The 288,358-nt window shown below is 43.9% G+C and overlaps 1 protein-coding gene across 1 annotated transcript; it reads left to right on the forward strand.

Moving 5' to 3' along the window:
- Positions 1-5,487: 5,487 nt before the first annotated feature.
- MEMO1 (mediator of cell motility 1) lies at positions 5,488-231,660 on the forward strand. Its single transcript, XM_029593942.1, is given in 11 exon segments — positions 5,488-5,896; positions 41,456-41,537; positions 49,314-49,382; positions 73,197-73,309; positions 99,912-100,023; positions 133,115-133,176; positions 133,179-133,256; positions 135,081-135,142; positions 135,144-135,158; positions 197,323-197,427; positions 231,011-231,660. Coding segments are annotated over 11 exon segments (891 nt in total). The 5' UTR covers positions 5,488-5,835; the 3' UTR covers positions 231,143-231,660.
- Positions 231,661-288,358: the final 56,698 nt, after the last annotated feature.

Here is a 288,358-nt window from a genome sequence, read left to right on the forward strand (position 1 = left end):
TGCATCCTCAGAAGGCGCCGTTCTGAGCCAAACCTCCGAAAGTCATAAGCTACGACCGTGTGCCTTCCTCTCACGCCAGTTCTCCCTGGCAGAACGGAACTATGCCATAGGGGATAAGGAACTCTTGGCGATAAAGGTAGCCTTGGAAGAGTGGCGTCCGTGGCTAGAGGGGGCACAACACCAGTTTACGGTCTACACAGACCATAAAAACTTAGAGTACCTGCAGCGGGCGTAATGACTCAATCCACGGCAGGCACGTTTGGCCCTATTCTTCACTAGGTTCAACTTCTTCCTTCGTTACAGACCCGCCGAGAAGAATATCAAGGCGGACGCCCTATCACGTGTCTTTGAGTCTACAGAAGGTACTGAGGAACCGCGGTTCATCATTGAGCCATCCCGCATCCTCCTGTCCGCTACCACGACCATCCCTCCTAGGGATGTGAATCGTTTTTTGACGATTTAAAATATCGTCCGATATATTTTAAATCGTCAAAAATCGTTAGGGCCACGATACAATACCAATTCCCCCGATTTATCGTCAAAAAATCGTAAATCAGCTGGGGTCCGGAACCCCCGCTGAACGACCTCCTGCAGTCGATCTCCTGCCGGCGCCATTTTCCGTACGGAAAACGATTCGCGGCAGGAGATCGCTCCCGGACCCCCGCTGGACCCCCAGGGACTTTTGGCCAGCTTGGGGGGGGCCTCCTGACCCCCACAAGACTTGCCAAAAGTCCAGCGGGGGTCCGGAACGACCTCCTGCAGTCGAATCGTGTTGGTCTATGGCCGCCGCCATTTTGCGCCGCCATTTTGCAAAATGGCAGCGCAGAACGGCGCCAGCTGAAGACAACACGATTCAATTGCAGGAGGCCGTTCCGGACCGCCGCTGGACCCCCAGGTAATTTAAGGCATTTGGGGGGGGGGTTCGGGAGGGTGGGGGATTTAATTTAAAGGGTCGGGGGTGGGTTTTAGGGTGTTTTAGTGTGCCGGTTTTCTTGCCCTCCCCTTCCCCCGATTTAGCTACGGACCGCCGCTGGACCCCCAGGTAATTTAAGGCATTTGGAGGGGGTTCGGGAGGGTGGGGGATTTAATTTAAAGGGTCGGGGGTGGGTTTTAGGGGGTTTTAGTGTGCCGGTTCACGATTTTAACGATTTTCACGATACTCTAAACACCCAAACGGCGACGATACGATTCCCTCCCCCTCCCAGCCGAAATCGATCGTTAAGACGATCGAGGACACGATTCACATCTCTAATCCCTCCTGGGAAAACCCTGGTTCCGCCGCACTTGCGGAAACAGGTCCTGGCCTGGGCTCACGACTTCCGCTGTTCTGGGCACCCCGGACAATCCTGGACCTTACAAACCCTGCGCCGATATTATTGGTGACCTAAAGTCAATAAGGATCTGGGCTTACGTGGAGTCCTGCCAGTTGTGTGCCCGCCACAAGAGGATCCCTGGTTTGACTCTGGGCTTACTTCAACCTTTACCAGCACCTGCAGAACCTTGGACTCACGTGGCGACCGACTTTGTGGTCGACCTGCCACTATCTAATGGCAACACGGTCATATGGAAGGTCGTTGACCGGTTTAGTAAAATGGCCCACTTCGTCCCACTCCCAGGATTGCCGTCTGCTCCCCAGCTGGCCCAGCTGTTCGTTCGGCACATCTTCCGCCTGCTTGGCCTACCTAGAAGCATCCTTTCCGATAGAGGGCCTCAATTTACCACCAAGTTTTGGAGGGCCCTCTACCAAACGTTTGACGTTACCTTAGACTATACGTCGGCGTATCATCCACAGTCTAATGGTCTTGCGGAGAGGACAAACCAGACGCTGAAACAATTCCTCAGACTCTACGTCAACAAGAAACAGGATGATTGGTCCAGCCTCCTGCCCTGGGCAGAGTTCGCGCATAATTCACACCTCTTCATGGCTGCCGGGTCCTCACCGTTTCAAATAGTATATGGGAAGCAGCCTCGCCCGCCGCTGCCAGTTCTCATCTCAGTTACGTCCCCGGTAGCTCAACTCTGAGCAGACGAGTTACACCGCCTGTGGACCTCCATACGATGTGCTCTGGTCCAGGCCAGTCAAGCCGCTAAAATCGGCGAAGACGGCCTTAGCCTCCGTTCAGGCCAGGCCAAAAGGTATGGCTAAGTACTCAGTACAACCGCCTGAAACTGCCATCAGCGCGACTGGCCCCACGTTTTATTGGATCTTTTCCTATCATTCATCAAGTTGGGGCCGTCTCATATCAGCTTCGTCTGCCGCCTTCCCTCAAGATACACAACACGTTCCATGTGTCCCTCCTGAAGCCCTTGGTGTTGTCATGGCCCTCCAGCATGCCTCTGACTCCCCAACCTATTGCCTCTGAGGATGACCTCACTTACCAAGTCCGCGAGGTCGTGGACATCAGAAAGCATGGGAATACCTACTAGCATGGGAGGGGTTCGGCCCCGAGGAAAACACCTGGGAGCCGTTGGCTAACATCCTGGACCGGGGCTTGCTTGAGCAATTCCACAGAGACCACCCGTCTAAGCCCAGGCCTCCGGGAAGGCGTCCTAAAGAGGGGGGTACTGTTGTGTTCCGCGCCCGTGGCTGTCCACGGGCATGGCCCCCTACCTCCACCATGGCGGCAACCCGCTGCAGCAACCTCTGACTGTTCCCCCGGGCCGGTGCCTGTCTCTCTGGGGCTGGTCCGCAGCCTGGCCGCCGGGTAGGGAGCCGTCCCTGCTCCTCCCTCGTGGTGTTCTGATGGCTTTCCTCCGCGGAGGAAACCCAAGATGGCCGCCGCCATCTTTAGGCGCGAGGCCGCGCCCCCTTGCCTGATTTAAAGGGACCTGATCCCTTTAATGAGACTCACCTGCTTCCAATGATCCAGAACAGAGGAAGTATATAAGGAGGCTTCCTCTGCTCATTCCTTGACTTGGCAACATCCTACGTTGGTCAGGTCTGCTTGCTTCGGTGAGTTCCAGTGCCTTGTTTCTGTTTCATCTTGGTGTTCCTGGTTCCTGACTTCGGATGGGCTAGCGGTGATTCCTGGTATTGACTTCGGATCGGCTAGCGGTGATTCTTGGTATTGACTTCAGATTGGCAAGCGATGATTCTCTGGTGTGTGACTTCGGACTGGCAAGCGGTGATCCCCCGGTGTGTGACCTCGGACTGGTAAGCAACGACCCTCTGGCACTTGACCTTGAACTTCTTCCTGACCATCATCTCCAAGGGCCCACCTAAGTCCCAGTGGCCCGGGTCCCTACGGGCTCCTCCCGGGGGGACCGCGGGCTTCCAGGGGTGAAGCTCCAGTCAGCCCTTGCTCCGAACGTCTGTGTCATTGACCTCTCAAAGGTCCACCTAAGTCCCAACGGTCCGGGTCCCTACGGGCTCCTCCTGGGGGGACCGCGGACTTCCAGTGGCGAAGACATACTTCTGTTTCCCGACGTCACGACTATTCGTTCGCCTCCACAGTCCTTTCTGTCTACAGTGCCGAGGGTCAGCTGGTCACATCTTCTGTTCCTGCCTCGCCTCCTGACGGGAGAACCTACGGATCTTCTCCAAAGGTATTCCATCCTCCCGTCGGCCCAAGGGTTCATAAGCCTGAGCATAACACATTATGTATATCCTGAAAATGACAAGTCAGTTTTGAGAACTGCTGACCTAGGATACTTAATAGTTTTGCACTGGCCTTGCCCATAGTGCAAGGCTCTTAACACCTTGCTCATGTCAGGCTGCACAGGCTGGAAGGAGGAAGATGCTTCATGCCATAATTGCATGGGCCTGTGTTAACAGTAGGCTAGAAGGTAAAGGAGTGCTTGTATTGGCCTGCAGGAGGCATAGGTATGCAACCAGGCTCCCATCAGTCAGTGCAGAGGAGGAAAGCTGCAGCAGCAGGCCAACATGAACAGACTAATAGAGGAGGAACAGCAGATGAGAGGATTGGGGTTGGGATGGCCAGAAGTTAGGTGGGAGTTTGAAGTAGTTTGCAAGTGAACTGAACTGATATACAGAGTATTGCTAGTGATTTTTCTTTTATATCCTGAAACCTGATTTTCCTCACTTTTCCAAGTTAATAAAATCCTTTTTTTTACTATACTGCAATTTGCCTGTTTGCTATAGCGTATAAGAATTCTAATGCGCTGTGTAACTGTGTATGCACTGATTTTATGTGCAATTCTTGCTGTAGCTACATAAAGTGGGTTTTATGTTATCACTTATTGTTCTATTCTCTGCTCCAGCCTCTCCTCCTCATCCCTGGGAGACCCTTTAGTTGTATGGGCGCATTACATGTGTCTGTCCCTCAACACACAGCTGAGAGTTGAGTTATTTTTGTGCCCCCTCCAATTGGGGAGAGGTTTATATAATGTAATCCAAATGGAAAAAATTTACCCAGGGCCCCTTAAGTAATTAAAGCAGCTCTTTTTGAAAGAATCTATTGTTAACATGTGACTTCTAATTTTTTTTTAAAGCTATGTTAAGGGCCTTGTCTTATGGATCTTGTTATAAAGAAGACTGGGTGTAGATACTATTTTTGCCCATTAGAAAAGGCACCTTATGCCTTTTTCACTTCATAGCAGCTCCATAGGGCCCCCTCTTTGGCACCATGCTATGGGCAGGGGCCTGTGGTTACAGCAGCATTCACAAACCAGCACAGCCAGAGTTCAAATGCTGCTGACATGCCACTTGACCTCACTCTCCACTGCCTCAGGTACTAATTTAGGGCCTGTTTACTAAGGCTTTCTGTGTCTATGAGGGAAAATGCATTTGTAAATCAGGCCCTTAGATTGCAAGCCCCCTGGTGACAAAGAAATATCCACAGTAATCCACTTTGAAGTGGCTGAACAGTCACAAAAGACAGAATATAAATTAAAAGAAAAACACTACACTGGAGAGAGATGTCAAAATAGATCTGGATTCTTTTTTTTCACAGTCTCCTTTAATAGCAGTAGTACCAATTTCAAAGGAAAGGTCTAAAAATACTTGAATTCTTCAGGACGTGTGTTTTAAAAACTTCCCAACATCTTCCCTCCAAAAATTGGTTCTTCCTCCATCCCGGGTTGAACGCGATTACTCTCTAGCTGTGGAACTCCTCTGACGTCAAACACCTGGTGCTCCTATCCTTCAGATCGTCCCCGCTTTCCTCCTCCCCCACAGGCAACCTGGCTTTATCCCTTTCTCCTCCGAGTCAAGTCTTCCAATCAGGACCGTGGAGAGCCGTCACCACAGCAACGAGACCAGCTAACCCCACATAACACCACACCCATCCCAACTCCGGCAAAGCTCCTCGACATGTCAGGCTCATCCAATCATCGCCTTCTATCGTCATCGCCAGCCAATCGGAGCAACGGCAAAGCATGTTTCTCCCCCCTTCCTCCCCCCACGATGCAATCAGCGGCGTGGAAGTTTTACAGCGCTGCCAATCGTAGGGTCCGCCGCCCGGCTGCGCGTATCACGGTGGCCACACGGTGCCAAACCTATCTGGCATTATCGCGTTAGTTACATTGTGAACTTGGAGAGCTTTTGTTCTTTACAGGTCTTCTCCGTAGTGGGCCCCTGCCGGCTACATCCTTAGCTGCAGTTGTGGTGGCTTTTTTTTTTGTTTTGTTTTTATTTTGCTTTTTAAAAATATTTTTTTACGGATTTTTAAAAACTGTTGTCCCGCTGGTTCATTGTATCCCTCTCCCACACCTCCTCCTCCTCCCTCGGGAGCTCCTGCCCTGCACATGCCCGGCCCTGCCGCGCGCCAGGCCCCGAGGAGCCCATAGCGCTTTCACACCGTCCTCGCTGCCGCCGCCGCCGCTCCCAGCCTCACCCGCGGCCACGACACAACCATAGGCGCCTCGGGCACCAAGATGTCCAACCGTGTGCTCTGCAGGGAAGCGAGTCACGCCGGGAGCTGGTACACCGCCTCAGGTACCGGAGAGGAGGGTAGGGTTATGACAGGAAGATGCCCGGGCTGGGGGAAGCAGGGCCTAGGGTGGGAGTCGGTTGGAGCTCCTCTCTCTTTCGTTTGGTCGCCCTCCGCCCCCGCAGGCCGCTGGGAGAAAGAGAGAGGAAGGATCGTGGGTGAACGAGACCCCAGGGCCGGATCCACCACCTGTAAGGGTTCTGCCGCTGCAACTCTTTCTGATTCTAAGTTTCCCCTCTCCCGTATTATTCTCTGCCCGACACCGGGCAGGATATTATCTGTATAAGTATTCCTCCCCCCATCTGTCCTGTCGATGAGAGGGCTGAGGGGGTGAGAGGTGTTTTTTCGCAGGAACCTTTTCTGGGTGATCAGTATCTCAACTTTTTACGTTGCTAGCGGTGTAGGAGAGAGCTCCCTGCTTTGGAAAGAATAAGGAGAATCGGGTAAATCTGAGCCCTGGGATTCTGGATGCTTTTGTGAAATCTTTTTTGTCCTTCCCTGAAGTTGCTTGCCAAGGCTGAATCGGTACTTTTAACTTAAAAAGTCCCCCTCCCGCGAGCCGATCGTTTTCTCTTTTGAAACTGAGGAGGGGGGGTGGCGGCCAGCGCGGCTCTGTGAGAAATAATGCCCCGAGGCCTTGACTCGCTCGCTCTCAGCTACATAATTTTCCTGGGGAAAGAAGCGATAGTCTGTTGCAAAGCGGCTGAAAGTACAGCTTCCGCTGCCCTAGGCGCTTTACCTGTCTAGAAATAACTGATTTTATTTTCTTTTTCTCTGATTTGCAGTTAGCTATGATTTTGTGTACCAGCACAGCTACCACCCTATTTTTAGCAGGTTGCAGACGTTTTGTATTGGTCACAGGCCATGCCAGGAAATCAAACCTAAGAGAGCTCCATAGGGAATAGAAAACAGTTGGATGAGGTCGAGGTTCCTTTCTGGATTAAAAAAAAAAGTTAACTTGAAATCTTCTAGAAAGAGCCTTGGAATAATTTTCCTAATGTGGTGTTGTAGGGGAGAAAGGGGGGAGGTTGTGTGCCTGGCCTTAAGTGGACCTTGGCCAAAAAATTCACTTGGTTCTGGGACATTGTCATGATTTTTAAGTATTTTATCGCAGCCAGAATTTAATAAACCCAACCTGCACTTGAGGTTTAAACAGATCACGTTTGGTTGTAACTTCGAGTTTTCTGTGATCCAAGAGGCTTGAAGAGGATCCTTCAATTACTCTATTCTCAGCAGGAATCATCCAGCACATGTTATTTTCCCCAAGAGAACATTTCAGTTGATAAACTTATTGCAGAAGTAAGTTTAGTATAATATTCCGTTTTGCATTTTTATACTTATTCAATTACTGTCCACAGAGATGGTGGGCTCACACAGTGAATAGGTGTTTGCTCTTCTGCAAATATCTTAAGAGCACTGAAAATTGTGCATTTGTAGTAGTATGCTGGTTCTTAGATGCAAAATCAAGTATGATTGGAAGATTTTATACATAAATCTTGATGTAAAGAGAGATAATATTGATTGTGTATGACCTGCGTAGAAATATCTACTAGATAAATGAAGCTTGACAGACGTGCCGCAAATGTGCAGTAGAGAGCAACTCTACCGCGCATGTGCGGGCAGCATGTCGGTCAGAGCTTGCCTGTAACAAAAATGGCGTGGCGAGGAGCAGTGGCAGCGGCACGTACGCGGGAGGGAGGGAGGGACCTCCGGCGCGGCGAGTAGCAGTAGCGGCGGCGCGCGTGAGGGAGGGAGGGACCTCTGGCGAGGAGCAGTAGCGGCGGTGGCACGTGCGAGGGAGGGAGGGAGGGACCTCCCCCGGAGATCTTCCGTCTGCGCCATCTGAAGGAGTTGTGAATGAGCTGGGAGGGGATTGAGAGAGGGGGAGTGACTGAGGGGGGAGAGGGAAGAGAGTGGGGGGAGGAGAGGGGAGGGGGGAAGGAGACTATAGGGTGCGGGAGAATGAGGGGAGGGGGAGGGAGACTATAGGGTGTGGGGAGGGGGAAGAATGAGGGGTAAGGAAATGGACAGAAAAAAAATGTTAATGTAGCCCGTTGTTACGGGTTTAACGGGTAGTATACTATATTAAGACCTATGTAACACAAACGTCGCAAAGAAAGTAAAAAAAACCCCAAAATAGATTGGATTGAAGAAAAGGAAAAAAATAGAATGGCATTATGCATATGGCAAATCAGATGATGACCAACATGCATGGATTCACTTGGTTAGACCTAATCTTAATAGAATGGGAGCAAGTAAAGATTCAACCTCAACACTTCTGGTTGTTGAGATGGCCGATACAAGGTGTTAAGCATTCTAGGCAAACCATACAGGTTAGTATGGTGGCCCCCCCCCCCCCACCGATTGTATTTCCCCTCTGTCAACTAGTTTCATCCTCCACACACACAAGTTAAAAAAACTGGCATTTGTAATAGATTTTACAGGAAAAAAGACAAAGTATAGTCTTGAGGTAAAAATAGTACATATATTTACATGCATGGCTGTGTTGCCAGCCTGAAAACCCTGTAAAGAAGAAAGTGGAACCCATATGGTATTAAGCAATGGTAATGCATATTGGATGTGGGTTTAGCCCTCATAAAGCCAAGAGTAAACGGAATTACAGTTACAATATAGTAAACCTCAACTAAAACAGCACTAAATGCTGGTACTCACAGTAACAATCCCATGAAAAGGCTCCCTGCAAATATTTCAGCATGCCCTAAAACACCAATACACCTCCTGTTAGGAAATCAGAGCAAACTAGACTGCTATAGATCCCTAAACAGAAACTAACTCCTAGCAGAATACCTCACCTTGGTGACATGTGCAGAGCACAGACAGTTCCTCACCAGATAGAGAATGAAGAGACCATAAAGTATATACAGAAATGTGCTGACAAAGTGAATTGGAACCTGCAAGAAGCCAGACTCTGTATAGAGTGGGAAAAAAAATTGCCATTCTTCATTAAAAACATAAGAACATGCCATACTGAGTCAGTCCAAGGGTCCATCAAACCCAGCATCCTGTTTCCAACAGTGGCCAATCCAGGTCATAAGAACTCAAAAACAGTCTATTCCATGTTACTGTTGCTAGTAATAGCAGTAGCTATTTTCTAAGTCAATAATAATAATCTGCTTCACTTTTTTGAAGGAGTTAATAAACATGTGGATAAAGGTGAACCGGTAGATATAGTATACTTGGATTTTCAGAAGGCGTTTGACAAAGTTCCTCATGAGAGGCTTCTAGGAAAAGTAAAAAGTCATGGGATAGGTGGCGATGTCCTTTTGTGGATTGCAAACTGGCTAAAAGACAGGAAACAGAGAGTAGGATTAAATGGGCAATTTTCTCAGTGGAAGGGAGTGGACAGTGGAGTGCCTCAGGGATCTGTATTGGGACCCTTGCTGTTCAATATATTTATAAATGATCTGGAAAGAAATACGACGAGTGAGATAATCAAATTTGCAGATGACACAAAATTGTTCAGAGTAGTTAAATCACAAGCAGATTGTGATAAATTGCAGGAAGACCTTGTGAGACTGGAAAATTGGGCATCCAAATGGCAGATGAAATTTAATGTGGATAAGTGCAAGGTGATGCATATAGGGAAAAATAACCCATGCTATAATTACACGATGTTGGGTTCCATATTAGGTGCTACAACCCAAAAAAGAGATCTAGGTGTCATAGTGGATAACACATTGTGCTGCGGCAGTCAAAAAAGCAAACAGAATGTTGGGAATTATTAGAAAAGGAATGATGAATAAAACGGAAAATGTCATAATGCCTCTGTATCGCTCCATGGTGAGACCGCACCTTGAATACTGTGTACAATTCTGGTCGCCGCATCTCAAAAAAGATATAATTGCGATGGAGAAGGTACAGAGAAGGGCTACCAAAATGATAAGGGGAATGGAACAACTCCCCTATGAGGAAAGACTAAAGAGGTTAGGACTTTTCAGCTTGGAGAAGAGACGACGGAGGGGGGATATGATAGAGGTGTTTAAAATCATGAGAGGTCTAGAACGGGTAGATGTGAATCGGTTATTTACTCTTTCGGATAGTAGAAAGAGTAGGGGACACTCCATGAAGTTAGCATGGGGCACATTTAAAACTAATCGGAGAAAGTTCTTTTTTACTCAACGCACAATTATACTCTGGAATTTGTTGCCAGAGGATATGGTTAGTGCAGTTAGTATAGCTGTGTTTAAAAAAGGATTGGATAAGTTCTTGGAGGAGAAGTCCATTACCTGCTATTAAGTTCACTTAGAGAATAGCCACTGCCATTAGCAATGGTTACATGGAATAGACTTAGTTTTTGGGTACTTGCCAGGTTCTTATGGCCTGGATTGGCCACTGTTGGAAACAGGATGCTGGGCTTGATGGACCCTTGGTCTGACCCAGTATGGCATTTTCTTATGTTCTTAATGGACTTCTCCTCTGAGAACTTATCCAATCCTTTTCTAAACACAGCTACACTAACTGCACTAACCACATCTTCTAGCAACAAATTCCAGAGTTTAATTGTGCATTGAGTGAAAAAGAACTTTCTCCGATTAGTTTTAAATGTGCCACATGCTAACTTCATGGAGTGCCCCCTAGTCTTTCTATTAGAGATGTGAATCGGAACCAGAATCGGATCCGATTTCAGTTCCGATTCACATCTCTATTTTCTATTATCCAAAAGAGTAAATAACCGATTCACATTTACCCGTTCCAGACCTCTTATGATTTTAAACATCTCTATCATATCCCCCCTCAGCCGTCTCTTCTCCAAGCTAAACAGTCCTAACCTTTTTAGTCTTTCCTCATAGGGGAGCTGTTCCATTCCCTTTATCATTTTGGTCACCCTTCTCTGTACCTTCTCCATCGCTACTATATCTTTTTTGAGATGCGGCAACCAGAATTGTACACAGTATTCAAGGTGCGGTCTCACCATGCAGCGATACGGAGGCATTATGACATTTTCCGTTTGTCACCATTCCCTTTCTAATAATTCCCAACATTGTTTCCTTTTTTTGATTGCCGCAGCTCACTGAACTGACGATTTCAATGTGTTATCCACTATGACGCCTATAATCTTTCTTGGGTGGTAGCTCCTAATATGGAACCTAACATTGTTAACTATAGCATGGGTTATTTTTCCCTATGTGCATCACCTTCCACTTCTCCACATTAAATTTCATCTGCCAATTGGATGCTCAATTTTCCAGTCTCACAAGGTCTTCCTGCAATTTATCACAATCTGCTTGTGATTTAATTACTCTGAATAATTTTGTATCATCTGCAAATTTGATTACTTCACTCGTCGTATTTCTTTCCAGATCATTTATAAATATATTGAAAAGTAAGGGTCCCAATACAGATCCCTGAGGCACTCCACTGTCCACTCCCTTCCACTGAGAAAATTGTCCATTTAATCCTACTCTCTGTTTCCTGTCTTTTAGCCAGTTTGCAATCCACGAAAGGACATCGCCACCTGTCCCATGACTTTTTACTTTCCTAGAAGCTTCTCATGAGGAACTTTGTCAAACGCCTTCTGAAAGTCCAAGTATACTACATCTACCGGTTCACCCCACTACATAATGTCATAAAGCCCAATACAACATCTCATAATACAACAGGTCACAATATTAAATCTAAAATATATAATGTTCAATTTAAAATGTCGATATCAATCACACAACAAACCCACACACACCAACTAGTGTATTCTAGTACACACCACTGTAAACAACTAGAGAAAAAACCGTGTACTAGTCATAAATTTAGTATAGCACATATAACGCCAAACAGCTTATGTCAGACCCTCTATTCACGGGCAGACATTTTATATGTACAGCTCGTTTTTCATAGGGGTCACTGTTACTTTAATCATGGTAATCCATAAACTCAATTTTTCGTTTTTTTCAGTTTTTTTCAATGAAAATAAAACCGGGTACTTATCCGCACTGAAAAGGTCCCAGGTAACCCGACATGGCCATGTTTCGGACCGCTGTCCTGCTTCAGGGGAAGAGAAGGAAACCGATTCAGGTAGTAGTCAAAAAATGTCTTCTTCTTCTGGCGTATCCGCTCCGTGCCAATCCTTTTACGAAGAGCAGGCTGCGTTTCAACCCGCAGCCTGCTCTTCGTAAAAGGATTGGCACGGAGCGGATACGCCAGAAGAAGAAGACATTTTTTGACTACTACCTGAATCGGTTTCCTTCTCTTCCCCTGAAGCAGGACAGCGGTCCGAAACATGGCCATGTCGGGTTACCTGGGACCTTTTCAGTGCGGATAAGTACCCGGTTTTATTTTCATTGAAAAAAACTGAAAAAACGAAAAATTGAGTTTATGATTACCATGATTAAAGTAACAGTGACCCCTATGAAAAACGAGCTGTACATATAAAATGTCTGCCCGTGAATAGAGGGTCTGACATAAGCTGTTTGGCGTTATATGTGCTATACTAAATTTATGACTAGTACACGGTTTTTTCTTTAGTTGTTTACAATTTAAAATGTGCCATGCAAAATGCTCCAGGCAAAATGTTCCATATAAAATGTTCAATGTAAAATGTTAAAAATATTTAATCGTATATGACACAACACTCCACTGTAAAACAAGAACTCCACTCTAACAAACTCCTGTTACCAATGTAAACCGGTGTGATATGTCCGATGAACATCGGTATAGACAAATAAATAAATCTATATACCTCTCTGTCTGCCTCAGCTCCTCCAGGTCTGCCACTCTAGCCTCCAGAGATCAGACTCGATCTCCAAGAGACAGGAGCCCTTTTCATCACATGCACATATACAATTCTCACCGGCGGATAAAAAATCATACATGTGACACTTGATGCAAAAGACTGGGAAGCCCCCCATAAACAATAGAATCAAGAAATAAAATATAAATCAATCATAATAGCAATATCATCCTAACAGAAGAACAGCTGACAAATAGAATAATGTCCCAAAATTAAAATCTCAAACATTTTTCAAATATCAATAAAATATTTCAATACAGCAGATAAATCAAATAACACTGAATAATTCAGACTAATAAGGATAAATCCAATTATCCTTTCTTCATACCTGGGAACTTGTGATTTGCAGATACTCTGCGATTTGTTTTGGATTAGCAGTGACTGGGTTGATGGTGTTGCACATAAACTTTCTCCTCTCTCTTGCTCACACTCCAACATGTTTTCAGCCATACACACGTACAAGCTGAGTTCTCAATCATGTTCACTCGCATGCTTTCAATCACGTGCATATGCAGGGGCAGATTGCATGAAAATAGTCCTGGAGGATTTTTTTTTAAAGTACACCCAGCTATTTCTTTGAGAGGAACTATCATATGACCTCGCACCTGGCAAAACTGAGACTATCTCCAAACAATTTTATTTTTCTAAACAACTAAGAAGAGCACACCCTAGAGCCATGGGTGAGCTCTATTTCTTGATTTCCTAGCGTGTAGCCAGATGGACTCAGGACCAGTGGGTTATGTGCTCTTCTGCTAGCAGATGGGAGACTGAGTCAGATTTCAAAGCTGATGTCACTCTAGATATACCCCTGCAGTGACCTCAGCTCTTCAGTATCTCTGTCTCCTAGTAGATGCGGACACTATCCCACATACTACACAGTGTTAGGAAAATTACAGCAAGAAGATAAAATTACCTTAAAGAAGATCAAGCCCCGCGCTCCTGAGGTGATACCTAAGGGTCCCCTCCCCCAGTCGAGAATTCCTGAGGTGATCTCTGATATCCCTCAGAGGTGTGCCTTGGTCCAGTAGCTGGTTCCCGTCGTGGACTTTAGCCCCCAGTGTGGCTTAAAGGCAGCGGGTGCAGGACTGAGCGCGGCGGTGAAGGTAATTCCCTCTCCAGCTGGAGACAGTCTGGCACATGATCGGTAAGCGCCGAGACCAGGTAAGCAGAAATCTTTAAATTCTGGTCTCCAGAGCTCGGCTTGCCATACAGATTCCTTCTTCCAGCGAGGTTAAAAAGGGAGCACCGATCAGGTTGAGCAGCCTTGGTTGGGCTAGGCCCCGAACTGGTGCAAGGGTCCAGACACGTGGAGCCCCTTGGGGGGGTGCCATGTTACGTGCGGGGGTCGTTGGCGCTATCTTCCCTTCTTGACCGGCAATATGCGAGTGGCAGGATGGGCAGCCGATGCGCCTAACTTGCGTGCGTTCAATACAGACACGCGCACAACTGAGCACACACAACTACACGCACAGCTGCGCTTACAACTACAAGCGTGCATACACATAGGGACAATGGCACTGGCGCCCAAGAAGGCCACAAGGCACTCTCTATGCACAGCCTGCCACATAAGAGCCGCACACCCTGAACTGGAGTCCTGCCTGTGTCAGCATTGCGCAGAAGCCTAGGGAGAACCAAAGCCTGGTCCCTAGCTGTCAGGGGATGGGTCCGGAACTACTACTGACGATAGCTCCCCAGATCTATGCATCTCCCAGATGGCTTCTCCACAAGAGGGGCACCTCTAGGGCCTTACTCCGATTCCCCCTGGGATTAACATGGACCCAGGGACCTTCTCCTGGTTTAGAATTTTTCCAAGGGCTGCAAGCCTTCCTTCAGGCGCAATCAGCCCTGGCAGCACCCCGGGCTCAACCCTTCCGGAAGCACAAGATCCTCCCGGCCCTGCTCGGATGCCTCGAGACATGCCTCGCCTAACCAAGGACTTCCCTGACAGGGACCCAGACACCTCAGATGATGATTGTGGCTCTCTGGAAGAAGGAGAAATCCCTCCAGGAATGGAACCATACCGAACCATGCTTCACTTCTTCCACATGGATGAATTACCAGCCCTTGTTTCCCAGACTCTGAAGACGCTGGGTATCCCAGGCACGGATCCTATGGTGGAACCAAAGAAGAACCCCATCCTGGTGTCCCTTCGTAAAGCCTCATGCTGCTTCCTAATGATGGAAGCCATCCAGGAACTGATTGACCTGGAGTGGGATTCCCTGGAGGCCAGCTTCAAAGGGGGCGGGCATTGGAAGCCCTATGTCCTCTAGAACCAGCGACCAAGGAATGCCTGCGTTTCCCGAAAGTAGACGCTGTGGTCTGTGCCGTCTCAAAGCGAACAACAATTCCCGTTGAGGGAGGGGCTGCAGGATAAACGATTGGAATCCATCTTTAAGCAGACCTTTGACGCAACAGCAGTGACACTGCAGATTGCTTCTTTCCGCGCACTGGTGCTTGCTCTTCTCGAGAGAGGCGAATAACTCCGGAACGTATACCGGTGAGACGATGGAACCTGCAGCAGCCTTCCTGACGGACGCAAGCTCAGACCTGGTGCATACCTCAGCCAGAGGCGTAGCCTTGGTAGTGGCAGCCAGAAGACAACTATGGCTATGGAATTGGTCTGCTGACGCAACCTCTAAAGCGAATCTCACAAGAATGCCCTTTAAAGGATCTCTCTTGTTCAGAAGCGAATTGGAGAAGTTAACCAGCAAATGGGGCAAATCCCTAGTGCCTCGGCTACTGGAAGATAGGAGTAAAAGATCTAAGCGTCCCTCCCCTAGAAGAACCAAGGGCAGAGGCTCGCAACGCTTTAGACACTACAGGAACTCACAGTTCCTGGCACCTCGTCCCTCCGGAAGGTCCCAGCCCTTTCGGAACTGATAGATCAAGAGAGGAGCAGGTCCGGAGGCAGGCTCCAGCCGTGCTCCACAATAAGAATGGGCCGACCCATCCACAGGAAGAGGAGATAGGGGGTTGACTTGCCCTCTTCTAGCAAAGATGAGTTGAGATCACGTCGGACAAATGGGTACTAAACATCATTTGAGAAGGTTACTCTCTCTGGAATTCTGCAGCATCCCTCGAGACAAATTTATGATGTCACCCTGCCACTCCCACACCAAGAGACTGGCAGTGGAAGCCACTCTGACAAGACTTCTCAGTCTAAAGGCAATAACTCCGGTTCCCATGCCCCAACAAAATACGGGGCACTATTCCATCTATTTTATCGTTCCCAAGAAGTATGGATCATTCTGACCCATCTTGGATCTCAAGAACGTCAACTGTCATCTGCGGATACTACACTTCCTCATGGAAGCCCTTCACTCCGTCATAATGGCAGTACAACCAGGAGAGTTTCTAACCTCCCTGGACCTCTCCAAAGCCTGCCTTCATATTCAAATCCATCAGGATTACCAGCTTTTTCTATGCTTTGCGATACTGGGACACCATTACTAGTTCTGAGTGCTACCTTTTGGCCTAGCAACTGCCCCCAGAACATTCTCCAAAATTATGGTGGTCATGGCGGCAACACTGAGGAAGGAAGGGATCTTGGTACACCCTTACCTAGACCAGCGGTTCTCAACCGGTGCGTCGCGACACACTAGTGTGTCGCCAAGCACCGGCAGGTGTGTCGCGTGGCTCCCGGTCCCTCCCGCTGCTCGTTCTTCCCTGCTGCTGTTGCCGCCGGGCTATCAGCGCGTTCAAGCCCAGCGGGAACGGCAGCGGTGCAAAAAAAAAAAAAGCTGTGGCATCCGCGGATGGCCTTTTCTTCTTCCCGCGCCTGCATTCCCACCCCCCCTGGACCCGGAACAGGAAGTGGTGCGCGGGAAGAAGAAAGACCGTGCCGCAAGAGAACCCACGCCTCGCGCGCCATCACGGCACACATGGGGAAGCGCTGCTGCGGTCGTATGGCCAACCGGTCTTCCTGTTCGGGGGGGAGCGGAAGCACCGCGCGCAGCTTCCGCTTCCTCCCCCAATGCAGGAAGATCAGCTGCCTCTCCTGCTGCCACCCGTTCTCCTGCTATCTTCGGGCCAAACGGCCCGCCGAACTTCCTGTTTGGGGGGGGGGGAGGGAGGAAGCGGACGTTGTGCGCTGCGCTTCCGCTACCCCCCCCCCCCGACAGGAAGTTCGGACGCCCGAAGATAGCAGGAGTCCGGTGGCAGCAGCAGAGGCAGCTGATCTTCCTGCTCTGGGGGAGAAAGCGGAAGGGAAAGGAGAGAGCAGCATGAGCCTCCCGCGATCGATGGAATTCTTCCTTCTTGGCCTGCGGGGGCTGGAGGAGGAGGAGCAGCTACCGTTTGTGCTGGGGGGGGGGGGGAGAGAGGAAGTGAGTGACAGAAAGAGAGAGAAGCATCCAGCCAGCCTGTGTGTAAGTGAGAGAATGTATTTGATCGAGAGTATGTGTGTGATTGAGAGAAACTGGTCAGAGAGCTGATGTATGTGTATATGTGAGAGACAATGAAAGTGACTGCTCAAGGAGATGACTGATGTGTATGTGAGAGTGTGAGACAGTCAGGGATGTGTGTGTGTGTGAGAGAGAGAGAGAAAAAGCATGGGAGAGAGAAATCTGGGTATGTGAGAAAGCATGGGAGTAAGAAGCCTGGTGTTGTGGGGGTGTATGTGAAAGAAAGCATGGGAGTGAGAAGCCTGTGTGTGTGCATGTATATATGAGAGACTGGTTGGTAAGGTGACGGTGTGACTGGTGTGTATGTGAATGTGAGAGAGAGAATGTGATTCAGGGAATGAGAAGCCTGTGCACGTGGAGAGCGAGCATGGAAATGAGAGAGAGACTGGGTGTGTGTGTAACAGAGAAAGTGATTATGGGAATGAGAAGCCTGTGCATGTGAAGAGAGTGAGCATGGGAGTGAGAACCTGGGTGTGTGTGAGACACAGCATGGGAGGGAGAAGCCTGTGTATGTAAGACAGAACATGGAAGTGGGAAGCCTGTGTGTATGCATGAGAGAGATCAGGTGACGGGTGTGTGAGAGAGAGAGAAAGTGATTATGAGAATGAGAAGCCTGTGCATTTGAAGAGTAAGCATGGGAGTGAGAAAGCTGGGAGTGTGTGAGATACAGCATGGGAGTGAGAAGCCTGTATATCTGAAAGAGAACATGGGAGTGGGAAGCCTGTGTGTGTGTGTATGCATGAGAGAGATCAGGTGACGGGTGTGTGAGAGAGAGAGAGAGAAAGTGATTATGAGAATGAGAAGCCTGTGCATGTGAAGAGTAAGCATGGGAGTGAGAAAGCTGGGAGTGTGTGAGATACAGCATGGGAGTGAGAAGCCTGTATATCTGAAAGAGAACATGGGAGTGGGAAGCCTGTGTGTGTGTGTATGCATGAGAGAGATCAGGTGACTGGTGTGTGTGTATGTGGGAGAGAAAAAGTGATTATGGGAATGAGAAGCCTGTGCATGTGGAGAGAACAAGCATGGGAGTGAGAGACTGGTGAGTGTATGTGAGAAAGAGAAAGTGATTATGAGAGTGAGAAGCCCATATATGTAAGTGGAACACGGGAGTGGGAAACCTGTGTGTGTGTGTATGGCATGAGAGAAACTGTTCAGGAAGGTGACTGGTGTGTTTGTCAAAGACTGGGAGATGATTGGTGTGTGAGAGACAGAAACTGGTCATGGGGGCATGACTGGTATGGTGTGTGTGTGTGTGTGTGTGTGAGAGACATGGGTCCTAAGGAAGAGGACCATGAGTATAGAGCTTAGCCACTACTGCTGCTTCTGGTGTGTGCTGCAACCGGCATGGAAGAGGAGTAGGAGAGCTGCTGGAGGGGGTAAGTAAAGGTGGCTTTTTAAGTTTATTTTTTTTGATTGACTGCTATTTTAATTATTTAATATTATGTGATGTGTCTGCTTTTTTTGAAATATTTTATTGGTGTTTGGAGAATTTTTAATAGTTTTTATGAGTTTTTAATTGTTGGATGTTCTGTTCATAGTTGTTGTGAAACATTTATTCTGCTTATTAGTATAGTTTTACAATTATTTCTGTGTGGGGATCTATAGCTGCTTGCTAGTTCTGTTTTCCTAATAAGAGGTGTATTGGTTTTTAGGGCCTGATTTAATATTTGTAGTGTTGCCTTTTCATAGATAAGGTTGCTCCTGTTTGAGTGTATTCCATAATACAGGTGTAACTGTGTGTGGATTAGTTTATGTGCATTACTACAGATCCTGGGAGTATGTTAGGTCGGTTCTGTGTCTGTTACAGAGATATTTTACTAGCATGTAAGTGTTTTATCAGTCTTATTTGTTGCGTTTTCTCAAGAGGACATGCATTGGTGGTAAACTGCTGTCTTTTCATAAGTAGGGCTATTGAGCCTGAAAGTAGAAGGAGTTTGAGTTGCTGTTACTGAGATGACACCAGAACCAGAATATCTTTTTTGTAGAGTGAGTTGAATGGGGAATGTCATAATTCTGCTTTACATCCATTATTGTGGATCAGGGGGGTTCCCGTGGATGCAAACTGTACATTTACATCTAGCCCTGTGATGATCATGGGTCAGTGTGTCACGCATGTGAGAACCATCTGTCAGGTGTGTCCCGACAGAAAAAAGGTTGAGAACCACTGACCTAGACGACTGGCTGATCAGGGCAAAGTCTTCGGAAGAGAGCCGACAGGTGACCAGCAGAGTCAAGAGCCTACTGCAGGAACTCGGTTGGGTTGTGAACACGGGCAAGAGCAGTCTGCAGCCCTCTCAATCTCTAGAGTACCTGGGGACCTGTTTCAACACCAAACAGAACAGTGTCTTCCTCCCTCCCCCAAGGAGAAGGAAATTGATGGAACAAATACAACAATTGATGACCAATGCATGCCCCAAGGTATGGGACTATCTTCAAGTCCTCGGCCTCATGGCATCAATCCTGGAGGTCGTCCTGTAGGCAAGGGCCCATATGCGACCATTCCAGCACTCCTTACTGTCTCGATGGAACCCACTGTTCCAGGACTAATCAATTCACCTCCAACTACCAGCAGAGGTATGTTCTCAGCTCTAGTGGTGGCTACAGGAAGACAACATAAGCAGAGGAGTAAGCCTGTCCCCACCGAACTCGACCTTGCTCGCCACGGATGCGAGCCTGCGAGGGTGGGGAGCCCGCTGTCAGGAACTGTCGGCCCAGGGACAATGGAACAAAGAAGAGGCGGAATGGAACATAAACTGCCTGGAAGCTCGAGTAGTCAGACTAGCGTGCCTGCGATTCAGCCACAGACATCGAGGCAAAGCGGTTCGAGTAATGTCGGACAATGCTACAACGGTGGCTTACATCAACCGCCAGGGAGGAACCAGGAGCCAGCAGGTGTCTCTGGAAATAGACCCTCTCATGTCATGGGCGGAAATAGACCTACAAGGGATCTCGGCCTCCCACATCGCAGGAAAAGACCACAGCCTTCCAACTGATAGTAAATTGCTGGGGCCTCCTAGCCATGGATCTACTGGCCACTCTTCTCAGTGCCCAAGTTCCCAGGTTCTTCAGCTGCAGAAGAGAGCCGCACTCCCAAGGGATCGACGCTCTCGTCCAGACTTGGTCAGAGGAAGACTTACTTGTATGCCTTTCCCCCATGGCCACTACTGGGCAAGGTCATCCGCAAGAGAGAACATCACAGGGGACTAGTTCTACTAGTGGCCTCGGATTGGCCAAGATGACCATGGTACACAGACATGCAAAGACTCCTTGCGGGGAACCCTCTGTGCCTACCTCCACACGGGGACCTTCTCCTGCAGGGCCTGATTCTTCTTCAAGAAGATCCGTCTTGATTCTCTCTTACGGCCTGGCCCATGAGAGGACTCGCCTGAAGAAGCGCGGTTACTCAAAGGCCGTGATTGACACCCTATTCCACGTGCGCAGGTCCTCCACATTCCTGTCATATATACGGATCTGGAGAGTATTTGAAGCCTGGTGCGAGGACCACAGGATACTCCCGCGGACAGCCTGGAGTTCCTACAGGATGGTATGAAGACGGGGTTGTCACTCAACTCACTCAAGGCCCAAGTAGCTGCACTATCCTGCTTCAGAGTCTAAGTGGACGGTATCTGGCTATCAACTCATCCGGATTTGTCCCGCTTCCTGAAAGGGGTTAAACAACTCCAGCCACCCCTATAGTGGCAGATTCCCCTATGGAATCTCAATCTAGTATTAGACTTCCTAGCAGGGGCTTCCTTCATATCAACGCGTGGTCTGTCACTCAGTCTCTTTACATTGAAAATGGTATTTTTGGTGGCAATATGTTCAGATTGTCGCATCTCCGAACTACAGGCACTATCCTGTATCCTCCCATACAAACTCAGCAATAACTGCCAGCACTCAGAGTAGCAACCTTATCTATGAAAAGGCAACACTGTAAATTTTACACCAGGCTTTAAAACACCGTATACCACCTATTAGGAAAATAGAACAAATTGAGCTGCTATAGATCCCTACACAGAAACAAACACTAGCTGAATCTCTCATCTTTGTCACACATGCAGAAAACAGAGACTTTTACCAAACACAGGATAAAAAGACCATAAAGTATAAATAGAAACATACAGACAAAAACTGATCTGGAAACTGTAAAAAGCCAGACTCTGTATGCAGTGCACTATGAAGAAAACAAACATTATCATTCCACATTAAACAATAAAATCGAGATATAAAACATACTCCTAAAAAGAATGCATATTTCAAAACTGCCGATGAAAAGAATATCCAATAATTAAAAACCAAATTTTTTAAGATTTTCCAAATACCTATAAAATATTTCAAAACAGCAGATATATCAAATAACATCCAATAATTGAAACAGTCACTCAGATTTTCATGGTTTAATGCGAGGTTGGGGAGAGGGTTCGCATATTTTCTTGCATTGTAATGCATACACATTCTCCTTTGCTCACACATGTTCTCTCTCTACTATAATCATGCTTTCACATACACCCCTCCCCTAATCAGATGCTCTCTCTCCTCCATATGTTATCAAATGCGTGCTCTCTCTCTCACTCGCGTGAGTGCACACATTCTCCTTTCCTTCGCTAACTCGATTAGTTAGCGAATTCAGAGACCTTAAGTATCCGGTGAGGATGACGTCATCTCAGGGGGACGCCCCTCAGGTTTGCGCCACTGCTGGTACTTGAGTCGGGGCCACGCCGCGTGCGCGCCCTTAGGCTTCTGGGAAACATGTCAGAGTGCAGCGTCTAGCCAGTCCGGGGACACCGGAGGAGGTCAGCAAGATGACTCCATAGCAGCCAGACTTCCATCAAGCAAAGAGGGAGTCGCCAAAGAGATAAGGTGGGCATAGTGGAGACGTCGGGCAGTGACGGTTGCAACACTTCTAGAGTATGTGGGGAATTCTTAGATATCTTTCTGACCAGGCACGCTTCATCTGTTTTATGGTTGAACTGTGCAGAGCCAGCAGCTTCAATACTCAACAGGAGCGCCTTGTGGGAAACAGCTGGGAGTATGCCTGGTGGGCAGAAATGTGTCAGCAGTTTCCCATATACCTTACGAGGAACAGTGGCAGGGTGCCTCTTTCAAAAACACATGAATACTCAATTCCACTCATCAGCCAACAGAGACTGCCAAACTAACAGCAACGAGGGAACTGGGAGCACTTCTCTGCTTGCCCTGCACTGCCATACCAAGGGGAAGGTACAGTCGGATCTCTGGTCAACTACAAGCCCAAGTGTATGGATCCTAGCTAACCACAGACTACAATGTGAAAAGTGAGGAGAGAGATAAAGAAAGAGCCAGAGAGTCTGGTAGCACTACAGAAATTCTGAGCTCTCAGAGAATGTGCTCGATCTCTAAAGGCTAGAGTGACAGTCCTAGAGGAGCTGAGGCAGACAGAGAGGAATAGAGATGACATTCAGAGACATAGTAGCCAAGGGTACTAGAAATTGTAAAGAACGGCTATCAATTTCAGTTAATAGCCAAGCCCACACTTCCTCATTTGTCCATTCGAGTGCCATAAACATTTCATCTCAAACTCGCCCAAGAAATAACCTTACTTCAAAAACAACAGGCAGTCGGACAGATTACTCAGACAGCCCGTTTCAAGGGCTTCTACGCCTCATATTTCCTAATTCCCAAGAAATACGGAGGCCATCATCCAATTCTGGATCTTCGGGAATTGAACAAATTACTCGTCAAAGAGAAATTCAAGATGGTATCATTAAAAAATCAATTCTACTCCTCTTACAACCCAACAATTGGATGTGCTCCATAGATCTGAAGGATGCATATACCCATATTCCAATCCATCCATCGTCATGGCAATACCTTTATTTTCAATACAAATAGCATTACCAGTACAAGGTTCTTCCCTTTGGCCTTTCGGCAGCACCCAGAGTATTCACCAAATGTGTGGTGGTGGCCTACCTTCGACAACAGGGTATGACAATCTTTCCGTACCTGGACGATTATTGATGATAGCCTCGACTCCAACCCTACTGCGGGAACATCTTCAACAAGTAATCAGTTGTTTACAAGAATTGGGGTTAGTGATCAACATTCAAAAATCAACGTTGCAACCTACTCAAATTCTGCAATTTATCAGAGCTCTTCTGGACACCATATGCATCAGAGCGTATCTCCCGAACAACAGGAAGCAAGAAACGCGTCACTTGCTCCTTTCCCTACATGCAACTCAGTACCCTACGGCTCTGGAAATCTTAAGAGTCTTGGGCCATATGGCAGCAGTGAATTTCACTGTTCCCAACACAAGACTACATATGAGACTCTTACAGTGGAGTCTAAAACGCCAGTGGAAGCAACATTCGCAACCGTTGACGAAACGTCTATTGCTTACGTCCCAAATGAAGAAAGATATCAATTGGTGGCTCCTCAAGCCCACATTAGACAAGGGAGCGTTGTTCAACCCTCTGCCACACAACGCAGTCCTCACCACTGATGCGTCACACAAGGGTTGGGGAGCACATCTAGACCCCCTCCTCTGAATACCTGGATAGCATGGATACAGACTCTAACATGTGGACTATCTCTAGTCTGGACTACCTCTAGTCCGGAATTTGTTTCTCTCCCTTTAACTTAACTTTATATTTTTCTTCTAGCTTCCTAAGCTTCCAAGTTCACAGTCCTCGTTTTAATGTAACTTTGTTTTTTCCTTTATCTAGTTATTTTACCCCTGTTCGATGTAAACCGTCCTGATATGGTATTTTAACCATGAAGGTCGGTATAGAAAAATGTTAAATAAATAAATAAAATAGACCTGTTCGAAACACAGGGCCTAAGGTCAGTATCAGAGCGAAACCTTCAAATAAATTTACTGGAACTCAGAGCGATATGCAATGCTCTACAGACTTTTCAAACATATCTGCAAGGTCGAAGAGTCATGATCTACCCGGACAACCAAGTAGCGATGTTCTACATAAACAAACAAGGAGGGTCCGGTTCCTGGTCCCTCTGCAAGGAAGCCCTCCAGATATTCCACTATGCACATCGACATTCCATACATTTGCAAGCCACTTACTTTCCGGGACTGGCCAATACCAGAGTGGACAGGTTGAGTCACATATTCCACCCACACGAATGGTCGCTCAATCCAGAAATAGTACAAGAGATCTTCGCTCGGTGGGGTGTTCCGTCGATAGACCTGTTTGCCACAGAAGCCAACACTCAACTTTCACAGTTTTGCTCAATTCGACCCAGTCACCTACAGATTGCTCAGGATGCCTTCCTCATTCCGTGGACATTAATCTCCTGTATGCCTTTTCGCCGATTCCAGTTATCACCGGAAGTCAACTGATCCTCATTGCCCCAGTTTGGCCCAGACAACCATAGAAACATAGAAATGACAGCAGAAGAAGACCAATCGGCCCATCCAGTCTGCCCAGCAAGCTTCACACATCTTTCCTTTCATACTTATCTGTTTCTCTTGGCTCTTAGCCACCCTTGGTTCTATTTCCCTTTCACCCCCACCATTAATGCAGAGAGCAGTGATGGAGCTGCATCCAAGTGAAATATCAAGCTTGATTAGTTAGGGGTAGTAACCGCCGCAACAAGCAAGCTACACCCATACTTATTTGTGTACCCAGACTATGTTATTCAGCCCTTATTGGTTGTTTTTCTTCTCCCCTGCCGTTGAAGCAGAGAGCTATGCTGGATATGCGTGAAGTATTAGTTTTTCTTCTCCCCTGCCATTGAAGCAGAGAGCTATGCTGGATATGCGTGAAGTATTAGTTTTTCTTCTCCCCTGCCGTTGAAGCAGAGAGCTATGCTGGATATGCGTGAAGTATTAGTTTTTCTTCTCCCCTGCCATTGAAGCAGAGAGCTATGCTGGATATGCCGTTGAAGCAGAGAGCAATGCTGGATATGGATTGAAAGTGAAGTGTGCATTGAAAGCCACATTAACTATCGACAAATATTGAATAAGCCTAATAATTGGTAATACCTATAGCCTATGAACTCTCTGTTAATTTTACATACTCTTACCCACCCATGTTTTTTTTTTGTTTGTTTTTTTGTTTTGTTTTTTAATTTGGAGATGGCAGCCCTCCATCCTTCCGCTCCGTGAAGGTGGAACACTGGCCACTGGCATCCCGCTCAGTGAATGCCTCTGTGGCTACTGCCACTCCGTGCAGTGTTTTGCTGCCGCCTCTTTATACACGTCCTCTAGACCTGATGGATCCACATTGTTTATCCCATGCCCCTTTGAAGTCCTTCACAGTTTTGGACTTCACCACTTCCTCCTGAAGGGCATTCCAGGCATCCACCACTCTCTCCATGAAGAAATACTTCCTGACATTGGTTCTTAGTCTTCCTCCCTGGAGCCTCAGCTTGTGACCCCTGGTTCTGCTGATTTTTTTTCTGGCGGAAAAGGTTTGTCGTTGTCTTTGGATCGTTAAAGTTTTTCAAGTATCTGAAGGTCTCAATCATATCACCCCTGCTCCTCCTTTCCTCCAGGGTGTACATATTCAGATTCTTCAATCTCTCCTCGTATGACATCCGATGAAGACCCTCCACCTTTCTGGTCGCCCTTCTCTGTACCGCTTCCATCTTGTCTCTGTCTCTTTGTAGATACGGTCTCCAGAACTGAACACAGTACTCCAGGTGAGGCCTCACCAAGGACCTGTACAAGGGGATAATCACTTCCCTTTTCTTACTCTATATTCCTCTCTCTATGCAGCCCAGCATTCTTCTTGCTTTTGCTATCGCCTTGTCGCATTGTGTCGCAGACTTCATATCATTAGACACTATAACCCATGGTACAGCTATCTCTTATGCCTTTCGATCGAACCTCCGATTTGACTACTGGATCGACCAGATCTTTTAATTCAAGAGCCCGGCGTGCTCCTTCACCCGCTCCACTCGTCCCTCCATCTGACTGCATGGAGATTGAACAGACACAATTGACCAAGGTGTCTCAGCTGCAGCCCAAATGATTCTTCTGGAATCCAGAAAACCATCAACCAGGCGCAGTTATAATTTCAAATGGAAGCGTTACTCTACCTGGTGTACAGCAAAGGGTATTCCACCGATAGACTGCTCACCGGAATTACTCATGGACGATCTCCATTCCCTTTACATGACAGGCTTGGCAACATCATCCAGTAGAGTTCATCTGAGTGCCATATCAGCCTACCACAGGCAAGTTAATAATCACCCTGTCGCTGGACATCCTTTGCTATCTCGCTTTATCAAAGGCTTAACACATCTTCGATCGCCAGTTGCTAAGCCACCGGTTCCAAGGGACCTCAACATACTGCTAGAACAACTCATGCTTGCACCATTTGAACCATTGGATTCTGCACACATCAAATACCTCACATGGAAAGTTGTTTTCCTCGTAGCAGTAACGTCCTCAAGACGGGTTAGTGAACATCAAGCATTAGTTCACTACAATCCATACCTGCAGTTTTACTACGACAAAGTGGTACTCAGAACTCATACAGCTTTTCTGCCAAAGGTAGTCTCTCAGTTTCACCTCAACCAATCCATAGAGCTTCCAACTTGCTTCCCAAAGCCTCATTCTAATGACAGGGAGTGCTTATTACACATGCTGGACTGTAAACGTGCATTAGCATATTACAAGGAAAGAACACAAACTGCTGCTCCTGCATCTCAGCTTTTTGTCTCCTTTAACCTGAACGTCTTGGGCTTACCTGTAGCCAAATGGACCATATCCAGCTGGATTTGTACAGTGTATCCAGTTTTGTTATAACAAACAGAACTTATGCCTCCCTTCTATTCCCCGTGCTCATCAGGTCAGAGCCATATCAACTTCAATAGCACATCTCAGGAATGTGCAGCCAGTTGACATCTGCAAGGCGGCCACATGGTCGTCTCTTCATACCTTCACGTCCCATTACTGCCGAGACAAACAGCAGCGGATGCGAAGCTAGGACAAGCAATACTGCAGGCTTTCTCAACTTAACATACTCGACTACCACACTTCAATGATCACGCAAACTTAATGCAACTCTCCTAACACGTGATCGGGAGCTTTGGACTCCCATGACAGCATGGCTAATTCAGCCCTGCTATCAACGGGAAAAAGCAAGTTTGCTTACCGTAAACGGTGTTTCCGTAGATAGCAGGATGCCCTCCCTGGTAGTCTCCTTCTATTCAACTACGCTTAAGCTTAGATACAGACTGAGGAGAATCTGTTACTTTCCTGCGCGGGAGCACTCACACAGCCGCAGAGACTGAAAACTCTACACTCTGCTTGGTAAAGCTCCGCCTCCCGGGCCCTGATTGGCAGTTCCCATGACAGCATGGCTAATTCATCCTGCTATCTATGGAAACACCATTTACGGTAAGCAAACTTGCTTTTATCTGTATTTAATTTAAATTATATAATTTTTGGCTTGAGCTGTTTAACTCTTTATCATCTTTCATATTTAGAAAGTAGTTAAGTTTCAATTCCAAGTTACAGTATTAAAGTGGAAACTTTTTTACTGAAGCTACCACACAAGTTTAGGTACTAAGGAAGAAAAATCAAGAATATGTATAATTCTCAGTTCTTGTAGTATATCTGTTTTCACGATAGCGAGGAATTAGCCCAGAATTCAGTCTTTCAATTCAGTAGATGTTTTAATGAAAAAAAAGATAGAAAAACAAATTTTGCCGAGTATAAATCAGTTTGTTATATGAGCTTTTTCTCAGAAAAGATCATATGGGGTAAGCATAGTTTTAGCGAAAATGTGACTGTTCCTCAGTTCTTTACATAAATCCTGATTTGACCTTTGCACTGTTCTAAACATGGAGATCACATTTTATAGTAAGGCAGATGGCAGAAAGTATAACCATATTTATGTGGGCAGTTTTAAATTAATGTCTCTGGTATTCATATGTATGTATTTGCACATACACATTTCCATATTTTGCTCTGCTCTGTGGCTTTTTTCACATTATGACATTAACTGCCTGTCATTTTAACTTAAAACAATTTAGCTAGAATTTTTTTATACTAGTGTAAACCACACTGTATGTGATGATCTACAATAAGGTTCTCGTCTTTTGGTTTGGGTGATGGATCAATATAGACTTCACCATATGTTTATTTAAATCTGATATACTGGCTTGTCATGCAAGACCTCAAGATGGTTTACAGAGTAGAAATTAAAATACACAATATCCAATTCTCCAGTAAGCAGTGTGAAATTCATTCCTTTTTCCTTGGTCATCTTGCAAATCTTCAGTTACAAATGGCTCCAGAGACTGGTCTCCTTTCATGTCCTGATAAATCCACAAGAACTCTAGAGTAAAATGACTAATTCTGTTTTTGTCAGCATGTGAAAAATGACTTTTATAAACAGTTAATTCTGATGCCTTTTTTTTTTTTTTTAATAAAGCAGGCATACTATTCTTAGTTATTGTTTGATCACCATTACATTTTAGCTACTTTTGCACTAAGTGCATTTTATTACATTGTACTTCTGAAGGCCCTGTTTCAGTTGGTATTTGGATTCTTTCTAAGCTGCTTAGTTTGTGAGGAGAAATCTGATCCTAGTAAAGGTACACAATTTCTATTAATCTGCAACACCACTGCATCTGCAGTTGTAGTTATTGCTTTCAGATGCTGTAGGTTAGAGAGGACTGATTTATCAGCCAGGTGTCAGTTTCATTCAGACATCTGGGTAAACTCATTGTAGCTAAACCAGATATGCTTATGTGTTTTCATTGCAGTATACTTGACACCGATATAACAAGATGCTTTTAACGTGAGCTCTTGGTAATAAATAGTATTTCCTTCATGTAAAACTTTATCCTTCCTCCACCATCATCAAAGCAATCCTCCTGATCATTGTAGCAATATTCTCAGACTTTTCATAACATGTATTAGGGGGAGACCCTTGATGTGTTAGGCCCCCTTCCTTGTATAGCGGCTAATAATCCTGCATGCCACTTATTTGTTTTAGATTATAATCCAAATAACCAGATAGTATCTGACAATGAGAAGACCAATGTACCCCTAGTGGTTAACTTTCATCTAAATTAAATTAAAATGTATGATGGTGTCTTTCTGATGCTAACTCAAGATGTATGAGATCTTTGGGTTAGCTGCATGAGGCTGCTCTGTGACTTGCGGCTCATGTCTGCTCTTTTTTTTTTTGATTAGGTTTTTTTTTTTTTTAATTGAATGTTTTTCAATGTATTATGACATGTATTTTTCATGTTAAATTGGCAGTGCTTTCAATTCAGTTTTGGTCAAGTCTGAGTGAACCATACATTGATTATCTCTCCCACTGTCTTAAGACAGGGGCTCCCAGCCTTCGTTCTCCTTGACCACAAACAGGTCTGCTTTCCAGGATTTCACAATGAATATTCATTATTAATGTATTTATTTTTTTTATTTATTAGCTGCCTGGTGACGAATTTAGGCAACTTACAAGGTTACACACACAATCCATAAAATACGAAAATAAGTAAAATGATACAATTTAACATGTCAATTACATAAACATAGAAAGATAAAATGCTAAAAACAGATAAAATTCAGGCAGTAACTGAAATTAATAAATAAAATGAGGAAGACACAAAGTTTCAGGCAAATGCTAAACGAAACAACTGTTTTCAACTCGGCTTAAAAGGTTTAGAGCACAAGGTCAGATGCAATTTAGCAGGTAGCTCCAGAAAACTGGAGCGGTTTTCGAAAATGCGCTCTCTCATGACTCCGTAGAGGTACACAGCATATAGCAGGAACATCCAGTAGCTCCTGCTGATATGATCGTAATGCAGGGGTGGGGTTATACAAGTGAAGCATGGCATTAGCCCACGGAAACGAATCAAATGAGATCATCTTGTGAATTAAAATGGCTATCTTATATTTTATACAATATGCAATGGGTAGCCAATGAAGGCCTGCCAGAATTGGAGAAATGTGTTCCTGAATGTTGTTCTCAGTAATTCTGTAAGGTTTTTAGATACTTTAACACAAAATCTGGCAATCCAATAAAGGTAAGATGAAAGCCTGCACCACTGTGCAAAAATCTGATGGCTTTAAAAGTGGATTAAGGCCCCGTAAAACTCTTAATTTAAAAAACCCACTATGCACAATAGTGTTGATTTGAGGCTGAAAATCACAATGAATCAATGAAAATTCATATATTTTTCACACATTGGGCTACAGGGAGTAAAGTGCCAGCCACAGAAATTGAAAAAGAATATGAACCAGATGATTTTCTAGTTAGTACAATCAATTCGGTTTTAGACACATTGAGTGCCAACTTATTATGAGACATTAAGCCTTTAATAGCATTGATGCAGATTGAAAGCGATTCACAAGATTCAGCACATGATGAAATTTTAATGAAAAACTAGATGCCACCATACAGTCTATACCCCTCAGAAATGCCAGATGATGATTTGCAAATGGGTGCTAAATGAATAACAAGGCCCACAATGCAGATCCTTGTGGCACTCCAGAAGTGATATGCCAATGTGAGCATTGACGGGCCGATACAGTACAGTGCGCTCCAACGGAGCGCACGGTTAACCCGCCATTGGACACGCGTTTTCCGTTACCCCTTAGTCAGTAAGGGGCCAAAAACGTGCTTCCAACCCGCCAAACCTAATAGCGCCCTCAACATGCAAATGCATGTTGATGGCCCAATTAGGTGTTCCCGCGCGATTCAGAAAACAAAATGTGCAGCCAAGCCGCACATTTTGCTTTCAGAAATTATCGCCTACCCAAAGGTAGGTGCAAATTTCTTCGGGCACCGGGAAAGTGCACAGAAAAGCAGTAAAAACTGCTTTTCTGTGCACCCTCCAACTTAATATCATGGCGATATTAAGTCGGAGGTCCCAAAGGGTAAAAAAAGTAAAAAAAAAAATAAAAAAAAAAATTGAAGTCAGCTTGCGGCTGTCGGGTCGAAAACCGGATGCTCAATTTTGCCGGTGTCCGGTTTCCAAGTCCGCGGCTGTCAGTGGGCTCGAGAAACGACGCCGGCAAAATTGAGCGTCGGCTGTCAAACCCGCTGACAGCCGCCGCTCTTTTTGCCTGTTTCTACCGCCGGGCCTCATTTAAATACTGACTCGCGTGCACAGGCGAGTGGCCTGTTCGCCCGCTCTCCTGCAGACTTTACTGAATCGGCCCATGAGTTTGTAAACAAACTTGCTGAGATCTTCCAGCAATTATGTTAATTTTTAGATTTTGGTTACTCTGAAAACTGGATCTATTTGTGGTTCTTTAGGACCAAGATTGAGAACCCTTGGTCTAAGTAATACAGCCAGTTTATTCACTTCCATCAGTGTCTACACCAATAGAAACATACTTTCCAGAATAATTGTTGAGCATCCAATTTAAATATGACCAATGAAATTATTAGAATGCCAAGGGGTCACGGTATAAGAGGGAAACAGACTTTGGAGGAAATAAGATATAACTCTTTACTAGGAGGGTAGTAGATGCCTGTATTAAGCTACCAGCAATTGGAAGACAGAATTTAAGTATGCTGGCAAAAGATTTACAGGATAGCAAGCGAGGTTGAGATGAAGCAGAGGGAATTGGATGTTGGTTTAAGTTTGGGAATTTATATACTTACCTTCTTAGAATGGTAGAGGAGGAAAGAGCAAAAAAAAAAAAAAAAAGAAACTTGCATTATTCTTCAAAATGCGTTATGTGGTTAGAGCAGTGGACCTTGAACCAGGAAACCAAGGTTCGAGTCCTGCTGTCGCTCCTTGTGACCTTGAGCAAGTCACTTTACCCTCCATTGCCACAGGTACACTTACGGGCCGATTCAGTAAAGTCCACTCTCCCGGCGCGCGCACAGGCCACTCGCCTGTGCGCGCAATACAGTATTTAAATGAGGCCCAGTGGTAGAAACGGGCAAAAGGAGGCGCTAGGGACACTAGCATGTCCCTAGCGCCTCCTTTTTGACAGGAACGGCGGCTGTGTTGACAGCTGACGCTCAATTTTGCCGGCATCTGTTCTCGAGCCCGCTGACAGCCACGGGCTCGGAAACCGGACGCCGGAAAAATTGAGCATCCGGTTTTCGACCCGACAGCCGCCGGCCGACTTCAAATTTTTTACTTTTTTTTACTCTTCGGGACTTCCGACTTAATATCGCCTACCTTTGGGTATGCGCTAATTTCTGAAAGTAAAATGTGCGGCTTGGCTGCACATTTTACTTTCTGAATCGCGCGCGAATACCTAATAAGGCTGTCAACATGCATTTGCATGTTGAGGGTGCTATTAGCTTCGGCAGGTTGGACGTGCATTTTCCGCCCCTTACTGAATAAGGGGTAAGGGAAAACGCGCGTCCAATGGCAGGTTAACAGTGCGCTCCGTCGGAGCGCACTGTACTGTATTGGCCCGTTGGATTGTAAGCCCTCTGGGGATAGGGAAATACCTACAGTACCTGAATGTAATCCACTTTGATGCACTGAAAAAAGTGCGAAAAGCGGAATATAAATAATCTAAATAAATAAACGTGCGCGTAAGATGCCTTAAAGCATGTGATAAGCACCATAATGCATGCCGAGATGCAAATTTTTGTAAAGGGGTGGGATTTCCACAAAAGTGCATGATATTGCACAGTTTTAATGCCGAAAATAACTACACCTTTTTCAATAGCGTTAAGCTGTGCGATATCATGCGTTATGCCCATAACGCAATTTACGAGTTTTTTTTCGCAAATTCTGTTTTGGGCATTTTTAGGCTGGGAGAGAGAGCCTCTGGGGATGGCACCATAGTAAGCAGCTATTTATGCTACTTTAGGAGGCCCATTAAGTAATTCGAGGTAAGGTTTAGGTAGGAGTGTAGGGGTTAAGAGCCACTTTTACATGCAAAATGAGACGTACGAACAGAACAGTTACCCAGGTAGAGAATCCATCAAACTAGGTTGAGAGAACAATGTACAATTTCCTAGTGTGTAGCAGATTGACTCGGGACCAATGGATATAATGTACTCCTGATAGCAGTTGGAGACGGATCAGATTTCAATCTGACGTCAGCCCTAGTACATATACCCCTGCAGGAAGTGCAGCTCTTCAGTATTTTTGTGTCTCCATAGCAGTTCGGGACTCTATGCGTGCTAGCACAGCGTTAGAATAATTTAGCAAAGAAAACCAAAATAAGAAATCTTACCTCTACAGACGAGCCCCGCTCTCCTGCGGTGACACCCATTGGCTCCCTCCCCCAGTTGAGAATTCCCGAGGTGATTTCCGCAATCCCTCGGAGGTAAGCCTCAGCCCGGTGGACGACCCTCGGCGGGGACCTAGCCCCCAACATTGGGTGAGGTTGAGAGGCAGCGGGTGCAACTTCGAGCGTGGCGGTGAAGGTATTTTCCCTCTCCCCCCGCAGCCGGAGACCGCCCGGAACGAGACCGGGAAGCGCCGAGACAAGGTAAGATAGAAATCTATTTAAAAGTCTCTGGTCTCTGAAGCTCGAGGAGTCGCACAGGTCGCCAGCCGGGACCAGTGCCACTGGGTTGATCTGCCTTCGGTCAGATCTGAGGGTCCTCCCACGTGGAGATCCTCCGAGGTGGTCGCCATATTGTCCGCGTTGTCGCCGTCACCATCTTGATCTGTTCGCCGCCCTGTCCGCTGCCCCGAGCCGTGCGCACAAATATCTTGTCCACACAATGTTGCACGCCCAAGTACCGTGCGCACAAGCAACGCGCATAGCCATGCGCTTACTGTGCCGGGTGCATAACTTCAATCTGTGCGCACAACAGCGCCCACATCTCCCTGAGCGCGTACCAATCCTAAGTGCACAACCTCGACGCACCGGAGCGCATAACTAAGCCCCCCGGGCCCTGTATTTTACGCGCACAAGCCATGGTACCAACGGAAAAGAAGCTCAAGGCTCAGGGTCTTTGCCAGCATGCCACATTAGAGCTGCACAGCATGAGGCCACGACCCTGTGTGTACAGTGCAAGGAGGCCCTGGGGGATCCAGCCCATGGCCCTCCCCAGCCGCTACCAGGTTTCGGCTTCTCAAACAATTTGCCGGCCCTGGCGTCTCCCAGTGGGACCCTCCTTCAAATGGGGCTCCCCAGGGACACAGCGCCTCTTAATTTAGACCCAGCATCTTATCTCCTGGGTGGAATTCTTCAAAGGTCTGCATACCTTCGTCCACATGCAACCGGGGCCTCCGATAATACGGCCACAACCTCCGCCAGAGGACCTCAACATCCTGGGACCCTCTATGCCCAGGGAAGTGATTCCACTGCCCAGAAGCCCCACCTTCGGAGACATGGACAACTAGGATGAGGAATTAGAACCCCTGGAGGAAGGGGAACTCCCCCCAGGTACAGAGCCCCACCAAACCATGAGGCGCTTCTTCACCAAGGATGAGCTTCAGACCTGGTCACACACAGCTTGAAAGAGCTCGCTATCCCGGGCACAAGTGCCTCGGGGAAACCTAAGACGAATCCCCTACTAGAGGGACTCAGTCAGACCTCCCGTCATTTCCCACTATTACAAGTCATCCAGCAGCTAATTGACCTGGAATGGGATGCCCTGGAGACTACGTTCAAAGGGGGGCATGCCCTGGCAGCCATGTACCCTCTGGACCCAGCTGTCAAAGACCTCCTGGCATGTCCAAAAGTGGATGCCATGGTCTGCGTGGTCTCGAAACACACTACTATCCCAGTTGAGGGAGGAGCAGCATTCAAGGATGCTCAAGACAGACATCTAGAATCCATCCTCAAAGTCTTTTGACGTCTCCACTATGTCTCTACAGATCGCAGCCTGTTGTGCCATGGTGACACGCACCTGCTTATTACAGACCAGGAACAACACTCCTGGGGAAGCCCTGAAACCAGCAGTATCATTCCTCATGGATGCCGCTTCTGATCTGGTGTGCACTGCAGCTATAGGAGTGTCATCAGCCGTGGAAGCCAGAAGACAACTCTGGCTCTGAAGCTGGTCGGCTGACGCATCTTCCAAAACAAGACTCACAAGGACGCCCTTCAAGGGAACCCTCCTGTTCGGAAGCAAACTAGAGAAACTAGCCACCAAATGTGGCGAGTCCCCACTGCCGCGGCTACCGGAGGACAGGAATAAGAGAAACCAGCGACCCTTCCCCTGAACGTCCAGGGGCAGAGGATCACAGCGCTTCAACCCATACAGAAGCACATATCAAGCGGCTCGCCCCACTGGCAGGAGCCAGTCCTTTTGGAACAAGCACAACAAAAGGGGATCCAGCTTGGGCCCAGGCCCCAGCCGCGCACCCCACAATTAAAATCAGCTGACCCTTCCAAAGGAAGAAGCCATAGGGGGCAGATTTGCCATATTTTACCAAAGATGGGTCGAGAGAACTTCGGATAAGTGGGTCCTAGCCATCATTCGAGAGGGATATTACCTGGATTTCCACCACCTCCCTCCGGACAAGTTTGTGGAATCCCTCTGCCATGACCCTTCCAAGAGTATGGCAGTGGAAGCAAACTGACCAGATTGCTAGCCTTAGAGGCTATAACACCGGTGCCTCCACAACAAATAAATACTGGACATTATTCCATCTATTTTATCGTTCCCGAGAAAGAAGGAACGTTCTGGCCCATCCTGGACCTCAAGTCTGTCAACCGCCACCTTGATTCCTCGCTTCAACATGGAAACCCTACACTCTGTAATAAGGGCGATACAACCGGGAAAGTTCCTTACATCCCTGGACCTGTTGGAAGCCTACCTACACATTCCAATCCATCAAGAGCATCCGTGTTTTCTACGCTTCACGATTCTAGACAGTCACTACCAGTTCCGGGCACTACAATTCGGGTTAGCCACAGCACCCTGGACGTTCACCAAGATCATGGTGGTAGTTGCAGCAACACTGAGGAAGGAAGGAATCTTCGTACACCCTTATCTAGACGATTGGCTGATCAGGGCGAAATCCCCACAGGAAAGTCATCAGACTACCAACAGAGTAAAAACTCTACTGGAGAGCCTCGGGTGGGTGGTCAGCACAAACGAGCTGTCTGCAGCCCTCCCAATCTCTAGAACACTTGGGAGTCCGGTTTGACACTAAACAAGACAAGGTCATCCTGACACCGACAAGGAGATCAAAACGGATGACCCTGTTGAGCGAGCTTCGTCCCACGGCATGGGACTACCTCCATGTCCTCTGCCTTATGGCATCCACACTGGAAGTAGTGCCATGGGCAAGAGCTCACATGAGGACCCCTACAGCGCTCCCTACTGTAACGATGGAATCCGCTGTCCCAGAACCTGTTAGAATGTACTATAGTACACTTACTCCAAACGTACTTATGTGCTTACATGTAAACCGTTGCGATGGTATATAACTTAGCGACGGTATAGAAAAGACTTTAAATAAATAAACAAACTACACCGTACGTCTTCAGTTCCCGGACAAAGTTTGGACCCAACTACGATGGTGGCTACAAGAAGGCCATCTGAGCCAGGAGTGAGACTGTTCTCACCAACCTGGATCCTGCTCACCACGGATGCCAGCCTACGAGGATGGGGAGCACACTGCCAGGAGCTAACTGCCCAGGAGCAATGGAACATCAATCGCCTAGAAGCCCGGGCAGTCAGACTAGCCTGCCTATGGTTCGGTGAGACTCCGAGACAAGTCAGAGTAATGTCTGACAATGCCACAACAGTGGCCTACATCAACTGTCAGGGAGGAACCAGAAGCCAACAGGTGTCTTTGGAAATAGACCCTCTAATGTCATGGGTGGAAGCTAACCTTCAAGAGATCTTGGCCGTCCACATCACAGGAAAGGACAACGTCGCTGCGGATTACCTCAGCAGAGAAAGTCTAGACCCAGGAGAATGGAGGCTGTCGACCACAGCATTCCAATTGATAGTAAACCGTTGGGGAACACCAACCGTGGACCTTCTGGCAAACCGGTCCAACGCCCAAGTGCCCAGCTTCTTCAGCCGCAGATGGCTGAAGAAGTCCCAGTGAATCGATGCCCTGGTATAGACCCAGGGAATCAATGCCCTGGTACAGACCTGGCCACAGGAAACTCTATTATACGCCTTCCCACCGTGGCCCCTATTGGGCTCAATCATCCACAAGATAGAACGCCACAAGGGACCAGTACTTCTAGTGGCCCCGCACTGGCCAAGAAGACCGTGGTATGCAGACATGCGAAGGCTGCTGACAGGGAGCCCCCTCCCGCTACCGCCACACAGGGACCTGCTCCAACAAAGGCCGATCCTCCACGAGGATCCAGCTCGATTCTCTCTTACGGCCTGGCCATTGAGAGGACTCGCCTGAGGAAGAGCGGATACTTGGGGGCAGTAATTGACACCCTGCTTCGAGCACGCAAGTTCTCCACATCCCTAACATACATAAGGATTTCGAGAGTATTCGAAGCCTGGTGTAAGGACCGTGACATCATTCCACGCTCAGTCAAAATTCCTGCGATTTTGGAATTCCTGCAGAACGGACTACAGAAGGGATTGTCTCTCAACTCCAAGGGTACAGGTGGCCGTATTGTCATGCTACGGAACCAAGAGTGAGAGCGGCAGCCTAGCCTCTCACCCGGATGTCTCCCGCTTTCTGAAAGGAGTCAAGCAGATCCGATCACTCCTAAAGTGGCCGGTGCCTCTTTGGAACCTCAACCTGGTCCTAGATTTCTTAGCAGGAGCCTCCTTCAGACCTCTTCGCGGCCTGTCTCTCAGACTATTAACATTGAAGACAGCCTTCCTGGTGGCAGTCTGTTCGGCCCATCGTATCTCCGAGCTACAAGCACTGTCCTGCCGGGAGCCGTTCCTCAGACTCACCCCGGGAACCATCCAGTTACGCATGTTCCCGTCCTTCCTCCCCAAAGTGGTTTCTCACTTCCATCTCGCTACCATCACCAGAGCATAAGAATTTGGAAGAGTCTCGCAGTGTACGCCACCTCAACGTCTGCAGACTCCTAGTCTGATATTTGGAAAGATCGGAATCCGTACGAAAGACGGACCATCTATTCGTCCTTCACAGCAGGAAGAAGCGGCCTCGCGAGCATCCATAGCCCGCTGGATCAAAGAAGTCATCAAGGCGGCCTACATAGAAGCAGGCAAGCTACCACCTTTACAAGTCAAGGCCCATTCCACTAGAGCCCAGGCAGTGTCCTGGGCGGAAACCAAGATGCTGTCTGTTGGCGACATGGTCTTCCATCCACACCTTCTCCAGGTTTTACCGCCTGGATGTTCAGGCTCGAGAGGAAACAGCATTTGCAAGGGCAGTACTAAGTGGGCCACAGGCAGCCTCCCACCCAGTTCGGGAGTAGCTTTTATACATCCCATTGTTCCTGAGTCCATCTGCTGTACGCTAGGAAATGGAGAAATTACTTACCTGATAATTTAGTTTTCCTTAGTGTAGACAGATGGACTCAGCATCCCACCCACGGCTGCCGTTATTCATGGAATTCTCGGGTGACATCCCAGAGAGCGAGTGATTCATGGTTAAGCCATGCTTTCCTCCAACTAGAACACCCATCCTACCGGGTGTCGATGTTTCTCGGTTGAGGGCACTGGCGGTCTCCAGCTATAACCAGATCAAGTTAATCAAGTTAACCAAGTTATTCAGTCATGCATATATCCACAATTGCTTTTTGAGGAGAATACTGAAGAGCTACACTTCCTGCAGGGGTATATGTACTAGGGCTGATGTCAGATTGAAATCTGATCAGTCTCCAATTGCTATCAGGAGTACACTATACCCATTGGTCCTGAGTCCATCTGTCTACACTAAGGAAAACGAAATTATCAGGTAAGTAATTTCTCCAATGTCATTGTTGTGTGAGTTTCCTCACTCCGAAGGACATCAAATCTTCACAAGAGTGTACTGTTCTGTTTGTTCATCTCACTCTGCATGTAAAAGTGGCCCCTAACCCCTACACTACTACCTAAACCGCACCTTGAGTTACTAGGTGGGCCTCCTATAGAGAGAGAAATGACTACTACAAGGGCATTGTAGATAGACTGTCTCTGTGTCTCTAAGTTGGGTTTATCGCCCCTTTTTCTTAGCGTGGGCGTTATCACTGCATTACTGATGAACCTAGGGGTTCGTTGGAAAAGGAGCAATACTGTTAGTACCAAAAGCATCTTGCTGGGCAGACTGGATGGACCTTTGGTCTTTATCTGCCGTTATTCACTATCAGGCCGATGGAATACAGTGTGCTCAGCTGAGTGCATGACTTTACTGGCACTTGGACGCGTATTTTGAACACGTGTCCAAAATCCTTCATGCAATAAGGGGATTAGCTCATCCAAAATGTGCGTCCAAACAAGTGCAAAGCTAATAGTGCTCATCACATGTAAATACATGTTGATGAGGCTATTAGGTATTACCCCGATGCAAAAAAAAAAAAAAGTGCCCGACTCGTACATTTTTACTCTAAAACATTAAAGCCTGCCCCGGAGCACGATAAAATCATATACAGGCTGATGCAACATCCTGGAGCCCTGGATGTTGCATCGGGCCTGTATGAGACTATATCATGCAAGTAGTCGAGCTGGTATGGCTGACAACTGGGATATAACCTTATCTGGGGCAGTGTAGATGGCAATAACTTGGGAGACTGGGTGGGTCAATTGGTATTTGTTTGCTTGTTAAATTACTATATAAAGGATAGAAATCAGCCCACTATTGAATCTGTTGTTTGAAAGCTGTAGTCTTGCACTATCATAATGTCAACTTTTATTTTGGCATGTATATAGCACCCTGAACTACAATGTTATACAACAAACTATAAATAGGTAGGAATCCTTTACTCAAAGAATGTAGAGGTTGATATTCGGCATCCGTTTGTATTTATCTGGTAAGTGGTGCAGTTTGAATATTTGCCTGTGTTAAACGGCCACTATTTAGCTGGATAACTGTTTATCTGGCTAAATTAGCCAGCTAAGTGGCGATATTCAAACTTATCCAGCTAAGGCCTATATTTATCAGAATGCTATAAATATAGCAAAAATAGTGCCTAGGATTAAAAAAAAAAGGGGGGGGGGGGGGCTGGTGGTGGTGGTGTATGGTTAGGCTAATTTCCCAGCTCCCCACATCAGTAATTTCCTCAAGCTGCGATAAATTTATTGCACCAGAGATTATTTTTGCATTGCATGCTGATAAATCCACCGCAGGTGGGTTACTGACCAAAAAGGTTTTTATTGCACAGGGTGGAGAGAGAGAGACTCTATAGAGACCAATATGTAACTTTACTATTGATACCACTGTAAGAGGGGGGCACTTCTAGCTCAGGGTGGTGTAGGTTGGGGGGGAAGGCCAGTTTTACATACACAGTCAGAGGTACGAATCGCAAAGTTGATATTGCTGAAGATTTTCTGTCATTTGGCGTGCTGAAAGGTTAAAAAAAACTGTCAACTTTGCAGTTCATACCTCTCACTGTGTATGTAAAAGTGCCCCCTCTTACAGTGGTATCAATAGTAAAGTTACATATTGCGTGTGCTGTCGGTGGCATGTGCGATAGAAACCTTTTCGGTCGATAACACACAGAAAAAAGGTCTAGTTATGTCTGGATTTAAAACCTGCGTTTCTCTTATTGCATTTGACATTAGGAGCTACTCATTACCATTAACTCCACCCAAACACTTCCCTCTTGCATACCTAATGTGACATTAGGGCCTTAATGCAAAATGATAAATGACCCTGCAAGTTAGCTGGGTAAAACTTATCCAGCTAACTTCTACATAGCTTGGTATATTCAGCAGCACAGCCATGCCACTGAATATCCTTCCTAAATTAGTCAGATATATTTATCTGGCTACCTCAGTTGGATAGAGGCTGAATACCTACCTACCTACCTCTTAGAATCTAAGCAGATACCTGAGGCAACAGGAGACTGACTTTTTCCTAAAATCACAGTAAATGAAAGTGCTAGAAGTAGGATTTGAACCTCAATCTCGTGGTTCCCAGCTCATGACTCTAATCAACAGGCCCCACCCGTGCTCTAAATGGTTTCATCTTTTTTATGCTTTTTTGCTTTTTAGTGAGCCTTAGTTTGCTAGTTCTTCAGATATGTTATCAAAATTACAGTAAAGATTATAATAACATTAGAAGCACAAGCACACATACAGTTTGAGCGAAGAAAGGGGGGGAGCTCTCTTTGAATTATAAAGTATTTTAGTTAAATATTACATTGACTTTTAAACATGATAAAGTATTTTCAGGGGCATGGCTTTTTTTGTTTTTCGTTTTGTGGAATACAGAGAAAGTTAATTTTGTGTGAGAACCATTTGATTCTTGAAATAGAATTTGGTTTTGAATAATGTTATATCTTCTCACAGCAATCTCTATTAATTGCAGTCTGAGCCCTAAGGCCTAAGCCTTTGTTGGGGGGAGGGATGGATTTGTAATTCCCTCGCAGGTTTGTGAGTGCTTGCATTCAGAAGTTTCTGGAGGCTGTAACACAATCATGATTTGCTTCAGACTGTTTTAAGTGGGGTGTTTTTTTTTCTGTTTTGCAGGACCCCAACTGAATGCACAGTTAGAGGGCTGGCTTTCCCAAGTGCAGTCCACAAAACGACCTGCTAGAGCCATTATTGCACCGTAAGTTGGAAATGCAGTTTCTCTACATGTTTGATGCAAATTTAACTTATCCAAGGACTGCTGGGATGCTAAAATGTATCCTGAAACAAAAATGGTGTGTAAAAATACATCCTCTTCCTTTCACATGTTTGGTGTGGATGTCAATAGCAAGAAAACCAAGCAGTCAAACTAAAATCATTTTAAGGATTTTGTGATTTCAGGATAGAATCCAGCTGATGCAGAGAAAGTTGTTTTGCTTATAAGCAATAACATACACAGGGTCTCTTATAACTATGGACCAACATTTTCTTTATTTTACATGTTTAAGGCATAAGCCAAATTTCTAGGAAAGAACACAAGCAACAATGGAAAGTGAAGTATTTATTTTAATGGACATATTGTCCCTACTCATCATAATGGACTTTCAGTGGCCTACTGAAGTCATGGCTATTCAGTTTTTTTAATGAGATGGTAGGAAAAGAATTCAGTCTATAAAATGGTGCAAGTCTGATATGGAAGTTACAGAACAGGGACATGCATGGAACACGTTCTCTCTTTTACGGAATGACTTTGAGCCCTGTGAGGTTACTAAGTAGACCAGAATCTCAGCAGCAGCACTAGTTGGAGTAACTTGCATCTTCTCGTCTGGCCTGGTTTTGGACATAGCACCTGCCTAGGGTGCCAAACTTTGAAGGCATCTAATATGTGAAATCAAGAGGATACTGCTTGTCTTTGCTTTTGGGCTTGTGCTGGCACAGCTTCAAAGGGATGCTGTTGTAGCTCTCCCTGTGGGCAATCTGTCCCTGCTTTTAGACTATTTCTCAGCATCCAGTCAGATGAATCCAGAACAAGTGGGTTATGTATCTCTACCAGCAAATGGAGACGGTGCAAACTGATGTCACAATATATATACCCCTGCAGTGACATCAGCCTGCCAGTATTCTCCAACTCCAGCAGATGGTGGACGTGCATCCTCCCTACTGGGGATTGCTTCATTTTGTAAAAGGAGAATTAAGGATATTACACTGCCCCGCTGTCCTGTGGTGATACCAAAAAGTCCCTCCCTGAGTTGAGAATTCCTGAGGTGATTTCTGTGGTCCCTCAGATGAGTGCCTTGGTCCGGTAGCTGGGTTTTTAGCCAGCATGGACTTAGCTGCTTTAGCAGCTGAAAGGCAGCGGGTGCAGGAAGCTGAGCGCGGTGGTGACGTCATATGCCCTCTCTCCCCCACAGCCGGAGACCATCTCTGTACTCAGCCAGGTAAGGCTGAGCTAAGGCAAGTTTAAAAAAAATAAAATATATATATACCTTCGTCCACATGCAACCGGGGCCTCCTATAATACGGCCACAGGCTCCACCAGAGGACCTCAACATCCCGGGTCCCTCTATGCCCAGGGAAGTGATCCCACCACCCAGAAGCTCCACCTTCGGGGACACGGACAACTCGGATGAGGATTCAGAACCACTGGGGGAAGGGGAACTCCCTCTGGGGACAGAGCCCCACCGACCCATGAGACGCTTCTTCACCAAGGACGAGCTTCCAGACCTGGTCACACACAGCTTAAAAGAGCTTGCTATCCCAGGCACAAGTGCCTCGGGGGAACCCAAGACGAACCCTCTACTAGAGGGACTCCGTCAGACCTCCATTTCCCAGTATTACAAGCTATCCAGCAACTAATTGACCTGGAATGGGATGCCCCAGAAACTACGTTCAAAGGGGACCGGGCTCTGGCAGCCACGTACCCTCTGGACCCAGCCGCCAAAGGTCTCCTTGCATGTCCGAAAGTGGACGCCATGATCTGTGTGGTCTCGAAGCGCACTGCTATCCCGTGGAGAGAGGAGCAGCACTCAAGGATGCTCAAGACAGATGTCTGGAATCTATCCTCAAACAGTCCTTTGACGTCTCCGCTATGTCTTTACAGATCGCGGCCTGCTGTACCGTGGTGACATGAGCCTGCTTAGCACAGACCAGGAACAACACTCCTGGGGAGGCTCTGGAACCAGCAGTATCATTCCTCGCTGACGCCGCTTCTGATCTGGTACGCACCGCAGCTAGAGGAGTGTCATCCGGCGTGGCAGCCAGAAGACAAATCTGGCTCCGAAACTGGTCGGCTGACGCATCCTCCAAAACGAGACTCACAAGGATGCCTTTCATGGGAACACTCTTGTTCGGAAGCGAACTAGAGAAACTAGCCAACAAATGGGGCGAGTCCCCACTGCCGCGGCTAGCGGAGGACAGGAATAAGAGAAACCAGCAATCCTTCCCCCGAACCTCCAGGGGCAGAGGATCACAGCGCTTCAACCCATATAGAAGCACATATTGAGCGGCCCGCCCCACAGGCCAGAGCCAGTCCTTTCGGAACAAGCATAAGAAAAGGGGAGCCAGCTCGGACTCAGGCCCCAGCTGCACCCCACAAGGAAAATCAGCCGGCCCGTCCAAAGGAAGAAGCCATAGTGGGCAGACTTGTCCTACCTTCCAAAGATGGGTCGAGAGAAATTCGGACAAGTGAGTCCTATCCATCATTCGAGAGGGATATTACCTGGATTTCCACCACTTCCCTCCGGACAAATTTGTGGAATCTCCCTGCCACGACCCTTCCAAGAGGATGGCAGTGGAAGCTACACTGACCAGATTGCTAGCCTTAGAGGCTATAACACCGGTGCCCCCACAACAAATAAATACTGGACATTATTCCTTTTATTTTATCATCCCCAAGAAAGAAGGAACGTTCAGACCCATCCTAGACCTCAAGGCGGTCAACCATCACCTGAAGATTCCTTGCTTCCGCATGGAAACCCTACGCTCGGTAATAAGGGCGATAGAACCGGTTGGGCGGTTCTATCGCAGCTCTTGTTTGTGTTGACCACCCACCTGAGGCTCTTCAGTAGAGTTTTGACTCTGTTGGTTGCCTGGTGGCTTTCCTCCGGGGATTTCGCTCTGATCAGTCAATCGTCTAGATAAGGGTGACGAAGGATTCCTTCCTTCCTCAGTGTTGCTGCCACCACCACTATGATCTTGGTGAACGTCCAGGGTGCAGTGGCTAACCCAAAAGGTAGTGCCCAGAACTGGTAGTGACAGCCCAGGATTGAGAAGCATAGAAAACGCTGATGCTCTTGATGGATTGGAATGTGTAGGTAGGCTTCTGACAGATCCAGGGATATAAGGAACTCTCCCGGTTCTATCGCCCTTATTACTGAGCGTAGGTCATCCTGACACCGACAAGGAGATAAAAAATGACCCATTTTCAAGCCCTGTTGAATGAACTTCGCCCCACAGCATGGGATTACCTACAAGTCCTCGGCCTCATGGCATCCACACTGGAAGTAGTGCCATGGGCACGAGCTCACATGAGACCCCTACAACGCTCACTACTATCATGATGGAATCCACTGTCCCAGAACTACACTGTACGTCTTCAGCTCCCGGACAGAGTTCTCGCCCAACTATGATGGTGGCTGCAAGAAGCCCATCTGAGCCAGGGAACGAGACTATGCTCACCAACCTGGATCCTACTCACCACGGATGCCAGCCTACGAGGATGGGGAGCACACTGCCAGGAGCTAACCGCCCAAGGACAATGGAACGAAGAAGAGTTGAGATGGAACATCAATTGCCTAGAAGCCCGGTCAGTCAGACTAGCCTGCCTAAGGTTCGGTCACAGACTCAGAGACAAAGCCATAACAGTGGCCTACATCAGTTGTCAGGGAGGAACCAGAAGCCAACAAGTGTCTCTGGAAATAGACCTCCTAATGTCTTATGTTTCTTATGTTTCTTATGTACCCAGTTTCTTCAGCCGCAGGCGGGAACCCCGGTCCCGGGGAATCGATACCTTGGTACAGACCTGTCCACAGGAGACTCTGTTATACGCCTTCCTGCCGTGGCCCCTATTGGGCACGATCATCCACATGATAGAACACCACAGGGGACCAGTACTTCTAGTGGCCCCGGACTGGTCAAGAAGACTGTGGTACGCAGACATGCGAAGACTGCTGACAGTGAGCCCCCTTCCGATACCTCCACACAGAGACCTGCTCCAACAGGAACCGATCCTTCACGAGGATCCAGCTCGATTCTCTCTTATGGTCTGGCCATTCAGAGGACTCGCCTAAGGAAGAGCGGATACTCGGGGGCAATAATTGACACCTTACTCCGAGCACGCAAGTTCTCCATATCCCTAACATACATAAGGATTTAGAGAGTATTCGAAGCCTGGTGCGAGGACCGTGACATCATACCACGCTCAGCCAAAATTCCTGCGATTTTGGAATTCCTGCAGAACGGCCTACAGAAGGGATTATCTCTCAACTCCAAGGGTACAGGTGGCCGCATTGTCATGCTACGGAACCAAGAGTGAGAGCGGCAGCCTAGCCTCTCACCCGGATGTCTCCTGCTTTCTGAAAGGAGTCAAGCAGATCCGACCACCCCTGAATTGGCTGGTGCCTCTTTGGAATCTCAACCAAAGAGAAATCTGGTCCTAGATTTCCTAGCAGGAACCTCCTTCAGACCTTTCCGTGGCCTGTATCTCCGACTATTAACACTGAAGACAGCCTTCCTGCTGGCAGTCTGTTCGGCCCGTCGTATTTCCGAGCTACAAGCACTGTCCTGCCGAGAGCCGTTCCTCAGACTCACTCCGGGAACCATCCAGTTACGCACAGTTCCGTCATTCCATCTCAACCAAACCATCTCGCTACCATAGCCAGAAGAGCATAAGAATTCGGAGGAGGCTCGAAGCCTACGCCATCTCAACGTCTGAAGGCTCCTAGTCAGATACCTGTAAAGGTCGGAAACCGTACGAAAGATGGACCATCTATTCGTCCTTCACAACAGGAAGAAGCCAGGGGAAGCGGCCTTGTGAGCAACCATAGCCCGCTGGATCAAAGAAGTCATCAAGACGGCCTACGTAGAAGCAGGTAAGCCACCGCCTTTACAAGTTAAGGCCCATTCTACTAGAGCCCAGGCAGTGTCCTGGGTGGAAGCCAAGATGCTGTCACCCGCCGAGATCTGCAGTGCGGCGACATGGTCCTCCATCCACACCTTCTCCAGGTTTTACAGCCTGGATGTTCAGGCTTGGGAGGACACAGCATTTGCAAGGGCAGTACTAAGTGGGTCATGCCCAAAAAACAGGAAGGAAGTTAGTCTAGCAAAGCCATGAGGAATATAAAACAAAAAAGCCGAAGTCCTCAGAAATATTTTGTTAGAGGCAATATTCCAGTGAATGCCCGACTGAAGGCCTGAGTTTCGCCCGACCACGGGCTGCTTCAGGGGCTGTTCATGACAGAATATGTCAATTGCCAGGAAACAGTACAGTTATCTCATACCTATCTCATCCATTAATGTGAAATCATTAAAAGAGGAAGTTTTCCAATTTGTTTATGAGGACACTTCAAAAATTGCGTAACACAGGTATATTCAAAATTGATTGAAATTGCTCCAGATTACATAGTGTTATGCTTTAAAACTGAGGAATGGTTGTCACACTGCAACGTATACTTGACACTGTTATAATCAATTTTGAATATACCTGTGTTACGCAACTTTTGAAGTGTCCTCATAAACAAATTGGAAAACTTCCTCTTTTAATGATTTCACATTAATGGATGAAATAGGTATGAGATAACTGTACTGTTTCCTGGCAATTGACATATTCTGTCATGAACAGCCCCTGAAGCAGCCCGTGGTTGGGCGAAACTCAGGCCTTGAGTCGGGCATTCACTGGAATATTGCCTCTTTAATAAAATATTTCTGAGGACTTCGGCTTCTTTGTTTTATATTCCTAAGTGGTTCATGGGCAGCCTCCCACCCGGTTCGGGAGTAGCTTTTATACATCCCATTGGTCCTGAGTCCATCTGCTACATGCTAGGAAATGGAGAAATTACTTACCTGATAATTTCGTTTTCCGTAGTGTAGACAGATGGACTCAGCATCCCACCCACGGCTGCCGTAACTCGTGGACTTCTCAGGGGACATCCCCGGGAGCGAGTGATTCACGGGTAAGCCATTCTTTCCTTCATCTAGGTAACCCATCCTACCGGGTGTCGACATTTCTCTGTTGAGGGCATTGGTAGTCTCCAGTTATAGCCAATTCAACCGGTTCAAATTAATTAAGTTAACAAAGTTATAAAGTTAATCAAGTTATTCAAATTATTCAGTCATGCATATATCCACAATGCTTTTCAAGGAGAATACTGAAGAGCTGCACTTCCTGCAGGGGTATATGTACTATGGCTGACGTCAGATTGAAATCTGATCCGCCTCCAACTGCTATCAGGAGAGCACAATACCCATTGGTCCTGAGTCCATCTGTCTACACTAAGGAAAACGAAATTATCAGGTAAGTAATTTCTCCATTTTTCACAACTACTTCTCCCTCCACTTTAATCTTTAGTCTAATTGTCTCACTGCCTTGATTCCCCTGCAATATTTCCCCTCCCTCCTTAACCTTTTCCTCACCACTCTTTCAGCCAACGTTTTCTATCCTTTCAACCTCCTTCCTCCCTTTCCATTTGAGATCTTTTCTCTCTGAGCATTTGACCTTCCACCCTTCCATTTGCTTTTTTCCACCCCTCTCTTCCCTCTGACACATCGTTCTTACTTAGTTTCTCTAATACTTTCTCCCCAATTTCTTTCTTAGAAGTCTCCTCACCTCTTCCTGACCTCCAGAAGATACAGTAGCTCCTATGTTTTTGGGATATGGGACACAGCAACAGTAGTCCCTCCCCAACAGGGCTGCAGGACACTGCAGTTTCTGTTTTGTGGGATTAGCTCCATTAGGGCTATGTGTTGCAGTAGATCAACCTCTTACAGGTCTGAGATCATAGCTTCTGTACAATCTACTGTTGGGAAAACTGCCATCTTCTGCCAGGTTGGCTACAATCATATAAAAGACTTTGCACAACAACTATTGCTATAGAAATCTAAAATTGCATAACTCTGGACAAAACCTGGGAAATCCTGCAGTTTGATTTTGAATAGGCACCAATCTCAATTCTGAGCACAAAGATGAATTTAATCTTAGCCTTGGGATAAAACTAAAAAATGCATAAACAAGTTTCAGAAATAGGAGGAAGTCACATTCATCAGAGTTTCAACACCATACAATGTCTGTGTCAAGAGCTATTAACATATCTTAACAGATTTTCTCTTCTTGTAATATGTCTTGGTACAAAGCTATTGACAGGGCTCCTGTGTTTTCCACATTGTGAGCAGCTCACCATTTGGTTGACAAGTTGTGGCCAACTGCAAAAAAAAGGAGAGAGAGTATTCAATTATTAGCCCTTGATACAAAGAAGGTATATATTGAAACCTATAAGAGTGAAACTTTCTACTTGTGAAGGTTTATTTACACGTTTGTATTTTTGTCACCAGAAAGTCTTTGGACTTTTTTGGGGCCTATCTAAAAGCAAGCTGTTTCTTTGCTGTTTGCTCAGTTTTTCACATTTGCTTTGTTTCATTTCCCTGTAATACACTTTTAATAGATTGGTTGTTGTGCGGATCTGTGGTCTGCCATGGTTTATCATTTTTGACCTTTTGACCTGTTTTCTGCTTTATGAAATATGAACATGGCTTCTGTTCATACCTAAGAATTGTAAGATAACTGCATAAAGATGTAAAAGATTAAGCATAAAGTATCACTTCTGCAATTAAGTGGATTGATATCAAATTATTAATTTTTGCAATATTGCTAAGTATACAATATATAGTGTTGTGAATTTGGGAAAATATCACTAATTATTCCAAATGCTTGATACGATTCTTTAAACTGGCATTAGTAAAATTAACATTTTGTTGTATTTTACAGCCATGCTGGATACACTTACTGCGGATCCTGTGCAGCTCATGCTTACAAACAAGTTGACCCTTCTATCACGTACGTACTATTTCTTAGGAAGGCATCTTACATAGTTATTATCAAGATAGTTGATATCAGGCTCACTTTTCCTTTCCCTTTCATCCTTACAACTATTTCTTTCCATGTGCTGTCCAGCTTTGCATGTACCCCTGAAACTTTTCTCTTGTTTTTGCAAACTCTGGTCCCTATTTAATTAGATGCAAGTGTAAAAAAAAAAACAAAAAATGCTGCACTTCAGCACACATTTTCTCCACAGACAAGCAGACATAAATCAGCATTACAAGAGGATGATGTCATCTGATGGCATTGACATGGACCCAGCTCTCTGTAAAAGATTTTCTCCAAGGACAAACAAGATGGCAGTCCTCATACATGGGTGACATCATCTGAAACAGAAATTTGATCTCAGAGTTTCTAGAAATGAGTATGCCCTTCTGGGCACGTGCAATATGATGTACTAATGTATTCGTCAACTACCCTAAGATCACACTTTGAACCCATCACTTGAATTGGAATTTATAGTAGCACTGCTAGACACATCTCTGGCAAGAATCTTTCCCCCACAGGAGAGAATTATCAAATTGATATCTGCAGTGAAGAGGATAAGAACGAGTCAGCAGGCATCAGCATGGGAAATGTACAAAATGTCATGGCATTAACAGTCCATGTTGCTCCTTTGGCACGTGTTCACATGAGAAGAGTCCAATGGACCCTCATATCGCAGTGGGATCAGGCCACACAGGACAGCATATCACCCAGCCTCTGAAGGACTCCCTGTCTTACTGGCTGATCTGTTACAAACTGACCAGGGATATATCCTTCCCACTTCCTCCAGTTCAGATTGTCCTAACTGTGGATGCATCCAATCTGGGAAGGGGAGCCCCATGTAGAGGGACTCTGCACCCAGAGCCTTTGGTCAGCTCAGAAAAAGCTTCATCATTTAAACTTCTTAGAGGTAAGAGCAGTTCAGTACATGCTGATAGATTTCAGAGCTAGGTGGGCCAACAAAATTGTCCTTGTCCAGACAATCAACTAGCGATGTTCTACATCAACAAGAAGGGAAAAACAAAATCATACTTTGTATCAGGAGACTGTGCAGATGTGAGATTGGGCCATCTCTGAGAATGATCCTCAGAGCCACATATCTGGCAGACGAGGAGAATGTCATAGCAGACAGGCTGATTTAGATCTTGGAACCCCCAAATGTTTCGTGACAGGGGGCTCACCCATGGTATATTTGTTTGCGTCCCCTCTGAACCGAAAGATCCCGCTCATCTTCTCTAGAAAGGGGACTTGAGGAAACCTAGCCTCAGATGTCTTTATTCTAAATAGGGGCAAGGGTTTTCTGTACATGTATTCTCTAATTCCTCTCATCACAAACATCTGGTTGAAACTCAGAAGAGAATGCTCTTTTGATTGAGACAGATTTGGTTTTCAGCCCTGCAGGAGACTTCCATCAGAAATACAATCAGTCGGGGGAATTCCTCAATTCTCATCACTCAAGATCGGGTGCTGTTGTGCCATCCCAACATTGGGTCCCGATCCCTCACAGCCTGGATGTTGAGAGGGTAGCTGTACAATCCTTGAATCTTTCTGAGGATGTGTCTCCTGTTTTCTGGCTTCCAGGAAGGACTCCACAAGGACAGGGTGGAGGAGGTTTGCCTTTTAGTATGAGGGAAATGCCCTAGATTCTTCCTCCTGTTTGACACAAACGTGTTTATTATCTCATACAGTTTTCAGAATCAGGTCTTAAGACCAATACAGAGTTAACATAGTGCAATTGGCACTTACCACTACCATGTAGTAGGTAGACCCATCTCTGCACAGCCTTTAGTTGTCAGTTCATATGGGGTTTGCTTTGCTTGAAGCCTCCCATCATGTCCCCCACTGTCATGGGACCTCAAGGTAATATTGACCCAGCTGATGAAAGTGTCTCTTAGCTTTCAGGCTCCTGTGAGCTGAAGCACCTGACCTGAAAGGTCATGTTTTTGGTGGCAGTTGCTCTGGCTCGCAGAGTCAGTGAGCTCTAGGCCCTAGTGACTTATCTATCTTTTACTAACTTTTTTCACAATAGGGTGAGTCTGTGCATGCATCATAAGTTTCTTCCTAAGGTGACTTAGCCAGTCAATCGAATTTCCAATATTCATTTCCAGCCATATATCCACAAAGATGAATAAGCACAACCCAGTTTGGTCTGCAAGAGAGCTTGGCATTTTTTTTTTTTTGGAGTGAACTGAAGCCCTTAGAAGAGGAATAGCCAACTCTGGTCCTCAAGAGCCACAAACAGGATATCCATAATATGCATGAAATAGATTTGCATGCACTGCCTCCATTGTATGCAGATCTATCTCCTGCATATTCATTATGGATATCCTGAAAACCAGACCCATTTGTGGCTCTGGAGTTGGCCACCACTGCCTTAAAAAGTCCACCCGGCTTTTTTGTTTCTTTTGACACCGACAAATTTGGAATTGCTGTTGCTAAATACACACTATCAAGTTGGCTAGCAGATTGCATTTCCTCCTGTTATGCCCAGGCAGGCCTGAATCTGATGGGCCATGTCAAGGCTCATATTGTAAGAGACATGGTGGCATCGGTAGCTCACCTTAGATTAGCCTCCATGGAGGAGATCTGCACAAGGCTGTGACGTGGAGTTCTTTCCATATATTCACATCATACTGTTTGGACATGGACTGTATGTTTGGCTACTCTGTCCTAAATAGTCTCTTTGAAGTGTAAAATCCAACTCCATCCCACCAGAGCCCATTATTTTGGTTTCAAGCTGCTACTAAAAAAAAACCAAAACAAAAAAAACCCCAAAATGGCTTGTTGCTGCACAAAATAATGTTTATTGTTGGCATTGTTATGGGGTTTTCCCCTTTTTTGTTTAAGGAAGTCTGTAGTTGGGGATTTCTCGTATGAAGGCTGCAGTCCTGCTTGGCTTCGGAGAAAGCAGAATTACTTATCCCTAATGGGTGTACTCCAAGAACAGCAGGATGTTGGTCCTCACAAAATCTTCCTGCCTCCACTTGGAGATAGTTTATCCAGGTCTGAGCTAAATTATAGACCAAAAGGGACATCGTGTGGATAAAAGGCTGCCCCTAAAAATAAGTGGATATACTCGAATATCTCACACCTAAAAAGTTTCTTGCATCACAGTTGTAAACTGGTCAGTGATTAAGAACATAAGAAAATGCCATACTGGGTCAGCCCAGCATCCTGTTTCCAACAGTGGCCAATCCAGGCCATAAGAACCTGGCAAGTACCCAAAAACTGTCTATTCCATGTTACCATTGCTAATGGCAGTGGCTATTCTCTAAGTGAACTTAATAGGAGGTAATGGACTTCTCCAAGAACTTATCCAATCCTTTTTTAAACACAGCTATACTAACTGCACTAACCATATCCTCTGGCAACAAATTCCAGAGTATAATTGTGCGTTGAGTAAAAAAGAACTTTCTCAGATTAGTTTTAAATGTGCCCCATGCTAACTTCATGGAATGCCCCCTAGTCTTTCTACTATCCGAAAGAGTAAATAACCGATTCACATCTACCCGTTCTAGACTTCTCATGATTTTAAACATCTCTATCATATCCCCCCTCAGTCGTCTCTTCTCCAAGCTGAAAAGTCCTAACCTCTTTAGTCTTTCCTCATAGGGGAGCTGTTCCATTCCCCTTATCATTTTGGTAGCCCTTCTCTGTACCTTCTCCATCACGATTATATCTCTTTTGAGATGCGGCGACCAGAATTGTACACAGTATTCAAGGTGCTGTCTCACCATGGAGCGATACAGAGGCATTATGACATTTTCCGTTTTATTCACCATTCCCTTTCTAATAATTCCCAACATTCTGTTTGCTTTTTTGACTGCCGCAGCACACTGCACCGACGATTTCAATGTGTTATCCACTATGACACCTAGATCTTTCTTGAGTTGTAGCACCTAATATTGAACCCAACATTGTGTAATTATAGCATGGGTTATTTTTCCCTATATGTATCACCTTGCACTTATCCACATTAAATTTCATCTGCCATTTGGATGCCCAATTTTCCAGTCTCTTCCTGCAATTTATCACAATCTGCTTGTGATTTAACTACTCTGAACAATTTTGTCTCATCTGCAAATTTGATTATCTCACTTGTCGTATTTCTTTCCAGATCATTTATAAATATATTGAAAAGTAAGGGTCCCAATACAAATCCCTGAGGCACTCCACTGTCCACTCCTTTCCACTGAGAAAATTGTCCATTTAATCCTACTCTCTGTTTCCTGTCTTTTAGCCAGTTTGCAATCCACGAAAGGACATCGCCACCTATCCCATGACTTTTTACTTTTTCTAGAAGCCTCTCATGAGGAACTTTGTCAAACGCCTTCTGAAAATCCAAGTATACTACATCTACCGGTTCACCTTTATCCACATGTTTATTAACTCCTTCAAAAAAGTGAAGCAGATTTGTGAGGCAAGACTTGCCCTGGGTAAAGCCAAGAAAACAAACCGGTAGCCGATCCAATATGACTAGCAGCAAACAAACAAAACGGTGGAATCGGTAAAAAATGGACTTTATTGAATCTTGCCCGACTCTGGCCGAGTTTCGCTCTACGAGCTGCCTCAGGGACTATTGCACACAAATAAAAAGACACACAAACATAAATATTTGTAACAACAAGTAAAATGCAATATAAAACTTATATAAATCATATAAAATAATGACAGAAAAATAGAAAAATAGACATATTGCACTTATAAATTGGAATCACATTGCTAACTTGTTTGTGTATATGAATATACATATGCAAATATTCCATAAGACAAGTGTGTATTTGAATGTACAGATATTAATGCAACAAAACGACAAACAAAATAGATAACTACATACAATATCTATATAAAAATACATGAAGTATATATGAATGTAAAAGGGAGTACATGTGTAGGTGTAAAATACTAAAAAAACAGCCTCGTAAAGGAACATCAATGAAGGAATCATAATATATTATGTGTATAACCTTTGTATGAAAAAACAAAATGAACCAGGGTGTATAGAAAATGAAAACAAAACAATATGATAACCAAAACTGAAAAATATGAGATGAAAAATAAAAGGAAAACAATAAAATAAATAAACAAAATCAAGTAAAGTAAATAGATTGAAAAGAAATTTTAAATTAAATAAATGAAAAAGTGTGGATGGTTCACACAGTAAAAAAGATTCTGAAAGAAATTTTTTTTATATTTCATAAGTACTTTTTGTAACCACTTGATTTGGCTCAGATCAGTGCAGACGTTGTGTGTATCATAGTCGGAGGAACATTAACCAGCGAACTGACTATCAGACCTGTTCTAAAAACAGATGCTGTCAATCACAGACCACTGTGAGAACAGTGATATTGTAATTCTTTCAAAGGAAACAAAGAACGTTAGAATATTACAATTTTTTGGGGAAAATTTTTTTTTTATATGACTTAAAATTTTTTAATAAACATTTACCCTATATCTAATTATAAATTAGTATTCCCTTGCATCAGCACTGACGATATAGTAAATGTTTATTAAAAAATTTTAAGTTATATAAAAAAAAAATTTTCCCCCCAAAATTGTAATACTCTAACTCACCCTGGTTCATTTCGTTTTTTCATACAAAGGTTATACACATAATATATTATGATTCCTTCATTGATGTTCCTTTACGAGGCTGTTTTTTAGTTTTTTACACCTACACATGTACTCCCTTTTATATTCATATATACTTCATGTATTTTTATATAGATATTGTATGTAGTTATCTATTTTGTTTGTCGTTTTGTTGCATTAATATCTGTACATTCAAATACACACTTGTCTTATGGAATATTTGCATATGTATATTCATACACACAAACAAGTTAGCAATGTGATTCCAATTTATAAGTGCAATACGTCTATTTTTCTATTTTTATGTCATATTATTTTATATGATTTATATAAGTTTTATATTGCATTTTACTTGTTACAAATATTTATGTTTGTGTGTCTTTTTATTTGTTTTTATTTGTGTGCAATAGCCCCTGAGGCAGCTCGTAGAGTGAAACTCTGCCAGAGTCGGGCAAGATTCAATAAAGTCCATTTTTTTACCAATTCCACTGTTTTGTTTGTTTCCTGGGTAAAGCCATGCAGACTTTGTTCCATTAAACCATGTCTTTCTATATGTTCTGTGATTTTGATGTTTAGAACACTTTCCACTATTTTTCCTGGCACTGAAGTCAGGCTAACCGGTCTGTAGTTTCCCGGATCGCCCCTGGAGCCCTTTTTAAATATTGGGGTTACATTTGCTATCCTCCAGTCTTCAGGTACAATGGATGATTTTAATGATAGGTTACAAATTTTTACTAATAGGTCTGAAATTTCATTTTTTAGTTCCTTCAGAACTCGGGGGTGTATACCATCCGGTCCAGGTGATTTATTACTCTTCAGTTTGTCAATCAGGTCCACCACATCTAGGTTCACCGTGATTTGATTCAGTCCATCTGAATCATTACCCATGAAATTCTTCTCCATTACGGGTACCTCCCAACATCCTCTTCAGTAAACACCGAAGCAAAGAAATCATTTAATCTTTCCGCGATGGCCTTATCTTCTCTAAGTGCCCCTTTAACCCCTCGATCATCTAATGGTCCCGCCAGTTTTATATAATCTGACCTTAATATAATCACGTTCCCCATTTTTCTTTTTTCAGTTCAATTTTTAAACATGGAAATCCAAATAGAACTTTCAAAATGTTTATCCAAAATTGTGTATAAATACATCCCATAAACTCATAAAGAAATGTAAGGAGCACCTAAAAACTTTGTAGGTGTGAAGTATATTTGAATATATTCAGTAGTTGTGTGACCCACTTATTTTTAGGGATTTATACTCACTTGGTGTCTCACTCCTAACTTTTGTTGTTAAAAGTATAGTATGCTGAAAGTTTCTGTAAACTTTGAAATCAGATTTCTGTGCTGGGCTCCATCTGATGTCACCCATGTATGAGGATTGAAATCCTGCTCTTCTCAGAGAACACCTGTTACAGGTAAGCAATTTTGTTTTCTCACATGTGTGGGAGTTCCCTTGCACATATGCTTCCTTGTGAGCACTTTAGTCTTTCTTTGTCTGAAGTACTGCATGGATGTATTTTCCAGTATTTATTTTTGGGCTTTTTCTTTTTTGGCCTTACTTTTTCCTTAGATTTGCAATCTTACATATCCATCCTTTTGACGATGCCTTGGCAGCCCCTCAACATAACATTTAAATTCTGCAAAATTTCAAGACTAAATCAGTGAGTTTAAGGCTTGCCAGCTGTGAGTGTTTCTTGTCCATCACAGATACCCACACCGCCTGGGCCCGAATCATAATGCTCCTAATTGTTCCATTTGTGGCTGGATGTCCCTGCAGGTGCAATAATACTGTGCTTGGCAGATGGAAACCCTCATCCACTCACCCATACCTCTGCAACCATTCTTCATTGACCAGCAAGACTGATTCAGCCATAACTTGTATTTCTGTCATCTGATGGCACAAATGCAGATGCAGCTGTCAGAGCTCAGAAAGGCTTTCTGAACATACACTGGAGTTCCCACATGCCATCACTGCCTCGAAAGTCCCTCAGTCTGTCTTTGGCCGAGTTACCACAGGAGCTTGTTTTCCCAATATTTATTTATTTATTTATTTAACACTTTTCTATACCGACCTTCATGGTAGAAACCATATCAGATCGGTTTACATCGAAAAGGGGAAACTATAACAGAAACCATAGTTACAACGGAAGGACAAAGTTACATTCAACAAGGGTAGTAAACTTGGAAGCAAAGACTGCTAGAAAGAAAGGTCTAAGGAACATAGTGATTAGGATAATAACAACAGTTAAAGCGACAGAGTAGGCTCTTATTCCGAACATGAGGTTAGTATGGAGATCCATAGTTCAAAAAGGGCATTCGGTCGTCTAATGTGTGACTGAGAGATCTGAGAAGGCCTGGTGGAAAAGCCAGGTCTTGAGTTTTTTTCTAAATGCTATTAGGCAGGGTTCCAGTCTAAGGTCATATGGGATGTTGTTCCAGATAGCTGGGCCTGCTGTTGAAAAGGATCGATCTTTGGTCGAGGTGAGGCGTGTAGCTTTTGTAGGTGGGGCCTGTAGGGTTCCTTTATATACTTCTCTGGTCGGTCTGTTGTTAATATGGAGATTGAGAGGGAATTTGAGGTCCAGATGCAGATGATTGTAAATAGATTTGTGAATTAAAGTTAGTGATTTGTGCAGGATTCTGTATTTCACCGGGAGCCAGTGTAATTTATGAAGGATAGGTGATATGTGTTCTCTATGGTTGGTGTTAGTCAGAATTCTTGCCGCTGCATTCTGTATCAACTGTAGGGATTTTGTGGATGAACTGGGGAGACCCAGGAGAAGAGCGCTGCAATAGTCTATTTTAGCAAATATTAAGGCTTGCAGAACTGTCCTGAAGTCCTGGAAGAATAGTAGCAGTTTGAGTCTTTTTAGAACCTGGAGTCTATGGAAACAATCTTTGGTTGTGGTGTTGATCATTTTCTTTAGGTTTAGGCGGTTGTCGAGTAGAACCACGAGATCTCTTACATGGGTGTGCGTGAGTTGGGTGTTGAGGAAGGTCTGTGTGGGTTGGTTGTCTTGACTGGAGGAGATGAGGAGGAGTTCGGTCTTAGAAGCGTTGAGAACCAAATTAAGACTGTTGAGAAGGCTGGTGATTAATGTTAGGCATTTGTTCCAATGTGTGAGTGATTTTGTGATGGATTCTGTTATCGGGATCAGAATCTGCACGTCATCAGCATATAGATAATGTGTTAGGTTAAGGTCAGTTAGAAGCTGGCAGAGGGGGAGGAGGTAGACATTGAAGAGAGTGGGTGACAGAGAGGATCCTTGAGGAACACCAAGTGAGGATCTTGTCGATGGAGATTCTTTATTGTTAATTTTAACTTTGAAGCTTCTATTACTAAGGAATGATGAGAACCAACTGAGGGCTGATCCGGAAATACCTATGTCTGCTAGGCGAGTCAGGAGAATGGAATGGTTGACTGTATCGAATGCTGCCGAAATGTCTAGGAGTACTAGAAGAAAGGAGTAGCCTTTGTCTAATCCCATAATGATATGGTCTGTTAATGATATGAGAAGTGTTTCTGTACTGTGAGATTTGCGAAATCCGTATTGGGATGGGTATAGGATATTGTGTTCTTCAAGGTATTCTGAAAGTTGAATATTAACCAATTTCTCTGTTAGTTTGGCTAAAAATGGGAGATTTGAAATAGGGCGGAAGTTGGCAAGTTCTTTGGGGTCTAAGTTGTGTTTCTTGAGGAGGGGTTTAAGAGAAGCTGTCTGGGTATCTCCCTTGGTTAACGAGCAGTTTATAATGTTCGCTATAGGTACCGAGATCTTGTTAGGAATCAGTAGCAGCAGTTTGGAAGGGATGTTGTCATTTGGATGGCTAGATGGTTTCAGTCTCTTGAGGATGGATTCAATCTCACCGGAGGACGTTAGTTCGAAATTGTTGAGTTTGATTCCAGTGTGGGTGTGAGATTTGATGAGTGTAGAGCTGGAGGAAGTATTGGTTGGTAAGAGTGCCAGGGTATTTGCAATCTTTTGCTGAAAGAAAGAAGCAAGCTCGTTGGCCTTCGATTGTGCCTGCTCGTCGGGTATCGTCGATGGGGAAGGCTTTGTGATTTGAGACACATAAGAGAACAGCATCTTGGCATCATATTGGAACTCGTGGATTTTGCTTGCATAGTATTCTCTTTTGGATTTTAGAATTGTGGTCCTGTAGAGATGTAAGGTTCCTTTGTAGGTCGATAGCGTAGAGGCGTTTGGATCTTTGCGCCATTTATTTTCTTTGACGTTGGACTTGTTTCAACCGCTTGAGCTCAGTAGAGAACCAGGGTTGATTTCCTCCTTTTTCTGGATTTATTGTTTTGGAGACTACCGGGCATAAAATGTTTGCAACTGCTTCCGTGATGTTGTTCCATGAGAGAACGGCTGAATCGGGGTTGGATAGATCCAGGTTTGAGAGTTCTTTCGTAAGATGGTCGCTGAGGATCTCGGAGGCACATGCTTTCCTGAAATGAATGGTAGACGGGTACTGTGGGTTGTGGGTCTGTTGCATTGTGGAGATCTTTGTGGTTATCAGAAAGTGATCTGACCATGGGACTGGGGTACAAGAGGATGCCCCAGAGCAGGTGAACTTTGAGTTAATAAAGATAAGGTCAAGCATATGTCCTGCTTTGTGCGTCGGATTGTTTATGATCTGCGTGAATCCCATGGCTTTGAGGGAATTGAGGAGAATTTCACAATTGGAGGAGTGGGGAGAGGCTTCAGTGTGTAGGTTGAAATCTCCCATGATCAAGGTAGGGAGGTCTGAATCTATGTGCTTCACTATGGCTTCAATGAGGGGAGAGACATCAGCTTCAAGTAATCCCGGAGGGGCATAGACTAATAATATTTGGAGTTGTTGTGATTTGACTAGACCCAGTTCCAGATTGGACTCGGATCTTATTGTTTGCGGTATAAGTCTAAGTTCTTTTTTGGTAGCTAGTAGTAAGCCGCCCCCTCGTTTTTTGTGTCTATGGGTTGATAATATATCATACTTGTGTATAGGTAATTGGTTTATTAACGCTATGTCAGAGTTTTTTAACCAGGACTCTGTGATAGCACAGATGTCTGGGTCGGAGTCCAGTAGATAGTCATTGAGTATGTGCGTCTTTTTTGTAAGGGATTGTGTATTGAATAGGGTTACCGAGAGTAAGGTGAGCCCTAAGAACTGGGTGAGTGGTGTGATCATAATTGGTATGAGAGATCTGTGCTTTCTTGGTGGTAGTTCTAGTGCAGGGTAAATGTTGTTGCGGAGACGTTGATATCTGACCGGGATATAGTGCGTTGGCATTTCTTTCCCTGGTTCAGCGCTATGTGCTTGCTGAGGGTGGAAGGATGAACGCTGGATGCTTGCTGGGAGTGGAGGGATGAACGCTGGATGCTTGCTGGGAGTGGAGGGATGAACGCTGGATGCTTACTAGGAGTGGAAAGACGAACGCTGGATGCTTGCTGGGTGTGGAGGGATGAACGCTGGATGCTTGCTGGGTGTGGAGGGATGAACGCTGGATGCTTGCTGGGTGTGGAGGGATGAACGCTGGATGCTTGCTGGGTGTGGAGGGATGAACGCTGGATGCTTGCTGGGAGTGGAAGAGAGATCGCTGGAGGCTTGCTGGATACTCGCTGGGAATGGAAGGACGAACTTTGGATGAGTGCTTGCGCTTAGCAGGATGAGCTTTGGTCTGAGCTAGACGTAAGCAGGAGGAGTGCAGGTGTGTTGGTATTGGGTAGTGTGAGCCACTATGGTGAGGCTGACTAGCAGAGCGAGGAATTACTTAGGTATCTTCACAAATTGGCTCACAAAGGGGCGCACTAAGGGGCTAGCCCCTTAGGTCGCGCTCCTTCGGGTGCGCGACGCCGTCTGGAGCCTCGTTGAATTTAAAGGGTTTCCAGCAGGCTTCCGATTGGCCTAGTGCCTATCGGGGGCGTGGCTTGTACTCACGGCTTGCAGCGAAGTTCCTTTCTTGATTTAAAGTATTTCTTCCTGCCGCTTTTGTTTCCGTATTAGTTTTGCGATTTCTCTTCCTGCCTTAGTTCACAACTGCACGGCTCACCACGAGGTGAGCGAGCTCTTGTCCTTGCGGATCGTGAGGGCTCCGGCAGTGAGGCGAGGTAGGCGTGGGACGGTGGAGGAGGAGAGAAAGGTCAAAAATATGTTTTTGACCTTGTGGGGTTCTTTTTGCCTTGGGTTTGCAAGTTTGCAAATCCTTATTTTCATTGCTGCCTCTGCAGGCCCTTAGCAGAATTTAAGTTCGACCAGAAAAAACATAGAAAATATAATTTTGAATAAAAAAGAATGGAGAAATACAAAGCTAAGAATTAGCCTGTAGTCAGCGGATTTAAGACTTGTGGGTGTGGTCATTGGATGTCCATCACGGACACCAGCTCTGTCTATCATTGCTTCCTGGGCTCAGACCATGATGCACTGAATTGCTTCAGTAGTGGTAGGATGTCCTTTCAGGTACAACAGTGTTGTGCCTGAAAGATGAAAGCCTTGGAGAAAACACCATTGGGTAAGAGCCCCAAAACTTCGATGCAAGGATGGGCAGGGGACCCACTCCACTTTCTGGAGTGAGGCCTCTTCAAGATCTTAGTGCCATAAAAGTATCTGTTGCACTGAGAGACTGTACATCCTTGTACTCCTGCAAGTCTGCTAGGTAGGCTTTGGTAGCCCCTCTCCCCCCCCCCCCCCCCCCCGGCATGGCCCATCTCCTTTTTGGCTGCTGATGGGGATGGGCTTTGCCAGCAAGTCCTAGGGCAAGAGGGGTATCACTGGAAATCTTCAGCCACTGGTGGGATGGGCTCCATCAGTGGTCCTATGCTGGCACTGCAACCATTTAAAAAAAAAAAAAAATGCTGGTGGTGCTGTGGATTTCTTAAATGTGGACAGGCATTACCCAAAGCATTCTGGAATTTTTCATGAGTAAGGCCCTGACAAATTTTGGCTTTCTAGGCAATAGTCAAAGGGATGCATTTACAATTTTTTATTGGATAAGATTGGGTCTGACAGGTCTTTGAGGAGGCATGCAGGGCATGGATCTGATGAGGATCCAGTAAAAAAAATAAGCCACCAAGGTTACCCATATAATTTGCTCAAAAAAAAAAAACAAAACAAAGGGGGTGGGGGGGGGGGGGGGGGGGAAATCAAAACAAATCAATTGAAAAACAACTACTAATGTGAACAATAAAGTCCTGTTCCATTAAAATTCGTTACATTTTTCAAATCTTATTTTAAATGTTTTCTAATGTGTCAGTAAGCCAGACAGTGTGTTCAACTTTCAATGAACCACCATGTCTATTCAATCATCCACCTTGTTTCTTTTTGTAACATGCCAAATTGTGTACTGATATGTGCCAAATAAAGTTCACAAAATTCTTATAACGACACGGCCGGTGTTTTGCCTGGTAAAAAGCTTCATCAGGGGTCCATTCTAGGGAATTAATTCCATTTGTCTAACAGGCCAAAATGGCCATATAAATGCTGCAACAAAAATTACTTCATTTTAACAAATTCCTTATATTTAAACAAAATCTTAATACTCATCTGCACAGCCTTGCATAAACGATACCTTCGGACCACACAGGTCTCAGTATTCTTTTGTCATTAGAAGAGGAAACCGGAAGTAGGAAGTCTTCTTTCAGGTAGTCTTTCAGTGTATTGGAACAGCGGTTGCAGTCTTCTTTCAGATTGGCTGATTTGGAGTGATGTCATTCCGTAGGACGTTTAAATTGTTGACTTCTTCTGGGAGTGCTTCTGAACTCTGCGATCTATCCACCCGGCCAGCAATATAAGGCCATCCAGCAAGGGGGGCAGCTCTCAGGCTGCTAACTCATCCTTAATCCGGCCAGCCAAGCCATCCAAAAAGATTGAGCGCAAACAATCCTCGCCCCAGTGAAGTTTCGATGCCAGGGTGCGAAACTCAATGACAAAGTCTGTTAGGGAACGAGACCCTGGACGTAGGTGCAACAAGGAGGTACTAGAGATAGACTGCCTCCTGGGATCGTCGAAGACAGTGCGGAAGAGTGAGAGGAAGTGCTGCAAGTCCTGCAACACTGGATCAGCCCGCTCCCAGAAGGGGGATGCCCAAGCTAGGGCCTTACCATCCAAGAGGGAGAGTATATAAGTTGTCTTGGTGAGATCATCTGGAAAGATCACTGACTGGAGACAAAAGTGCATATGGTATTGGTTCAAGAAGCTGTGGCAGAGTTGTGGATCCCCCCAGTGAAGTGAGGTGGTGCCGGAAGAGGCAGCACTTACCATGTAGTCGGCGGAGGGGCTGGGGCCCCCGCCACAGCAGACGGTGACGCGCCCGGGTGATTGGTGGAATCCAGACGTCGGCTAAAGGCGTTCCACTGCCGAGGCGAGGGACTCAAATACCTTCTGCTGCTCCAAGATTTTTTGATCCAGGCCCGGTATGGCCTGCAGAGCCGAGACCTCCACCTTGTCCATGGACTTGGCAAACTGTTGGGATCTCAACATGGGATGTGGACCCCTGGCCTGAGTTGGGATTGACGCAACCTAGGAGGTGTAAGATGAGCTCCTTTACTCCCATAAGGAAACATAATCTCTTGATTCCTTATCATTTCCGCTATCTTAACTTATATGTATGCATGAAATAAATACTGCCATTTCTTATAAGATCTCTAAGCTACTTAATAAATGTTATATTTTACAACTGAAAGTCTGTTTCATCACTGCCTATCATGGGGGAAGTTCAGGTTCCCAGTGTCAGGAGGCGAGGCTGGTGGAAGACAGGGGCTGGCTGGAGCTTCACCACTACCATCCCCGTTCCCCGCAGGATGAGCCCTTGGGTGCCGGGGCTGGCTGGACTTAAGTGGGCCCCTGTGTCGAAACTCTGACGAAGTATCAGGAGCGAGATCCAAGAAGTGGCTGTGTCCAGGCAGGGATAGGTCCGATCTGAAGTCCTGGGCAGGCAGCAAGCAAGCAGCGATAGGTCTGATCCAAAGTTCAAAGCCAGGGAGGTCTGTCAGAGGGGAGAAGGAACTGGAAGCTGGAATGGGACCGGAAAGCAGGAGTGGGTTCAGGAAGGCAGGAGCAGGAACTGGAGGCAGAATAAAGCAGGGGTCCTAGCAAGGAAATACAGCACGAAGGGAACTCGTTGCCAAGTCATGGAGGTGCTATGGAACCAGGCCTAAATAGGCCAGGGCTGATGACGTCATCTGGCAATGCCCGCGGGAGATCCTGCTGCTGGCCCTTTAAGTCGTGGCCACAGCCGCGCACATAGGAGAAGGGCCCGGCCGGCTTGAAAGCTGGCGGCGTCCTGCGCACCGGGGAAGACCCATGCAGAAGAGGAGGAAGGCCAAGTAGCTGTGGTGCGTCGGGGAGGACCCGGGAACCAGTGGGCTGGCGAGCAGCGTCTGGAGACGCAAGGAGCCGATCAGTGACTGCAACAATCTATACTTGTCACTGTTCACTGAGGAGGTTCTGCAAGCGGGGCCATCACCCCCCACAGAAGTGGGAGACAGGCTAACGTCCTTCATCGACGCCTGGTCGAATATCACTACCGATTTTTGGGTTTTGGAGATAGTACGTTACGGCTATCAACTCCACTTCGCTTCCAGACCACCTCTACCCTACCTCACCCCCATCAGGGGAGTAAGGACAAATCATCTACAGCTAGCAGAAGAAATCTTGACTCTTCAGCTTCAACATGCAATCCAGTTCCTACCCACGTCACTCTGGAACACAGGGTTCTACTCCCCCTACTTCCTCATACCCAAGAAATTGGGAGTCTATGTCCAATTGTGGACCTACGCAACTTAAACAAGTGTCTGGTTCAGAAAAAATTCAAGATGGTTTCCCTCAAGACCATTCTTCCCCTCCTTCAACCCAACGATTGGATGTGCTCACTGGACTTGAAGGATGCCTATACACCCATACTGATGCACCCTTCCTCATGGCGATACCTGTGCTTCCAATTCAATGGCCAGCACTACCAATACAAGGTTCTCCCCTTCGGCCTATCAGCCGCTCCAAGAGTCTTCACAAAGTGCATGGCAGTAGTGGTGGCCCACTTCAGAAAACAAGGAATCCAGGTGTTTCCATACCTCAATGATGTATGCCGAACGCTCATCAGTTGCGACTAGTCGCCACCTCGGTGGCCCATCTCTGACATGTTCTGCCTATGGACATCTGCAAGGCTGCCACCTGGTCATCTCTTCACACCTTCTCCTCCTATTACTGTCTAGACCAGCAAACATCTGAGGATGCCAAACTGGGGCAGGCAATATTGAAGCACTTCGCTACATAAGTCCTGGCAGGCTGTCCACAGTTCAGGATCATGCTCGAAGAGGTATGACGCTACTACAAAACCCTTGTGTGACCTGGAGCATGGGATTCCCATGACAGCATGGCTAATTCAGCCCTGCTATTGACGGGGAAAAAGCAAGTTTGCTTATCGTAAACGGTGTTTCCATAAATAGGATGAATTAGCCATGCTGACCCCCCCCCCCGCCTCCCTGGACAACCGCGCCAGTGCATTTTAATGCTTTCCTTCTGCTATTGTACACACTGAGGAGAATCTGCCTTCCTGCGCGGGAACATGCGCATCCGCACAGAGCTAAGCTCTGTAACAGTTTATTCAATCTCCGCCTCCAACGCCTGATAGACAGTTCCCAGGACAGTATGGTTAATTTATCCTGCTATCTATGGAAACACCGTTTACGGTAAGCAAACTTGCTTTTCTATGGTTTTCTCTTTGTAATGCCCAACTCTTCTTCTCATCTAGACCCCTTTGTGGATTGGCTGCCTCACAGGCAAGGGAGAGAGGTGGTGCTTTCAGCATGGTGCGGTTTCCCGCTTTGTCCTGCTCAGACAGCCTGTAGCTTTGAATTCATCCAAGTGTGAGGACTGCCATCTTGCTTGTCCTTGGAGAAAGCAGAGTTGGATACCTGTAACAGGTGTTCTCCGAGGACAGCAGGATGTTAGTCCTCACGGAAGCACCTGCCTCCCCTGGGGGTTGTTTTCTCCTTGTATGAGCTATATCATGGACTGAGGGACTCTGCCTGGAGAGCAGGGTGATAACTACAGCTGCACATGCTGAGTGTAGGGCATGTTTGAAAGTTCTTGATTCTTTGAGATCAAAGTTCTGTGCTGGGCTCCATCCTGTGATGTCGCCCATGTGTGAGGACTAACATTCTGCGGTCCTTTGAGAACACCTGTTACAGGTAAGCAACTCTGCTTTCCTTTCCCCACTGTGAACAGAAACCTGTAGGAAAAAAAAAATAAAAAAAAATAGTGTACTTTAAAATCGAGCAAAAGACTTTTGAAGAACCCAGCAGTTGCAGAAGTAGCCAATACGAGGGAGAAACCCCCTCCCCCTCTCATGATGACATAGTTGAACTGAGACAAATCCAGAACCTTATTGTAATGTGGGATGTGGTTTCTCCAAATATGGAATATAAAGCAGGTTTTTGATCAGAGACCCCTTGGCAGGGTGCAGAAGAGAGAAAAATCCCGTTAAAGCTGAAAAGTAGTAGAGAATAGTTTCTACCTGTAACTATCAGAAGACAGACGATTTTGAGGTTGAAAGGATCCTAACAGAGGTGGGATGTATTAGCCTCCCATCCGGAGAGGGGTTGTATATTTGGATGGAGAAGACCTACAGTGAAGTGTACCCGTCTGAGCTTATTGCTGTGGCCTGCAGGCAAAGGGACTTGAGATAAATATGCATATAGTTAAGATGTTTCCCTAAGAAAAGAAGAGGGGACTTTTTTTTTTTTTTTGTTGTTGCCCATTCCCTGGAGGGCTCTAGCAATCCAGCTCAATTTAAACCCAGACTTGTGCTTGGGTGGCAGTCAGCCCAGGACTGCTCCTTTACCTGGCTGGGCATTGTAAATCCTCAGACTGAGATATCTTCTTTAAACTCACTATACAGAGAGAGGAGTGGAAACTTTGGAAGTAGCCAGTGGAGAGAGCCGTAGGCCACTGTAAAATATTCACCAGAAGTCCTTTCTGCATGGGTTACTCAAATCTTCAAGGGCTCCAATCAGATGGTATGCACACTTAAACACTGTGACTGAAAATGAGTTCCTGAGTACTCAGGGGGTATTGGTTTAGGAAACTGTTGCTGGTTATAATAAATATTGAAGTGATTTAGTGTATATAGCTGCTTGTGGGGTTCTGACTGCATTTAGAGAGTTACCTGTATTATTCTTAACTGTCATGTAATTGAAATTTGTGCTACTTGCTTGTTACATCAAAATATTTAACCACATTTGCTTTTTATGCTATCTCCTGTTTTCCTCCTCTGGTTTCTAGTAAAGATTTATTAATTGATTTCTGTATAAGTTCATTGCTTAACTGCTGGCGTGAATTTTTAAGGGGGATCTGCCCAAGGTCTAGGGCAGTGATGGCTAACCTATGACACGCGTGTCAGAGGTGACACGCCGAGACGTTTTTGCTGACACGCAGCATTTCGTGGAATATCGGGAAATTAATTTTTTTTCTTTATCGGCCGAGCCTTTAAAATTTAGTTTTTTAGTATCCCCCCACCCTCCGGACCCCTCATGTGGCGCAGCGACAGGCAGATAGGCAGGGCCGAGGTGAGGCTCACGTCACCACGGCCCGAAGAAAAAGAGTGCGTTTAAATGCGCTGATGCTGCTCCTCCTTTCTGCCTGTGCGGCCCCGGAAGTAAACGTTGCAGGAGCTGCGTGGGCAGCAGTGACAGTGGCAGCAGAGGAATGAGAAGTTCCGAGGTTGCTGGCAAAAGAGAGGGGGGTCTGCCTTTAGTGTGTGCATGTGAATGAATGGGAGTCTGCCTGGGGGTGTATGTGTGTGAATCCCTGGGTGCCTGCCTGGGGGTCTGTGTGTGTGAGAATGAATTGGTGCCTGCCTGGAGGATGGAGCGGGAGTGGTGTGAAAATGAATGGGAGCCTGCCTGGGGTTCAGTGTGTGTGTGTGTGTGTGTGAGAGAATGACTGGGAGCCTGTCTGGGTGTGTGTGTTTGTGCCTGAGGGAGCCAGTAAGTGTGAGAGCATGAGTGTGTGTGAGGAGAAGATCCAGGGGAGTAAGAGTTTGTGTGGTTGGGGGGGGGGTGTGGAGGGAGAGAGAGTGTTTTAATTGAAGATTTAGCCAATGAAATTCAGCAACAAAAAAGTCACTAAGCAGGTAAGGTAAATAATTATTTGTTTTTGCTTTATTAATAAATACAGAACATATATTAAAATTATAACTTTGTTATTAATTAGAGCTACAAATATCCCAAAATTATGGATTTTTCTAGAAGACACACCACCCGAGTTATGCTCGGTTTTTGGGTTTTTTTTTATGAATTTTGACACACTGAGCTCAAAAGGTTGGCCATCACTGGTCTAGGGGAAAGACCAGGAAAGTGTATTGAATGGGCACAGGACTCCTTTTTCCAGTCGCTACACAATAACCCAGTGGAATAGGTAACACAATAACCCAGTGGAATAGGTAGAGGAGTCTTTTGTACAGTCTACTTTTTCTTCGCATCACTATAACCTGAGGGATATTACACTAGGGATTAGGATTTTGGTGGATAGGAAGCAGATGCTGGAGGCTAATTACTCCCTGCTGCTAAATATTATATTAAAGGCTCTTCAAGTAAAGACACATGAGACCATTTCATGCTTTGGACAGATAGCAGTGATTTAATATGAATGCAGTCCCTTAGCTCTGTTATGTCTTTCAGACTCTGCCTATTGAGGTTCTCATAAGCATGTTTAATAAGATTCAAAGGAAGGGTTTGGATTTTATATAGCAGCAGAGAGACCTCCTAGGGTCAGTAAGTATTTGCTTTATTGGCCTTGAAGCATGGGAGGACTGGGAGTATATATAGAAATATTACTTAGCCTCACATTTTAGAGCAGTGATAGTGGAAATCTCAGGTAAATGATAAGCAGTGGCTGCATATTGAACATATTGATACACAAGTCCATCCATAACTATTTTCATCTTGACCTTGAATTTCCCCTCAAACTCCATACATCCAACAGACCGATTAGAGAAATCCACAAAGGAGAGTTACAACCCCCTCCAACCAAAACCATTCGCCTAGTTTCGACCAGGGTCCGAGCCTTTTCTCTAGCAGGTCCAAACATTTGGAATAGCCTTCCTGCAGAACTCAGGTTGGAATCATGCCTACTAACTTTTAAAAAAAAACTTAAGACTTGGCTGTTCCGACTAGCCTTCTTGGATCCTTCAGACACACAATAATCTACCATCCTACTCACGAGCCATGGAACCATGCCTTCTTTGTGAGATGCCTCTTATCCAATACCTCCGCAATTAAACTATCTTATGACTTTTGATTTTAAGTTATGGCCCTACTCGGGCCTTTTTTACTCTATTTACTTCCAAAGCTGTAAAGCCTCCAAGTTTATAGTCCTTGTTCAATGTAACTTTCTTGCTCTCTTTCTGATTATAACTTATTGTTCTGTTTTTTGTTACAAGTTTCTATCCCTCGTTCGATGTAAACCGATCTGATATGGTATTCAACCATGAAGCTCGGTATAGAAAAATGTGAAATAAATAAATAAATAAATACGTATGGGGAATATCCTGATTTGGCATTGCCCATGGGTGGTGAAGGGGGTTAGGGTTCATAAATGTGCTCTTAGCCTATATACGAGCCATATGTTAAAACTTTGGGATGTAAGATATAAAGTGGTGGTTTTTTGGGGGATTGTTCCCCTTTGACCCCAGTTCAGTATGATGATGGAAATCCAGGGTTTATTCTGTGTAGGGCAATTCTGTGATAAAGGGGTTATGATGACCTATGTTCAGTTGTAAGATAAATACTCCTGGCCAAATATAGACCTTTTTTAGGTTCAACATTATCTTGAACAGGTCGTAGGGACATCATCTGTAAGAACTGCAAAACTTTTAGCAATGCCTCAAGGGCTTTTCTCTAAGATCTATAAATTTTTTATTTCTGCCTTGGAGGGGAAATTTAATTATGAGAGAACTTGGGAAGTTGATCTTTGTTGTGCTATAGAACAGGATGTTTGGGAAGATAAATGATGCTATGTGTTTAAAACCTCTATCGCTGAATTTGGTGGAAAATGCATATAAGGTTTACCACAGATTGCACCTTACCCCTTCTTGTTGACATAGAATGTATAATCTGGTTTCTGATTGGTGTTGGAAGCAATATGGTGAAGAAGGGATAATGGATCACATTTGGTGGAATTGCTCTGTTGCTGCTTTTTGGAGGGAACTGCATAAATTATTGCAACAAATGGTACAAGTAACAGTGAAATGGGATCAAAAAATGTTTTTATTTAACTTTCCAATAGAACAAGCATCCAAAAAGGCAAATTCTAACAGCAAGATATGCCATTACCACTAGCTGGAAAATATCTGCTGCATTTCTGTCAGACTGTATGACATTTATATTATGGAAAGGTTGAAGGCATTTCATAAAGATAAGCTTCCTAAGTTCAGAATATTTGGAAACCATATGAACAATGGTAAAAAGTGCAATTTCGATAAAATAAATCATCCACAAGCAGGGACTGTAAGACACTGCAGAAGAACCTTGGAAGACTGGGGAACTGGTCATCTAAATGGCAGATGAAATTTAAAGTGGACAAGTGCAAAGTGATGCATATAGGGAAAAATAATCTTAACTATAGGTGCACAATGCTTGATTCTGTAATAGGAATCTCCACTTGAGAAAAAGATCGTGAATAGTAAATTAAAATCTTCAGTTTAGTGTGTGGCAACAGTCCAAAAAGCAAATAGAATGTTAGGAATTATTCAGAAAGGAATAGAGAATAAAACTTGAGGGGAGGTTTGATGCAAAAATGTTCTCTCAGCCCAGCGCACAACTTCACATGCATTTTGGATGCACTAGCATAATACCCGATGCAATAAGGGGATCAAGGCGTCCAAAACGCGTGTCTAAAACTCGTAGCCAATAGTGCTCATGAAATGTAAATTCCATGTAGATGAGGCTATTAGCTATTACTCCTGATGCAGAAAATCGCCGGTTGCCCAACGCATCCTTTCTAATGTGGCAAATTTAACGCCAGCCCCAGAGCTGGCGTTTAAGTCATAGCGCAAGTCAACGGGTCCTGAAAAAAACAAAACAAATACTGCTTTTGAAACAAAACAAATCTGTTCACTGTTGTAAAACATTAAAGATTTCTCAAAAAAAAAAAAAAAAAGACACCATTACAAGCAGCTCTGACCATCCTGAATGCTTAAAATTGTCTTACATTTCAGAGCAACTAGGAGGAATGATGGAGCTTTAAAGGCAGGAAGAGAGCTGCTTTTTGCAAACAAGAATAACCTATAGAGTCATTTATTTTATTTAAATAGCGTTGAATGGAGGGCGAGTACCTCAGAGACGCGTGCACAGCCACAGCTCCTGGGCACCCAATGCTTTTGAGTGCTAGGGACGCACCATTTTTACTTAGCATGTCCTTTTTAATGTGGCAGCTCATTTAAATATAGCATTGGGCACCCAGGAGAGGTGGATGTGCATACATTAAGAAAATGCATCTGTTTTACCACATGTCTTGTTGCATTGGTCTGTGAATATTATAATGCATCTGTATAAATCTATGGTGCCGGTCGTATATTGGAAACTAAGTGCAGTTCTGGTCGCACCTATCTAAAAAAATATATAGCAGAACTAGCAAAGGTACAGAGAAAAGGCAACAAAAATGATGAAAGGCTATGAAGGTTAGGTCTTTTCAACTTGGAGAAGAGAAGACAAAGTAGATATGAGGTTTAAAAATCATGAGTGGTGTGGAATAGATAAATAGTGAATGGTTATTTATCCTTTCAAATAATACTAGGACTGGGGGACACTCCATAAAAGAAACTGGTAGCAGATTTAAACAAATTGAGGTAAGTAGATTTTCACTTGGTGCATGATTAAACTGTGGAATTTGTTGGTGGAGGATGTGGTCAAGGCAGGTAGTATAACTGAGTTTAAAAGGGGTTTGGACAAGTTTCTGGAAAAGTCCATAAACAATTATTAGCCAGGTATATTTGGAGAAAGTCACTGCTTTTCCCTGGTTTGATCAACAAGGAGATAGATTTACTTTTTGGGATTTGTCTGTTTCCTAATGATCCAGATTGGCCACTGTTGGAGTCAGGATTCTGGGCTTGATGGACCTTTTATCTAATCCAGCATGGCACATTTTGTGTCTTTATGTTCCAGATGGTCCATGTCATTGTGAAGACTAGAGTTCTACTGCTGCTCTCGTTAATTAGAGTGAGTTGTGTCTGGTGCTTGGTGCAAGTCTGCTACTCCCCCTATCTCATTTGCCCCTGTATTATGAGAAGGGAGACTTGAGAAGGCTGGGGGTGAGGAAGTGGGATTGAAACAGGAACTAGGTCTGAGAAAAGGATATGGACCTGTCTGTTAAGTCTTGATATTTATCTGGTGTTTTTTTTTAATATCTTTATTTTAACAAAACTTACAAAGCAAGATATAACAACTTTTGTCTATTGAAAGCACGTGGGGATAAAGAAAAACATGTTTCATTTAATGAAAAATACAAAGCAACAAATTCCCCAAGAATAAAAAGAGAGAACATAGCAAGAAGATCCACCAATTAATAAACTAGTTTAGCCATGACTTGGAGTTACAGAAACTATCGAAGACTTTCTAGCTTACACAAATGATTTCAATTGTTCAGGAATGAAAAAAATATCAGTCATAGAAACATAGAAATGACGGCAGAAGAAGACCAAACGGCCCATCCAGTCTGCCCAGCAAGCTTCACACATTTTCTTTTCTCATACTTATCTGTTTCTCTTAGCTCTTTGGTTCTATTTCCCTTCCACCCCCACCATTGATGTAGAGAGCAGTGATGGAGCTGCATCCAAGTGAAATATCAAGCTTGATTAGTTAGGGGTAGTAACCGCCGCAATAAGCAAGCTACACCCATGCTTATTTGTTTTACCCAGACTATGTTATTCAGCCCTTATTGGTTGTTTTTCTTCTCCCCTGCCGTTGAAGCAGAGAGCTATGCTGGATATGCGTGAAGTATCAGTTTTTCTTCTCTCCTGCCGTTGAAGCAGAGAGCTATGCTAGATATGTTTTATTGTATTATATTGTATTTATATCATTATTGTATTTAATAATACATTTACATGGATAATGAAGCAAGAAGGAAGCCTCTACAGCTGTAGTTTCCTATCTTAGTTCACTCTGGTTTTAAGAAATTCTTGATAATATAAACCTTTCTTTCCCTATTAATCTAGGAGAAGAATTTTTATCCTTGGACCTTCTCATCATGTTCCCCTTTCTCGATGTGCACTTTCCACTGTGGATATTTATAGAACACCTCTATATGACCTTCGTATTGATCAAAAGGGTAAGTATAAGATTATATACTTTGCAAGTGCCTTTTTGTAGGTACAGTGAATCTCTGTAGTCTGTTTTAGCTACTTCCTTACAGCTGAAAAAAATAAGTAGGTAATATCATAAGACCAACCAAAACCTACAAGAAATTCTATTTGTGCATTTGATAACATTTTAGAGTTCATGTAGCAGCTACTCATTTAATGTTACCTAAACTAGAAATACCCCCACTTGTCTCTCCCTCACAACAGTTTTTAAGGAGATAAGTGGGTGTAGTGAGCAAGTTTCTTTTGTTTTATGTTAATGTTTTATTGACTTTATTTTATTTACTTTAATAATTTCTATTCCGCTGATCCACAAATCTCAGCATATTACATAATATTATCTGGAACAGAATACAAGTTCTCTTTTCTTCAGCTAGTATGGGACTACGCTATAGGCGGATAAATATTTTGATAAGTACATTCCTTGGGATGTGGAAGAAGACCAAAAATGAAAAGGGATACTGGTGCACACGTTACAAATTTAGCAGATTGACAGAGCAGCTAGGGGAAGAGACAATAGGAGGGATAATAAAATATTAACAGAAGCATCTTCTGTATGATTTGTAAGCCTGTCAGGGTGCCTACAAAACATACTCATCTTAGCTATGTATTATCCATAGAATGTCCAGAATAAGTACTATAAGTGTTACCTGGATTAGATACATGAGCCAGAATGTAAATTATAGTACCTGATAAATACAGTTGGAGAATTTAGAGCTTATCTTTTTTTGAATAAAGGCTTCGGTGTGTTTAAAGGATTTGATACTTCCTCTTATTCAGGCAGACCAATCCCCCACCAGTGGGTTATACACCTCTACCAGCAGATAAAGCAAAATTGCTTACCTTGTAATAGGTGTTATCACAGGACAGCAGGATGTAGTCCTCACGAAACCCATCCGCCACCCTGCGGAGTTGGGTCCGATACGTTTTATTTTATTTTTGCTAAAGCTTATTGCTATCTACGAGACTGAAAAGAGACCCCTGTGGCAGAGAATATCATGGCATGCTCAGTGGCCTCACAGGGCCAGTCAAAAGTTTCTAGAAACTGACAGTTTTCTGCAATAGGGCTCCATCAATGATGTCACTCATATATGAGGACTACATCCTGCTGTCCTGGGATAACACCTATTACAAGGTAAGCAATTTTGCTTTTCTGTAACACTGTTAGTATCCCACAGAGAGGGAAGAGGAAGCAGGCAGTCTCCTCTTGGGTACATTATACCCTTATGTCCCTATAGTTGTGAATAAATATTAGATCAAAGTATGGATGCATTTTATGTGTGGGGTCTAATACTATTTGGTTCAATCCAAGAGCTGACATGGCATGTGCAATGAGCAGGAGGTGGAAGCTCATCCAGATGAAGGTTAGAATCTCCTAGAATAATTGTAGTAGATAAATTGTTTGGAAGTTATTAACTCGATTACAGAGCAAAGTTAATACCAACATTTCATTTGGTGCCACTGCCCCTATATCAATATAAGACATGCCTAGCAGGGGTTTTTTTTTGTATATAATTAGGGCTTCTAATTTTAGGTGTTTATAGATTGTAAATTTAGGTGTTTATTTTCCAACTAATTAGGGGTTCTTTGTGACTACAAAAATTGGTGTGTCAATTGGTATTTTCATAGTGTTGGTATTATAGTTGGGTACCTTTTCAGGTTGAATCAAATACATACTTTTGTGCAACCGAGGAGTCAACATAGAAAAGGCACAAAAACCAGAGGATCCAGCATAAGCAAAGGAGAGATGAGAGAATTCTAAGGGAAGTGGTGTTTTTTGGTGTTTGTTTAATAAATACCTATTTAATTTTTTTCATATCCAGGATTTTTATCAAGGTTTATTGGTTAAAACCTAAAATTAGAAGCCCTATAACTGTATAATCATTACCCCTCCTCCTTGCTTTAGAACTACATGACTGAGAGAAAACAGCATAATGATTTGGACAAGCCTGATTAATCAAGACATTATCAGTATCTAACAACCAGGTCTCAGTAAGGCATACAAATTTGGGTTTATAATTTGATACAAAAAAAACCCAATAGGCAATGTCTTACGAACAGATCATACATACAAGTGAGTCAATATAACACTATTGAAAGAATTGGACACTTGCGACTCTGGTGTGTTTGGCGCCACCTAGTGAGTGAGCTTGCTAGGCCCATGCCAGCAGCTGGTGGAGAAGCCCATAAGCGGGACTGGCTGGTGCTTCACCTACACGAGCCGACTCCCCTGCAGGTTGAACCTTTGGGTTCTGGCAGCCAGCAGGATTTAAATGGGTCCCTAGGGCCATCCTGAGTGAGAGTCTGATTTGAGCAAGGTTCTTGGCAGGCAGCAGACAGATCAGGTAACAAGCCAGAGGTCAGGAACCAGTCAGTCCGAGATAAAACAGGACAGAGAAGGCCAACAGGACAATCAAGGAAGGGAACAACCAGGGCCAGGAACAAGGATGACAGGCAAAGAACTGGACAAGGAACAGAGCACAGAGAAGGCTAGGATAAGACAAGGAACCAAGACAAGTAACACAGCACAAGGTAAGAATATGACAAGGATAGCAACACATACTGGACCACAAGGGCATCAGGAGACTTGTTGCTGAGGCGCTGGCTGGTTGCCAGGGAGTTCCTTATATACTCATGTAGGGTGTGATGTCAGCCAGTGTCACAGGAAGTCCCGGGTAGGGGACCTATAAAGGAAGTCCAAATTTACAGGAAGTTCTATCTTGGGACCTTGGAACAGCATGATGCCGGAGGCTATGCTGGGGTTGCTTCGGATCCTAGGTGAGGGGCTTAACAGTCAACTGTTCTAACAATGAAGAAGAGGGTTCACTCTGAGTAATGGGAACCGGAAGTAGATTTGCTTGTACATGCTGGTTCATCTGATATCTGTATAAATGTATATCTATATACCTTCCATGTGAGAGTAATATAGGAAATAGGAGGTGTAATGGTATGTTAGGGCCTGGTGTAGTATTTGCAGTGATCTTTTTTTCAATGGTAGGGTTGTTACTGTTTGAGTGCTGGCAGTTAATGCTGTTTTCATATGGGAGGTTTACTGTATTGTAATTCAGTTCGGTAATCATGGCTTTCTGAAGGTCAAGCCCACACCCAATTTGTGTTACATTAGACCTAATATTATATGGTGTTTTTTTGCAGAATTTTCTGGTTGGCAGTACATTTAAATATATACAGTACATGTGACTGACATGTAATAATTGCATAAATTTTAATTGTGTGAGGAGAGAATGTGACTAGGGATCAGAGTGGGAGATGGTGCAAGGCTGTAAACATTTTGCCTAGGGCACCTAATACCTTTGCACTGGCCGCGGGATTGGAGTTCAACTCTGTGCAAGGGCTGGTTTAAGGTCATATCCTCTAATTGAAGGAGGCATTGTGTTTTACCCCTTTTGTCTAGTTCTTTGAATTAAACATCCATTTTGTCCTCAGATGCTGGGGTGAGGTCATATCCATTCACTTGAAAGGGATTTGTGGGGTGAACTATTTAATTTTATATTAACTTTAACTGGGTGGATGTTACCTTGACTTCATTGTGGGGTATATTTTCTCTGTGACTTCCTGGTCCACAGTCTGGGCTGTTTTTCACTATTCTTCATAGAGACTGCTGTTAAATGCATTTTGTTTTACTTTGTAATACACTTGAAAGAACATGTGCCTGTGTACTTTGCCAAGGATGTTGGTTACCTGCCAGTTGACAAGCAAAGTATATTAACCGTATGATACCAATTTAATTGACACTAAAATGTTTCTGCAGTTTTGGTACAAATAGAGTTGGTTAAGTTGAAAGAAAATCCAGAGATCCATTGAATCCAGCCCTCTTTTGATTGCTTTCCAGCTGTATCTGTGGTACTTCAGAGGAAGCCATAAAAATACTGTATCTGTAGCCAATTCTGCACAATGGAAGGCATTTTTCTTTCTGACCATATCTATGGTGATCAGCTGGATAAGCAGTTTTCCCAAGGATCTAATTCTTACCATCCAACAGGCCTTTTTTTTTTATTACCCTAAAACTTATCTAGGTTTGCTTTTAACTTTTGAGAGAAACACAATAGAACTGGAAATCTGTCTAGCTGTTACATATGACTGATAAAAGCAGCAATCTATATTTTTTTTAGAGAATATAAAAAGCCATGCAAATCCTGTAATACTACTGATTTCTTTGGGCTTAGGAAAGAGGAAAAATCATTAGCATAATCACACATTCCAGAGTTTCTGTCCCTAATTGCAGATGAGACCGACAGATTTCATAGTGGTCAAGATGTTGACCACTTTTTAGGAAAGTAATGACATTACTGAGACACTAAGTAATGGAACAAACATCTACATTTGTACTGAGAAGTTACGAAATCTAGTTTCAGGCATATAAATAACGTAAGATGCACTGCAAGCAGGAGCTTTATTTAGAAGTATCTCTCCCAAAAATAGATCAGGTATTTTCTTGTAACAGCCAGTTAAAATGGGACTTCATATTGAAAATTAATAGCAGCTTACTATCTAATTAGAGACAAATGCTCCCCCAGGCTGGATGGTAAACGTTACATCCAAGAATTGCTCTTGATCTAATTTAATTTGAGAATACCTACCTGTTCTGTGGGAACATCCATTTTGTGTCCAGAGCAGTTACGTCACAAAGCCTCCTTTTTGGATTTTTAGCCTGCCTTTCCAAATAATGCTTAAGGTAATTTGCACATTCTTGCCCCAAAGAGCTTATAGTCTTAAGTGGGTACTTGAGGCAATGGGAGATAAAGTGACTTGCCCAAGATCACAAAGCATGTCAGTGAGGGAAGTGAGATTTGAAACTGTTTTCCTGGTTTCTTAGCCAGTTGCTCTAACCCAGGAATCCTCAATCCAGTCTTCAGGACACACCTAGCCAGTCAGGTTTTCAGGATATCCACAATTAATATATATGAGAGAGCTGCATAAACTGCCTCCAGTGTATGCCAAACTATCTCATGCATTTTTATTTTGGATATCCTGAAAACCTGACTGGCTTGGTATGTCCTGAGGACTGGGTTGAGAATCCCTGCTCTTCTAATCATTAATCTGCTCCTTCACCTCATTTCCCAAAATGAGAATGGTTTCTTGACATCAACTGTTTCTCCACTGGTAAAAGTGGATACTCCTGTTTACACTGAAGAGGGCTGTCTACTACTGCAAACTCATCATCCACTTTATAAAACATTGTCTAGGTTAGTGGATTGGAGGCAGTATACTTATTGCTTGGCTGGGTGATAGGCTAGCTTGAATTTTGAACATGAAGTTCCTTTTTAAAGATATCTGAAATAAATGTAAGGGTAGCCTATGGCAAAAATCATGAGTTTAATATTTTTACCTGGTTTTCTTAATAATGCAATAATGGAAACTTTCTGGTAATGTCTCCATGAACTCCAGATATATAGATATTTACAATTTTGAATGGATGCCTCCTTATGGACTGTTCTATGCAGATATCAATTTCCAGGGATTGATTGGCCTATCAAGGCTTCAGGAATGCTATGGTGAACTAGTCTAGACAATCACATGGCTTGTGTTGGTTGTAGAGACTCCAATCCTGCAGAGCTTCTGCGATCAATACTTGACCCCACAGCGGCACTTCTCTTCAGCAGGAGCCTCCCACGAGGCGCTCTGCTCATTCTAGTTTTATTGTGGTTATGGCAACAATAGCAGCAGCTCCATGGGCCTGTTCTGCTGCTTTCATGGGGCACCTCCTTTCATTCCCAACCATCATCACAGCCATGGGAAATAGACCTCGCATTGCTACATTTTAACCTGCTCAGCACTTCGTGATGCTTTCAGCTGCTGGCCCCGCTGCCTTCATAATCCGGCTGCGAGAAAGCCAATTATCTTAGAAAAGCATTGGGGCCTTCCAGCCCCCTTCTTCCCACATTTAGGGACTTGGTACACTACCTCGGGGAGCAGCAACAGACAGCCTACCCAGGCCCTAATCTTCTAGGGCACTGCCTTTATCCCCCCTGACCACCAATGTAAAATATTTTTTATTTACTTATTGGGCTGGGGGAGGGGAAAAGATAGACAATGTGTGAGTCACTGAGCATGTGTGAGAGTCAGTGAGCCTGTGTAAGGGAGAATGTGTGTGAGAGTGAGTCTGGGAGCATATGGTGAGCGTGAGAAAGCTTGGGAGTCAAGGGCATGTATATGAGAGAGCCTGTATGTCAGTGAGCCTGTGTAGGGGAGCATGTGTTTGAGTCAGTGAATCTGTATGTGGGCATATGTGAGGAAGCATGTATTAGTGTGCGCTTGTGAGTGAGCATATGAAGAGTATATGTGAGAATGAACATTTGAGAGAGAGGAGAAAGTTTGTGGGCACCCTTACCACCAATCAATCCATGACAGTGACGGTGACTGAAATGAAATATTTTCAGGTGAGAGTGGAGAATTATTTTTTATCCTTATTTTAATTATTAAGGTGGTGCTTCAGATATTTGCTGTTTTAAAATATTTTATTAGTGTTTGGGAAATTTTAAAAAATTTCTGTGTTCTTAGTTTTGAAATAGTTATTTGTTAGTCATGTTGTTTTCTCAGGAATGGTGATTTTTTTTCATCGATAAGCAGGCTGAATTAGCCATTACATGTGGATGACATCTGGCAGCACTGAACAGCCTCATCTCTCTAAGCTAGTAGAGCTCTGAACTCTACTGAGCATATACAAGAATTCCTGTGAGCCTCTTCAGTCATTTTTTGTCCTAGCTACAGCACATATGGTTATTCAGTCTGTTCTGTTATATTTCTCTGAATTGTTGTTTTAAGAATTTTTTCTTCCAATTATTCTTCAGTTTTGTTGGCTTGTTTCTTCTGCAGCAACCTCAACAGCACTTTTCAGTGCTACAAAAAAAAAAGTCAAAAGATCTTGGCCATGCTTTGCCTCCTCACCATGTTGGGCAAGAAGAAACCGGTTACTGGCTTTAAACATTGGGTATGAGGTAAGGTTATATCCCTTGCTAACAGACACAGACTCTGCTCCTGGTACTTGGGGCTGAGCCATGTCCCACGATGCCAACATTAGAGAGCTGTCAAGGTAGAGGAGCTGTGTAGGCTCCTTTGGGGCCATAGCAAATTCTCTTCCTGGACTGTAACGTCATCTGCTTCACCAGGTGTAGGGAGCTGAGCTGTAGTTCCTCCAAAACTCCCCCAGGTTGAAGCCTTTGAGTCAAGTGAAAATAGTCTGCATGTGCTGAAGACTAAACAACATCACTCAGTGAAGCCACAGGTGCATGTGTCAAAGAAGCAAGATGCATCGACCATAGTGCATCGGCGCAGAAGCGCCAACAGCGTTGGACCCCCTCAACGCACAATGCACCAATGCATCCAACATTGGTGCACCAGATGCAATAATGTTATCCATATATGTCCCACCGAATCATTCATTGCAGGATCCACCAGGGCACTCCTCTTCCATCAATGTACCCAAAGCATGATGTATCGAGAGGTTCATCTCATGTAGCCCATATATCTGCTCTCTCCACCACTACATCCTCGCATCATAGCATTAGAAAGAGTGGATCCACCTTGATGCTTCTGATGTATACAACCAAAAAACTCTACTTTTGCTCCTGCATCATCTTTGCATTCCAGAAGTGATCCCTCGAAGCATTCACAGAAGAAATCTTCTATACCTTCAAGACACTGTACTCCTTCAAAGCATCTGGAATCTTGGATCCTGCAGGTAGCTTTACCTATGCAGCCATGAGTAGGGGTTCCATGAGATTTCCTGCACCTGTTTCCTTCAATCACGAGAGCCCTCACTGTTTCTCAAATGTTGGTGCGGGGCCTATGCTTGGAGACTTCAAGTCCAGTCTGTTCCATAATACCACTCACTTCTAGTAGGCCTCCTATTGTTGAGCAAGAGTCTATATTTGTATTTGAAGATGTTCCACCTTCCACACTCCCTCACTGTATCATAGAACACGGCAGTCTCTCAACCAGGTTACGGATATGATGAAGAATTTCTTTGCTTCCCTATCAAGAGAACAGGAAGAACTTTCAGACTGCTTATTTCCACTTTTACCACAGTGATTTCTCAGAGTGCAATATCAACATTACCGATCACTGCGCTTTATTTATTTATTTTATTTAGAGTCTTATATTCCGCAACCTCCAGATAACCGTTCTGTTTGGATTACAACAAAAGTCATAAAATATTAAAACGATATTATAAAATACAAAAGTTAACAATTAACGCCTTACAAACATATAGATACATTAGGACTTAAATCGCCAGCCAATCCAAATGCTTCATTAAAAAAACTCTGCCTTTAAAGCTTTCCTGAACAGTTTGAAATCCTGTTGCTAAGTATAATAGGTAATTTGTTACATTAATGTACTGCCATTGAGGAGAAAGCCCATTCTCTGGTGACCGGATGGACGGCTAAGAGCTGGGCATCCTGTGACCTAAAAGCATGACCAGGACTATACCACTCAAGATGGTTTCTCAGTACACATGGAGATATTGTTCTCAAAAGTTGAATCAACTTGAATCTACCTCTCCATTTAATAGGGAGCCAGTGTAAATCTTTCAAGACAGGGGTTATATGTTCTCTTCTTGATGTCCCAGAAATAACTCGAGTAAAAGTGTTCTGTGCTAACTGTAAGGCGTTCATCAGCCTATCAGGAAGACAAATATGTAAAGAAGCACAATAGTCTAGGTGACTGAGGACTAGGCTCTGAGCAATCATTCAGAAGTATATTGCAAGTACCAGCATTTTTAATGGTCAGACTCATTTAAGCTTACAAAAAGCAGTTTTAGTAACATGACAAATTTGTTGTTTCATGGATAATTCGGAGTCTTAAACTCCCAAACTCTTAATCTCTGATTGGATTGGCACTGTTTTAGGGATCTTCATCTGTTACAGCAGAATCATTCCATTTGGAGATTGCTGACCAAGCTATTTCCCCTCTGCGACAGTCGTAAGAACTATCCCAGTCATCTATGTCATCCTTGCAATCCTGGTTTAGTGTGCCTTTGCCTCTTGATTCAAAGGAAGGGTCTACAGGAATTCCTTCTGATCAACTTTCAGATCCTCCAGACCATTCCTCACCTCCAGAGGACCTTAACTATTTGATGTTTGTCAAAAAGATGGGCAAGACATTAAATATTAATGTACATAAGAGCAAAGATTCCCGATCAGTTCTTGGATTCCTTCAGATACCACATATGCCATTGGAACCTGTGGCTGTCCTGACCTCTATGACCTTCTCAACACTCTGCAAATGAAAACATGGGAAATTCCCGTCTCTGGAATAACAATGGCCAGAAAGCTGGACCATAAATGCAGAAGTCTGAGCTATGGAGTAGTCCCGCTCTCTTATCAGTCCATGAGTAGTTGAGTATGCCCAAAAAAGGCAAAGAAAAGCAGAATCATAGACTTCTGGATAACTTCAGGAAGAGAGTATTTTAGAGTTCCATGTTAACTGTCCACATCACTCATTGCCAGCTTTTCATGGTTCAATATAATCATGATTGCCTAGAAAAGCTAAAACCATTTCTTTGTATGGACAGTGGCAAATTCTTCTCCCCTCAAACATTGGATGTGGAGGAAGATATAAAACACTTAAGGGGGTAGATTTTCAAACCTACGCGTGGCGTGCACACATGGACACCCGATTTTATAACATGCGCATATGTTAAAAAATTGGGGGTTGGCACTTGCAAGGGGGCGCAGACTAGTGCATTTTGTACGTGCCGACACCCGCGGCCTTCCCCCCTATTCTACCCCCCCCCCCCCACCTCTGTCTTTTGCTCTTTCCTCTGGGCAGATGCAAGTTGTGTGTTCCCCCCAGCTCTGGCCCCACTCCCAGACAGCCTCGCCTTGCCCCCGGACTGCCTCTTTTTTAAAGCCCCGAGAATTAGACACGTCCTGGGGCTTTTTGCGCTTCACCAGGCCTTTATAAAATAGGCCCAGAGTGCATAACCCACTTTACGCGCGAAAAGCTTTTAAAATCCGGCCCATTACGAATAGTGTATGAATCGTTTGATTCTGTTGCACAAACTTCTGCAGCCTCCATAGGAGCTTGGTAAATGGCATGCTTAGGGCTAGCAGCATCTATGAAGACATCCATAAAAAAACTTGCAGACTGACCTTATCTAGGAGATACTCACTTTGGAGAAAAATTCATGGAGACAGTCTCCCAAATTAAAGAATAGAATGTGGTGTTTCAGTCCTTGAAAGAACCAGAACAGCCCTCCTCTTCGAGACATTCCTTTCTCTCTTATAAGAGACCATTTTGTAAGTGACATCCTTACTTCCCTTTTAGGCAATACTGCTTCCTGTCTCTTTCAGCTCAGAGACTGCAATAACAACTTCCGGCCAGGCCTCGCCAGAGGGAACACTGTCAATCAAAATTGTCACAACAGGCCCAACTGAAGTCTGGGCTTTTGTTCCCTGCCACTGCGCAATACCCCATTCCAGTCTGGTGCAGAATCCAAACCTTTCTGGAGTTGTGGCACCAGATAACCAAGGTTCTTGGTATTGTGAATTCTGGATACCATTTACATCTCTCCTGGCTACCAACCTTTCCACATTGCTCAACTCTCCATCCAGATCAGTGTCAGCTACTTGTCCCTCTTTCACAGTGGGGACAAGGATGAGGTTTCTATTCTCGCTATTTCCTCATCCCCAAGAAATCAGGTAGATTGAGGCCCATTCTGAATTTTGAGACACATGAACAAGTACCTGCACCAAGAGAAATTTCAAAATGAATTCACTCAGCACTATTCTGCCTTTATTCAACAGGAAGAATAGATGTGCTCCCTCAGTCTCAAAGATGCATATACCTATATTCCCATACACCCTTCCTTCTGGTGCTACCTTTGCTTCAAAGTAGATTCTGTTCATTACCAATGCAAGATACTCCCATTTGGCCTATCGGCAGCTCCAGGGGTCTTCAAGTGCTTGAAGACCCATCTGTATCAGGTCTTCTTATACCTAGACAACTGATTAGTTGCAGCATCCTCTCAGGAAAGGGTGTAGCTATCCCTACACAAAATGGTCCATCTTCTACAAGACCTTGGTTTTCTAGTGCACTTCATAAAGTCCCATCTAGTCCTGTCGCAGCACACAAAATTAATCAGAGCATGGATTTATTTGTTACAACAGAAAGCGTTTCTGCCCATAGATCAAGTGGACACCATGTGCTCGCTGATCCACAAGCTAACAGCTCAACACTCCTCAACCCAACAAATTCTTGTCATTTTAGGACATATAGCAGCTGCAAAACACGTCATCTCATTTACCTGTCTACACATTTATTTATTTATTTTCTTTTTATATACCGACATTCGATAGAGATATCACATCGGTTTACAGGTAACTGAGGGAATAGGGCGAGGTCCGCCCTATTTTACATTATAACATTCGTTGCCTGCAGTGGAGTCTGAGCAATAAATGGGATCAGCTAGCCCAAATGCCAACATCATTGATCCACATTTCGTAAAAAATGAAGCAGGAACTGCGCTGGTGGCTGATGGCTCACATTCTTCAGGATGGAGCTCCCCTTCATCCTTTCCCATATCAAGTCACATTAGCGACAGATGCCTCCATGAAAGTATGGGGCACTTATACCTAGTCCTTTTGGACTTGGGGCACTTGATCTTTTGAGGAAAGTCATCTTCAGATCAATATCCTGGATCTAAGAGCGATCAGACGTGCTCATAAAGTTTAGACATCTTTATGGAGAAAGCATCCTGCTTCAAACAGCTAACAAGTTGCAATGTTTTATATCAACAAACAAGGAGGCAAAGGCTTGTGGACACTGTCAGGAAGTGTTGAAAATTTGGCAATGGGCAATTGTGCTGCAAGCCACTTATCTTCCAACCATATCCAATTTGTTGGCAGATTGCTTCGGCGGAGGGTTTAACTCTCACACAGATCGATCCAGTAAAGTGCGGCCGCGTTTACCCCGCTCCTAACTCGCGTTCTACTCACTTTCCGGCCGCGTTAGCCCTTCCTGAGATACACTATCCCCTTTAACCTACTCCTACCATGTCCTAAAATCCCCGGGCAACCCCTTCCGCACGCGGCATGTATATTGCATGCAAACGATCGAATTAGCTATTCCCTACCATCCAGTAACGCGCGCCCCGACTATCCCTTTTTTACCCTGCCGTTTTGCCGCGCGCTTAACCTGCTAACTTATCGCCTACCCCTACCCCTGCGTTAGAGGCAGGGGTAAGGGTAGGCGGCAAACTTTCCTCCAGCCCCCGCTCTCCTGCCCTGGCCGCGTCCATGGGTGCTGGTCTCCGGGGCAGCCCCAGTCCTCTCCCCTCCTCCCGAAGCAACAAAAGCAAAAAAAAATCGAAAAAAAAAGTTGCAAGAGATAGAGGGGAGAGAGGACGGGTAATCCTACGCTCAGGATGGCCAGTCCCTCACCCCTCCTCCCGAGGCAAGGCGCGAAAAGCAGCCTTGCTCCGGGAGGAGGGGAGAGAGGACTGGCAGTGTGAAGTGACCAAGCGACTTACTTTTTTTTTGCAGCCCTCCGGAGGAGACTGCCATCAGCAGAAACGGATCGCGGCTCCCCTCCCCTGCTTCCCGGCGAAGATGGACGCCTGCACGGGGGAAAGCGGCCCCTGTGCGTGCAAGACGTGATGTCACATGCCGTGACGCCAAACGTCGTGACGTCACGTCTTGAGCAGCCAATTGCACGCACAGGGGCCGCTTTCCCCCGTGCAGGCGTCCATCTTCGCCGGGAGCAGCGATCCGTTTCTGCTGATGGCAGTCTCCTCCAGAGGGCTGCAAAAAAAAAGTAAGTCGCTTGGTCGCTTCACACTGCCAGTCCTCTCTCCCCTCCTCCCGGAGCAAGGCTGCTTTTCGTGCCTTGCCTCGGGAGGAGGGGAGAGGGACTGGCCATCCCGAGCATAGGATTGCCCGTCCTCTCTCCCCTCGCTCTTGCTACTTTTTTTTCCGCTTTACACTGCCAGTCCTGTCTCCCCTCCTCCCGGAGCAAGGCTGCTTTCGCGCCTTGCTTCGGGAGGAGGGGAGAGGGCTGACAATCACCAGCCCGCCGGCTCCCGCCTTGATGAACTCGCTCCCGCCTCGAACGCGCGCCCGCCAGCTCCCACCAGTAAGTTAACTTTTTTTACACTTTTGTGTTAATTTTCGCCTGAGCCTTGCTTCGGGAGGGGGGGAACCATCCACTTCCTGGTACCTGTCATTTCAAATGTCAGTTGAAATGACATTTGAAATGACAGGTACCAGCGCACCCAGGATACTGTATAGGCGCTGTATTAAGCGCCTATTCAGTAAAATGGGTTGCACAGGCCTAACCCTTCGCCTAACGCTTCGCAGACGCGGCTTGCATTTGCAAGCAATTTAAATAGAGTATCGAGCGGTATGTGAGCAGGACTGTGCATGCGGGGAACGAGGGTGCGCCCGGCACTGCCGCACTCTTTCTAACGCGGCCTTGCTGTATCGACCTGACAAATGGTCTTCGGCAGTCCAGAGCCAACGAACTGCCCAACTTATGGGGTTGACCGTTGGACAGCCTATTTGCGATCGAACCAAATTTAAAACTCAATCTGTTTTTCTCCATTCTTCCCAGCAATCTCAGACTAGCTCAAGATGCTTTCCTACTCAGTTGGGGAAACAAGCCTCATATATGCTTTTCTGCTGATATCATTAATCACAAAGACAATGAAAAACGACTTTTAAGATCATGCCTGTATGATCCTCATAGCCCCAGCATGGCCCAGACAAGTCTGGTTTGTATATTTTATAATTTTCCATCCATCCTTCAATCCACCTTGGATTAGATCCCATCAAACTAACCCAGGAAAAAGGAAAGATAAATCAGAACCTGACATCCCTCATTCTCGCAACTTGGATGCTGAACGCTTAGTGATTGCAGATCTATCACTACCCAAGAAAGGTAAAGACAACGTTCTTTCACCTAGAACAGGAGTGCTGAAACTGATCCTCCTCTTTAGCCAGTTGGGTTTTCAGGATAACCCTAATGAGTATGTATGTAAAATGTTTGCAAATAAATCTCATATTCATTAGAAATATCCTGAAAATCTTACTGGCTGAGGGGGCATGGGCAAGGACTGGTTTGAGCATCCCTGAGCTAGAAAGCCCTTGACTAGAAATGATTATTCTTTTAAATGGAATTAGGTGTAAGGGACAGTCTGCAGGGACAGGAGCCCTATGGCTTGGAGATCCTGCTGCCTGCCATGTTTATAGCAATGACTCATCATAAAAGCCTGCCCCACCCTAAGCCCAATGCTTCAATTTGGAATTTCCCATTCTACATTGTGGCCACTGTTTCATTCTGGGTTCTCAATTCTAACCTTGCTCTGTATTTATCCCCATTATAATGGTCTTGTGGTTTAATCTGTATGTGTGTCTTGTTTGTTCATGTGCTGTTCCCTATTTTTGGCACAAGTATTGTGGCCTTCCTTTTTTCTTTGCTCTGCTATAGTTCAGTCTTGGTTTCAGTTGTGCCTTGTCTCTGTTCTTCTTTGTGAGTCTGTGTTTCTGTGTGCACTTTCCTGTTTTCTTGCATTAGAGTCTGCCTTGTCCATCCCTAGCGGGTGCCCCCTGTAACTCTCGTCTGCATCACCTGTGAAGTCTTGTCGGCCACCAAACCTAAGGGCTGAACCTGAGGTGGAGGTAGCCGGTCCAAGCAGAAGAACCTGATGCCTGACTAGCCCTCTTCCTGATTTTGAGCCTGCTCCTGCCTTGGGGGTTAACCATAACTAGCTGTAGAATCCTGACAATAGGTATTTCCTGGCGTGTAGCCAGATGGACTCAGAACGAATGGGTATAGTATGCTCGTGCTAGCAGTTGGAGACTGATCTGACGTCAGCACGGGTATATATACCCCCACAGGAAGCGTAGCAACTCAGTAATTTTCCGTCTCCAAAGCAGTTTGGAGAGCCTGCACGCTCGCTGAGCGTGTTTTCCAAATCTACTTTCTATTTTTCTACTTTCTTTTCGCTAAAACTTCTACAGCACCATCGAGCCCCGCACTCCTGCGGTGATACCCTAAGGTCCCTCCCCCAGTAGAGTTTCCCGGGGTGATTTCCGTGATCCCCCGGAGGTTTAAGTCCTCGGTCCGGTGGCCGAATCGCGGCAGGGACGTAGCCCCCGGGCGAGGTTCGGGTGAGGCATACGAGGCGCCTCGGTCCCGGCGTGGATGAGGCAGCAGGTGCATATCCTCAAACGCGGCGGTGAAGGTACTTGCCCTCTCCCCCCGCAGCCGGAGACCGCCCGGGTTCCAGCCGGGAAGCGCCGAGGATCAGGTAAGGCGTACGTCTTTTACTTCTGGTCTCCGAGGAACCGAGGATCGGCGGCGTGGCACGCCGTGGAGGGCGCCATTTTGTGGCCTTGTTCAGGTATTGAGCGCCCGTAATAGGCGCAGGTCTATGACTAAGCGCATATTATATTCCTCATTGTGCGTATATTGCTAACCGCTTATTGCTGAGAGCATATTGACTACCATTGAGCGTGTATTACTAACCGCTTATTGCTGAGAGCATATTGAATACCATTGAGCGTGTATTGCTAACCGATTATTGCTGAGAGCATATTGAATACCATTGAGCGTGTATTGCTAACCGCTTATTGCTGAGAGCATATTGAATACCATTGAGCGTGTATTGCTAACCGCTTATTGCTGAGAGCATATTGAATACCATTGAGCGTGTATTGCTAACCGCTTATTGCTGAGAGCATATTGAATACCATTGAGCGTGTATTGCTAACCGCTTATTGCTGAGAGCATGTTGCATACAATTGAGCGTGTATTCATGACCGCATATTGCTGAGAGCATATTGCATATCATTGAGCGTATGTTGTTAGCCGCATATGGCTGAGCGCTTGTTGTCTTAAGCGTATATAGCTGCCGCATATTATTAATAAGCGCCTGTTGTGTTAAGCGTATATAGCTGCCGCATATTATTATTAAGCGCCTGTTGTACTAAGCGCATATTGCTGCCGCATATTATTATTGTGCGCCTGTTCATTAAGCGCATACTTTTCAATGGAACAGAACGCCTCAGCGTCTTCAGCGGGGGCGCCGCCTGCCTCCGGCATTAAAGCCCTCGGCCTCTGCTCCGCATGCCAGCTTAGAGCCACGCACAGTGAAGAGCCAGACTCCCTATGTGCCCAATGTGAGGAGGCCGTGGGACCCTTGGGCCAGGACCAGTCTCAGCCACAATTTGCTGACAGTTCCCCAGGGCTACCCCGGATTTAGCGGTCAGTCTCGACCAATCGGGAATCCCGGGGGATCTTGTACCCCAGCGATTAGAGGCTGCTTCAATTTCCTGGGTGGATCTCTTTAAGGGGATTCGTGCCTTTGTACAGATGCAAACGGCTTCCCGTCCAGGCCTTGCGGTTCCTGCTGTTCGTGTTGTTCCTGCTGTTTCGGCGGTTCCTGCGGTGGCTGCGACTGCGGCGGCTGCTGCGGCTGCCGCTGCGGTGGCAGCTCCTGCGGATCCTGTTCCTGGACCCTCACGCCCTTATCGTGAGCGGGACCTCCCGCCGCTGGACAGTCCAGATCAGTCAGCCCAGGAGGTTTCACCGGACGAGTCCGAACTCCCGGACAAGGGGGAACTTCCCCCAGGGATTGAGCCATATAGAACCATGAGGCGGTTCTTCCCTAAGGAGGATCTCTCCGACCTGGTGTCTCAGTGTCTGGCGGAGTTGGATATTACAGGTCCCAGCGCTACGGTACCCTCTGCGCAGAACCCTGGAAGGACCTGGAAGGACTTTGTCCTACAGCCCGCCATTTTCCATTCCTGCAAGCAGCACAGCAACTGATAGATTTAGAATGGGCTGCACCAGCGGCCTCATTCAAAGGGGGTCGGGCCCTGACAGGCATGTACCCCCTGGCACCGGCTATCCAGGAGCTGCTGGCGTGCCCTCAGGTGGACGCCTTGATTAGCGCTGTGGTCAAGCGCACTACCATTCCAGTTGAGGGGGGGGCGGCCCTCAAGGAGCCTCATGACCGGTGACTGGACGCCATTCTGAAACAGACTTTTGAGGTGGCAGCTCTATCTTTGCGGATCGCAACCTGCTGCACAGTGGTGATGCGTTCCTGTTTGTCACAGGTAAGGAACAATGCTCCAGCAGAAGACTTTGAGTCAGCTCTCTCGTTCCTCACGGATGCTGCATCAGACCTCGTCCGAACAGCCAAGGGGATCTCATCCTCCGTAGCTGCCAGGAGGCAGCTCTGGATCCGGAAATGGTCAGCCGATGCGCCTTCAAAGACACGCCTCACCAGATTGCCCTTTAAGGGCTCTTTCCTATTTGGCAGCGACCTTGATAAACTGGCCAGTACATGGGGCGCCTCTCCAGTGCCTAGACTGCCGGAAGATCGGTTCAGAAGGAACCAGCGCACCTTTCCAAGGCCCTCCAGGGGCAGGAGTTCACAGCGCTTCATTCCTTACAGGAGTCGCTACCAGGAGCCACGTCCTCAGGCCAGGAATCAGACCTTTCGGACCAAGCAGCGCAAGAGGGGAGCAGGCCCGGGCTCAGGTCCCGGCCGTGCCTCACAATGAGAATCCGCCGATTCATCTGGGGGACGGAGCCATAGGGGGCAGGTTAACCCTCTTCTACCCTAGATGGGTCGAGATCACGTCTGACCAGTGGGTCCTCGCCATTATCCGGGAGGGATATTATCTGGACTTTCATCATCTCCCTCCGGACAAGTTTGTAGAATCTTCATGTCCCATACACAAGAAGGCAGCATTGGAAGCTACCCTGGCGCGGCTCCTGTCCTTGCACGCTATCATCCCAGTACCTGCCTGGGAAGTGAATTCTGGACACTATTCCATTTATTTCATGATACCCAAGAAAGGGGGCACCTTTCGGCCTGTACTGGACCTCAAGTCAGTCAATCGATACTTAAGGGTCCCGAGGTTTCGCATGGAAACTCTGCACTCCATCAAGACCGCAGTACAGCCAGGAGAATTCCTCACGGCATTAGACTTGTCGGAAGCCTATCTGCATATCCCGATCCATCCTGATCATCAGCGCTACCTACGCTTCAAGGTTCTAGGACGCCACTTCCAATTCCTGGCTCTGCCTTTCGGGTTGGCCACGTCACCGCGGACCTTCACCAAGGTGGTTGTAGGGGTAGCAGCGGCACTCAGACGGGAAGGAATTCTGGTCCATCCCTACCTAGACTGGCTGATCAGGGCGAAATCTCGAGAGGAGAGCCATCGGACAACCGACAGATTGATCGCCCTCCTGGAAAGCTTGGGCTGGGTAATCAACCTCAGCAAGAGTTGCCTACAGCCTTCCCAGTCACTGGAATACCTGGGAGTACAGTTCGACACCCAGGCAGACACAGTCAGTCTCACTGCCAAGAGAAGGCTGAAACTTCAGACTCGTATCCAGTACTTGATGGGAGCCAGTCGGCCCATAGCTTGGGATTATCTGCAGGTTCTCGGGCTTATGCCATCCACCCTGGAAGTTGTACCTTGGGCAAGGGCCCATATGAGACCTCTACAACACTCCCTGCTCTCTCGCTGGAGCCCCCGTCTACGGAACTATTCCACGCACCTACCTCTGCCTGCCAGGGTAAGGACCCAGTTACGGTGGTGGTTGCAGTCCAACCACATGAGCAGGGGGTCGAAGATGTCCTCCCCCACATGGACTCTGCTCACCACAGACGCCAGCCTGAGCGGCTGGGGTGCACACTGCGAAGGTCTTACTGCACAAGGGCGGTGGAACAGAGAAGAGTCAGCGTGGAACATCAACCGTCTAGAGGCTAGGGCAGTCCGATTGGCATGCCTTCAATTTGCTCACAGACTGAAGAACAGAGCAGTCAGAGTGATGTCCAACAACGCCACCACAGTGGCATACATCAACCGTCAGGGCGGAACCAGAAGTCGACAAGTATCTCTGGAGATCGCCCCACTGATGGCTTGGGCAGAGGCGAATCTTCAGGACATCTCCGCCGTCCACATTGCCGGGAAGGACAACACCACAGCAGACTTCCTCAGCAGAGAAAGCCTAAATCCGGGAGAGTGGCAGCTGTCACCCACAGCCTTCCAGATGATTGTAGACCACTGGGGGATTCCGGACATGGATTTACTGGCAGACAAGTCCAATGCTCAAGTACCCAGATACTTCAGCCGCAAGCGCGACCCGTTCTCACACGGAATCGATGCCCTGGTTCAGCCATGGCCTCCAGGGACTCTGCTATACGCGTTTCCTCCGTGGCCTCTGTTGGGCACCATCATCCACAAGATTCAGAAACACCGGGGCCTAGTTCTTCTAGTGGCACCAGACTGGCCAAGAAGGCCCTGGTACGCGGACATGTGAAGACTTCTGGCAGGGGAGCCTCTTCCCCTGCCTCCTCTCCGGGACCTTCTACGTCAAGGTCCCATCCTCCACGAGGATCCAGCTCAATTCTCTCTTACGGTCTGGCCATTGAGAGGGCTAGACTGAGCCCGTGATAGATACACTCCTCCGAGCTCGCAAGTTTTCCACTTCCCTCACCTACGTAAGGATCTGGAGAGTATTCGAGGCATGGTGCGACACTCATGGCACAAATCCACATGCGACCACGATCCCTATTGTGTTGGATTTCCTGCAAGATGGACTTCAGAAGGGTCTCTCCCTCAGCTCCATCAAGGTTCAGGTGGCTGCGCTGTCTTGCTATGGTCCCAGGAGGGATGGCAAGACCATTGCCAAACACCCAGATGTTTCTCGCTTCCTGAAAGGAGTCAAGCACATTCGTCCGCCACTGAAGTGGCCAGTGCCTTTGTGGAACCTCAACCTTGTTTTGGATTTCCTGGCGGGATCCACCTTCAGACCCCTTCGGGGCCTGTCTCTTCGTTCTCTAACCTTGAAGATGGTGTTCCTATTGGCGGTGTGTTCAGCATGCCGCGTCTCAGAGCTACAAGCACTGTCCTGCCGTGATCCCTTTCTGAGAATCACTCCAGAGGCTATCCATCTTCGCACGGTTCCCTCCTTTCTACCTAAAGTGGTCTCACAGTTTCACCTTAACCAAACTATATCCTTGCCTACTACGGCAGGTTTGAAGAAATCTGAAGAAGGGCGTCTGCTACGCCATCTCGACATAGGCAGAATACTGCCCAGATATCTGGAAATGACAGAAGACGTCCGAAAGACAGACCATCTGTTCGTCCTGCACAGTGGGAAACAACAAGGGGAAGCGGCCTCTCGGCCCACCATCGCCCACTGGATTAAAGAAGTTATCAGAGCAGCTTATGTGGAGGCCAGGAAGTCTCCGCCTCTACAAGTCAAGGCTCATTCTACCAGAGCACAAGCGGCATTCTACCAGAGCACAAGCGGCATCCAGGATGCTGTCGCCTGCAGAAATATGTAAAGCGGCGACATGGTCCTCCTGCCATACCTTCTTCAGATTCTACCGTCTGGATGTCCAGGCCAGGGAGGACTCAGCATTTGCGAGGGCGGTACTACATGATCCTCAGGCAGCCTCCCGCCCAGGCTGGGAGTAAAGCTTTTGTACATCCCATTCGTTCTGAGTCCATCTGGCTACACGCCAGGAAATGTTGAGATTACTTACCTGATAATCTCCTTTTCCTTAGTGTAGACAGATGGACTCAGCATCCCGCCCAGCTGCCTGTGTACATGGGTTTCACCGATTCAAGGTAAGCCATGTCATTTGTTTCCATAAGAGCGTACACTCTACCAGGTGTCAACGCCTTCCGGTTGTGACCGCTGGCGGTCTCCAGCTACTATCAATCGGTCAGGGGAATCCTGTTTCACTATTTCACTGAGCGTCAGTACACACATCTATAACAGCTTTTGCAAGGAAGATTACTGAGTTGCCAAGCTTCCTGTGGGGGTATATATACCAGTGCTGACGTCAGATCAGTCTCCAACTGCTAGCATGAGCATACTATACCCATTCGTTCTGAGTCCATCTGTCTACACTAAGGAAAAGGAGAGATTATCAGGTAAGTACCGTATTTCCACGCATATAACCCGCGGGTAATGTGCGTTTTTACCTACCCCGCATGCCCCCCGCGGGGTATAAACGTGGGCGGGTTATCCAGAAAAAATTTTACAACCAATAAAGTTTCCCGACTCTGAATAGGCTGCAGCTGAGAGGAGTCCGTCCTATCCCTGCGCCCGGCCGCTTCCTGATTGGTCGCGTGTTAAATCTAGGCCGCAGGCGGGTGGGCGCTTGTTCCAGGCGGCGGCGGGGGCGGGTGGACGCGCGTTAGTTCGAGACGGCCGGCGGGTGGTCGCGTGTTAAATCTAGGCCGGGTCGCACAGGCGCGCATTCATTCACTGCCGGTGGGGGCAGCCCCCACCGGCAGTGAATGAATGCGCGCCGAAAGCAGCTTGTTCCAGGCGGCGGTGGCGGGTGGACGCGCGTTAGTTCGAGGCGGGTGGTCGCGTGTTAAATCTAGGCCGGGTCGCTCAAGGCAATCTAGGCCGGGTCGCTCAAGGCAGTCACATGCCGTGACGTCACGGCATGTGACTGCCTTGAGCATCGAATCGCAGGGGTCGCATTCATTCACTGCCGGTGGGGGCTGGGGCAGCCCCCACCGGCAGTGAATGAATTCATTCATCCAGGCGGAGGAGCCGGCTGCTTTCAGCTGCCGCTGCCGGCTGCTTTCGGCGCTCAAGGCAGTAGCGGCGAAAGCAGCCGGCTCCTCCGCCTGGATGAATGAATGCGACCCCCTGCGATTCGATGCTCAAGGCAGTCACATGCCGTGACGTCACGGCATGTGACTGCCTTGAGCGACCCGGCCTAGATTGCCTTGAGCGACCCGGCCTAGATTTAACACGCGACCACCCGCCTCGAACTAACGCGCGTCCACCCGCCACCGCCGCCTGGAACAAGCTGCTTTCGGCGCGCATTCATTCACTGCCGGTGGGGGCTGCCCCCACCGGCAGTGAATGAATGCGCGCCTGTGCGACCCGGCCTAGATTTAACACGCGACCACCCGCCGGCCGTCTCGAACTAACGCGCGTCCACCCGCCCCCGCCTGGAACAAGCGCCCACCCGCCCGCGGCCTAGATTTAACACGCGACCACCCGGCTCCCGCCGCCCGCCTGGACCCACGCGGCCCTCCGACAGGTATTTAAAAATTTATTTTTTTTTTGAATTGCGGGTTATATGAGGAGGCGGGGTATATTAAAACTTTTTTTCATAAATCTTGAAAACCTGCGGGTTATGTGTGTGGGCGGGTTATATACGTGGGCGGGTTATTGTCGTGGAAATACGGTAATCTCAACATTTGAAGTGGTGCAGCCAAAAGGGCCTAGACCCATTCTGAAAACCAAAGCAAGTGTTGCCTTACTTGCGTCTACTGTCAGACTCTGAACTTGCCATGTCTTCGGTTAGTCTCCATATCAGTTTGTCAGCTTAGACATTAAGCCTATTTTAATCCATCCTCTGCTTACAAAATTTATGAAAGTTTTATGACACGTGAAACATCCCGTGCAAAAGCCTCCAGTGCTTTGGGATTTGAACATAGTTAAGAACATAAGAACATGCCATACTGGATCAGACCAAGGGTCCATCAAGCCCAGCATACTGTTTCCAACAGTGGCTAATCCAGGCCATAAGAACTTGACAAGTACCCAAAAACTAAGTCTATTCCATGTTACTGTTGCTAGTAATAGCAGTGGCTATTTTCTAAGTCAACTTAATTAATAGCAGGTAATGGACTTCTCCAATAACTTTTTTAAACACAGCTATACTAACTGCACTAACCACATCCCCTGGCAACAAATTCCAGAGTTTAATTGTGCGTTGAGTGAAAAATAATTTTCTCTGATTAGTTTTAAATGTGCCAAATGCTAACTTCATAGAGGGCCCCTAGTCTTTCTATTATCTGAAAGAGTAAATAACAGATTCACATCTACCCGTTCTAGACCTCTCATGATTTTAAACACCTCTATCATATTCCCCCTCAGCCATCTCTTCTCCAAGCTGAAAAGTCCTAACCTCTTTAGTCTTTCCTCATAGGGGAGCTGTTCCAATCCCCTTATCATTTTGGTCACCCTTCTCTGTACCTTCTCCATCGCAATTATATCTTTTTTGCGACGCGACCAGAATTGTACACAGTATTCAAGGTGCGGTCTCACCATGGAGCGATACAGAGGCATTATGACATTTTCCGTTTTATTCACCATTCCCTTTCTAATAATTCCCAACATTGTTTGCTTTTTTGACTGTTGCAGCACACTGAACCGATGATTTAAATGTGTTATCCACTATGGCGCCTAATCTCTTTCTTGGGTAGTAGTTCCTAATATGGAACCTAACATTGTGTAACTATAGCATGGTTTATTTTTCCCTATATGCATCACCTTGCACTTATCCACATTAAATTTCATCTGCCATTTCAATACCCGATTTTCCAGTCTCTCAAGGTCATCCTGCAATTTATCACAATCTGCTTGTGATCTAACTACTCTGAACAATTTTGTATCATCTGCAGATTTGATTACCTCACTCATCGTATTTCTTTCCAGATCATTGCAGTTAATGAAGCCACCATTTGAACCTTTGGATGCTGCTTCCCTTTAATATTCTCTTGAATTTTTTTTTTTATTTTTATTCATTTTCATCTACATTTAAGTAATAAACTCGTACTTACAGAAAAAACAGATGCATAAGTACATTTCCAAATACATAATTATCAAGAACAAAATCCATACTCAGGAATATTTATCCATTTACAGAAAAAAGTCATTAAATCTTCTATTTACTCATACCCCCCATATTAATGGTATTTATAGGTATAAAGGGGAGACTGAAATCATCGGGAGATAGAACAAAAATACAGCAAAAAGAAAACGGGCTTCACGTATCCATGTTTTATTACTTTGTCTTCAGGGATTAGATTTTAACTAAGGTTGGGGTAGTTATATTCCTGGTGTAAATAAGACTTCAATTGCTGTGTTGAAAAAAAAATGAACGATTCATTTTGTAGCTGGTTTAAACATTTGCATGGATATCTTAATGAGAAATTGTAACCAAGTGCTATAATTTGAGGCTTTAAGGAGAGAAACTCTCGCTTTCTCTCCTGAGTAACTCAAGTAAAGTCAGGATATATTCTAATCTGTTGAGAAAGGAAACTAGCATAGATATTTTTAAAATATCTCTGCATTGTTTGGCTAACATCGTGCTCATTGAAGAAGGTTACTAACAAGGTAGCTCACGCATAAACTTCCTCTGATGAACTTTCTAAAAATTGAGTTACATTCTCGAAGGCCTCTGATTGTTTTGGAGTATTTCTCACATTAGATGGTAAAGGTAAAAATACCAACTTATTCACTACAGGAATTTTTTGATCTTCAAACTTCAAGATCTTTCATATATTTTTTAAAGGTCATAAGCGGATCTTCTCCCAGGACTTTTGGAAAATTTAATAGGCACAGGTTTAATTGCCTATTATAGTTTTCCAGGTGTTCCAGCCTTCTACTGGCATTACTAAAGTCCTTTATAAGCTTTACTGAACACTCTGAATTCTTTGTAGTTGAAGATTCAATTTTTCCGATATGAGCCTTAAACTCAATTGCTTCTTTCTCCACTTTTTCCTCCAGCATCTCTATCTTAGTCTTTAATTGCCCCATTTTAGTCCTTTGTTCCTTGAAAGAGTGGACTAATCTGGCCACTAAGTCCCATAACGCTTCCAGCGTTACGACCGCAGGTCTAGATAGTATCTGAAAAGACTCACCCAAATCTTCTTCCTCCATGACTGTCCTAGGTAAGCTCGTCGCTCCTTCTCCCTTTCCAGCGTCTCCATCCGGCTTCGAGGAAAGGAAACGAGCCCCTACTCCCGCACTGTTTGGTTCCACTGCCTGCAGGGATACGGCTCCTTGACCGGGCAAACCTCTCTCAGGCCCCCACCTTCCAAAGTCACACAACCAACGTCATCAATCGGTGCCATGGGGAAAAGAGGAAACATTCAGTCTCTGGGCCTGCGAAGGTTGAAGATCCGGAGAACTTAAGGTCACCTCCCCTGGTGGCTCACTCGCTCCCTCGAGATTTTCCACAGTGGGGATTTCGCCCCCCCTTCTCCAAGACCGGAATGGGTCAAAAGGACATTATCGATCTCTGCGTTGAAGGCATGGCGACTTCGGTGGGGTAAGTGCGCACCTTACCCTTTCTTTTTGCAGGCATCTTTGAGGAAATCGTTAAGTGTCAGAGAGAGCATTCCTCCAACCTAACTTAAGCCGCCACTTGTCCCCATATTCTCTCTAATATTTAACGAAGAAAGTGGTTTTTCTAGTTGCAGTAACTTCAGCCACAAGAATTTGCAAGCTTAAAATGCTAGTACACTACCCACCTTACATGCAATTCATTCACAATAGGGGTGGTACTTCATACTTACCCAAAGTTCCTCTTGAAGGTGATCTCAGCATTTCAAATCCTTTCCATTGTGTTACTCATTTTTCCCTGTATCTGCATGCTCATGCTGGTGAAAAGAACCTTGATACCTTGTATGGTAAATGTTAGCCTACTACAAGAGAAGAACTTTGCCACATCAACAAGCCTCACAACTTTTGCTTGTATGACCTCCAAGAGGTTCGAAGCAGCAGTCCCCAAACGTGCTTTACCCAGTTGGATAGTAGAATACATTCAACACTAACTTTTCAGCAGAACTTGACAGACACAACCACAGAGAGAGAGAGAGAGTGTGTGTGTGTGTGTGTGGCTTTGTATCAGAGAGGCATCTACACATGCTATCTTTCCGACACAGCATATTTATGTGTGCGCCTTTGTTTCTGAGAGTGTGTGTAAGTGTGTGCGCCAGGCACTGGCTGGCAGTGTGGTTGTCCTATTACTTGGTAGCTGCTTCAAGAGCTGATTGGTTGGCAAGAGACTTTAACAAAACCAGATCAAGAATCCATGTAACCAGATGTGTAGGGGGCCAAACTGGTTTCATGAAATGAAGGGGGTTTCAGCTCAGTATGTTCACCCCAGTCTAGAGTGTGCTCTTCTATTTAGTTATTTAGGAAAAATGTGAAATTTATGTTGGAGATTTTTGGCTCAATTTTGCCAGGTTTCAGGTCACATGATGTACCTCTCAAAGGGTCAGCTTGACATGCTTTTGGGAGCTGTTGAAGCACGTGCTGCAGGGAAAGCACAAAAGAAAGTTGAATAGATACCCCCATGGGCTAATTTTGAAAAAAGAAATCTGGACTGATATTTTCCTGCAATCTGCTACTGTCAATTACCAACATTTTTATTAGTCATTTACTAACAAGCTAGAATTATATGCTTACAAAAAGCTAAGGGACTGTCTGACTGCTAAAACCAATTTCATTGAATACAGCCAACAAAGAAGCTTCAAAATAAGTATGTCAAAGATATTTGAAAAATGCACCGCATGAAATTCACCTTTTCTTTGTTGAAACAGTCTTATTACCTGGATTTGACAGACATTCCTGTTGGTGAGAGTTGAGGAACTCCTCAGTTTAGTGTTTTGGTGACCTGTTTACCACCTTTTGAAGTAACATTTCAACTGCTGAATCTAATTCCTGAGGAACAAGTCATTTCAACTAATATCTTTTTGTTTTCTTGTGCTATAGTGTAATGGTTACTATTTTTTACATATTTTTTTGCAATATTTTCAGTGTATGCAGAGCTGTGGAAGACTGGAATGTTTGAGCGCATGTCGCTGCCAACAGATGAAGATGAGCACAGTATTGAAATGCACTTGCCTTACACCGCTAAAGCCATGGAAAGGTACAGTGCTTTCAGCATTCTGCATGAAGAAGTTCACTTAAGCTATGTTTATTGCTTTAGTAAGGTGTAATCTGCTTTTTGTCTTTAAGGTGGTACACCATATCTGTAGAAATTATATATGGTCTAATATGGATAAAAATGTCCAGATATGTATTTAGATTTTTTTTGCCCTTAAATATCAGTACTAGCTACAATTTTCCAAATTTCTATTTACCCTCTTAGCTATATTGCTTTGTCTTTTGTCTTTTTTTGTTTGATCACTAAGCAAGGCTGAATTAGCTATTACATGTGGGTGATGTTAGCTGGAGGCACTGAATGGACCTCTGTCTCTTAGCTAGTAAAGCGTTTGCTCTGTTGATCAGTTGATCATGTGCAGAAATTCCCACTTGGGCATTATCTCATTAACCCCCTCAGTATTTTTTCATCCGAGCACCAGCATAGATATATCTCTATTTCTGCTTTTTCTGTGAAAGCTTGATTATTTTTTTCTTTAAAATTACTTTGCTGCCTCAATAGTTCCCAAGCAGCACTTTTCAGTGCTACAAAAAAAAAAAAGTATAATTTAAGAACATTTTCATTTGGCTATGTCCAGTAAGAAGAAGCCCATAGCATGTGAGTTCATGGATTGTATTTGTGGTAGGAGAATGTCCATTACTGATGGACATAATCTTTGCTACTGCTGCATGGGACCAGACCACAGCCAGGGCAACTGTTATGATTGGGTCGAATGTTGCCACACACCCAAAGCTTGAGGGTCTGGAAAATGGAAGAACCTCATAAGCTTCTCAGAAATCGCAGTCTGTTCTCTAGGAAGGCAGCCTCATCTGCTTCCTTGGGAATTGAGTTGAACAGGAGCTCTTAAAAATATCTCCACCAGTGGCGAAACAGGCAGAACCATTGGGGTCGAGTAAGCAAAAATATACGTCACCAGAGCAGCTATTGTGCAAAAAGCACCAAGTACCATTGACACATGGTGCACCGGCATCATTGGCACTGTCCGTACATGGGGTATTGATGCATAAATCTTCAACACATTGAGCTCCGGAATGTGAATTGCATCTGTCCTCAACACCTTACCATCAGTATAGGTTGCTCCATTGTTAATGCATAGTGCTGCAGTTCTTCCAACGCAGCTATATGCTGGTCTGCACAGAAATGACAGAGGTAGAGGGGACTATGGTACACCTACCTCCCATCAATTACCAGAGCTCTTATACTAAAAAGATTATTGGAACAAGGACTATGTCTGAAGACACCAGGTCACATTTGCTGTCTGGTACCGCTCACATCTAATTAACCTCCAATTCAAATTTTGCAGATCCTAGACGATGTGCAGGATTCCATTCTGGTATAAGAGGATGTTCCAAAGTCCACACGAGGACAAAGGGCACATAAGCCTCTTGACCAGATAGTGAAGTTGGTGAAGGAATGATTTCTTACCCTCCTTATCCTTAGCCACTTCAGTGGTAATCTTCCAGCCTCTCCTTTCCAAGATGTTAGAGTTACTCCCACAAGGAGAAGTCCCAGTATCCCCAGTTCGGGAGAATACTCCATGAGGTGGTTCTAGCCCATAACATTTACTTGTAGCAGAGTCCAGCAAGTCAGGATGTCCACAAGGTGTATACTCCTGGGAGGTGAAGGAGAACCGCTCCTCAATCACCTTCTTCATCATTGGAGACCTGGCTCAGTGTTCCCACACTTCTAGATTCTGAAGGGTCAACAGGGATCCCTTCTGACCCTCTCCAAGAACTTCCAGAACACTTGTCTGCACAGGAGGATCTTACTTGCTGGGAAAAGTGCTCGGAGTTAATGTGCATAAGGACAAAAATCCTTGTACAAATGTTTTTGGCTTCCTCCTAATTCTGAAAATACTGACAGAGCCAATAGCAATCCCAGTCCATGATATCCTGCAGGAATTGCAAACCAGAATGTGAGAAATTCCTGTTTCTCGTTCCTAAGTAGAAAGGAAGCTAGATTTTGAGTAGAGAGTAGAAAATCTCTGGACTTTGGAATAGTGCAGTTATCCCACCAACCAGTTATGGTAGAATCATCTCTTAGAATAGCAAAGAAAACAAGGATATACTTGAATACTCCGCTAGGAAAGGATCCCAGGCTACTAGACACTTTTGGTAAAAATGTATTTCAAAATTCTATGCTACATGGTTCGATACATACATGAAATCCTTTCTTCCACCCAGTAAATGCAGAATTGAATACCCTCAGCCACTCTTAGATGCTGAAGAGTGCATTCACCATCTTATTTGATCCATCTATGAAGCATTGATACCACACCACAGCACAGCATCCATTGGAGCTCGCCTGTGGCTTGCTTTTGAGGGTCAGTAATCCATGCAGTGATGTCCTCCATGCCTGGGTAATCACCTTTTCAGAGAAAATTGCCCAAATAAAGGAACATGTCGCAATCCAATCCTTCTCTATAGAACGGAAACAGTCTTCTGCAAGGCGCTCTTACTACACTTGTAAAAGACCATATTACCAGAGATGCCCCTTCCGGCAATTCCAACAATATCAGACACTGCCTCCGTTTCCGCAATAGCAGCAACATCCGACTTGCGCTCAACAGCCTGAGTGCCATTAACCAAAAACGACGCAGCAAATCAAGCCTTTCAAACTCTGCAACCATCCTCTGGTAGGGGGAGAATTCAGCATTACCTGAAGGAGTGGCACAAGATCACCAAGGATCACTAGATCTTCAAGATTGTGGAGTCTGGATACCGCTTATGCTTTTCCCAGCTTCCCACGCTTCCTCATCACTCAGCCATCAGTTTGGATCTCTTTCACTCAATACAACTCCATTTGTAGATGGAATCACTCCTCAAACAGTTGATAGAACTGGTTCCTCCCCATTGCCATGTCCCAGGGTCCTGCTCCCACTACTTCCTTATCCCCGAGAAATCTGGAGGACTGAGACCCATCCTGGATTTAAAAAGCCTGAACAAGCAAATGCTCTGGGAGAAATTCAAAACGAATTCCCTCCAAACAATCCTGTCCTTCATCCAGACTTTTAAAGAGCTGACTGTTTGTTTTTTCTTATGAAAGTGGATGTGTGCTCTGGATCTAAAGGACGATTACACTCATATTCCCATCCATCCCTCCCACTGGCATTACCTGTGCTTCATGGTGGGTTCTTCCTACTACCAGTACAGAGTCCTTCCTTTCGGCCTCTCATTAGCACAGAGGGTCTTCACCAAGTGCCTAGCTCTAGTAGCACCTCTGCAACAGTTCATGAATCTTCCCTTATCTGGACAACTAACTTGTGATGGCAAACTCAAAGGGAAGGTGTGCTAACCTCCCTGCAAAAATCAATACAACTGCTACAATTGCTAGGATTCCTAGTGAATTTTGAGACATCAATTCTGATTCCCCTCTCAGAAAATTAAATTCATTGGAGTATGGATAGATTCTCAACAAGAGAGATCTTTCCTCCTGACAGATCGGGCGAATGCTCATACCCATGATATTCAAATTGTTGAATACAAATCAGTCAATAGCCAGAGAAGTTAGTCATTCTGGAACTCATGACTGCTGCCATTCATGTAGTTCTACTAACCCACCTTCAATACAACTCTGCAATGTGGTCTCCACTCCCAGGGTACCAGCCAATTCAGCTTGCTGACCAAAGTGAGTATTTCACAGGAAATGAAACAGAATCTATTCTAGTGTCTAGATCCCTACATTCTTCAGGAGGAAGCTCTTCTACTTCCTCACTAAGTTACATTGACAATGGATGTCTTCATAAAAGTTTGGGGGAGCCTAAATTGGCTTAGTCATTTATAACTATAAATGACTTAGTTATTTATAGAAAAACAATTCCATATCAGTCTCTTAGAAGTGAAAGCAATCAGATACATTTTAACATTCACTCACTTTCTCCAGGGGAAGAGCATTCTCATTCAAACCAAGTTGCCATGTGCTGTGTGAACAAGCAATGGAGCATAGGGTCATGAACTCTGTATCATTTATTTATTTATTTAACAGTTTTTTATACCGACCTTCATAGTAAATTAAACCATATCGGATCGGTTTACATAAAACAAGGGTATAACAGAAGCAATAAATAAAAGTAATTAACAAGAGAAGAGAATAAGATAAAAGTTACATTTAACAAGGAGTAAAAACTTGGGAAGCTTAAGAGCTGGAAGGAAGTTAAAGGTCAAAAATAATTGAAGAAGCATTATCCAAAGGAATTTGGAATAGAGCAAAAAGATGCTTTAATCGGTGAGTGCCAGAGTTCTTCGTCTGAAAGGTTGTAGGGCTTTCATCTTCTAAATCCAAGTGAGGAAAAAGAAGACTAAGGGTTGTCTGGAGGCTCATCAAAGGCTTGGTGGAATAGCCACGTCTTAAGTTTTTTTCTGAACGTAATGAGACAGGGTTCCAGTCGGAGGCTTGAAGGAATGTTGTTCCAAATAGATGGACCTGCTATAGAAAAAGCTCGGTCTTTGGTCGAGGAAAGTCGTGAGGCTTTGGTTGGGGGGTAATTCAAAGTACCTTTATGATTGTCTCTAATAGGCCTATTGGAGGAATGAATTTTGAAGGGGATTTCAAGGTCGAGTTGGAGTTGATGATGGATGGACTTATGTATTAAGGTGATTGCTTTATAAAGGATTCTAAAATTTACTGGTAGCCAATGTAGGTTTCTGAGGATGGGTGAGATGTGATTTCCTCGGCTGGTGTTAGTCAGTAATCTTGCTGCAGCGTTTTGAATCATCTGAAGTGGCTTAGTGGTCGCTTTGGGTAGGCCAAGGAGAAGAGCACTGCAATAGTCTATCTTAGAGAATAACAACGCCTGGAGTACTGTTCTGAAATCTTTGAAAAAAAGAAGTGGCTTGAGTCGTTTCAGAACCTGGAGTCTGTAAAAACAGTCTTTGGATGTGGTATTGACCATTTTTTTAAGGTTTAGTCTATTATCCAGAATTACTCCTAGATCTCTCACCTGCTTATGAGTGATGAATGCGTTGTGAGGGTATGGTATGGGAGTATTTTCTTCATTTGCAGAGACGAGGAAGAGCTCCGTCCTTGAAGAGTTAAAGACCAGATTTAATCTATTGAGGAGGTTAGTGATAGATGTAAGGCAGTTATTCCAATGGGAAAGTGCTTTTGAAATAGATTCTGTAATAGGAATAAGAATCTGTACATCGTCTGCATACAGATAATGAATTAAATTAAGGTCGGATAGCAATTGGCAAAGGGGTAGGAGGTAAATATTAAAAAGGGTTGGGGAAAGGGAAGATCCTTGAGGTACTCCTAGATTGGATTTTGTTAATGGCGATTCATCAAGAAGTGATAAAGATAAGATAATAGACATGCAAACATCAAGCTGTCTTGTGACTTATTTTCTCGGAATCTCCAGCAAGTTAGTAAATCACTTCAGCAGTTTTTCGAACACACAAATGGTCTCTACAGCAGTCAACAACCTTTAGACCAGCGATTCTCAACCAGTGTGTCCCAACACACCGTGCGTGTGTCGCCAAGCACTGGCAGGTGTGTCGCGTCTCCTGGTATCCCACTGCCCCGTTGTACATTCCTTCTCCCTTTTTCCAGCCCTCATAGGCCAATTGGAAGCCTCTTTTCTTCCTACCCCCACTGCCCAATGGGAAGCCTCCTTCATTCTGCCTGCCCCCGCGCAGGCCAATCAGAAGCCTCCTCCCTTCTACCTGCCAGTGGGAGTAGGAAGAAAGGAGAAAGCCTTTGATTGGCCGGTGAGGCAGGCATCGCATAACCTGGGGATGGGGTGGGAGGAATAGCAGTGTTGAACTCTGAAGCAAAGCCACCACGGGAGCCCATCTCTGTGCAATGAAGAGGAAATCTGACCGAGGCCACCACGGGAGCCCATCCCCATGGCAGCGAAAGAGAGGTCACCAGAGTAAAGCCGCGGTGGAACTGGAGCCCATCCCTGCAGTGAAGGAAGAAGAGAGTTTTGGTGAGAGCTTGTGTGTGTGACTGGATGCCTGGGTGAGAGCTTGTGTCTGTGGGTGTGAATGGGTGCCTGGGTGAGAGCTGGTGTGAATGGGTGCGAGAGCATTTGTGTGAGATTGAGAGACTGGTCAGGAAGATGACTGCTGTGAGAGAGACTGAGACTGGTCTTGGGGTCTAATTGTGTGTGTGTGTGTGCGTACTGGGGGTTGAGGGGATTCCTATGGATGCAGAGTGCATGTTTAGATTTAGCCCCGTGATGGTCACATGTTCAGTGTGTCACGCATGTGAGAACCATCTGTCACATGTGTTCCGTCCAAAAAAAGGTCGAGAACCACTGCTTTAGACTATCCAGCATATGGGGACTTCAGCAATCTACCTATTTGTATCAGACAAAAGAGAAAAGTATGGGAGCCCGTGGAGAGAGAGAGTGAAGGGCACCAAGTTTTACCCGCATCCAGTGCGAGAACCCCTCTGGAATATCGCTACTGGAGCCCCCGGAACAGCTCGGGAGACCAGGCTAGCCCGCGGAGGGTGAAAGGAGGTGGGACCGAGTGACTTGGAGGAGAGTGTCTGCCCAATAAAATCAAAGAGCAGACGGAGCAAGCTTGGGAGCCCGTGGAGAGAGTGAGTGAGGGGCACCAAGTTTTACCCGCACCCGGTGAGAGAACCCCTCTCTGGAATATCGCTGCTGGAGCCCCCGGAACAGCTTGGGAGACCAGACTGGCCCGCGGAGGGTGAGAGGAGGCGGGACCGAGTGACATGGAGGAGAGCGTCTGCCCAATAAAATCAAAGAGCAGACGGCGCCCCGCCTAAGCCGCACGCCCCGTAAGGGGCACGCGGCTTGGTCCGGCTTAGGCCGGCGAAGGCTGGAAGGCTGCTGCCTCCTTGATAAGACTTGGTTTCCCTGATAAAATCTCTTCTACATTATTTTCAGTGTATACAGAAGTCCGAGTAGAAGAAAACAACTTGGGAAATTTTCCTTTTACCTGTTTTTCTGTCTTCGGGAAGCTTTTCTAAATGCCGCATACCAAGCGGAAGGGCAAAGTCAGGCAGGAAGCCTCGACCCCGGCCAGACCTAGCCCAGTACAAACAATGTTGACAAGCTTCTACTTAGCTACAGAGAATTCGACCTCGGAGAATCCCGTTACAGCTGTGGAAGGTGAGCAAGCTTCTCTTCTGTTGGGAGATGTTACTCTTAGTCCCGGGGCCCCAACAACACCTACACCTCCAAAGAATACTACTGTTGTCACAGAACCTGGCTCGGCAGACATTCGGACACCGTTTTGTCAGTCGAGCCCGATTGAGGAGGGCTGTGACATGGAAGTTTCACTTGAAAAGGTTAGAACTCAAGAACTTTTTCCTTTTCGAAGGTGTCTTTAGTCAGAGAGAATTTGATTGGATCCGACGGAAGATCTGAAACACCTGGAGGAAGTATCTCACCCCCTTTGGGGAATATTGTCAGGCAAGAACCAATTAGTTTTCAATCCTTGTCATCTATGCCTATAGCTGATACAGGAAACACAAAGAATGTGACAATGGAAATGTTATGGCAAGCAATAACTCTTTTGCAAAATAATATAATGAAATTGAATATAAATATTAAAGAAATGCAAGATGTTTTGTTAAATTTAAATCCTATGGTAACAAATTATGGGGTAACCTTAAAAAAAAAAGTAGAGGAGGATATATATAACCTCCATTAAGAAAGTTCAGACCTCTATAATTCAAGGGGAATCGGCGGTATTGAAAAAAGTTGTCTTTGGAGAACTCTGTTAGATATACAAATTTAAGAATAGTAAATTTTCTAAAATGTAAGATGGTTTCTTTGAAAGAACAATTGAAAAATGATTTCCTTGAAATATTACAAATTTCATCTGAAAATCTTCCACTGATTATAAATGTGTATTTTTTAAATGGGAGAGATCAAGGTATAACATCTGCTTCAGCAGTTCAGGAAACCTCATTAAATGTTACTGAGCTGATAGAAACATCATATAGTTCCCAGGTTGAGAAGAGAGGAACTCTTTTGGTAAAATTTGCCCTGTCTTCGGACAGGGATAAAGTGTTAAAATTATTTGTTAAAAAGATCTTCCCTTTATCTGGGACAAAAAATATGGTTATACCCCGATGTAGCTAAAGAAACACAACAGAGACGAAAAAAGTTTATAACTTTGGCTAATTTAGCAAGAACATTCGGCATTCAAATAATTATAAGATTTCCGTGTAAATGTGTTATGCGCATAGATGGAATAAGGTATGTTTTTACGTTACGTTATGCTTTACACTCCTTGTTATTTGTAAACCGGGTTGATGTGATGCCTATCATGAAACTCGGTATAACAAAAACAATAAATAAAATAAATAAATAAATGTTTACTACGAACCTGAACATCTAGAAAGGTTTTTGGAAGAACGTAGGAACCAGAGGGAGGGGAGTAGCACCTAAAGTCCAGGTAAAAGTTGGTAGTAAATGTAATATCTGTATTTTTCTGTAACTTATGGAAATATCATTATGGTTATTTTTGCTCAAATTTGCTCCCAAATTAGTTTGGTAATATGGAAACTGGATAAAGTAAGAAATTATAGGTTTTGGCTTTACCTATCGGTTATGTAATGATTATAATTTTGATGTGATCCTGTTTCCTAAGAATATTCAATGCAATATTGAATATATGTAAAGTTGAATTTTTATTTTGCTTGTTTATAATTAAAATTCAAAAATAAAAGATTAAAAAAAAAGAGAAAAGTAGAAAATTTTGCTTTGTTCTTCCCAGCAAGCTCAGATCAGCTTGGAACGCTTTTCTGCTTGAATGGAATGCAGGTCTCGTATACTTTTCCATCAAATTCCTCTGACAACCAGAATGGTACAAAAAATGCTCAAAGACCAGGTCTGTCTGTTCTTCATAGGTCCAACCTGGCCCAGACAAGTTTGGTTTGCATATTTGGCACAGGTGTCCAGCAGTCCTCTAATCTCTCTCAGGTCAGATTCATCCTAGGCTATTTCATCCTAACCTTCCTTCCCTCATCTTGATGGCTTGAATGTTGAGTGCTCAATAATTGCTGACTTGTCCTTATCCAAGGAAATAGAAGACACAAGTATCTGCCGGGAAACCATCAACTAGGAGAACCTGTGGATTTAAATGTAATATATGCTGTTATCTTTTGAATTTGTATTAAAGATTTTTTATTATATTATTGCATTATATATATTTATATTATCTGTTTTATTGAATGACTAAGTTTTATGATAGGCATGGTACAGAACCAAAAACTATTTGTCGAGGGTAAGCCAGTCTCTACCCATCCATTAGTTTTAAATTCATGAAAAGCTTATGACATACTAAATAAATAAATAAACTTCTTACTGTGAAACTACCTGTTCCATGGGATCTAAACGTATTTCCTACACTACTGATGTAATCACCATTTAAAACACTGGAGTCTGCGTGTCTCAAGTTTCTGGAATGAAAAGTAATATTTTCTGTTGATAAGCAGGCTAAATTAGCCATGCTTATTGGGTGATGTCATCTGTGGCACACAATGCCGAGCTGTCTCTCAAAATCAATAAAGTTTTGGCCTACTGGGCATGCATGGGGCTTTCCGCACCAATGGCTGTTCTAGAATTCTCCTCATCTTTTTTCATCTGCACATCAACATGGACACTCGGATTCTCTCTCCTCAAAATTAGATTTTTCTCCTCAATCTTCGCTGACCAGTGATCCCACAAAAGCACTTTTCAGTGCTACCATAGCTTCTCGGCCAATTTTGGGATTCAAATATTCGTGCGGGATCATTATGTCCATCATGGACGGACACGATTATTGTTACTTGTGCCTGGGGCCAGAGCATGATCAACTGCCAAGACTGTGGTCGCATGTCACTGAGGACCCATGGTAATGGGCCGAAAAAATAGCCCAGCTAAGGTCAGAAGACAGACACCTCCCAGTGGTGGATTTGAATTCCAGCTCTCCAACCAGCATCCACCACAGTAAGTCCCCACCACTAATTAGTGGATTGGGGGAGGGGAAAGTCCAGTCTGCCTCAGAGGCAAAGTGGGCCCAACCCAAAAAGCATCACCCCGCTTCTGCAGAAGCTGGAGATGTGCTGAAAGCAATGCCTAAGGTGTCTTCGGTGCACCCTAAACAGACAGACAAAGTGCAAAATCCACAGCGCACCAGCAAAGCATGGCATATCTGCTGGACTGGTGCAGGACACAAGTTCAGTCCACTGTGCAATGTTGAAAACAAGCTTGACACACATGATGGTACACAACTCCAGTGGCTCCGCTGCGTCAATGCAAAACATGGGCACGATGCACAAGACAGTGGCCAGCCTAAGGGCTCAACTCCATTGACACAAGCTCATAAACAGGTACAGAATGCAATGCATGGACACAAGTCTGAGTCACCAGAAATCATCGGTGCAAAAGCATCCAGCTCATATCTCTTCGGAGAAACCACTGAATGTCAAAAGAAAAGGCCACAAAGGATTTTAATAGCCCCCCTTTCCCGGTCACCATGGGATCATCCACACACCAAGAGGGCCCAAACACTGCAGACGCAAGAAGCTGCTATTTTGACCTAACTCATTCAGAGCATTTCAGATCTTGCTCAAGTTCCTCAAGCTCAGGAACACAGCATCCTGGACCTCAGCCAATATGAAAGATGCTGGCACTAGACATTCTAAAAGTGGTTGTGCCCTTACCCAGGTTGCCTTCAAGTATGTATTCCACCTGTCAGTCTACCTTCACCCTACCTACTACAGGTCCCATTACAATACTTGCATCCACACTTTGGCAGCAAGGTTTTTGACTCCAGATTCCTAATCTCACCTGCTCTTTCATCCCATTTTCTCCTCCAGCTGCAGGAGACCAGGATCAGATATTGGTGTCAGAGCAAGAAGCTCCTCCCCTGTCTCCAGTGCACTGATCACAAGCAGTGGAACAGATTATAGAAATTTTAAAGAATTGTTTAGTACATTTTTTCTACAAGTTCTAGCACCATTCTTTCCTCCGGCTTATCCTATTCTCCTACCAATGGACAGTGAATTCCTGAGGGCGCCACCTTGTCCGACATACTCCTCCTCAGAGGATCCCAGATCACCAGTTCCAACACTACCCTCCATATCCTCACCGGCCACCCAGCGCGATGCTACCATAGGCACCTTCTGTCCACTCTCCCTGAATAGTTCCACGGGGCTACATCTGACCTCCCAGAGGAACCACCAGAACATATGCCACACCGAAGGATATGACATGCTCCAGGTTCATAGAAAACATGAGTAGCGCCCTTAAAGTAAAAGTTCACAAGGAACCTGACCCATGCTTGGAGGTGATGGGAATCCTAAAAATACTAGAGGTCCCTATGGAGCCTTCTGCCCTTCCATCTCATGATGTGTTAGGCACGGAAATGGTGGGAGACCCCTTTCTCAGGCACCACTGTGGCAAGTAACGTAGACTTCAAATTCCGACTAAAGAAGACTCCTGGCTATGGGTTAATGCAACTACCCCACACATCAGTAGTCATTGAATCAGCAGTGAAAAAAAGCCAAAAGGATCAGACAGCATTCAAACACGTCACCGGGCAAAGACTATAAACTCCTTGATGAGGTCAGTAAGAAGGTATTCCAGGGAACAATGCTAGCATTTCTAATCGAACAGCATCAATTATATGTTATCCAGTATATTTATGAATGTGTTCAAAATCTGAAGCTACATACATATCCATTCAGAATCAGGGAGCAGATTACACCACAAACCTCTCCATGATTTGGAGGAGGGCTTATGCCACCTGCTAAGCTCCATATATGAGGTATTTGACATCACATCAGCAGCCTCAATAGGATCACAGAGGATGGCTTAACTTCGTACCAGTGGAATTTGGGAGGATGTGCATAAAAAAAACTGGTGGACCTCCCATGTCTAGGAGACTACTTATTTGGGGAAAAATTAAGGGCGACTGTCTCCCAAATAAAAGAAAATGTAGTGGTAAAATCCCTGTCAAAAAAGGGAAATCAAGCTGGCAACAATAAACTGTATTATCTGCTGAGTTCATCTGTCTACACTAAGGAAAATGAAATTATCAGGTAAGTATTTTCTCCATTCTACCCACGAAGGCATACAGGTCATTGTTGTAGTGTAATCAGAGTGGCCGCTAAGGGGCGATGTCTGTAGATGGATCTAAAGGCGGGGGAGGAGAAGGAGAAAACTCTGGTTCTGGAGTAGTTGAAATTGATTCAGCAGCATCTTTCTTAATGGATAGCTTTTGCAATTCATTCTGCAATGACCTCAATTGACTTTGATATTTCCTTTGTTTACTCATCGAGAAAAATAGTTAATAGTATTTTAGCTGTTTTCATTTTGATTTCAGAACTTTTTCCCCCTTGGTTATAGAGAGAAGTTTTGTAAAACTTTTTTCTTGTCAACATCAAAAGTCCCATCAGTTGGCCTCACTGAGGGTCCTAGCTTTTTCTTAATCCATTTTGTAATCTTTTCTATATCAAAAGTTTTCACGATATTTTAACTGTATTATATCATTAAGTGTTCTTTTCTGTGCCATCCTTTCTATTTTTTTCCTCTTTTAAACATGTTTCCTTCCTTGCATACACACACACACGCACATTCCACAGGAAGCTGGGCTCTGCTTGACTCACATACACACCAACAATCCCATGGGCCGATACAGTCCAGTGCGCTCCGATGGAGCGCACTGTTAGCTCGCATTTGGACGCACGTTTTTGACGCGCTAGCTTTACCCCTTATTCAGTAAGGGGTAATAGCGCGTCGAAAATGCGCATCCAACCCCCCCCTTCCCCGAAACTAATAGCGCTCGCAACATGCAAATACATGTTGCTGGCCCTATTAGTTATTCCCGCGTGTTCCAGAAAGCAAAATGTGCAGCAATGTAGTCTCGTACTATAAAGTGGAGAACCTTTATGCATGCTTTTCAGTAAAGAAAACCTCCCTAATCCTAATTATTTTTATATTATTTCAAGTCGCAAGCACAGACAGAAAACAAAACAGAAATAGATTGAACACACAAGACAAATGTAGATCATTACCTTGTAGTTATAAAAACTTATTAAAACTGTTATTTATCTTACATTTACAGAAGCTATTAAAACTGTATTCACATATTACTCAATAACATGTTACCTAGAGAAAGTTGCATCATACATTCACACTAGTATTGCAGTTTTTCACACCCTTACATAAACACATACAAGTACTGCAAATTTTACTCGCATTTATTCATACATACTGGACATCCCATTATACCATACCTTACCTTAAAATTAGGCGCTCCACCCTTAAAACTTTAAACCTGTTCTGTGATTTTCTTATCTTAATCTTATCTTTAACTTAAACATAGAAATGACGGCAGAAAAAGACCAAATGGTCCATCCAGTCTCCCCAGCAAGCTTATCGTAGTATCTGCTATGCCATGTAGATTACCCCCATGCTTATCAGTTTCTCAAACTGTAAAAGTCAGGGCCCTCATTGGTTGCTGTTTGAGTCCAATTCCCTGTTACATCTTGCCAGTGAAGCAGAGAGCAATGTTGAAGTTAGATCAAAGTATCAAGCTTATGGGTTAAGGGTAGTAACCGCTGCATCAGCAAGTTGCCCCCATACTTATTTGTTTCCCCAGACCATAAACATCAGGGCCCTCATTGGTTGGTTGCTGTTTGAATCAAATTCCCTGTCATTGAAGCAGAGAGCCATGATGGAGTTGCATCAAGAGTATGAAGGCTTATTGGTTAAGAATAGTAACCGCCGCACTAGCAAGTTACCCCCATGCATTCTTTTTTTTTCTTTTACATTCTCTAGCCTTTAGGGAGTCACAGTGTTATCCGATGCCCCTTTGAATTCTTTCACAGTTTTCATGTTCACCACCTCCTCTGGAAGGGCATTCCAGGCATCCAGCACCCTCGCCGTGAAGAAATATTTCCTGACAGTTCTGAGTTGTCCTCCTTGGAGTTTAATTTCGTTACCCCTGCTTCTGATTTCTTTCCAGTGGAAAAGGTTTGTCAATTATGCATGACTAAAACCTTTCAAGTATCTGAAGATCTGTATCATATCTCCCCTATATCTCCTCTCTTCCAGGGTGTACATATTCAGATCCTTCAGCCTCTCCTCATCGGTCTTCTCATGCAGACCCCACACCATTTTGGTCATTCTCTGTGAACCGCCTCCATCCTAACTTTGTCCCTCTTGAGGTATGGATTCCAGAATTGAACATAGTACTCCAAGTGAATTCTCACCAAGGACATTATCACCTCCTTTTTCTTACAGGTTATTCCTCTTTCTAAGCAGCCCAGCATTCTTCTGGCTTTAGCTATCACTTCGTCACATTGCTTCGCCATCTTCTGATCTCCAGACACTAATACCCCAAGATCCCTTTCTTGGTCTGTGCACATCAATTTTTCACCCTCCCTCTCATACATTTCTTTTGGATTAACGCACACCAGATGCATGATTCTGCACTTCTTAGCATTGAATCCAGGCTGCCAAATCTTCGATCACTCTTCCAGCTTTCTTAAATCCCTTTACATTCTCTCTGCTCCTTCAGGTATGTCCACTCTATTGCAGATCTTAGCATCATCTGCAAATTGACAAATTATACCTTCTATCCCTTCCGCATTGTTGCTCACAAAGATAGTGAACAGAACTGGTCCCAAAACTGAACCCTGTGGTGCTCCGCTTAACAGGTTTTCTCTTCAGAGTAGGTTCCATTTACCATTACACTCTGTTTCCTATCAGTCAACAAGTTGGTAATTCATGCAACCAATTTGGCACTCACTTCCAAGCTTCTCATTTTATTCATAAGCTGCTTGTTTGGGACCATATCAAAAGCTTTATTGAAATCCAAGTAGATTATATTGAGTGCTCTTCCTTGATCCAATTCAAGTCCCCCAATCAAGAAAATCAATCAGATTTGTCTGACAGGACCTTCCCCTGGTGAATCCATGCTGCCTCAGGTCCAGCAACCCACCAGGTTGTAGATAGTTCATTATCCTTTCCTTCAGAAGAATCTCCATTAATTTTCCTACCACCAAGGTGAAGTTAACCAGTCTGTAGTTTCTGGCCTCCTCTCTGTTACCACTCTTGTGAAGTGGGACCACCACCGCACTTCTCCAATCCCAGGGCACCACTCCTGTTTCCAGGGATATATTGAACAGGTCCTTCAGCGGATCTGCCAGCATATCTCTGAGCTCTCTGCGTCCAGGGATATATCTCATCCAGCCCCATAGCTTTGTTTTCCTAGTTCCTCCCATACATTCTCTTCTGTAAATGCAGTTTCGTCTACTCCATGCTCATCTACAGTCTTGTTAACCAGAAACTGTCCTTCTCCAGAGTCTTCTTTAGTGAATATCGAACTGAAGAGTTTGTACAATATTTCTGCCATTTCTTTGACACACTCTACACACTGTTCCTTGTCACCTTTCAATTTCATTATCACATCTGACCTCCCTTCTTTCACTGATATATCTGAAAAATGTTTTGTCTCCTCGCTTTACCTCTTTGGCCATCCTTTCTTCCACTTGACCTTTTGCTTTCCTTATTTCTTTCTTCATCTCCCTCAGTTTTGACATATTCTTCCCTGTGTTCCTTTTTTGGGGATCCTTTATATGTCTTGAATGCTGCTCTTTTTGCCTTTATTTTTTCAGCCACCTCCTTAGAGAATCAGATTGGTTTCTTTTTGCTCTTACTCATGTTTACTTTTATAACATATAGATTTGTAGCCTTTGTAATAGCTCCTTTTAATTTAGTCCACTGTTGTTCCACCTCACTCATTTTCTCTTAGTCTTCCAGTTCTTCCTCCAGGTATGTCCCAGTCTTAACAAAGTCTGCATTTTTGAGTCTCTGCTATTCACAACATCAAACCACACCGTTTGATAATCACTGTTGCTCAGGTGAGCCTCTACCCGAACATTAGAGATATTGCCACCATTAGTGATATCAGATTGAGTATTACACCCTCTCTCTTAGGTTCCATTACCATTTGTTTGAGCAGAACCTTTGAAGGGCATCCACTATCTCTCTACTTTTTTGCAGATTCCGCAGAACAGATATTCCAATCCACATCTGGTAGATTAAAATCTCCAACAAGCAATAGTTCACTCTTCTTTACCCCTTTTGGATGTCTTCAATGAGTTCTCTGTCCAGTTCTTCTGATAAGTTGGTGACCTGTGGATCATAACAGTATAAATGGAAGCACAATCTTTTTTTTTTTTTTTTTTTTTTTAGGACTGTCCATAGTGCTTCTTCTCTACCCCACGTCCCTTTCAATTCAGTTGCTTGTATATTTTTTTGACATAAAGAGCTGTTACTCCCCCTTTTCTGTTCTCTTAGTCCTTTCTTAGCAAGTTATAGCACGGAATAGCCGTATCCTGATTATGAGAATTGATGACCAGGCCTCCGTAACAGCAACAATGTCCAAGTCCACCTTCAACATTAGGGTCTGCAGGTCTGGGATTTTATAGCATTTGCAGCTTTCCAGCTGCTCTTCACATTCACCTTTTCTGTTTTTTTAAACTGATTGATTTTGTTACTTCCTCTTCCTGTTTTGCTTGGGGATGACATGCCAAATTCACTGGCCACCCCTGCTCCCTAGTTTAAATGCCTGGTAATGTATGATACTCTTCCTGCCATGACAAACACAGACCATCCTTTCCATATAATCTTTATTGCTCCATACACAGCCCAGCCTCCAGTGTGTCTAAATCCACATTCTTTACACAAGGTTTTGAGCCAGGCATTGAAATTCTCTATATTTTTTGCTTTCCGTTTCCATACACAGGTAAATCTTCTGAAAAGGCAATAGCCTTTGCCACATGTCTAATCTTTTTCCTTAGGTTTTGGGAATCTTTATGTACTTTATGGACACCATTTCTAACAAAGTCATTGGTCCCCAGATGGATAACATTGATAAAGTTCTTACTTTCTTTTATAATTGCGTTCACCACCTGGTTTGCATTTCTTTCTTTCTTTTTTTTTTAGCTGTGGATCATGGAAGGCATTTAACTGTTGAGTTCCCAAATTGGTTCCTTTGATAATTGAATCTCCCAGCAGAAGCAGCTTTCTTTTATGACATTTGATCATATTGAAGGGTTTCTGCGTGCATTGAGTGACTATTTCCCTTTCATATCTCATTTCATATTCTGCTACTTGAACTTCGTTTTCCAATGCAGAAAATGCATTATCCAAGGGTAAAAGTGGGGAAAGTCGGGGTGTCTTTATCACAGGCCTTATTCTACTAGAACCCACTGTAATCCAATTATTTCTGGGATTCTGAATCCTGGATGTCAGACTTCTCTGTGGGAGTGGGGGTGGATACTCAGGATGCTTCAAAATTGGGGAAACTGGGTGTCTTAGAGTCACAGGTCTTGTTCTACCAGAGCCCACTGTAAACCATTTATACCTGGGTTTCTGAATCCTCTGTGACAGTTGGGAGAGAGATTCTGGATGTTGTAAAGAAGGGTAGGTATTTGAATCTTGTTTATCTTCAGGTGCTTTAGCTCTTTATTCATGGCAGACAGCCAAAGGCAAATTAGACAACCCTTAATTCTACAAATGATAGACCTTGTGATATAAGCACCACAAATGTTGCACTGAATAAAGGACATTTTGGTAATAGTGGCTAATAAACTAGTTGAGAGATTGGTACTTCAGGCCTATATTAATCATTTATCCTAGGTCCTTAGAAAAAATATTTAACAAGGAAACACTCTAGGGGTGGGAGGGGGAGAGTAGGGACTATATAGAAATAAAGCAAACAATATTGGGAATATACTCAGTAAAAGGTTAGATTACCAGGAGCAGTGCTGGAACCAGGTGAGCTGACCTAGAACTTTCTTTATCTAATCTAGTTAATAATCACAGAATAACCCTCTTACAGACCCATGTAAACTATATATTTCCTAGTCTGATTAAGACCCTAACATCCTAGCTGTACTCTATGCCTATCTTAAACTATAAATCTTAAATCTTATCCTAATCAAGTTTTCTCCAGCTATGGTTCTGCAAGACAAAAACTGAAATCAAGGAGAGGAGAGAGAGAGAGAGAGAGAAAAAGCCAGCCAGCAAAGGAGAAAAACACCACCCTTAAACAGCAAACAAGCAGGCAGTGCCACTCATCTCCAGGGGTCTCCAGTCGCAGTGGGTCACCAATTGTTATGGTTCTCAACAGCTGTAGAGAAAACAAAATTTGTTGATTAATTTGATACAAAATAATATAAGGTATAACTTAGAGAGAGAGAGGCAGCTTGCTATACAAAGCACCAATATAACATGCTCCCTCAAGTGATCTTACTGATAGCAAGAGTATTTATAGGGCTTCTTCCCTTGTTTCATCCACCCCCCCTAAGATGGATTACATCCTTGCTAAAAATTTCTATGATTAGTTTCTTATTATAAATAAATGATCTGAATGGTCATATGGTAATTTGCCCTTAGCTTCTATGTTAACCTAATCTGCATACGAAGCGAGAACAATTATCTATGGCTTGTAGTTAGAATGTAAACTGGCCTCGTTTCTGTTCGAAAAATTTCTAATTCTAGATAGAATGTTAACTGGCCTTGTATCTGTTCACAAAAGTTCTATAACCATGTAGTTCAGCATCTTTTATCTAATTTTTATAGTCTTTTTATCTAGGAAAAAAGTGCAAGATTATATTGTTATTTACAAAATTGCTTATGATAAAAAAAAAACAAAAAAAAAACTGAACAAAAATGTGTGCAACATGTCTAAAAGTGTTTAACTGCTTCTTCACCACTTTCATGTCTGTAATAACAAGCCCCCCATTACACTTGTTTTCCTAGACAAAAAGTCTCTTGTACTTGTTTTTCTTGAAGTTGCAACCTCAATCTACTACGAAGCAGTAGCAGAATTTTTGATAACTCCAGCCATAAATAAATGTTATTTCCTTTCTAATGTAAGGACAACGACAACAGCAAACAGATTAAACCTACAAGAAAATCTTACAGAAATCGAGAACTCTTCTATTGAAATATTGGATAGAAATACTTTACTGGTTTCACTAAGCTCAACCTGAGATGTCCAAAATGTAATGAAAAATTACTTCAGAAAAATTTCCTATTCCTTTTTCAATGAAAATATAAAATATTCCCAGATCTATCCTCAACTACACAAACTAAGCATAGAGCTTTTTTAGCACTATGACAACAAGCAATTTCCTTGGGGTTCAACTTCAAATTAAAATTTCCCTGTAAATGTGTGTTGAGGAAGGGAGAGGAAATTAATATATTTTTCGATGCAGAACAATTAAAATGTCCTGGCATTAAAACCTCCTGCCACTTCTCTCATAGTTAATTAAATATTAAGTAGCTAGAAGTCGTAATAAGCCTTCTTATTTAAAATATTGCTGTGTTATATTCTCTCTGTAATTTTCCGGATCACTTTCTTTTTTACTATATTGTTTGTTTTGGTCAAAAAGGAAAGGTTTTCCTTTGTGTGAATTATATTTCATATATTCATGTGTTTTTTTTTCTGTTGACAAATAATTGATATTTGAATATTCTTTCCATGTTTTCTGACTTGCAAAATTCAGTTTTTGTAATTGTGATAAATTGATAAAGAAATTAAAAAAAATAAGTTTAAAAAAAACCTTTTCCCACTCTAATTCACAAAAGTGTTAATTCTGATGTAAAATCCCACATTAATGTGCGTTAAATTCACAACAGGCGTTAGGAGTCTCTTGTTTGCATAAAAGCAAGCTCTTGCATATCCATTATCAAATTTGCATGCAAACTTGTAATAGGATAAAGATCCTGAGTTAGGCCCTTTTATGCCCATTATGGCCCTAATATGATTTCATAAATAACCCGGTAATTCTGATAAAAACAAATGACATTCAATCAAGTTTTTATGTACATTGCTTAGGCCTTCTGTGTTAAGAGATCCATACATTTTAATAAATGTAAATGTAAAGTTTATGTTCAGAGGTGTGGGGATGTTAGATATTAGCATGGATGTCCAGTAATCACTTCAGATGAGTTCAGATTAGTGTCTGGCCACTGCATCTAATACTTAGCAGGGTTGCTGGCAATACTACTGAGGAGTGAGGCAAGTTAGTTCAGTTTTAATAATTTAGTTCAAGTTTCTAGTTTGGTAAGTGAAGTTTATAGTTTGTAATATTGCAATGGTTGTTTTGGTGTCAGTGTTAGCCTTTGGCCCTTATTATCAAACAATATTGGCAGTCCTGAACTTTTGATTATATGCATAGAGTTCATTTGCAATTGCAGAAAGGAGTCTGTGGGGTAACAATGGGTAACCCATACGTTATCAGAAATAGTTCAAAATTATCTTATAAAGGAAAATATTGGGATGATCAAATCAAAACAGAAATGTCCAATACTTCAATAAATGATCAACATATTAACTTTCCAAAATTTTTGTGTGTTAGAAAAGTTTTTAAGTCAATTGAAACATATTCCACTTCTAAAGAGAAGTTTGTATCCATAATTATTGTTTCTTTATCACTAAATTAGTAATGTTGTTTTACTCTCTTCAGTCTTGGAAAGATAGATAAATATTTTTCTAATTTAATACCACAAGAGGAGACCTTTGTAAATTACCTATTTGCAAAAACATACAGTATGATATACATTTGCATATTGAATATTGTAATATCTATAAATCTTTTTTGCTGAAATGCAAGAATGTAAAATAATTTGAACCCTGTTACCAAATTCAATTTTTATCCATTTATTCAGAATTATGCTGTTTTCTCCAGATATAAGTTAAATAAGTTCTGAGCTGAGTGAGCATTGTCATGTTTTTCTTTGCAAACTCCTTAAGGAGGGCTGTTGCTGTTCAGACGCCATTTTTTTTTTCAATTCAATGATCTGCAAAACTTAAAATTACCAAACTAATATTTCACACAGGAAGGAAAAAAAATAAAAGGAGTTGTTAGAGAGCATTTTTCTTTTTCATAACACTGCTTCAACCAAAGCTCATTATTCATTTCATTAAACGGAAAAGTTGCTTTCATAAAACTTATAGGCAAACCGTCTTACAAGAGTTAAGAAAAGGTAAATACCTGGTTAGAAGCATGAATGTTTAGTAATAGAGTACCCACAATAAAAGAACATGCTGAGAGATATCATCAATATATCGCAATACTGCATATTAACAGAAAAAGGGGATCTGACAAAACTGAGGATCATCAAGAAAGAAAATAAGAACTGGAATCTGGAGCAGGATTTTTCAGATATATCTAAACTATATCTAAACCAGTTAAGTATCTAGCAATATATTTTAACTTTAATTGAATTATCTTTAAATAAATAAACAATTGCAGTAATCTCCATCACTTAAATATACTTAGTTAATTATTCTTATCAAGCTAAAACTCCAAAATTAGCTTTGTTGCCAATATGTGAAAGCTTACTGGAGGTGGCTGCTCATCTCAAAATATTTAAAAATCTTCAAAACATCTACTTTCTGTATAAATAGTTTCTTAAATGCATATTTTGTCACATGTTTTACTTTGTAATAGAACATAAATATATTGCAGATAGGAAAAATGTTGAAGATCAAACTAGCTGAGCAGAAACTTATGGTAAAACCTGGAATTGGAGTACTTGTCTCTTTTAAAATCTGGGGTCGGCGTGCGCAAGGCTGCGCAAAATTGGCAGCCTGCGCGCGCTGAAGCCGCGCAGCCTGTCTCCGTTCCCTCCGGGCCGCTCCGAAATCGGAGTGGCCTCGGAGGGAACTTTCTTTCCGGCGCCCCCCACCTTCCCTTTCCTTCCCCTAACTAACCCGCCCCCCCGGCCCTATCTAACTCCCCTCCCTACCTTTATTTCAAAAGTTGGCAGGCGTAACTTGGGTGCGCCATATTCCAGGTCCGGGGGCTGGCCCGGAGGCCGCTCCACGCCCCCGGAATGTCACCGATGAAGTGCAGGCTGCAACCACGCCCCCCCAGGAAAGCCCCGGGTCCTACCGCGCTCCCCGGGCTTGCGCGCGCCGCCGAGCCTATGCAACATAGGCTTGGCGCGCCGCAAGGGGTGGAAGGGGGCAGCTTTTTGGGGGTTACGCGCATACCCCTTTGAAAATCTGCCACATAAATGCAGTTTCCTGTTCTTATGTTGTAATGGATTACCATTAGATGTAATATCTATTTTTCTTTCAACAAGCAGGATGTAATCAGCCCACACTAGTGGGTGACATCATCTGACAGCACTGACATGGACCCAGCTCTCAGAACAATCAAAAATGTCTTTCTGAGCATATGTGGGAGTTCCTGCACAGCTGCTACTTTGTGAGCCCCTCTGTCTTTTTTCGTCCAGGCTCCTGCACAGATGTGAACGTGACCCTCTCTGCATAAACATTTTTTGTGCTCTTTGTTCTCTGGCCTCCTGGCCACTGAGTTTTCTTGGAATATTTTTTTTCTGCTGAGTTGGAGCAGCCCCCAAAAAGAAGAAGATACTAGCATGCAGATTCCATCAGCAGATTTGAGACCTACCCATTGTAGGCTGAATATGTCTATCATCGATGCCTGGGCCCAGACCACGATGTCTACACCTGCTCACACTATGCCAGGATGTCTCCCAGTGCTTCCAGGAATACATGATGGAGTTCCAGTGCTTTTCTGCAGGCCTAGCCCACAACCAACATTAAAATCAGCCTAAAATAAGTTTAAAATATAACATCATAAAAATAATAAATATGACAATATGAATATCTGTTACAAAGTGAACCTCCCCCCTGCCCTCTCATTATGTTGCTGGAGCAGACTGCATTACTTACTAAGGCAATAACTTTAAAATTACATTCCCTCCCAGACCCACATATAAGTATCCCCCTTTGAGAGTGACACTACCTCCCTGCAGCAGCAGGCCTCATGTTATGGAGGATCTTCGATAACGTTAATGGAAGAAGCAGAGCCAGAACTCAGCCAAACTGGAAAGCATCCCTCCCAGACATCTGACAGGTCAGATCCCTTTCTCAGGGGAGAAGCCAAGATGGCAAGAGCTTCTCCACAGATAGCTCTAGCAAAGCCCAGGAGTTTTTGAAAATTATCCTCATGAAGTATTACTACTACTATTTAACATTTCTATAGAGCTGCGCGACGTACTCAGTGATTTTATATCCATTTTCATGGAAACCGCTGATAGAGAATAAGGCGTTTCCCACGACTTCTGTAAAACAGAATGTAATAATTCGTATGGTGGGAGAGATGTTGGTTCTCCCGGAGCATCGAAAATCTTTAGGAGACCAAAGATTTCTGACCTAGGGTCTGTCTCCTTTTGGACCTCCAGATGTAGTATTGTGCCCAATTTTTCTAAAACGTTTGGGTATGTCAGGTCCTCTGGAGGGGAATATGGTTCCTGTGGATCCGATGGGAATCCAGTAGATGACAATGGGGACATTTGTGGAGATAGAGAATCTATAGGGGTATCTTTCTGTTGAATTGGTGAAATTGGTCGTATCGTCATTGGGGATGCTGGAGGCTCCACCTACGGTTCTCTAGAGGTATGTATATTGTGTTCCAGAGAACTCACAGATAGTGTTAGTCATCTTAAAAGATGATTGAAGAGTTTCAGAAAACCCTGCCAATGATTGGGATAATTGAAGAAATGCCTCTTTTGTTTGAGGAGACATTGCTGCACGACCAGATTGTTTTGGTATTCACCTGTTTTAGGTGATACTGTAGGAATTTAGCGGAAGCAGCTGCTACAGCATACTTGTCTCTCTCATCTTGCCCTCTGTGGTCTTAACAGAATTATCTGAGGACGAAGATGCAGCAGAGGAAGTGATTAGTATTAATTGTCTAAGAGATAAGGAATCTACACTTCATGGGTGAGATGACCTAGAAGTGGAAGGGCTCACTGCCCATGTATCTCTTGTCTTCGTAGCTTTTTGATGTGAGTGACGTGATCGCCTACGGTGATGGTGTGACAATGATCCTGTATGGGTTCCATCTCCGACAAGTGATCGTCTGATTCGTTTTGACTTCACCTCTGTAGAATCAGAGTCTGAAGAGGTGGAATGAGGTACTTCTGGCGACTGATGTCTTCGTTTTACCGCATGTAGTATTGAATGATATATTTGTTTGGACTTTTGTAGTCCACTGTGCGTCTATCTGTGTGCTGTCGAGTGCGCCAATGCCTTTGGCGCCATGTGCGCCGATGTTTTTTGTAAGTTGTGCGAATATACCGACTTGTGCGCATAAGATGGGTTCGGCGCCGTTGTTTTCGGCGCCAAGCTCACTTCAGACGTCTTCGGCGCTGTGCGTGCAGAGGGCTTCGGCGTCGTGTGTGCACAAAGCCCTCTGCAACCGATGTGCGCCGATGTAGATTCGGGCGCAGAAGTATTATGCGCCAATGGTGATTTGGGCGCAGAAGGTACTTCAGGCGCATAAGTCGGCGCCGAAGATTTAGGCGCCGTTGTTTCCTGCGAGAGGACCGAAAGAGCTGAGGCTCTTCGGTCCTCTCGGATCCAAAGGCCTATGTCGGCTTGGTAAGTCCTTACCTCCAAGCCTGAAAGGTTGAGGATCCCAGGACGACGCTCTTTTTGTGACGGCCGCCGTCAACAAGGACCCGGTGAAGAATGAGCCTTCAATGGCTTGGAAAACATGAAAGTTCAAACATTTTGTAGGCCCATTGTTTTTGGGCTCTTGGGGACATTCGAGCACAAAAATCACAATTTTGTAAATTATGCTCTGGTCCCAGGCATCGGTACATGCACAGGGTTTAAACCACCGGCTTTTTTGACATTTCAATAAAATAAGAAAATGCTGAGGAGAAATCAGCCCCGCGTGCGATCCTGCTCGCGGGAAAAAACAGACTGAGGAGAATCTGTTACTTTCCTGCGCGGGAACACACGCGCAGCAGCAGAGAGCTAAAATCTAAATCTCTGCTTTGTAATGCTCTGCCTCCCGGACCTGATTGACAGATCTCATGACAGCATGGCTAATTCAGCCCTGCTATCGACGGGAAAAAAATATAAATTAAACCTGAGAATTAATCGAAACAATGAACCTACCCCAATGCATTATAGAAAACACTCCTCAAATTTTCCATTCTGTTTTGGTCTTTGTAAGACTATACTTGTGTTTTGATTTAGTCTGCCTTGCTTGAGGCCCACTCTTTCTTGTTTGTTCAGTTTGGTGTCTTATCCATAGCTCCATACACTATTGTGTGACTAATGCACCTCAATATTCCCTTAATATGCCGTTGAGAGAGGATTATCGACCAAGACCATTAGTTACTTAATTGGAGTGAAAGGGTTTTATTGCACAGCCTTTTCAAAGCCATCATGTATTCTTGTTTTCTCTCCTCTCACTTTAGGCCAAATAATTTTTTCAGGAGCCACCTTTAGTACTACTAGCCTTAGTTTAACAAAGAAATGTGTTGATGAGAACATTACTTGTTACTCAGCTGCTTCAGCTGGGCTCCCTCCTCAGCTGGCTTGTTGTATTTGACTTAATGTACAGATCTATTTTCTGGCCCTATAGACTAACACATAGACATTTAAGAATGTCAGATATGATCAAAGCATTTTTTCTAGTTCCACAAATTACTGGCTCTTGTGTCAAGTGTTTTAAATGTCATCCTTAGTTCTCTGAAACCCTATTCTTTTGTGTGGAATTATGGCATGAAAGAGAAGAACTAAGCATGCATGTGCAATAATCTGTTTCCTGTGAATTGGTGCAAGTCTGTCCAGCTAAAATATTAAGTTGCAGCACAATGCTGTATAGGGCGGTGCCATTTCAATTTAAAAGGGAAGTTCTAGCTGCATCAATTTTATGTACTGTGTACTTTATTTTAGTAGATGCAAATGGCTGAACTTTTTTTTTTGTTTTTAAGTACTTGTTTTTGAGTCTTACGATCTGCGTGCTTTATTACCTTGCCTTCTCTCTTCTGGTGCCAAGATGTATCCTCTGTGACAAAACACGGTTTCCTCTTTAGTCTGAGAGCTTTAGTGTTCTTCGGAAGCATCGTCAGGGATATGCACACATAAATATTCAGTTCATTTATTTGCTTTGTTTCTTTTCCAGTATATTTTCTGTTTTTCATTTGTTTTTTGTAGTTGATGCATATACATTTTTTTTTGCATGCATAAAATAGAATTTTATGCACATGAATTGGATATACATACATGAAATCAGATTTTCTGTGCGTGTAAAAATTCAGTATGTAAACTACCAAAGGAATGAAAATAAAATAATTCACATCCCGAATAGCAGTGCTAGCAGTTGTCTCTATTTACTGCTCCTCCTGCCACCTCTGCATCCCTAGCTTCCATTCCTTTAACACCACCATAAAAAAGACATAGTAGGCAGCTGACTTTGCCTCGGAGAGCTGGTGGACACCGCTCTAATTTTGTATTTGCCTCGTTTTCCTGCCGCTGATCCCTGACGTTGGACGTCGGAGGGAGGAGCCACCACAGACGCCTTAACAGCGGCGTCTGGAGCGGAGAGACTTTGCAGCTGACTTGCCTCGGAGAGCTGGTGGACAACCGCTCTTATTTTGTATTTGCCTCGTTTTCCTGCCGCTGATCCCTGATGTTGGACGTCGGAGGGAGGAGCCACCACAGACGCCTTTAACAGCGGCGTCTGGAGCGGAGAGACTTTGCAGCTGACTTTGCCTCGGAGAGCTGGTGGACCCGCTCTAATTTTGTATTTGCCTCGTTTTCCTGCCGCTGATCCCTGACGTTGGACGTCGGAGGGAGGAGCCCACCACTGACGCCTTTAACAGCAGCGTCTTACGGCGCTTGTCGCCGTCGGCGCGTCGGCCAAGCCGGCTTTGCCCGGCTTAGCCCGATTACCGAGGATTGGCGAGGAGAATAACTTTTAAGCACAGCTGCCACTGAGAGACTTGGAAATTAGTTTTGGTTTGGTGGGAGACAAGAAGATCTATATTAATATTTCTTTTGAGGTATGGTGTTTCATGTATGATTATCGTGGGGAACAGCGTTTGGTTATGCCTCACACCAAACGGAAAGCTAAAATTAGGGAGACGTCATCTACCCCTACTGTTCCTTGGGAACCAACCACGTATACAAGATCTTTTTGGGAGAACCTATCTTCGACACCAGGAAGTGAAGTCGCTGGGGGAGTAGGCCAGGAGCAGGGTCTTAGCCCCTTGACTTATGATACATCTCTAAGTCCTGGTGGCCCCAAAAACACCTGAGCCACCATCAGGAAAAAGAGGTAGCGAAAGTACCTCTGAAGATTTGCCAACAAATTGGCATTTCCACTGCTGTCAGATCAGAGAGGGTAGAGGATAGTAAATCCTCCCCTACTTTGATCAAGCCTGGAATTTCAGGAGATCAAGGTGAAAAAGTAAAAGATACAACATATACAACCTGAGAAGGCTATTACTGAGGAATGGATGGCAGGTAGTCAAGGGAAAGCACCAGTTGATATACCTTTAATAACTCCCACTAAGTTTACTTTAGAAGACTAGGGAGTATGATGATTACCATGCAAAAATCTATCAATAATCTGGCTGTGATGATGCAAGAGGCAATTAATAACAATAAAATATTGCAAACTAAAACGGAGAAAATGGAGGTTTATAAATACTATGGGAACTAGAATAGATGAGGTAGAGAAAGTTCAATGTAACTTAATTAAATCTGAAAAAAGACACTCTGATAAATTAGAACAATTAGATAATCAAGCCAGGAAAAGTAATTTAAGAGTGTTAAATTTCCCCAAGACATATTTACTATCACCTAAGGAACTGTTTAAAAGTTACCTGTTAATGTCTTGAAATATGATCAAACAATGATACCGGTAATTTCTAGAATCTACTATATTTCCCAGCCCTATAGTATGGAAGATACAAAAGATAAAGATAAAGTATTGGGAGAATATAAAGAAGATTTAAATCTATCAGAACTATTAGAAAAATCTTCTGATATGGATATAAAGGTCCGTGCCACTTTAATTGTGCAATTTGCATGTTTGTCTGAGAGAGATTCAGTCCTCAGACTGTATTTCAAAAATCAAATACTAAATTCCATGGCCAGATAATCAGAATTTTTCCCGATATCTCCCGAGACACCTAGCTAAGAAGGAAGTATTTCTTGGCTATGAGAGATAAAGTTACTCAGAAGGGAGCAAAATTTTTCTAACGATTTCCGTGTCGTTGTGTAATTATATTTCAAAATACAAGGTACATCTTTAACCAACCAGATCAACTTCGTGCATATCTTGACACTTAATCCCCCTTTTTTTCTCTGTAATGTACATTGGGGTAATGAATGTAAAGTATTGAATAAGGTTCAACAACAAATAATATTATTATTTCATTTTTAATTATATATACTGCTCTTTTCTTTATTTTCAAGCCTCTATTATTTCGTTTAATTGCATGGCCGAGGTTTATCACACAATGATGTAAAAAGGTATATACAAGATACTATTCATTTTCATGTTTATATTGTGGATACAATTGTGTAATATCTTCTTTAAATTGAAAAGTTTAATAAAAAAAAAAAAAAAAAAAAAAAAAGACATAGTACTCATGGTCCTTGCAGTAGAAAGTGCACAGAGGTAAGATGGTGATTCTCAAGGAAAACAGGAAGTCCCTCTAAAAAGCACTTTGCTGGCCAAATAATATCAAGCCAAAAATATATGTACCCCCACCCTCCCATGTCCTTACTATGAAGGGGGACACTGGATGTGGTTCGCTCTTAAGCAGGAGAAAAGCTTCACTTTTAGGCCTTAGAGTTCAAGGTCTTGGACTTAAAGTCTCCATGCTCAGTGGTGTTCCAATAAATGTTTTTACTGTAACAAAATGTCAATAGAAATGATTTGATAAGATAGTATATTTACTTGGTGAAGAATCTGTAGTTCTCTCATTCACTCATCCAAATAGAGCTATCAGTCAGCACCCCCTTTCTTGGCTGTGGTAAGTTCTTCTGGCTATGATTAGAGAGCTCCTGCACTTTTTGCACACCCTTTGTATCTGAAATCCTCTGGAGCACTACTTCTGCCAGAAAATATTCCACTCCTCTCTCTTCAGGTTCCTTGCTGGCACAACTCCTCTTTCCCAAATGAGAAGCACCTAGCTGGCACCTGGTTACACTGACTCCCCTCTTCTCCCTGTTTGGCCTAGCCACGCTAGCCATAACCCTATTCAACTCACAATCCATCCTTAAAAAGTCCCTATCCTCCATGACCTGCTCATAGACTCCAATCCTGATATCTGTGCCATTACAGAGTCCTGGCTAAAGAACTCAGACCATGTCTTCACTAACCAGCTCCCTCAGACATACGACATTTTCTCTATCCCAAGACCCAAAAAAAGAGGAGGGTTACTCCCGGCTGCCAAAAAACCCTTAACCTCAAACTCCAAACTTCTCACCCCCCCTCCCCCCTAGATTAGAAATTGGGCTTTTCAAATCTAAAACTTGCTGGTCTGCCTCATTTATGTCCGTCCCCCCCTGGCCTTCTCAAACAGGACCCTTCCCCCTCATCCAATATATTACTAACAATATTAAGCCAGACACCCTCAGTGATACTGGGAGATTTCAATCTCCACGTGGATGTCCGCCCTGCCACACCTTCCTGCAAGATCCTGCTTGACACCCTCAAGGCCTTGGGCTTTACACAGCTCATCTCCGTACCAACACATAAAGCAGGTCATACCCTTGACCTTCTCTTTGACAATTCCCACATAACAGCACCCGACGCCCCCATAGCCACCCCTATCCCATGGTCCGACTACTTCCTCATCAACGTCCACCTCACAACCAACACCCCCTCTCCATATCACAATCACATAGTAAGACAATCTCCTTCCGTAAACCCTGTTCTACAGAGGACCTCACTCTAGCATTCGATAACGATCTAAGAATCTCGACCTCACTAATCCAGATGCCGCCCTACTTTCCTGGAATAAACTCACCACCAATGTAGCCGATGATATCTGCCCCATAGTCCACAAAGTAATACCCCCTTTCACACAAATAAAAGAAACCTTGGTACACCACTGAACTAAAAAAGATAAAACAAGACCTTAGATCTAAAGAACGCACATGGCGTAGACAACAGACACCCACCCACAAAGCAGTTTGCAAATATACATTGCATACCTACCGTCAAGCTACGCTCCAAGCCAAATGAGATTTCTACTCATCAAAAATTCATGACTATCAATTCAACCCAAACGCCCTATTCTCATATGTTGCAGATCTTCAAAGCCTGCTTCCCCACCCCCCCCCCTCCTCCTCTCATGGGGAAAATGCCAATGAGAAATGTGAAGAACTAGCAAAATACTTCAAGAAAAAATCGCCAACGTTCTCCTTCGATTCCCTACCAATCCCTCCCCCCCAACCCTCTCCCTAATACAACAAACGCAACCGTGGGTCCCTCGACCTACTACAACTACAACTATCGAGATTGAAACTATCTTAAAAAGATGAGACCAGCTATCATATCGCAGATACAATCCCCTCTAAACTCTCCTAACCATCCCCAAAGCCATTGAAAAACCCACAGCTGACATAATTAACTGCTCCCTCACATATGGAAAAGTCCCAGACCCTCTTAAACTTGCTGTCGTCAAGCCACTTCTAAAAAAAACAAAAACCACCCTCGACCACACTGACCCTGCAAACTACCGGCCTATTTCCAACCTGCCTTTCATTCCCAAATTCTTGAAAAGTAGTTAATACACAACTCACCACTCCTTCCTTGAAGACCACAGTATCCTACACCCTTACAGTTTAGTTTTCGTAAAGATCGCAATACTGAACAGCTTCTACTTGCAATTACCGACCCGTTCTCAAAGGCATAGACCATGGTCAATCATATTTACTTGCCCTCCTAGATATCTCGGCAGCCTTTGATACTGTCAACCACCAAATCCTAATCTCCCGTCTGGCAGAGATAGGTATCTCAGACATGGCCTTATCTGGTTCTCCTCCTACCTTACCCACAGAAGTACCTAGTAAAATTGATAATTCAGAATCCTCGCATATTCCCTCACACAAGGTGTCCCCCAAGGATCCTCCCTATCCTCCACCTCTTCAATATTTATCTATTGCCACCTGCCATCTACTCTCTAACCTAGGCCTGAAGTTTTTCCTGTATGCTGATGATGTACCAAATACTTATCCCCATTCAGAAATCCCTCAAGGAATCCATGCAATTCTGGGAATCCTCCTGGTGTCCATCAACTCCTTTTGTCCAACCTCCACTTGCGCTTAATGCTTCAAAAACAGAAATCCTCATCATTTCCAACTAACCAGACCATACACTGCACTATCTCATACCACATCACTCTGTAAGAGACCTAGGTGTCTCCCTAGATCAACACCTAAACTTTAAACCCTACATTAAGTCTCTACTGAAAGGGGGTTTCTGTAAACTCCACATCCTTAAAAAACTTAAACACCTCCTCCACGCCCAGGATTTCCGCATAGTCCTGCAGACCACTATCCTATCTAACTGGACTACTGCAACTCCCTTCTACTAGGCCTCCCCGCTTCCCCATCAAACCCCTTCAAATCCTTTAGAACGCCATGGCGAGAGTTATAACCAATTCCTGTAAGGGACCACATCACTCCCATATTAAAAGATCTACACTGGCTTCCCATCTCTTACTGTACTCAATACAAAACACTTACTATCCTACACAACATACTCTACAAAAACAATCTCCCCTGGCTCGAGGAAATGCCACACTTTCTCTACTCCTAACCGCCCTACCAGAACCTCCCTTGCGGGCGCCCTTCACACCCCATCACTCAAAACTGCACACCTGACTATAACTAGAGAAAGGGCCTTCTCTATTGCTGGCCCCACCCTCTGGAACTCCCTTCCTGCTAACCTCCATCTTGAACCATCCTTACACCCAATTCAAAAAAGGTATCAAGACATAGCTCTTTAAGCAGGCCTATCTGGATACTAACCAAACCTAGACAGTGCTCCTCCTTGACCTTCCCTGGTTCTCTAATCTCCCCCCCATCAGCCATCTCACACCTGCCTATTAGAATTCACCTTTTGTTACATTCTTGTTCTTTGTATTTAGTTAATCCACTTATTACTTCCACCCTGCACTTTTTGTGCCCTTAGTAATTTAAATTGGTTATTCTCACCCTCCCTTCTTACTTTCGCTCTTTCTCTCAGCTGTGATTCTCGCCACCTACCTATTTACACCCCCCCTATCTGATCTTGGCCTCACTCTCACATAATATAAATCTCAATGTATATATTTATTTATTTATGTAGATATACTAGCATTATGTTACAGAGGCCGCTACTTGTGACCCTTGGCACATACAGTACTTCTCTTTCCCTTATTATTTGTTTTAAATCTCTGCTCTCTATCCTCTCAGTTCCCCAAGTTGATACAACACCTTGTTTTTTGTAACTTCTCTTTTCTCATTGTCGTTGTTGTAAAAACACCCCAGTTCACTGTAAACCGATGTGATTTGAAATTTGGTCAAGAATGTCGGTATATAAAAGAGTTAAATAAGTGGCGGGGTTGAAATATTCGGCTGTGTTAATCATCCGCCGCTTATACAGATAACTATTTGTCTAGCTTAATAGTTATTTGGCTAAGTGGTGGACGGGATGGGGGTGTTCTGGAGCATGGCTACTTAGCTAGGTAAGTGGCGATTTTCACACTTATCCAGTTAAGTTAGTTCAGATAAGTTAGACCTGCTGTTGGAGCAGGTCTAAAGTTAACTGGATGAACTAATCTAGGTAACTCAGTTAATCTGAGTATATTCAGTGGCACAGCCAAATCGCTGAATATCCCTGTCAAGTTAGCTAGATATGTTTATCCAGCTATCTTTCCTACTGAATAACTCTTGAATATTTACCTCTTAGTGTCCAGAAATGTAACATTTCTCACTGTTGATTTTTCAGGGTGGTCTATCCAGGTCTGCATTGTGCCATTGTGTCATTGGATAATTTTGGAAGCCTTAACACTGCTGTCCCTTTTAAATGAACAAAATAAAGTCTTCAACTCTTGCATTTACTGTTATTTTTCAACTTTTCACAATCATTAAATTTTGTTTTTCATTTTAAAATGATCTGTACTTTGTTAGCAGAGTTGTGACTGTGGATTTTTTAAAACTATTAATAATAACATTGTAAGACTGTTTCCCTTGAGTATACTGGATATATACCTGTGATTATTTTTGGTTTTTTTTTTATTGTGTTTTAGCCATAAGGATGAGTTTACTATTGTTCCTGTGCTGGTTGGTGCACTGAGTGAATCAAAAGAACAGGATTTGGAAAACTTTTCAGCAAATACCTAGCAGATCCCAGTAACCTCTTTGTGATTTCTAGTGACTTCTGCCATTGGGGTAAGTGACAGATTTAAATTTACTTAGGTTTTTCTTTTCCTGTGTATGGTTGCTATGTATTATATAGTTTTGAAACAGTTTGAAAATTACTGTTGTATTCCTTTTCTTTCCTATTTGCTGTGGTAAAAAACTTGCAATGAATTTAAAGCTGGTAACTTAACTAGAAATCTGCAAAAGAACTGTGACCGAGTACATTTCATTAGCAAAGGACAGCCATGATGCTGTCCTAGTGGAAACTTAGCTTGCGATGTTGATGAAGCTCCATTCTTGCAGTGACATCAGCAGCAAGTACTCACTATTGCAATACAGTTAGTAAAGTGGAAGTACCACACTAACACCACAATTTAAAAAAAAAAAAAAAAAGAGGGGGGGTAGTTTTAAGATCATTCCTAAAATCACAGCCTCCTACAATAAGTGATTAGTTTTCATTTTCAGTAATATTCTTAAGTATGGCCCATTAGTATCCATACTTTGTTTTGACTAACTTTTTATGTCAAAATAACATTAAACAAAGTTTTGAGCCATGCATTTTAGAGAGTTATTTCTGGGTTAAAAACATGGCACTGAAAAAGTTGTTCTGTTCACTCTCTTTTAGCTTCCTCACTGACCCAGAGTTGTTCATGTGTCACTTACTGACATTGAGCTGTGCTACCTGGCAGTGCAGCAGAACACACTTTCAACTTTGAAGTTTAGGGCTCATCAGCTCCCTTTTAATAAAACTGAGGACAGGCTAATATCTCAAACTCTTTCTGCTGCTGGCCATGAGCTAGAAACTCTACCATCTATATGAGAGCACCATTTTCACACTAGCTTATTGTCAAACTACTTCATGATTTGGAACAATTGTCCAGCCAGGGAGGCTATCACCTGGCTCTTGACCTCAAAGCTTCCCCATCTGCCTACCTTCTTGATGTATTGCGATCGCTCTGCCCCAGAGGTGAAGTGAGGAATTCTAATGTTAGGTACAGAAGGAACATTAGCACCACTTAATTGTTCCTGTTGTAGTAACTGATACACAATAGCATGAGGTATTTTGTGCCATGAAAAAGAAATAGTACACAAAACCAGAATGTGCTAATGCTAAAAGATTCCTCTGTGCTGCTGCTGATGACAGGAATGTATTCTTCTGTCTGCCCTGAAACAGTATTCCTTGTGGCAGAATGGACTTCATCAAAGTGCCATCAATGCCCTGAAGCACATTAAGAGCTCTCCCTGAAATGGTTAAGTATGATTTAGGCCATCAAAAGAGTAAAGAAAAAAAAACAGAGGAGAAAATGATAGGAGAGTCACCACATAATTAATGTAAATATTCTTTCTATTTGGTTATGGGCCATTAAAAAAAAATAATTGGGTGTAATAAGTCACACAGAAGGACTCAAAGGGCTGTAAAATAGCCGAGTATAAAATAACATGGTAGCTGTTGGCCAGTTAAGACCAGTTGGCTCACCTGGTCTGCCTGGTTGCCACCTGCCTAATGTGTCACTTCAGACATTACTCTGTTTTTGGTGTTCTCCTCATGCTCTTACCACTTGCCATTTTTATCTGTCTTAGGCATGCTTGAATTCTGTCAGTTGTTTTGGTTACTGCCTAGCACTTCTTGTGTAGTATTGACGACCACTTCCATTGAGTTACAACTGCTTTGCATATCATAGTGGTGGTTGGGATTGAAGCAGTGAACGTACCACATGATAGCGTACGCTATGGGGTTATCCAGCAATTGGGAAGACTGTGCTCTCCCTTTTGGCTTCATAAATAACGTCCGTTTTGTTTTATTTTCAGTTCCAAATTCATCTCCCTTTTTTTGTACATGATTTTTGTTTGAAGGTCAAAGGTTCCGATACACATACTATGATGAATCCCAAGGGGAGATCTATAGGTCTATTGAAAAATCTAGATAAAATGGTAAGTCTTTTGGTACCTGGAAAATTAAGTACCTCATGTGAACACAGTATACCTTATACCGTTCTGTAATCGTTTTTTGTTCTTTAAAGCAGCAGTTCAGTATAGTTTGAGATGTTTCTCACCCATTAACCTTACATGTGCTGATTAGTTGTGGAAACTCTTTTCCATGAGAGAGTTTGCTGAAATATTCTCTGATTAAACTATTTGGCTGCTGTCTGATAATTGTCATAATCTCCTGCAAGACAAATGAGGGAGCATATACTGCTTTCTGATTGACACAATGGGAAGTGGATAAAAACTGGAAGTGCCACCTATTCTTTATCTTTATTAAAATTTGTTAATCGCTTAAGTCAGAGCCCTCAGCAATGTATACTAAAACATGCACAGACTGAAAAGTTCTTTACCACACATTGACATGTAACACAAAACAAACATACATCTTGTTAACTGCCCAGTATTACAAAAATTACAGGACAGGCCCCACTTTATAAGGTTTAAAAATAGGCATGCTTAAACATTTCAATATCTTTCTCCCCTATATATACTATGCCTTCCTGGCACCTTTCAATTCTGTTCTAAGGAACATGAAATTCTGGAATTAAAGCACTGTACCCAAGACAAGTTTTGATAGAGCTGGTGAATTTTTCAACTGTGTTGAATCGCTGCATTAACATAAAAAAATGTTTACATAGAAACAAATGTTAATTCTATTAAATTGTATTTTGTTGAATATTGTAAAATGATATGGAGAAGGTTGCTGGAGGACATATTGCTTCTGGTGTATTATGTTCCACTAAAAGTCATCATATTTAGAATAGTGCTACAGATTAATTATGTAGCAGGTACTGGGTCTGAGTGCTTCAAATTAGCTGTGCTACCAATGACATGCACAGCATGAATCAGTGAGAATGTTTTATTGGATAATTTGTGACTCTTTTACAGATGTGACTTCCATAGATGAGGAGAGGGGAACCTGCTTAAAAACATAATTACAAAAATATATTCAAATATTTAGCTGCTTCATTATGGATTTCATTGTAGACCACCTGGTCTTTTGAAACTTTCTACAGTGCATTGTGGTTCTTTGTCCACAAGCAGGCCTGAATTAGCCATGACATCTGGTTGATGTTATCAAGACAGCACCAGACAAGACTCATCTCTCAAAGATCAGTAAAGTTTTAGTGAGCATGCGTGAGAGTTCCCATACACATAATCATAAGCCCTTCAGTCTTTCTCTGAGCTTACCACACAGATGTGTACCCATTTTTCTCTCAACGTTTAATACATTTCTTGAGGCCTAGTGCCTCCCCTTTTTTTCTGCCTTGTTGCAGATTTTTACTGCTGACTTGGCAGCCCCTCAAAAGAACTTGGGGTTTTTGTTTTTTTGTTTTGTTTTTTTTACCAAAACAAAGAAATAAAACCCATCATGTTGAAATCAGAGAAGCCCAAGGCCAAGAAGTTTCCAATAAGCAAAATTAAGACCTGTATCTGCATGTACCAGATGTACCTCACAGATGTCAGTTCATCTGTTATATCAGTGTTTGGACCTGGACCACAAATTCTTCAGATTGTTACAGCTATGGTTGTATGTCCCCCAGGATGCAGCAGTTTCCTGCCTGAAAAATTGAAGTCCTTTTGTAAGGTGCCAGTAATTGAGTCCCAAGCCATGGCACAAGGAAATTGTAAAACTGAATTAGTTGTGCAGATGGACAAACTAAATAGGCCATGTGGTCTTTTCTGTCATGTTTCTATGTTTCAGAGCCACTTTTCTGAAAGCAAAGTGCCTTTAGGTTTCTCGCATTTGGAGTTGAGGTGGAATATTTCCCTCTTGTTATGCCTGTCGGTCGCAGACGGCTGCCGACCACGCATACACTTACTGCCTGTACCGCTCTCCTGCCCTCCCTGGGGTCTGCTCGTGGCTCGGGCCAACCTCCAATTCCGCATTCCTAGGGACCCCTCGTGGCGGTCTGGACGCCACCACCACCCACCTAGTCTACGGGCCTTCCTAGGTGCGTGGTGCGCGCCATTGGCCCTCCTATGAAGCCTCTTCGGTGGGAAACCTCGGGGATGTCCCTGTTGTCATCAGACCTGTATATTTAAGCTCCACCTTTGCCCTCAGCTAGCCAACTTGGCAACAAGTTCCGTACGTCTCTTCGACTACTGCCTTCATGTTCCTGTGACTACACTATTGGGCTTGGGGACTTGGACCCTGTCTGGTACGTGCTCCTCGGGGGCCAATGTGCGTATCGGGGGCTTACTCTCCTAGCCTACCCCGCTCCTCAGGCTGGCTCTTCACCTCCTGGTTCCTACCCTGCAAGTCCCTCCCGCTCCTTGGGACTACCTCTGGAATACCTCTACATCTGTGAGTTAGCAAGTAGCACATTTAAGACTATTCAGAGCCCATTTAAGACCAATCAGAGAAAATTCTTTTCACTCAACGCACAATAAAGCTCTGGAATTTGTTGCCAGAGGATGTGGTTAGTGTAGCTGGGTTCAAAAAAGGTTTGGATAAGTTCTTGGAGGAGAAGTCCATTAACGGCTATTAATCACAGTTTAACTTAGGGAATAGCCACTGCTATTAATTGCATCAGTAGCATGGGATCTTCTTAGTGTTCGATAATTGCAGGTTCTTGTGGCCTGGTTTGGCCTCTGTTGGAAACAGGATGCCTGGGATTGATGGACCTTTGGTCTGACCCAGCATGGCAATTTCTTATGTTCTTATGCTCCTCAGGGTTGTGCCTGATTCTATACAAGACTGTCTCTGCCTCCCCGCTCCTTGGGGCCATGCCTTCGTGTTACTCAAGTGACTATCAGAGCTTCCCCGCTCCTCGGGGTAGTGTTCTCTCCTGCTTCTCTGTGACTGTCGATACCTCCCTGCTCCTCAGGGTCACATCTACATGCTATACTGAGACTGCCAGCACTTCTCTGCTCTTCAGGGCTGTGTATACATCACCAGTAGAGGCTTTGGCTCGGGCTTCCCTGTTCTGTGGGTTGACCTATGGCTTACATCATCTTCCTCTAAGCTGTGCATCTCCTCCCCTCGGGGTTGCCCCTCCAGAGTATCTCCTGCACGGCCAGTCTCGCGCCTCTTCCTCTGCGGCCTATCTGGCGCCTTCCCCTTCAGAGTCCCTGCCCAGGTACTGTCTCTAGCCTGCCTTCCTATTGGGGTAACCTCCTGGCTCATCAGGACCTCTCCTCTCTCTGACTTATATTACTCGCTGGGCTTTATTCATGTAAATACCTGTAAATACTTATACTGTTATTAGTATTATTAGTCACATTATTATATTATGGCAATTTCTTCCATCATTTTGTTTTCTCTTATTGTGATTTTTTAGTTTAATTAATGTAATTTTATTATCGTTCTGTTTCACTGTAAAGCTCTTTAGCTGCATTCTGTTTATTGTAACCGATGAGATGTTCGCAACGTTCATCGGTATATAAAAGCTTCTAAATAAATAGCTTCACCCAGAGCTCCCCACTGTGTCTAACCTCGCCTCCCAACGGTGCGGACCTGTGGCATAGGTGGCAACAACTCGCATCTCGGGATAAGGGCCCACATACCCACAAATCATAACACCTCTCTTGTTTCCACAAGTTTGGGAAGGGGCTCCACCCCATAGTGCCAGGTTCCAGATCCATCACAGGTCAGGGTTTCAACAGTGTAGAAGATAGATGCCAGAAGAGGCAAAGATAAAGGCACCTAAATGATATGATGGAACCCCCTCTCTCTGACTTTTTAGGAGGTTTGAATACTTTTGCAAGCCATTGCATCTCCTCCAGCTCAGAGAATTCCCCATCCAGTGGAAGCCTAATTATTGGACTTGGTGAAAAATGTCTTTGCCCTCCTTGGCACCTGAAGACTGGAGAGGAATTAGAGCCTCTTCTCTCTGAGATGGAGGAGATTTTTTCACATTTAGGATCTTTCCAGTCCTATACTGCACATTGAAACCCAAACTGGTAATTCCTGTCCTCACTTGGAAGTGCTGTATTTTTCCTTCCTCAAGTTTGAGTCCCTTCATAGATCAGAGGTGAGGAAGGGTGGCTCAGTCAGATCTGAGTTCTTTCCGGAAATTTCCTCTCTGGGCCTTTAGAGGTTATTTCCCTCAGTCACCTTTGTTGTTATCGGGTTGGGCTCAGTGTGCTTCCTTGATTAGGAGATGATTATTCTAAGGCCATCCCATCTGACCCCCTTCCAGACTTGCTACAGCAAACCTCCTCCAGAAGAACTCTACTCCAGATTCTTGGATAAGCTAGCTAAGATCAACATCAGGAATGAAAAAGACCTAAAAATGGACATTTTAGGGCCCTTTCAGTTTCTACAACCCCCCAGTAGATTCTGTAGCTATCCCAGTTCATAAACTTCTCCAGGATCTCCATTGTCATTTGGGGCTGAAGATCAGCTAGCCCATGCTTACAGTTCTTCTTATAGGCAGCCATTCTTCCAGAGATACCCCTTTTTACTCTTTCAAAGTTATCAAGCGCTGCCCACTCTGCAACAGCTTAATGCTTAGGGACATCAGAGGGAAAGGCGTCATCCTAAAACTTTGCAGCAGATGCAGCCTAACCAGGCACCAGTTTTCATGAATCTAAAGTTGGCCTCCCCACTTTTGCTGGTTGGGGGGGAAAGGTCCAGGCCTTCCTGTCGGAAACAAATCACCTGAAAATTGTAGAGTATGGATACCACTTCGGTTTTTCTTGCCTTCCTCCAACCCAGTGGATTTCAGCCTTCAATATAGACCCATCACAATCTTCCCAGCTTCAGTTGGAAATGGAGTTGCTCCTCGGACAAACAGTAATCAAGCCTGTACCATTCCAAGAGTGTGGTCCAGGATTTTACTCCTGGTATTTCCTCTTGTCCAAGAAAATGGGAGGATTGAGGCCTGTTATGGATTTGCAAATGACTGGTTCAGGAGAAGCACAAGATGAACTCCCTTCAGATAATCCTTCCTCTCATTCAGTCGATTGAGTGAATGCATATTCTGGATCTCAAGGAAAATGTATGTGCTCATCTCTATTCAGCCTGCAAACATAAGAACATAAGAAAATGCCATACTGGGTCAGACCAAGGGTCCATCAAGCCCAGCATCCTGTTTCCAACAGTGGACAATCCAGGCCATAAGAACCTGGCAAGTACTCAAAAACTAAGTCTATTCCATGTTACCATTGCTAATGGCAGTGGCTATTCTCTAAGTGAACTTAATAGCAGGTAATGGACTTCTCCTCCAAGAACTTATCCAATCCTTTTTTAAACACAGCTATACTAACTGCACTAACCACATCATCTGGCAACAAATTCCAGAGTTTAATTGTGCGTTGAGAGTTTAAATGTGCCCCATGCTAACTTCATGGAGTGCCCCCTAGTCTTTCTACTATCCGAAAGAGTAATAACCGATTCACATCTACCCATTCTAGACCTCTCATGATTTTAAACAACCTCTATCATATCCCCCCTCAGTCGTCTCTTCTCCAAGCTGAAAAGTCCTAACCTCTTTAGTCTTTCCTCATAGGGGAGTTGTTCCATTCCCCTTATCATTTTGGTAGCCCTTCTCTGTACCTTCTCCATCGCAATTATATCTTTTTGAGATGCGGTGACCAGAATTGTACACAGTATTCAAGGTGCGGTCTCACCATAGAGCGATACAGAGGCATTATGACATTTTCTGTTTTATTCACCATTCCCTTTCTTCTAATTCCCAACATTCTGTTTGCTTTTTTTGACTACCGCAGCACACTGAACCGACGATTTCAATGTGTTATCCACTATGACACCTAGATCTCTTTCTTGGGTTGTAGCACCTAATATGGAACCCAACATTGTGTAATTATAGCATGGGTTATTTTTCACATTAAATTTCTTCTGCCATTTCAATGCCCAATTTTCCAGTCTCACAAGATCTTCCTGCAATTTATCACAATCTGCTTGTGATTTAACTACTCTGAACAATTTTGTGTCATCTGCAAATTTGATTCTCACTTGACGTATTTCTTTCCAGATCATTTATAAATATATTGAAAAGTAAGGGTCCCAATACAGATCCCTGAGGCACTCTACTGTCCACTCCCTTCCCCTGAGAAAATTGTCCATTTAATCCTACTCTCTGTTTCCTGTCTTTTAGCCAGTTTGCAATCCATGAAAGGACATCGCCACCTATCCCATGACTTTTTACTTTTCCTAGAAGCCTCTCATGAGGAACTTTGTCAAACGCCTTCTGAAAATCCAAGTATACTATATCTACCGGTTCACCTTTATCCACATGTTTATTAACTCCTTCAAAAAAGTGAAGCAGATTTGTGAGGCAAGACTTGCCCTGGGTAAAGCCATGCTGACTTTGTTTCATTAAACCATGTCTTTCTATATGTTCTGTGATTTTGATGTTTAGAACACTTTCCACTATTTTCCTGGCCCTGAAGTCAGGCTAACCGGTCTGTAGTTTCCCGGATCGCCCCTGGAGCCCTTTTTAAATATTGGGGTTACATTTGCTATCCTCCAGTCCTTCAGGTACAATGGATGATTGTAATGATAAGTAACAAATTTTTACTAATAGGTCTGAAATTTCATTTTTTAGTTCCTTCAGAACTCTGGGGTGTATACCATCCGGTCCAGGTGATTTACTACTCTTCAGTTTGTCAATCAGGCCTACCACATCTTCTAGGTTCACCGTGATTTGATTCAGTCCATCTGAATCATTACCCATGAAACCTTCTCCATTACGGGTACCCTCCCCAACATCCTCTTCAGTAAACACCGAAGCAAAGAATCATTTAATCTTTCCGCGATGGCCTAATCTTCTCTAAGTGCCCCTTTAACCCCTCGATCATCTAACGGTCCAACTGACTCCCTCACAGGCTTTCTGCTTCGGATATATTTTAAAAAGTTTTTACTGTGAGTTTTGCCTCTACAGCCAACTTCTTTTCAAATTCTCTCTTAGCCTGTCTTATCAATGTCTTACATTTAACTTGCCAACATTTATGCATTATCCTATTTTCTTCTGTTGGATCCTTCTTCCAATTTTCTGAATGAAGATCTTTTGGCTAAAATAGCTTCTTTCACCTCCCCCTTTTAACCATGCCGGTAATCGTTTTGCCTTCTTTCCACCTTTCTTAATATGTGGAATACATCTGGACTGTGCTTGTAGAATGGTATTTTTTAACAATGACCACGCCTCTTGGACATTTTTTACTTTGTAGCTGCTCCTTTCAGTTTTTTCTAACAATTTTTCTCATTTTATCAAAGTTTCCCTTTTGAAAGTTTAGCATGAGAGCCTTGGATTTGCACACGGTTCCTCTTCCAGTCATTAAATCAAATTTGATCATATTATGATTACTATTGCCAAGCGGCCCCACCACCGTTACCTCTCTCACCAAGTCCTGTGCTCCACTGAGAATTAGATCTAAAATTGCTCCCTCGCTCGTCTGTTCCTGAACCAATTGCTCCATAAAGCTATCATTTATTCCATCCAGGAACGTTATCTCTCTAGCGTGAACCGCTGATACATTTACCCAGTCAATATTGGGGTAATTGAAGTCTGCTGTCAATGCAATGTGCAAGGAAAGATTTATAGTTCCACAAAATGTATAGAGTATATTTTTATTTTATTTTATTTATTGTTTTTGTTATACCGAGTTTCATGATAGGCATCACATCAACCCGGTTTACAAATAACAAGGAGTGTAAAGCATAACGTAACGTAAAAAACAATATTTTCAATAAGAACCTTGAACTTTAAATACAGTGAATCAGAAAAAGGGAGAGGGAAAGTTACAAAAAACAAGGAAAATAAACTTGGGATGGAAGGGGAGAAATTGAACAGCACAATATTTACATTAATGCAATTTTATTCTTAGTCACATTAGAAAACGCCAACTCCACAAGTGTATCAGTAAGCAAACGAATATCAGTCCCCCGACACGGTCCCGTGTTTCGCTGGTGGCTGCATCGGGAGGGACCACAGTGATTATAAATTCTGTAATACAAACATATAAAATCAAAATGGAACAGAACAGAAGGCTACTATAACATCAAAATGAAGGGTAAGTGCATACCTTTAAATTGAACCATGGAGCGCGAACGCCCTCACCCTGTCAACTTATTTAAAGAAAAAGCCTTGGTGCCAAAACAGATGCCATCGCGAGAACGTCAAAAATAGTCCCGCCCCCTAAACTTAACCAAACAGGTGCCATTCAATGTCCTTATTAAGCCCGTGAGGGTGAATGGTATTAAGGGTAAAAATCCACCTTTGCTCTCTCTTCCCTAGCATTTCAGCATAATCACCTCCCCTCGCAGAGGGGGGAACGATCTCCAAAACTAAAAATGACAGGTCAGAAATGGAATGGCACAACTGGATCCAATGAGACACCAGGGGTTCGTCGGTTCTAAGGAGTCTGATATTCGAACAATGTTCAATGATGCGAGTTTTCACCATTCTCTTAGTTTTGCCCACGTACAAACGGGGGCACGGGCACTGTATCAAATAGACTACCCCTTTAGTAGTGCAGTCAGACCTTCGTGATCAACTTGTACATACGAGGTTTAACAGGAATGCGGTGGTCACTCGGGGGACGGGATCTCACAGCCCCTGTGGTCGCTGCACAATGTGCAGCCACACGTCTGTTATCTCGACTTTTAAACATCCTGACTCTGGACAGATTTTTCAACTCCGCGGGGTGTCTGACTGCACTACTAAAGGGGTAGTCTATTTGATACAGTGCCCGTGCCCCCGTTTGTACGTGGGCAAAACTAAGAGAATGGTGAAAACTCGCATCATTGAACATTGTTCGAATATCAGACTCCTTAGAACCGACGAACCCCTGGTGTCTCATTGGATCCAGTTGTGCCATTCCATTTCTGACCTGTCATTTGTAGTTTTGGAGATCGTTCCCCCCTCTGCGAGGGGAGGTGATTATGCTGAAATGCTAGGGAAGAGAGAGCAAAGGTGGATTTTTACCCTCAATACCATTCACCCTCACGGGCTTAATAAGGACATTGAATGGCACCTGTTTGGTTAAGTTTAGGGGGCGGGACTATTTTTGACATTCTCGCGATGGCATCTGTTTTGGCGCCAAGGCTTTTTCTTTAAATAAGTTGACAGGGTGAGGGCGTTCGCGCTCCATGGTTCAATTTAAAGGTATGCACTTACCCTTCATTTTGATGTTATAGTAGCCTTCTGTTCTGTTCCATTTTGATTTTATATGTTTGTATTACAGAATTTATAATCACTGTGGTCCCTCCCGATGCAGCCACCAGCGAAACACGGGACCGTGTCGGGGGACTGATATTCGTTTGCTTACTGATACACTTGTGGAGTTGCCGTTTTCTAATGTGACTGTAAGAATAAAATTGCATTAATATACTCTCTACATTTTGTGGAACTATAAATCTTTCCTTGCACATTGCATTGACAGTATACTTGCCTAGTGCAAGGCAGTGCTTCCGTTGTACTATTTGGTAATTGAAGTCTCCCATTATTATTGCACTACCAATTTGGTTAGCTTCCCTAATTTCTCTTAGCATTTCACTGTCCGTCTCACCATCTTGACCAGGTGGACGGAAGTATACCCCTATCACTATAGTCTTCCCCGTCACACAAGGGATTTCTACCCATAAAGATTCAATTTTGTATTTAGTCTCATGCAGGATGTTTATCCTGTTGGACTCTATGCCATCCCGGACATAAAGCGCCACACTTCCTCCTGAGAGCTCCTCTCTGTCATTGCGATATAATTTGTACCCCGGTATAGCACTGTCCCATTGGTTATCCTCTTTCCACCATGTCTCTGAGATGCCAATTAAGTCTGTCATCATTCACTGCTATACATTCTAATTCTCCCATCTTCTTAGACTTCTGGCATTAGCATACAAACATTTCAAAGTTTGTTTTTTGTTTGTATTTTCATTCTGCTTTTTAATTGATAGGGATAAGTTAGAATTTTTTAGCTCAGGTGAGTTTTTAGTTACAGGCACTTGGACTACTTTTCTAATTATTGGAACCTCACTGTTGGGATGCCCTAATTCTAATGCATCATTAGTATCCTTTAAAGATACCTCTTTCCGAACCATGCGCTGCTTAGCGACTGTCGGCTTTCCCCTTTGTTCTAGTTTAAAAGCTGCTCTATCTTCTTTTTAAAGGTTAGTGCCAGCAGTCTGGTTCCACCCTGGTTAAGGTGGAGCCCATCCCTTCGGAAGACACTCCCCCTTCCCCAAAAGGTTCCCCAGTTCCTAACAAAACTGAATCCCTCTTCCTTGCACCATCATTTCATCCACGCATTGAGACTCCGGAGCTCTGCCTGCCTCTGGTGACCTGCGCGTGGAACAGGGAGCATTTCAGAGAATGCTACCCTGGAGGTTCTGGATTTAAGCTTTCTACCTTTTTGGTGAAGGATGTGCTTCCCTTTGGCCTGTCTACAACCCTGAGAGTTATTGGTGGTTGGTGGTAATGGCGCAGTTTCAAAAGTTGAGTGTCGGCACGTTCTCATCCCTTGATGATTTGCTAGTGATGGGTTCCTATCCTGGCAGGAATCCTTCATGAATACTATTTGGCTCATCTTGTCTTGGGATTCTTAGTCAACTTTGTTAGTTGAACCTGGTTCCAGTGCAGAGAAATCAGTTTGGATAGACAATTTGGGAGAAGACGTTCCTCCTGGTTGAAAGGGCCATACTTCTGAGGTGTCTCCTTCAGCAAAGTTTGTCTTGGTTCTATTCAGACATGTGGCTCCTACAATTGTTACACATGTGGTACCTTCAGTGAGACCTTCAAAGCCTATGGGATCAACTTTGACAACCTTTATTCTACCAAATTTTGGTTAACCCCAGAATAAAAGCATCCCTTTGGATGAAGCCAACCGTTCTGAGCATGGGTTCTCCACTATGGACCCCACCACACCAAGTGACCTATCTACTGACACGTCCATCAAGCAGTGCAGGACTCATACTAAAAGTGCATGGAAAGAAGGAGGGTAGTTCTCAGTGGAGAGTCATCTACAGATGAGCTTTCTAGAACTCCAAAACATTTGCTATGTTTTGAATGATTCTTTCATGATAGAAAATGAGAGAACTCTAGATCCAGTGCCATATGTTACAGAAACAAACAAGGAGGCATGGGTTCCTAAACCTTCTGCCAGGAGGCCATCCAGATTTGATCAAGCCCATCTTCAGTTGGCTTACCTTCCAGGCTTTCAGAAAATACTAGCGGACAACCTCAGCCAAATGCTACAACTGCATGAGTGATCTTTGAATCAGAGTGGTAGATGACTTATTCAGTTGTTGGGGAGAATCAGTAATCAACCTGTTTACTTCAGAAGATAACAGAAAGATCCAGCGGTTCTGCTGTATTCATCCAGGTAGGTACAGATCAGTTACTGGCATTTTTCTACTAAACTGGAGCATTGGTCTATTTTTTGCATAACCTCTGATTTCTCTAATTGCAAGTACATTTCACAAGGTCCTTCGAGACAAGGCAAGGATGATCTTTATTGCACTAGCCTGGCCGTGTCAAGTTTATTTTCCTTATCTCATCAGTCTTTCATGCCCATTGGGGGCATCTCATACTGTCATACAGGACAATGGCAAGCTCTGCCATCTGAACCTGATATCCCTAGCCCTCAAGGCATGGATGTGGAATGTTCAGACGTTTCCTCTTTGCTTTTTCAGAAAGAAGTGGAGGACATACTGATTTTGGCTAGGAAGCCTTCAATTAGGAGGTCCTATAATTTCAAGTGGAAAAGGTTCTTGTCTTGATGTGGGAATAGTTATCTGGATCCTGCTTCTGTAGCCTAAGAGATTTGCTTCAGTATCTTTTTATCCTTTCTTCCTCAGGCCTTAATACCTCTTCGGTCAAGGTTCATCTCAGTGCTATTGTTGCATGTGACCAGCAGATGGATGGGGCTCCGATCTATTTCCACTCTTTGGTTTCCAAATTCATGAAAAGTTTGTAATATTCCAGACCTCCAATCAGTAAACTTCCAGTGGGGTGGGATCTCAGTGCAGACTCCTTTTGAACTTCTCAATTTTAATGAGTTTGAAGTTTCTTATATGGAAAATGGTGTTTTTTGTAACAATCACTTGTGCTCGAAGAGTGAGTGAATTGCAAGCTCTTGTCTCCTAATGACCAATCCTATAGTTCTTTCACAGGGTAGTTCTGCATTACTTACCCTAAATACTTCCCAACAGTGGTTTCTATTTTTCACATTTAAGCTATTGTGGTGCCTGCCTACCTTTCTGAGATCACATGTGCAGAAAGGGGGGAAAAACTCTTCATTCCTTGGACTATAAGAGTCATAGCTTACTATTTGAAAAGGACAACCTCATCGTTAAACTTCTCCCAATAGGTGGGAATAACATAGCCAAATGAACTCTGGTCCAGTTGGCTTATAGATTATGGACTATGTCAAGGCTCATCAGGTGAAAACCATGATGATTTCAATGAAACCATATCCACTGAAGACATTTGCAAAGCTTCTACCTGATAGTCTGTGCACACCTTCATGTCTGACTACTGTCTGGACATTTCCTGAAGTGACTAACTCTAGGGAAACAATTTTGTGCAAACTGTACTCCCAATAATCCATTCTGCACTGTTGGGGTTCAGGTTGTGTGCTTCCATTGTACATTCCTCAGCGTGGGACTTTCCACATGTCATGGCTAATTCAGCCCTGCTTATTGAAGGAGAAAACATTTGCATATCTGCAACCAGGGTTTTCCTTGGACAACAGCATAAATTAAGCATGCTTATTACCTGCCCATTTCCTTGGAGGGTCAATTACCTCATTAAAGCATAAGCTCTACAAGAGACCGAGGGGCTCATGAGGCAGCATGTAGGAACTCCTGCGCATACTCAGTAAAGCTTTACAGAGCTTTGATGGATGGAAGGTACTGTTTGGTGCTATCAGATGGTGACATCCCATATGTCATGGCTACTTCATCCCACTGTCGATAGAGAACCCTGTTTACCCGTAAGCAAACATTCTATCTAGTTTTCTTTGCACCTTAACTGTTACAGATTGTTTTGCATTGAAGACTCACCATTAAGTCTTTGTCTAGAAAAAAAAAAGTACTTTGGGCATAACTTGAATGTTGGTAGCTGTCTAAAATCACTACTGGAGACCTTAACATGCTTTACCAATATACTTTTTCTAGTAAACTCCTGAAAATACACAGTTCTGTATTATAGTGTGATATACTGTATTGTGGTGATTGATTTATATTTCACAATGTTGTTGCAAACAATGTGGCATTGAACAATGATAGCATACTACTTTTTTTAATGCTTTTATTTATTTAATAGCATTTATCAATCCCTTTATTGATAAAAAAAAATCACTTGGATGTATAGCATAAAATACACAATCACAAAATTTAAAATGCAATGAAAATACAGTATTCAATACCTCTTCCCAAGCATATTCACTCTTTATCAAATAAAGGCAATTGACAGCCACTTTTTCATTTTTTTTCTGAAACCTCAACAAATTCTTTTCTTCCCTTAATTTGAGTGGAAGACCATTCCATAAACATGGGATAATAGCAGAAAAGAATCTGTTCTGCATACACTACTGATGAAAAGTGTTTCCCTGCTAATCTCAGATTCCTGCCCGCCTCATAGCATTTTAATCTACCTTTTAGGAGAGGGCAGTATACACCCCCCAACGCCTTAAATGCTATTACCAGGTTTTTAATCTACAGCATGCAATCACAGGCAACCAATTTAAATGCAAAAGTAATGAAGCAGCCAAAGCCCTTCTAGAGCTACCTGTAATGCCATTATGTTCTGGTCCAGCTGCAGCTTATGACTCATTTTCACTGGTAGCCCTAAATATGCTCCATTGCAATAATTTATACGAGATTGCTAGTGCATAAGCATCTGTTTTTAGAGCAATAAATTCTAAGTATGGCCTAAGTTGCCTATCATCTTCAGTTTCACATAGATGTTACACTCCACATGTGCAATTTGCTTCTCCATATTAGATGAAAACCTGTCACTCCCAGTTATCTAACTTCCTTTTTGTAGATCAGTCTCATTTAGCCTAGGCCATTTCTGAATATTCCATACCCCCAATTGTAACAATACCGTTTTCATAGAATTCAGGAGTAAATTATTTCCTCAGTCAATTCGCCAATGTTTGAAAACACTGATTCAAACAGACTAGAAATTCATCTGGATTCTGATCTAGAGGTACTACAGTCTATATATCATCTGCACGCACACCAACTCCTGTTGGAGCCAGGAAAACATTAAAAAGTTACAGAGATAGAGATGAACTTTGAGGTACCACAGATCTCATATCCCATAAACTTAATTTCTTCCCTTGAAAAACAACCATCTGCTTTCTGTCCTGAAGAAAACCCACCACCATTTTAAAACCAGGCCTCTCACCCCGACACTTTATATCGTTGAAGATTCTGGATAGGTCTAACAGCACCAAGTGTTGTTTTTCCCCTGTCTAACCTCAGAAGTACATCATCTATTAACAGTGTCATTAATGTACTACATCCTCTTCTAAATCTTGCTAGTGCTACATCCAAAATGTCTAAAACTTTTAAATAATCTGACCCTTGTCAGCATGTCATAGAAACTGCTGATAGTGATTCTGATAGCCGCTGACCATCAATTTAAGGCATAGCAACAGGTTCTGTTTTTTTCAATTAAAATGAACCCGTGTTCTTTAAAAGTTACAATATGAGTGTAGTACAGCTATCTTCTTCAGAGGTATTTTGGTCTTTTCTATTTGTACCCTTAGTGGTTTATCCAGGCAACCAGGAACCTTTTTCTAGCTGAAGGGGTGCCACCTCAGAGGCGTGCCATCAGCATCATTAGTAGGCTGGTAGGAACTGCTGCTATAGTGCAAGCTGTCTTTTATTTCCTCCTGGACCCTGAGCATTCCACTTCTGCAGCATGCTTAGGCCCTATCAGAATCTGAACCAGATCTACTGTGACCTGATACAAGGGAATGGCCCCTTTTTATAATTTATTTTTGTTCAGTATTTGCAACAGGATATATATTCAACTTGAGGCATAGTTTAATCTCAAGTTTTTTAAGCATCTGATGTGCAAATTAGAGATGTCCAAAATCTTACACACAGGACAAAGCCCAAATTTAATTTCTGTAATAGTTTGAGAAAAAAATATTGTTACAGGTATTTGCACATTCATGTGGATCAGGACTTTTGTAAATTGAGGCCTTGGGAATTTTGTGCTTGGTAAAGATGGCATGCTTACAACAGTGGATGCTGAGGTCCTCCAGTTACCTATAGACCAGTGTGGTTCAGCTTTGTTCTGAAAAGACCGTCTCTGTAGTTGATGGTATTTCATTTCTCATACCAAGAAAGCCAATTTGGAAAGCCAGTTAGTGAGAGGACTTGGGAGAGTTGTAGGGTCTCAGGGGATTAAAAGGAGTGTGAGTGAGAGAGAATATCAGTGGCTGTCTGGGGAAGTGATGTGAATAGCTCATTCCTTCTCCATCGACAAGCAGGGCTGAATTAGTCATGATGTGGGTGACATCTGGTGGCTTTTACTCTACTGAGCATGTGCGGGCATTCTCATGCAGATATTGCCTCGTGAGCCCTCTGTCATTTTTTGTCCAAGTATCAGCATAGAGGGAGGTGTACTTTTATCTCTGTTTTCTTTGAAAATCTTGATTCTTTTATCTTTAAATTTGCCTCACTGTCTCAGCAGACCCAAAAGCACTATTCAGTGATACCAAAAAAAAAAGGAAACTAAGAACATTTCTTTCTTCACCATGTCTAGTAAGAAGAAACCCATTGTGAGTGGATTAAAGGACTGAATTTGTAGTAGAAGAATGTACATGGCTTCTGCTACTGCTGCTTGGGACCAGATCACTATCAAGCCAACTGTTATAATTGTGGACAAATGTCCCTGCATACTCAAAAATTGAGGGCCTGGAAAATGAAGGAACTGCATAGTCTCTCAGAAGCAGCAGTCAGTCCTTGTTCTGAAGCACGGCCTTATATGCTTCCCTGGAAAGTGAATTGAAAAGGAGTTCCTCAAAAGTATTCCCCCCATTGGCAGAACAGGCCAAATTCTTGTGGTCTTGAAGTCAGAAATGACATGTTTCGAAGAAGAAAAGGTGCCACTGAGGAGCCGCAAGAGCAGTCAGCACAAAAAGCAGAGTTGCAGATGCATCTGTGCTGTCAATGCATGGTGCATCATTACTGTTCACACATGGCGCATTGGCACTGTCAAAGCACAAGACTCTGGTGCCATCAACAGATGGCGATTGGCACTGTCAAAGCACAAGGCCCCCAGTGCCATCAACACACAGTACATCAGTGCTGTGGAAGCACAAGGCGACAATTGGTGCATCAATCCTCAACACATTCAGCCCAAGAACATAAAATGTATCTGTCCTCAAAGCATTTATCTTCAGGGCATTTACCTTCAAAGCATTTACCTTCCAAAGCAGCTTTATGCTGCCTTGCACAGAATTTTGTCAAGGGTAGAGGGGGGTATATATATGATCTCTACCCTCAACAATTACTAGATCCCTTAGACCAATAAAATTAATGAAACCGGCTATGCTTGAAGACAACAGATCCCATTTGATATCTGGTACTTCATCTAATTGGCCTCCAATTCAGATTTTGCAGAACCCAGAAGATGTGCAGGATTCCATTATAGTATCAGAGAGGATATTCCGCTGCCCACATTAGTATAAGGGGCACATCAGTCCCTTGATCAGATATCTGAGTTGGTGAAAGAGTTCTTTACCCTCTGTAGTGACTAAGGATAAGGAGGGAACATTCTATCTTCTCCTTTCCAAGTTTTCAGATTTTCTCCCACAAGGAGGAGTCCCAGTATCCCTAGTTTGGGTGAATATTCCATTGGAACCCACGAGAGGCTGTTTATGTCCACAGCAATCACTACAGCGGAGTTCAGAAAGTTAGAGGATGTCTGCCAGGAATGTACCCCTCCAAAGCTACCAAGGATCCTTCCTCAGTCACTTTCTTTGTTGGAGTCCTAGATCAGTGTTCCCATACCTCTAGACTCTAAAGAAGGATCACCAGAGATCCTTTCTTACCTCCTCCTAGACACTCTGGAACACTCCTCTTCACCAGAGGACCTTTTTTACTCCAGATTTCTAGAAAAGCACTCAGTTTGTATATAAGGATAAAGATCCTCACACAAACATATTTTGGCCTCCTACAAGTTCTGGAAACACTGGCAAAGCCAGCATCAATCTCGATCCAGGATATCCTGCAAGAACTGCAAACCAGAATGTGGGAAAATCCTGTATCCTGTGCCCCAGTAGCAAGGAAACTAGACCATAAGTATAGAGTACAAAAATCCCCAGGGTTTGGAATAGTGCCATTACCCCATCAATCAGTTGTGATAGCATCAATTCTGAAAAGAGCAAAGAAACAAGGATATACTTGTATACTTCACCAGGGAAAGACCTTCTGTTACTGGATTATTTGGGTAAAAAAGTGTTTCAAAGCTCTATGCTAATGCATAGATCTCCACAAACTGATTTTACATAGTTCAATACTTACATGAATGTATACAAAAACTCAAAACATTTCTTCCACACAGTGATGACAGAATTGCATACCCTCAACCACTCTTAGATGGAGAAGAGTATATGTGCCATTTTATTTGATCTATCTGCAAGGTGTTCTATTTCATGGCATACACCTTGACAGCATCCATTGGGTCATGCTAAATGACTTGCTTGAGATCCAGTAGCCTATGCAATGAGCTCATGATGGCTCTTGCCTGGGTGACCACTTTCAGAGAAAAACTCAGAAACAGTCACTCAAAGGAACAGCATGTGGCGATCCAGTCCCTAACTGCGGGACAGGAACAGCAGTCTTCTGCAAGGGCATATTTATGCTTTTAAAAGATCATATTTCCAGAGATGCCCCTTCTGGCAATTCCAACGATATCGGATGTCACCTCAACTTCCGGCACAGCATGAGTGCTATCAACCAAAAATAATGCAACAAATCTAGCCAAAGCCTGGATCAAGTTTTTGACCACCTTTCTAACCCAGCAACAATCCTTGCTAGTAGTGGGGAGAGTCTAGCACTACCTGGAAGAATGGCGCAAGATCATCAAAGATTGTTGAGCTCTCAAAATTGTGTTATCTGGATACTGCTTGCATTTCTTCCGGCTTCCCATGCTTCCTCATCTTTCAGCCTTCAATACGGATTCATCCCACTCGACGCAACTCTACCTGGAAGTGGAGTTGCTCATTAAACAATGGACGATAGAGCCTGTTTCTCCCCAGCACCATAGCCATAGGTTCTATACCTGCTACCTACTTATCCCCAAGAAATCTGTGGGATTCAGACCCATCCTGGATTTAAGAAGTCTAAACAACCATAAACTGCAAGAGAAATTCAAGATGAATTCCTTCCTCACAATTTCCCCTTCATCCAAAAGAGTGGATGAGTGCCTTTTACCTAAAGGATGCTTATGCTCATATTCCCATCCATCCATATAGATAATTTCAGTATCTGGCTGAAAACCTGGTGTAAGTAAAATAGTTTTGGATACATTGGAGGCTGGGTCCATGTATGGAGCAGTAAAAGATTACATGGTAAGGACGGCCTCCAATTGTCTGTGGTAGGAAAAAGGATGCTAAGTGAAAAATTCAGATCATACATTATCCGGCATTTAAACTAGGAAGTGGGGGTGGCAGGAGGTGGCCAGTAAAATTGGAATGTCACCCCCAAGCAATACAAGAAGTGGGAAGACAAAGTAACAAAATCAATCAGATCAGAAAAGGTGACTAGAAAGAGCAGCTGGAAAGCTATGACCACAAATACTCGTAGTTTGAGCAATAAAATCTCAGACCTGCAGGCCCTAATGGTAGAGGCAGAATCAGACATTGTTGCTGTTATGGAGACATGGTTCACTGAGTCTCATGATTGGGATGCAGCCATCCCGGGCTATAACTTGTTAAGGAAGGACAAAGAGGACAGAAAAGCGGGAGGAGTAGCTCTTTATGTCAAAAACAATGTCCAAGCAACTGAATTGCAAGGGACATGGGGAAAAGAAGTAGTGTTATGGACCATCATAAAAAGAGAAGATAGTGCTTCCATTTTTACTAGTGTGATCTACAGGCCTCCAACCCAAACAGATGAACTGGAAAGAGACGTGATCAAAGACATCTAAAAATTGAAAAAGAAGGGAGAAGTGTTGCTTGTTGGAGATTTTAATCTACCAGATGTGGATTGGAGCATCCCTTCTGTGGCATCTACAAAAAGTAGAGAGATAGTGGATGCCTTTCAAAGTGCTCTGCTCAAACAAATGATAATGGAACCCACGATCCTCGATCTAGTGCTTATTAATGTGGATAATATCTCTGATGTTCAGGTAGAGGCTCACCTGAGCAGTAGTTATCAGACGGTATGGTTCGATATCGCAAATAGGATATAGAAAAGTCACACACAGACCCAAACTTTGAATTTCACAAATATGGATTTTGTCAAACTGGGGGTGTACCTGGTGGAAGATTGGGAGAAAATGGGTGAGGTGGAACAACAGTGGGCCAAATTAAAAGGAGCTATTACAAAAGTAACAAATCTATATGTTAGGTAAGAGGAAAAAGAAACAGATCTGGTTCTCTATGGAGGTGGCTGAAAAAGTTAAGGCAAAAAGAACAGCATTCGAGAAGCATAAAGAATCTCAAAAAAAGGAACACAAGAAAAGAATATCTGTTAAAAATGAGGGAGATGAAAGAAATCAGGAAAGCAAAAAATCAAGCAGAAGAAAGAATTGCCAAAGAGGCAAAGAGAAGAGAGAATATTTTTTAGATATATCAGAAAAGGAAGGGAGGCCCGAAGTGGTATAGTAAAATTGAAAGGTGAAAAGGAGCACTGTTTGGAGAGAATCAAAGAAATGGAAATATTAAACAAATACTTCAGTTCGGTGTTCCGTAAAGAAGACCCTGGAGAAGGACCATTAGATGGAGATGGGGTAGATGGAAACTCCATTTACAGAAGAGAATGTATGGGAAGAGCTAGGAAAACAAAGTGGAGAAGGCCATGGGGGCCAGAATTTCATCCCAGGATACTGAGAGAGCTCAGAGATGTACTGGCGGGTCTGCTGCATGACCTGTTTAATAGATCCCTGGAAACTGAAGTGGTGCTGAGTGATTGGAGAAGAGTAGTGGTAATCCAGTTCCACAAGAGTGTTAGCAGAGAGGAAGCTGGAAACTACAGGCTGGTTAGCCTCATCTCGGTGGTGGGAAAATTAATGGAGACTCTGCTGACGGAAAGGATAGTGAACTATCTATAGTCAGGAGAATTGCTGGACCCAAGCCAGCATGGATTCATTAGGGGAAGATCCTATCAGACAAATCTGATTTTTTTGATTGGGTGACTAGAGAATTGGATCGAGAGAGCACTCGATATGAAATACTTGGATTTCAGCAAAGCTTTTGATACGGTCTCACATAGGCTTGTGAATAAAATGAGAAGCTTGGGAGTGAGCGCCAAGGTAGTGGCATGGATTACAAACAGATTGACGGATAAAAGACAGCATGTAATAGTAAATGGAACCTACTCTGAAGAGACAATAGTGTTAAGTGGAGTGCCACAAGGATTAGTGTTGGGACTGGTTCTGCTCAATATCTTTGTGAGTTACATTACGGAAAGGATAGAAGGTAAAGTTTGTCTATTTGCAGATGATACTAAGATCTGCAACAGAGTGGACTTGCCAGAAGAAGTAGGGAGAATGAGACGTGATTTAAGAAAGCTTAAACTGTGGTTGAAAATATAGCAGCTGGGATTCAATACCAAGAACTGCAGAGTCATGCATCTGGGGTGTGGTAATCCAAAAGAGCTGTATGTGATGGGGGGGGGGGGGGGGGGGGGGGGTGAAGAGCTCTTGTACACGGAGCAAGAGAGGGACCTTAGGGTGATAGTGTCTAGCAATCTGAAAACGGGGAACCAATCTGACAAGGCAATAGCTAAAGCCAAAAGAATGCTGGGCTGCATAGAGAGAAATAACCAGTAAGAAAAAGGAGATGATAATCCCCTTGTACAGGTCCTTGGCGAGTTCTTACCTGGAGTGCTGTGTTCAGTTCTGGAGACTGTATTTCAAAAGGGACAGAGACCAGAATGGAGTCAGTCTAGAGAAGGGTGACCAAAATGGTGGGTGGTCTCCATCAAATGACTTATGAGGAGCAGTTGAAGGACCTAAATATGTATACCCTGGAGGGGAGGAGGTGCAGGGGGAGATATGATACAGACCTTCAGATACCTGAAAGGTTTTAATGATATACAATCAACAACAAACATTTTCCATTGGAAAGAAAGCTGTAGAACTAGCGGTCATGAAATGACTCCAGGGAAGATGACTCAGAACCAACATCAGGAAATATTTCTTCATGGAGAGAGTGGTGGATGTCTGGAATGCCCTTCTGGAGGAGGTGTTGAAGACATAAACAGTGAAAGATTTCAAAGGGGCATGGGATAAACACTGTGGATCCCTAAAGGCTAGAGGATGGAAATGAAGAAAAAAGTGCATGGAAGTAACTTGCTGGTGTGGTGGTTACTACCCTTAACCAATAAGCCTTCATACTGTTGATGCAACTCCATCATTGCTCTTTGCTTCAATGGCAGAGGGAAAGGGGAGTTACATTCAGATAGCAACCAACAAGGACATTGAATTGTACAGTCTGGGAAAACAAATAAGCATGGGGGTAACTTGCTGATGCGGTGATTACTGCCCTTAACTAATAAGCCTGAAACTTTTGATGCAACTCCAACATTTTTTTTTCTACTTCAACGGCAAGAAGTAACAGGGAATTGGACTCAAATAGCAACCAACAAGGGCCCTGACTTTGATGGTCTGGGAAACTGATAAATATGGGGGTGACTTGTATGGCTTGCTGGGCAGATTGGATGGTCCTCTTCTGCCGACATTTCTTTTATCCTTCCCACTAGCATTACCTGCATTTTGTGATGCACTCTTCCCACAGAGTGCTTCTCTTCAGCTTCTCAGCAACACTTAGGGTTTTCACCAAGTGCCTGGCTTAGTAGCTGCTCATCTGTGATGTCAGGGCGTTCAAGTCTTCCCTTACCTGGACAAATTGCTTTTGATGATGAACTCCAAAGAAGGTATGCTAACCTCACTGCAAAAGTCAGTACAACTGCTACAATCACGAAGATTCTTCATGAATTTTGAGAAATTAACTCTGATTCTCTCCTGGAAAATCAAATTTACTAGTGTGGATAGATTCTTTACAAGAGAGAGCTTTCTTCCTGTCGGATTGGACACATACTCTGATCACTCTTCACTGCAGATCAGTCAACGACCAGAGAAGTTCTAGTTGGTTTTTGGCCTCATGGCTGTAGCGATTCACATGATTTCTCTAACTCGCCTTCACATACCCTTCTGCAGTGGGGTCTTCGCTTCCAATAGAACCAGCTCACTCAACCCTTGACAATCAGTCTGAATTTTGCAGCAAATGAAATATGATCTACGGCGGCTAGATTCCTACATCCTTCAGGATGGATCTCCACTCTATTTCCTCATCAAGTTACTTTTGCGACACATGCTTCCACAAAAGGTTGGGCTGCCCACACAGGATCCATTTGAACTCTAAAAATATAAGACTTGCTATTCTGGGTCAGACCAAAGGTCCATCAAGCCCAGTAACCTGTTTCCAACCATGGTCAATCCAGGTCACAAGTGCCTGGCAGAATTCTAAAGGATAAATAGATTCTGTGCCGCTTATCCCAGGAATAAGCAACTCCACCTTAATGGTTTGTGCACTGTTCCTCAAGGAACTTGTCCAAACCATTTTTAAATGCAGCTACACTAATAGCTTTTATCACATCCTTTGGCAATGAATTCCAAAGCTTAATTATGTATTGAGTAAAAAAAATATTTTCTCTTATGATTTTAAATGTATCGCCGAGTGACTTTATTGTGTGTGCCCTAGTCTTTGTATTTTTTGAGAGTAAACAGATTAACATAGTAATTTGTAGAAAAACAGTTTAAAATCAGTTTCCTAGAATTGAGAGAAATCATATGCTCTAACAATATTCACTCACTTCCTCAAGGGAAAGAATATTCTCATGCAAACTGCTAACCACGCAGCCATGTTTTCTATGTAAACAAGCATGGTGACACAGGGACATGGACTATATGCCATAAAGTGATAAAGATATGGGAATGGTCATGCAAACATTAAGCTATCTTGCAAGTGAACTACTTTTGAGGGATCTCCAACATGTTAGATCACCTCAGCAGAGTTTTTTGACCACATAAATGGTCTCCACAGCAGTTAACAGTCGACAAACTATTCAGTCTATGGGGAAATCCAACAATTTACCTGTTTGCATCATAATAAAACAATAAATTAGAAACATTTTGCTCCATTTCTCTCAATGGGCTCAGATCAGCTAAGGACGCTTTTCTGCTCGATTGGAATGCAGGTCTCATATGCTTTTCTGCGAATTCCACTGGTTGCCAAAATGGTGCAAAAAGTGCTCAAAGACTGGGTCCATCTGATCCTTACAGCTCCAGCATGGCTCAGACAAGTTTGGTTCCTGTATCTGGTACAGCTATCCATCAGTCCTCCAATCCCTGTCATGTCAGATCCATTCTTGTTAATGCAAGAATAGGGAAGCCTATTTCATTCAAACCTTTCTTGCCTCAACTTGGCGGATTGGATTTTGAGAGCTTAATTTTCGCCCCCATGTCCTTACCCAAGCAGGTTGAAGACACAATAGTGTCTGCTAGAAGAGCCTGCAGGTTTAAATGGAAAAGAGTCTCCATATGTGTCCATGGATCCATTTACATGTTAACCCAAAGAATTACTGACCTATTTGCTCTCATTCTGCTTCAAGATTTAACACCTCATCAGTAAGAGTACATCTCAGTGCCGTAACAGCTAACCATACTCAAATTGAGGATAAGCCTTTCTCCATTCATCTGATAGTTTCCAAGTTCATGAAAGGCTTATGGAATACTAAACCTCCTTGTTCCATGGGATCTAAATGTGGTCCTGGCACAACTGATGAAACTGCCATTTGTAACATTGGAGTTGGCTTATCTCAAATTTCTAAGTTAAAAAGTAATATTCTTTGTGGTAGTAATGTTAGCCAGGAGAGCCGGCAAACTTCAGGCTTCAGTTCATTATCTGCCTTATATGTATTCCTTCCACAGCTAGGTGGGGTTCTGCACCCGACTATGAACTTTTTACCAAAATAGTATCAGCTTTTCATATCTATCAAGCCATCATGTTACCTATGTTCTTCCTGAAGTCACACACACACAGCCCTTCTTACCTTAGACTGTAAAAGAGCTTAGGCAAATGTTAAACAAGGAACTTAGTCCTATCATCAGGAATCGCAACTATTCATTTCTTACAATCTTAACCAACTGGGTATAATAGTGGCCAAATGTATGTTGTCCAACTGGCTAGCAGACTGCATTGCACACTGCTGTACACTAGCAGGCTTACAAATACAGACATCAAGACTCATTGTTAGAGCCATGGCTGCATGAATGGGTCATCTGCAAGCCGTGCCTCTTGAAGACATCTGCAAAGCTGCAACATGGTAGTTAGTACACATCTTTGTGGCCCATTATTGTCTAGATCAGTGGTTCTCAACCTTTTTTCGGCCGGGACACACCTTACAGATGGTTCTCACATGTGTGACACACTGAACATGTGACCGTCATGGGGGCTATATGTAAACATACACTCTGCATCCACGGAAACCCCCTAGACCTCAGACAATGGATGCAGAGCAGAACTAGGGCATTACCCATAGAACTCACCATGCAAAAAAAAGATATATTCTGGTTCTGATGACATCTCCGTAAAAGCAAAACAAACTCCCTTTATTACCAGGCACAATAGCCCACCTTATGAAAAGGCAATAATTTACCACTAATGCATAGTCTATTGAGAAAACACAACAAATAAGATTGATACAATTGCCTACATGCTAGTAAAATACCTCACACACACAGAACTGACCTTCACCAAGTACAGAAAGACCACACATTATAAATATGGAGACAAACTGGAATGGAAAACCAAAAAAAGCCACTCTGCATGCAGTGCAAACCTGGAGAAATAGAAAGAGAAATATAGCACCTAACACAGTCCCAGGATCAGCAATAATGCACAGAAATTAATCTGCACAAAGTTACACCTGCATTATTTTATTTATTTCAGAGCTTTTATATACCGGTGTTTAGCAATTAGCCTTCACCCTGGTTTACAGTTGAACAACTTGTTACATCGAAATGACACTGGAACAGAATAGAACAGATGTTTTACAATTGAACGATATATGCTTATTGATGAACGATATATGCTTATTGATCAACTATAACATTTTAACAGTGATAATAATAATAATTTCTAGCAACAAGCTAATAGAACGGTGTGTATGTTCTGAGGGGGGGATTGGGGTTCGGAGGCAGGAGGATCAGGTCGGAACGGGAGGTGGAGAGAGGAGGGAAAGTGAGGTGAGGTGGGGATGGAGAGCAATTGGTTAGTTTAGGGTGAGTAGTTGACATGGATATTGGGTGGTGTTTGAGGTCTGTCGCTTGGCCCACGCCATCTCTGAATGTTTGGTTGAATAACCATGTTTTCAGTTCTTTTTTGAAGGATTTGCTGTCATTCAGTGAGCTAAGGTATTGTGGCAAGGAGCTCCATAAGTTTGGTCCTGCTATGGAGAAGGCCCTGTTTCTAGTGTTAGTAAGCTTCGCCATAGGAAGTGAGGGTATGTCTAGGAGTAGTTTGCAAGCAGTTCTGGTAGTTCGTTGGGGTTTGTGTTGTTGAATCATGTTGTGTGTGGTGTTGTCTGCTTTGTATATGGCATTGTGGACTATTGTTAGGGTTTTGAATTCGATTCTCTGCTCGATTGGGAGCCAGTGGAGGTTTCTCAAAACAGGTGTGATGTGTTCTGATTTGTTCTTGCTGGTTAGGATTCTGGCTGCGGCGTTTTGTAACAGTTGCAGTGGTTTTATAGTAGATTTAGGAAGGCCAATCAGGAGTGAGTTGCAGTAATCAAGGCTGTTGAAGATCAGCGATTGTAGTACTGTTCGGAATTCATGGTGGTGAAGAAGCGGTTTTAGATGTTTCAGGATGTGAAGCTTGTGAAACCCTTCCTTAGTTTTATTTGCTATGTTCTTTTTTAGGTTAAGTTCGTTGTCGAGCCAGATGCCGAGGTCCTTTGTAGCTTTTTTTAGTGGGATGTTGATGTTATCGATTGGTAGGGAGTGAGTAGCTGTAGTTTGTTCTGAGTTATTTCTTCCTATGAGGATGCATTCAGTTTTATTCATGTTGAGGCATAACTTCAGTTGGTTTAGCATGTTCCTTATTGCGATTAGGTCATTGGCTGCCGTGCTTAGTGCTTCTTCTAATGTGGTAGTTACTGGTATGATGAACTGGATGTTATCTGCGTACATATAATATGTTATGCCAAGACTTGAGATGTGGTGGCAGAGAGGGAGTAGGTATATGTTGAAGAGGGTGGCCGAGAGGGCGGACCCTTGTGGTACGCCGGTTTCAAGTGGGAGGGGATTTGAGGAGTTATTGTTCATGGTGACCTTGAAGGATCTGTCATTTAGGAACGAGGTGAACCAGCTGAGGGTTTTGCCGGAGAGACAGATGTTTGTAAGTCTTGATAGTAGGCGTTTGTGGTCTACAGTGTCGAATGCCGCAGAGAGGTCGAATAGAATTAGAAGGTGGCTTAGTTTGTGGTCAAAGCCTCTTATAATTTCGTTAGCAAGGTTGACGAGCAGTGTTTCCGTACTGCGGTTTTTCCTGAATCCATGTTGAGCCGTGTGTAGAATATTGTTGTTCTCGAGGTGTTCGTTAAGCTGTAACAGTGCCGCCTTCTCAGTCATCTTTGCGAGTAGAGGTAGGTTTGAGATAGGATTGTAGTTATTCAGATCATCAGGGTCTAGGTTCTTCTTTTTTAATGCAGTTTTTAGTTCAGTAGGAAGCTCACCTTCTTCGAGTGATTTGTTGACAATGGCAGCTATGGTTGGGGTGATATGTGCCATTTCTTTCAGATTATGTGTTGGGATTACATCAAGCTCGTGACGTGCAGGGTTGATTTTTTTTTAGCATTTTTTTCAGCTTCAGTGCTAGATATTGGGTCGTACTGCGACCATGTAGTTATGGTTTTTGTCACACTGATCCTCTAAGGGTGAGGAGATGTTGAAGGTGTTAGTTATTCTGTTTTTGTTTTTAAAGAACATGGCTAGATCTTGGCTTAGATTGTTTTGGTTGTGGGGGTGTTGTTTTTTCTCTTCTGTGAGGTTTCTGACAATATTGAATAGAGCATTTGAATTATTTGAGGAGTTTATCTTTTTACTATAGTAATTACGCTTAGTGATCATTATCATGTTTTTATAGGTGGCAAGTTCTGTGCGGTATCTTTGAAGGCTTGTTGGGCAAGTGGATTTTCTCCATTCTTTTTGGAACACATAACAACCCTATCTATGAAAAGGCAACACTACAAATATTAAATCAGGTCCTAAACACTAAAACACCTCCTATTAGGAAAACAGAACAAGCCAAGCTGCTATAGATCCCCACACAGAAATAATTGTAAAACTATATTAATAAATGTTTCAAAACAGCTGATGAACAGAATAAGGTCAAACAATTAAAACTCATAAAAAATTATTAAAAATTGTCAAAATATCAATAAAATATTTCAAAACAGACACATCACATAATACTCAATAATTAAAATGGCAGTCAATTAAGAAAAATAAACTTAAAATGCCACCTTTACTTACCCTCTCCAGCAACTCTCCTACTCCTTTCCCTTGAAAACACATACCAGGAGCATCCGCAGCTGCTGAAGCTCTGTCCTCATGGTCCTCTTCTTTAGGGCCCACAAGTCACTCACACACACCCCAATTAAACCCTATGACCAGTCTCTGTCTCACACACAGACGCCAGTCATCTCCCTAACCAGTCCTGTGTCTCAAACACACCCCAGTCACCTCCCTGCCCAGTCTCTGTCTCACACACACACACACACACACACACACCCCAGTCACCTCCCTGCCCAGTCTCTGTCTGTCTCCCACACTTTGCTTAGAGTACCAATGCTGTGTTCCCCTTTAATTTCGCAGTGGCAGATTTCCCAGGGCTGCTGCTGCCTTCTCAGCTGCGCTGAAGCAGCAAACATTTATTTTAGAAAAATGTCACAGCACTCAAGCCTTTCTTTTGGCTGTCGGGATATCCCTAGGCTCCCGCAGCTCCCCATCTGTGTGCTTTTACGGCCGCTGGGAGCTCCAGTTGCCCCATCTGTAGTCAGCATGGCTGAGTGCCACTTTTACTTTAATCGCGGCTTTGCCGCACTCACTGTTGCATCAGGGGGAGAATCCCCGGAGCAACCGGCCTCTTCATGCTTGCGACTCACTGCCGTTTTGGGGAATCTCTACTCTATTGCGGTTCCCTGCCGCTTTGGAAGCGGGAAATCCCGGCGCAGCTGGCCTCTTTTCTTTGTGGCTCGCTGCTGTTTAATTTCAGCACTTCCACGTGGTGGTCACAGGGTCGGGCTTCTTCGTCGCCATGGGCCTGGACACTGCCACTCCTCCCAGCCCTCCTCAAACCACCCCACCCCTGGGCTGTGAGATGCCCCCCTTCTTCCTGCCCCACCGGCCAATCGGTGGCTTCCTCCTCCCATTGGCAGGAAGAAGGGAGGAGACTTCCGATTGGCCCGCGTGGGCAGGAAGAAGGGAGGACGCTTCCGATTGGCCTGCGTGGGCAGGAAGAAGGGAGGAGGCTTCCGATTGGCCCACGGGGGCAGGAAGAAGGGAGGAGGTTTCCCATTGGCCCGCGGGAGCAGGACAAAGGTAAAGGGAAGTATAACTGGGGCTTTGGGGCATCGGGAGCCGCGACACACCAGTTGGTCATTGGCGACATATTTGGCGACACCGGTTGAGAACCGCTGGTCTAGATAACTTCTTAAGGAATGACAGTAAATTCAGACAAGCAGTTTTATGTAACCTGTTCACTCAGTAGTCTACTCTCTACAGTGGGTCCGTGTTGCTTATTTAATAAACAGTCTGCTGCAACCCTCAGCTTGGAACTCCCTATATGTCTTGGCTAATCCAGCCCTGCTCTCAATGGAAAAAGCAAGTTTGCTTACTATAAACAGTATACTCCATAGACAACAGGATGATTTAACCTTGCTAAATACCTTCCTCCCTGGAGTCAACTAGCTAGTTAGATTTAGTTCTAAAATCGAATTTGGGGGGGGGGGGTGCATGAGGCAATGCATGTGTGGGAACTCCTGCACATTCTCAGTAGAACAAAAGCTATACTAGCTAAGAGAGAGATGTCAGTTTAGTGCTACTGAATGACGTCACCCATATTTTGTGGCTAATTCATCCTGTTGTCTATGGAGAACACCATTTACGGTAAGAAAACTTGTTTTCTTCTACTGACTCCTGATCCCCCTTCTCAGATCCTTTCTCCCCTCCTCCTCCTTCCCTTATTCCTCTAAACTCTCCTGGGTGAGATCCCTTCTGTACCCATCTCTAGATCCCTTCCCCTTTTTCTCCAGCACTAATCACTTTTCCTCTAATAAATAGCCACATAAATTAACTGGACACAAAAATGTTAAGACTTCAATTTTATAAACTGAAAAAAACACAATTGAAATTACAAATATAAACAAAATTATGCAAATTTGACACAGAATTGTCACAGAATTTGCTAACTGCACAATTTTTTAAATTTTTTTTATTACAATTTTCATTTACAAAATGAAAAAACCAGAATTATAGAAACAAATTCAGAAAAACAAGAGGAAACCTCTGTAAAACAATAACAATCCTTTAACCCTACTTTAAATGGGGGTTACTAAGCACATACAATTAACCCATTGGAGTAATTCTTATTTTCTTATACCCCTAATTCTCTAACCAGCCATTTTATCCCTAATAAAAGTTTCGAGGTGTGAGGGGTCAGTGAACACGAACCTAGATCCTTGAAATGTAATTAAACACTTACAAGGGTATTTAAAGAAAAAGTGGTTCCCATCTCAATAAGTATTTTTTTTTAACTGTAGAAACATTTCCTACGACACTGTAACTCTGGAAAAATCACGAAAAACATTAATATGCTGACCACAAAACCTATCCTTAAGTGTAAAATTTCAGAAAAATTAGATTTTATGTTGCTCTAATGCAAAGGAAACCATGAGAGTCACTCTAGATGGTAGGTCATCAATAGAAGATTCTAAAAATTCAGAGAGGATAGGACTTTCCACCAACATAGTCAACTACTCCTCCTTCAATGGCCGCCACTCTCCTATGCTTAGGAAGGTAATACATTGTTTAAACCTCAAGGCACATATTTTCAGGGATAGCCAAAATTTCTACTACATACTTCTTAAATAGCTTATCTGCAAAAAGTAATCTTGTTTGAGGAAAATTTAAAAATCTCAAATTTTTCTCAAATCTGATTTTCTAAATTCTCTGTCTGTATGTAATACTAAACTATCTTTCATATGTTTGACACTAGTAACTTGGAACAAACTAGCCCCTAGATCAGGGGTCGGGAACCCATGGCTCGCGAGCCAGATATGGCTCTTTTGATGGCTGCATCTGGCTCGCAGACAAATCTCCTAAATCAGTGTATCGCCACACTTTCCAGTCCCCTGCTGACCCAGCTGCTCCCTGGTCCTCCTCTGCCCGGGCTTAAAATGCTGTCAGCCCGGGCGGAACGCGGCAGAATAGCTGGAGTCGGCGGCACCGGCGTGCTCTCTTCTTCCCACCCCCCCCCCCCCCCCCCCGTGGCCCGGAAGAGGAAGTGGTGAGCAGCGGGTGCGTGCGCAGGAAGAAGAGACCATGCTAGTGTGGTCAGCGTCTGTCCGACAAAAAGAAGACTGTGCAGCGCGGCTCGGAGGAAAATAAAGAAGAGCTTCAACCGCGGCCGATGGGACGACTCCTCCGCCCGGGCTTAAAATGCTGTCAGCCCGGGCGGAACGCGGCAGAATAGCTGGAGTCGGCGGCACTGGCATGCTCTCTTCTTCCCGCCCCCCCTGCGGCCCGGAAGAGGAAGTGGTGAGCATCGGGTGCGTGCGCGGGAAGAAGAGACCACGCTAGTGTGGTCAGCGTCGGTCCGACGAAAAGAAGACTGTGTAGCGCGGCTCGGAGGAAAATAAAGAAGAGCTTCAACCACGGCCGATGGGACGACTCCTCCGTGAGGGCTGAAAATGAAGGAGGTTAGCATTGGGAGGAGGCTGCTGCTGCCGCGAGTTCCCGGGGTGGGGGTGGGGGAGAGAGTGAGTGAATGAGCGAGCAAGCATGTGTGTTTGAGATCCTGTGTGTGTGAGTGAGAGATTGCATGTATGTGAATGATTGAGAGCCTGTATATGTGAAAGAGTATGTCTGTGATTGAGAGCCTGCCTGTGAGAGAGAGAGCATGAATGTAAGTTTACGATTGGGAACCTGTATGTGTAAGTTTGTGATTGAAAACCTGTTTGTGTGAAAGAGTATGTGTGTATGATTGAGATCCTTTGTGTGTGAGAGAGATCATATGTATGTATGATTAAGAGCCTGTGTGTAAGTAAGAGAGAGAGAGCATGTGTGTCTGTGTGTGAGAGCTGGTTTAGGTGATGGAGCATGTGAGTATGTGATTGAGAGAAAGAGAGCATGTTTGTAAGCATGTGAATGAGAGTCTGTGTGTGAGAGAAAAAGACAGCATGTATTTGTGATTGAAAGCCTGTGTGTGTGTGTGTGTGTAAGTGTGAAAAGATAGACAGCATGTGTGTAAATGTGTAATTAAGAGCCTATATAAGTGAGAGAAAAAGCATGTGTATATGTGAGTGACTGAGAGCATTTGTGTATAGGTGTATAATTGAGAGCCAGTGTGAGAGAGAGAGCGCTGGTATGTGCCTGAGAGAGGAGAAAGTTCCAAGCAAACCACCCCTGGTTTGCTTGGATATCCAGGACACCTGGATATCAAACGTTCCCAGGTATGCAGAGCAAAAAATTTTTTGTGTCCTTATTATTTTTCATTACTGGGTCTTTGTGTCTGCTATTTTGAAATATTTTGTTGGTATCTGGAAATTTTTTATGAGTTTTTAATTATTGGATATTCCACTCAGCTGTTTCGAAATATGTTCTTTTTGTTAGTACAGTTTTACTGCTGATGATTTTATATTTCTTGATTTGTTTTATAAGGATGGGTGATGTTTCTTTTTTCCTTTGTTACACTGCATACAGAGACTCTGGCTTGTTGCAGTTTCCAATTCAGTTTTTTCTGCATGCTTCTAGTTATGCGATTTGGTCTCTTTATTCTATGTTAGGTGAGGGTCAGCACGTGATTCAGGTGAGGTCTTCTGCTGGCGTGTAGTTTCTGTGTAGGACTCTATAGCAGCCTGACTTGGTCCGTTTTCCTAATAGGAGATGTATTGGTGTCTTAAGGCCTGGTGTAATATTTTCAGAGACTTATTGTACTTTAAAAGTGTGATCTTACATAAAATGCACACATTTACTTGTATTTAGTTTTAAACATATTGTATGGCTCTCATGGAATTACATTTTAAAATATGTGGCGTTCATGGCTCTCTCAGCCAAAAAGGTTCCTGACCCCTGTCCTAGATTCATCATTCTGCTATATTTATATTTATAGCAGAATAATGTTTTGCGAAAAAAAAATAAAAAATGGGGCGGGGAGGCGATAGTGGGCAGTCAGCTGCATCGCGGGGGGAGATAGTGGGCAGCCAGCTGCCTTGCGGTGGTGCGGTTTTGCCGGCCACATTGCAGCAGTTTGGTTTCGCACTGCATACTATCGCTTCTATAGCACTAAGGGAAAAAGTGTAGCTATTTCCCATGGTGCTGCCAGCGTTAATGTGAAAAACATTATCACCCGCAGCGCTGTCAGGAGATAAGTCCACCCAAACCCTGCCCACACTCCTCCCCTTCCCCTAATTTTAATAATACCGCACACGATACCGACACATTGCATAATAAAGGATGACCCTATTGGTTGGGAATTTACTTTAGATAAAGAATCAATGGTTGCATGTAGTATCTTCAATTATTTTGCATAATTGAACTGGATAAGGACTTTTCAATCTTAGTAACTACTTGCCAAATGTCCAACATGGTTATATTAATGGATTCAGCATTATCCACAACTATTTCTGGAAAGTTAATATAGCAGGTAAGGGAACCTTTCCAGATAGTCTGCGCCTCTCCTCCTGTAGAACTTAAGGCAGAGTCCATATTTATAGGTAAATCAGAAGGGGAAAGTTAATTGCCATTAAGTTGAGCATTAATTCTACACAAATTTCCCAGAATGGAATCTTCTCTTGGCATCTGATGGTTTTGGTTGTAATTATGGTTGACCTAGGCTATAGAGGGGGCAGATTCATGCCTGGACTTAAAGAAACCCCCTGAATCCAAGGAAGCTTCCCAGCTCTGTCCATTATGGCATCAGCAGTTTGCTGGGTAAGATGACGATCCATTGGTTCCTTCACAGTGGAAGGTGTTAAAACCATGAGCTTAGCCTTCCGTTTCTTCTCCTTAGAGGTTTATCCATCCAGATAAGAAATGGCACCAAGAGGCACATGGCTTTGGCTGCGCACTAGCGGCTGTGCACTGCTGCCGCCCCGCTGATATAGGCAGTCCAGGTCTTCTTGGTGATGTCAGATACTGTTGTGATGGCACGCAGATGGGGAAAGGGCAGCTCATCAACATATTCCTGCTTCTCCAGGCATCCTCCCCAAAACTGTACACCCCTGAAAAATCTTCTGCAGGAAATTAGGTGCTCTGAGTATTGGTGTTTGTCATGCTGAGTTTGCAGAAGTCCTGAATCTAGGCTATTGGCAATTGGTATGGTACACCTGTGGTGTCCCATGGGAAGGAGAGGAGAGTAGGTTAGGAAGTAGGCATGAGTATTTTGTCCCAAGTCTTTGGTTTGTTTCTTTTAAAATAAAACAGTGTCTCTCAAACTACATTGTGAAATTGTATAACTTGCCAATGTTTGTTAATACAAACAAGAAGCATACTTTGAAATGTCTATATACAGTGCTAGAAGTCTAAAAAATAAGATGGGAGAGTTAGAGTGTATAGAACTGGATGAAGAGGTAGATATAATTGGTGTCTCAGAGATCATGTAGAAGGAGGATAACCAGTGGGACAGATGATACCAGGGTACAAATTATATTGAAATGATAGGATGGATCAAATTGGTGGAAGGGGTGGCACTATATATTAAAGAGAGCATTTCCTAGCATGTAGCCAGATGGACTCAGGACCAGTGGGTTATGTGCTCTTCTGCTACAGATGGGAGACAGTCAGATTTCAAAGCTGACGTCACCCTAGATATACCCCTGCAGTGACCTCAGCTCCTCAGTATCTCTCCGTCTCCTAGCAGATGCGGACACTGTCCCACACACTAGCACAGTGTTAAGGAACTAAAGCAAAGAAGACAAAATTTACCTGGAAGAAGATCGAGCCCCGCTCTCCTGCAGTGATACCTAAGGGTCCTTCCCCCATTTAAGAATTCCTGAGGTGATTTCAAGATCCCTCAGAGGTGTGCCTTGGTCCAGTAGCCGGCAACCCAGCGTGGACTTAGCCCCTAGAGCGGCTGAAAGGCAGCGGGTGCACAACCGATCACGGCGGAGAAGGTAAATCCCTCTCCCCCTGCAGCTGGAGACCATCATGGCTCGCGATCGGTAAGCGCTGAGACCAGGTAAACTGAAAACCTTAAATTAAGGTCTCCGGTCTCCGGAGCTTGGAGTGCTGTACCGATTTTGTATTTCATCCGATGAGGTAAAATGGAGCACCGATCGAGTTGAGCAGCCTTGGTTGTGCTAGGCCTCGATCCGGTGCAGGGGTCCGAACATGTGGAGACCCTCGAGAGGTGCCATCTTACGGGTAGGGGGCGTCGGCGCCATCTTCCCTTCTTGACCAGCAGCACACGTGGGGCAGGCTGGACGGTCAATGCGCCCAACTTTTGAGCCTCCAATGTTTGAACTTATTCTGTTCATCAGCACGCACAACAGCACGCATAACCAAGCACATAACTACACGTACAGCTGCGCCTAAAACTACACGTGCGCATTGTGCTCACTCATAACTGCGCGCATATTGCAGCACATTACCTGTGTGCTTATACACAGAGGCAAGGGCACTGGCGTCCAAGAAGCCCAGAAGGCACTCTTTGCACAGCCTGCCACATCAGAGCTGCGCGGCCTGAACTGGAGTCCTGCCTGTGTCATCATTTCGAAGAAGCCCAGGGGGGACCAAAGCCTGGTCCCTCACTGTCTGAGGATGGGTCCGGAACTACTACATACGATAGCACCCCAGATCTATGCAGTTCCGAAAAGACTTCTCCACAAGAGGGCTCCTCAGGGGCCCCCACTCTGACTCCCCCTGGAACTAACATGGACCCTGGGATCTTCTCCTGGTTAGAATTTTTCCAGGGGCTGCAAGCCTTCGTGGAGGCACAATTAGCCCCGGCTGTGACTCCGGCTCAGTCCCTGCTGGAAGCACAAGATCCTCCCGGCCCTGCTCAGATGCCTCGCCTAACCAAGAATTTCCCTAACAGGGACCCAGACACCTCAGATGATGGTGGCTCTCTGGAAGAAGAAGAAATCCCTCCAGGCCTGGAACCATACAGAACCATGCTTCACTTCTTCCACAGGGATGAATTACCAATCCTTGTTTCCCAGACTTTGAAGACTCTGGGTATTCCAGGCACAGACCCTATGGCGGAACCAAAGAACCCCATCTTGATGTCCCTTCGTAAGGCCTCATGCTACTTCCCAATGATGGAAACCATCCAGGAACTGATTGACCTGGAGTGGGATGCCCCGGAGGCCTGCTTTAAAGGAGGTCGGGCCCTGGAAGCCTTGTACCCTCTGGAACCAGTGACCAAGGAACGCCTGCGTTTCCCAAAAGTGGACGCCATGGTCTGTGCCGTCTCAAAGCAAGCAACCATTTCCGTTGAGGGAGGGGCTGCATTGAAGGATACTCGGGATAGACTATTAGAATCCATTCTTAAGCAGACCTTCGACGCAACAGCAACGACACTGCAGATTGCTTCCTGCTGTGCACTGGTGGCACGTTTCTGCTTGCTCCTCTCGAGAGAGGCAAATAGCTCCAGAACATATACCGGTGAAATGATAGAACCTGCAGCAGCCTTCCTGACGGACACAAGCTCAGATCTGGTACATACCTCAGCCAGAGGAGTAGCCTAGATAGTGGCGGCCAGAAGACAGTTATGATTGCGGAATTGGTCTGCTGACGCGACCTCTAAAGCGAATCTCACAAGAATACCCTTTAAGGGATCTCTCTTATTCGGAAGCGAATTGGAGAAGTTAGCCAGCAAGTGGGGTGAATCTCCAGTGCCTTGATTACCAGAGGACAGGAGTAAAAGATCCCAGCACCCCTCCCCCAGAAGAACTAGGGACAGAGGATATCAATGCTTTCGCCCCTATAGGAACTCAGTTCCAGGCTCCTCGTCCCTCAGGAAGGTACCAGACCTTTCGGAACCGACAAACCAAGAGAGGAAAAGGCCCAGGGTCAGGCTCCAGCAGTGCTCCCCAATGAGAATGGGCAAACCCATCCTCAGGAAGAGGAAATAGGGGGTCGACTTTCCCTCTTCTACCAAAGATGGGTCGAGATCACGTCTGACAAATAAGTGCTGAATATCATTCGAGAAGGTTACTCTCTGGAGTTCCGCAACATCCCTCGAGACAAATTAATGATATCACCCTGCCACTCCCACTCCAAGAGACTGGTAGTAGAAGCTACTCTGACAAGACTACTCAGTCTGAAGGCTAAAACTCCGGTTCCTACACCCCAACAAAATACAGGGCGTTATTCCATCTATTTTATTGTCCCCAAGAAAGAAGGATCATTCCGACCCATCCTGGACCTCAAGAACGTCAACCGTCATCTGCAGATACTACACTTCCGCATGGAGACTCTCCACTCTGTAATAATGGTAGTACAACCAGGAGAGTTCCTAACCTCCCTGTACCTCTCCGAAGCCTGCCTTCACAGTCCAGGCCATAAGATCACCAGCATTTTCTACGCTTTGCGGTACTGGGACACCATTACCATTTCTAAGCGCTACCCTTCGGACTAGCAACTGCCCCCAGAACATTCTCCAAAATTATGGTGGTCGTGGCGGCAACACTAAGGAATGAAGGAAGGGATCTTGGTACACCCTTACTTGGACAACTGGCTGATCAGGGTGAAATCTTCGGAAGAGAGCAGACAGATGACCAGCAGAATCAAGAACCTATTGCAGGAATTCGGTTGGATAGTGAACACAGCCAAGAGCAGTCTACAGCCCTCTGTCTCTTAGAGTACCTGGGGGGGGGGGGGCCTGTTTCGACACCAAACAAGGTCTTCCTCCTTCCTCAGAGGAGAAGGAAGCTGATGGAAAAATTACGACGATTGATGACCAGTACATGTCCCAAGGTATGGGACTATCTTCAAATCCTCGGACTCATGGCATCAACCCTGGAGGTCGTTCTGTGGTCAAGGGCTCACATGTGACCTCTCTAGTGCTCCTTACTGTCACCTGTCCCAGGACTGTCCCAGGACTGTGTTGCCAAGCATTCTGCAATTTGCAGGGATGACGTTATTCTGACTGTTTATGTAGCACTTTGAGCTGTAATCTCGCCTCGAGCACAAATCACGATCTTGGCATTTCACACACTCGAATCATGGTATAAATATATTGAATATTGAATTTACAAAAATCAACATACAGCCCCTGAGGCAGCCCCGGTGGGGCGAAACTCGGCCTGAGTCGGGCAAAAGTATGAATCTTGTGTCTCCATTCAAATAAAGCATTTTTGGACAACTTCCGGTGTCTAATCCACTACTTGCCCACACGGCGTTCTTAGACCACCTACCCTCTTGCTTCATCAGACCTGTCCCAGGACTACTCAGTTGGTCTCCAATGCCCAGCAGAGGTACATTCTTAGCTTCAGTGGTGGCTACAGGAAGACCACCTGAGCAGGGGAGTAAGCCTATCCCCACTGAACTGGATCGTGCTCACCACAGACGCGAGCCTACGAGGGTGGGGAGCTCACTGTCAAGAACTGACAGCCCAGGGACAATGGAACGAGGAAGAGGCGGGATGGAACATAAACCACCTGGAAGCTCGAGCAGTCAGACTAGCATGCCTGCGATTAAGCTCCAGGGGCAAGCGATCTGTGTAATGTCGGACAACACTACTACAGTTGCCTACATCAACCGCCAGGGAGGATCCAGAAGCCAGCAAGTGTCTCTGGAAATAGACCCTCTCATGGCATGGGCGGAGGTAAATCCACAAGGGATCTTGGCCACCCACATCGCAGGGAAAGACAACGTCTCAGCGGATTTCCTCAGCAGAGAAAGCCTGGACCCAGGGGAATGGGCGCTGTCGAACAGAGCATTCCAACTGATAGTAAATCACTGGGGTCTCCCAGCCGTGGACCTTCTGGCCACATCGCTCAATGCCAGTCTCATCTCCAAGCTACAGGCACTATCCTGTTGGGCACTGTCTCCTCCTTTCTACTGAAAGTGGTCTCAGAGTTTCATTTGAACCAAGCCATCTCCCTACCATTTCCGGAGGAACATAAGAACTCTGAAGACTCCTGCCTTCTTTGCCATCTAAATGTCAGCAGACTCCTGGTAGGATACCTGGAACAATCAGAACCGATGTGCAAAACAGATCGCCGGTTTGTACTCCACAGCGGGAAGAACCAAGGCGAAGCGGCCTCAAGAGCAGCCATAGCTTGCTGGATCAAGGAAGTAATCAAGGCAGCCTACGTAGAGGCAGGAAAGCCCTTACTCCTACAGGTTAAGGCTCATTCTACTAGGGCCCATCCTGGGCAGAAGCCAAACTGCTGTCGCCCACCGAGATCTGTCAAGCGGCGACATGGTTCTCCCTACACCCCTTCTCCAGATTCTACCGCCTGGATGTCTAGGCCCGAGAAGCAGTAGCCTTTGGAAGGGCAGTAATAAGTGGGCCACGGATATCCTCCTGCCCTGTCCGGGAGTAGCTATTGTACATCCCACTGGTCCTGAGTCAATCTGGCTACACGCTAGGAAATGGAAAAATTACTTACCTTATAATTTTGTTTTCCTTAGTGTAGACAGATGGACTCAGCATCCCGCCCACGGCTGCCCACAAAGAAGGAGAGCCTTTGAAACCTCGAGATTAAACAAATATGGGTAAGCCGTTGCCTACCCCTAGTTCATGACACCCGCAGTTAGTCTGGCGTAGGCTTTAACCTGGTTGAGTGCACTGGCGGTCTCCAGTTTTTAAAATCAGGTGAATCAGTTTAATCAAGTTGTTTATGCAAGATATATATCTACAATGGCTTTGCAAGGAGGATACTGAGGAGCTGAGGTCACTGCAGGGGTATATCTAGGGTGATGTCAGCTTTGAAATCTGACTCCCAACTCCCATCTAGCAAAAGAGCACATAACCCACTGGTCCTGAGTCCATCTTTCTAAACTAAGGAAAACGAAATTATCAGGTAAGTAATTTCTCCATTGATTCAAACAGAATAAAAGTTCTGCAGGAAACAAAATGCAGTGTTGAATCTTTATGGATAGAAATTTCAGGTGAAAAAGGGAATAAAATAGTAATAGGGGTGTATACCATCCACCTGGCCAGAATGAACTAACAGACAATGAAATCTAAAAGAAATTAGGGAAGCTAACAAAAGCAGCACAGTAATAATGGGTGATTTCAATTATCCCAGTATTGACTGGGTGAATGTTGCATCAGGACATTCTAGAGAAGTAAAGTTCCTAGATGAAATAAATGACTGCTTCATGGAGCAGCTGGTATAAGAACCAACAAGAGGAGAAGCTATTTTAGACCTAGTCCTTAGTGGAACACAGGATTTGGTATGAGAGGTAACAGTGTTGGAGCCACTTGGCAATAGTAAGAACATAAGAACATGCCATACCTGGTCAGACCAAGGGTCCATCAAGCCCAGCATCCTATTTCCAACAGTGGCCAATCCAGGCCATAAGAACCTGGCAAGTACCCAAAAACTAAGTCAATTCCATGTTACCATTGCTAGTAATAGCAGTGGCTATTTTCTAAGTCATAACATTATCAAGTTTGATTTAAGAACTGGAGGGAGTGCAAAAAAGAAATCTACTACAACAGCATTTAACTTTCAAAAAGGTAACTATGATAAAATGAGGAACATAGATAAGAAAAACTGAAAGGAGCAACTGCAAGAGTTTAGCTTGGGCATGGATGTTTAAAAATACCATCTTGGAAGTCCAGAACAAATATATTCCTTGCATTAGAAAAGGTGGAAAGAAGACTAAGTGACTACTGGCATGGTTAAAGGTGAGGTAAGAGAGGCTATAATATCGGATATCTTTCAAGAAATGGAAAAAGCATCTGAATGAAGAAAACAGGAAACAGCTAAGACAGATGCAAAGCATTGATAAGGAGGACAAAGAGAGAATTTGATAAGAAGCTTACCATGGAAGCAAATCCTCATAGAAACATAGAAATGACAGCAGAAGAAGACCAAACGGTCCAGCCAGTCTGCCCAGCAAGCTTTCACTTTTTTTTCCCCATACTTATCTGTTACTCTTGTCCCTTGTAAGTGACCCTTCCACCCCCGCCATCGATGTAGTTAGCAGTGCTGGAGCTGCATCTAAGTGAAGTATCTAGCTAATTGGTTAGGGGTAGTAACCGCCGTCATAGCAAGCTATTCCCACGCATGTTTATCCAGCCTGTGTAACTCAGTCCTTGTTGGTTGTTGCCCGAATATAAATCATCTTTTCATCATCCCCCCTGCCTTGAAGTAGAGATCTTTTCATCATTCCCCCTGCCGTCGAAGTAGAGAACTATACTGGATATCATTGCAAGTGAAGTAACAAGCTTATTTGGTTTGGGGTAGTAACCGCCGTATCAAGCAAGCTACTCCCCTGCTTTTTTGTGGATGCAAATCCTTTTTTTTTTCCACATTTCCTCTTGCCGATGAAGCATAGAGCAATGTTGGAGTCGCATTAACCGTGTGTATGTTTAATGAATAAGGATATTAATCTCCAGGTAGTAGCCGTCATTCCTGCAAGCCACCCCCATGCCTCTTCACTTCATTCACATTCTCTAGACTTTATGGATCCAGTGTTTGCTTTGGGCGATGCGTCGATACCTGCGTTGACAGAGGCATCTGTGCCTGTTCGGATCGACGCATTTTAGGGTTTTTTGACAACTGCGACGAATGCCAAAACGGATACTTCGAGCAGATATGCGTCGATGGCTCATCTCAGTAGGATCGATGTTCTTAGACACAGCAGGTCTCAGCTTCGACGCCGACAGGGATTGCTCCAAGTCCCGGTGTGGTGTTTCAATTTTTTTAAGGACTTCCCTTGTTTACTCACCATTTGTAGGCCCATTTTTTGAGGTGCCTGGTTCTAGTGATGCTGCCCGTCAAAGCAAGGGGGCAGGATGCAACCTTGGCCCTGAGGAGGAGTGGGGCTCCGGGGGGGGGGGGGGGGGGGGGGGGGGGGGGGGTGTATGAGCCTGTGAGGGAAAGTTTTAGCTTTCTATTTTTTCGATCCTTTGGCACCACATCCGAGGCGACATGCGCCTGCAATGTTGGCACGATGTATCGTGCTCTGGACCTAGGCAAAGGTAGCAGGCCTCATGTCAGTCAGTAATTTACATGATTCTGCCGCATGCACACGGTTTGAATCCGGATGGCCGGGGCATCGGTGTCGTGTGGTGATGATCAGTGGCCTTTTCCGTTTAAAATCATGGCTGTTAAGGTCCTTCTCTTCTTTTTTCTTTTGCTGAGGATTGTCGAAACTCAGTGTACGTTCCCGCTCGCGGAAAAGACAGGCTGAGGAGATTCTGCCTTCCTGCGCGGGAACACGCGCAGCTGCTCAGAGCCAAGCTCTGCACCAGCCCTGGAAAGCTCCGCCCCAGACACCTGACCGACAGTCCCATGACAGCACGGCCAATTCAGCCCTGTTTTCAACGGGAAACAGATTAAGGGCAACTGATGATTAAATGAAGGCACTCATATTGCTACCACACACCATATGATGCAATGTATGAAAGTCCCAAAAATTATTTTTTTAATTATAAGGGCCCTTTTAACATAGGTGGATAATTTAGTTAGGTGACTGTATGGTTCTACCTTGAGTAGTTCATTTAATATAGTAGTTTATGCTATTGCATCCATGGTCTGCTTAAGAAAACCAGGATTACACGTCCATACAGTGATGGGATGAAACCAGGACTGGATATTCCTTATGTCAGAGACAGATAGCAGTAAGTGTATAGTGTAGTTCTGAGGAAAGCACCTCCATAGTGTCAAATGCATTTACTATTGCAGCCTTCTTACTGCTCCACTAAAAAAGTTATTACAACCTACAAAGAAGCCCCAGCTAGTAATCATTTTAAGTTTATACAAAAAATTCCAGTTATATCTTACATAACCCACAGTCTGGACTGATCCTGGTACGTACAGGGAACATGTAAAGTTTTATTACTGGGTCCTGTTTGGAAAGGAAAAAAAGTACAAGATTGCAAAATATGGCACAAACTGCACGGAAGCTGAGGTAAAAAGCCTGCGAGGGAGTCAGTTGGAGCATTAAATGATCAAGGGGTAAAAGGAACACTTAGAGACTACAAAGTCATAGTGGAGAGACTAAATGAATTCTGATTCAGTATTCACTGAGGAAGATGTAAGAGATATACCCATGCAACAAAAAGACCAAGTGAACTAGTTTTCAATACTGTAGTGTTCACTACAGTATTGAAAACTAGTTCACTTGGTCTTTTTGTTGCGTGGCTTTTGATTTACAAAGACTAGAGCTTGGGTTCTTTGTTTTGCCAGAGATATACCCATGCCAGAAATTATATTCATAGTTCATGATTCAGAGGAACTGAAACAAATCTTGGTGAACCTGGAAGATGTACTAGAGCAAATTGAAAAACTAAAGAGTACCAAAACACCTGGACCAGATGGTATACATCCCATAATGCTGAAAGAACTGAGATATGAAATTGTGGACCTGCTATTGGAAATTTGTAAACTTAGTTTTTGGGTACTTGCCAGGTTCTTGTGGCCTGGATTGGCCACTGTTGGAAACAGGATGCTGGGCTTGATGGACCCTTGGTCTGACCCAGTATGGCATTTTCTTATGTTCTTATGTTCTTATCAATAATATCATCTAAGGTACCTAAAGAATGGAAGGTTGCCAATGTAATGCCAATTTTTAAAAAGGGATCAAGGGGTGATCCAGGAAATTACAAACTGGCGAGTCTGACGTCTGTGCTAGGAAAAATGGTAGAAACTATCATAAAGAAAAAATTGCTGAACATATAGATAAGCATAGTTTAATGGGACAAAGCCAACATGGATTTAGCCAAGGGAAGTCTTGCCTCACAAATTTGCTACATTTTTTTGAAGGTGTAAATAAACGTAGATAAAGGTGAGCCAGTTGATATAGTGTATCTGGATTTCCAGAAAGCATTTGACAAAATACCTCATAAGAGACTTCTTCAGAAATTAAAGTCATGGGATAGGTGGCAGTGTTCCATTGTGGATTGCCAGTTGGTTAAAAGAAAACAGAGAAAGGCTAAATGGTAAATTTTCCCAATGGAAAAAGCTGAATAATGAAGTGCCCAAGGGATCTGCTCTGGGACCGATGCTTTTTAATATATTTATAAATGAGCTGGAAATTGAAACAAGTGAGGTAATCAAATTTGTTGATGACACAATTATTCAAAATTGTCAAATCACAAAAAGATTGTGAGAAATTGCAAGAGAACATTACAAAACAGGAGACTAGGCATGCAAATGAAAGTTAATGTAGTCAAGTGCAAAGTGATGCACTTGGGAAGAGTAACTCAAATTATAGCTACAAAATGCAAGGTTCCACATTAGGAGTCACCACTCAGGAAAAGGATCTTGGTGTCATCGTTGAAAATAAGTTGAAATCTTCTGTGCAGTAGCAGCCAAGAAAGCAAATGGAATGCTAGGGATTATTAGGAAAGGAATGGAGAATAAACAGAGAATATCATACTGCCTCTGTATCGCTCCATGGTGCGACCTCATCTTGAGTATTATGTTCAGTTCTGGTCACCATATCTTAAGAAAGATATAGCAGAATTTGAAAAGGTACAGAGAAGGGTGACCAAATTGATAAAGGGGATGGAACAGTTAGCCTCTGAAGAAAAGCTAAAAAGGTTAGTACTCTTCAGCTTGGAAAAGAGATGGCTGATGGGAGATATGATAGAGGACTATAAAATAATGAGTGGAATGGAACTATAGACAAGTGAGCCTGACTTCAATGCCGGGAAAAATAGTGGAAACTATTCTCAAGATCAAAATCGTAGAGCATATAGAAAGACATGAGTTAATGGAACACAGTCAACTTGGATTTACCCAAGGGAAGTGTTGTCTAACAAATCTGCTTCATTTTTTTGAAGGGGATTAATAAACATGGATAAAGGTGAACCAGTAGATGTAGTATATTTGGATTTTCAGAAGGCGTTTGACAACGTCCCTCATGAGAGGCTTCTACGAAAACAAAAAAGTCATGGGATAGGAGGCGATGTCCTTTCATGGATTGCAAACTGGTTAAAAGACAGGAAACAGAGAGTAGGATTAAATGGTCAATTTTCTCAGTGGAAAAGGGTAAACAGTGGAGTGCCTCAGGGATCTGTACTTGGACCGATGCTTTTCAATATATATATATATATATATATCTGGAAAGGAATATGACGGGTGAGGTTATCAAATTTGCGGATGATACAAAGTTATTCAGAGTAGTTAAATCACAAGCAGACTGTGATACATTACAGGAGGACCTTGCAAGACTGGAAGATTCGGTATCTAAATGGCAGATTAAATTTAATGTGGACAAGTGCAAGATGTTGCATATAGGGAAAAATAACCCTTGCTGTAGTTACACGATGTTAGGTTCCATATTAGGAGCCACCACCCAGGAAAAAGATCTAGGCATAGTAGTGGATAATACTTTAAAATTGTCAGCTCAATGTGCTGAAGCAGTCAAAAAAGCAAACAGAATATTAGGAATTATTAGGAAGGGAATGGTTAATAGAACAGAAAATGTCATGATGCCTCTATATTGCTCCATGAAGAGACCACACCTTGAATACTGTGTACAATTCTGGTCTCCGCATCTCAAAAAAGATATAGTTGCGATGGAGAAGGTTCAGAGAAGTGCTACCAAAATGATAAAGGGGATGGAACAGCTCCCCTATGAGGAAAGGCTGAGGAGGTTAGGGCTGTTCAGCTTGGAGAAGAGATGGCTGAGGGGGGATATGATAGAGGTCTTTAAGATCATGAGAGGTCTTGAACGAGTAGATGCGTCTCGGTTATTTACACTTTCGAATAATAGAAAGACTAGGGGACATTCCATGAAGTTAGCAAGTAGCACATTTAAGACTAATCGGAGAAAATTCTTTTTCACTCAACGCACAATAAAGCTCTGGAATTTGGTTGCCAGAGGATGTGGTTAGTGCAATTAGTGTAGCTGGGTTCAAAAATGTTTTGGATAAGTTCTTGGAGGAGAAGTCCATTAACGGCTATTAATCAAGTTTACTTAGGGAATAGCCACTGCTATTAATTGCATCAATAGGATGGGATCTTCTTAGTGTTTGGGTAATTGCCAGGTTCTTTTGACCTGGTTTGGCCTCTGTTGGAAACAGGATGCTGGGCATGATGGACCCTTGGTCTGACCCAGCATGGCCATTTCTTATGTTCTTAATCAGTTGTTTAGTCTTTCGAAAAGTACAAAGACCAGAGGACACACAATGAAGTTATTGGTTAATACATTTAAACTAGTAAGAGAAAATATTTTTTTTACTCAACACATAATTAAGCTCTGGAATTTGTTGCTAGGGATGTGGTGAAAGTTATTAAAGTAGCTGCATTTAAAAATGATTTGGACAAGTCCATTAACAGTTATTAAGGGAGAGTTGCAGAAATCTACTGTTTATTCTCAGGATAAGCATCTTGGGATCCTGCCAGGTACTTGTGACCTGGCTTGGCCACTGTTGGAAACAGGATACTGGGCTTGATGGGACCCTTGGTCTGACCCAGTATGGCAAGACTTATGTTCTTTTGTTAAATAGTTTGATCCACATGGCTGTAAATTACATGGAAACATTGAACATGACAGCAGATAAAACTCATATGGACAACCTATTCTGTCCATCTGCATCTGCTGCTCAGCTTTATAGTCCCTTCCTCTCCCTCAGAGATACCATATGCTTATCTTGTGCTTTCTTGAATTTTGAGCAGCCAGGAGAGTTTACTAGTTACTGCAGTAATTGCTGTTTCCTCTGCACTCAGACAGGCTAATCCATACCAGTGGGTTATGCACCTCTTCCAGCAGATAGAGATGGAGCAAAAGCTGACATCAACCACTCAGACATCAACTCACTAGTATTCTCCATCTCCAGAAGTTAATGGACATGCATTTCCTTTCTGGGGCTTGCTTGTGGTAAAAATTTTTAATGAAAATAAAGGAGAAGATAGAAGAAACTTCAAACGCCACTTGATCTCCCGAGGTGACACCAGTGGGTCCCTCCCTCAGTTGAGCGTTTCAGTCTAGGAGCCTTCCCCAGTCGTGGACTTAAAAAGATAAGAAGTGGGAGGCTCAGCGGGGACAGCTTGTGCCCTCTCCACCCATAGCCGGAGAGCCATTCATGTTTACAGTCAGGAGGGCTAAGCTCAGGTACGCCAAAAAAAAATAGGGGGGAGAGGAGAAAGTTTAGGGAGGCTTTTTCCCTTCCTTACTGGGTTGTCTTCCCTCAACGCTGGGTGTTCGATGTCCCTCCCCCCCCCCCCCCCCCCCCTCTCTTTCCCTTTCACTTTCCTCGGAGTTTAGTGTAGAGTGGGCGGTGCAGGCTCGGCGGGTTGAGCAGCCATTGGCTAGGTCCCATTCGTAAGGTTTGTTTTTCTTCAGCTGCGTTGAGGGTCATGGTGGTGTGTTTTCCAATGCACTGGCATGCATTGGAAAACACACCAATACATTCCCGTCAGTGCGCGGTGGTGCACTGACGGGAATGTGCAGGTGCTTGTGCGCATTAGACCGCAGCCTGTATAGAGCGCGCAGGGAGGTGTTAATGGTTTGAACACATACTGAGTGTGTACTGTTGGAGCGCATACTGAGTGCCCACCATTTGTGTGCATGCTATCTGAGCATATACTAGGTGCACATTATCAGCTCGAACCGAGCGCATGTTGAGCACATACTGTCTAAGCGCCTACTATCTGGGCGCATGATATTTTGGCACATACTATTTGACTGCATACTGTATGGGAGCTTGCTACCGTGGCCCTTTGCGGGCGTGTATTTGTGTTTTCCCAGAACGTTTATGCTGCTGGGGACATAGAGGTTTGTGTCTTACTCAGCTGGCCTAAAGGTTAAGACTCCAGTCCCCAATCTTGCAGCCAATACTGATTCAGGCAACCCTGTACACTGTTGTGATTTAGTGATTCACACATGGAATGATGGTATATATAAAACTCAAATAATTAAATTTATCTATGCAGCTTGTCATATAAGGGCAATAGGACCATTGCCTTCTCTGTCTGTGTCAGCGCTGGTTGGACAAGATGATTTGTCTACTATGATTTTGTTGACATTGGACCATCCCCTCGGATTGAGGGGAGTGGGGTAGAAGGTGATACAACAAATGTATCCCCTCCTTTATTTTCCTTGACCAAGATATCTGTGAGAGATGTGGGTCAATCCAACAGTGTTAGTCTTGGGCCTATGGGCTCCTGGATGGACCCATCCTCCTTTTTCTGGCTGGAATCCCAGGGACTTTAGGTTTTTGGGGGTTTTTTCAGGATCACTCAATGGAGATGCCGGGCTCCCACTTTTCTGGCACTGCGTGCAAGCGCCATGGTGAGGTTGTTCCTGCTGCTGTTCAGGAGGATGTGCTTGACGATACGTCTGAGGTCTCCAACGAGAATTTGGGTTTCTTCCTTCTGGATGAAGGGGAGATTCCTCCAGATTTGGAGCCACATTACACGCTTGATCCGAGTTTTTCAGAAAGATGAGTTACCAAGTCTGTTTCAGCCTCTGAAGATGTTCAGTGTGGCTAGGGTGACTCTGCTTGTATACAGAAGAAGGACCCCTTACTGGTTGCCCTATGCAAAGCATCATGTTTTCTTTCCCTTCCTGGGTGCGATTTAAGGGCTCATAGTATAGTCCTTGAATGGAGTGCCTCTGAATATAAACTCATTGGAGGGCGTACTTTAGCGAGATTGTGACCCTTGGTAAATAGCGAGGGTGCAGTTGGGATTCCTGAAGGTGGATACCAAGCGATCCACCATCCCCGGTGTACGGAGGGGCAGCTCCTCATGATGCTCAGGATAGGTTTAAGACTATCCTTAGGCAGGTCTTATGACCATGGAGATGCATTTACAGATCCCATCTTGTTGCTTCCTGGGAGTCTGTATGGAACCAGAGAAGGCCTGCATTTCTAGCCGATGTGAGCTGTGACTTGATATGGATGGTCGCTAGACAGGGGGCTTCTGAGATTGTGACTTCACGCCAGCTGTGAATACCCTAAAATGTTACCCTTTTAGGGTATTCATCTATGAAGCATGTTCCGGGACCGGAGCTGCTCCATTTTCACAATGAAAATCCGAAGTTTCATCTACTGGTTCAGGAGTGGGTCCAAACTACATGAACCGCTGAGTCCTAGGCATAAGGGATGATTTTGCTTTGGATTTCCTCTGAGTACTTCTGTGAGCTCTCCATGCAACTCTCTACCAAACAGAATGGTGATTGAGACTACCCTAATGAGGCTGTCTGTCTTGAAGGCCATCATACTTGTTCCAAGACCATTAAAAAAAAATAAAATTGCAGGCCGCTATTCTCTTACCGTTCTTAAGAAAGTTTAGCATCCTTTGTGTTTGATTCCTTCCAAAAAAAAAAAAAAAAAATCCTCTGTGTTGGAGGATTTCCTCATGTCTGCACTACTGATGGAGGCTTATCTACACATTTGCCAGGAACATCAGTGTTTACTGAACTTTGCTGGTCTGGAACTTCATTATCATTTTCAGTCGTCATTCCTCGACCTGCTGGTTGTGCTCATGAACTTTCTACAAAGTTATGGTGCTAGTACTAGTGTCTCCGCACAAAGGAGGCATGTAGCTAGATTATTTGCAGTCACAGACGCTGGATTATTTCGGTGTGCAGTCGGTGTGGCGCTGGGCAGATTAATTCTACAAAGGAGTCACAGTTAAAGTTAATTGTTCAGTTTCTGGGGTTGATGGTGGCCACTTTGGACATTGTTCCTTGTGAGTAGGCACATTTGCAGCATCCTCTAAGTGTGAAGAACTGGCTCTCTATTTTCATAATAAAATAGTGACTATACTCCTTAGATTCCCCAACACTCCTTACTCATTCCCCCCTAGTTCTGCCCATTCCACCGCCATGCTTGATTCCTTCGACCTCACATCATCTAAGGAGATCAAATCCATTCTCAAAAAAATTAAACCTGCCTCCCATCCTACTGACACTATCCCCACTAAAGCACTGCTGTCCATCCCTAATACCATAGCCAAACCCCTAGCTGACATTAATTGTTCTCTCTCCTCCGGCATAGTCCCAGACACATTCAAACTGGCAGTGGTCAAACCCCTACTCAAAAAACCCTCTTTAGACCCCCAATGATCCTTCTAACTTCCGTCCGATTTCCAGCCTTCCATTTATTGCCAAGATTATGGAAAAAGTAGTCAATTCCCAACTCATGGAATACCTTGATAGTAACAACATCCTCCACCCTTCACAATTTGGCTTCCGTAAGCACTTTAACACGGAAACCCTCCTTCTCACCCTCACAGACCATCTCATCAGAGGCATGGACCAAGGACACTGCTATCTCCTTGCCCTCCTCGATATCTCCTCTGCTTTTGACACCATCAGCCACAACTACCTCCTCTCCCGCCTGGCCGATATTGGCATCTCCAGATTAGCCCTTCTGTGGTTCAGTTCCTACCTATCCAACCGAAAATTCTCTGTCAAAATAGGTAATGCTGAATCCATATCCTACGCCCTCTCGCAAGGAGTCCCTCAAGGCTCCTCCCTTTCATCTACCCTATTTAATATTTATCTCACACCACTCTGCCAGCACCTCTCCGACCTTGGATTAAAATTCTATCTATATGCGTATGATGTCCAAATCATCATTCCAGTTCATGACTCTATCTCTGACGTGCTAAAGTATTGGGAAACCTGCCTTTCATCCATTAACTCCCTACTCTCTAATCTTCACCTTGCCCTAAACACCAATAAAACGGAGCTGCTCTTCATCACCCAACATCAAACTCCTAAACCTTCCCTTGCAAATGACCCGGCATTCAACACCATCACCACACACCCACCTGGTAAGAGACCTAGGTGTTTACCTAGACCAGCAATTGAATTTCAAGAAATATATTAGTACGATCCTCAGAGGGCTTCTTCAAGCTCAACGTACTAAAAAAATTAAAACCATTACTCCACACTCACGACTTCTGCACCATCATCCAAGCCACACTTCCCTCTAAATGGGACTATTGTAACTCCCTCCTCCTAGGGTTACCCTATTCCACCAAAAAACCTCTCCAAATGTTCCAGAATGCTGTAGCCAGGACCATCGCCAATGCCTGTAAATCAGACCATATCACTCCTATCCTTAAGGATTTACATTGACTCCCCATCCACTCTCGGATCCTCTACAAAACCCTCACCATTATCCATAAATCTATAAACATCCACAACTCTAACTGGCTCGATGCTCCCTTCACTCTCACACACTCTAAGCGTCCCATCAGAACAAACAACAAAGGTGCTCTCCATGTGCCTTCTCTCAAAGAAGCACATCTCTCCTCCACAAGAGATCGCGCTATCACTATTGCAGGTCCCTCTCGATGGAACTCTTTGCCTTCAAATCTCCACCTCGAACCTTGCCCCATCAAATTCAAAAAGAAATTAAAGATGTGGCTCTTTAAGCAAGCTTACCTGGACTAGCTTCCCACCCCCATCCACCTGTAGTGCCCCCTTACCAAGACTTGCACCATGGTATATTGTATCGAATCTGGAACCTTCGTATTAATTTTTGATTCTTGATAGTTATATTGTTGTTTCACTTTAATCATGTTTCGTTTGCTATCTTTCTGCTTTTCCTTGTTGCTCGTTCCCCCCCCGTTTTATGTATATAAAAGTTTTAAATAAATAAATCTTCATTGCCCATTGCTCTCTCGGTGGCATCTGCGGTCGCAGGAGTGTACAGTGTGGTTTCTCTTGCCCCTTGATGGTGAAAGTCCAGTTGCAATGGTGACTACAAGTGGATCATCTCAGGGAGAGATTTCCCTGGAGGAACCGGGCTGTTTGGTTTTCATATCTGATGCAAACTGTCTGAGTTATGGGACTTTGAGGTGTGTGCAGTCCATCTAGCATGTTTGTGCTTCTCCGAGCGGCTGGAAACTCTTCTGCTCACTGTACTGTCAGACAATACATAGACAGTGGTCTACATCAATCACATAGGCAGCACAGAAACCTTTCAACTCCTTTTGGTGCATCACAGTTGTCCGATTATTGCGAAAGTACCACATTTCTTCAGTTGGCGATCTGAGAATACAAAATAATGGTGCCCTCATTCAGGTGTGGCCACGGAGTAGGATATTATAAACCTTCCCACCAGGAACATAGGCATCATCTATCTCAAGATTGCTATCTAAACTGAAGTTGGTCGCTACAGATTGACCCTGGAGGCCATGTTTGCTGATCTGCAGAGGCTGCTAGTGGGCATTTCTCTCAGCATGTTGTACATGAGCTATCATTTGCTTCAGGGACCTATGCTAATTCAGGTTACGGGTTGATTTTGTTTTACAGTTTGGTCCTTGAGAGAGTTCGGTAGCTGAAATGTGGTATTCTGCAGTGATTTCCACTTTGCTCCAGGCCACAAAATGTTTTATCTCTCTGGCTTTTTTTTTTTCTTAGAAATTTTCCAGGCCTGGTGTGAGGAGTGAGGTCTTTAACCTCTCAAGAAGAAATTCCTTACTCTTAGAATTTTTGCCGGAAGATTTGATTACAAGTTTGGTCTTTTCCACCCTGAAGGTTCAGGTAGCAACTCTCATTCTTTATAGCAGGTGTGTCTTTGGACCCGCTTCATGAAGGGAGTGAAACATTTTCGGCTTCCCCTGCAGCTACTGGTGCCACTGCGGGACTTTCATCAGGTCTTGACTGTTTTTGGCAAATTCCAACTTTCATCCTTTGTCTGGGCGTTACTTGCAGCTTACTTGCATGGAAGTATTTTTTTTTCTCATAGTAATCTGTTCAGCACATCAGGTTTCCGGGCTGCGAGATCTTTTTTGCCATGAGCTGTCTTTGTGCCTGCCTCTGGGGGCAGTTCGACTTGAGGCAATGCCTTCCTTCTTGCCACAAGTGGTTTCTGAAATTTCACTTGACTCTATTCCCCTGCCCACGTTGGAGTGAGTTCATGATGAGTGTGTCTTGTTTTTTGCATGCAGTGGATGTCAAGTGGCATCAGATGAGATACTTGAAGGTTTCTGAATCTTTCAGGTAGTCAGATTGGTTGTTTTTGCTCCATAGTGGAGGAAAACAAGGGGATATAGCAACATAGGCAGCTATAGCCCGGATGCCAAGGCTTCTTTCTCTTGGTAAGTTAGAGTGCATTCGACGGTATTGGGTGCGGGAGAGTTGGTTCTTCTCTCCTGACAAGATTTCCCGAGCAACAACATGATCTTCGTTGTGCACATTCCCAAGCATTATCACTTGGACTTTCAGGCTGCAAAGGGCGCAGACTTTGTGCATTCAGTGTTGACTGCACCGCGGGCAGCTTCCTGTTCTGTTCGGAAGTAGCTTTGGTACATTCCACTGGTGTGGATTAGCCTACCTGAATGCAGAGGAAGGAGAAATTACTACTTATCTGATAATTTCCTTTCCTCTAAGGAGGGCAGACTAATCCACAACCCACCCTCTGCTGCCTATTTGCTTTTAGCTTGTCCCTTTTTGTGGGCGATACAAGACATTATTCTGTTTATTCATTGAAGGACTGGTAAGTGATATGACCAGCCCCTGAGATTAGTGCATGTTAATGCTTTTGTCTGAGCTCTGTGTTCTCAATTGGGTGAAAACATGTTGGTTCACTGTTAATCATATTCCTGTATAACCAGTTTATCCACAGTTTGACTTTTCCAGAGAATACTGGTGGGCTGATTTAGGGGCAGGACTATATGTCTGTGATGTCAGCTTCTGCCCTGTCTCTATCTGCTGGTAGAGGTGCATACCCAATGGTGTGGATTAGCCTTCCCTCCTTAGAGGAAAGGAAATTATCAGGTAAGTAGTAATTTCTCCATAATTCTCTTTTGTAAATTCTCTTTTATAAGTTCCCTTCATAGTACTGCTTGGATCTTTTTTATTCAGTCAGTCCTTATTTTTTCTTCTCATGGTCTGTCTACATTTCATATTACAATATTTTTTAATCTGAAGATGTTGGGGATCCAAACATTTCAAATCTCAGGATGGAGTTCCAGGAATTAATCCACTGAATAAAAATGTACTAATTTGTTAATGTCATATTTTGGTGGAATGAAATTTTGGATAATCAGTTTTTATCCACTTCGCAGTCTGAGCATGATTGGATAGTCATGAAGGTTTTTCCATTGACAAGCAGGATGAATTGGCTATTACACATGGGTGACATGATCTGGCATCAACATGCACCCATTTCTCAAGAGTTCAGTAAAGACTTTAATGTGCATGTTGTAACGGCTCACCGCCAGCGCTGCCCGGATCTGCCACTCCTCTGGGTTCCTGGTTACATTTTCAGGGAGTCCCTCTTTGCCCCTGGACCAGCCAGGCGCTTGTAACTCCCTAGGTCCTGGTCTAAGCAGACCCTGCCTCTGTTTGGCTTCAGGGTTCTCCTTAGATGGAGTGGGTGGTGAAACCACCCCCCAAGTAAAAGACAGTGCAAAGACACAGTTTTCTTCAAAACAGTTTATAAGGCAATTCAAATGTTCATTACCATTATTTCATCACCCTCACCTCCACCAGTTATTGGGAACTCACTGCCCGAACATCTAGTTCACTCTCCCAGCACTCCCGCTCCCCACAGGCGGGTGCTTGACCAGTTTTACTATTAAGTCAAAGACCTTCTGTAAAGCATTTACCCCACATGCTCTATAGAGCCCTTTCTCCCCACTTTCCTTTAAGGTATGAGTTGTAACTCTCCCCCTTCCTGGCTACTCAGTATCCATGGCTGAGCTGGAGGATTCCTCTCCACCAGAACCTACCTCCATCCTTTCCTCCTGTTCAGAGGAGCTAGGTTTTTCTGGCCATTCCCACCATGCCGGCACGCCCCCTTCCTCCAACTCAGTCGATTCAGCTGTGTCTGACTCATTATCGTTTAACTCTGACAGCTGTTTCCCCTCTTGCTCTGCCCACGGGTCAGGTGGTGGTTATAAGAACCTGGGAGTTGTAGTTTTTGCTGCCTTCGACAACGCCCTTTGCTGTCTGCCTCTGGTATTACCTGACTTCATCCTATGGTGCCGGGGCTGTTCCTGACTCCGGCAGTGCTGCACTGCATCACAATGTGCAGGAATGCCTGCATGTGCACACTACCTTATGAATGCCTTGATCTGTCTTCATCTGAGCTACCCACCTGGATGTGTCCTAGTCTCTCTTGAATTGTTTTCTAACCTGGGGCCTAATGCCCTTATCTGCGTTGTTGCTTTCAAGTATTTTCTGCTGCTTCCTTGCAGCCCCTCAAGCAGAATATTTAAGTTCTCAAAAAATAAATAAATAAAAGATGTCAAAGTACACAGAAGCTAAAAGCTAAAATGCCTGCAGAAAGGGGGTTTAATGCCTGCATCTTTGGGCACTGAATACCTATCATGGATATATATTCCGTCTGCTATCAATGCTTGGGCCTGGACCATGACTCCAACTACTATAACTATGGTTGGCTGTCCCTCAGGGTGCAGCAGTACTTCGCCTGGAAGATGGAGGCCTTAAGGAAAGTGACAGTAGGTAAGAGCCCCAAGCCATGGTGTGAAGTGGAACAACAGAGCTGCTCTTTGTTGAGGAGCAAAGTGTTGCTGGGCTCCCAGCATGAGAAGTTGAGGTGGAAAGTTTCCCCCATTTGATCCCATGAGCACAGGAAGGCTCCCTCTGTGGCTCGTGATGCCAACCTCCACCTCAGATCAGGGGTTGAATATTGCTCAGAAGCCTGTAGTGCTGAATGAAGCACAGAGGGGATGGGGTGTGAAATGGGCAGAGAAAAGCATCTAAGTAGCACAAAGGACCCCCTTTGGGATCATCCCTCTCCGAGCTGAAGAGAAAATTGGCGCCATCAATGCAGAGCTTCTCTGGAGTGGGTCCCTCTTCGACACTGTTGGAACATAGTCTCATCAGCAAAGGAGAGATCTTTGTACATTGTTCAGGATGATCCCCATGGTGCTGCGCCATCTCTTTTATGTGGCTCCAGGGCGCCATCCATGTCATCAGCTTAAAGTTTGCATTCCAAAATGTAGTTAATGCACTCAGCATGGCAGATTGCTGCACCGTCAATGAGGTCAGAACAGAGCATTTTGGTGCAGGTTTCTGAGAACTGTGATGGATGTGATGGATGTCATGGCAAAAGAAGGTGCTACAGTTGTGATTAATAGAATGAGATGCTAGTCAACAGGAGTTGTCAAAACAACCAGTACAGTATGTCTTGGAGCTAGCCACAATTAACTCAGGAGTGGCTGAGGTGCCAGGTTCATCTTCAGCTTTACCAACAACCCCGAATGAGGATGAGCTGATCCGGGTTTCTGAAGATGTCTCTCAGACTGACTCAGATTTTCCCAGCCAGTAGGAGCCAAGTTATTGGATCTAGTGAAAAGGGTTTTTTTGTCTCTTTTAAACATGAATATAGAAGAGGGAGCTTAGAACTTCTGTCAAAGATGAAAGAAACTTTCCCACATCATGGGGCTGTTCCAAGTTCTATGCTGGTGCATACTTTACTTCAAGAACTTCTGATGTTTGGAGTAATTCTTCATTGTGAGGTCGAGAGAGTCCTTTTTAGGGATCAGCGAGTGAAGAAGCAGGTTCTATCTGCTCCAAGTTTCTCCCAAACCTTTCCCTACCAGACCAGCAGAAGTCTCCACTTCCGTTGCCTTCATCATCATCAGGGTTGTGGCTTAGTGTTCCTTCATGGTCCAGGGATGAGGAGGACTCGACAGAAATTTAATCTGATCTCCTGTCAACTTGCCATAGCATAGCTCCCTTCCAGAGGATCTCTGCTACCCCAGGTTCTTGGATAAGCTAACAAAGACTGTTAGTGTCAAACAAAAATTGCAGGAACACTCTTCAGACTCCTTCAGTTTCTTTAGTTCCTAGTGGATTCGCCCAGCTTTCCCAATTCACTTATTTCTTTAGGGCCTTCATTTGAGGATGCTAGACTTGAAATATAGTGCAGGTTTCCTTGGGATGTGAGGTGGTCCATTTACTACATCATTATGTAGTGGTGGAAATCATTATCACTCTAACGTGTCATCTAGGGAAGGACCTGAAGGCATCAGATGCATTTGAGGTTAAGGTCTTCCAGGGTTCCATGCGGAGTGTCCAAATTGCAGCTTATCAGCTCTGCATAGTGCATTATTTGCAGCTAAGAACCCTCAAGGGAATTGTACTCAGAACCAGTCCACTTCTGCTGAGCAGTGGAAGACTTGGAGGTGAGAAACACCTTATGCATTCCATTTACTAAACGTTTGATAATGTGGTCAGACTTTGTCGGCTTTTATAGGGGCCCACAGTTTTGCATATTTGCAGCCAAGTGCGCTTTTGGGAGGATGTGCATGGTTGTCTCAGGATTTGTCTTGTATATGGGACAATCTCTTCAGTGACAAAAATTCAAGAGATTATGGTGATTAAAGTGCATCAGTCAATTCTACAATCAGCTGTGGTTGGGGGACTATCCAGTCCCTGCCCAGTGCCATACTGTTTACAAGTGCCCATTCTTCCAGAAATGTCCCTTCTGCTCTTTTCAGCATTATCGAGTTTCTCCCATTCTTCAGCAACAGCAGCTGACCACTCAAGGTCAGAAGAGGAAAAGGCATCAATCTAAGCTGGGCCCCATTTTTTTTTTTAATGCAATTTTTCAATTAAACAAAACATTACATCTTAACAGAAAAAAATTAAAGATATGAGAGTGTCACCAGTATTAAAAAACAAAACAAAACATTTTTAACATGTAAATGCCAAAATTTCAATTTTCTCTCAATCTTTAAATTCAGCCCTCAAAATAGGGGAGATCCATCTCTCAACCTAAGGAAAAAAAAATCAAAATCCGCGGCTCTTGTGGCCGATTTACGAAGAAATAGCAAAAGTCACAAAAACAGCCATTATACAATGAGATTTAGCAAAGAGATTATGCCTGAGGATTCTCATCAAGTACAGCAGGTTATGTTTTCCCAACCAGAAACTGAGTAAGTTGGGGGGGATCATAAAAAACATATGATTTATTTTGAAATTTAATCATGCATTTGCATGGGAATTTAAGAAAAAATACTCCCCCAGCTTGTTGAACTTGTGAACGCATTAACAAAAACTGTCTTCTCTTCTTTTGAGTTTGCCTGGCGACATCTGGAAATATTTTGACCTTGTAGTGTAGGAACTGCTCAGTTCTATGACAGAAATACAATTTTAATAACCAGTCTTTATCCGGTTCTAAAGTTAAAGCTATAATTAATGTAGCGGGTACAGCCATCTCTGTATCAGAGGATTCAAGCAATGCTGACACATCTATAGTAGGCTCTCTGACTGGTATTAATGGTGTAAACACCTCATCTTCAACCTGATTTCCATGCTGGTTCTCAGGAGCTTTTTTAAACTGTGGTAGGTAATATATTTTCGAAACCGGAGGGATCACATTTTCCGGAACCTTCAATACCTCTACCAGGTACCTCTTAAACATCTCCCTGGGAGGAATTAACGGCAATTTTGGAAAATTTATTAATCTAAGGTTCCTGTTTCTTACAGCGTTCTCTAGCACTTCTATCCTTGTATTCAAATTTGTATTTTCCTTAATTAATACCGCTTGGGTCTATTGCAACAGAGTTAGATTGAACCCTTACTGATATTATTAGTTGTTCACATTCAGTTGTCACATTGGATATCTGTCATTTTACTTTCCAAGTCCCCAAATTTCAAAGTCAAAATAGAAACTTGCTGAGTTATTAAAGCTTTTAGCTCCAAGATAGCGTCACAGATATTCTCTAAGGTGAAGACAGACGGTCTTATTACTGAAGTTAAAGCTGAAATCCCACCAGGTTGTATGGGAGCAGTACCTTTGCTGTCTCTCCAAGATTCCTTCGGTCTGGCTCCTTGCTCGATATCCTGCAACTGGCCCAGGCTGTATCCTGGGCTCTCCACCGCCATTGCTGCCGCTACGGACCCTGCTGGTACCGCCCCAACTGCTGTGTGGGCTGTCGGCGTTTCCTCCGATTCGCGGTTGCTCCTGGCGAATGCAGGATTATCGGGTGGTAGTCTCTCTTCTTCGGGGCTCAAAGGCGAAATTGAGCCAGGGAGAGAGGGGAGCTCCGATCCCCCTCCCTCAAGCAGCTGAGGCCCCGATATCGGGCTGCTTCGCAAAATGTGTGCATCCATTGGGCCAGTCAAGGTAGCAGGAGCAGGTACTGCAGGGAAGTTCCCAGCTTGTGGTTTCCTTTTCCTTCCCATTCAGGCAAAACAAAATAACAGGTAATTCTTTAAGTATTCAGCCCGACGCTGTTCACACTGCAGACTATGCATCAGCCATCTTGGATCTCCTCCAGCTGGGCCCCATTTTTAATGACTGAGGCTTGCCTCCCCACTTTCTCCACTGGGGGGGAAGAGTTCAGTCCTTTTTGGAATGACTCCAGATTAGCAAGAACTGCGGGGGGTTCTGAAAATTTTTGAAATATGGCACTTATGCTTCTCTCACCCTCTGACTCACCAGATTTTGGTCTTCAACTCTGATCCTTCTTAATCTGCTCAACTGCGGTTGGAGGTAGAATCGTTTCTCCTTCAGAAGGCAGTAGAACTGGTACCTTCCTAGGAATGTGACCAGAGATTCTGTTCTTGGCATTTCCTAATCCCAAAACTGTCTGTAATGGAGAGGGGGAATAAAGACCTATACTGGACTTGTGAAGACTAAACAAGTTGTTGGTTCCAGAGAGGATAAATCTCTCTTGATGGTTTGCCTTTTCCTTCAACAGAAGGGTTCGTTGTGTGCTCTTGATCTGAAAGATGCATATACACACATTTCCATTCATCCTGCTCATTGGAAGTTCCTCAGATTCATGGTGAAGGATGCACACTTAATGAAACAAGGTACCCCTCTTTCGGCTCAGCATCTCCAAGGGTGTACACAAAATGCCTTACAGTGATTGTGGCAGGAATTTTGTGTATTTTCGATTTGGTATGCGACAAGCAATCTGGATCCCTTCTCCTCAGAATAGAGTGGATTTTATGTACTCACCCCAAGTTTCTTCTGAAAGTGGAATCTGCATTCCACATTAATCAAGCTATTGTGCTACTTAATGTTCTTTCCAAGACCACATGCGCACAAAAGAGAATAGGCTCTTCACTCCTTGGAATGTAAAAGCCCTGGCGTATTACCTAAAAAGGACTCAACATCACTGTTTCTCAACTTTTCATGTCCTTTCATCCAAAGAGATTAGGAATTGCAATTGCTAAATGAATTTTATCCAGTTGGCTAGCAGACTGGATAGTGCACGGTTGTGTGCTAGCCAGCTTACAGATTACATATTGTCAAGGCAAGTGAGAGCTAAGGCGACTTAAGTGGTTTATCTCAGAACCACTTCTGTTGATGACATTTACACAGCTGCTATATGGTTTTCAGCTTGGGACTCCCCACGTGTTATGGCTAATTCATGCCAGCTTATTGTTAGAGAAAGCAAGTTTACTTATATGTAAAAAGGTTTCTGTGTAGAAAGCAGGATGAATTAGCCATTCTTAATACCCACCCACCACCCTGGAGAGTCGACTACCTCGCTAAAGCTTAAGTTCTAGAAGAAACTGAGGGGCTCATGAGTTAGCATGTGTGCGCAGGAACAAGTTCTGAAAGCTGGGGACTGTCTGTACCATCGGATGATGGTCACCCACACACAATGACCTATTCATACTTATATCTACAGAGAACTCTGTTAACAGGTAAGCAAACTTACTATCACAATTATCATTTTTGTACAGTTGTCTGCACATGACTTATCAAGTGAAAGCTGCTAAATATTAATTTTGAAGATCAGATGAACGGTTTGTTTTATAATAAAATGTTTCCTCTGACCAACCCAAAAGAAGCTGGGAAGTTTGCTGATGGTACCCCTAAAATATATATATATTTTTTCTATTGTGTACTGTTTCAAAGAGGAAATAATTATTGCACAAACCAATTTTGGTGAATTCTGGAAGAAAAGATGTCATTGCAGCTATATTATACTTATTTTATATGTAAATAAGATTTTCACCTGACTTGGCTAACATACTGGATTCTGGAGGGAGTTGTGGTCTGTGGTTCTTGGTCAAGTATTACCACTTTGATGGCTGGGAAATATGGGAAAGGATTTAAATATTGTGGAACAAAAATACTTGGTAGTTGATACTAACTATGATCTGAAAGCCCAGAGAAGCAGGAGAAAAATGCCATACCAAAGAAAAACCTTACTAAACATTTGCTAATCATTGAGCCTTTGTAGATGCAAACCAAAGCTGTCATATTTGTCACCTTTTAACTTTATAATTTATAGATTCATTTGTTTAATTTTGGGCTATTTTAAAAATGTGTTGGTGTGAAAACCAACTTTGAAGGTCTGAAAGAACTGCATATGGTCCATCATCACTTGTAATATCATTTGCTACTTGGTAGTTATCAACAGATGACCTATTGATTCACCTAATCCACCCAGGTTATCCTGCTTACTGTGTCCCTTCAGACCTTACCTGATCTTAGGTATTCTACCTCTTTCTTACCATTTTCTTATCTGGCTCAGTCATGTTTGAATTCTGTTACTGTCTTGCTTATCTAGCACCCTTTTTTTTAGCCCTACAGTTTACTATTTGCTCCTTTGGGCTTCCTGTTAAATCAGATCTGGCACTTTAGCGCCATGAACCTTCATTTACAATTACTTGGGAATTTTCTTGGTCACTTCTCTCATCTAGCCCAGTTATTGCAGGATCACAAGACAGCTTTCTGCAAACCTTATGCATCTTAAGTCTAGTTACTAAGTGTCAACATGAGGACAGATTCTTCCTTCCTCATCACTCTCTACCCATAGGAACTGTGAATGCTGCCTCTACAGCATCCCTAGCTGACCCAAGGAGCAGGCTTGGGAATTGAACTCAGGTCTCCCACATGACAGTATACAGCACTGCCACTGGACTGACCTGGCCCTTATATAGCACCTTTAAAGCAGCAGTGTTAGCAAAAATGTTTTGATAATTCTGTTGCAGGTTAAAACAAGTTAAACCCGTTACATCTTTTATGTTCAATTTTTCTTTAATTCAGTCTTGGGAAGATATTTGTGTTTGAGTTTTTGAAACTTGACTTAAGCACTTCCATCCTTATCAATAAATGTGAGCACTATTGTGCTGATCTTTTATTAGAATCCCATCCAGGAATCGCGCTGACACATTAAAGCATGATTACAGCATACACGGCTTAAGCGTGAACGCTGGGAAGGAGATTTTTAAAATCAGGACATGGTCAGAAAAGCATTTTTAAAATTTAAAACCAAAATGAAACGCTTCATGACAAAAAGAGAACATCCTGGAATAAAGCCAAAAGAAGAAGCAATAGAGGCAAAGAGAGAATGAAAAGATTATTTTTAAAAATCTGCTGCTTTAAAGTATCTGTTATAACAGTTTTTTTTGTTTGTTTTTTTTAAAAGATAAGTGTAGCTGAATAATTTTTCTTAAATGAGCTCAGGATCATAGCTTTAAATTTTATAACTGGGGTATGTAATATTTTAAAAGTGAAATTCAAATTACAAGAATCACATTTAGTGTATTCCACTTGTAAGAGCTACTCTCAAAAGTGCATGCTTTTTTTTTTTTTTTTTTTAATAATAATATATCATAGTCTCAACATGTTCTTTATTAGGGTGTGATGTGCATAGGAAGTAATCTTGGCTATATATTGTTTCTTTCAGGGTATGAGCATTATAGAACAGTTAGATCCTGTATCTTTTAGCAATTACTTGAAAAAGTACCATAATACAATATGTGGAAGACATCCCATCGGGGTATTATTAAATGTGAGTACTGCTTTCACTTTTAAATATACTTAAAGTATAATTCTCAAATTTCACTTTCTTAATGCTTTCATTGCTAATATTGGATAAGAAGGGTCCTACCTAAATTGCAGGATGAACTTCAAATAGTTGCAGCTGAGTAGCGATCAAGACAGACCAAATTGTAGAAAAATATTAATTTTTTTTAGCCTTTTAGACAAAACTGTGAAAAATATTGATATATATTATCTTATCTGCCACTCAGCCAACAGATATTTAAAGATTATCTTGCAATTTAGGTATGGCCCTACTCATAACAGAACATGTATTGCTGAAGGGTCTCCATTACCATTAACCTGGAAGCACATTTAGAAAGAAACTAAAAGATGACATGCTTACTGGGGTCATCAGTTAGAAGAATTATAAACCAAGAGGTCAATATTCAAAAGCCATTTAGATGGATAACGCGAAAATTATCTGTTTAAATGGCAAATGTGGCATATTCAGCCACTTATCTGCCTAAATTATAGGTGGACCAAAAAAGGGGCATTTTGGGGGCATTAAGATATTTGGCTAACCTAGCCAAATATCTGGTATATCTGGCTAGGTAAGCCAGATAACTTTAGACCTGCTTAGACGCAAGTCTAAAGTTATCCACCCTTATGTGGCTGGAGATCTTTAAAAGATATCCGGCTAAGTAACGCTGTCCTCATCTAAGAAGGTACTGTATCTGTGGGGCAATCTCCTCCCTCCCCACCCCAAAGGGTTATAGTAAGGCCTTGTTGGGCCGTGCTTTTCAGCCACCCCCACCCCACCCCTCTTCAAACCTTTGTAACAAGTTAGGAATGGGGCTAGCATTGGATGCTGATCCCAGTCCCGATACTGACTTAATCTTATTGTGCTGCCTTACCCCATTCCTCCCCCCCCCCCCCCACAAGAAAAACTAGTGGCGACTGCCCCACATCTCTCTGACCTTCCCCATTTCCCCCTCAATTCCTTTTTATGCAAGTCGGGAGCGAGGGACCCTCTGCTCTGCTCCCGGTGCCTCACTGACAGAAACACTGCATCGTCGATGCAGTGTTTCTGTCAGTGAGGCACCGGGAGCGAGGGACCCTCTGCTCTGCTCCCGGTGCCTCACTGACAGAAACACTGCATCGTCGATGCAGCACTGGAGGCGCCGGAAGCAGGGCAGAGGGTCCCTCACTCCAGGTTTGCACATAAACGTATCGGTGGAGATGGGGAGGGTCAGGGGGATGTGGGACAGTTCGCCATTAGTTTTTCTTGTGGTTGGGTGGGGGGGGGGGGGGGGAAACAGCCAAATAATATTTCTAAGCATCAGGTCTGGGGTCTACACACAATGCCCGCCCCTTCTTAAGTTATTACAAAGGTTTGCGGGGGAAGGGGGGGGGGGCGGGGTTGAAAAGCACAGTCTAACAGGGCCTTACTGTAACACTTTGGGTGGGGAGGGAGGGATTGCCCCGCAGACACAGTACCATCTTAAGTAAGGACAGCACTACTTATTTGGATATCTTTTAAGGATATCCAGCCACACAAGGGCAGATAACTAAAAACCCTTTCCAGCTGTATTCAAACATAGCTGGGTAGGTTTTTAAGTTATCCAGCTATATGTAACCAATAACTTTAGGCTGGTATATTCAGCGGGATGTTTTTCTCGCTGAATATATGGGACAAGTTATCCTGCTGTCTTTAGCCAGATAACTTGTCCACTAACCGGCCTACTGAATATTGGCTTCAAATTCTCAATATTGTCAGCAAAGAAAAAGGGAGTTTGGACATTGATGAAATAGTCCACTTGAGGAACAATGATCTGATTAGGAACAGAGTTGACATAGTGCAGAGAGCAGAATTTAGTGTGCAAGTTTGCTTTGCATATTCATGTAACTTATGCATGTAACAGCCCATAAATTTATGTAGGCTGTTACAAAATTACCTCCACAAAGTTCAAAGTATGGATTTCCAAAATACCAACTTTGGTAAAATGGGGAAGTACCTTTTTATTCAGTTTTATTACTTATATCATGCCAATTACCAGGCTCTTTTCTAAGTGGGTTACAATGAAACATCAACATCATCCAAAAGTAGTAACATAAAACATACAAATATGGTAATAAAAACCAACAATATCAACTGAAACAATTCAAACATCAAGAGTAAAAGCCTCCTTAAAAAATGTGGGTTGTTTTTTTTTAATTTATTTATTTATAGTTTTTTCAGTTTACAATTATGTTAATTATTACATTCAATCTTCATTGAATTGCAAAAAAAAAAAAGCACACATCATCAAATTTAAGAAAACATTTCAAAGAAAATACACCCTTAGGTATACAAATAACATGATATGTTAATAATAACTTTAAATAGAAACCATATCTCCAGGAATATTAAATATGCACCTGAGACTCCAAGACAAAATCAAAAGGAGAAAGAAAATATAGAAACAATTAAATTTAGGAATAGCTCAATTACAGCTGGCATTATACTATTCGCCTGCAGATTGGGGTTCAACTGGGGATGAAAGGAACTTCTGCTCAGGCTTTGACTATTCCAGCCAACCTTACGAGTTTTCTAGAAAACTCTCTTTCAAGTGCTAGGCAGAGAGACTTTGATTCTTTCCTTTATTACATCAACAGATATCAGTAGTTTGATGAAAGTTTATTTTCAAAAATTTCCTATTTCGTATTGTGGACAGAATGTAAAGATCTTCCCAGATCTTGTGCCAATTACAAGAACAAAGAGGCGTGAATTTTTAGAACTGAGACATAGAGTTATAACTTTAGGATTTACCTTTTTGTTAAAGTACCCTTGTCGGTGCATAATAAAAAGGGGAACTGAGTCATTTAGCTTTATTCAGTCAGATCAGTTGTGTCAATTTGTTGAAAAAATGTGGTTTTAACAGCTTCCTGAATGCCTTATAATCTCTTTTCCAACGCAAAGACAAGGGCAAGTTATTCCAAACGTGTGGAGCAGCAAAATAGAATGCATGATTACTATCTCTTTTAGACTGAATTCCTCTTATCAGAGACCTCCAGCAAAAATAAATGCTCAGAGAGTAAAGTCCTGGGGGGGACAAAACCAAGCCAAAGAATATTTCAAATAAGGATTGCCTTCTTATAAAACCCTAGATTCTAAAATGACAATCTTGAATTTTATTCTTTGTTCTATAGGAAGCCAGTACAAAGTTTTCAATAAATAATTTTATTTAAAATATGTTACCCACACTCTCCAAAGTTCAGAGCAGGGTACAGTGCATACATACACAAAATAACATAAAACATTCATATGAAAAACAAGAAATATTGTGGACATCAAATTGACAAAAATACATGAGCTACAAATAAGCTTTGTTTCAGGTATTCTGACTTATCTGGGTAACTGCAGTAATTTGATAAATATTTGTCAGATGATTCAAATGCCTTCTTAAATAAGGTGGTTTTTAGAGCTCTTTTAAACGTCTGATGTCCATGATTTTGCGTAAGCAAATGAGTGGAGTGTTTGATAAAGTGGGGCTGGCAACTGAGAACACCTGCTCACATGAAGTTAGCATGTGGCACATTTAAAACTAATCGGAGAAAGTTCTTCTTCATTCAACGCACAATTAAACTCTGGAATTTGTTGCCAGAGGACGTGGTTAGTTCAGTTAGTATACCTTTGTTTAAAAAAGGATTGGATAAATTCTTAGAGGAGAAGTCCATTATCTGCTATTAATTAAGTTGACTTAGAAAATAGCCACTGCTATTACTAGCAACGGTAACATGGAATAGACTTAGTTTTTGGGTACTTGCCAAGTTCTTATGGCCTGGATTGGCCACTGTTGGAAACAGGATGCTGGGCTTGATGGACCCTTGGTCTGACCCAGTATGGCATGTTCTTATGTTCTTAAATGTGCAATACATGGAAAGGAGACATCTAATAGATCCTGACTCTATCTTAAAGCTCGCAGGAAGTATAAACACTGAGAACAGAGTTGACCATTTATTTGTGATCACTGCTGGCTTATACTGAATGCGCCATTGTATAGGGAGTCAATTAAGGAATTATAGCACCAGAATGATATGATCACGTCTGCTGGCATCTGTCAGAACATGAGCAGCTGCATTTTGCACTACTTGAAGTGACTGTGGTAAATTAGCTGGATGTCCTAAGTTCAAAGAGTTACAATAATCAAGACTTATTAATACCAAAGACTGCAGCATAGTACAAAAATCAGCAGTGGGGTTTGAAATGATACAGAAGGCACAGTTTAGTGAAAGATGATTGTACAATCAATCTTATATGGGACTACGTTGAAAGTGCAGGATCAAATGTTACTCCTAAATTATGGACTGTATAAAAAATCTGAATATCTTGACCTTCAAATGAAAAAACGGCAGGAGTTTCATATGATGGAAAGCAGCTTAGTACAATGACCTCTGTTTTATTGACGTTTGAGAGAGAGTTTATCATAAAGTAACCATCTTTTTATGGCAGACAAACACATGCAAACTGAAATGTGGCAGACCAAGAAGATCTCGTGGGGAAAAAAAGAACTGTATGTCGGCATAAAGTCTGTAGCTTACACTGAGCCCAGCTAGCAATTTACACAAAGAAGTGAGATGTTGGCAAGATGGGAGGATGTAGTGACATTGAAGAACAGTAGACTAATCTAATAGGAGCTAAAATAGAGGAAACAAATCTTCATGTCAGAAAAGTAAATAGGAGGAAAAAGAAGTTGGCATTGTTTTCCAAAGAAGTGGGATGAAAAGTAAAGTTTAAAAAGAGATAGCATTAAAAAAAAAAGTATAAAAGATCTCAAAAACGAATAACACAAGGAAAGAAGTATTTGGTAAATCTGAAAGAGGCAAGAAAAAGCATAAGTTAAAAGATAGCTAAAGAGGTTAAGCAGGATTTTTTTTAGGTATGTCAGTTTAAAGTTCAGAGGTAGGATTGTATGAGAGGGGACGAGAAATATGTAGAGGGGGACAAGGATGTAGCAGAAATGCTAGACAAATACTTCTATTTGTTACTCCCTGAAGAAGTGATTGGAGAAGGGTCCACTGATTGCTGGCAAGTTTATCTATGAAAGTAGGGTAGATACCATTGCCACTCACAGAGTGTGTGTTTGTGTGGAACTAGCAACATTGAAAGCAGACAAAACCAAGGGGCCAGATAAGGATACATCTTAGGATATTAAGGGAGATCAGGGAGGTTCTGGAGGGACCCTTGAAAGGACCAGTTCAATAGATCATTGGCAATGGATGTGGGCAGATGTTCCTCTTCATTAAAGTGATAACAGAGAAAAGGTTAAAATCTTGCAGGGTGGTTAGCCTTACCTTAGTGGTGTTAAATTAAATGGAGACTCTACCAAGGAAAAGTGGTTTGTAGGATCTGAGACAATGTTAGGGTTAGCATAATGCTGGGTGGACATGAACATTAGCAACTTAGTCAATTAGCCACTGCTATTAATTGCATCAGTAGCATGGGATCTTCTTGGTGTTTGGGTAATTGCCAGGTTCTTGTGGCCTGGTTTGGCCTCTGTTGGAAACAGGATGCTGGGCTTGATGGACCCTTGGTCTGACCCAGCATGACAATTTCTTATGTTCTTAGGTTAAGGATGGCCAACCTATTCCCCTGCTTTGTGCCAGTATGCAGAAAAAGTGTCTGAATAATACCATGAACACATTTACACAAAAGAGAATTATGCAGCTTCAAAGACATTTTGGCATGGAATATGGAGATCTAACAACCATCTGCAAAAATATTTCCTCCAGCATTCTAGCAAGCTACATGATTAACTCAAGGACAGTATGGAGCAGATTTTAAAAGGTACACGCGCGGCGTACATTTGTGCGCTACCCGGCGCACAGAAATGTACACCCAATTTTATAACATGCGCGCGCATGTTATAAAATCAGGGGTCGGCGCGTACAAGGGGGTGCACACTAGTGCAACTTGTGCCCGCCGAGCCCCAGGGGAGACCAGCTGGCTTTCCCCATTCCCCCCCCCCTCCATCTTCCCCTACCTGTCCCGCCCCCCAACCCAAAAAAAAACAAAACCCGTGCCTTTATCTCACAAGTTACGCCTGCCGGCCAAATGCCGGCACACAACCCCTGGTACAGCTGCCGTGTGGAGGCCTCTGGCCATGCCCCGCCCCTTTTTGCAAGCTCCGGGACTTACGCGCGTCGCTGGGCCGTTTGAAAATAGGCCCGGCACGCATATCCCCCCCTACACACGTAAATCTTTTAAAATCTGCCCCTGTATGTGTGTGTGTGTGTGTGTGTGTGTGTGTGTGTGATATATAATTTTTTTTTTTTTTTTTTTTTACTTAAGTTTTAAAGTTTTAACAAAGCAAAATACGTTGATATGGAAACACGAATGAAAATTTTCAGGAAACAAGTTACAAAATAAAGAAAATTCCAAATCTAAGCAGTCCACATTATATATGGATGGAGACAGAAAAAGAGGAGCAAAAGAAGAAAAAAAAAGTTTAACATAAGCAATTGCCCTCCTATGAGATTAAAACAAACTTCCTGCATTAATTTAATTAGACCAGTTCTAGGACTGAAGAAAAACTAGGTGCAATAAACAACTTTTTAGAATCAGTAAATGTTCTAAGCTGCTCAGGAGCAAAAAAACCATATGAATTCTGTTGGAACTTAATCACACACTTACAGGGAAAACATAATAAAAACGTCGCCCCCCCCCCCCCCCCCCCCCCCCCCCCAAGAGCAAGTGTCTCCTGACGTAAAGCCAGGAACCCTTTCCTTCTTTCCTGGGTGACTCAAGCTAAGTCTGGGAAAATTCTAACCTCCTGCCCCATAAACTGTGCAAACGTATGTAAAACGTATGCCTTCATAACACTACTCAGATCTTATTCAGCAAAAAAAAGTCTAATAATGTTGATCTTTCTGCCACCTATCACGGACAGTTTATTTTTAAGCAAGAGAGATGTCTCCCACATATGCCTGCAGAGACATCTCCCCTGTTTCCTGAAGGAGATAACCAGCCAAGCATGGATCAAAGAATCTCTACTGCTAATTGGAAAGATAAGAGGCATTATCCCAGGACAAGCAGGATGCTAGTCCTCACATATGGGTGACGTCATTCACGGAGCCCTTGAGCGGGAAAAACTTCTGGCAAGTTTCTAGAAGCTTTTAACTGGCTGCCTGAGGCTACTGAGCATGCCCGGCATGCCATGATATTCCCTGCCACAGGGGTCTCACTCCAGTCTTCTTTTTTCCCGCGCTGCTAGCTGCATCGCGGGTTATAGGAGCCCTGTGAGTTACCTCACAACGATAAAGTTCATTTTCCAATTTTTTGCCCCTTACGGGTCTCACTCGGTTTGTCACCGGCTGGTGACAAACACCATATACTTTTTCGCTAAAAGGGAGTCCGAATTCATCGACGGATGTCGACGGAGAAAACTTCAGGATTCAAAAAATGTCCGGCCTGCAACCGGACTATGTCGATCACGGACCCGCACGTCGAGTGCGTTCGCTGTTTGGGTGGAGACCATGACATCGCCTCTTGTGCCCAATGCCAAGAAATGACGGTGAAAGGAAGGAAACTTCGCCATGAGAAGATGGCTCAGATTTTTCAAATCCAGCCGTCGCCCACGACTTCGACTAAATCCTCACCGGTGGACATATCGAAAAAGATATTGATAAAGAAAAGGATCCCGGAGGGTTCGGGGGATGCTTCGTCGCCAACACCATCCGTGGCATCGTCAAAATCTGTATCTGAGGTTCGCACAAAACATAAACACCGTAGGCACCATTCAATTCCTCCATTGCCACCGCCAGAGGAACCGGTACCTAAACAACGAAAGCTATCATCGACCTCCGTAACACCCACAGGGGAATCGATGCCATCGACTTCTGTGACAGACTTAACCGCTTTGATTAAGCAAATTGTCACTGATGCCCTTAAGGAGAAGATACCGGCGTCATCGCCGATGCCGACCGCCGGGTCGATGCCGACTTCTCAGTCGATGCCGGCCACCGGGCCGATGCCGATGGGCCAGTCGATGCCGACTATCGAGTCGATGCCGTCCTCGATATCGATGCCGGTGCCATCATCGATCTCGATGCTGATGCCGGCTGCAGCGTCTGCATTAACAACCCTGTCTATGCCGATAGATGTACCCAGCTGTTCTTCAGCGATGCCCGCTACTCAGCCGATATCAGCAGCCTCATCGTCGATTCAAATGCCGGAGCCATCAATGGAATCTAATATTTTACAAACCTCGATGTCCACAATGGCTTCCAGGCCCATCTCCTCAATGATTCCCATTTCGATGTTTTCTTTCCTAACTTCATCAATGCCAACTACTTCGCAGTTAACACCTCATTACACCCTAGCTCCGTCCAGAGCTCCTGTACAAGGAAAGAAGGCATCAGGAAAATCTAAGCACACTTCCATGCATGCTCCAGAAGTTTCTTCTGAAAAAAGGTTGCATGCCATACTTACAAAAAGGTATCAGGACCTTTTAGCATCCTTGCCTACACAGCCTGAAGAGGAAAGTGAAGTCAGTGATGGTTCACCTGACAATCAAGATCCTTTACAAGGCCCATCTGGGGTGTCACCATCTAGAAGGCTGGAACATCATCAATACCAGCCCCCAACAGACACATGGTCGGATACACAATCGGAGCATTCTTCAGAAGATTTTTTATCAGAAGGTACTCCGCCTCAGGCTAAGAAACAATCTCCTCCTGAGGACTTATCATTTTCCTCGTTCATCCAGGAAATGTCAGAATCCATCCCTTTTCAGCTCCAAGCTGAAAAAGATGAAAGACAACAGACACTGGAGATACTACAATTTGTAGATCCCCCAAAACATAACTTGGCTATCCCAGTGCATGAAGTGCTGCTGCACCTTCAACAAAGAATTTGGGAACACCCGTGTACAACACCTGGCGTAAACAGGAGAGTGGACTCCACGTATTTAGTTCAAGCAGCCCCAGGTTTTGAAAAACCACAACTGCCACACAACTCATTAGTCGTAGAATCTGCTCAAAAGAAATCACGCAGATCCAGGACGCACGCCTCTATTCCTCCAGGGAAAGACAACAGATTCCTAGACCTTATGGGAAGAAAGATTTACCAGGGAGCCATGCTGAATTCCAAAATTGCTGCGTATCAGCTGTATATGACGCAGCATCAGAGAAATCTCTGGAAACAGATAGAGGAATTTGCCTCAACAACAACAAGAGGCAGCACAACAAATTGTGCAAAAGGGTCTAGATGCTGGAAAACACGAGGTACGAGCGGCATATGATGCTTTTGAGACTTCTTCCAGAACTGCAGCATCTGGCATTAGTGCGCGAAGATGGGCCTGGCTGAAGGCTTCGGACTTACGTCCGGAAGTACAGGACAAACTAGTGGACTTGCCTTGCCAAGGTGATAATTTGTTCGGCACAAAAGTGCAAGACGCTGTGGCACAGCTTAGAGAGCACTCTGAAACATTAAAGCAGCTCTCCACTTTGTCACATGAAACTGCACCTCACCCTACCCGCAAGCCGCCACGTAGAGACACAAGACGTCCTTTCTACAGGCCAAGGAGATATTACCCTCAGGCCTCTAGACCACGGTCTACAAGACCTCAACAACGTCCTCAGCAAAGACAGCAACAAGCTGCAAGGCCGCAGCCTCCGCCCCAAACAGCTTCCACCTCTGGTTTTTGAAAGCCATCCCAGAGAGCAGAGCCAACCAAACCCTTCTCCAGAATTGCCAGTAGGGGGAAGGATTTCCCAATTTTACAACGAATGGGAAACCATTACCACAGATCAGTGGGTCTTATCCATAGTTCATCAGGGTTATCACCTAGACTTCACATCTTCCCCTCAGGAGTTTCCACCACAAAACTCCTATCTCGAACACATTCCTCAATTACAAACAGAATTATCTACTCTTCTGAAAGCAAAAGCTGTGGAACACGTACCACACTCTCAGAAGGGAAGAGGATTCTATTCCCGGTATTTCCTCATTCCAAAGAAAACCGGAGGCCTTCGTCCCATTCTAGATCTCAGAAATCTCAACAAATTTCTAAGGAAAGAAAAATTCAGAATGGTATCCTTAGGCACCATGCTTCCACTCATACAAAGGGGGGATTGGCTTTGTTCTCTGGATCTCCAAGATGCATATACTCACATACCTATATTCCCACCTCATCGCAAGTACCTAAGATTCAAGGTGGGACACCAGCATTTCCAATACAGAGTCTTACCATTCGGCCTCGCCTCAGCTCCCAGAGTATTCACCAAATGCCTAGCAGTAATAGCAGGACATTTGCACAAACAAGGTGTTCATGTCTTCCCTTATCTAGACGATTGGCTAATAAAAAGTCAGTCGCAACAAGGAGCACTAACTTCTCTACATTACACAATACAGTTACTTCACAGACTGGGTTTTCTCATCAATTATCAAAAATCCCACCTGCAACAGTCTCATCTCCTCCAATACATAGGAGCAGAATTGGACACAAACCTTGCACGAGCTTTTCTTCCAGCAGACCGTGCACAATCTCTGGCCCAGTTGGCGTACTCCATGTCCACACAACCACAAGTGACAGCGCATCAGTTTCTCATCTTACTAGGCCACATGGCTTCAACGGTTCACATCACTCCTATGGCCAGACTTGCCGTGAGATTAACCCAATGGACTCTTCGATCACAGTGGATCCAAGCCATTCAACCACTACATTATCGAATCCAAGTAACCCACCAACTACGCTCCTCGCTACACTGGTGGACAATCAAGGACAATTTACGCAAGGGCCTACCCTTTCAAAAACCGATCCCTCAAATAACATTAACTACAGATGCGTCCACCTTGGGATGGGGAGCCCATGTAAACTCTCTTCAGACTCAAGGAACTTGGACAAAACTCGAAGCCACATATCAAATCAATTTTCTGGAACTTCGAGCAATCCGGTATGCACTGCATGCGTTCAAGGACTGCCTTTCACACAAAACCGTACTGATCCAGACAGACAATACTGTAGCCATGTGGTACATCAACAAACAGGGAGGTACGGGCTCGTATCTCCTCTGTCAGGAAGCTGCACAGATTTGGGACTGGGCCTTGAACCACTCAATGTCCCTACAGGCCACTTACCTAGCAGGGATCCAAAATGTCCTAGCAGATCGACTCAGTCGCCAGTTCCAACCGCACGAATGGTCTCTAAATCCCTCTATTGCGAACAGAATCTTCCAACGTTGGGGACAACCATCAACAGACCTTTTTGCGTCGCATCTGAACCACAAGGTGGACAACTTCTGTTTTCTGCGCACACAGAAGAACCAACCAGCCAAGGACGCCTTTGCTCGCCCTTGGAACGCAGGCCTACTATATGCTTATCCTCCAATACCGCTCATCACCAAGACACTGGTGAAGCTACAACAGGACAGGGGATCCATGATCCTCATAGCCCCATATTGGCCTCGACAAGTATGGTTTCCCACACTGCTAGATCTGTCAGTCAGGGATCCAATACGCCTGGGAGTAGCTCCCAATCTCATCACTCAGGATCAGGGTCGGTTGCGCCACCCCAACCTTCAATCCCTATCCCTGACGGCATGGATGTTGAAAGCTTAATCTTACAACCACTCAATCTTTCAACCAATGTTGCTCAAGTGCTTATAGCCTCACGAAAACCTTTCACGAGAAAGAATTATTCTTTCAAATGGAAACGATTTACTTGCTGGTGCAAGCAAAGCAATATTGATCCTTTTACTTGCCCCACAACTTCTCTTTTAGTCTATTTGTACCATCTTGCAGACTCTGGTCTTCAGACCTCATCAATCAGAGTACATTTGAGTGCAATCTCAGCTTATCATAACAAGATAGGAGATGCACCTATATCCACACAACCTCTCGTCAGTAGGTTTATGAGAGGTCTAACTCACCTTAAACCACCAATTCGGCCTCCAGCTACACAATGGGACCTGAATCTGGTGTTAACAGGATTAATGCGTTCTCCTTTCGAGCCCATAGATTCCTGTGAACTTAAATTTCTCACATGGAAAACTATTTTCCTCATAGCCATTACATCAGCTAGGAGGGTTAGTGAGTTACAAGCACTTGTCACATATGAACCTTATACAAAGTTTCTCCATGACAGAGTGGTTCTCCGAACACATCCAAAATTCCTTCCTAAGGTAGTTACGGAATTCCACTTAAATCAAACAATAGTTCTACCCACATTCTTTCCAAGGCCTCACTCTCACCAAGGCGAAAGAGCTCTACACACTTTGGACTGTAAACGTGCATTGTCCTTTTATTTGAATCGCACTACGTCCCTGAAAGTCCAATCAGCTTTTTGTCTCTTATGACCCAAATAAGCCAGGTAAAGCAGTGGGAAAGCATACTCTATCCAATTGGTTAGCAGACTGCATACAATTTTGCTATACAAAAGCAGGCCTTCCTCTCCAAGGGCGAGTAAAGGCACATTCAGTAAGAGCAATGTCAACCTCAGTAGCACATTTTCGTTCAGTGCCAATCATTGACATTTGTAAAGCAGCAACATGGAGTTCCCTTCACACCTTTGCAGCTCATTACTGTTTGGATAAGGAAGGACGACAGGATTCAGCCTATGGACAATCTGTCTTAAAGAACTTGTTTCCAGTTTAATCCCAACTCCTTCTACATCCAGCCTGCTGTGATCTTCGGCTGCATCATTTCCTCAAACATGCATGACTGCTAACTGCATGGACAATGACTCAGCCTCTAGCTTGCTAATCACCCATATGTGAGGACTAGCATCCTGCTTGTCCTGGGATAAAGCAAAATTGCTTACCTTGTAATAGGTGTTATCCCAGGACAGCAGGATGTAGTCCTCACGAAACCCACCCGCCACCCCGCGGAGTTGGGCCTCAGACTTTATTAATATATTTTTGCTAACGCTTATTGCTACATATAAGACTGGAGTGAGACCCCTGTGGCAGGGAATATCATGGCATGCCGGGCATGCTCAGTAGCCTCAGGCAGCCAGTTAAAAGCTTCTAGAAACTTGCCAGAAGTTTTTCCCACTTAAGGGCTCCGTGAATGACGTCACCCATATGTGAGGACTACATCCTGCTGTCCTGGGATAACACCTATTACAAGGTAAGCAATTTTGCTAAACTCCAGCCTTGGACCAAAGATGTAGATAAACATGGGGAAACTAAAACATCCTGATACTCATAGGACGTTTATATTTCTCCAGCCATTTGTTTTATCAGGCCCCTTCAATAGTACATAATTTGCCTCATTTGATTGAGAAGTTGGGTTCACTTACCATCAGTCATAAACCAATACTTTAGTTTGCATATATATTATATTCTAATATTCCTCATTGCATTTAATTAGATTGGTTTTCGACAAACAGGTAGATGTGTTCCCACTGGATTTTTAATGGATTTAGCTACGATAGATTTGACACACAATTTTGTTTTTGACAATGTATATTCAGCAGGATTAGGGAACAACAACAGGGGCCACTATAGCCTCTGATGTAGCCTGAGATAGCTTCTCAGAAAAGCAGTGAATTTATTCGTCTTATTTTTCCCACATTTTGCTTTGGCTGCATTATATTGATGATGATTTCCTAATTTGAGATAGCTCTCGAGGATTTTTTCAATTTGTGAATTATTTAAATACTTGTGATCCACATTTATGGTTTCCATATGTAGTAGATCAGCATAAGATTTTCCTTTTTGGATATGTGGATCTATTTGGAATATGGTCACTTGGAAACGTCCTTCTTCAGGAAAGCGACTGATAGGAACCGCATATCCTTTTTGATGCTTCAGTGATGATCAATTTTTAGAAAGGGGTATCCATGGCCAGTTTTTCTTCACATCTGTAAGGGCTTTATATGTTAATTGTGATCTCCTCTTGATGAGAGAGAATGCCTTAAATGAAGATCATTTGATTTGTGTTTTACCTTGTTAATATTGCAAGGAAGTTTTGGATTTTGTTATAAGAATGCCTGCTTTTTCAACAACCTCCGATTTTTGCTTTTAAACGTCCTAGGAATATCCAGGATGTTCTGGTTTTTCAGGTCATTCATATGTTTTTCAGGTGGATCCATCCTGCTTATGTGGCATACTGTATTCCTGTGTGGCAGGAAGAACACTGTCTCTGGCAGAATGGACAGGGCTGAGATATTGATAGAGCTAACAGAAAGGTGAAGAGGTTTAACACTGTTCTTGGCAGTACTGCTAGTTTGAGCTATGGCTTTGGTGAAAAAATCCCAGATGCCAAATTTAAGCACCTGGTTCCAGCCACTCCTATAGGGGTTGAGAGAAGCCATAGCTACCTCAAGCTTACTCTAGCTGTTAGATGACACTGAAGGGAAGGGGGGAAACAAAAAAAAGCAAAAAGAGACAAAAAGAGAAATTTGTTTGGTGCCCAGATTTTCCAAATACTTTCACCACCTTACTTAATTAACTTTAATCAGCCCTAAAAAAATAAAAGCACAAAATTAGTAATCCTTTGTTTTCTAAAATTAACCATTAAAATGTAGGCTTATTTTTGTAGTGTCTCATGTGATGCAGAAAGACAGAGCTCAATCTGGGCGTTTTCCGGGAAGGGGCTTCAAGCTCTATATTCAAACAGATTATCTGATTACAATTTAAAAATAAAAAAAAATTCCCACCTAGAGAAAATATCCAGCTGGTGCTGTCTTTTGTTACAATTCCAAAATCAGCCAATTTCTGATTTTTATTTATGTATTTACTTTTTATATACCGACATTTGATCTCGATCGAGATATCACATCGGTTTACATTCAGGTACTGTAGGTATTTCTCTATCCTCAGAGGGCTTACAATCTAAGTTTTTGTACCTGAGGCAATGGAGGGTAAAGTGACTTGCTCAGGGTCACAAGGAGCAACAACAGGACTCGAACCCTGGTCGCCTGGTTTGTAGTCCACTCCTCTAACCACTAGGCTATTCCTCCTCCCATGATCATTTGTATATGTCACTATTCATCCTACAATTTGTGTATGCAGCATTACCAACTGGTTAGATTTTTTATTTAAAATTGTTTTGACTTATCAGTCTCAAGCAGGCCACCCAATGCAACCAAATAAAATCACAATACATATGTTGGCACATGTCTCTGCTATTACTGGCATCAGTAGCATGGGATCTTCTTAGTGTTTGGGTACTTGCCAGGTTCTTGGCCTGATTTGGTCTCTGTTGGAAACAGGATGCTGGGCTTGATGGACCCTTGGTCTGACCCAGCATGGCAAGTTCTTATGTTCATATATTTTATTTATGCAAGATCATTTACAATCTCATAAAATTATTAGCAAATGTGTCCCTTCCATACTAGCATAACATCACCATTCTAAATTTTAAAGTTTCCCCCCATTTTCTATGCAATATTTAAAAAAAACACCCAGCAAGCAATAACAGTAATTTTGCATACTTTTAAAGTGGCACTGTTACATCATTATTTTAAAAAGTGTTTAATCTGCGATCCTGTAATTCGTCTCAAATTGTTTCACACTCATCGCATTTGATTATTGTTGTATATCAGCAGTCATGTCTCATGACTGCATGAAAGGTCGATTCTGTTCCATGTTATGTCACTGCTCTTTGATTCTGACCAAGTCACGTTTCTTCATTCCCCTTTCTTAAGTTTTGAGAACCCTTTAATCTGGTTTCAGACCTCATCACTCTATTGAAACTGCTCTCCTCTATCTCTTTAATCGCCTATAAATATCCTATTGATTTATCAGCAGCCTTCAATTCTATTGAACATCAGTCCCTCTTGTTTTACATGCCAGTCTTTGAGCTTTTTTGATGCTACACTTCCCTGGTTGTTTGTCAAACCACGCCTTCAGTATACTTAGCTCTTCCCAGTCCCCTTTCTTGTTTGGTATACCCCACAGGGTTCAGACCTCTGGTTCCAGCTCTTTTCTATCTATTCAGACTTTGTGACGACCCTTATTTCATTTTTAATGTTCAGATGACATACAGACTTTTCTTCCTTCTCTCACCCTTCTGCTGTTTTGGCTCAGCTCTCCTCCTGTCTTTCTGCCATAGATACTGGGATGTGGTCCTTGTCTTCTGGCACTCAACCCTACCAAAACTGAAGCTTTCTGTTTCCAGCATCTTCTCTTGTTCCCTGGTTTTCCAGCATCTTCTTTTGTCCCTTGGTTTCTTTTTTATTGACTCAGTTCCTCTTTTCACATTTGACTCTGTGCTCACACATTTACTTCTTGTGCTTTTCTTTTCATTTTCAACTATACAGTATTTGTAAAATTAGTTACTTCCTTACTTTTAAAGCCCTGCCAATTTCTACTTCTCTTGTCTCCCAGTGGAACAACTGAAATATCCTCCTTTTTAGGTCCCCTGACTTTGCACTCTTTTCATTACAACTTCTTTGGAACACTGCTACCGTACATACCTACTTTTCTACCCACCATGCAAGCTCTACATTGACTTCTTGTTAAATGTCGTGGTATATTTAAACTTCGAGTCTCAACATGTAAATGCATTCAAAGTCTTGCTTCCACCTAGCCCACATCCCTTCTCCATTGAAGATCTTGTTTTCTTTGCTCATAATCATGCACTCTTCATTGTCCCTCGCACCAAACAAGCATCCTCTCATTTCCAAACCTCTTTATTGGCACTTGCTTTGTGCACCAGACTTGCCTTTCATGACCAAGATGCCATCCCTCTTTATGCTTTTAGGCATAAACTCAAAACCCCATTCATTCCAACTTGCCATCCCTGATAAATGTTCTGGTATACACAATAGTACTTTCCCACTTACTATGATCTGGCTTCCTTTTATTCTGAGGCCATAAACAAATTATAAATTGCAGTGTAATCCTGGTAACAGTGAATCTAAGATGGCAAAGCATTGACTTGACAGGAGCCAGTTCTGCTTCACATTTTCTCATTGATGTTTGTTTCTTTGTGGAAATATAAGGGTGACCCCCTTCCCTCCCCTATCCTCTTCTTGATGTGATACTCCCAGGAGCAACGGAGTACTTTGGGCTTGCATGGTGCTGCAGCCAAGGACTTGCCAGATTTGCTGACATCAGCTATTGCTATGTCAGCAGCCAGTTTGACTATATTTTTCTGCCACGTTCTTCTATCTGGCTTTGGATTTTGCTGATAGTGGCTGACTCGATGGATGTTTGGCATTTATTTATTTATTTTAAATTTTTATATACCGGAATTCCTGTATGCAATACAAATCAGTCCGGTTTACAAGTAACGAAATAGGTTGCCCTGGTCTGGGAAGTTAGACCTGGGTTTTTTTACATAGAACATGGAACAATAACAATAAACCATTGAACATTATTACAAGTAACATAGAATGTAACAATAACATTTAACAGATTTAACCTTTTTTACAAAGAACTTTAGTAGCGAATATGGTCTGCAGTAGACGGTTATATAAAGGTGAATAATGACTGTTAGAATTGCGAATAAGCAAGTACGGTATGAAAATTGAGTGGCAAGGTGTTGGTGACACCCTGCAATGGTTGGCTCTGAAAGTCAGGAGGAGGTGCCTATTGGAAAGCTTGCCTGAAGAGCCAGGTTTTTAACCTTTTTTTGAACTCTAGTAAATTGGGTTCGAGTCGAAGGTCTGGTGGGAGCGCATTCCATTGGTGTGGTCCCGCAGTGGAGAGTGCTCTTTTTCTTAGTGTTGATTTGGCAGGAGCTGCGGCTAACGTGCCTTTGTAGGCGCTTCTGATGGGTCTGGAAGATAAGTGTGGACGAAGTTGGGTTTGTAGAGATATAGGTGCGACGTTATGAATTGCTTTATGAATGATGGTTAATGTTTTATATAGGATTCTCTGTTTGATGGGTAGCCAGTGGAGGTTGCTCAAGATGGGGGTAATATGGTCTCTTCTCTTCGTGTTAGTTAGGATTCTGGCTGCTGCATTTTGTACTATCTGTAGGGGTTTGATGCTGTTGGAGGGGAGGCCTAGTAAGATTGAGTTGCAGTAATCAAGTTTCGAAAAAATAATGGATTGAAGAACGAGGCGAAAGTCATTGAAGTGAAGGAGTGGCTTTAGTTTCTTTAGGACCTGTAGTTTAAAGAAGCAGTCCCTGGTGGTTGTGTTTATGAATTTTTTTAGGTTAAGTTGATTGTCCAGCCATGCTCCTAGATTCCTGACGTCAGCAGAGAGCTCAATGTTTAAAGATGTGGTTTAAAGGCATGGTTTAAAGGCATGGTTTAAAGGCATGTTTAAAGGCATGGTGGAAGTTCTTTACAGACTAGTCAGGGCCAAGTCAGTAATGCTGGAGTATCTGCCCTTGTGGAGTGCACTTCGGAAGCTAGTGTTTTCTTGCAGAAGAGGATTCTCTCTTTAGTGGAGAGCATTCTGGGCCTCTCTACAATGTCAGCATCAAGAAGAGAGCAGAAGAAATTGATGGCTATGCTTGTTGTTCACTGCTTTGGGGGATACTTGGAACTTCTTCAGGTTTCTGGAAAACATGTGATTCCTTTTCAGCTCTTAGAGCTGTCCTCCTCTGGCTATAGATGTGGAGAATCCTGTTCCACCTCAGAAGATTACTCTGGAAGCTTCATGGCTCACTAATCCTATTACATTTCTGGAAACTACGGTGTTTGGAAGTGGGGATTTAAAAAAATAGGATTACTAACCAAAACAATATTGTTTCAGATACTGTTAAAGGGTAGAAGTGGTTGAGACTAAATTGATGAGTTGTTAGACTCTGTACGAGTTAGTCATTAAAAATGTTTTAAGATGGAAAATAGAGTATTTGGAAAATAAATTTAAAGCAAATTTTATAGGTTATTTAATTTTCCTGAATTGGATACTATTAGTGAGTTTGCATTGTTTAGATGGTATTTTTGGGAAATTTTGAAAACCTTTGAGTTCCTTTCTGCCTATTGCTAAGGCTTATTGGAGGTCATTTTCAAAAAGATTTACGTATAGAAACCCTGGTTTCTGAGCATTAGTCCCTGACAGAAAATCAATTCAGGATGTATGCGTGAAACAGAATTTTTAAAGTACTTTCATATGCATAGTCAGTAGGCATTTCGAGTGGGCGCAGGGAAAGGATTTATATGAATATTTTTGAAAGCAAACATGTAAATTCACATGCATAAAATTCTTAACTGCTGTTGAGCAGGTATCACTTTGTGCCTGATTGCTACAGGGAGTTACATGCACACCCAAGAATTTTCAATCCACACCTGTGGATTATGCACAGAAATCTGCTTTGAAAATTCTAGCTAAAATCTACCAATATAAAGTACCCATAGGCTGTTTGAAAATGAACCTCCCTATATTTGGCAACAAAATGTTAAAGAAGTGAGCAGTGTGCCTTCATTGAGTGAATCACCTATAGATAGAAAGATGGATCTTTCTACTTTAACTGACAGGCTTGGGAAGCCCTGTTTTAGTTGAAAGAAGCTGCCCTGGGGACTCCACAACCAGTCAGGTTTTCAGGATATCCACACTGAATATAAGAACATAAGATATGCCATACTGGGTCAGACCAAGGGTCCATTAAGCCCAAAAGCCTGTTTCCAACAGTGGCCAATCCAAGTCACAAGTACCTTGCAAGTACCCAAACATTGAATAGATCCCATTCTACTAATGCTGGCAATAAGTAGTGGCTATTCTCTGTTATTTAATAGCAGTTTATGGACTTTTCCTACAGGAAGCCAGCTACACTAACTACCTTAACCACATCCTCTGGCAATGAATTCCAGAGCTTAATTGTGCATGGAGTGAAAAATAATTTTCTCCAATTTGTTTTAAATGTGATACTTGCTAACTTCATAGAGTGCCCCCCTAGTCTTTGTATTATCTGAAAGAGTAAATAACTGATTCACATTTACCTGTTCATGTCCTTTCATGATTTTGTAAATCTCTGTCATATCCCCCCTCAGTTGTCTCTTCTCCAAGCTGAATAGCCCTATCCTCATTAGCCTTTTCTCATAGGGGAATTGTTCCATTTTCTTTATCATTTTGGTTGCCCTTCTCTGTACTTTCTCTAGTGCAACTGTATCTTTTTTGAGATGTGGCGACCAGAATTGCACACAGTATTCAAGGTGTGGTCTCACCATAGAGCGATACAGAAGCACTCCTTTGATTACCTTTTTCCACTGTGAAAACAGACCATTTAATCCTACTCTGTTTCCTGCCTTTTAACCAGTTTACAATCCACAAAAAGACATCGTCTCTATCCCATGTCTTTTTAGTTTTCTTAGAAACCTCTCAAATGCCTTCTGAAAATCCAAATATACCACATCTAACAGTTCACTTTTATCTACATGTTTATTCACCCCTTCAAAAAAATAAAAGTAGCAGATTTTGTGAGGCAAGACTTGCCTTGGATAAATCCATACTGGCTGTGTGCCGTTTAACCATGCTGTCTTTATGTTCTGAGGTTTTATTCTTTATAATAGTTGCCATGATTTTTCCCAGCACTGAAGTCAGGCTCACCGGTCTGAAGTTTCCCAGATCACTTCTGGAGCCCTTTTTAAATCGGGGTTATCAGTTTAAAACTGATGATTTTAATGATAGGTTACAAATTACTTGTAAGAGGTCTGAAATTTCATTTTTTAGTTCTTTTAGAACCCTGGGGTATATACCATCTGATCTAGGTGTTTTTCCTCTCTTCAGTTTGTCCATCTGGCCTACTACGTCTTCCAGGTTCACTGTGATTTGGTTCAGTTCATCTGAATCGTCACCTTTGAAAATTGTCTCTGGAACAAATATCTCCCCAAAATCTCAGTGAACACCGAAACAAAGAATTAATTTAATCTTTCTGTGGTGGCCTTATCTTCCCTAAGTGCCCCTTTAACTCCTTGATCATCTAATGGTCCAACCGACTCCCTTGCAGGCTTCCTGCTTCAGATATATTTTAAAAAGATTTTATTATGAGGTTTTCTCTCTATGGCCAACTTCTTTTCAAATTCTCTTTTAGCCTGTCTTATCAATGTTTTGCATTTAACTTGCAAATGCTTATGCTTTTCCTATTTTCTTCAGATGGCTCTTTCTTCCAATTTATGAAGGAAGATCTTTTAGCTAAAATAGCCTTTTTCAACTCCCCTTTCAACACACTTGAAATTATTTGGCCTTCCTTCTACCTTTCTTAATGCGAAGAATACATCTGGAATGCACTTCTAAGATGGGGTTGGTTTTTTTTTTTTAACAATCTCCACTCCTGCTGTATAGCCTTAACTTTTTTGTAGCTACACCGTTCAAATTTTTCTAACTATTTAGTCATTTTATTAAAGTTTCCCTTTTGAAAATTTTGTGCTAGAGCTGTGGATTTATTTATTGTCCCCCTTCCAGTCATTAATTCAAATTTGATCATGTTATGATCACTATTGCCAAGTGGCCCCACCACTCTTACCTCTCACCAAATCCTGTATTCCACTAAGAATTAGATCTAAAATAGATTTTTCTCAGTTCCTGAACCAATTACTCCATGAAGCAGTCATTTATTCCATCCAGGAACTTTTTCTAGCATGACCTGATATTACATTTACCCAATCAGTATTGGAGTTAATTGAAATCCTCTATTGTTACTGCGCTACCAATTTGGTTAGCTTTCCTAATTTCTCTTAGCATTTCATCATCTGTCTTATCACTTCTATCGTTATGTTCTTCTCCAACACACATGGGATTTCTACCTATAAAGATTCTATTGTGTATTTAGTCTCTTGCAAGATCTTTAACTGATTGGACACTATGCCATCCTGGACATAAAGCACCACCCCCCACAAAGTTGCTCCTCCCTAGCATTGAATATAATTTGAACGTGATATAGCACTGTCCCATTTACCATGTCTCTGAGATGCCAAATAAGTCTGATGTCATAAGAACATAAGAAAATGCCATACTGGGTCAGACCAAGGGTCCATCAAGCCCAGCATCCTGTTTCCAACAGTGGCCAATCCAGGCCATAAGAACCTGGCAAGTACCCAAAAACTAAGTCTATTCCATGTTACCATTGCTAATGGCGGTGGCTATTCTCTAAGTGAACTTAATAGCAGGTAATAGACTTCTCCTCCAAGAACTTATCCAATCCTTTTTTAAACACAGCTATACTAACTGCACTAACCACATCCTCTGGCAACAAATTCCAGAGTTTAATTGTGTGTTGAGTAAAAAAGAAATTTCTCCGATTAGTTTTAAATGTGCCCCATGCTAACTTCATGGAGTGCCCCCTAGTCTTTCTATTATCCGAAAGAGTAAATAACCGATTCACATCTACCCGTTCTAGACCTCTCATAATTTTAAACATCTCTATCATATCCCCCCTCAGCCGTCTCTTCTCCAAGCTGAAAAGTCCTAACCTCTTTAGTCTTTCCTCATAGGGGAGCTGTTCTATTCCCCTTATCATTTTGGTAGCCCTTCTCTGTACCTTCCCCATCGCAATTATATCTTTTTTGAGATGCGGTGACCAGAATTGTACACAGTATTCAAGGTGCGGTCTCACCATGGAGCGATACAGAGGCATTATGACATTTTCCGTTTTATTCACCATTCCCTTTCTAATAATTCCCAACATTCTGTTTGCTTTTTTGACTGCCGCAGCACACTGAACCGACGATTTCAATGTGTTATCCACTATGACGCCTAGATCTCTTTCTTGGGTTATAGCACCTAATATGGAACCCAACATTGTGTAATTATAGCATGGGTTATTTTTCCCTATATGCATCACCTTGCACTTATCCACATTAAATTTCATCTGCCATTTGGATGCCCAGTTTTCCAGTCTCACAAGGTCTTCCTGCAATTTATCACAATCTGCTTGTGATTTAACTACTCTGAACAATTTTGTGTCATCTGCAAATTTCATTATCTCACTCGTATTTCTTTCCAGATCATTTATAAATATATTGAAAAGTAAGGGTCCCAATACAGATCCCTGAGGCACTCCACTGCCACTCCCTTCCACTGAGAAAATTGTCCATTTAATCCTACTCTCTGTTTTCTGTCTTTTAGCCAGTTTGCAATCCACGAAAGGACATCGCCACCTATCCCATGACTCTTTACTTTTCCTAGAAGCCTCTCATGAGGAACTTTGTCAAACGCCTTCTGAAAATCCAAGTATACTACATCTACCGGTTCACCTTTATCCACATGTTTATTAACTCCTTCAAAAAAGTGAAGCAAGTTTGTGAGGCAAGACTTGCCTTGGGTAAAGCCATGCTGACTTTGTTCCATTAAACCATGTCTTTCTATATGTTCTGTGATTTTGATGTTTAGAACACTTTCCACTATTTTCCCTGGCCCTGAAGTCAGGCTAACTGGTCTGTAGTTTCTCGGATCACCCTTGGAGCCCTTTCTAAATATTGGGGTTACATTTGCTATCCTCCAGTCTTCAGGTACAATGGATGATTTTAATGATAGGTTACAAATTTTTACTAATAGGTCTGAAATTTCATTTTTTAGTTCTTTCAGAACTCTGGGGTGTATAAAATCTGGGTTAGGTGGTTTACTACTCTTCAGTTTGTCAATCAGGCCTACCACATCTTCTAGGTTCACCGTGATTTGATTCAGTCCATCTGAATCATTACCCATGAAAACCTTCTCCATTACGGGTACCTCCCCAACATCCTCTTCAGTAAACACTGAAGTAAAGAAATCATTTAATCTTTCTGCGATGGCCTTATCTTCTCTAAGTGCCCCTTTAACTCCTCGATCATCTAACGGTCCAACTGACTCCCTCACAGGCTTTCTGCTTCAGATATATTTTAAAAAGTTTTTACTGTGAGTTTTTGCCTCTACAGCCAACTTCTTTTCAGATTCTCTCTTAGCCTGTCTTATCAATGTCTTACATTTAACTTGCCTACGTTTATGTATTATCCTATTTTCTTCTGTTGGTTCCTTCTTCCAATTTTTGAATGAAGATCTTTCGGCTAAAATAGCTTCTTTCACCTCCCCTTTTAACCATGCCGGTAATTGTTTTGCCTTCTTTCCACCTTTCTTAATGTGTGGAATACATCTAGACTGTGCTTCTAGAATGGTATTTTTTAACAATGACCACACCTCTTGGACACTTTTTACTTTTGTAGCTGCTCCTTTCAGTTTTTTTCTAACAATTTTTCTCATTTTATCAAAGTTTTCCTTTTGAAAGTTTAGCACGAGAGCCTTGGATTTGCACACTGTTCCTCTTCCAGTCATTAAATCAAATTTGATCATATTATGATCACTATTGTCAAGCGTCCCCACCACCGTTACCTCTCTCACCAAGTCCTGTGCTCCACTGAGAATTAGATCTAAAATTGCTCCCTCTCTCGTCAGTTCCTGAACCAATTGCTCCATAAAGCTATCATTTATTCCATCCAGGAACGTCATCTCTCTAGCGTTTCCCGATGATACATTTACCCAGTCAATATTGGGGGTAATTGAAGTCTCCCATTATTACTGCACTACCAATTTGGTTAGCTTCCCTAATTTCTCTTACCATTTCACTGTCGGTCTCACCATCTTGACCAGGTAGTATACCCCTGTCACTATAGTCTTCCCTGACACACAAGAGATTTCTACCCATAAAGATTCAATTTTGTATTTAGTCTCATGCAGGATGTTTATCCTGTTGGACTCTATGCCATCCCGGACATAAAGCACCATACCTCCTCCCGGGTGCTCCTCTGTCATTGCGATATAATTTGTACCCCGGTATAGCACTGTCCCATTGGTTATCCTCTTTCCACCATGTCTCTGAGATGCCAATTAAGTCTATGTCATCATTCACTCCTATACATTCTAATTCTCCCATCTTACTACTTAGACTTCTGGCATTAGCATACAGACATTTCAAAGTTTGTTTTTTGTTTGTATTTTCTTTCTGCTTTTTAATTGATAGGGATAAGTTAGAATTTTTTTTAGCTTAGGTGAGGTTTTAGTTACAGGCACTTGGACTATTTTTCTAATTATTGGAACCACACTGTCGGGATGCCCTAATTCTAATGCATCATTAGTATCCTTTGAAGATACCTCTCTCCGAACCATGCGCTGCTGAGCGACTGTCGGCTTTCCCCTTTGTTCTAGTTTAAAAGCTGCTCTATCTCCTTTTTAAAGGTTAGCGCCAGCAGTCTGGTTCCACCCTGGTTAAGGTGGAGCCCATCCCTTCGGAAGAGACTCCCCCTTCCCCAAAAGGTTCCCCAGTTCCTAACAAAACTGAATCCCTCTTCCTTGCACCATCGTCTCATCCACGCATTGAGACTCCGGAACTCTGCCTGCCTCTGGTGACCTGCGCGTGGAACAGGGAGCATTTCAGAGAATGCTACCCTGGAGGTTCTGGATTTAAGCTTTCTACCTAAGAGCCTAAATTTGGCTTCCAGAACCTCCCTCCCACATTTTCCTATGTCGTTGTTGCCCACATGTACCACGACAGCCGGCTCCTCCCCAGCACTGTCTAAAATGCTATCTAGGTGACACGTGAGGTCCGCCACCTTCGCACCAGGTAGGCATGTTACCAGGCGATCCTCATGCCCATCAGCCATCCAGCTATCTACATTCCTAACAATCGAATCACCAACTATGACGGCCGACCTAACCCTTCCCTCCTGGGCAGTAGGCCTTGGGGAGATATCCTCAGTGCAAAAGGACAATGCATCACCTGGAGAGCAGGTCCTTGCTACAGGATCCTTTCCTGCTGCACCTGGTTGGTGCTCTCCCATCATGAGACCCTCTTCCTCCAAGGTAGCACCAGGGCTGCCAGTCTGAAATTGGGACTTGACTACTATGTCCCTGAAGGTCTCATCTATATAACTCTCTGTCTGCCTCAACTCCTCCAGGTCTGCCACTGTAGCCTCCAGAGATAGGACTCGTTCTCTGAGAGCCAGGAGCTCTTTGCATCGCATGCACATGTACAACTTCTCACCGGTGGGTAAAAAATCATACATGTGACACTCGATGCAAAAGACTGGGAAGCTCCCCTCTTGCTGCTGGACTGCTGCCTTCATCTCAATTTTGATCAGTTCCTAGTTATGTTTTAGGTTGCTATGGGAGTAGGAATGTGTCTAACGTCCTTTAAATGTATTGGTGAATTCACTATATGTCTGGTAGTGGCCTGCCGGGGTCTGATCGAATTCTCAATAAAGTTTTTGTTGATGTTTTTTTGTTTGTTTGTTTTTTTTTTTTGTGAAAGTGGCACCTGCCTATAAATTAAGGGATGAGCTAGGGGTGGGTGGGTTGGAAATACAAACAGTCTAACTTCAGTTAGTCAGACAGAGTGACTCACTGCTCTCTTAACAAATGTTGGTCCCTATTCAAACCCAATCACACTACCTCAACACCTTTCCAAGGTGAGTAACTGAGCTGAACTATTCAACGTTTTTACTTTAGGTATACACTGCTCCTAGCTTATTTCTAGCTTCTGGCTACTTTTTTTTTTTTGGTGGGGGGTGGGGGTTTGTGGGGTTGTTTTTTTCAATACAAACACTCAGTTTGTATTAAATACAAACACTCAGTTCTGCAGACTTTTAAAAATAAACACACTACCTACTGCTTACTAGCTACCTTATTGACTGACTATTTAAAAATACAGTCTAACTTGTTTATTCACTACCTTTCTGACTGTTAAAGGCACAAACCCACAAACACACTAAATAATATTCCCAAATAGTTAAGTTTGCCCCAATACTTTTAAAAAAGACAATGTCCCAAGCAAAAAAAACTTACTGATTCCTTTCAGCCACCAGCAAGGTGATCCTCTCCTCTGTGTTCCCACTGGAATGTGGGTGACTGAGCTCTTCCCTTCTAATTTATAATGTGCTTCTAAGGTAAATTAGTGGAAAACAATCCCTTAGGAGATTTACACTTCAGTTAGTTTTCCTGAGTGACTCACTGGTGTGCTGATTAACAAAGAATGATACCTATTCACATCAAACACACAACCTTAACACTTAGTTAGTCAGCCAGAGTGACTCACTGCTCTCTTGATTAACAAATTCACTGCTATACACTCTAACTTTCCCATCTTCTTAAACTTCTGGCATTTTGGCATATAAACATTTCAAAGTATTTATTTGTGTTAACCTGTTTTTCAGTTGACAAGGGTAATTTGTAATCTTTTAGCTCAGAGGATTTTTTACTTATAGGCTCATGGACTACTTTTGCTTTTATTGGAGCCTTTATTGGAATGACCTAACTCTCCTGCTTCATTAGTATCCTTTGAGGATACCTCCCTTCGAACCATGCGCTCCTGAGCAAATGCTTTCCTTTTTATTCTAGTTAAAAGCTGTGCTGTCTCCCTTTTAAAGAGAGCTCCAGCAGCCTGGTTCCACTTTGGTTAAGGTGGAGCTCATCCCTTCAGAAAAGACTCCCACTGTTCCACAAAAGGTTCCCCAGTTCCTTAAAAACTGAATCCCTCTTTCTTGCACAGTCATCTCATGCACACATTGAGACTCGAGCTCTGTCTGCTCTGGGGACCTGAGTATGGAACAGGAAGCATTTCAGAGAATGCTACCCTGGAGGTTCTGGATTTCAGCTTTCTACCTGAAAGCCTGAATTTGGTTTCCAGAACATTCCTGCCACATTTTCCAATGTCATTGATATGCACATGTATCACCCCAGCACTATCTAAAATACTATCTAGGTGACATGAGGTTTGCTACCTTTGCACTGGACAGGCATGTTACTAGGCTATCCTCTTGTTCACCAGCCAGCCAACTCTCTTCATTCCTAATAATCGAATCACCAAACTGACAGCTGACCTAACCCTTCCCTCCTGGGTAGTAGCCCTGGGAGAAACCCCTCTGTGTGAGAGGACAATGAATCATCTGGCGAGCAGGTCTTTGCTATAGGATCATTTCCTGCTGCACCAAGATGATGATCTACGATCCGGAGACCTTCCTCCTCCAAGGCTGCCAGATTAAAGTTGGGACTTAGCTACTATGCCCTTGAAGGTCTCATCTATATACCTCTGTCTGCCTCTGCTCCTCCAGGTCTGCCATACTAGCTTCCATAGATAGGACTCATTCTCTGAAAGCCAGGAGCTCTTAGCACCAGGTGCACACATACAACCTCTCACTGGTGGGTAAAAAATCATACGTGTGACACTTGATGCAGAAGACGGGAAAGCCCCCTCTTGCTGTCTTCATCTCAATTTAGTTAAGTTCTTAGTTAAGTTTAGATTGCTAAGGGAGAAGGAATGTATAAAGTCCTTTAAATGTATTGGTATATTCATTGTTAATCTGGTAGTGACCTGCAACAGGATAATTAAACTCTTGAATTAAGGACTGGGGCAATCCGGTGTTTTAGATAAAAGGCTGATTGATTTTTAATGTGAAAGTGTCTCGTGCCTATAATCAAAGTATGAGCTAGAAGTGGGTGGGAAGCAGGAAAAGACAAACACATACAAAACTCTAAGCTATTTCCCTCCTTTTGGCTTGCTTTTTATAACAGAGACAAAACTATGCATGAGATAAATATGCATCAAATAGAGAGTCAATATATTCAGATTTGTCTCATGCATTATTCATGTGGATATCTTGAAAGCCCGACTGGCTTGGGAAGCCCTGAACTAAATCTTCTCGAAGCCACGCTGCTGGTTGAGTTAGTTTCCAATCAGACAAATTCTGGATTTTGAAAACTTTTTTTTTTTTTCAGTTACTAGAGAAATCCTTCCTCCCAATGTTTCTAGAGCCACCTAAATCTGCAGGATGAAATTATTTTACTATGCACCAGCAGATTTAATACAAGTGCAATTTTTCATTCAGCTTCTCTGCTTTCTCCCAGGACAAGCAGGATGGTAGTCCTCACATATGGGTGACATCATCGATGGAGCACTATCACGGAACACTTTTGTCAAAGTTTCTAGAACTTTGACTGGCACACTGAGCATACCCAGCATGTCACTTACCCTGCAGCCAGCAGGGGTCCCCTGTTCAGCTTGGAGAAGAGAAGGCTGAGTGGGATATGATAGAGGTCTTTAAGATCATGAGAGGTCGAAAGTGTAGATGTGAATCGGTTATTTACACTTTCGAATAATAGAAGGACTAGGGGGCATTCCATGAAGTTAGCAAGCAGCACATTTAAGATTAATCAGAGAAAATTCTTTTTCACTCAACGCACAATAAAGCCCCAGAATTTGTTGCCACAGGATGTGGTTAGTGTAGTTAGTGTAGCTTGGTTCAAAAAAGGTTTGGATAAGTTCTTGGAGGAGAAGTCCATTAACGGCTATTAATCAAGTTTATTTAGGGAATAGCCACGTTTATTAATTGCATCAGTAGCATGGGATCTTCTTAGTGTTTGGATAATTGCCAGGTTCTTGTGGCCTGGTTTGGCCTCTGTTGGAAACAGGATGCTGGGCTTGATGGACTCGTGATCTCGTGATCTGACCCAGCATGGCAAGTTCTTATGTCCCCCTTAAGTCTTTTTTTTTTTTCCGCACAGCAGTTGCCTCGCAGTTTAGGAGCTCTGAGAAATTTCTCACAACTTTCCTCACAGAACTATTTGAAGTATGTTTTATGCTTAGGTCCCTTGCACGATGTTCGACACCAGTTGACCTCTGAGATGATTTGCCAGGAGCACTGTGGACAGGGTGACCATCCGTCACTGACTCCATCGAGGACATCAGCGGCGTCATCCTCTGTGCCGGGAAAAGACCGGATCGAGCACCGAGGGAAACATTGGCACCGACGGGCGACCCCCACCAGTGCCGGCATCGACTTCCATTGAGCTGCCTGCGAAAAGGGTCCGGGGAGAGGAACCCCTAGGCGTTCCCCACAGATACTGGTGCCGGGCACAGAGCCTCCACGGGCCCCTTTGGAGGCTCCGGTGATGCCTAGCATGCCTCCTATCCTGATCGCCGTGCCACCCATGCCGGCTTCCCGGGAGGAATTGGACTGCATGGTTGAAGAGGCAGTGCTTAAAGCCTTATGAAGTTTCCAGCCGGCACCAGCCCCCGGAACCGGCTCCCTCGATGGTGGCACCGCTCCTCGAGCGCCTCAATATGCTCATCTGTGCCTTATCGACTCCTCTGCCACCGGACACACTGGCATCAAGTCATCCATCGAGGCCTCCGCAGGTCCCGATTCCACTACTGGGTTCCTCGGAGGAGGAAGGATAGATTCCAGACCATGTCCCTCCACGGGAACAGTTGATGCCGGAGCCCATGCCAGGGCCATCAGGGCTAACGGTACCTAAGCGCACATCATCTGCTCCGATTCCCTCGATGACGCAGATTCCATCAATGCCTTCCCACCCTCTCGACTTTGGCATGCTTCCTCCATTGGGAGCTCCACCGGGAGAAGGCGAAAGTCCCTATAATCCATGGGGCGATGCATTCTCAGATGATTCATCACGGACATCCTAGGACCTACTCTCAGAGTCTTCACCGCCGAGTTAAGAAGCCTTATGGTGAGACCAAGACAGTTGAGGGCTCCTCGTTTTGTCTGGCTTTTTATGAGCCAGTTCAGGTATGGAAAAACGTATATGCCTCTGCTGTGTAACTGCGCAGTCATGACTTCGTAAAGTCTCGAGGTGCCGAGGCTAGGCCAAATGGTAGTATCTTGTATTGCTAGTGACTGTGGCCTACCACAAATCGCAGATATTTGCGATGAGAAGGGGAGATCGCAATATGGGCGTATGCATCTTGAAGGTCCATAGAGCAGAGCCAATCCCCTTGTTTAAGTAGAGGAAGCATGGTGCCCAGGGATACCATCCTGAACCATTCCTTGCGAAGAAATGTATTCAAGGCATGGAGGTCCAGAATAGGCTGGAGGCCGCTGGTCTTTTTTGATCAAGGAAATATCTGGAGTAGTACCCTTTTCCCTGCTGATTCGGTGGAACTGGTTCCATGGCTCTAACCAACAGAAGGGTTGAGAGCTGTGACTCGAGTTTTCCTGTGTGGTTGTTCCAACTCAAGGATGGATTGGGTGGGAAGTCCAGGGGTATTTTTCAAAAATTTAGACAGTAACCATGGGTTTCGATGGACAGTACCCACTGGTCCGTGGTGACTGGATGACTGTTGCAAAGTGGCACCCCACTGGAATATGGCTGCTGCTCTCTGGGAAAGAGTCAAAATCCAGACGCAGGGCCAGCTTGTGAAGATGGCTGTGGTCTAGATGTTCTAGTTTGGCGCATATGTCCCCTCTGAGGTGCTCGAGCTGGTCGTGCACGGGATGCAGGAGGTAATATCTGCGTGGCCTGTAGAATTGTTTCTTGGGTTCTCTACGCGTGGCCCTGCGGGCTACGGAGGGAACTTCTAGGGAGACAGTTGACAAATAAAAGGCATAAAAGGCGATGCGATACGCCTTTTATGCATCTCAGGATTACCTCTCCAACAGAGTTGTCCTGATTCAAACAGACAACCAGATTGTAATGTGGTTCCTGAACAAACGGGGGCACAGGCTCTTATCTGCTTTGCCAGGAGGCGGCACATATTTGGGCCTGGGCCCTGTCACATTCCATTCTTCTGTGAGCCACTTATCTAGCGGGCACACAGAATGCGCTGGCGGACCGCCTCAGCCGACGTTTCCAGCCCCACAAATGGTCTCTGGATCCCTCGGTTGCGAGCAGAATCTTCCACTGGTGTGGTCAACTGGCCATCAACCTCTTTGCGTCCAGTCAGAACCACAAAGTGGAAAGCTTCTGCTCCATGCACAGGGACCGGCATGTACCAGCCAGGGAAGCCTTCGCCCTTCCCTTGAACAAAGGCCTGCTTTATGTGTATCCTCCAATTCCGCTAATAAGCAAGACTCTCATGAAGCTACAACAGGCCCTTGTGACCTACTCGCCCTATACAAGGTTCCTCCATGACTGGGTGGTTCTCTGCAATCACCCTAAATTTCTTCCTAAGGTGGTAACTGATTTCCATTTAAATCAGTCCATAGTTTTGCCCACTTTCTTTCCAAGACCTCACGCTCACCCAGGTGAGCGAGCTCTCCACAACTTGGACTGTAAGCGTGCTCTTGCGTTTTACTTAGACTGCACTACAACCCACAGGAAGTCCACCCAACTCTGTCTCTTGTGATAAGAACAAACTTGGGAATGCGGTGGGCAAGCAAACACTGTCAAACTGGTTGGCAGACTGCATCACATTCTGTTACCAGCAAGCAGACCTTCCACTACAGGGACGAGTGAAGGCACACTCAGTCAGAGCAATGGCAACCTCAGTAGCACACTACCATTTAGTACCGAATGCTGACATCTGCAGGGCTGCGATATGGCGCGTTCTCCACACCTTCGCAGCTCACTACTGCCTGGACAAGGCTGGATGACAGGATTCCGTCTTTGGCCAGTCTGTCCTAAAAAATTTGTTTCCAGTGTAGGAACCCAACTCGTCCTACCTCAATCCGCTTTGAATTTCAGGCTGCCTCATCCTTGCCAACAGCACCCCAGTGGTTGTGCCTGTTGCACATATTTGGTGCTGCTTGGCCTCATACGTATGCCACAGCCTGTAGCTTGCTTTTCACCCATATGTGAGGACTACCATACTGCTTGTCCTGGGAGAAAGCAGAGTTGCTTACCTGTAACAGGTGTTCTCCCAGGACAACAGGATGTTAGTTTTCACGAAACCCACCCGCCACCCGCGGGTGGGTTTCGTGAAAAAAGAAGGGGGACCCCTGCTGGCTGCAGGGTTAGTGGCATGCTGAACATGCTCAGTGTGCCAGTCAAAGTTCTAGAAACTTTAACAAAAGTGTTCCGAGATAGGGCTCCATCGATGATGTCACCCATATATGAGGACTAACATCCTGCTGTCCTGGGAGAACAACTGTTACAGGTAAGCAACTCTGCTAAATTTAGGATAAATTATCAAGGAACAAATTATATATATTTTGATTCTGATGTATTAAATGTTTTTGTGTCTATACACAAATTGGCATTTTTTCCCATTGGGGATGTGATTTCAGATGGCTTTTTTTTTCTGTTAGACTGAATTAATATTCGCTTAGACATGTTTATGCAAATATTTGTTCTTTCTGTATTTGTGGTGTCTTTGAAAACCTGGTATTTTTTTTAAAACTCTTGGATCCCTTTATAATACTGGGAACTGTTGCAGGGTGAGGACTGATTTATTAATATTTATCTTTTTTCTTTGTTTTCTAAGTCTTTGCTGCTGGTTTTTTCTGTTTTATGTTCAATTTAAAATGAATAAATAGAACAGGGTTGACCAATTCCGGTCTTAACTTGGACTGTCTGTGATTCTTTTTCAGGATATTTACAATGAATATCCATGAACTATATTTGCATAAAGAGAAACAGTGCATGCAGATCTCTCATATGCACATTTACTATGGATATCCTGAAAACTAGGCCTGTTTTTGGCTCTTTAAGACTGAAGTTGGCCATCCCTGAAATATAAAATTAAAAGATAAAACAAAGCCCCCCATAGATAACTGCTGATTAAGGTTCATGGGAACTGTAGGGAGTTGGTAAATGACTTTAAAACAATGGTTTTAGCCATAAAAGTTTTAAAGGGTACAGGGTGGTTATTTAGTACTGGCTGTGTTTATTTTTTAATTATTTAGTACTACACAAGAGAGGGATGACTTTTATGAAGGGCTGTGTTAAAGGCTTATTCATTTGCTGTTTTTTTTCTAAAAGTATTTAAAAGGAATAAGATGCCTGTAGATTGAAAGAGTGAACATGTTTTGCACAAAAGCAATCAAACTGTCTCAAAGCTCTGCTAACTCTGCTTCTTTTTCTAGGCTACAATGGAGCTCCAGAAGAATGGAATAAATATGAGTTTTTCATTTTTGAATTACTCCCAATCAAGCCAGTGTCGAAGCTGGCAGGACAGTTCAGTGAGTTATGCAGCCGGAGCACTAATGGTCCACTGAACCTTTAACTCCTCAGGGATGCCACCATGCACAGACCCCACGCATATTCTCTCTCCTTTCTCTGTATATGAGGTCCCAGCCTAAACCTTACAGAAATTCAGCTGGTCTTTGGGTATGCTGAAACCTCAATCTAATAGAAATCTTTTTTTCTAGTAGGTGTAGTCCTTCCTTATTTGATTTTGTTTGACTCTGTTATAAAATGCTTTCCTGTTTAGGACAACAGAAGGAAAGGCTGGCAGCAAAGTGCATTGTGAAACAGCAAAACAAATGGATCTTAAAACATTATGGCAAACAGTGATTAGAAAATGCTGGTTATGAGAGACACGTGTGAGCATTTTACCATATCCTAAATTTGCACACTCTGCAGACCTGTGACCTGTGCACTTGTACTCTGCTTTCAGAACAGTTTTGCAAGAAGTAAAACATAAAAGGGTGGTAGCTTTTTAATTAAAAAAAAAAAAAAAATTAAAAAAATTCATTTATAATTGATCCTGTATTAGAATATAATACAACTCCAATATAGTCATTTATTACCAGTGTTGTACAACAAATACATTCTATTTTAGTTGCTAATAAAGGGCTACCCAAACCAAAAATGTCTGGTTTTAAACTCATGGTTTTTTTTAATTCACATCTTTTCTCCTGCAAGATGTTATGATGAAACGTGAACTAGTTCTGAGCGTCTGTGAAAATCAAGGTTTTGCTAGTGAGGGTGGTGCGCAGGGATTGCAACTCAAGATGGTTTAGTCTACTATATTCACACTTAATGCACAGTGGGAAAAAAAGAAAGAAAACTTACTATAAAAGCTGTGCTTATGTCTGACACAAGGAGGCAGCCTTGTTCTTATTTTCTTATCATGGCACGAGCATTCAAGGCACATCTTGAAATGTCATTTTTCTCTCTGCTGAAAAGGAATACAAGTGACTTTTAATGAATATATTCAGCAACCTCCCATTTATTAGTCCATAATGTTAGGATTGTTTTAGGCTGCTTCTGGCAAATATGGAGACGTGCAAAAATATTTTACACAGGAATGAATCTCTGCAGGATAAACCAGAATTTATCACCTTCTCCATTTCCTCTAGTCTTAAATATATTTCTTTCCCAGCATAGGAGAGAATTTATAAATTATTTCCAGATAGTTTGCCATTTAATCATTAAGAAAATTTGCAGGAAGGTTATTGTAATGTGTTTCCTAACATGGCAAACGTTTCCTGAATTTCTGCTTTCCTTCAAGCATAGTTCAACACAACTAAAAAAAAAAATGTGGAGTAAGGGCAAAAGCACATCGTATTTTGAAGCACCAAGAGGATTTTTAATATTTTTATTTATAAAAAATTTTATTTATTCAATTCTTAATGGTATATAACTTAGCGACGGTATAGAAAAGATTTTAAATAAATAAAATAAATAAATTACTTGTATCCAATCCTAAACACATTTTTTTGAAAAAATTATTACTTTATATAAAAAAACTTTTAGCTCTTATTAACAATGCGTTAGAATATTAACTACATTAATGTTCCAAACACTCCAAATCCTACAAAATGCAGCAGCAAGAATCCTCACTGGATCTAAAAAACATGATCATATTACTCCAACACTTATATCACTGCACTGGCTACCAATAAAATTCAGGATATAATACAAAATTCTATCCAATCTACATAAAATTATATATGAAAAACAAACAAACTGGCTAAGTTCCTCCATAAAATTGCACACTCCAAACAGAAACCTCAGATCAGCAAATAAAGGACTTTTAAAGATGCCACCTACGCGTTCCAAACAACTCACCTCAACTCAAAAGAGAGCAATCTCTCTAGGAAGATCTAAACTTTGGAACACCCTCCCAATCGAACTCAGAACACAAGAAACTTAAAAACTTTCAAAAAAGATCTAAAAACATGGATATTCACCAAAGCATACCAACTCAGCCAATGAAGAAAAATCTCCAACCCCCTCCAGTTAACCCTAGGAAATCTGGGAACTCGATACAAGATTATATTATAACAAAAAATCAAAATATGTAAAAACTGATCAACAAAATAATTTTGCAAATTGATGTCTCTATGTTAACAATCATTTGAACCTGTTTTGGAAACCTTGTTAACCATCGTAATTTTGTAAACCGTTGTGATGGTGAAACAGAACGACGGTATATAAAACTCGATAAATAAACCCTCAACTCTAAACTACAGCTAATCTCAAGCTAACACTCAACAGTGCTGGGACAAGATTTAATACCATCAGAAACACCACAGCTTGGAATAGAGTCATATGTTACATCCTTTATATTCACATGATGATTCATAAACTAAAAGGTCATATTATATTTTTTAATAGATATTGTTAAAACAATTTTCATATGGATATGATAATGGACAGGTTGAGTAATGTATTGTTCAATTGGTTAATTGAATTTGTGATTTTCAGTAACAGTGATTAACATTGTATTGTTTGATAGGAAAAGCACTGTTATTGAGTGTTAGCTTGAGATTAGCGGTAGTTTAGAGTTGAGGGTTTGGAACATTGATGTAGTCAATATTCTAACGCATTAAGTGCTAAATGTTTTTTATATAAAGAAATAATTTTTTCAAAAAGTGTTTAGGATTGGATATAAGTAATTTGTTTTTATAAGATTATGAATTGAATAAATAACATTTTTTATAAATAAAAATATTAAAAATCCTCTTGGTGCTTCAAAATAAGATGTGCTTTTGCCCTTACTCCATTTGGAGGTTTTTTTGGTGTGATTATAATGAGCACTAGTTAGGTGTATACATTGCCTTATTTTTGGTTTCTATAATATATATATATCTCAAAGCAGTTGTGTAGCACCAGTGATTTTCACAGACACGTTATAATGATTTTCCCCTTTGCTGTGATTACAAATGTAAAGCAATGAATTCATATTCTCGCAGCTAGAATGTGCAAACGCAACTGGCATTTGGCTTGTTTGTCTTGCGTCTGACAAAAATGCTTAAATAGTGGGACATTTGCTTTTCTCAGACATATTGAGCTAGCTCATGAAAATTGGATCTCAGTATGACAGTCTTTTGTACAGGTTTTTGAATGTATGTAAACCTACACATCAAGATTATTTTTTATGTACAGGAAAAATAAATGCAGTGTATGGAACAGTTCTAGATCTGTTTTGAACACTTTTTTTCACAAACATTGGATTTGGATTTTACTTTTGACTTAAATATGCCCAGACTTATTTAGTCAAGCCTTTAACAATGGTCATAGTAATTTATCATCAGTGTATAAGGCTATAATATTATTTCTTAGTGTTTAGATAGGTGGATTCAGAACAAGTGGGTTATGCCCCTCTACCAGCAGATGAAGAGTGAGAAAAGCTGACATCACATTATATATACACTTGCAGTGACATCATCCCTCCAATATTCTCCGTCTCTAGCTGATGATGGATGCACATCTCCCTACTGGAGATTACTTAAATCTTTTAGAAGGAGAAAAGAAATAAAATTAATTTGCCCCGCTCTCCTGTGGTGATACCAGGTGGTCCCTCCCTCAGTTGAGAATTCCTGAGGTGATATATTGGATTCTCCCTCAGATGAGTGCCTTGGTCCGGTAGCTGGTTTTCGGTTGGTGTGGATTTATCTGTAAAAGACAGCTGAATGGCACGCGGGTGCAGGAAGCAAAGTGCAGCGGTGACAGTATATGCCCTCTTCTCCCTATAGCTGAAGACACTGTACTCAGAACGGGCTGAGCTCAGGTAAAGCAAAAAAAAAAAAAAATTTTTTTTTTGTAGGGATTCCTTTTTTTCTCTGATCTTCATGCTTGGCATGCCAATCCAACGTTCGTTCCCATCTCTGGGGGAGCTTAGGGGACATGGGCAGCCTGACGAGTTGAGCAGCCTTTTTGGCTAGGCCCCGCTCTTAGGCTTATCATTGTTCACAGCATGGTAGGCCGTGGTGGCATTTTCCTAGGTGTTAAGCTACCCTCTTCAGGATCGTCAGTTCATGCGAATGTGTCCCTTTGTGCACCTAATTAGGCACCTAGTTGGATGCTTAGTTGGGCGCACCTGGTTGGGCGTCCAGTTGATAGTGGTATTTATTTGAGGCATGTGCTTACCTATATGCACAATCCGAGTGGCTTTGAGAGTGCTCAGTTTTTGGGCACTCATCGAGGCACAAGGTTGTATGCCTAAATTTTGGACGCCTGTTTTTTTTTTTTTGCAGTACGAATACAGCTGGATGCACACTTTTCAGTCTCCTGTTAGAGCATACTGACGGACTGATTGGCACCTTTAGCAAAGAAACCTAAGCGCTTTACCCTCTGTGCTGCTTGTCATATTCGGGCATCTCAGCTTGGTTTTCCCTCTTAACTTTTGTCAGCACTGCTTGGAAGCTCAGGAGGAATAGCCTTCATCTGACTTTACTAAGCCCGGTTTGTCCCAGCCTGATGCAAGTCTGGGTAAAGACATGTCAGCCTGACTTTGTATCTCCCCTAACTTGTTTGTCAGTGGGGGAAGGTAGTTCAGTGAGCACAGGACAGGTGCCTCCTGGTTTTGGCGTGGATCCTTCTGCCTTTTCTTGGGTGGAATTTTTTGAAGGATTGCAGTCTTTTCTTCAGGCACAGTCCTCAGCCCCGACTAATCTTGCCAGGTCGGAGTCACAGGTGGTGAACTCCCGCACGCCTGGTGATGTGGCTAAGTGTCGAAGTTCACCTAGATCGGCATCCGGTCTTCCCGATAAAGGCACGGAGGATGGGGAAATTCCTCCAGGATTGGAGCTGTATAGAACTGTTGCGGTTCTTTTATAGAGATGCCAGCTCTGATTTCCCAGGTATTAAAGATGCTGGATGTACCTGGGGCTGAATCCATGTCTGAGCCAAAGAAAGATCCCATTTTGATTTCGTTTCGTAGAACCTCTTGGTTTTTTCCCTATTAGGGAGGCCATTCAAGAATTGATTGATCTTGAGTGGGGAGCCCTGGAAGCTAATTTCAAAGGGGGATGAATCTTAGACTGTACCCACTGGATCCAGCTGCAAGAGAACAATTACGTTTTCCGAAAGAGGATGCGCTTCTCTGTGTCATCACCAAGTGGACAACTATTCCTGTAGAGGGAGGAGAGATCTTGAAGGATACTCACGATAGGAAATTTGAGGCCATCCTTAAAGATTTGAAGCAGTGGCAATGACTTTGTAGATGGCTTCTTGTTGTTCCCTGGTGGCTCGCTCCTGATTACTTCTCTTTCAGGAGGTTGAGGAATCTGGTGTGAATTTGAGCGCAGTGATGGAACCAGTAGCGGCCTTTTTGGCAGAAGCAGGCTACGATTTGGTCTGCACCTCAGCCAGAGGGGTGATTTCGGTAATAGCGTCCAGGTGTTATGACTGAGAAAATGGTCGGCTGATGCGACCTCCCAGTCTAACTTTACAAAGTTAAGCTTTAAATTCTTGCTCTTATTTGGGAGCTAGTTGGAGAAAATGGTCAATAAGTGGGGTGAGTCCCAGGTTCCTTGGTTGCTAGAGGATAAGAAGCAGACACCACACTCCTTTAGCATGAGAGGTCATGCGAGGGGGTCCAAATGTTTTCAATCCTATAAAGGAGTGGCCTTTCAGAGGACTCAACCTTTGGATAGGTCTGTCCTTTTGTCCCAGACGAGGCGTAGGATTTGGTAGTGGACCACCCCTCTCCCCCCCCCCCCCCCCCCCCCCCCCGAGTCTCCCAATTAAGGTATGCTGACCCACCCCCCGGGAACAAGAGATAGGGAGTCGCCTCTCTTTTATGAGGTGGGTCTAAATCACATCAGACCAGTGGGTCCTGGAAGTGATATGAGATGGATATGGGCTGGAATTTCGCAGGGTTCCTCGGAACATGTTCAAGGTGCCTCCTGGCCACTCCCCACAGCAGAGGCAGGCAGTGGGAGTGTATATTGTCAAGATTCTTCAGTCTGAGGTCTGTGCCAACATCTCAAGAAAATAAGGGCCGATATTCCATTTATTGCATTGTGCCCCAGAAGGGAGGAGACTTTTTATCCCATGCTGGATCTCAGCGGGGTCAACCAGCATTTGTGAGTGACTCATTTTCACATGGAAACCTTGCGCTCAGTGATAATAGCCATGCAGTTGGGGGAGTTTGACATCCTTGGATCTGTCCGAGGCAAAACTGTATTTTCCTAGCGTGTAGCAGATGGACTCAGGACCAATGGGTATAGTGTACTCCTGTTAGCAGTTGGAGACGGATCAGATTTCAATCTGACGTCAGCCCCTAGTACATATACCCCTGCAGGAAGGGCAGATCCTCAGTATTTTCCGTCTCCAAAGCAGTTAGGGACTATCTGCATGCTCTCAGAGCGTTAGAACTAAACTACAAAGAAACCCAAATTTAAGAAGAAAAGATACTTACGGAAGACGAGCCCCGCTCTCCTGCGGTGATACCCTCAGGTCCCTCCCCCAGTTGAGATTCCCGAGGTGATTTCCGTGGTCCCCTCGGAGGTGAGTGAGCCTCGCTCCGGCGGCTGAATCGCGGTGGGACCTAGCCCCCGAAGGATCGGGCGCGGCATAGAGGCAGCCTCGGTCCGGCGGCCGAATCGCAGCGAGGACTTACAGCCCTCGAGCGAGAGGAGTTCGGGCGCGGCTGAGAGGCAGCGGGTGCACCCTCAAAAGCGGCGGTGAAGGTAGTTGCCCTCTCCCCCCACAGCCGGAGACCGCCCGGGTTGAGACCGGGAAGCGCCGAAGGTAAGGTAGAAATCTTTACTTGTGCCGGTCTCTGAGGATTGAGGACGAGCGCAGGCCATCGGCCGAAGCCAGCACCACTGGGTTGATTCGCCCTAGCAGGGCCAGACCCCGGCATTTCCAAGGGCCTTCCCACGTGGAGACCCTCCGAGGTAGTCGCCATCTTGCCCGCATGGTCGCCGTCGCCATCTTGGCCTTATTCGTGTCGTTCACATCGCCGCCCGGCCGAGCGCACAAAATCTACCTGTGCGCACAAACCTACTTCTGCGCGTAAGTTATACGCACAAGAACCCTTGGACGCATAAGTGGCACGCGCAAGTCCCGGTCGCACGGACTACGCGCGCACATCCTGGGTTAAGCGCTCAGATACGCGCACAAACCCCGGCTAAGCGCACAGATAAATGCGCACGCGGCCAGGTGCTCCGGAGCGAAACATGTACGCGCAGGCAACCTCGACACCTCCAATAATGGAAGTAAAATCCCTAGGCCTCTGCTCAGCATGCCACCTCAAGGCCGCCCAGAGCCAGGAAGCCGATGCTTTATGCGCCCAATGCGAGGAGGCCCTGGGAGATCCACCACAGGCTCAGTCTCGCCCAGGGCCGGGGACTAGCTCTTCAGGGGGCTCCCTGGAGCTAGCAACCCCCAGCGGGACTCCCTCTCAGCCGGAGGCTCCCAGGGAAGTAGCGCCACTCAATGTGGACCCCTCGTCTATTTCTTGGGTGGAACTCTTCAAGGGGATTCACGCCTTTGTCCGAATGCAAACGGATTCCCGGGCGGACCAACCACATACATCGCAGGAGGACCCCTATGCTCCAGGCCCCTCAAGACCTAGGCATAGGCTTTTACCGCCAAGTAGTCCCATCTTCGGGGGTACGGACATCTCAGAAGAAGAAGTCGAACCCCTAGAAAAAGGAGAACTCCCCCCGGGGACAGAACTCCACCGAACCATGAGACAGTTCTTCACAAGGGAGGAGCTCCCGGATCTGGTCTCCCAATGCCTGGCGGAACTGGCGATTCCGGATTCAGAAATCCAGGGGATCCCGAGGAGAACCCATTTCTGGAAGGCCTTCGACAGACCTCCCGTCATTTCCCGCTCTTGCGAGCTGCTCAACAGATAATTGACCTGGAATGGAACACCCCAGAGTCTGCCTTTAAAGGGGGGTGGGCCTTGGCCAGCTTGTACCCCCTGGATCCAGCAACCAAAGACATGCTCGCTTGCCCTAGAGTGGATGCCATGGTCTGCGCAGTCTCCAAGCGCACCACCATTCCGGTAGAGGGAGGAGCAGCACTCAAGGACACGCATGACTGGCGGCTAGAAGCCATGCTTAAACAGTCATTTGACGTGGCCGCTATGTCTCTTCAGATTGCGGCCTGCTGCACCGTGGTGACACGTGCCTGCTTATCCCAGGCCAGAAACGGCACCCCAGGAGATATCCTGGACCCAGCGCTATCCTTTCTAACGGACGCAGCCTCAGACCTTGTACGCACAGCGGCCAGAGGAGTATCATCAGCGGTGGCGGCCAGGAGACAGCTCTGGCTCAGAAGCTGGTCGGCCGACCCATCTTCCAAAACACACCTCACAAGGATGCCCTTCAAAGGAACACTTCTGTTCGGCAGCGATTTAGAAAAGATGGCGGGCAAAAGGGGCGAATCCCCAGTACCGCGCCTTCCAGAAGACAAGTCAAGGAGAGCCCAGCGACAGCCTTCTAGGGCCTCCAGGGGCAGAAACTCGCAGCGCTTCAACCCATACAGGAGTAGCTACCAGGCGCCCCGCCCTCCGGGCAGGAACCAGTCCTTCCGGAACAAGCACAACAAGAGGGGAAACAGCTCGGGCTCAGGGCCCGGCCACGCTCCGCAATGAGAATCAGCCGACCCATCCAAGGGAAGCCATAGGGGGCAGACTGGCCCTATTCTACCAAAGATGGGTCAAGATAACTTCAGACAAGTGGGTCCTAGCCATCATCCGGGAAAGGTACTACCTGGACTTCATACGCACACCCCCCCGGACAAGTTTGTGGAGTCCCCCTGCCACGACCCCACCAAGAAGGCAGTGGAAGTTACACTGGCCAGGCTACTGAACCTCGAGGCCATAACTCCGGTACCTCCTCAGGAGATAAACTCTGGTCGTCATTCCATATATTTTCTCGTTCCCAAGAAAGAGGGAATGTTCCGACCAATCCTGGACCTCAAATCCGTAAACCGATACCTGAAGGTCCCCCGCTTCCTCATGGAAACCCTGAGATCCGTAATAAAGGCAATACAGCCGGGAGAGTTCCTCACCTCCCTGGACCAGTCAGAGACGTACCTGCACATCCCAATTCATCAGGAACACCAGCGTTACCTACGTTTCAAGATCCTGGGCCATCACTACCAGTTCCGGGCCCTACCCTTCGGGCTAGCCACAGCACCACGGACGTTCACCAAGGTGATAGTGGTAGTGGCGGCAATACTGCGGAAGGAAGGAGTCCTCGTACATCCTTACTTGGACGACTGGCTGATCAGGGCAAAGTCTCCAGAGGAAAGCATCCAAATCAACCAACAGAGTCAAGTCTCTACTGGAGAGCCTCGGATGGGTGGTCAACACGAACAAGAGTTCCCTGCAGCCCTCACAATCGTTGGAGTACCTGGGGGTCCACTTCGACACCAAGGAAGACAAAGTCAGCCTGACTCCCACAAGGAGATCAAAACTGTGGAACCGGTTGCAATCCTTGAGCGACCCTCGCCCCACGGCATGGTATTACCTGCAGGCCCTAGGGCTGATGGCATCCACACTGGAAGTGGTCCCCTGGGCGAGGGCGCACATGAGGCCTCTACAACACTCACTGCTGTCCCGTTGGAACCCACGGTCGCACAATTACACCGTACGCTTAGCCCTCCTGGGCACAGTTTGGACCAAACTACACTGGTGGCTGCAGCCCAGCCACATGAACAGAGGCTCAAGACTATCATCCCCAACCTGGACTCTGCTAACTACAGATGCCAGCCTACGGGGATGGGGAGCACACTGCGAGGAATTAACCGCCCAAGGGCAGTGGAACACAGAAGAGGCAGGATGGACCATCAGTCGCCTAGAAGCGCGGGCAGTCAGACTCGCCTGCCTGCGGTTCACCCAAAGACAACGAGGCAAAGCGGTTAGGGTGATGTCCGACAACGCCACAAAGGTTGCCTACATCAACAGACAAGGGGGAACCAGAAGCCAACAGGGGTCACTGGAAATAAACCCACTGATGGCATGGGCGGAAGCAAATCTACAGGAGATCTCCGCCGCCCACATCGCCAGGAAGGACAATATCACGGCGGACTTCCTCATCAGAGAAAGTCTAGACCCAGGAGAATGGAAGCTGTCTCCCGCAGCCTTCCGGATGATAGTAAACCGGTGGGGAACACCGGAAATGGACCTTCTGGCGAACAGAACCAACGCCCAAGTACCCAGATATTTCAGCCACAAGCGGGATCTACAATCCCAAGGGATCGATGCCCTGGTGCAGGCCTGGCCACGGGGGACCCTACTATACGCCTTCCCGCCGTGGCCCCTCGTGGGCGCAATCATTCACATGATACAGCTACACAAGGGACTAGTTCTTCTGGTGGCCCTGGATTGGCCAAGAAGACCGTGGTACGCAGACATGAGAAGACTGCTGGCAGGGAACCCTCTACCCCTGCCCCCTCTCAGGGACCTGCTACAACAGGGTCCGATCTTCCACGAGGACCCAGCTCAATTCTCTCTTACGGTCTGGCCATTGAGAGGGCTCGCCTGAAGAAGAGCGAATACTCGGGGGCGGTAATAGACACCCTCCTCCGAGCACACAAGTTCTCCACATCGTTAACATACATAAGGATCTGGAGAATATTTGAAGCCTGGTGCGAAGATCACGCCATCAAGACAGGTTCACTTAAAGTTCCCGTGATGCTGGAGTTCCTACAGAGCGGACTCCAAAAAGGACTGTCCCTCAACTCCATCAAGGTACAGGTGGCAGCACTGGCATGCTTCGGCACCAGGGGCGAGAGCGATAGCCTAGCCTCTCACCCGGATGTGTCACGTTTCCTGAAAGGAGTCAAACACATTCGTCCACCCCTGAAGTGGCCGGTACCTCTGTGGAATCTCAACCTCGTCTTGGACTTCCTATCGGGAACCACCTTCAGTCCTCTTCGAGGGCTATCACTCCATCAGCTGACCCTGAAGATTGTCTTCCTACTGGCAGTTTGTTCAGCGCGACTCATATCCGAACTACAAGCGCTGTCTTGCCGTGAACCCTTTCTCAGGTTCACTCCGGGATCCATCCAGCTGCACACGGTACCGTCATTTCTTCCCAAAGTGGTCTCCCACTTCCATCTGAACAAGACCATCTCGCTCCCGTCGGTGGGAGCCCTGAAGAATTCGGAAGAAGCCCGTAGTCTGCGTCACCTCAACGTTGGCAGAATCCTTTCCAGATACCTGGAAATGTCAGAACCCGTACGGAAGACAGACCACCTTTTCGTCCTTCACAGCGGGAAAAGACTAGGGGAAGCAGCCTCGCGGGCAACCATAGCCCGATGGATCAAGGAAGTCATCAAGGCGGCCTACGTAGAAGCAGGGAAACCTCCGCCTCTACAGATCAAGGCCCATTCGACCAGAGCCCAGGCAGCATCCTGGGCAGAACAAGAATGATGTCACCCGCCAAGATTGCAGGGCGGCGACATGGTCCTCCATCCATACCTTCTCCAGATTCTACCGTCTGGATGTTCAGGCCCGGGAGGACTCATCATTTGCATGGGCAGTACTGAGTGGGCCATGGGCAGCCTCCCACCCGGTTCAGGAGTAGCTTTTATACATCCCATTGGTCCTGAGTCCATCAGCTACACGCTAGGAAATTGAGAAATTACTTACCTGATAATTTTGTTTTCCTTAGTGTAGTCAGATGGACTCAGCATCCAGCCCACAGCTGCTCCAAAATCCGGAAACCTCGGGTGACAGTCCCCGAGAGCAAGTCAAGCACGGGGTAAGCCAGGTTTTACTCCTAGTTCAAGACACCCATAGTTGCCGGGTGTTGGCGTTTTTCGGTTACGTGCACTGGCGGTCTCCAATTGGAAATTAGTTTAGCCAGTCCAAGTTAATCAAGTTATTAAAACACACATATATCCACAATTGCTTTTCGAGGAGAATACTGAAGAGCTAAGCTTCCTGCATGGATATATGTAGGCTGCACAGGTATATGTAGGCTTTTTCACTCAACGCACAATAAAGCTCTGGAATTTGTTGCTAGAGGATGTGGTTAGTGCAGTTAGTTTAGCTGGGTTCAAAAAAGGTTTGGATAAGTTCTTGGAGGAGAAGTCCATTAATGGCTATTAGTCAAGTTTACTTAGAGAATAGCCACCGCTATTAATTGCATCAGTAGCATGGGATCTTCTTAGTGTTTGGGTAATTGCCAGGTTCTTGTGGCCTGGTTTGGCCTCTGTTGGAAGCAGGATGCTGGGCTTGATGGACCCTTGGTCTGACCCAGCATGGCAATTTCTTATGTTCTTATTGAAATCTGACTTCGTCTCCCAACTGCTATCAGGAGTACACTATACCCATTGGTCCTGAGTCCATCTGTCTACGCTAAGGAAAACGAAATTATCAGGTAAGTAATTTCTCCATTTTGAGTTCCTTCAGAACCCTGGGATGCATACCATCCAGTGTAGGCATTTTGTTACTCTTTAGTTTGTCAATCAGGCATGCTACATCTTCAAGGTTCACGGCAATTTGGTTCAGTCATCTGACTCATCACCCTTGAAAACCATCTCTGGAACTGGTATCTCCTCACCATCCTCATTAGTAAACACAGAAGCAAAGAATTCATTTAGTCTTTCTGAAATGGCCTTATCTTCCCTAAGAGCCCCTTTAACCCCTCTGTCATCTAACAGTCCAACAGACTCCCTCACAGGTTTCTTGCTTCGGATATATTTTAAAAGTTTTTATTATGAGGTTTTTGCCTCTACTGCCAACATCATTTCAAATTCTCTCTTAGCCTGCCTTATCAGTGTTTTACACTTAACTTGACAATACTTATTTATACTTTTTCCCATTTTCTTCAGATGGATTCTTCAAATTTTAGAATGTTTGGGGTTTTTTTTGGCTAAAATAGCCTCTTTCACCTCACCTTTTAACCATGCCCGTAATTGTTTTGCCTTCCTTCCACCTTAATGCGTGGAATACATCTGGCTGCGCTTCTAAGATTATATTTTTAAATAATGTCCACACCTTTTGAACACTTTTAACCTTTGCAGCTGCACCTTTCATTTTTATTCTTACGTATTTTACTCATTTTATCAAAGTTTCCCTTTTGAATATTTAGTGTTAGACTGTAGATTTCCTTACTGTCCTCCTTCCCGTTAGTTCAAATTTGATCATGTTATGATCACTATTGCTAAATGGCCCTCCACCGTTACCTCTCTCACTTAATCCTGCGTCCCACTAAGAATTAAATCTAAAATAGCTCCCTCTCTTGTTGGTTCCTGAACCAATTGCTCCATGAAGCAGTCTTTTATTCCATCCAGGAACTTTGTCTCTAGCATGTCCTGATGTTACATTTACCCAGTCAATATTAGAATATTTATTTTATTTATTTATTTAAGGGTTTTTATATACCGCGGCACGTTTGTAACATCGCCTCGGTTTACAATGGAACATAATGCAGTAACAGGCTTTACATATACACAGAATAATAACGATTGATTCATACATAGAAACAGGGGAAGAAGTGAAAGATTTGGGATAACTTGAACTTAATAAAAAAATATAATAATTGAAATCTCCCATTATTACTGCACTGCCAAATTGGTTAGCTTTCCTGATTTCTCTTAGCATTTCATCATCTGTCTGACCACTTTTTCCAGGTGGATGATAGCCTACTAATTTCACTCTACTCTTACCCAACATATATGGGATTTCTACCCATATAGATTTTACTGAGCATTTAGTCTTTTTTTTTAATTCTTTATTTATGTAATTTTAATGATATACAGAAAAAAATTCCTTTTTTCATACAGTCATTAAAGAAAAACAAATAATTCAGGAAAATTCATTCAAACAATTATTTCCTTCACTCTCCCTCTATCATATTTAACTGTTAAGCGAAAATTTTAGGAGATCCAAGATTTAAAGGAACAATATCTTTATAGTAATTACAAATGAAAAAATTGAGGACTCAAACATTCTTTCTGGCTCGAGAAGTTTAGACCTCACTCCCCCCATTCTTATGGCTATCCAAGAACACAGGTCAGGCTCGAAAAAAATGTAACGTGCATTATTCCAAATTAAAACACATTTACAGGGGTTTCTTATAGTTATCCTGGCACCCATCATCCTTGCTTCCTGGTATATCTCAAGCATCTTTTTTTCTCCAGATCTGTGTTGCCTTAGTAATGTCTGGGAACATCCAGATCTTTTCCCCTTAGAACAACTTTTCCCTGTTTCACAGAAATAATTTCAAAATCATATCTCTATCCGTGGAAAAGACAAATGAAACTGAGACTGTTCCGCGGGACTCAATTTGCACCTCTATTGATGTTTCAAGAAAAGCAGTTAAGTTGTCACCAACGTTCAAGGGTGGGTTAGCCGCAATCAAATTTGTTATGTAGTAAATATTGGCAATCTGAGGAATCGCTTCTGATGGCACTTGCAGAATCTGTTGAATATTTTTTGAATTGATCCTTCAAAAGGGATCATCTTCATGAGCATTTAGTCTCTTATATGATCTTTATCCTGTTGGACTCTATACCCTCCTGGATATAAAGTGCCACACCCCCAACAAGTTGATCCTCCCCATCATTGTGATTTAACTTGTACCCTGATATAGCACTGTCCCATTGGTTATCCTTTTTCACCAGATCTCTGAGATGCCAGTTATGTCTATCTCATCATTTACTGCTGTACACTCTTTCTCCCATCTTACTGCTTATACTTCTGGCATTGGCATACAGACATTTCAAAGTGCGTTTTTGGTTTGTATAAACTACCTGCTTTTCAGTTGATAGGGATAATTTGGAAATCTTTAGCTCAGGTGATTTTTTATGTTTAGGCACATGGACTATGTTTGCTTTTAATGGAACCTCACTGTTGGGATGCCCTAACTCTCCTGTTTTTAGTATCCTTCAAAGATACATTCCTCCAAACCATGCACTGCTGAGTGACTGTCAGCTTTCCCCCTTGTTCTAGTTTAAAAGCTGCTCTATCTCCTTTTTAAAAGTTAGTGCCAGACTATTGTCAAGGTGATCATGTTCAAGGTGTGGTAATATTCCTCCTGCCTATCACTGTTTAGAACAAATTATCATGTGTACAGTTGGAACCACTAAGATTTAATAATTTTGGTGTACCCTAGCATCTAAATTCTCTTGCAACAAGAGATATGAGCTTCTAAAATTCATAAATGAGCTTGATTAATATGAAAGAACATTGTGCATTTAACACATTTGTAAACAAAAAAAAAAAAGCAAAAGCTAACCTTGAATCAGTGAATCTTTATCATAGTTTTAAGCAGATGTAGTTGATATTAGGAATCTGCTTGTTATGAACTCCTATTAATCTACAAATCTGCATTGAATCTAGTCAGCTTTGACACAGATTTACTGGGGAAATTGACACATGCTCCTGTGAATCTGAAGAAAATCTAAAATTCCATCTGGTTTGAGTTTAACCTCAGGGTTTTGGCATAACTTTAATTGTAGCTCTTGTGTGGGCCTGTTTGCAACATTTGAAAGACATTCCAATCCTGTTCAAAAACTTAGAATATGGACTTTTTTTCAGTTATTCCTAAAGTCTGAGACAATCTTAGTTTGGGTTGTTTGGGGTGGTTAGGGGTTTCCTCATTTTAAAAATTCTTCCGGTATCTTACAAAATATTTATAAACAAGTACAGAAAATATATATCTAGTATATAAGATAATACCTTAACATTTTAACACAGCCTGAGGAATGGCATAGTAGTATGGAAAAAAAGTAACAAAAGTAAAGTTAAAAGCTGATGTTTCCCAGGTGAAAGCTCCAAAATGATGAATATGAAGTAAAAGATACCTCCATTAATCTATTAAATCTTCTCTAATTGAAAAGAAAACTCCATGCCTATATTGATATATTCCTCTTCAGTCTTAAAATATGGTACCCTTATTCTTTTCACGGAAATGGTTTTTCAACTTTCATCATAGAATGGTAAATATCTATATTAAACGTCCAAACTAATTAAAATTCCCAGCAGAACAATGTGTTATGGAATGTAGAATTCTCCAATTCTTTTATCCAGAACGTCTCCATATTTTTCTGTCTCACTCCAGACTAGAATAACATATATCACATATCTATATATATGAATATTAATGAGATTTATTTGTATCAAACTTTATAGCAAACTATTTAAAAAGTTCTTATATTTACCACAATACAATATAAAACATATACATATTAAACATCAGTACACTCACTCCTCACATTCATACTACATACAATGCATTAAACATTTCTCTACAGTTTTGTCTAAAATGTTTTATACATTTATCCAAATGAATATAGATACTCCAACAGATGCCAGATTAACTTTTTACACACAATTCTTCCACATTCCTGGTGGTATAATCCCTGTATTTTTCATTCCTCCTCTTCCAAGTGATTCCTCATATTCTTCTCTTCCCGAAAGACTCCTGTTTCACCCACGGTTTAGTCAGGGGATTCGAAAATGTATCTAAATGGATCACCACTTTTAACTGGGAGCCACTCTACTCAAATGTTTCACCATCCTTGAAAATCTGGAAACTCTATTATAACCCTTCTCAGCACCATAAATCACAAAATGCAACCAGTTCTATCTTCAAACCCAGGACCAGCTATTCTCACAGGACAAGCAGGATGGTAGTCCTCACATATGAGTGACATCATCAGGATGGAGCCCAATCACGGAACACTTTTGTCAAAGTTTCTAGAACTTTGGCACCTACTGGGCATACCCAGCAATGCACTGACCCTGTATCTAGCAGGGGTCCTCCTTCAGTCTCTTTTTTTCCACGTAGCAGTAGCCACGCGGGTTAAGGACATCTCTTGAGATTCCTGACAGGAATTTTCCTCACGGAACTTCTTTAAAAAATTTCAAAAAAATCTACCCTTTAGGGGTCCCCCTAGCGATATCTATACTCTGTGGTAGAAAGGTAAGGTTTTCCCCTTCTTTTTAGTCGATTCCCATCAAGCTTTTCCTTCGAGGCCTACCAGCCATCGACCGCACTGCGGCTAAATTTTTTGTCGAAGCCATGGTGTCTGGTTTTCATCGGTGCCCCGATTGTTCTCGGACAGTGTCATTCACAGACCCGCATAGAGTTTGTGTCTTGTGCCTGGGGTCCTACCATGATACCCTAACTTGCACCAAATGTGCCCAAATGATGCCGAAGGGCTGTAAAGCCCGTTTGGAGAAGATGGAGTTTCTTTTTTATTCAAAACTCCCAACTCCATCGACCGCTTTGACTTCGTCTGAGCTGGTGCCATCGACCTCCCGTCAGCAACGGGACACTGATGCTGTCCGACCAGCATAGACTACTCCGAAGGTGTCTACTTCCTCCTCTTTGCCTCAAGAACTGGACCGAGGAGAACATCATGAAAAGCGTTGACATTGGCATCGGAAGGCTCAGTCTGCCGAACCTGGTAAGTCCTCGGCATCGGCGTTGACAGAGCCACTGACAAAGAAATCCCGTCCAGAGAAGACCCCATCTTCCTCTGTTACTGGGTCACTGAGGCGTTCCCCACCTTCATTGGTGCCGGGAGCTGTGATTCCACTTTCACCGGTGGACCCTCCGGCTACGCCAATGCTGCCTCCTACTCCTGTGCCAGGGTTCCCCGCCTCAGGCTTCCGCGAGGAATTGGATCGGATGATCCAAGAGGCCATCGGTAAGGCACTGCAAGGCTTCCAGCCTCCACCGATGCCGATACCAGTGCCCAAGCTGGTCACCGATCCAATTCCCATGGTGCTCGCACCGCTATTGGGTAGATTGGATACGTTGATTGGTGCACTTCCACTGCTGGAATCGAGTACACCGGTATGTCCTCTTCCTTCGATGCCAATCCCTGTGTCATCAGAAGATGAAGAAACACAGATACCCATAACGCCGTCTGGAATTCTGCCATCGACTCATCCATCGATGTCGCTGCCTCCATTGATGCCGTTGGTGCCACCTCCAATACCATCGATGCCTAGGCCTGGTCCTTCGGGATTAACACCTTTTCTTCCTTCTGAAGATCCTCAGGGAGCTGATGATCAACCTTTATGATCCTTGGACTGATGATTCTTCCCAAGATACAGATGATCTGCTTTCTGAGCCCTCTCCCCTGAAGAGAGAAGGTGTTCTCCTCCAGAGGATCTGTTCTTTGTTAACTTCATTAAAGAAATGTCTGAAAGAATTCCAATTCAGCTTCAGACAGAAGAAGATTCAAGGCACAAGATGCTGGAAGTACTCCAGTTTCTTGATGCTCCTAAGGACATCATGTCAGTTCCCATTCATGAAATCCTAATTGACCTGCTAAAGAGGAATTGGGAGCATCCAGATTCAGTCCCACCTGTCAAACCATAAGACAGATGCCACCTATCTTGTGCAGTCAGCTCCTGGGTTCCAAAGATCACAACTGGATCATCACTCTGTGGTCGTGGAATCAGCCCAGAAAAAGGCAAGATGTTCCAAACCTCATTCCTCTATTCCTCCAGGAAAGGAACAGAAATCCCTAGATGCTTTTGGCAGACGGGTTTTTCATGGTTCAATGCTTATATCTCACATTGCTTCTTACCAGTTGTACATGACCCAGTATAACAGAAACCTCTTTAAGAAGATACAAGATGTCTCTGAATCTTTACCTGACCAATTCAAAGATGATCTTAATGCTCTAGCTCAGAAAAGCCTGGATGCTGGTAAGCATGAGGTACGCGCTGCATATGACATATTTGACACTGCCTCTAGGGTGTCCGCAGCGGGGATTAGTGCAAGAAGGTGGGCCTGGTTGAAATTCTCCGACCTCAGATCAGAGGTACAGGACAGGTTGGCTGACCTGCCATGTGCTGGGGATAATCTCTTCGGAGACAAAATTCAGGAGACTGTGGCGCAGCTCACGGATCACCATGAAAACCGTGCGTCAACTTTCTTCAGTGCCTGCTGAGTTCTCGTCCACCTCCAAGAGGACATTCAGGCGAGACTAAGCGACCGGCCTACAAACCAAGAAGGTATTATCCTCCAGCTTCCCGAGGTCACCCTTCTAAGCCGTATCAAAAAGGTCAGTCCAGGTAATCCCGACCTCAGAAGACCCAAACTGCTAGTCAGCCAGGACCAGCATCGGGGTTTTGACTCCTTCCTGGAGAGCGTAGGCCAACCACCTTTTTCATTAGTACCAGTCGGTGGTCGGTTGTGCCGGTTCACCAACACTTGGCGCACAATCACCTCCGATCAGTGGGTACTTGCAGTAGTCACTCAGGGTTACCACCTCAACTTCCTGACTGTACCGGCGGACTCCCCACCTCAGCTGACATGGGGATCATCCGACCACTCTCTCCTTCTGGAACAGGAGGTATCAACCCTCCTCCAGTCCCGGGCAATAGAACCACTGCCCCTCTCCCAATGGGGGCAGGGATTCTATTCCCGGTATTTCCTCATCCCAAAAACGTCAGGTGGCGTTCGTCCAATCCTGGACCTTCGTGCACTGAACAAGTATCTGCAAAGAGAGAAGTTCAAGATGGTAACCTTGGGTTCTCTACTTCCTCTTCTTCAAAAGGGAGATTGACTATGCTCTCTAGATCTTCAGGACGCATACACACACATCTCAATTCTTCTGTCTCATCGCAAATTCCTGCGATTCCTGGTCGGCTCTCGTCACTTCCAGTAACGTGTACTGCCATTCGGCCTAGTGTCTGCTCCACAAGTATTCACCAAGTGCCTCGTGGTAGTCGCAGCCTTTCTGAGGAGTCAGGGTGTCCATGTCTACCCTTATCTGGACGATTGGTTGATAAGGGCCCCGACTCGGCAAGCCGCATTGGCATCCTTGCGTCTCACTCTCCATACCCTGATTTTCCTAGGGTTTCTAATCAACTATCCCAAATCCAAGATAGTTCCATCCCAAAGCCTTTCTTTTATAGGAGCCAACCTCAACACTATACAGGCGAAAGCCTTCCTTCCTCAGGATCGGGCTTTCACCCTGGCCTCGCTGGCACATCTTTTACAGACTCTAGTATCCTCAACTGCTTGTCACTTCCTCATACTGCTAGGTCACATGGCATCCTCGGTGTATGTCACTCCAATGGCCTGCCTAGCTATGAGAATCAGGCAGTGGACTCTAAAATCCCAGTGGGTTTAAGCTTGTCAGCCAATGTCCAGCATTGTTCACGTTACCAAACAGCTCCGACTATCACTGGCCCGGTGGATGCAACACTCCAATCTAACTCAAGGCCTTCCATTTCAGGCTGTAGAACCTCAAATTACCTTGACAACAGACGCCTCCAACCTAGGATGGGGTGCTCATGTAGGCGACCTGCAGACTCAGGGAACCTGGTCTCCAGAGGAAGCCAAACACCAGATAAATTTCCTGGAGCTTCAGGCAATCAAATATGCCCTCAGGGTCCTTCAGGATTGCCTCTCAAACAAGACCATCCTGATTCAAGCCGACAACCAAGTGGCTATGTGGTACATCAACAAGCAAGGGGGAACGGGCTCTTACCTCCTGTGTCAGGAAGCTGCACAGATATGGGTGTGGGCCCTTTCCCACTCAATGTACCTCACAGCCACCTACTTGCCGGACGTGGACAATGTATTGGCTGACAATTTGAGCCGCACGTTTCTTCCGCACGAGTGGTCTCTCAACCCCACAGTAGCGGACACAGTTGAGAGTTCCAACGTTGGGGTTATCCTCACATAGACCTCTTTGTGTCAGTTCACAACCACAAAGTAGAAAACTTCTGCTCCCTCACTCACAGCCACCACTCACAACCAAGAGACGCCTTCGCCCTCTCGTGGACCACCGTCTCCTCTATGCATACCCTCCACTTCCACTCATATCGAAGACTCTCGTGAAGTTACGGAAGGGCAAGGGCGTAATGATTCTGATAGCCCCCCCACTGGCCACGCCAGGTGTGGTTTCCAATCCTCCAGGATTTATCAATATGCCGCCACATTCCTCTGGGGAAGGATCCGCTTCTGATAACTCAGAACAACGGATGCCTGCCCCACCCCAACCTCCAGGCCTATCTCTAACTGCCTGGATGTTGAAAGGTTAATACTCCAACCTATTAACCTTTCAGAGTCAGTGTCCAGAGTCCTGGTAGCTTCACAAAAGCCTTCCATGAGAAAGTCTTACCGCTCCAAATGGAAGAGGTTTACAGTATGGTGCACCTCTATGTCCTTAGACCCCTTCACTTGTTCCACAGTGACGTTTCTGGACTATCTCTGGCATCTGTCGGAGGCAGGCCTAAAAACTTCCTCCATCAGGGTGCATATCAGCACAGTAGCTGCATTTCATAAAGGTGTAGGGGATGTTCCTATTTCCACACAACTCTTAGTAACGCGCTTTTTGAGAGGCTTGCTCCACTTAAAACCTCCACTGCGCCCTCTGGCCCCTGCTTGGGACCTTAACGTGGTTTTGGGGTGGCTCATGAAACCTCCGTTTGAGCCTCTCCACTCCTGTGATCTCAGTTATCTCACGTGGAAAGTAGTTTTCCTTCTCGCTATCACGTCCGCTTGCAGACTTAGTGAATTGCAGGCATTAGTTACCTACCCACCTTACACTAAAATTCTGCATGACAGAGTAGTGCTCCGCACTCACCATAAATTTTTACCAAAGGTAGTGTCGGAATTTCATATTAACCAATCTATTATCCTACCTACCTTTTTTCCCAGGCCCCATGCAAACCCAGGAGAACTGGCTCTGCATTCTTTGGATTGCAAACGTGCTCTAGCCTTCTATCTAGACTGCATGTCGGCCCACAGGAAATCCACTCAATTGTTTGTGTCTTTCGATTCCATCAAATTGGGAAATCCTGTGGGAAAACAGACCCCCTCTCCTCCTGGTTAGCGGACTGCATTTCTTTTTGCTACCACAAACAGGCATTCCACTGCAAGACCGTGTAAAAGCGCGACATCAGTAGCGCACCTCCATTCGGTGCCGCTTGCTGATATTTGTAAGGCTGCTACCTGGAGTTCTCTCCATACCTTCTCAGCCCATTACTGCTTAGATAAGGCTGGCACACAGAATTCCATCTTTGACCAGTCTGTTCTACGCAACTTGTTTTCAGTTTAACTTCCCAACATCCTTCCACCGACCCATTCAGGGTTCAGGATGCCCTCCTAACCAAATTTCCACCCCTGTTGTTGTGCCTGTTGCACGTCTTTGGGTGCATTTGGTGTTTTGCTCGGGCATCCTCAGCTCGGCACTCACCCATATGTGAGGACTACCATCCTGCTGGTCCTGTGAGAAAGCAGAGTTGCTTATCTGTAACAGGTGTTCTCATGATGTTAGTCCTCAGGAAACCCGCCCGCCATCCCGCGGAGCTGGGTTCGTTTACGTTTTCTTATTTTATTTTTCGCATGTACTTTTGCTATAAGACGAGACTGAAGGGGGACCCCTGCTAGGTGCAGGGTCAGTGCATTGCTGGGCATGCCCAGTAGGTGCCAGTCAAAGTTCTAGAAACTTTGACAAAAGTTTTTCGTGATTGGGCTCCATCCTGATGATGTCACCCATATGTGAGGACTAACGACGCCATGGTATGAGAAGAATGACTACTGTTTTTGAAATTAAATGACAAGGAAGTGCTGCAATAAGGGATGAAAAAGTTATCGGTAACTGCGACAAGGATAATAACTGGACCTGGATTTGAAGAAAGAACTGGTTGTATTTTATGATTTACTAGCGGTACCCGGCCACGCGTTGCAGTGGCAGAGTCAGGTTCTTTACCCTCCCTCCCCCTTCCCCTTGCTCATTTACTTCAGTCACTCATCCTCCTCCCCCTTGATCACTCACCCCCCCTTCCCTCCCCTGTCCCCACTCCAACTCTCTCCCCTCACACTCACCTCTCCCCTCATTCTCCCTCCCCTGAAATGTATGCTTTCTTAGGTAAGAGGACCCAGACTGAAAGAAGCAGCTAGGATGCCGATTGAGAAAAAAAACACCGAAATAGAAATTGGTGGTGGTAAACGTGGTCCGTCAGTGGGAGGTTGTGCGTGTTCTGTATCAAAATAGGGAAGTGCCTAACCAAGTTAGCATTCTCTATTTAGTTAATTGTTTTGTAGAGGGCTAATTTGGTGCCTTTCCGAGATCAGGGACGTTTTGTGTTTGTGTGTGCCCTCCGTCTTTCCACCCCAAAAACACAGTGTTTAAATATGCACCCCCCCACCCCGGTGAAATACAGTAACCCACCCTCCCGCCCCCCCGCGAGAGTTGCAGAATGACGGAAACACCCCCCCCCCGAACACGCGCGTAAGAAAATAACTATGGTCCCCCCCACCATGCAGCCCCCCAGATACCTGTGCAAACAGTCGGTGGCGTGGGTGTTCGGTTCGGGATCGAAGTCTTGGGTTCGGGCCGTCGGCTGCTAGCAATGAAAATGGCTCCGACGGCCCTTTGACCTGACTATGTCACTGTGGAGGAGTAATGGGAGCGCTAGGTTCCCTGACATAGTAAGGGCAAAGGTCCGCTGGCTGCCAGTCCTGAAAATGGCGTCGATGGGCCCTCGCCCTTACTATGTCACATGGGCTACTGCCGCCATTGTTGTCTCCGAGTGGCATAGTAAGGGAAAGGGCTGTTGGCACCATTTTGATTGCTGGCAGCCGACGGCCGTAGTGTACACGATGTGTCCCGGACCGTTATTGGCCCCCCGCAGGAGCAGCGCGGACCTGTTTCCGCTTTTGTGTGTGTTCGGAGGGTGTGGGCAGTAAGTAGAACAGGCATGTGCGTGGGGGGTATGAGGAGGATGTTTTTGTGTGAGTTCGGAGGGTGTGGGAATTGCCAACATGTGACATGTGCGTGGCCCCCCGGTGTGGCAGCCTGGAATTTGGTGTGTTTTGGGAGGGTGTGTGAAATACGTCTAATTGGCATGTGTGTGTGGGGGGGGGGTGTGAGGAGTGTGGATTTCTGTGTGTTCCTGAGGGTGTGTGAATTAAATACATTTGTCATGTGTGTGGGGTGTGTGTGTTTGTGAAAGGTGTAAGAGGTTGCGCTGACGTCCGACGTCCACCAGATGTCGCTGTTTTGTGGAACAAATTTTTAAACCTTTTTTACCTGTCACAGGTGTGACATATATGTAATGTAAGTACAGAAGAACCTTCCCGTATGCGAAAGAAAGGTTGTGTCCAAATTTGAAAGCAATCGGTGCAGTGGTTTCTGAGATTAGCGATTTTGTACAAACTATTTAACATTTTTATTTATATAGAAGATGGTAGTGAGAAGGGTTATAATCGAGTTTCCAGATTTTCAAGGATGGTGAAACATTTGAGTAGAGTGGCTCCCAGTTAAGAGTGGTGATCCTTTTAGATAAATTTTTGAATCCCCTGACTAAACTGTGGGTGAAACAGGAGTCTTTCGGGAAGAGAAGAATAATATGAGGAATCACTTGGAAGAGGAGGAATGAAAAATACAGGGATAATACCACCAGGAATGTGGAAGAATTGTGTGTAAAAAATAATAATTTGGCATCTTGGAGTGTCTATTCATTTGGATAAATGTATAAACCGACTTGATTCGATATGTATATCGAGAATGTCGGTATATAAATATCGGTATATGTATATCTGTATATGTATATCGAGAATGTCGGTATATAAAAACCCTAAATAAATAAATAAAACATTTTAGACAAAATTGTAGAGAAATGTTTAATGCATTGTATGTAGTATGAATGTGAGGAGTGAGTATACTGATGTTTAATATGTATATGTTTTATATTGTATTGTGGTAAATATAAGAACTTTTTAAATGGTTTGATATAAATAAATCTTATGAATATTCATATATACAGGTATGTGATATGTTATTCTTGAGTGTATATATCTGTGGTTGAACCCCATGATTTATATATATATATATATATATATATATATATATATATATATATATATATACATACACACACACACTCCAGACTAGAACAGGTGAATATACTGCGGAAGTGATACTAGAACTTCAGAACTTTTTGTCTCCTGACTGCTGCCTCATTTAGCATCATTTACATTCCATCACCAAGCTTTCTGTTGGTCAATTGGAGCACAATTCTCCTGTATTCTGCTGAGCATAGTAAAACAAAAACAAAAAAAGTTTTTTTCGCAGGTTTGCCACTCTTGGGTTGATCCAGAACCACAGTTGGTGGTTTGTATTTCTCTCCGGCGTTATGGGAAAATTAACTTTGTCTGTTGGGTCAAAGTGAAGGGAGATCCTTGCTGTAGCCATGCTCCTCTGCACTGAGCATGTGGTACTAGCTCAAGCCTTGCCACTGTGGTGACAATCTCTTTTTTTCTCATGTGATAGATTTCTGGGACAGCAGCAAGGTGTTTTGGAGGTTGGGCTGGGTTTATGTTTATTTTTAAGTTTTTGCGTTGGATGGTTGGAAATGCATGGTTGGGGAAGAGGAGATTGTAGATCTTTTTGTTGTAATTCTGTTTTGGGGTCTTTGATGATATGGGTAATCAAATATAAATAAACATTCTAAAACTAGGTGAGTGGGAGCTAAATTATTCTTTTTTTCAGCTCGTTTGCAACAAAGGAGGTTCTCATAGCATCAAGATTCCATGGTTATTCAGCATATTCAAGGACTTCAACACACTGGCTACAGATGAGCTGAGCCGGGAGTGGAGCTCGTTCCTGCTTCATTTTTCCTGCCTGTTTAACAGTGTTGGAAACAATCAAGTTTTATCCTTCTCATAAGTGGTATAGCCAAAATTGAACTTTTTGAGGGGGCCAACGTTAAGGGGCTACACATGAGAAACAGAAACATGCAAACAAAACTGGATTGGAAAGCCAGAGAAACCAGACTGTATGAATACCTGAATACAGAAGAAAAAGCAAAATACAAATATAGAAGAAATGCACATTCCCAAAGATGGCATATTCTAAATACTGAAAATCAAAATAATTTTATACCTTTGTTGGCTGATCTTATTTTTCTAATCAGTTGGTCCCATTCTTTTTTTTTTTTTTACCCTTGTCTTGTTTCCTAATTTCTTTTGCAGGGTCTCATTTTATTCTGTCTTCTTTCCTTCCTGCTTCATACACATGCCTTCTCTCACACAGGCTCCCACTCTTGCATGATCTCACATACATACACGTTCTCACGCTCTCATGCAGGTTCCCGCTTGTACAGCCTCTCACTCTTGCACACAGTGTTGCAGATGTGGACATTCAGGCTGAAGTAGAGTTGGCACAACCTGCAGGGAGGAACTCTGCAGCAGACTGAACTGGCTGAAGCAGAGGCCCAATTGGAACTTCGCCAATAACAGCCCATGTTCCCCTTATGTTGAGCCATTGAGTGCCGGGGCTGGCTGCTCTTAGGTGCGGGCCTCAATGGAGGTCACAATGAAGTTGATATAGGCCAGCACGGAGAAGGAAGCAGAGGTCAGGGCAGGCAGCAATCAACCAGGTTCAGGCTGTGTCAGAGGCAGGCAGGCAGCGTTCTTGCAGTGTCATGGTTCAGGCAGTGATCTAGACAGAGTTCAGTCAGAAGAAGCAGGCAGAGGTCAAGCAACATCGAGATCCAATCCAAGGGCAATGCCAGAAGTCCAATGAAAGAGAAGAGGAAGGAGGACAAGGGAACATAGGAGCAAGACAACACCCTGAAGACAGATGAAGGGAAGACTGACTACAAAGAAAAGAACTCAGGTGATAAACCAGAGAACTACGATACATGAGTGCAGGAACTCACAAATAGGCTCTCACACCCACATGCTTTTTCTCATGCACGTACTCCCCAGGCAGGCTCCCATTCATGAACATACACACAATACAGGGGAGCTCCCCATCAGGTTCAGAAGGGGGAGCCCGTTCTGCTCCTCCTTGTGTGCCAGTCCTATGGTATTCGAAATTCATGTGTCTAGCACCTCCTCTGCTGATCTTTTTCATCTTGAGATCAGCATAGAGTACTTGCTGGCCATATATTTTTTTTTTAATGCCGTAGGGCTGCCACACATTAAGGAGAGAGAGATAGTGCTCCCTCCTGGTGAGTTTTCATTTCTTTTCAACTACCAGTGGGATGGGGTCCACCAGCAGTCCAGAATGACTTACTGGGAAAGAATTTTCTGAGGCCTAAAAAAGCCAGCAATCACATGTTCTGAATTGCCCTTCTTTTTATCATCTTGAAGGTGTACTTAGGGCTCCCAGTTTTCTCTGTGTGCACAGCAATAGATTCTGTGTATCTGATTCACCCCACCTTTTAAAAAAAAAAAAATTAATTGAGTTCTCAAATTCTCACCCACCCTCTGACTCCCCAAAAATGGCCAAGAACCAAGAAACCCAGTAAGAGGAAAGAGGCATATATCTCCTGGTCTGAATTATAAATGCCTTTACAGCTTATCAGTATTTTATAGTATACAGTATTTTACTATTCATTTATTTGCTTTGCTGCCATAGAAAAGACGTATGATTGGTCTATTTACTAATCTTCATTCACCACTCAATCCCAGTTAGAGTACTAGTGCTAGCATGACAGCCCGCTTCTATCCAACTGGTTCTTAATTATCAAGAGTATATATAGAGAGAGAGAAACACAATTTATACCCAATCACTGCACTTCATTATTCCTACTTTATGTACCCTATTTCTTATTTATTTACCTCATATCTGTTTATATACACATTACTTATACACTCAATGCCTTGTTACTTTATGCAATCTATCTTGGGGCCTACCTTTAAGAAAAGGCAGAATATCTAATTAATGTGCCCAACCAGCATATAAAAAAAGGAAAAATAGTGGCCTGGATTCAAGGATTTCAGGTAGAAGGTGTGTTCCAAAATATTAAACAAAAAGGAACCCTTGGAGCCCATTCCCAAGGGAGTGTATGTGGTAAAGAGAAGGGAGCCCAGAATGCACGCTGGAACCTTGATTCTAATAGTGTAAAAGTCTTTGTTTTAAGGATAATCGTGCAGTATGTGTGCAATGAGGATTTGTAAGTTGCTAGTTGGGATGGGGAGGGGTCTTTGCGCCATTTCTTTTCTTGGCTCTTCAAGGCATGCTTAAGTTTTTTCAGTTCTGGTGTGTACCGGGGTTTTTTCGTATTGAGGGAAGGGTTTAGTTCTTTCATGATTAGTGGGCAGAGGCTGTCAGCAATGTTAATGGTGATCTTATTCCAAGATGAGAATGCAGCTTCAGTATCTGAAAGATCAAGTTTTTCGAAGGCGTTGGAGAGGGAGGTGATTAGTTCTCTCTGCTGCATGGTTTTCTGAATTGAATGGTTTTTTTGTTAGTGTGATGGGAAGTGGGTTTATTTATTAAAAATAGGGTGGGGGTTATGAGTGCGTGGTCGGACCAAGGTGCAGGAGGGTGCTTTGGTAGATAGGATGTGTGAGTTAATGAATATTAAATCAAGAGTATGGCCAGCTTTGTGAGTGGGGTTGGTTATAATTTGATTGAAACCCATGGCATTAAGAGAGGTTAGGAAGGCGTCGCATGTGGGGGTAAGTGGGATGGAATCAACATGGAAGTTGAAGTCACCAAGAATAATCGCAGGACTATCCAATTCTATGTTTTCTGTTATGAATTCTATGAGGGGGGAGAGGTTTTCAAGGAGGCATTGGGTGGGGAGGGGGGAGACCAAGCAGACTTGAAGATGGGTAGATTTGAAAAGACCAATTTCGAGTTTAGGTATTGTAATAGCAGGGTGGGCTGAGAATCTGAGCTCTTAGCTGTGAGCAGGAGACCTCCTTTTCTTTTTGGTCTTGAAAAGGTAAAATTGAGATAAGTTAAGGTAAAATTAAATCTGATGACCTGCGGTATTTGTCAGCTTATCCAGCTATTGTCTGAAAGAAAGAAAAAGTGTGTGGAAAGGAAAAATAGCAGTAAATTCAGAGTCATAAATATGTTTACATTAATTTATTTATTAAAATCCTGAAAGTGATGTTTAAGGTGGCTTTGTGCTTAAAATCCTAGTCACTTGTGCTCATTTGTAAATAAAGTAATTGCAGTCAATTCTAAGAAATGTTTAATTGTACAGGTCATTGGTGAGACCTCATCTGAAGTACTGTTCTAGAACTGTATCTTAAAAAGGACAGAAAGACAGGATTGAAGCAGTCCAAAGATAAACAGCCAAAATGTTGTGGGATCTGGATCAAAAGCTATATGAGATGAGACTAAAGGACCTAACTATGTATACCTTGGAGGAAAGAAGGGGCAGGGAGGATATGATTCAGATATTTAAATGCTTGAAGGGTGTAGATGATGCATAATCTAATATTTTCCAATGGAAAGAAAGCTATAGAACTAGGGGTAATAATATGAAGCTCCAAATGAGTAGACTCAAGAACATCAGGAAATATTTCTTCATGGAAACGGTAGTAGATGCATGGAATGCCCTCTTAGTTTAGAGATAGTTAAGATGAGAACTGTAATGGAATTCAAAAGAGCTTGGGATAAACACAGGATCTGTAGTGGCTAAAGGATGGAAATGAAGATAAGGGGTAATCTATATGGAGCAGCAGTTATTTATTTATTTAAAGGTTTTTTTATATACCGCGGCACGTTTCAAAACATCACCTCGGTTTACAATGAACAAAAATTTAGCAACAGGCTTTACAGTCAGTTCAGAAAGAACAAACATATATCAATAAGGTCAGCGAACAAGGCAATAAGTCCACATATAGTACAATTGAATCCCGTCTAATCTCCTGGGAGAAACTGTTAGTACACTTAACAGAAAACAAATTAATTAAATGAAAATAATACAGAAAATGCTTGCTAGGTAGACTGGATGGACCACTTGGGTATTTTTCTTGTCATTTACTATGTTGCTATACTCTTAACAATAGTATAAACAGTATAACTTATGGAATAAAAAAATATACAAAAAATGTACAATCGTACTGAGTAGAGGATAGCAAATCCCAAATTGTAGTTTATTGTACAAGGGATATGGGGGACCAAACAGTGATCCTCCAGGCCTGGAGACACAAAGCAGACTGACTCCAGTTTCTCTTAAAAACGCTCATCTTTATTACAGCTTCACAATCACACAATAGTAGACTTCTTCCCTTCAAAACAGTATACTCAATTACTCACAGTTCAGTACTGCTTTCCTCAGTACTCACAGTTCAGCTTTGGCACAGCTTAGTGTTTGGACAGTGTTATTTTACAGGCGTTGCCTTCCTCCTGGAGACCCGGGCTTGGTCTGACTATCCCCACCTGGATCCCATCTCATTTCTCTCCTGTTGGGTCCCATCCACAGAACTCTCACAAGGGGAATTAAAGGGGGCCAGGCACCTAGTCTGGTCCTGCACTGGTTTAAGGGGGAACATATTGGCACTACCTCACATACCCTCCTCAGCTTGGACACGTTAGAGCTTTTTCACAACTCTTGAATCCCATCCAGGAGAGTGCCTTACCTCCCCAGCTCCTCTTGTCTGGTCTCTCACCAGTTAGGCTTGGGGTCAGGGCTCTAGGGTTGTGCTTAACCCCACCTCCCAGGGTTACACTAGACAGCTCTATAGCCACCACTCAATGAAATGCTTGCACCTCCAGTCCTTTAATCAAGTCTCTTGCTGGCTCTGGGTTCAAATTCCATCCCAGCAAAAACTTCTTGGACTGGCTATGGTGCCTCCATTGGTGATTCCTCTGGTATTCCCTCAACACTTTCTGGCCACTCACCCACACCAGTCACTGGCTGTTCTACAGCGCCACCCTCTTGGCAATTCATCTCCTCTCTCTGGCCTTTTCATATCCTTTCTCACTGGGCTTCTCATAGGAGTTAGCTTCTGGCAGTGTTTGAACACCCTACAGAGTTTTCCTCAGGAACTCCTATAGTGCCAACTTCTCAATATTACTCCCTCCTGGGCAGTCTGTGTCACCCTCCCTAGAGCTCTCTGTGACCCCTCTCTTAGGGTTCTTCACAGTCCCCTTTTTTGGGCTTTTTATGGGAGCAGTCTTTAGACTCATGGTAGTGTTTGGGCACCCTACAAGGTCTTGCTCAGGACCTCCTGGAGTGCCAACCTCAGACTGTTTCTATGACTCAGCTCACTGGACCTCTCTGCCAGCCACTCATCCAGTTTCTCCATGAGCTGTTGGTATTCCTTCTCCAGTTAGTCTAGGTATTACCTGGCCTAGACTCTTGGGAGTGGGTTCCATTGCTCCATTATTCTGACTGGCCTTTCCAGCTGCCAAACTTGAGCATCAGGTCCTCCCTCTGACCCAGCTCTTGGGGCTGGGGAACTCCCACTACACAGAAATACATGGCTGTTCTTCCAGCCCTCTGACTGCTTTTCCTTCACCTGTTTTTGCAGTACCCTGACTGCGCCACTCCAGGTTTTTGCACACAAAGCTAACCTTCACCAAGGACAGAAGGACCACAAATTATAAATATGGAGACAGAAACTGGAATGGAAAACCAAAAAAACCACTCTGCATGCAGTGTGAATCTGGAGAAATGGAAACATATAGCACCTAACATAGTCCCAGGATCTGCAATAATGCACACAAACTAATCTGCACAAAGTTACACCTGCATTATGGCATGCACTCGAACAGTAACAGCCCTGTCTATGAAAAGGTAAAACTACAAATATTAAACCAGGCCCTAAACACCAATATACTTCCTATTAGGAAAACAGAATAAGCCAAGCTGCTATAAAACCCTTCACAGAAATAATTGTAAAACTATACTAATAAATGTTTCATTTCAAAACAGACAAATTACATAATACCCTATAATTAAAATGGCAGTCAATCAAGAAAAATAAACTGAAAAAGCCATCTTTACTTACCATCTCCAGCAACTTTCCTACTCCTTTCTCTTGCAGGCCAAAAGCACACACCAGAAGCAGCAATGGCTGCTGAAGCTCTGTCCTTACGATTCTCTTCTTAGGGCCCACAACCAGTCACTCACGCACACACCAATCATCTTCCTGACCAGTCACTCTTTCTCTCTCTTACCCAGAAACACATCACCTCCCTGACCAGTCTCTCTCAATCACACACATGCTCTCACTTATATACAAGCTCAAAATCACACCAGCCCTCACCCAGGCACCCATTCACACCTACACACACACACACCAGCCCTCACCCAGGCACCTATTCACACCCACACCTAGGCTCCCATTTACACCCACACCCAGGCTGCATACACACATGCATGCACCGGGCTTCACCACGAAACCTCTTCATCCTTCACTGCAGGGATAGGCTCCAGTTCTGCCGTGGCTTTACTCCAGTGGGACTTCTTTTTCGCCGCCACAGGGATGGGCTCTCATAGCAGCCTTGATTAGTTGGGGTCTGGTTTCCTTTTCAATGCCACAGGGATGAGCTCCCGTGGTGGCCTTGCTTCATTGGGGGGTCAGGTTTCCTTGGCCTCACTTCTACACTGCCACTCCTCCCAACCCCCATCCCCAGCCTATGTTATGTCTTCCTGCCTCACCGGCCAATCAGAAGCTTCCTCCCTTCTTCCTACTACTGGTAGGTAGAAGGGAGAAGGCTTCCGATTGGCCTGCGTGGGGGCAGGAAGAATGGAGGAGGCTTGCCATTGGCCCACGGGGACAGGGAACAGGGAAGCACAACCAGGGCAGTGGGACACCGGGAGCCACGACACATCTGCTGGTGCTTGGTGACACACTGGTGTCACAACATACCGGTTGAGAATCGCTGCACTAGAGGATTCGAATTTCACTAGCTGATGGAAGATTTGTCAGGGACAGAGAAATAGGTTTTCCTTTTTTAAAATTTAATTAGTTCAGGTCAGTAGGAAGAAAAATTAGAGACTATGGGATCAAGAGGTTCCTGTTATTGCTAGCCAACAGTGCTCATGAGCTTTGAAAGCTAGCATCTAAATCTCATGGATTGAGATATGACTGTGGTATATTCTTGCTTTCTTGTTGTTTTTAAAAGAAGCTATCGGCATCTAGGCAGTATTGAAGTCTGAAATTTGTGTATGTCTATTGGAACTTGACACATCTTTATTGATTTAATATGTTTATATTAAGATGTTTTATTTTGTATTTATGTATTAATTATAAATATTATTGTAAACCTCCCAGTTGATGGGTGGTATATAAGTTTTATAAATAAATTTATCTTAGAAGAAGAAATACAGCCTCAGCGATAGCTAGCCTCAAACCCTAGCTGTGTTAACTAACAACTGTCATCACTGTAAAAGAGATAAATTAATGTGCATAGGGACAGAGCTAAAAAATAGTAACAAATGACACAATTAAAATCACAAACACAACAAATTACACAAAAAAAGAGAATTACAGAAAGATAAAAAGTATTTAAAAAACAAAATAAAGTATAGAATAAAGAAGATAGACATAGCAAAGTGAGAAAATACATACCAATAAATTTTAATGAAGTTATACTTGCCTGAGGAAAATAGTTCCCAAAGATTGGATAAAATCTGAAAAAGATTTAAGAAAAAGAATCAATTCAAATATTTTAAACAAGTAATTGTAATTATAGTTAAGAAAAGTAGTTATATTTATAACACTTACCTGATACATATCACTAGTCTTTAGAACTAGTTTCAGAATTTTGTGGTTTTGAATCTTGAAGTATCTGAGAAACAAATGAGATTAACTTATTGAGGTATAACGTTTTTGAAAGATTACCTATTTTGTCTCATTAAACATTTTTTATTGAAATTTATCTGATCTCATGCCAGCTTCTTTCTCTGAATAAAATCTGATCTTTATTATAAAGAGTGGTCCTTTATTATCCCATTGTAAACTTATCCTGAATAACATCTAATGTACTTCTCACTGTAAAGATTAGTAGGAACCCTTTACTATCGTTCAACATCATGACAGCAGTGAGAACACATCTCAGGTGGTTTACATGTGTATGATTTAGGATGTGAGTGAGATAGCGAATGAGCATGTGTGCATATGCATATGACTGAGCATGTGAGAGAAAGTGAATGCATACAACTGAACACATGAGAAAGCGAACAAGCATATGTGTACGTATGTGATTTAGCATGTGAGAGTGTACAAGCCCTGTGTGTGTTTGTGATTTGTGCCTCAGGGATCTGTACTTGGACTGGTGATTTATATATATATATATATATATATATATATATATGATCTGGAAAGGAATACAACGAGTGAGGTTATCAAATTTGCGGATGATACAAAATTATTCAGAGTAGTTAAATCACAAGCGGATTGTGACACATTACAGGAGGACCTTGCAAGACTAGAAGATTGGGCATCCAAATGGCAGATGAAACTTAATGTGGACAAGTGCAAGGTGTTGCATATAGGGAAAAATAACCCTTGCTGTAGTTACACGATGTTAGGTTCCATATTAGGAGCTACCACCCAGGAAAAAGATATAGGCATCATAGTGGATAATACTTTAAAATTGTTGGCTCAGTGTGCTGCAGCAGTCAAAAAAGCAAACAATGTTAGGAATTATTAGGAAAGGAATGGTTAATAAAACGGAAAATGTCATAATGCCTCTATATCGCTCCATGGTGAGACCGTACCTGGAATACTGTGTACAATTCTGGTTGCCACATCTCAAAAAAGATATAGTTGCGATGGAGAAGGTACAGAGAAGGGCAACCAAAATGATAAAGGGGATGGAACAGCTCCCCTATGAGGAAAGGCCGAAGATGTTAGGGCTGTTCAGCTTGGAGAAGAGACGGCTGAGGGGGGATATGATAGAGGTCTTTAAGATCATGAGAGGTCTTGAACGAGTAGATATGAATCAGTTATTTACACTTTCGAATAATTGAAGGACTAGGGCATTCCATGAAGTTAGCAAGCATCTCATTTAAGACTAATCGGAGAAAATTCTTTTTCATTCAACGCACAATAAAGCTCTAGAATTTGTTGCCAGAGGATGTGGTTAGTGCAGTTAGTGTAGCTGGGTTCAAAAAAGGTTTGGATAAGTTCTTGGAGGAGAAGTCCATTAACGGCTATTAATCAAATTTACTTAGGGAATAGCCACTGGTATTAATTGCATCAGTAGCATGGGATCTTCTTAGTGTTTGGATAATTGCCCGGTTCTTGTGGCCTGGTTTGGCCTCTGTTGGAAACAGGATGCTGGGCTTGATGGATCCTTGGTTTGACCCAACATGGCAATTTCTTATGGGAGAGCACGAGGTTGTAAGGTTCATCTAGGGTGCCTAATACCCTTATACCATTCCTGGATATGAGTGCAAGATCTAATGTGTTAGAACAGTGGTTTTCAACCTTTTTTCTGTCGCGACACACCTGATAGATGGTCCTCACATGCGAGACACACTGAACACATGACAGTCACAAAGCTAACCCCATCCCACCCTCACCTCTCAGCAATGGGTATAAAGCAGAACTAGAGCATTCCCCATACAACTTCCCATACAAAAAAGATATTCTGGTGTTATCTCAATACAGCAATACAAACTCCCTCTACTACCAGGCACAATAGCCCTACTTATAAAAAGACAACCGTTCACCAGCAATATATGTCCAATTGAGAAATCACAACAAATAAATGAGATTTTATGTGCCTATATGCAAGTTAAAATATCTCACCTCGGTCATACACACAAGATTGACTTTCCCCAAGTACAGAAAGACCACAATTAACAAATATGGAGACAAACTGGAATGAAAACCCCAAAAAAGCCACTCTGCATGCAGAGCAAACTTGGAGAAATGGAAACAGAAATATAGCACCTAAGAAAGTCCCAGGATCTGCAATAATGCACACAAACTAATCTGCACAAAGTTACACCTGCATTATGGCATGCACTCAAATGGAACAACCCTACCTATAAAAAGGCAACACTACAAATATTAAACCAAGCCCTAAACACCAATACACTTCCCATTAGGAAAACAGAAAAAGCAAGTTGTTATAGATTCCCAAATAGAAATGTAAACCTATATGAAAAAATGTTTCAAAACAGCTGATGAACAGAACATCTAACAATCAAAAAATCTTAAAATTATTAAAAATTCTTCAAAAACCAATAAAATATTTCAAAACAGCAGACACATCACATAATACCCAATAATTAAAATGGCAGTCAATCAAGAAAAATGAACTTAAAAAGCCACCTTTACTTATCCTCTCCAACAGTTCTCCTACTCCTTTCCTTTGCAGGCCACACCAGAAGCAGCAGTAGCTGCTGAAGCTGTCTTCACGGTCCTTTTCCCTTCGAATAATAGAAAGGACTACACACACACCAGTCACACCCTCAGGACCAGTTTCTGTCTCTCACACACCAATCATCTCCCCAACCAGTCTCTTTCTCATACACACAAGCACACACATACCAGTCATCTCCCTGATCAGTCTTTCTCACACATACACACGTCACCTCTCTGATCACTCTCTCAATCACACAATGTTCTCTGTATCTCACTTACAAACAGGCTCAATCACACACATGCCCCTCTCTGTCACAGCAACAGCTAGCCATAAACATGCTCCGTCTCTCTCTCGCACACATACACATTGACACACACAAGCACCCTCCCTGTCTCCTGGCCTCGTCTCCAGCGGCAGCAGCTAGCATCTCCGACCTTTGGCCCCAATGGTCTTGTCTCCAGCGGTGGCCAGCAGCATCTGTCTTCGAGTCTTCGGCCCCACCTGCAGTGCTGGTCTTCGTTTCTTCGGCTCCGCTGGCCTGGTCTCCAGCAGCAGTAACCAGCGACTCCGATCTTCGGCCCCGCCGGCTGTGAGTAGCATGTGACACACCTGCCGGTGCGTGGCGACACTGGTTGAGAATCGCTGTGTTAGAAGATACTGTGGGAGAGGAGGAAGGGGATATACAGGTGAAAGGGGGGGGGGGGGGTTAAGAGAACAAGAAATGATGCAGTTGTTGAGGGGAAAGGCAAAATTGCCGAATAGCTGTAGATGGCAAAAGGAGCAACTCAATGAGGAAGAGATGGAGGACTGAGAGGGTGCAATAGAGGTGTGAGTTGGGGAGGTATAAATTTGACAGAAAAATTGAGGAAGAGAAGAGGGATCTGAAATCTAGATGAGTAGATACAGAGGCAGAGAGAGAGAAATGGAAAAATAGAGAAGAAAAGGGAAAGATCAATTTTAGACAGATGAAGAACTGAAGAAGACAAGGAGAGATGAAACAGAAAATGAACAAGTGATCCTGAACAGGAGACTAACAAGAGGAAAGCAGGAAAAAGAGATGAGGACCAAAGTGATTAGAAAAATATAAAGGTGAATTTTCAAAGAGTTGTGTTTGTATAAATTAGCAGATGCGCTTACAAATAGCAAACATTTGTGTAAAGGCTATTTTATAAACCTAAAGCATTTTATGTGCAAATGGTACACAAAACAATTTGTATAAAAAAAGGGGCAGGCCAGGGGTTGGGCCAAAATTTACGCATATAGGGGTAGATTTTATAACATGCGTGTGTGCACATGGATGCACCAATTTTATAACATGCACGCTTTGTCACGTTATAAAATCGGGTGGCCGCGCACACATGTGCACCAGATTTTATAATCCGTGGCGCATATGTGGGTCATGCACGCAAGGGGGGGGGGGTGAATTTATGCAAGCTCCATGTGGGAACGCAATTGGGCCTTCCCCAGTTCCCTCCCAGTCCTCTCCAATGAAAGAGTGGACTGGGAAGGATCTTCCTTAACCCCCTGCCTAACCTTTCTTCCCCTTCTATCCTCCCCACCCCCTAAAACTAACCTTCCCCGGGATAGCAGCTAATGGCTGCTGTACCGGCTGGCCTCTGTCCCGCCCCTCCCCGCCCCACAGCTCACCCCTTTGAAGCGGCCCAACATTTGTGCACATACTGGGGTTTACATGTGTGGCCGGGCCCCTTTGAAAATTCGCCCCAGCGTGCACAAGGCCCGGCCATATGCATAAACACCAGGATTTACGCACACAGGCCTTTTAAAATCTAAGCAATAAGTTGCCATTTTATAACCTGCCAAAATGACGCACATATGTATGTTACTTGCATATGTTTACACCTTCTAATTATCTGGTGAAAATGAGAATAAAATTCTTTATTACCAAATACCAACTGGGATGAGGGGGTCAGGTAAACGGGGGGGGGGGAATTCAGGTTGAAGAAATTGTAGGGTTTTTATGACCTAGAGATAGATGGGTTAAACTGGTAATTTCTTTTACACATACATGTTACAAAATTTGATGATTAATGCGTATAAAAATCTCTAAGTGCTAAGGAAAACACACAAGTTAAATCTCCATATATAAATGATTAAAATTAGGAACACAAATGCTTGTGTATAGGGGATTAACGCCACTTATCCAGTTAATTTTTGTCATCTCCTAGTTCATGGCAGCTTTGCTGCTATTTATCCAGATAAGACTCAAAAAACATTACTTATCTGGCTAAGTAATACAGTTGGATAAGTGATAAAATTTTACTTATTTGGCTATGTTGAAACTATATGCTGCGTATCTTTTAGATACACAAGCATGTTGGGTAGATTTAAGCGTATTTTATATAGTGTGCATACATTTGTGCTCATGATACAAAATACATGAGATTGTGTGTGCACGCTTATCTATGTATGTGCACGCACATGTATTAAAGTTATCCTCAATGTCTACACAGGAAGGGTAGGAAAAAGGCAGCGGACCCTGCTCTAACTATTTATTTATTGAAAAGCATTTGCTACCCACCCTTCCTATGTTCAGGGTGGGGTACAATAAAAACACAGAATAATTGAAAAAAATACATAACAATAAAATGAAAATGTTAAAATAACAGATTGATTAGGACACATTACAGAAACAAATCAAAAGAGGTAAGTACATAGCTAATAAGTCTGCCACACGGAGGAACTGGGAAGGACTGCATGAATATCGCTCGAGGATAGGGATGCCATGGGACTATAGGTTGTTGGTTAAGTTTGGGAAGTTTTTGAAAAGATGAGTCTTTAGTGCTTTTTTTTTTTTATTCTTTCATGAAGGCATCTTTTGGTAAGCTATTCCATAAGAGAGACCTGCTGGAAAAAAGGCACACTCTCTAGTTTCATCGAGATGGGTTAGTTTTGGGGAGGGAACATCGAGCAACATTTGGTTGCCGATCTAAGGGAGTGGGTGTGGATTTTTAGTACAGAGGAGATGCAGGGGGAATGGATGTTTTGCATGGTCGAGTGTATAATCATAGCAAGTTTATATTGCATACGGTATGATATTGGGTGCCAGTGTAATGATTCAAGAACAGGAGTAATATGATCATGGATGGGAGTACTGGTTAAAAGTCTTGCTGTGGTGTTCTGATATGTAAAGGATGAGAGATGTATATTGGGAGTCCTGTTAGAAGGGAATTACAGTAATCTATGGCGGAGAATAGGATTGATTGTAGATTAGAATGAAAATTGCAGTGGTTGCCGCTTTGATGAAACGGCTCAATACCATTGTGGAACAAATTGCAGAGTGAGAAATTTGATTGTGGAAATGGGACCACTCAAGGATCAAATGGAGGGCAGAATCTCGGTGGTAGAAGATGACGCAGTGGCATTGGTGGGGAAAGTTCTGAGACTGGAAAACACTTAAAAATGCGGGGTGAAAAGCTGGAGGATTTGGAAACTGCTCCAGGAGCAGCAACATAAGGGCTGTGGGCAGGGCCAATGATAGCTTTTTTGCTGCCCTGTGTGAACAATTACTATGCTGCTCCCCCCGCCCGTTCATTCATTCTTTGTTTTGAGCCCACCAAAAAATTGCCCATCTCCTTTTGGCGATACAAACTTTAAAAACTGACACCATACCCCCTCCCCCCAAACCCATGGCTGGTGCAAGGGTATTAAGTGCCCTAGGCAATCCTTATGGTCTTCCACAATGCCCCGCCCCATTCCCCACACACAAGTTAAGAGTTATGCATTTATATTTTACATGAAAAAATCAAAGTACAGTATTCTGAGGTAAAAATATCACAAATTTACATGCACTGCTGTGATGCCAATCAGAAATACCTGCAAAAAAAGACACTTGGAGCCCATATGGAATTAGGTCTGTTGTGATGTGTGTTAGGTGTAGGCTTGACCCTTTAAAAGCTCTAAAACACCAATACACCTTCTGTTAGGAGAATGTCTCACCTCAGTCACACATGCAGAACATAAACAGACCTTCACCAAATATAGAATAGAACAATCATAAATACAAATGCAGAGACAAAAACTGAACTGGAAACTACAAGAAGCCAGACCCTCTATGCCAGTGATTCTCAACCCTGTCCTGGGGACCCCCCCAGCCAGTCGGGTTTTCAGGATATCCACAATGAATATGCATGAGAGAAAATTTGCATACACCGCCTCCATAACATGCAAATTTTCTCTCATGCATATTCATTGTGGATATCCTGAAAACCCGACTGGCTGGGGGGGGTCCCCAGGACAGGGTTGAAAACCACTGCTCTATGCAGTGCAAAAATGAAAACAGACTCGAGAGGGGAGGAGCCAAGATGGCGGCGGTGTTGGAGTAGGGCTCAGAACACTGTCCAACTTTTCTTCAAATTATTCTCTGCATTTAATTTTCAAATGCCACCTAAACGAAAAGGCAGGGTTCGGGTATGTCCCACGATACCCCCCCCCCCCCCCCCCCCACCTCCTGGACAGCAGACAATTCCCGAGCTGACTACTGGCTATCCGAAGCTGGAGGAGCAATGCCCCACAGAGCAGACCAGAGGAGGAGCAGCGATCTACTCAGGGGAAATCACTCTTAGCCCTCCAGGCTTTCGAATACCTCCAGCACCTATTCCCCAGCAATTCTCGAGCCCGGTGAGTGCAGAAACAGATCCTATGAGTTCTGGACAAGCAAACGCGGGACTTGCCATGGGAACCGGGAGAAGTGAGCAAGGGCTGGATGGGAAAGAAATGGCAGGAAGGCAAATAGCTTGGGAGCCTCAGAGGGGATCTGTTCCTACAGAAGGAATTTCTGATATCAAAACTTCAATGAATGTTCCCCCTGGTGGGGCCCTGTTAGAGCTGGGAGCCATGAGTGCCATTTTTCCCAAGTCATAAGCTGAGACATTTGAATCTAAGGTTCCTAAATTTTCCTAAGGTTTTAGAGAACAGCCAAGAATAACACTCCGCAAGTATCTGATTGAAATACTACATATTTCCCCAGAGAATATCCCAGCTTTTAATAAAGTATATTTCTTGCCATTTACACGAGCAAGAGAGAATGCTGTATCTCATTCGATTGATATGGGAAATTTAACGGACTTTTTAGAAACCTCTACACCTGAGATAATTGAGAGAGCTACCTTGTTAGTATCATTTATATATGAGCAAGATTTAAGCCTCATAAAGTGAAGTTATTTCCAATATATGAGAGTTGAATTCTTGGGGAAAGTGGTGCAGATTTTCCCAGATCTGGCCAAAGTTACCCAAGAGAGGAGGAGGGGGTTCCTAGCGATGCCACAGGAAGCCCGCTCTTTAGATGCTATATTTCTGCTTAGGTATCTTTGTAGATGTATTCTAAAATTAGATAATGTGACATATTTTTTTCATACCTGAATAGCTTAAAATGTTACTAGAAAATAGAAAGAGATTGATGCCTATTCCCCCTGTACAAGAAAGTCCCATTACAGAGCAAAATGAAGGATAGGATAGCATAGAAACACGCTAAGTTTATCTAAATTTAAAAATGTTTCTATGTTTGATAGCTTTTATTTGAGGCATGTCCCCCCCCCCCCTAAATATTTGGGGTCTGAAATTGTATGATTGTTTCTATGGTTGGAACATACTAAAAATTTAATTTCTTTTGTTTCTGTACAGAGTGTGTATCCTTTGCAATTTTGATTAAAATTAATAAAGAGAAAAAAAAAATGAAAACAGAACCATTATCATTCCTCAAACATCAAACAAAATCAAGAAATAAAATATACATAATCATAATACTAAAAACATACTAATATTATTTCAAAAAAAGCTGATGAATAAAAGATCAAATAATTAAAAACTCATATACAAGTTTTTTTAAAATGTCCCAAACAACAATAAAATATTTCAAAACAGAAGGCACATCAAATAACACCTGAAAAATAAAACTAAAAAGGATTTAAAAAATTCATGCTCTCCATTCCTGGGAATTTTGATTTCCAATCACCCTGAGATTGTCATGGATTAGTGGGAGAGGGATGCACAAACTTTCTCCTCTTTTTCTTATATACACACAGACATCATAAGCTCATACACACATACGCTTCCTCTCAAACCCCCAGGTATCTCCAGATCTTCTTTGGTTGAGATCTACCAGCAGCATCAGGCCCTCATCTTCATTTCAGCTGCTGGTAAGTTGGAATCCACTCGCAACACCCATTTTTTCTCTCACTCTCTCACACACAACCCAGGCAGCTCCTATTCTCTCTCACACACACAACCTAGGCAGGCTCCCATTTTTCTCACACATACACACCCCAGGCAGGCTCCCATTCACATCCACTCAAATACCAGACAGGCTCCTATTCTCACACACACACTCCTTGCCCATCCCAGGAAGGCTCCCACACCCCACCCATCACAGGCAGCCTCCCATTCACTCACACACACACATACACATATGCAACCCAGGCAGGCTCCCATTCATATATCCACCCATCCCAGGCAGGATCCCATTCATACACACACACATGCAGACAAGGCAGTCGGGGTCCATGGGTTATTCCTCCTCCACTGCTGCTACTGCTGCCAGCCTGTTGCTTCTTTGTGGAGAGTAGTCGTTCCGCAGCTCTTCATGTACTGGCCCAAGGTAATTCAACACTCGCGGTGCTGGCATTTCCTTCATCGCAAGATGAGTTTACAGGAAGTGCTAGCACCACGAGTGTTGAATAACAGGGGGCCAGCCCATGAGGAGGAGTTGCCGGACGGGGTTTCTCTTCTCCTGTGGCCTCCTGCTTCTTGTGCCACTGGTGAAACGTATCCCACCGGCAGCACCACAGGCCTCCTGCTTCTTCTGCCGCCGGTGGGATTGGGTCCACTGGTGGCACCACAAGCCTTCTGCCAGTGGTAAACTGAGGGTCTCTGGTGCCTGGGGGCCAATGCATTTGAGTGCCTCTCCAGCGCCCCTTCCACATCCTTCTTGTACTAATGCTTAAGGTCATAGAAAATCAGTGATGTCTCTAGACAGAAGTATTTGCAGGGGGGGGGGGAGAGCCAAAATTACATTTCCTCATATCACACCCACCTCCATAGCAGGACCCCCTGCTTTAAAACTGGCTATAAAAAAAAGTCTTAATAAGAAAGTCCAAAAGATCTTCTGCATAATTTTAAAAAGCTGACTAGTTTCACACTTCTAGTAAAACTACTATTAAAATTATTTGATAGCCATATAGAATTAGTTGAATAAGGCTATGAGAGTGAAGTATGGAATGTACACAGGAAGGGAAAGAATGTCAATATAAATCCTGCAAGTTCTGTGCATCCACAGTAATGGAGCTTGGATGTTTCCCTTACACTAATCATACAAAAAAATATTTTCAAGTTCTGGTGTCACCACAGAAATAGCACAAACAACTTCCACGGTCAGACATGTTGTGAACCAAAACAAAACCCTGCAAAAAAGATACTCCAAATCTATACAGCAAACCTATCATAACATTACAGTAGTAACAGCAAGCACTCAACAAGAACCCTACCTGTGAAAAAGCACAGATAAATATTACAATGGGTCCCAAAATACCAATACACCACCTACTGAGGAACTGAAACAAACCAATTGCTATAGATCCCTAAACAGACACTACACGCTAGCAGAATCTCTCATCTTGGTCACACGCACAGAGCAGAGACAGACCCTCACCAACTACAGAATATAGGATCACAAAGTAGAAATAGCAATATGCAGACAAAAACTGAAATGGAAACAGTGGAAAAACAGGACCACCATTCCTCATAAAACAAATACAATCAAGAAAAATAAAACATCAATTATAATAGTAAAACCATACTAATAAAAGAATATTTTAAAAGTGCTGACAAATAGAATAATTTCTAGTAATTAAAATCATATACATTAAAAAAAAAATTTCCAAGCACTAATAAGATATTTCAAAACATTACATATAACAAATAACACCCAATAATTAAAACTAATAAGGATTTTTAAAAGCCCCTGCTGTCCATACCTGGGAAATCTTGATTTCCAGTCACCCTGAGATTGTCAAGAGTTGGGGGGGGGGGGGGGGGCGCACAAACTTTATCCTCTCTCTCTCACACACATACTCTCATATCCATTTGCTCTCACACATACATACATGCTCTTATACACACCCACAACTTCTCTCTCACAAACACTGACACAGTCTCAGGCTCTAAGACCCTCTGTTTCCCTCCACCCCCCCCCCCCCCCCCCCACACACAAGCTGTTACTCCCTCGGATTCTCTAATATACACACACACACTCTCACTGGCTCCCTCACATACACACACACAAGCTCGCAGTCTTTCTCAGACACAGACCCCCAAGCAGACTCCCATTCATTCTCATACCGTTCATCCCCCCCTCCCCCACCCACCCACCACACAGGCAAGCTCCCAGTCATTCTCACATACAAACATAGAGGCCCCCAAGCAGGCTCCCATTCATTCTCACACCGCTCATCCCGCCACCCCACCCATCACACATGCAAGCTTCTAGTCATTCACACACACAGACACACACCCCCCCCCCCGGGCAGGTCCCAATTCATTCTCACAAACACACACCCAGGCAGGCACCCATTCTCACACATACAAACCCCAGGAAGACACCCATTCATTCTCATACGTATACACACCCTCAGTCAGGCACCCATGTATTCACACACATACACTCCCAAGCAGAGTCCCATTCATACACATGCACATACTAAAGGCAGACCTCCTCTCTTTCTTTTGCCAGCAACCTCAGAGCCTCTCTCATTCCTCTGCTGCCACTGTCACTGCTGCCGCGTGGCTATTGGGGAGGCACTGATTACTGCTACTGACAAGGCCCAGAAATTTGTGGATTCCCTTAATGCTAACAACATGTAAAGATGAGAAGCAGGTATGTTGAGGTACGAATCAGGAAAGTTACTTAGAGGCTGGCAGGTGGGACCTCATCTGTTTAAGAGTGTTCAGCCAGTGGGGTTTTCAGGATATCCACAATGAATATGCATGAGAGAAAATTTGCAAGTTATGGAGCCAGTACATGCTAATTTTCTCTCATGCATATTCATTGTGGATATCCTGAAAACCCGACTGGCTTGGGGGTTCCCCAGGACAGGGTTGGGAACCACTGCTGTATTCCATTCCAGATGGATCAAAATAGTTCAGGACTCTAAGGGGCAGTTTATCATTGTTGACGGTTGTCTATTTGGATCTCCTATAGTGCTGGGAAATATATAAGCTCCAAATGTCTATATTCATCCATTCTTTGTAAATCTGATCAATATTTTGGCACAATACTCACACATACAAATAGTACTGGGAGGACATTTGACAAAGTTCCTCATGAGAGGCTTCTAGGAAAAGTAAAAAGTCATGGGATAGGTGGCGATGTCCTTTCGTGGATTACAAACTGACTAAAAGACAGGAAACAAAGAGTAGGATTAAATGGACAATTTTCGCAGTGGAGGGGAGTGGACAGTGGAGTGCCTCAGGGATCTGTATTGGGACCCTTACTTTTCAATATATTTATAAATGATCTGGAAAGGAATATGAAGAGTGAGGTAATCAGATTTGCAGATGATACCAAATTATTCAAAATAGTTAAATCACAAGTGGACTGTGATAAATTGCAGGAAGACCTTGTGAGACTGGAAAATTGGGTATCCAAATGGCAGATGAAATTTAATATGGATAAGTGCAAGGTGATGCATATAGGGAAAAATAACCCATGCTATAGTTACACAATGTTAGGTTCCATATTAGGAGCTACTACCCAAGAAAGAGATCTAGGCGTCATAGTGGATAACACATTGAAATCGTCGGTTCAGTGTGCTGCGGCAGTCAAAAAAGCAAATAGAATGTTGGGAATTATTAGAAAGGGAATGGTGTAAACGGAAAATGTCATAATGCCTCTGTATCGCTCCATGGTGAGACCGCACCTTGAATACTGTGTACAATTCTGGTCGCCACATCTCCAGTTTTTCCAGTGCAACTATATCTTTTTTTTAGAAGCGGTGATCAGAATTGCACACAGTATTCAAAATGCGGTCTCACCATGGAGCGATATAGAGGCATTATTACATCCATCGTTTTATTTGCCATTCCCTTCCTAATTCCTAACATTGTTTGCTTTTTTGATCGCCACAGCATGTTGAGCTGACGATTTCAATGTATTATCCACTATGATGCCTAGATCTCTTTCCTAGGTGGTAACTCCTAAGATATAACCTAACAATGTGTAACTACAGCAAGGGTTATTCTTCCCTATTTTGCATCACTTTGCACTTGTCCACGTTAAATTTTATCTGCCGTTTGGAAGCTCAATTTTCCAGTCTTGAAATTCATCACAATCTGCTTGAGATTAAACTAATTGCATACCCCTTTCCAGGTCATTTATACATAAATTAAAAGGCACTGGTCCAAGTACAGATCTCTGAGGTTCTCCACTGTTTACCTTTATCCACTGGGAAAACAGAGCATTTAATCCTACTTTCTGTTTCCTGTCTTTTAAGGAGCTTGCAATCCACAAAAAGACATCGCCTCCTATCCCATGAATTTTTACTTTTCTTAGAAGCCTGTCTTGCCACTTCTGAATGATTTGTGAAAATACAAATACACCACATCTACCAGTTCACCTTTATCCACATGTTTATTCACCCCTTCAAAAAAAATGTAGGAGATTTGTGAGGCAAGACTTCCCTTGGGTAAATCCATGCTGGCTGTGTCCCATCAAACCGTGTCTATCTAAATGTTTTGTAATTTTTATTCTTTATAACACTTTCCACAATTTTTCCCAGCACTGAAGTCAGGCTCACCTGTCTATAGTTACCCAGATCACCCCTGGAGCCCTTTTTAAATATTGGGGTTACATTGACCATCTTCCAATTTTCAGGTACAACAGATGATTTTAATGATAGGTTACAAATTAACAGGTAGATTTTCAAAGGGGTACGCACGTAGGATAAGCTCTTACCCCCCGAAAACCTACCCCAAACCCCCCGTGCGCGCGCTGAGCCTATTTTGCATAGGCTCGGCAGTGCGCGCAAATCCCGGGGCTTGCATGGAGGGGTGTGTCGGAGGGCGTGCCGGCAGTGATGCAGCGTTTCGGGGGCGGTGCCATGGGTGTGGTTTCGGCCCGGGGGCGTTCCGGGGGTGTGGCCACGGCCTCTGGACCAGCCCCCGGGACCGAACTCGGAGCGGGGCAGCCGGCCGGCGCGCACAAAGGTGGGGGGGGAGGGCACGGAGGCAGGCTGCGCGGCTCGGCGCACGCAGGCTGCCGATTTTGGGCAGCCTTGCGTGCGCCGACCCCGGATTTTAATGGATACGCGCGACTACGCGCGTATCTATTAAAATCCCGCGTACTCTTGTTCGCGCCTGGTGCGCGAACAAAAGTACGCGATCGCGCTAATTTATAAAATCCGGCCCTAATTGTAATAGGCCTGAAATTTCATTTTTTAGTTCTTTCAGAACTCTGGGGGTGTAAACCATCATTTTGCCTTCCTTCCACCTTTCTTAATGCATGGAATACATCTGGACTGCGCTTCTAGGATTGTATTTTTAAACAATGTCCATGCTTGTTGCACACTCTTTACCTTTGTGGCTGCATCTTTCAGTTTGGGGTTTTTGTTTTTTTTTAATTCTTTATTTCTCATTTTCAACTGACAAACAATATAAATATAGTTTGCTTAGAAATACATGCATTGGGTTACATTATAAAAACGAAAATCTATACTTCTTTTCAAAATTATAATCAAAGAAACTATAATGAAAACCCCCAATATCATTTGATATCAAACATACTTGAGAGTGAATTGCACTTAAAAAGAAACCATTAGGGAGTTAAATCAATACAATTAAATCAGGGCCTCATAATACCTGCTATATTTCTATTCATATTAACTCGGTATAGGGGACGATGATGGGATTTGTCTGTAGTTAACTATGCAGACTTCGAAATTGGAACGGACTGGGAGGGAACTGAGGAAGGCCACGTGTGTCGGCGATCGCAGAATGCACAAGTGTATATACCCCTTTGTGTGTGCTGACCTCCGATTTAATAACATGTGCACGCACCGGGTAATGCATGTATATGGACGCACACGCATTCTTTTAAAATTTACTCCTTAGTTTCTATGTAGGGATCTATAGCAGCTTGGATTGTTCTGTTTTCCTAATAGGGGGTTTACTATTTTAGGCCTGGTGTAATATTTATAGTATTAACTTTCATAGGTAGGGTTGTTGCTGTTTGAGTGGCTCTCTGGGGTCATGCCCATGCCCAAGATTCATTACAGTAGGCCTAATACTATATAGGTTCCAAGTATCTCTTGCTTTTTTGCAAGATTTTCTGGTCGGCACCTCAGCAGTGCATGTAAATATAATATACAGTGATATTTTTACCTCAGAAGATTATGCTTTGAATGTTCTTTTTCAGGTAAAATCTGTTGTTATAAATGCATGATTTTTAATTGTGTGTGAGGAGGGTGTGATGGGTTGGAGAGTGCAGTCTGTAAAGTTTTCCTAGAGCATCTAATACCCTTGCACTGGCCTTGGGCATTTCTGTAGAAACATTGAACAGAGTCTCCCAATGCATGGTGTCATGTGTTGTGTAATGGGTGAGGGCGTAGTTTTTCACTTGGCCATAGGCACCAAATTGCCTGGCTGTAGCTCTGTCTGAAGGGAAGGATTATCCCTTGCCCCCCCCCCCCCACCCACTCCCGTTTCCCTGAGGATTGGAATTGGATATCTTTTTGCCTAAGCAACCAGACAAGCAAGGATGGAGAAAGATTAGGAGGTTTATTATAAAAGGAATCAAAAGCCTCAATGTTGGATAAGTGGATTTACAGTTTGAAGTTTTGGGAAGTTTGGAACCCATTTTCGATAATTTTGGTTTGGGGATATTTTTCTAACAGATTAGGTGATGCTGGAAGCCACACTCTGGTTGTCCCACCCCACTGGCGAGGATACATTGGCTGAGGATGAAGGTGCAAGAGATAGAATGAAGAGAAGGTTCACCATGGACAAGGAAGCCTTATGTTTTATTGTGGTTATCTGCTATAGGCTGATTCTCAGTTTTTTTTGTGGTTTTGGCTTGGACACTTTTCTTTAACGTACAGTAAAGATGATCTTTTATTTGAACACCAGTTCTGGACTCCTCTTGAAATCTTTCCAGCTGATTCCAGTGAAATGGCTGAACGGATGGACACTGGGTTGGGCCTTATTTTCCTTGCTTCTTTTCTGGACAGTATTTCACCTTGGTGAGATTTCCTACCCAGAGTGAGAGCTGTGAGTAAAGCCAGAGAGTGATTATGGCCAGAGCCCTGGAAGACCATTTTTTCTCCCTGTCCGGACTTGGACTCGAAACCAAACCCATGGCACCCCAGTAAAGGGTAATGTGTCAAACGGGGGACCTGCCACATTTACTGCATTGTGTTGTGTGGAGATTTGGCTGTGCATGCATTAGGAAAGTGCACACTGAATTTCAATGCACAGTTTTAACTTTCAGCTTTTTTGCTTGGTAAAGCCATGGTGCTGGTGCTGGGCTGTTACTCGGCTACTCCTGTGGGTTTCAACCTCCCCTTTCCCCTCAGTCCCATTCCATTTCTTCCTTTCTGCTCCATGACATCTGCGCATTCATCTCCACAGTTTCTTTGGGTAGTTGCCATCTATTAACCCTCTGATAAGTCCACCTCCCTCCTTTCTCACTGATTTCCACCCCATGAGGTAGATTTTAAAAACATACGCGCGCGCGCACAAAAGTACGCTGGATTTTATAAGATACGCGCGTAGCTTATAAAATCCGGGGTTGGCGCGCGCAAGGGGGTGCACATTAGGGATGTGAATCGTTTTTTGACGATTTAAAATATCGTCAGATATATTTTAAATCGTCAAAAAATCGTTAGGGCCGCGATACGATACCAATTCCCCCGATTTATCGTTAAAAAATCGTAAATCGGGGGAAGGGGGAGGGCAGGAAAACCGGCACACTAAAACCCACCCCCGACCCTTTAAATTAAATCCCCCACCCTCCCGAACCCCCCCCCCAAATGCTTTAAATTACCTGGGGATCCAGCGGTGGTCCAGAACGGCGGCGGTCCGGAACGGCCCCCTCAATAGAATCGTGTTGTCTTCAGCCGGCGCCATTTTTCAAAATGGCCGCCGCAAAATGGCGGCGGCCATAGACAAAAACGATTCGACGGAGGAGGTCGTTCCGGACCCCCGCTGGACTTTTGGCAAGTCTTGTGGGGGTCAGGAGGCCCCCCCAAGCTGGCCAAAAGTTTCCTGGGAGTCCAGCGGGGTTCCGGGAGCGATTTCTTGCCGCGAATCATTTTCGTACGGAAAATGGCGCCGGCAGGAGATCGACTGCAGGAGGTCGTTCAGCGGGGGTTCCGGACCGCCACTGAACGACCTCCTGCACTCGATCTCCTGCCGGCGCCATTTTCCGTACGAAAACGATTCGCGGCAAGAAATCGCTCCCGGAACCCCGCTGGACTCCCAGGAAACTTTTGGCCAGCTTGGGGGGGCCTCCTGACCCCCACAAGACTTGCCAAAAGTCCAGCGGGGGTCCGGAACGACCTCCTCCGTTGAATCGTTTTTGTCTATGGCCGCCGCCATTTTGCGGCGGCCATTTTGAAAAATGGCGCCGGCTGAAGACAACACGATTCTATTGAGGGGGCCGTTCCGGACCGCCGCCGTTCTGGACCACCGCTGGATCCCCAGGTAATTTAAAGCATTTGGGGGGGGGGGGTTCGGGAGGGTGGGGGATTTAATTTAAAGGGTCGGGGTGGGTTTTAGGGGGGTTTAGTGTGCCGGCTCACGATTTTAACGATTTTTCACGATAGTTTACACACCCAAACGGCAACAATACGATTCCCTCCCCCTCCCAGCCGAAATCGATCGTTAAGACGATCGAGGACACGATTCACATCTCTAGTGCACATTTGTGCAACTTGCACGCGCCGAGCCCTGCACGCGCTGCCCGTAACCTCTGAGGCTGCTCCGAAATCAGAGCGGCCTCGGAGGGAACTTTTTTTCTACCCCCTGCACTTCCCTTCCCTTCCCCTACCTAACCCACCCCCCGGCCCTATCTAGACCCCCCCCCTACCTTTATCGGAGAAGTTACTACTGCGCGGCAGGCCCCGATACAGGCCGCTGTGTTGGGGCACTCGGCCATGCCCCCGGACCGCCCACACGCCCCCGGACACGCCCCCGATCCCTAACCGCGCCCCTGGCCACGCCCCCAACCACCCCTTTTTGCAAGCCCTGGGACTTACGCGTGTCCCGGTGCTTGCGCGTGCCGCCGAGCCTATACAAAATAGGCTCAGCGCGCGCAGGGGGGATTTGGGGTAGGTTTTCGGGGGGCACGCGCGTATCCCTTTGAAAATCTACCCCCATGGTTTTCCTTCTTCCTTGAACCATCTTCCCTTTTCCTTATTCTTGGGGACTTTGATTTTCCCCACTGCTGACCCCACTGCCTCTTGTGGCTCAGAGTTTCTTGACTTTGCCTCTTCACATGACCACCAGTTACACTTTGCCAGCATGGCAAGAAGAAGTCTTCTAATGCTGCTGTCGCTCCAGCTTCCCCCACCTCTGTCCATTTTCTGATCATTTTTATGCTTTACTATCCTTTCCCACAGTCTCATCCAGTCACCACCAACACCTTTAGGAATTTCCATACTATTGGCCCTTGCATCCTCTCCTTTACTGTCTCGTCTCTCCTCTTCTCCACTATCTAGTCTCAGTCTGTTGACAAGGCAGTTTCATGTTACAAAATTATTTCTTCCTTTGCTGAGGACACTTTTGCCCCATGGCTCCCCCATCTTGTAAAGACACCTTGGCTTACTTCCAGAATTTATTTACTGTGTTCCTGTACCAGCTTTGCAAAGTGTCTCTGGTTAAAATCCTGTTCCCATGCTGATTTCTTAAATCTCTAAGTCATGCTCACCACCTTCCAGTCTGCTGCTGTTCTCACCAAGCAAGCATGTTGGGGTAGATTTTCAAATTTGTGGGAGTGCGTCCTTGTGTGCTCGCTACCCGGTGCGCACACATGGACATGCGATTTTATAACATGCGCGCGCATGTTAAAAAATCGGGGGTCGGCGTGCGCAAGGGGTTGCACAATTGAAATTCACTAAGGGGTAGATTTTCAGAGCCCTGCTCGCCTAAATCCGCCCAAAACCGGGCGGATTTAGGCGAGCAGGGCCCTGCGCGCCGGGAAGCCTATTTTACATAGGCCTCCCGGCGCGCGCAGAGCCCCGGGACTCGCGTAAGTCCCGGGGTTCTCGGAGGGGGGGCGTGTCGGGGGCGTGTCGGGGGGCGGGCCTGGTCGTCGCGGCGTTCCGGGGGCGTGTCGGCAGCGTTTTGGGGGCGGGTACGGGGCGTGGCTACGGCCCGGGGGCGTGGCCGCGCCCTCCGTACCCGCCCCCAGGTCGCGGCCCGGCGCGCAGCAGGCCCGCTGGCGCGCGGGGATTTACGTCTCCCTCCGGGAGGCGTAAATCCCCCGACAAAGGTAAGGGGGGGGTGTAGACAGGGCCGGGGGGGTGGGTTAGGTAGGGGAAGGGAGGGGAAGGTGAGGGGAGGGCAAAGGAAAGTTCCCTCCAAGGCCGCTCCGATTTCGGAGCGGCCTTGGAGGGAACGGGGGGAGGCAGCGCGGCTCGGCGCGCGCAGGCTATACGAAATCGATAGCCTTGCGCGCGCCGATCCAGGATTTTAGCCGATACGCGCGACTACGCGCGTATCTACTAAAATCCAGCGTACTTTTGTTTGCGCCTGGAGCGCAAACAAAAGTAGGCTGTTCGCGCTCGTCTGAAAATCTACCCCTAAGTGTGTAGTTTTTTAAGATATAGCGCACCATTACCAATGGATAAGTTACATTTGTAAAATTAGTTCTGTAATTAAAACTGAGAAGGAAAGACATGGACATGATTAATCACATTTAACAACGAACATTGATAACAAACTATGTTACCGAAACTTATGGCACCTATGTAAATGGACAAATTGTAGTATCATTACTTTTATGTGCCTTGATGTAAACCGTTGTGACGGTTCCCACCAAACGACGGTATAGAAAATAAATAAATAATAAATTGTGCACCTTGCACGCGCTGAGCCGTGCTGCCTTCCCCAATTCCTCCCAGGCTGCTCCGAAGTTAGAGCGGCCTCGGAGGGAACTTCCCTTCCCTTCCCTTCCCCTACCTCCCCTTCCCTTTCCCCTTTCCCCCTTCCTTTTTCTTGTTTTTTCTTTTGTTTTAAAACTTACTTCTGCCCTGGGGCTGAAGTAAGTTACGCACATCGGCCGAGCAGCAAATGGCCGCTGTGCCAGGAGCCTCTGACCCCCGCCCCCTCCCCTTTTTGCAAGCCCTGGGACTTACACGCACGTTGCCGTGCCGTTTGAAAATAGGCCCGGCGCGCGTAACCTTTTGAAAACCTACCCCATTATGTTCTTCTGACAAACACCTGTGCCTCCAAACCCCACCATCTCTTCACCAGGCTCCCCACCCTCCTCAAGCTGCCCTTTACCCCTTTAGGTATGAGGTATGTGTATGACTTGGAGGTGTGCTAGGGCGATCAACTGCCCAGTTTTGAACCAGACAGTATAGTTTTCCCATCTGTTGTACAGTATCGGGTTGAGAGTGTAACTGGACACTAGAAACCTGGTCAAGGCAGCAACGGAAACCAGAGAATGGTGGCAGGGCCGAGGGCCAAACAGATTAAGCGTTGCTCTGGGCCTGGCGCAATCGGCTGTATGCTCTCTGTTCCTCAGTGGCTGGTCACAGACACAGCCACAGCGGGAGACAGAGAGAGGAGGAGAGGCGTTGCATGTGCTTCGGCCGAGCATAGGCCATCAGCGGCCACAGTAACTCCCCTGCTGCTTACCCGGCCCAGCCCACTTCTGTTGCCTCATTTGATTGGTAGGATGTGCTGAGTGCTGTCCCCTTTTCCTGCATCTTGCTCATAATGGAAGTTACAAGCAGCAAAACCTGTGGGACCTTTTTTGCTGTCTCCACCGCTGCTGGGACCTCCCTTTTCTTGCTATTGTGGCTGCCGCCCCCTCCCCGCCCCCCCCCCCCCCAGGCCGCAGGAGTTGGGATTTCCCTTTATTTCATTTTAGCTGCCACCCTGATCTGCGTAGTGCCTCAGCAGCAGAATCAAAGAAAGGTAGTGGATGTGGGTGGATGTTGGGGAGGGACTAAGAGAGCTGGGGAACAGCAGGGGGAAAGAGGAAGAAGTGATGAGAGCTGGGAGAAGAGAGAAGATGTGGTTGGGAGGAGGGAGGTTAGAGAAGGAGAAGAGGCAGGAAAACCAGAGTGGGGAGAGAATGAGAAGACTGAGTGGAGAGGATGGGGCATGCAGCAAGTTTGGTGGGGTGAGGAGGGGCTGAAGGGAGAAGAGGAGAATGGGGGGAGAGATTGGGTGCTAACTGCTGAAGGGTGAAGCAGAGCGGGCTGGTAGCAGAGGAGATAGGAGGGGATTTCTCTCCTTTCACTCCACCCCAGCCCTCTCTCGCCATCTTTTCTCTCCTCCTATCCACACTGCCTTTTGCTTTCGACCCCTGCCCTGACCCCCTTCTCTCAGCCCCACCTCCTCACCCTTTCTCTGTCTCCTTGCCACCACTACCTCCTCTCTTATGCCTCTATCCTACTTTTCCCTGATCTCACCCACCTCTCCCCTCCATGCTCCCATCTCTCCCTCTTCTCTTGCCCTCTCTCCCTTCTTCCCCCCCACCCCTATTCACATCCCTTAAGAAAAAGGGCAAAGGCTTGGTGACCCCAGCATAATACCTTAATTTTTTTGTGGGGGTGGGGGTGGGTATTAATTTGGTGCTGCCGAGCAATTCATCACTTTTCATGTAGGGACAGATCTCTCTTCTCTTCCTTCAGCTACCTTCTCTTTCTTCCTGCCTCCAGTTCCTTTCTCTCTCTCATCTGCCACCAGTCATTTCCCCCTGCTCCCAGCCCTTGCCTCGCTCCCCATCCACCTTGTTACCTTTCAGCCCCTCCCTATTTCCACCATCTTGCTTTCACGCCCTGATGGAGTACCTTGGTACCCCCTTACCCCGGACCTGGCAAGCACTGTGCATCCTGGATGGGTGTTCGTCCTTCTGACAGCCCTAGGTCCCTTCTCTCCACTCCTCCCTGCCCAGCATTCCTATGGTCCCCTCTCTGCCCTACAGTTCCCTGCATGCAAATTTATATAAATGAGGGGGAGGGGAGGAACGACCATCCAGTCCTCTTGTCCATTCCTAGTCTGTGGAAAAGTTGGCAACCCGAAGATGTGCAAGGAGATGGCAGTTGGTGAGTAGGAAATCAGTAGGGAATCATGCTGACTGATTGTCCATAAAAATGTGAGGGAGCCCTGTAAACAAGCAAATCTGTAACGCTGGGTGGGTTTTTTTTTTATTTATTTATTTTAATTCCCATTCAGTCCTTCAGTGGCCTCTACTGCCCCAGAGGGACTGCCTGTGTGGTGACCCTTGCAAGCCCCAGGGCAGGCAGGGTTTTCTCCTCCAAATGGCACCCTCGGCACTGCTGGTTGTTGGTGGCACCGCAGTGGCAGCCATCTTCCTTGGTCCTGTGCCGCCCAGACCAAACTGGCCCTGTCAAATGGGGAATCTGAATCTGGATCCCCCATGCCACAATTTTATAAATGATTTAAGATTTTAAATCTTTTTGCAGACTGATTTTCAAAACTGAGGGAAAGAAAGGTAAGGAAGCAATTTATATAAAATTATCTTGTATGATCAGCTGACTTCAGTAATCTTTAGCCCAGAGAATTTTCACAGGGGACAAAATGAAAAACTAAGCAAAAAGTTTAAAAAGCATGCACATTTGTACTTCCTTTTGTTTTTCTTAGAAAATGTTTTTGTGCAGTTAATCTGAGAGTCTTTGTACACAAGGGGGCTTTCATCTCATCACATTGTTGCTCTATGTTGTCTCCACTGCTAGGGCTAAGAGAAAACTCCCAAGGCATTGAAGAAGCTCTATTCAGTAACCCCTCCTAAGTTAAATGCCTTTGTGAGAGCATTAACTTTGGGTAAACGCTAGCAGGAACTGCAATTGTGATGAAAGCTCAGTTCCATATAATGCCTTATTTTATTTGAGTTTTGGAAAATTGCCAGTTTTGGAAAATTACCATTCTAGGCTTTCCCAGCTGTTAAGACGTATAGTTTTGTATTGCAGGTTCTAAAGAGCCCCGCTTAGCTTTCCCACAATACAAATAGTAAGTCAATACGGGAGAGGGCGTAATTCTCCCACACACAAACATTCTGTGTTTTAGTTTTGATTTGTTATTAAAACCTGGACCAAGGGGGCCTCATGTATTGCACATTCCTGTAGAATGTAGGAGGCATATTTTTTGGATTAGAAATAGATTTCTTGTTGAAATACAATTTTAGACTCACTGTGATATTTATTGCCCTGCCTTTCTTTTTTATAAATACGCTTTTTTTATTTGCTTTATTGAGTTCCCTTTTTATATAGCAATAGAATGGTTAGGTATTGAAGACAATTCCATACAGCTAAGTAGCTAGGAAGTAAAGAAGCCAACAAGCAGCTCACATAACCAGGGGTGATTAATTATTCGAAGCTTTTACAGAACCCCGTCTCTGGAACTGGACTCCATCTAAAATGTCTTCATATCTATAAATACCACAAACCATATTCCATCAAACATTAAAGTCAATTTCTGATTAATCTTTCCAATTGATATAATATGCTTTAGCGCATAAGGTGTTGTCTGTTGGGACCAGTAGGGGTGCACACCCATTGATATCTGCCCCTGTATCACTCTGCCAACCATGTGGGCTGGAAGGAGTCCCGGTGTGGTTGACACCCAATGGGCCTGGTGAGCTGGGAGAAGGCAGCTATACTACTGTATATGGAGGCCCAGTGCAATAGGTAGACAATAGGCTGCATGAACTGAAGGAAGGCCCTGCGTGATTATAGCATGGGCTGCTGGACAGAGCCCTAAACATTAGGCAGGGTGGGGAAAGTGAATCAAGGGTCCAGATCTCATCCGCTGAACTTTCACTGGTGACAGCTAGTTGTTTAATATTATTTTAACAGCTAAAGATAGCAAAAAAATCAAATTTTTGTTTGTTAACAGCAATGCTATGTTTTAAATCTAAGGATTTCCAGATACCTAACCCAAATGAAATGTTGTCTGGAATGTTTAAAACTGATGCAATTCTTTCCCATGTCTCACTCCAAAAATTGTGCAAAGGATCACAGAAAAAAAAACCATAGGATAAAAGGTTCCTTGCTCAATTTTACAAATCCAGCATCTATTATTTG

This window comes from Rhinatrema bivittatum, chromosome 3 (genome assembly GCF_901001135.1).
Source record: "Rhinatrema bivittatum chromosome 3, aRhiBiv1.1, whole genome shotgun sequence".
NCBI lineage: Eukaryota > Metazoa > Chordata > Amphibia > Gymnophiona > Rhinatrematidae > Rhinatrema > Rhinatrema bivittatum.